This window comes from Carassius carassius, chromosome 36 (genome assembly GCF_963082965.1).
Source record: "Carassius carassius chromosome 36, fCarCar2.1, whole genome shotgun sequence".
Taxonomy (NCBI): domain Eukaryota; kingdom Metazoa; phylum Chordata; class Actinopteri; order Cypriniformes; family Cyprinidae; genus Carassius; species Carassius carassius.
This window is the reverse complement of record NC_081790.1, coordinates 18,649,914-18,909,085: the sequence shown is the minus strand read 5'-3', so window position 1 is coordinate 18,909,085 and position 259,172 is coordinate 18,649,914. Positions and strand designations below refer to the sequence as shown.

The window sequence follows — 259,172 nt, the reverse complement described above, 5'->3', positions numbered from 1 at the left end:
CTGTCTTTAATCAGCAAAAGCAATGTACTTTTATCTTTGAAATGAAAATATGCAAATTACTGTATGGTTTGATTTAGCCATTTCTTATTAAAATGTTAAACATTTTAATTGTTATAAGTTTATAGAATATAAGTAAAACATTGTTAAAGTACTGCAAGGTTGCTGATTTCACAACTTGAACGACACAGCTTTGAGTCAAAATGATTTTCATTTGAATCACAATGCAGTATAAGATTAAAGACAAAAATCACTTGGCTTAATTTTTACAATCTTGACCTTTTTTGTCTTAAACTATGTAGTGCATTTCATCCATTAAATGTATCATTTTGGGCAAAAAACTAAAACACAAAGATTAAGATTGTTTATATTCCAGTTTATTGGTGTAAAAAAAAGAACATTTAGTTTTGGCTTTGTTTAAAAACTATTTGGAATGACTGAGCAAACGATTAGGAATGGCACAGAATAATCATCATAACAAACTTTATTATGGCACAACAGATACAAAGTGGCCAAGTTATTAAACAACATATTTTAGACAGTCTCAACTTTATCTTTAAACAATGCAAATACACAAATGAAGTTGTTTGGAATGCAAACATGTTAAAATCTCAGAACAGGCACTCAGTCTGATAAAGACTGTATTGCTCTTAGATATCTTGTGTTCTTCGTGTTTTTGGCATGAGGTTAATTATAATATATAACATTAATTATATACATCATATTGTTTGTTAAATTAGGGGAACCCATGCTGCGATTTCTTCTGCTTGAAAGATGTGGAGTTGTCGTCAATACTAGGCAGCTTAATATCTCAAAAAACATCAAATGGCTTGAGTCTCCTGCTTCTCACACTTATCTCCTGTGACAAAAGCTCTAATACTCTCACAATGATCTTCTTTAATGTTTTGTATGTAATGGAAGAGATCTCAACAACATCCCACACTGCTTAAATCTTTCTCCTTAGTTAGAGACTCTGGATCTCTCACGTTTGTCTTCGTTAATTTCTCATTTTGGACTCCTTACTCTCAGAATTTTCTCATGTCTCAATTTTGGAATTTTAGGCTAAAACTGACACACTATTGATACTAAAACGATACGAGAAAGAGAAATATATGAGAATCACAACTGAGCTCTCCAGAGTCTCTGAGCAACCTCTGAGCAATATTCCTATACACTCTTAAAAATAAAGGTGCTTAAGCGATGCCATAGAAGAACCATTTTGGTTCCACAAAGAACCATTCAGTCAAAGGTTCTTTAAATAACCATCTCTTTTCTCTTACCCTTTTATCATTTGAATTATTCAGATCTTAAAGGTTATGGCATCATGAAGCCCCTTTATTTTTAAGAGTGTAATGTAATCTTGAATAAGATTTAGTAGTAAAGAGATATTCTATGTTAATTCACAGTTTTGACCCTTTCTCTGAAATATTTCTCATGTCTCAATTGTGTCTACTTTTATTTCGCCTAAGGAATTTTATGAGTAACACCTGAAACACAACTGATACAATGAAAGAGAAATGATAATCACAACAAATACTAACAAACTTAGAAAGAGCTAACTCTATACAATGAAGTATTCCTGTAGTGGAGTCTAGAAAGAGACTGCAGCAAGTCAGTAAAGGAGATTCTATTTCTTTCACCACATTCTCCTAAGGACTTTTAGGAGAAACATGTAAAATGCTTAGGAAGAGCAAACTTCCTTAATGTTTCCTTTGGGAGGTCCTGATCCTTCCGTAGCTCCTCCGTGGGACTCGAGACCAGTGTGTGGCACAGTTGTTGCTCATTAACATTTGCGTCACCGGCTTCACCTTGCTATATTTATTTTTATGTCTTGACTTGATTGCATGTAAATGGTTGCATATACGTGTTCCATAAATTAAAATTGAAAAAAGGCCACTCTTAAAAAAGTTTGAAACCCACTGATCTACACAATATTAGGCCAGTGGTTTTAATGTTTTGGCTTTCACAAGATTATAGGTTTAGAATTAGCAATCTTTCATTCATTAAAGATATTATGAAGAACATTGATAATCACTGTCTCCCATTTAATGAAAAGAGACAGTTATTTCTCTAGATTTCTTTAATATTCCACGGGAGACAGACATGTTTGGAACCACATGAGAATAAAAGGAAATGATCCACTCGCAAGCCTCTGCTCATCATGACAGTACCTGAATCAATGAGCAGCGTCTTGGGCAGATGACATCACTTCCAGGGAGGCATGTTGTACATGCCCCTGTCCCTTGACTCCACCCCAATGTCAAAACAGTGCCAAAAAGCGAGACACGCAAAAAAATTAAGAGCAAAGGGAACAGGTATCGCAGGCTCAAACTAGACTGACATGCAAAATAAAAGCAGCGCTGCAAATAAATTAGTAGATATGGCCATGGAAAATATGTATTGCAAAATCATTTCATTTATGTTTTCAACACTTCATTTTTTTCTCCCAATTCTTTATTTTCTTTTGCAATTCTTTATTTTTGTTTGCAAAAAGCAAAATTATTTTCCTCTACATTTTAATTTTCTTTTGCAATTCTTAATTTTTGTTTGCAAAAAGCAAAATTATTTTCCTCAACATTTTAATTTTCGTTTGCAAAACTTTATTTTCTTTTGCAAAACTATTTTTTCGCATTATTTTGACTCCATAGGTTTTAGCATTGATTTTTGTGTACATTGTAGTTTATTCTGGCCCACAACATAGATAACCATTATGAAAGATCTTAAAGGTATAGTTCAATGAAGAAAAAAAAAGGTCATCATTTTCTTACTCTCTTGTGGTTCCAAACATGTCTGTCTCCGGTGGAACATTAAAGAAATCTGGAGAAATAACTCTCTCTTTTCATTATATGGGAGACAGTGGTTATGTTCTTCATAATATCTTTAATGAATTAAAGATTGCAATTTCTAAACCTATAATCTTGTGAAAGCAAAAACATTAAAACCACTGGCCTAATATTGTGTAGATCAGTGGGTTTCAAACTTTTTTAAGAGTGGCCTTTTTTTCTATTTTAATTTATGGAACACATACAGGTATATGCAACCTTTTACATGCAATCAAGTCAAGACAAAAAATAAATATAGCATGGTGAAGCCAGTGACGCAAATGTTAATAAGCAACAACTGTGCCATTTTGCAAAACTATTTTTTTGCGTATATATACGGCATTATTTTGACTCCATAGTAAACGTTTCCTGCCATTACAGTTTTATTTGGCAAAACTTTGCAAGCGTGTGCAGCCGCTTCAAGACCAGCAGAGGTCAGTATAACAGTTTAAATTATAACCGTTTTTATTTAAAAACATCTCCTCTAGGTGTTTCCTCCTTCTTTGATGATCTTTCTCTATTCTTCATTTTCAGGTTATGTGCTGAATTTAATATAGCTTGGCAGAGGCAAGACAACCACTTTTTCTTTTGATCAAAGAATATATAAATGAGCTTAATTTATCAGCAAACAGCTGGTTCCCCTACACAGAGCTGTAAGAACATTGTGAACAAAAATTGATGGGATCTTGTATAGAAATGCATGTGTTTATGTGTTTATACAAATGTATTATATAGAGTTTTTCTGCTCTCTATATAGACTTTGAAACACTGTCAAACTTGATTTGATAGAGGGAGATGGAGGACAGAGAAAGAAAGAACAGGAAAAGGATCTACTTTAGTCTCACTGATATATGTACACATGGCTGTCGAAACAAAGACTGACAAAACATGATATATGATCACTATCCAATTGTTTTGTAGTAGAGTACTATTTAATGCAATGAATTAGCTCTGTTTTTTAAACACAGAAAAAAGAAAATGGATAATTGTGAATTAGCAACACTATTAATTTAATCATGTGGCTGTGGTTACCTTGTCCTTGAACAAACAGTTCAACAACAGGCCAGTGTCTGTCAAAATAACTGTTGTGCTGATTGAATAAGGTGTTAGAGTAATAAATCACTTCACTCACCACATGCCGCTCTATAAATACATGGAAGGCCACTCATTTGTCTGAAACAAACTTAGTCAGCACTTCAAGCACATAGTCAACGGTCTTGTACAGGTTACTGTCCAGAAGCAAAATGACAGACGGCCATCTCTGAAGCGTTGGGCATTTAGTGGACAGATTATCCCAATTATTTGCCAAAGTAAATCACCAGCTAGATTTAGCCTCATATACATGACACAATCAGTCTCAGGGAACTATGATGAAATCAAAATGAACAGAATGATATTCAGATGTGTTGCCAGGAAGATGACATATAGGTAATATCTGATATTTCTTTGGAAGGCATAGCTAAATGTAATTCAAGTTATTCAACTGTTGTTTGCCCTTTTTATACATTATACATTTAAAAAACATAATATAATATGGAATTAATGGTCAAATGATATTGGTTATTTAATTGCTGCATGCTCATTTAATCTATTTTATAAGATTGAGCTTGCCATTATCTTACAATGAAAGTTAATATTTCAAACAATAATTAAAATCAATACTGTCTATCTATCTATCTGTCTGTCTGTCTGTCTATCTGTCAGTCTGTCTGTCTGTCTATCTATCTATCTGTATGTCTGTCTGTCTGTCTGTCTGTCTGTCTGTCTATCTATCTATCTATCTATCTATCTATCTATCTATCTATCTATCTATCTATCTATCTATCTATCTATCTATCTATCTATCTATCTATCTATCTATCTATCTATCTATCTATCTATCTATCTATCTATCTATCTGTATGTCTGTCAGTCTGTCTGTCTGTCTATCTATCTATCTGTATGTCTGTCTGTCTGTCTGTCTGTCTATCTATCTATCTATCTATCTATCTATCTATCTATCTATCTATCTATCTATCTATCTATCTATCTATCTATCTATCTATCTATCTATCTATCTATCTATCTATCTGTCTGTCTATCTGTATGTCTGTCTGTCTGTCTGTCTATCTATCTGTCTGTCTGTCTGTCTGTCTGTCTGTCTATCTGTCTGTATGTCTGTCTGTCTGTCTGTCTATCTATCTGCATGTCTGTCTTTCTGTCTATCAAGCATTTTATCAGTAATTAAGCTCAAATAAATAATATAATAAGAATAAATAATAAAGTGGCTGAATTCTTATAATGTAAATGACATTTTAATGTAATTACTAAATTCATTTTAAGATTTTTTTCCTGCAGTTTTATTTTAATTTTCATGTATGCTTATGTCCAACGGAAATTACAAGAAGGTGGATGTACTGTATAAGTGGTAGTTACATAAGAATTGAACTAAGGAAACTGTTGACAGAATATGCTTCCATTAATATCATGACCCTGTCAGTGAAAATATGTGTGAGTATATCTTTCAAAGATGAATGTCATTTAATGTCGGGTTTAGTCAGGTGGCAACAAAGGGGGTAGCCTTCAGTCAACGTATTCTTTAGAAGATATTTTATTGGTTTCAGTATTGCATGAATAAGGTCCCCGGTGTTTTCATGTATGTTTCTGGTGCTATACACTGTCAACGTGTTAGCTAATAATTGAAGTTTACTGTTTGCAATCCTACCCATGTGTCTTTTTAAGCCTCTAGTATATTGAACAGCAGGTGCACAGTTAAATGAGCCCCATTATCTGATCAGTAGCTAGTGTGTGCAAATGCCATTTAGGTCTGGGGTCAGCTGCCGCACGACCAGCTATGCAACTATGGAAAGAAGGTGGCATCTCCTAGTGCTCTATATTCAGTGACAGGCTTTTTCAAAACCACATTCAGTGCTCTCCAGGTTTCCAGGAACATAAAATGAGGTTCTAGATCAAATCATAGGTTGCGTCATGACAAACAGCATCATTCGCTTTTATTATTCATGGAAAGTTCTGGGCATCCAAAAGGGTGGATGCTTTGACTGACATTTTCCCAGAAGACACACTGCTGATGGAAATGATTCAGGCTGTTAATACTAAATGTAATTTAAGGCATTATAATTATCTCCAATAATAAATACACTGAATCAGATGATTGGCAGGTTGAACTGACATGCTAGTGTGTTTCATAACTTGTTGGCTAAATGGAGGTGATGGAAATAAAAGTTGTAATTTGAAATGAAACAAAAATTGAAAGGCTTGAAATAAAACAAAAATAAAACAAAATAATGCCCTATCCTATTTGAGGCCCTGGACCACAAAACCAAGCCAAGTCACCTTTATTTATATAGCACTTTTTAAAATACAGATTTTGTCAAGAAACCAGTAGTTCAATTCCAGGCTGCAGCAAAGTCAGATTGTGCAGAGAACTCAACTGTTTCCTGTGGTCTTGTCCCGGTGGCCATCTAGGAGACAAGGTCTTGACCATGGATCTGTCTCTGAGGCTCATCTAGTTGTCCTGGTCTCCGCTGACATTCAGGGCTGTAGAGGTCCTCTCTAGGTGCTGATCCACCATCTGGTCTGGATATGTACTGGATCCGGGTGACTGAAGTGACCCTCTGATCTGGACACAGACTGGATCTGGTGGCTACGGTGACCTCGGAATAAGAGAGAAACAGACTAATATTAGCGTAGATGCCATTCTTCTAACGATGTAGCAAGTACATTGTGTGTTATTGGAAGTGTTCCCGGTTCCGGATTTCCTAATTAATGCAGAATAAAAATCTAATTTTGAGAAAGCAGCAGATGTAGAGGACAATTTTTTTAAATTGAGATTTATACATCATCTGAAAGCTGAATAAATAAGCTTTCCATTTCCATCCGAGATACAATTATTTGAAATCTGGAATCTGAGGGTCCATACAACTCTTTTCTATTGAGAAAAATTGCCTTTAAAGTTGTCCAAATTAATTCCTTAGCAATGCATAGTCCTAACCAAAAATTAGGTTTTGATTTATTTACGGTAGTGAATTTACAAAATATCTTAATGGAACATGATCTGTACATAACATCCTAATGATTTTTGTCATAAAAGAAAAATCATTAATGTTGAAGTATTGTTGGTTATTGCTAAACATATACTCATGTGACTTGAGGTTTTGTGGTCCAGAGTCACATTTAAGTATTCTAAGTGTTGGTTATTATATAATTAATATTACCATTTGATTTATTTAATAAATGGGGTTGTTTTGGGTAGTGCATTTAAATTTCATTTTATGTGTATCATGCAATGACAATACAGGAAATTGAATAAAATCATATCTTATCAGATACATAATATAATATCTATACAGCTGAACAGCACCTGTTTTGTTCCTGAATGATTCGCTGTTTTTGAACAAATCAGTTGAGTGAATGATTAAATAAGTTGTAAGTCAGTCACTTGTTTAGTTTTTGAAAGAATTGGTTGAATGAATGATTTAATTATCAGTGACTTCTCATTTTTTGAAGAAATCAGATGAGTGAAAGCTTTAGTCTCTCAAACTTACTGTACGCTAGGCAAAAACATGTGAAAAGAGTAATATGTTCGATGTTAGATATGTGGTACTTAAATTTGACCTGAATTTGAATTCAATATCCATACTTTTTTCAGCCAGAAGTTGTATATTACTGAATAATTGTTGTGGCATGCCTTTCATGTGGATGTTTGCTCTTTGTAGTGTGTGTTGGATCATTGCAGGTGACGTGTGGTAGTAAAATATAGAAGCATCTTGATTTATTGAGGTGTCAGTATCAGCACACTGCTATAACTATCGTTGCCATCCTGGGCAGCTGTATTAAATAAGAGGGGGCTTTCTGGGGATTTGTGGAGGTACAGAAGGTTTGAGTTCCATGAGCACACTGCCTAATCACGCACCTAATGGCCTTTTATTGCTCAGTAAGGGACACAGGCAAAGAAACAGGTAGTTGTAGGGTTTGGGGTTTTTGAAAGAAACAGAGAATTTTTTGACACTGAGATTTTCAATCGTAGTGGTTGTCAGATCCAGATCCAGCAATCAGCTGAAATTGTCAGATTCAGTCAGTCAGATTCTAATCTTACATTTAGCATTTTCTTAAAGCATTTTCGTGGTGTCTGCTTACATAACATAAGTCTAATTTCCATATAAATTAAAAGACACTTCTACTTCACATAAAATGCAGCTTGTTTTAACTTACTGTATGAGCTTGTGTGTGTGTGCCTTTGGGTGCAGATATTCCTGTCCCAGATATGTGGAGCTTGTGTCAACGTGTCATTCTTCAGTCGGTTGTGATTGTTGTGTCTGTTGAAGATGTGTCAGTAACAGCACTTCACTTACCACTGGGACAGGGGCCATCCCACAGTCATGGTCAAACAACGGCTCGTCTTTCAGTCTCTGTTCATTCAACTCTTTTCTATAAGTGTCCCACTCATTAAAACTGGAAGACTCGGGTGTTGCTTTGTTACTAAGAACCAGTTTTGGGAAGCTGCTTTGAAACTGTAGTTTACAGTTTAAGGTACAAGCTAATCATAATTCTAAACAGCCGAAACATTCAAATCACTGACAGGTAAAGTGAATAACATGTATTATATTGTAACAATGGTACCTAGAGGTGGGATATAGTTCATTAGAAGGCAAGTGAACAGTTGGTTCATGAATTTAATATGTTGGAAGCAGGAAAAATGGACTTTGTGACTGAAAAGGGACAAATAATGATTTCTTGATGACTGAGTCAGGGCATCTTCAAAAAGGCAAGTCTTGTTTGGTGTTACTGGTGTGCCGTGGTTAGTACCAAAAGTGGTGCAAGGAAGGACAACCAATCAAGGACGACCAAGGCTCGCTGATGTACGTTGGAAGTGAAGGCTAGCACGTCTGGTCCCATCACATAGATGGGCTACTGTAGCTCAAATTGTTAAAAAACCTAATGCTGGCAATAATAGAAAGGTGCCGGAACACAGAGTGCATCACAGTTTGCTGCATAGTCCTGACCGGTTAAAGGGCCCATGATGACCTCTGTCCACTCCCGAATGTCACAGTTACAACTGTATAAGCAAATTAATAATTACAACTTTGCAGTAATTTACAATTATTTTTGCTTTGTTATTTCTTGTTTGTGTTCAAGTAAAAAATAATGACCTATTTCTATTTTTTAATGAGTAAAATTAGATTTTTTATTAGATTAGACTTTGCAACGCTACAAAAAAAGTACAATGAATCAGACGTTACAGTGCTGAGAAGACAGTTTAGATGAAACCAACTCACTGAAATGAATCTGATTTTCAAACGCTATGATCCAGTTAAGGCAAATTAATCAGACATATACGCCATGTATAATATAATTTAGTTAAGTGCTTTTTGTTTACTTGCATGAAAATATTGATGTAGCTTTTGGTCACTACAGGGCCACTCATAAGAAAAAGCATGCCGGCTGTAGTAACTTCCAGTACTTTAAAAACTACTGTAATTCTACTATAAAATACATGTTAGTAGAGGCACTATAGTTATTTACTGCTTAACAGATTTTGTTCATTAAAAAATAAGACGCCATGCATCACTGCGGAAATTGGACTAGCCTCTTTTGCTCATTGGTCCTTATTCTGAATTAATTTTTTTTCTGGTTTACTTTTTGTCATGCCCTATTTGTGTTGTTCATTTACTAAGTTTAACCTCTCCACCTTTTTAGGACTGTAGGTCTACAGCATATGACAATTGTTTATGGTCCACTGCCCTGTGATCCCTCTAACTTCATCATTCTCCATTTATTCGTCAAGTTAAATGTCGACATACTCCAACTGTGTGCAGTGTCCTGGCAAAAGACAGAGCAAAAGGCTGTAAACCATAACTGTATGCATTAGTCTGATGAGAGACAGTAAGGGTGTTTAAATAAAACAAGTAGACAGATAGTAAACCATTGCTAAATTAGCTGTAGATAATTCAGACAAAAAAAATCAGTGTGTGCATTTGAATTTCAAAAGGGGGAGAAAACAACATATTAATAATAATAATAATAATAATAATAAGCTATTGTTTAAAAGGTGCTTTATAACACAATTAAGTTTCTATATATATATTTATTTATTTATTTATATTCGTACAGGTGTTACGGATCACTCGGAGACAGAGGAGTAACAGATGAAAGATGTAGTTTATTAAGTGGACACAAGCAGAGGAGCGGGAAGTGAGGAGTGGATGGGTGCTGGGATCCGTGCCGGGAAGGAGGGTACCACACACACGCACCGTGGGGTCTTTGGGAGGATCTTGGAGGTAATCCTTGGAGAGAAGACGGAAGAAGAGACTTCGGAGGTTATCCTTGGAGAGAAGGTAAAGAGGAGTTAGTCCTAATAATTATCGCAGGAATGATCTTGTCGCGAACGTGACCGGACTGAGTGCGTGTGTGTGGCTTTTGTGGTGCTGAGGTGGATGAAGGTGATGCGGATCAGGTGGTGATGATTAGTACTCAGGTGAGGGTGTGCGTCGTGATTGTGTGGAGGAGGAACCTGGCGTGTTTGTGACAGTACCCCCTTCCCCAGTGCCCGCTCCTGAGGGCCGGGGACCCCGACGTCGTGGTGGGCGTCCTCTACCCCTGGGAGCTGGTCGGTTGGGGTGTCTTGAGTGGAAGGTATCCAGCAAGGAGGGGTCCAAGATGTCGCTGCGTGGGACCCAGGAGCGTTCCTCTGGACCGTAGCCTTCCCAGTCCACTAGATACTCAAGCTGCCCACCACGCCGCCGAGAGTCCAGGATGTCCTTGACCGAGTAGGCAGCGCCGTCATCTAGGAGGAGAGGAGGGGGGGCTTCCGTCTCGCCAGGTTCTGTGGAGGGAAGAACAGAAGGACGGTGAAGTTTCAGGAGTGAGACATGGAATGTGGGGTGAATCCGGTACTCGGGAGGAAGTTGCAGTTTGTAGGTGACCGGATTGATCTGCTGGGTGATAGTGAACGGGCCAATGAATCTGGGACTAAGCTTGCGGCAGGGTAGACGCAGGCGGATGTCCCGGGTAGACAGCCAGACCTTCTGACCGGGTTGGTACTGGGGGGCCTCGGAACGGCGAAGGTCGGCTGCCGTCTTGCGTCTACGGAGCGCCCGTTGAAGTTGGTGATGGGCCGCGTCCCAGACCCTCTCGCTCTCCCGGAACCAATAGTCGACCGCGGGAACGTCAGAGGGCTCTCCAGACCAGGGAAACAGGGGTGGCTGGTAGCCGAGTACGCACTGGAAGGGTGTGAGTCCAGTGGTGGGTTAACGGAGGGAGTTCTGTGCGTACTCGGCCCACCCCAGGAATTGGTTCCAGGAGTTCTGGTGGCCGTGACAGAAGGTACGGAGGAAGCGTCCGATCTCCTGAACCTTCCTTTCCGTCTGCCCGTTGGACTGCGGATGGTAGCCGGAGGACAGGCTGATGGCCACACCTAGGAGGGAGTGAAATGCTTTCCATACCCGGGAGATGAATTGGGGGCCCCGATCCGACACTATGTCCTCTGGGATGCCGAAGTACCTGAAGACATGGTTAAACATCAGTTCTGCCGTTTCCATGGCAGTGGGGAGACCCTTCAGAGGAAGAAGACGACATGCTTCAGAAAATCTATCCACAACAATCAGAATACATGTGTTATTGTCAGAGGGAGGAAGGTCGGTCATGAAATCCACTCCCAGGTGTGACCACGGGCGGTTGGGGACGGGCAGAGGATGGAGTTTGCCAGATGGTAGATGGCGAGGACTCTTGGACATGGCGCAGCTGTTACATCCACTCACGTACCTTCTGACATCCGAGGCCATGTTGGGCCACCAGAAGCGTTCCCGTAGCAACGAGAGGGTTTCATTGACCCCCGGGTGACCAGTGCCAAGTGATGTATGGGTGGCGTGGATGAGAGGAGTGCGACGTGTCCTGGGGATGTACTGGTGCCCTGGTGGGCAACCCGGCGGAGCGTTGGCAGGAGTTTCGGCTGGAGGTAGGGTTTCAGCAGACCAAGTGATAGGGGCGACAATAACTTTGTCTGGGAGGATGGGTTCGGGGTTCTCAGACCTCTCTTCGGGTGAGTAACATCTGGACAGAGCATCGGCCTTGACAATCTTTGCCCCAGGGCGGTACATGATGAAGAACTGGAAGCGGGTGAAGAATAGCGCCCAGCGGGCTTGTCTGGGGTTGAGTCTCTTGGCTGCCCTAAGGTATTCCAGGTTTTTATGGTCAGTGAGAACTTGAAAGGAGTGTTTGGCTCCCTCCAGCCAATGTCTCCACTCCTCCAGGGCAAGCTTGATGGCAAGTAGCTCCCTGTTGCCAATGTCGTAGTTCACCTCCGCCGGGTTGAGCTTCCTGGAGAAGAAGGCACATGGATGGAGGCGGCCGGGCGTCCCCTGCTGCTGAGACAGGACCGCACCCACTCCGGTGGTAGAGGCGTCCACCTCCACGACGAATGGTAAATCTGGGTTAGGATGCACGAGGAGTGGGGTGGTCGTAAAGGCCAGCTTCAGGGCCTGGAAGGCTTCGGTGGCGGCTGGAGTCCAAGACAGGGACTTGGGCTTCTGACGAAGGAGGTTGGTTAGAGGACTGGTGATGGTACTAAAGTTCTGAATGAATCGTCTGTAGAAGTTTGCAAAGCCCAGGAATCGCTGTAGTTCCTTGATGGTGGTAGGAACGGGCCAATCCCGGACGGCGCTTACCTTCCCCTCGTCCATCCGGATGCCACTGCGGTCGATGGTATAGCCAAGGAACTGCACTGAGGGCTGATGGAATGAGCACTTCTCTGCTTTTAGGTAGAGCTGGAAGTCCTTCAGGCGTTGCAGGACCTCCGCAACGTGGCGTCGATGTTCGGCCTGGCTCCGGGAATATATCAGGATGTCATCGACCATCGACAGCCCATACGGCATCACGCAGTACTCGTAGTGGCCAGTAGGGGTGATGAAGGCGGTCTTCCACTCGTCCCCCTCGCGTATCTGGATGAGGTTATACGCGCTGCGGAGGTCCAACTTGGAGAATACAGTGGCACCACGGAGATGTTCTAGGGCCGCTGGGACGAGGGGAAGAGGATAGCTAAACTTCTGAGTAATTTTATTCAGGGCTCTGTAGTCGATACATGGCCGCAAACCTCCATCCTTCTTGGCCACGAAGAAGAAACTCGAAGCAGCAGGGGAGGTAGATGGGCAGATGTATCCTTGAGCCAGCGCCTCCCTGATGTAATCCTCCATGGCCTTCTCCTCGGGAACGGATAGGGGATAGATCCGTCCCCTAGGCACTGGTTCACCCGGCAGCAGATCTATGGCACAGTCCCATGGCCGGTGTGGAGGCAGCTTGGAGGCCCGCTTCGGGCAGAAAACATCACTGAAGGGGGCGTAGCACTGGGGTATGGAGATGGACTGGTTGACGACAGGGCTTTCAATAGAGGTGGTGTAGACTGGTAGTGATTCGGAGGGACGTTCCACGGGAATTGGACAGCCGGAGATACAGGATTGAAAGCAGGCTTCGCCCCACTTCAGGATTTCTCCGGTCTTCCAGGAGATTACCGGGTTATGCTGCTCCAACCACGGGCGCCCTAGGATGACGTCAGCGGTGGAATCCTCCAGAACCAGCAGATGAATGTTCTCATGGTGAAGGAGTCCAGTTTGAAGAGAGATTGGACCCACGCAGTGGCGTACATACTTCTTGCTTAACGGCCTGCCGGTGATGGTGTGGATTTGGTAAGCGGCCGCCGTGGACGAGGTTGGGAGACTGAGTTGACGGCAGAGGGCGCCAGAGATGAAGTTTCCGGCTGACCCAGAATCAAGGAGTGCGGAGTGGTTTCATAGAATATCGTGAAGGAAGGATGGCACTCACCTCGGGACGAGGAGGACGTACGGGGCACCCAGCTATGGTATGCCCCGGAGCTGCACAGTACAGACAAAGATTCTGGGCCAGCCGTCTTTGACGCTCCGCCATAGTGAGGCGGTAGGAGTCCACGACCATGGGGCTCGCTGGCTGGTTCTGGGGAGCTGACGTTCTCTGGCCGGCAGAGCGGAGAGGAGGAATGCGCCTGGCCCTGGTGCTCTTCTAAGCACGACTGCATACGAGTGGCGAAGCGGATGGACAGCTGGATGAATCGCTCGAGGCCGATGGTATCCTCGTATGCAGCGAGATGCAACCGCACTCTGGGCTCCAATCCTTGGCGATAGGTAGTGAGAAGGGCCTGTTCGTTCCATCCACTAGAGGCCGCCAGAGTCCTGAACTGCAAGGCATAATCATTGACAGACATATTCCCTTGTTTCAAGTTGTATAATCTCTCACCTATAGAGGAGTCCCAGGCAGGTTTGCCGAAAACTTCCCGGAAGTGTTCGATGAAGCTAGAATATGACTGGGTTACAGGATTATTCTGGGTCCAGAGAGAGTCTGCCCATTGTAAAGCCTTGCCTTGTAACTGCGAGATAATGAAAGCTACCTTGGCTCGATCCGTAGGGTACGAGAGCGGTTGCATCTCCAGGACCAGTGAACAATGAAACAAGAATCCGCTGCATTCCTCCACCGAACCAGAGTAGGGCGCTGGCCGTGCCATGGGACTGGCGTGCACAGCAGGTGAAGGAGGGATGATAGGATCCGCGGAAATGCTCGCTGGTGGTGGTGATGCAGGTGCTGACATAAGTGTACGGCGGAGTGCATCTACTAATTCCTGGAAGGGATCCTTGAGGCTCATGCTTGTGTCTCTCGGTGCTGGTCCGGTCATCTGTTACGGATCACTCGGAGACAGAGGAGTAACAGATGAAAGATGTAGTTTATTAAATGGACACATGCAGAGGAGCGGGAAGTGAGGAATGGATGGGTGCTGGGATCCGTGCCGGGAAGGAGGGTACCACACACACGCACCGTGGGGTCTTTGGGAGGATCTTGGAGGTAATCCTTGGAGAGAAGACGGAAGAAGAGACTTCGGAGGTTATCCTTGGAGAGAAGGTAAAGAAGAGTTAGTCCTAATAGTTAGCGCAGGAATGATCTTGTCGCGAACGTGACCGGACAATGACTGAGTGAGTGTGTGTGGCTTTTGTGGTGCTGAGGTGGATGAAGGTGATGCGGATCAGGTGGTGATGATTAGTACTCAGGTGAGGGTGTGCGTCGTGATTGTGTGGAGGAGGAACCTGGCGTGTTTGTGACAACAGGTGCTGGTCATATAATTAGAATATCATCAAAAAGTTTATTTATTTCACTAATTCCATTCAAAAAGTGAAACTTGTATAATATATATATATATTCATTGCCTGAATTACTGCAGCAATGCGGCGTGGCATGGAGTCGATCAGTCTACTGGAAGCTTTGGCACTGTGTGCAGGTGTCAAGTCCTGTTGGAAAATGAAATTTGCATCTCCATAAAGTTGGTCAGCAGCAGGAAGCATGAAGTTATCTAAAACTTCCTGGTACTCCAGCTGCAGTCCACTCTTTATGAATCTCCCCCACATTTTTGAATGGATTTTGTTTCACAATCCTCTCCAGGGTGTGGTTATCCCTATTGCTTGTACACTTTTTTTTTCTACCAAATCTTTTCCTTCCCTTCTCCTCTCTATTTATGTGCTTGGACACAGAGCTCTGTGAACAGCCAGCCTCTTTTGCAATGACCTTTTGTGTCTTGCCCTCCTTGTGCAAGGTGTCAGTGGTCGTCTTTTGGACAACTGTCAAGTCAGCAGTCTTCCCCATGATTGTGTAGCATACAGAACTATACTGAGAGAACATTTAAAGGCTTTGCAGGTGTTTTGAGTTAATTAGCTGATTAGAGTGTGGCACCAGATGTCTTCAATATTGAACCTTTTCACAATATTCTAATTTTCTGAGATACTGAATTTGGGATTTTCCTTAGTTGTTATTATCAAAATTAAAATAAATAAACATTTGAAATATATTACTCTGTGTGTAATGAATGAATATAATATACAAGTTTTTCTTTTTGAATGGAATTAGTGAAATAAATCAACTTTTTGATGATATTCTAATTATATGACCAGCACCTGTGTGTGTGTATGTATATATATATATATATATATATATATATATATATATATATATATATATATATACTCATCCTTTTATCAAGGTACATGGACTTGTGCAATAATTAATGTTTTCCTGGATTACAGTCCATTTATTCTGTTTCTGACATTCACATAGCTGCAAACGATGCTAAACTGAAGGTCTTTGAAGACTTTGCAACAACAGCAAGCCCAAGTCTACAAGTTCGATCTGTTAATTCCCAGCAATCTTTTGAACATAAGGGCGCCGAGAATTCTAAGACATCAACGAAACAGGATCATACATCACCAGGACCCTCGCCATCTTTTGAATTTGTTCAACTTGGAGCTATCCCGAAAACTCTGTTGCAAAGAATGTTGCAACCTCCAAAACTCAACCAAGTACCACATCGAAAGTCCAATGTTGAGGAGGCGACAGCAGTAACATCTGATAATTCTGCTACAACTTTTCAAAATCCAACTGTTAGTTGCACAGATGTGGGGCTTACAAATATGAATCTTTCGAATGTGGTGCGGAGGCAAAATGACATTGTTGAACTTCTGGTCTTGCAGCAAAAGCACACTTTACTCCAATCTAGAGAAATTCCAGTGTTCGATGGAGATCCACTAAATTTTCGCCCTTTCATGCAAGCCTTTGAACATGGCATAGAAGATAATACAGACAATAATAGGGATAGAACAATTTACTTCTGGCCAGTCAAAGGAACTTGTCCGAAGCTGCTTGCATATGGATACTAGAAGGGGTTATGGTGAAGCTAAGAAGCTCCTCAAATGTCATTTTGGTGATGAAGTGAAAATCACCAGTGCTTATATGGAAAAGGCCCTGGGCTGGAGTAATATCAGGACCGATGATGGAAAGGCCCTTAGTGCTTATGCACTTTATTTGAGAGGCTGTTGCAATGCTGCGGAAGAACTTCCTAACATGCTTGATCTTGATTTGCCTTCCAATCTTAAACAGATTATATCCAAACTCCCATATAAACTACGTGAAAGGTGGAGAAACATAGCATGTGACATTCTTGAAAGAACACACAGTAGAGCCAAATTCCAGGACGTGGTTGCCTTTATTGAAAAACAGGCAAATATTCTTCAAGACCCTCTCTTCGGCAATATTCTAGACCCTACTTCTGCTACAAAGGGCATTAGGGCCGAGACAAGTCCGTCCTTTCAAGTCCGGGAGTAAGAAAGGCTTTGCTACTTCCATATCACCACTGATATCCAGTATGAAAGAAATAAAGATCCATGAGGCTATAGGTGTTGCATTACTGGCTCCCTGCTTGTTCTGTTCTGGCAATCATGCATTGGAAGCATGTCGTCAGATAGCGTTAAAGCCTCATGGAGAGAAGATCGATTTTCTAAAGGGAAAAGGACTATGCTTTGCATGTCTTCTAAAGGGGCATATGAGCAAAGCCTGTAGAAAATGTCTGGATTGTAAGACTTGTCACAGAAGCCACCCAGCTTATTGAGCCATGGAGGGTCATTAATAGTCAAGAAGACGGACCCTATGCAGTCCTAACTCAATTGGGATGGCTTATTAATGGACCATTGGGCAGAAGCCCATCTATAAGCAGAAATGAACGACTAAAGGTGTCCTGTAATAGGATTTCAATTTCCAGCATGGAACAGCTCATCCTGAGTCAGCTGAATCATGATTTTCCTGAAAAGGTATGCAATGAGAAGTCTGAGTATTCCGCTGAGGACAGGAGGTTCCTCAAAATTGCAGCAGACTCTGTTGTTAAACAAGATGGTCACTATCAACTTCGACTTCCATTCCATCAAGAGGAGGTTCGCCTACCTAATAATAGAATGATAGCTGAACAGAGAGCTAATACTCTCATGAAGAGATTCCATAGAGACGACATGTTATTTACTGATTATAAGGAATTCATGGGTAACCTCTTGGAGAAAGGGTATGCCGAAAAGGTGACACTAGATCAGCTGTCAGGAAAATTCGGAAGAGTATGGTACATACCCCATCACGGCGTGTACCACAAGAGGAAAAAGAAAATTAGGGTTGTATTTGATTGCGGATCTTCATTTCAAGGCACATCCTTAAATAAAGAGCTTCTACAGGGACCTGATCTCTCTAACAGTCTCCTTGGAGTTATCCTTCGATTCCGTCAAGAACCCGTGGCAGTTATGGTGGATATTGAAGGAATGTTTCATCAGGTTAAAGTCACACCTGAGGACGTTGACTTTCTGCGGTTCTTATGGTGGCCTAACGGTGACATTAGCCAACCATTGGCAGAATATCGGATGTTAGTTCACCTCTTTGGTGCCGTCTCTTCACCTAGTTGTGCAAACTATGCACTCAAGAAAACGGCAGAGGACAACGAGGGCAGAGTTGCTCCATTAAAACCTGTAACTATCCCCAGGCTTGAGTTGGCAGCTGTTGTCCTTGCTACATGTGTTGACAGGATGCTAAAGAGAGAAATTGAAATTCTACTCACAAAATCTGTCTTCTGGACAGATAGCACATCTGTCTTAACATACATTTTTAATGACACAACACGATTCAAAACATACGTTGCAAATAGAGTTTGCAAAATACGTGATTTGTCTGAGAAAGCCCAGTGGCATTATGTGAATGGCTCACTGAACCCTGCAGATGTGGCATCAGGCGGCCTGTCAGTCGATTCCTTTCTTGGTTCAGAAAGATGGTGGAATGGTCCAGAATTCCTTTCATTATCTGAATCAAACTGGCCTTGCTTTCCGGAGGAGCAAATGACCATACCTTGTGACGACTCCGAGATAGTGAAAAAGGCTATGGTTTTTACTATAGTTTTAACAGGAGGCTCTGATACTGTTAACAAATTCATCGAGCACTTCTCTTCTTGGAATAGCCTCAAAAGGGCTACTGCATAGATCCTGAAGTTTAAAAGGATGTTCACTCAATTCTTCATCTACAAAGCATTGATCCTCATTTTTCAACCAGGTCCAATGACAGGAAAGCTGAGAGCAAAACTCAATTTGGAGATAAAGAGCTTTCAGTGGATGATCTTAAGCAAGCAGAGAAGGCGTTAGTAGGCTTTATCCAGCAACAGACATTTCAATCGGAAATGACGTCTCTGAGAAAAGGACATACTGTTAAGAAAACTAGCAGTATCTACAAACTCAATCCTTTTCTGATGGATGGTATCTTAAGAGTTGGAGGGATTCTGCATAAGATGTCAATGCCTGAAGATTTGAAACATAAAGTAATTTTGCCAAAGAACAGTTATCTGTCCACATTACTTTTAGACCACATTCATCAATCAGCAAGTCATTGTGGAAAAAATCAGATACTCTCAAAGCTTCGCCAGAAATACTGGATAGTTCATGCCAATTTCGCTGCCCGGAAGATAGTCAGGAACTGCCTGCCATGCAGACGTTGGAACGCACCAGTAATGGAGCAAAAAATGGCCAATCTACCTCTAAGTCGTCTAGCTTGTGACTCCCCTCCATTTACATGTGTAGGTACAGATTATTTTGGTCTAGTTGAGGTAAAAAGGGGCCGGAGCCTGGTAAAGAGATACGGTGTCTTATTTACATGCTTGGCGAGCAGGGCAATCCATCTAGAAAATGGCCTATTCATTGGATACAGATTCCTGCATTTTGGCCTTGAGAAGGTTCATATGTAGAAGAGGTCAAGTTTAAGAAATGATATCAGACAATGGAACTAATTACGTAGGAGCCGAACGAGAGCATAGAGATTGTCTCACTCAGCTGGATAACAGCAAGATCAAACGTGCAATGTTGAACGAGGGAATCAAATGGAGTTTTAATCCTCCCTCAGGGGCTCATCACGGAGGTGTATGGGAAAGGCTTGTCCGCATTATTAAGAAGTCTCTGTATTCCGTCCTAAAACAACAAGCCTTAGATGAAGAGGGACTACAGACAGTACTCTGTGAGGTAGAGGCTATAGTCAATGATCGCCCTATTACCACCATTTCTGATGATATCACCGATCCCGAGCCTCTTACACCTAATCATCTCCTACTCCAGAAAGGAAAACCGATTCTGCCACCTGGATCATTCATAAAAAATTACTTGTATTCAAGACGGAGATGGAGACAAGTCCAGTATATCAGTGATCTTTTTTGAAAGAGATGGACAAGAGAGTACCTGCCACTGATGCAAGAGAGGCAGAAATGGCATGAAGTGCGAAAAAATCTTAAGACGTGAGACATAGTTGTTATAGTGGACGATACATCACCTAGAAACTCTTGGCCTATGGGACGGATCACAAAGACCTTGCCTGACAAAAGAGGACATGTTCGTTGTGTCTTGGTTAAAACAAAGTCCAACATACTGGAAAGACCTATTAATAAGCTATGTCTTCTTCAAGAGTAACCCTAAGAGTAACTTTTGTTGCTTGCAGAGTTGACATGCTCTCTTGATGAAGGTAACGATCACCACTTTTGACAATTTTTTTGGGATATCTTTGAACCTTTTTCCTTGATTGATTTTTCCATTGGATTATTTTCGAATCTTTTTTCTTTGATTGATTTTTCCATTGGACTATTTCAGAAACTTCTGTGTGTGTGAACATATTTAAAAAAAATCTTGAAGTACATTGTAATATGTGTTTATATGGCTCCTCAATATATGTATAACTTATATAATTGCCTTTTCATCGTCAATTAAGGGGCCGGAATGTAGGAGCCATAAGGCTATTAATAATGTTACTTAATGTCACGGATGTATGTAGCTAGGGTCTGTACTTCCCCCTGTGGTAAAGGGAAAGAATTGCACCCCTTTTGGGGACTCCCTGAAGGTAGCCATCTTAAACAGGAAGTGATGTGGCAAGGAAGAGGGGAAGGGAGACAGTTTTTTGACCTACTGTACATTACACCACACTGTTTGTTTTTTAATTAAGAGTTTTGTTTCCAAGTTTTCACCTTTTTGTTACAATAAATTTCAAGTCTGGTTAAAACAGGTGTAGCGTCAAACATACTTTCCCTCACGGAAGTGGCTTAAGAAGGAAAGGAAGCCACTACATACATATATCAGTGGTGTGAGGTGGTGTTTTAAAATGAGAAGGCAGTTTTATAAATAAATATATATTTATATATAAATATTAAATAAAAAATAGAACAAATATTCTATTTTGTATTTTATTTATTTAATATTAATACTATTATTATTACCATTACTATTATTATATAAAAGAGGCTAAAATTTAATATTTATATATATTTTATATATATATATATATATATATATATATATATATATATATATATATATATATATATATATATATATATATATATATATATATATATATATATATATATATATTTATATATTTAAAAATATATTTACATATAGTATAAAAATATTTTCTTCTATTTACATTTAAGATATTTAAATATATGAAAATGTATTTATTATTAATATGTTTCAATCTATGTGACTTCTGTATGGGTCTGTGTGTGATTTGTCTATTGTCCTCATTTGTAAGTCGTTTTGGATGAAAGCGTCTGCTAAATGTAGTGTAATCTTAGAATGAATTTAAATTTCTACATGAAGGTTTATGAAACAATATGCTGAAAGTGGTGTTATTCATTTATGTGTTTTTGTATGTGTGTGTTAGATACTGGAAGTTATTTGTTAACATGTGATGACCTCTACAGCAGAGGGATTTGGACAGGTGGGATGTGTTTGTTCAGAAATAATGGTGCTAATCTAGTGCCTACAAATGGGACACATGAGCCTCTCATGTGCTGTCAGTAGCAATCGTCACATTCGTCCATCCCAAACCACTGATTGTCCAAATTGCTTGTCCTATGTAGGGTTGCGGGGATGCTGGAGCCAATTCCAGCATCTTAGTCTGTAGATAAGGAAGCACCCTGGACAGATGGCCAGTCCCTCACAGAGCACACACACACCCACACTTTCAAACTTTTCACTCACACCTACATGCAATTTTACAGTACACACACAAAATGGCATTGCAAAATAGAGATTTGAGATTTTTGTTGGGTATAAGTGCATTGACTTTGTGGAGCTCAATGTTTTCTTCTGCCCAAAAACATTGAATTCTACCGAATAAACATACCAATTACATCCGAATAGCTTCCTTTTTCAGAGTCATGCATAGCCAAAATGCTCCAAGTTCACCAACAGAGGTCCCTCTCTTCACAATATTGCTGTATGCCTTATTTCAGTGGTTGATTGCATACATTCACAGAAATAAATTTTTAACACTATACACTTGGATACTTGATTCAGCATCAAGATAAAACAGGTTATGTGGTGATCTGTGTATTCTTTTAAATAGTGCACAACAGTGAAATAGTAGGTAGTATGCAACTTTGCTTCAAATACAGCAATTATCTTTAAAGGGATAGTTCACCCCAAAATATATGAATTTACTCAACCTCATATTATTCCAAATATGTATGATTTTCTTTCTTCTATGGAACTTTTTGAACAAAAAAAGTGTGGACAAAAAGAGTCACACAGGTTTGGAACGATATTCAGGTCAGTAAAAGGGTCAGTTTTGGATGAATTACACATTTAAATGTGCTAAACCACTGTAACCACTTTTGTTTGACAGTAATGGTAGGAGACAAACATGCAAAGACAGTCCTCCTATCACTCTTCCTAAGATGAATGATTTTTCCCTTGGCATATCCTCTTTTGTTTGACAAGAAGACAAAAGTAATCTTCATAGGGCTGGTAGTATTTGCATAACGACAGTTAGTACGTTTTATGTGAACATTGTCTAAACACAAGACACTCATTAATCAACGTTGGTATTTACTGTAATGAATACCTATTAGTAGTTCTCTGTTCTCTACTAGGACTAAAACAAATTTACATTAGAATGTGTACATTCCCGAGCTCTATCTATGCATGTTGATCTTGAACATACATAAAGATCTTGCACACATGGAGACATATATTTATATTTGGTCTAATCAGAGGTTGCCATAGTGCTTAACAAATTAACAAAATAACAAATCATGCTTACTTTGCCAATTGACCATGAGCACCAGCTGGGCAGCAGTGTTTGGGAAAGGAGTTATAATACCATTTGAATGAAACAATCAGTGGGGAGATTGAAAGTGAGGATGCTAGAATGGATGTGTGGTCTGTCTCTCAAGGAAAAGTATTTCAGTCACAGTGGTTAGATCAGTCTAGCTTGTATATTGTCAACCCACACAAGTCAGTGATATATAACATAACATGACGTGCATGCTGAAGTTGCGTTTGGTCTCATATAGGGTTGCCACCTTCAGCAAGATAAAATAAAGGACACTCATTTACCCCAAGGACACAGTTTAAATAATCAGTACTACCAGATACTGGGGACCAGAAACTGTTTGGTTAGCATCCTCTTTTATATTAAAAATTTTTGGCTGAACTATCCCTTCACGTCGAACAGTCCACCGTGAACAACTCAAATGCTTCTTCGCCAACTGCGCATTCATCAGTAGCTATGGGGCAGACCCACTGATAACTTTCACATTCAGCCTAACATCTGGAGAGTCTTGTCCAAATTTTAGTTGTGAACTCCTATGTTTTAAACCGTGCATGTTTGTTTAACGCATGCTGCGCTCACATGAATGGGCTATAATTGCGCACGTTCTGGAGACTCATTCAAAACAAAGATGCCAAAATCACGTGCAAATGAGCTTCTCTAATACTTCTTATATACTTCTATAAATTATAATTGCTTTTAGTATTATAAACAGTGCAAAATATTATTTGTTAGGGTTAGTGTCAGAAGAAGCAGTGAAATGTAGCAACATCACTGACCTGTTAAGGGTTTCAAGTGCAGGTCAGTTTCATCTGTAAATACAGATGAATATAGTAAATATAAGGTCCTTCAAGGTATCTTGGAGAGGTGAGGTGTCCAAGTCGTAACATCTTGCTACTGGGGAGCCTCAGGGCTCAGTTATTGGACCTCTTCTCTGTCTTCATGCCATCACTAGGCTCTGTCATTCAGAAACATGGATTTTCATATCACTGCTATGCTGATGACACTCAACTCTATCTCTCATTCCATCTTGATGATCCGATGATAGATTCTCGCATCTCACCTTGTCTAACAGACATTTCTTACTGGATGAAGGATCATCACCTTCAACTCAATCTTGCCAATACAGAATTGCCTGTTGTTCCAGCAAACCCATCGTTTCATCACAATTTCACCATCCAGTTAGGCACATCAACCATAACTCCTTCAAAAAGAGCCTGAAACCTTGGAGTAATGACTGATGATCATCTGACTTTCTCAGACCACATTGCTAAAACTGTCCTGTGCTGCAGATTTGCTTTATACAACATCAAGAATATCAGGCCCTTTCTTTCGGAACATGCTTCATAACTCTTTTTCAAACTCTTGTTCTGTCCAGGCTGGAATATTGCAATGCTCTCTTGGCAGGTGTTCCAGCCAGTTCTATCAAACCTTTACAATTAATCCAAAACATGGCAGCAAGATTAATTTTTAATGAGCTGAAAAGAATGCAAGTCACACCTCTGTTTATCAAATGTTTCCTCCTGGTGGAATGACCTGCCCAACTAAATCAGAGGAGTTGAATCCTTAGACATCTTCAAGACTTAATTAAAAACTCTAGCAATCTCTATTCTTATTCTATTCTTTAAAAAATTTGCCCCTTTTTAAAAACAAGAGAAACAAGCAAACACCAAATGATATATTCTTATATTAGTAGAGTTTGTTCAGTGATTTGTAATGCTCATATCTGCCTTTGGAATCTATAAATATTCAACAGTAGGCTGAGCTAAAAACACATCACTTCCATCTTTATTTGACCCTCTAACTCTAGCAATCTCTATTCTTATTCTATTCTTTAAAAATTTTTTCTCCTTTTGGAAACAAGGGAAACAAGCAAACACCAAAATATATATTCTTATTTAAGTAGAGTTTGTTCAATAATTTGTAATGCTCATATCTGTCTTTGGAAGGTATAATTATGCAACAGTAGACTCTAGTACAGCCATGGAAGCATCACCGACTGGAATTTTATTTAAAACTCATGATTAATTGGCCATGTTTACAAAGGTTGTCAGTCCAGTATTTGATTAAACATAATTTTGGTTATTTTTTAATAACATTTTAGAAATGACAACCACATTTTTAAACTATGTAGCCCCAGAATTGACCAATTCGTTCCATCCATGTATTAAAACATGCACACTATTACGATTTTGTTCCCTTGATTTGATCATTTGTTCCCTTGATTTGCTAAATCGTTTCCTTCGATTTGCTAAATTGTGCACACAACTTACTAATTCATTCTCTTGATTTATAAATTGTGTGCATGATTTAGCAAATCGGGGAAACAAATTAGTAAATTGTGGGCACATTTTATAAATCGAGGGAATGAAATAGTAAATCATGCACACGGTTTAGCCTACTATTTCTTTCCTGCATGCCAAGTTGCTTCCATAATTTTTCAGGACAGGATTTTCAGCAAAGCCCTGTTGCATAAACTAAATTAGGATGACAAATTTGGTCCTTTTTCGAAATTGAGTCTCCAAGTGATCCCATGGTTTAAAGAATATTTACGCCTACTCTCTTTAGTACCTAATTACAATTCCTACAAAACGACCATTATTGTCTGGTTTAGTTAGCTTGAGAACTAGAATAGTGTAACAATAGTCCTACCTGATTAGCCTGATTGCTTACCTTAGTTATACACCACACTCTTAGACATCATGCATTCACTACAATCTTTAATGTTAAATTGAGTGGTAAATGGCCAAATATTATTATTATTATTGTTGTTTATCAAGTTAAATTACATTGTGTCATATTTGTTTTAATATTCACTATATGATAATCAATTATATAGATGTTTTAAATTAATATAGTTTAAAAAACTGTGTATCATGTGCATGCCAACAAATTGCGTATCATATGGACGTGAAAACTCTAGGTTCCCTCTCGAGCTTTCACGAGCCATCACAGAGATATTTCCTGTTATGGGAAATCCTTCCTTTCTAACCTTTCCTGAAGTCCTATTGGCTCATGCCAGTTAAATGACTGGCCAATTGATGCGAAGTATGCATCCGCGTGCAAATACAGAAGAGCTCGAGAGGCAGTATAAAATGCAGTGCATGCGACAATTACGTCAGAATCTTCACCTTCACTTTGCTGAATAACCTAGAATATGGCTTATAAACTATTATAGCTCACAGTTAAGCTTCACTCATCAGAGAGCGGTGTCCAGATTGTTGCTCCTCTGCAGCGTTCAGGTGAGTATGACGTTTTTCTTCAGATGCCAGATGAGTCCGTCTGCCCTCAATCAGTGGTGGACCTTAGGACTCTGGTGATGAACTCATGCCGAAAAAGTGTCCGCATTCCTCTCACCCATCAAACCTGCAGGACATCAGCCCGGCTTCTCATGTCCCCCTTGCATGGCAGAGAGGAGGGCCGACTGCCGAGACTGGAGCTAAGGAATCTCAGGTCACTGCAAATACTGCACGACCAGTGTGCATCCCCCCACCTCAGAGCGGTGTTCTGATGTTGTTCAAAGCACAATCACTGGCTCCTCACTCATTTACACGATACCAGCCCCTCATTAGAGGCTGCCATGTTTGGAAGACACTGCTCTCTTATTCACATGATACCAGCCAGAAACTATGGACTCTCTCTTTTCTAGCACTTTAAATAAAGTTGCTCCTTTACGCTTAAGGAAGGTTAAGGAAAATAGTTTGAGACCATGGTATAATGAGCATACTCGCACCCTAAAGAGAGCAGCCCGAAAAATGGAGCGCAGCTGGAGGAAAACAAAACTAGAGGTATTTCATATTGCTTGGCGGGAAAGTAACATATCCTACAGAAAAGCATTAAAAACTGCTAGATCCGATTACTTTTCTTCTCTTTTAGAAGAAAACAAACATAACCCCAGGTATTTATTCAATACAGTGGCTAAATTAATGAAAAATAAAGCCTCAACAAGTGTTGACATTTCCCAACACCACAGCAGTAATGACTTTATGAACTACTTTACTTCTAAAATCGATACTATTAGAGATAAAATTGCAACCATTCAGCCGTCAGCTACAGTATCACATCAGACAGTGCACTATAGACCCCCTGAGGAACAGTTCCACTCATTCTCTACCATAGGAGAGGAAGAATTGTATAAACTTGTTAAATCATCTAAACCAACAACATGTATGTTAGACCCTATACCATCTAAGCTCCTAAAAGAGGTGCTTCCAGAAGTCATAGATCCTCTTCTGACTATTATTAATTCCTCATTGTCATTAGGATATGTCCCCAAAACCTTCAAACTGGCTGTTATTAAGCCTCTCATCAAAAAACCACAACTTGACCCCAAAGAACTAGTTAATTATAGACCAATCTCGAATCTCCCTTTTCTGTCCAAGATACTAGAAAAGGTGGTATCCACACAATTATATTCCTTCTTAGAGAAAAATGGTATATGTGAGGATTTCCAGTCAGGATTTAGACCGTATCATAATACTGAGACTGCTCTCTTTAGAGTTACAAATGATCTGCTCTTATCATCTGATCGTGGGTGTATCTCTCTATTAGTTTTATTGGATCTTAGTGCTGCGTTTGACACAATTGACCACAACATTCTTTTGCATAGACTTGAACACTTTGTTGGCATCAGTGGAAGTGCATTAGCATGGTTTAAATCGTACTTATATGACCGCCATCAGTTCGTAGCAGTGAATGAAGATGTATCCTATCGATCACAAGTGCAGTATGGAGTACCTCAAGGCTCAGTACTAGGGCCGCTACTCTTCACGCTTTATATGTTACCCTTGGGAGATATCATCAGGAAACATGGTGTTAGCTTTCACTGTTATGCTGATGATACTCAGCTCTATATTTCTTCGCAGCCCGGTGAAACACACCAATTTGAAAAACTAATGGATTGCATAGTCGATATAAAAAACTGGATGACGAGTAATTTCTTACTGCTAAATTCTGAAAAAACAGAGGTGTTAATTATAGGACCTAAAAACTCTGCTTGTAATAACCTAGAACACTGTCTAAGACTTGATGGTTGCTCTGTCAATTCTTCGTCATCAGTTAGGAACCTAGGTGTGCTATTTGATTGCAATCTTTCCTTAGAAAGCCACGTTTCTAGCATTTGTAAAAACTGCATTTTTCCATCTCAAAAATATATCTAAATTACGCCTATGCTCTCAATGTCAAATGCAGAAATGTTAATCCATGCATTTATGACCTCAAGGTTAGATTATTGTAATGCTTTATTGGGTGGTTGTTCTGCACGCTTAGTAAACAAACTACAGCTAGTCCAAAATGCAGCAGCAAGAGTTCTTACTAGAACCAGGAAGTATGACCATATTAGCCCGGTCCTGTCAACACTGCACTGGCTCCCTATCAAGCATCGCATAGATTTTAAAATATTGCTTATTACTTATAAAGCCCTGAATGGTTTAGCACCTCAGTATTTGAATGAGCTCCTTTTACATTATAATCCTCTACGTCCGCTACGTTCTCAAAACTCAGGCAATTTGATAATACCTAGAATATCAAAATCAACTGCAGGCGGCAGATCCTTTTCCTATTTGGCGCCCAAACTCTGGAATAACCTACCTAACATTGTTCGGGTAGGCAGACACACTCTTGCAGTTTAAATCTAGATTAAAGACCCATCTCTTTAACCTGGCATACACATAACATACTAATATGCTTTTATTATCCAAATCCGTTAAAGGATTTTTAGGCTGCATTAATTAGGTAAACCGGAACCGGAAACACTTCCCATAACACCCTATGTACTTGCTACATCATTAGAAGAATGGAATCTACGCTAATATTTGTCTGTTTCTCTCTTGTTCCGAGGTCAACGTGGCCACCAGATCCAGTCTGTGTCCAGATCAGAGGGTCACTGCAGTCACCCGGATCCAGTACGTATCCAGACCAGATGCTGGATCAGCACCTAGAAAGGACTTCTATATCCCTGAAAGACAGTTGAGACCAGGACAACTAGAGCCCCAGATACAGATCCCCTGTAAAGACCTTGTCTCAGAGGAGCACCAGGACAAGACCACAGGAAACAGATGATTCTTCTGCACAATCTGACTTTGCTGCAGCCTGTAATTGAACTACTGGTTTCGTCTGGTCAGAGGAGAACTGGCCCCCCAACTGAGCCTGGTTTCTCCCAAGGTTTTTTCTCCATTCTGTCACCGATGGAGTTTCGGTTCCTTGCCGCTGTCGCCTCTGGCTTGCTTAGTTGGGGACACTTCATCTACAGCGATATCGTTGACTTGATTGCAAATAAATGCACAGACACTATTTAACTGAACAGAGATGACATAACTGAATCCAATGATGAACTGCCTTTAACTATCATTTTTGCATTATTGACACTGTTTTCCTAATGAATGTTGTTCAGTTGCTTTGACGCAATGTATTTTGTTTAAAGCGCTATATAAATAAAGGTGACATTGACGTTGACATTGACCAGCCCCTCATCAGTGACTGTCATGTTTGGAAGACACTGCTCTCTTATTCACATGATACCAGCCCCTCATCAGTGACTGTCATGTTTGGAAGACACTGCTCTCTTATTCACATGATACCAGCCCAAGTCATTGGTTGCCATGTGTAAAGGACACTCATTCAGGGCGATATAAGAGCCCCCGCTTCAGTGCGGCGACAAGCGCTTCAGTCACTTTGCCACTCACCAGCAGTAAAACGGTTCCCGCCTCAGAGCGGCAGTGAGTCACCTGATGCCCCTACGTGGAAAAGCGCTGATCTATTATGTCAGCTGTTCGTGCCCCTACGAAGTGGTGTTCAACTAGGCTGTATAGCTATTCACATTCTGTAGTGACATGCGCAGATTCCACTGCCCACACCGGTTAAAAAGCGCACTATGCAAAGCAATGAACCATGTTAAGTGACGTGACATTCAGCCAAGTATGGTGACCCATACTCAGAATTCGTGCTCTGCATTTAACCCATCCAAAGTGCACACACATACACACTGTGAACACACACACACACTGTGAACACACACCCGGAGCAGTGGGCAGCCATTTATGCTGCGGCGCCCAGGGAGCAGTTGGAGGTTCGATGCCTTGCTCAAGGGCACCTAAGTCATGATATTGCCGGCCCGAGATTCAAACCCACAACCCTAGGGTTAGGAGTCAAACTCTCTAACCACTATGCCAAGACTCCCCCAAGTTATGCCGAGGCACACTTTCCAGCAGCAGACCATGAGATCAAGGTCTTCTTTGGCGCACCTCATATATGCACCTCAGTATGAATCTATATGAATCATATGAATCTGCCAGTATAAAGTATAAATAGCATCTAATTATTATTAACACTTAGCCTGTAGCAAAGAACTCCTACTTTTACGTGATTTTCACTTATTATATTTGCTTAGCTTAGCCTACTAGAAATAGGATCTATTGCTAAGAAACTAAGCTATATTAATTCCACTTAGCCACTGTCATATTTTTCTTACCCTATTGGCAGATAATTTGTCAAATAAAAAAATTAATTTAAATTATTATTATTATTATTTTATATATTATTTTGCTGTGAGATACCGTGAAAATGAATAGTCTATTAGTTCAGTAACCTACCGTTCTGACAGTTTTCATCTGTGATATTATAACAGTGATAAGAATGAAACTTGCATTGAGTCTGAGGTATGCAGACATCTTTTTGGCGGGAGTTGTTGCCATGTTGAATCGTGATATTGGCGATCCAAAGATCATGGCTTTTCATAGTCATAGTGGTGCATTCGCTAAACTCAGTCAACCTACTGAGAGTTGACTGAACTTACATAATTCAGCTGTTCCCATCTCAGAAGTAAGTCAACTCAGAGTTCAAGTTTTAACTCAGAGTTGGTTGAACCTCTGTAGCGAATCAGACAAATTAAAGGGTCGATCAGGACCATGGTTGAAACATGAGCCGAATTCCTCAGAAAGGCAACAGGATGTTGTAAACCAATTCCTAGTGCCACAAGTCAGAAGCAAGATAACCAACCAACCAACTCTTTCACAGAACAGTTTTCAACATTAACACCATTAGAACAATTATTGACAATTTCAATTCGGAGAAGATATTGTCAAATTTGGGGCAAGTAATCAAGATTGATGGTCAAAGAAATGCACAGCCGACCATCACATGTAAACCTATGAGAGTATACAAGATCTTTGGATTGACTTCCCCCCCAACTAGAAGAACCAGACTGAAATTCCTAAGGGGACCCTTTAACCTCTGGTCTCCACAGAACATCCTTATGTCAAAGAAAAGCAGAGAAACTGTCTTTTACAGATTTAGAGGCACCAAAATGAACTCAAAAAGACTTCTAAAGGAATATCAGTCCATTGCGTTGGATTGACTTCCCCCCAACTAGAAGAACCTGACTGAAATTCCTAAGGGGACCTTTTAACCTCTGGTCTCCACAGAACATCTTTATGTAAGAGAATGGCACAGGAACTGTCTTTTATAGATGTAGATGCACTAAAATGAGCTCAAAAAGACTTATAAATTAATATCAGTCCATTGCTTAACTCCATATTAATTTATATGTAACCCACACATTTGACTACCATGTTTATAATCACTTATTGTGTATGTCTTTTAAATCTTTCAATCTGACCATCAGTTATTTGTCAAATGTATCATATTCTTGTTATAGGAACCATGTCCAAAATTATACCCTGCAAGAGCGGGAACATTCGTACCACGTGCTTGACAAGATAACATATGATTTATGATACCCTGAGCAAAGACAATATCTAATTGGTCAAGACAACATTTGAGGTGTGGCCAAAAGGTTTAAATACTCTGGACACCACCAAATTTAGCTTTTAGCTTTTGCTTCTTAGCTTTTGCTATCAGTCATGCCTGCTTTTAGCCTGCTTTTAGCTTTTGCTTTTAGTCATGATTTTAGTCATCACTTTTAGCGTTCTTTGAGTGCTGTTCCAGCGTGCTTCGGCCTGCACGCCTGCTGCTACTTAGCCACAATGAGAAGATACACCACCTAGTCTCGTCAAACTTTACTTCTGTTCTTTTACTTTAGTTTCTTTTATTTTCCGTTTGAGAGTTTTGTGTTCTGAGTTAAGTTTTGTAACGCTGTGTCTCTGAGTCTGACCTCGAGTGCTCGTTCAACTTCAACCAGCCCACACAACTCCGCGTCATCAGCCAACGCCCAACCACGGGCTTCCCAAGACATCACTTCAGTTATACTGAACTTCCAGCCAATCAGCAACCTCGGGAAACACCCTTTCAATGACAACAAAGGGAATCCTGTTACACAGGCAACGCAAGTACCACCAGACACACATCTGTACTGTTCTATCTAATATAATTTTAACCTCATTGAGGAACTCAAAGCGAGGGTTAATTAAGTGATTGATGGCTGTTCATGTCTATGCAATTTCACTTATTGCTGTAAACTTGGGATTTCACATTTTCATTCTCTTAAACTCATTCTTTCCTAACTTTCTATGTTCCCGCAACTTTTGTGAATGTAAGTGTGTGTGCTTATGTGTTATATTAGTTTATATGTCTTAGATTTATCTAATAAAGCCTTATTCATATTGAAAAGAGAAGTATCTTGGGTTTTCTGCTTACAAGTTAATGTCTTAAACTGCCGATCTTGTTACTGTGCTAATTAATAGTGTTTTCACTATAGTTTGGATATTAATATCCAGTGCAGATTTGATGTTAAATGGCTAGTTCAGTGAATTGCAGGGCATCTCAGTGATCAGCCGTGAAACAGTGATTCTGTTAAAATTCCCTTTAAAATCTTAAATGATTCCCTTTGAGCTAAATTGTCCTGTTACCCTTACACCTCCTTATTGAAACGGGCCCCAGGACATTTCGAGACTCTCACATGTAGGCTAAGTAAATGCGGTTGTTTATCCCAAACACAGACAGTATGAATTTAGCCATACACACTCAACTTAGTTTTTGTGTTATATGTGTTTATACTGTACATTGAGTAAAATCTGTGGCATCCAATGCTGTTTTGGACTCCCCTGACTTTAATGTATGAATAAAAACAGTTGAAAGGTTATTTAAAATAGCCTATCTTCTATTGTTTTCCACAGAAGAAGAAAAGTCATCAAGTTTGGAATGATATAAGAGTTTCTTGTCAGAAATGAGAACATCAGTGATATGAAGTCCTATGTTTTGTAGTAATATATTTGCCTCTAAATCAGTTTCCTCAGGATGGTGCCAATATTACAAAAGCTACCCTTTCTTCATATAGGCTAATCCGAAGATGCATTTTATGCCCTGCTTGCAATCCACATTTTGCACACCTGCAACTAAACAACGAAGGAGTGTTTTTTTTTTAAATCCTAAATGAGCAATCCACATTTTTGTCATTTCCATCACTTTCACACTGACAGACAGAAAAAGCCTCTAAAAAGACATATCAACTAACCCTGGCAGAGCATAGAAGCCCTAACCCCGCACACTTCACACTCTCAGGTAATCACACTAGAGACGTTTGGAGTGCTGCAGCTGATTGACTTGCTATCACTGATTTTCAAAGGCTAGCAATCACTTTTACAATGACTTCATATCAGAGATATGGTGTAATTTGTTACAATGGAAACTGACACGGAACAAAGAGCGACTAAGGAAGGTGAAGGTAAGAGACCAAGGGAGAGGGAGAGAAAGAGATTTTCTCTTGTTTGGAGCAAATTGCATAAAGGTGATGAGGTTCTGACCTCTGACCTGAGAAAGAGCCAGCTGAAGCAGCAAACAGAGTTAACCCTAAAACAATTCAGAGACAGGGATCAGAAAATTGTCTTTCGGCTTTAAGAATTTTATTATTCTTAAAATTTTAGAGTCCCCAGCACTGGCCTCACTGGCCTGGTCCATAATCTGAATCTTGATTTCAGTCAGCTGATTAATGATTGGTCCATTTTGTCTGTGTACAAATCAAATTCTTTATTTCAAATGTAGCTATCCATACATAATCGCCTTGCCATTATGTAAGAATGGGTGTCAACAATATATGGTACGATGAAAAATGTTGAATTTGCTTTGCTCCGTTTGCTATGAATAGTTTCAACCAAGCAGGAGTCACATCAGAATTAAAATGACTTTAGACGTACCGCTGAGAGAATGAGCGAGAGCTAGAGAACACAAGTAAATGACCAAATTGTGTGAAAGTGAGAATGCAGCTTCAGAGCTATCAGAATCTATAACACAGCAATTCGGACAAACCAAGTGCAGTTCTGACCAATCAAAACCAAATGAATACACATAAAGAAAAGGGCACATAGGGAACTGTACAAAAAAGAAAAGGGGGCGCCGTGACCATATTTCAGGTATGTCTAATATAAACAATCATATCAAAAAGTCTGAAATAAACCCCTTAAAACAGAATCCAGAAAGGAATCATGGTCTTTAAACTTTTTTTTTTACTTTATTGGTATTCCTACTCTTAAAATTACAATTTATTAGGAACCAAGCATTCATTTCTCTCATTAAGATCATCACAGCATGAATCAGAATGTTAGAATTTCCTCATGTGCAACTGATGAAAATAAAGTTTAGTTGCAAACTGATGAATTCTGCCATCTGCGACCTTCTTGAGTACAGCTGCACAGAACAGGACATTCATGAAGAAACCGCGTACAGAAAAAGCTGTAATCTGTAGTGCTCAAAGAACAAATAACAAGAAAGGGTCCATCCTCTAAGACTTAAGTAAAACTTATGCTATGAGTCAATTTATGTTAATCTTTACAAATCAAACAGTGTGGGAAACAAAGACATTTAACTGAAGTGCACGTTGACGTCTCCACACTGCGTGGTAGATCATTTCACCCCTTTCAAAACATAATAGCCTTCTATTTAGCGATATTCAGGCTCAATTTTCAACAATTAATTACACTGGATTGGCAGCGCAAAAATGTCAGTAGCCATGAAAAGGATTTGATTTCAATTATCTCGGCTCAAAGGGGGTATGATTTCCGAATACACTTAAGCAAAATTATAACAGGACTTTGCTCCCCAGAAAATTGGGTGTGTTTAAAGAGTAATTATGTGGTGAATGGACGGGTGTTGAATGGGAGTGAATGCTCCAGGCTCCCTCTGAAAGGCACTCAATTATCCCTGATTGCTCCCCTTCGCAGTGTAGCCAGTGGAGATACCTGGGGAGAAATTTACATGCAGCACTTTCTACTGAGGGAAACAGAAAGGGCTGCAGGGTTAACGATTTTCAAAAGACAACCGAAGGGTCAGTTCAGCAGATGTGGTAAAGCGGTAATCGAGGAAAAGTAGGCCTAACAGGTCATTAAGGGGTGGTGGAGAATGAGAAGAAATCAAAAGAAAAAGGAAACAAAAGAAACATCAAAAGTGGTTAAGGTTGCTTAGTTTAAAGATACCATCATCTACATGTTCCATGAGGCACTACTTCATGTGTGAATTCTGAACAATTAAATGAAAGCCTTCCGTCAGATGCTGTCCAATATTTCTGTTACTCTTTCTTTATAAATTATAATTTTACTTTCTTCCATTTATTTTTTGCTAAGAAATATACAGTCTCTCATGCCAAGCTAGAGAAAGAATTTGCTTGCAAGGTAGGTTCATTCTGTTTATTTGCTGTTGCAATTCTCTTTCTTTTTGACAGCATAATAGTGGGATTCTCTCATTTGTATATGTATGTAGTTAGAGAACGTGGAATCTGTTTTCGTTTAACATTTTAGAATCATGACTGTTGAAATCTACACTGATTCAACCCTTAAAAATGGATCCTTCTCAGACTGTGATGATGCATTTCACCAGCTATTAACATTGTTAATCTAACAAAGTATCTTATATTTTATTTTTTATATACAAAAAAATTATTAAATTACAGAAAACCAGTTAATGTTGATGCGTGAATGTTTCCAATACAATAATGCAATACAATTTCCCTTGTTTGAAAAGTCATAGAAAAGCTATGTTGGATTTTTCATTTGTTATTAGATCAGAAATTATATTTTTGTTGTAGTTTTGTTGACAAACTGCTTCTGAGAATCCCCTTAAATTACCATGTGACCTAAAGTCGGATTTTCCCCCAATGCCTGATAATATATTATGAATATTATATCATATGTGTCTCCAAACTCCTTTAGGTGCTCATGTAACTTTATGAGCAGCTTGTAAAAAAAAAAAAATTAAATAATAAAAGAAGAAGAACACCTGCACTTCTATAGTAATACTTGCTATAATCCTGATCCTCAACAAGTTGCATATAACCACAGGTCTCACAATAGCCCTTAATAATGTTCAGTTCCTTTCTGTAGCTATAGAAAGTCTCTTAATCCGTGGTTGGTAATCAGTGGTTTAAATTGACCATTCAGACATTTTAACATGTTAAGCTCTCAGTCATTAAGGGTACACTTTTGAATAGTGGTCTCTGAATAGCATTTCAGATCTTAGGAAGGACATTATTCATGGCTTCGATGTTAGGTCAAATATGTTATACATAGCCCCACACTGGTCCAATGACATGCTGTTCTCTCAGTGATCAGATAACAAATCACCGTAAACTCCAAACTAATTGGATGAAGGCTTAGTTTGAAGGAGTTAAACTAGTTTAGACTTAACAAGCCTCTTTTGACAAGGAAAAACGCAAAGCAGGAAGCTGAGGAAAGCGTAAGCCTCTTAATTTGTGTGAATACTGAAAACAAGTATTTGGCATTAATGCCCAGATTACATGGACACCTATGGAGGTGTTAAAGCTCTAAATTTTGCCATTCTTCACGGCAATTCCCCTGGTCTGAAAAAAATGACCATTTGTTCCTATAAAGAGCTGTAAAGTCGTTCCCGACTATGTCATCATCAAACAAACCATACTGATAACTTTGTTTATCATGTGTATCATGGTTTTCGAAGTTCCGTCAATAATTTTCGGAGCAAAATCTGTTCATTTTCAGTCACGCTCCCAAAACATTGATAAGCTACATCTGCCAACTAAAGACGCATATTTAGTGCACAAGTTGAAATATATCTTTCGTGGTAGAAGAAAGGTTGCTAGAAAATGCTATTTTATACAAAATCCTTGGTTTTCTTTTGGCTGTAATTAAGATGATGCAATAAAATAACAAATAAAATAAAAAAGCACTTTAAAAATCCGTATTAAAAGGTCAGAAATTACACAATAAGCCGTTATCAATTTTGTAACTTGTCCATCGTCCATTTGTTTAAGCATTAAATACAGAAGGAATTTTAAGACAACACAAAACGTTTATGTTTTTTCATTTCACATTATTTTATTTTCCCTGCCTAATTCATCAAGAGAAGCATACGGATATTTTGTTTATTTCCCTGAATGGTGTCTCCTAGGTTTAAAAACATATAATAAACTCATGGTAATGCATGGCAACATAACCTAAACTATTTTAGTACTATTCTGTGAACACAGAAAGTGCTGCCTTATAAAAAATCCTAATATTGCATGATGCAGAATAAATACATGTCGAGTAAAACATAACTTTTACTGTTACAGAACAAACCTTTAAAAGTGTTGGACGTGTAACATATTAAAAGCAGCTTGTCCTGGTAATTTGTTCATATATATATAGCTGTTTGAGTATTGTTTTATTCATTTCCTAATGAAAACAGGATGAAATTATCTAAAAAGATCATTCAACAAATGAAAAAAAAAACATTCAGCACTCATTAACAACCACTATTAAACAAACAAAAAACGCTTTAGAATGCTACAGTTCAACTTCCAGAGACTAAAACTACATTGTGTATTAATGTATCTATTAATAATCACCTAACTCTCCAGATATCAGTGCTTCCGCTTGACTTTGGTCTTTTGCCATCTCTCAACTGAGAGTGAGTCTTAGCACTCCTCTTTTCCAGTCATTCCAGCAGCAGTGATGTGAGTCAGCTGAGCAGAATGCTCCTTTGCTTTGAGACGCAGTGCTGCTATGCTGGAAGTGCGGAGGTCCACCGTTGGAGAAGAAGGTAAGGGTGATGAAGAGGAGAGAAGGTTGTTGGTGAGGTGGGAGCGTTGAACTGGACCCTCGATGGCAGGAAGGGGTATCCTTTGCAGTGCCACTGGACCTATGCTTGTAAAAAGTCTGATGAGAAATGTAACCAGATATTATAGCCATTATAAAATGTGAAAGGTAAAGATAAATAAACTTGTTTAAACGGTTTGTGTTGAACATGCAAATGAAGCTCACCTTCCAAAAGTGGGGTTAATGAAAGCGGGATGTCTAAACATGGCCGCCCCTAACAGAGCACTGAAGCCAAGAGGGGAGGCAGGGTTTGGGGGAGGCTGAGCCAGTCTTTGGAGTGGAGCAGGCCAAGATGAATCAATAGCTGGATGTGGGTTTGGGACAAAAGGATTCCCACTCAGGTAATGACACAAGGACTGTGCAGTAGGGGGGGTTCCAGGATAGTGTAGACTCAGAGTGTGTGACTGGACCCCCGCCTTTTCCCTTTTCCTCCATTTTGCACGTCGATTCTGGAACCAGACCTTGAGAGGAAACAATGCTTTTGTCAATTACAAGTAGTTAGGAGTTTTTTTTCTTCTCCTCCTTTTTTTTTCTTTAGTTTTTCTACATTTTGTTAAGCAATATCACTAGTGTCTCCTTAGTGAAGGCTTGTATTAGTCTTTCTTGAATAGAATAATGTTGGCATGACAAGAAATATACAAACTTTTTTGAGAGTATCCATAAAGGAGACAACTAAAAAATGTAAACTCTCACAGTATTTCCAAACCTGTATTATGTTCTGACTTCTATGGAACACAACAAAATGAACACAAAAATATACTAAATTTGTATTCCTGAAGCAGAAACGTCATTCTAAAGCACAGGTAACCAACCCTGCTCCTGGCAATCGACTGTTCTGTAAAGTTTAGCTCCAACCCTAATCAAACACACCTGCCTTTAATTTTTAAGTGAACTGTCCCTTTAAGACGGAAAGTTGTTTACCTATGAAGGTAGTTCATAAAAAAGGGGGTCAAAAATATACACTGTTTAGTGGAAATGTGAAGATTTATTATTAGGCAATAACGCAATAGTAACTTTCTAGGCCAACATTGTGTGTAATTTAAAATAAATAAATAAATACGCGATTCTCTAAAACATCTAAATAAACGAATATTTTATATATTCTCGCGTCATTTTCACTTTTATATGAATATGATGTGGCTAATATCTAACATATAATAGATTTTAATGTATTTTTCAATACAATTAATCGAAAATAAACCGCTGAATCAAGTCCAAGTAGCCTAAATTGTAGCAACGATGTAGCAAAGGATACAATGGCTGTACGTTTAATACGAATCCTATTTTAGATAGCCAGTCGCATTAATTGTTGCTATCTTAAAAACGCATTGCAAAAAAACAACAACAACAATTTCATATAGCTTAAATGTTTTAGACTTAACGGTGACCTTTAGAAAATTCGATTTTTTTTTTCAGTGTTTCTATTCTTGTCGAGATATTGTCCCGCAGTCGTGAGATAAATGGGAAAGTGACTTACTTGCACCCGTGCTTCTGTAAGATCAAGTCTCATTGCTAATTCCTCCCTTAAATTAGAGAGAGAGAGAAACAAAAACAAATTGTAGGTCGAATGTCTATCTCATTCAAAAATATATATATATTTTTTTTTACTCTTGACCATACATTTTACTCAAATGAAAAATATATACATTTATTGAATTGCATTCTAGTGAAAAACATGCTTTTCAAATTCTAGCTCCTGTGCTATTGAAACTGTTAATGTAGCCTACAGTGATTGCAACGAAAAGTAATAGCGACACACAAAAAATATTTATCTCCTTAAAATACTAAAAACATAAAAAACTGCTAAAATTGTACCTATACCTTTTTTCTATTTAAGCATATTTAATTTTCATATGGCTGCTTTTAATATATAGGCTAGCTACTGAAAATTATTAATGATGTTGTCTTAATGAAGATGTGACGAATGGTGCCTTCCAACCATCAATGAATCACTTTATATAGCTATAGGCTATATTTGCTTAATATTAAAGCATTATCTTCTACAAGTTGGTGCTGCCGTTACCTTGTGAAAACATCTGGATAATGAGTCTTTTGAAAAGCTCTTTCCAGCTCCTCAAGCTGATAGCCGGTAAATGTGGTCCGGTATCTCCTCTGTTTTCGTTTTAACATCCCATCTTCAGCGTCACTTCCCGCTGATAAAGTAGTTTCCTCACTGTTCTTTAAATATCCCTCTGGTTCTCGCAGTCCCTTCAGACCCGGAGACACGGTTGTCTCTCTACATAGTCTTTCATTGTCGGTTTCTTTCTCCTCTGGTCTTGGCGTGGGACAAGATGTGTCTCTACATGAATGTAAAGAAGCGTTTTCCTGATACAATATAGCACGACTGGTGTTTACAAGCGAGGCCTCTGTAATTTGTAATTTTGCACAAGCGGTGTGTAGCAGTTTTGGACCCCCTGCTTCAGTCTGGTCTGTGTGAATGGAGGAGTCCGTCAGCGGGGCGAAGGGGCGGCGGAGCTTCGGAGGCAGGTGCATGTCTGGTTGAAGGGGCCACAAACTGTTTGGTGTTGCTGTAAGCAAAAATTATTTATCAACAGGATAAATTAAGTTACGATAGTCTTCTAATTAAACTTAGAGGATTCTTCTAAAAGACCACATTTCAGAGTTTTGTATTTAATCACTAGGCTATTTAGACATTTATTACGCTATAGCCTACTTGTATAACTGCTAATTGTTGTTGTTATTAATTATAGATAGGCTAATAGCATGCAATATTTGTTACATGGACACAGTAATGAACTTTGTCTATTTCAAGACCATTAAAATAGGCTAAATTCTAATTTAAGTCAGTAGCTAGTAGCTTCAGCTATTAAAAACCATTGGTGAGTTTACAACAACAACAACAAAAAAATAATGCAATTCAGTGGACAACATAAGTAAAAACAATTACAACAGAATCAAAAAATTAAAGAAGAAACGACTAACCTTTAACTTTTGAGGGACTTTTCCTTCCTAGAATACTGTCGATGCAGTACGAGGACACCAGAGTATTTGATTTACATTTGCAGTTTGTTTGATCTGGATTTTCCCCCTCTGTTTCGCTGCTCATATCTCTGGCTTTCATGAAGGCTACAGAAACCAGTGATCCATATGGCGCGCGTCCCCGTGCTCTCGCTGACTGATCTTTGGAAAAGCTCGCGCACGCCGACCTTTGTACTGATGATTCAGCTTCCAAAACTCAGCCTCAACATCTGATTGGTTCTGCAGTGAAGGGCTCTGCCTCCGAATGTCCGATTCAGTTTAAAGATACTTATCAATTCTAACTTTATACATTTTGCCTAAACATTTCATATTATATTTTATATGATATTGATAATTGTTGTCATTATTATATCTAGGCTACTTTTGTAAGTGCATATTAATATATAGACCATATTAAAATATATAAAAGTTGCCTGTATTGACTAACCAGTTAAATAACTATTCATTTATCCTCGAACAAAATTACCAAAACATATCGTGTTTTTATTCCTCACACCTTACACCTGAACTAACTTGCGTGGACATTCAACACAAAAAGAAAGAAAGAAAGAAAATAATATTATTTCATAGACAAAATTCTTTATCAACATTATTACAGAACTGTCATATATTTATAATAATTGTACATTCCGTTTTTAAAACCAGTTTAGTTTGGAATTCACTGCTCCCTGAGCGCCATCTACTGTTTATATTGACCTATATTAACTATTTTAATCACATGCATGTGAGGTTAAACAATAATCACGAATAATATCCGTTGTCAAACATGTAAAAGTTTAATTAAAAGTAAGCTTAATTATGTGTACATTTTATTGTTTTTGTAAAACTTCTATATTTGTGTCAATTTTATATATTTTACGATTTAAAACGTAGGTCGATTTTAAATAAAACATAAATAAAAAAATAGCATGGAATCATTTAGTGTGTAAACGGAAACTGTTCTCATGGTCACGGTCTCACGGTCACCATGGAAACAATACACAACTTTGTAAAGCACAACAAAGCGACGTGAAAAATGGCAGTCAGATACGAAGTAGCAGAAAAATCCGATGACGGTCCATATTACTTAGAGAAAGTTTTAATTCCAGAAGACTCTGAGGATGACTATAAATACGACGAAGTGACCGTCGACGACGAACTCAGCATACCTGAAGGCGAAGAGGACTTGGAAACGGCTGTTAAAGCAGTGCAGGATCAAACTGATACCACCGAACGCACAGCACAGCCTCAGAGGGTCAGTTCGGCCAAACATTCATTTCCTAAAATATCTGAGGTGGTGGAAGACTTTGTCCGCAATTATCTGGTAAAGATGGGTATGAAAAGAACATTGGACTGCTTCCAAATCGAGTGGTTTGAAATGATACACAACGGCTTAATTAAAACAGACCACATGGAACTCGTCCCTGATGTCTATACACGCAACCAGCTTCTGGACAACGAGCTGAAAAACGTGCAGAAAGAGCGGGATAGTTATAAACAGGCTGCATTTGAAGCTGGAGAAACCATAGTAAAACTTCAAAGAGAGAGGGACTTTCATAGGATGCAGCACAAGCGTGTTGTTCAAGAGAAGAATAGACTTGTTGAGGACATTAAAAAGCTGAAGAAACACTATGCATCCTACGAACCTGCTCTTAGGCAACTAAACGAGAAGTATCAAACAGCCGTGAGGCAGAAGATGCTGGTTAGTCTAGAGAGAGACAGAGCTCTCAGCCAGGTTCAGAACATAGACAGCTCTCTTCATACCGCACATTATTCCCCAGGAACCCGGAAATCTGCTAACACGGCAGCGCAAAGAGAAAAAATCCAGAAGAGTCCAGAAAAAAGTGCACACCTAACATGTGACAACATTGCATCAAATGATGCTATAAAAGACCCCAACAAAAACACAAGGCATCCTAAAGACTCTGAATTCCCAGCAAGCACTCGAGTCAATCCCTACTTGCCACAAATCAAAGCTCTTTCCTCACTCAACACCAAATCAGCCAACTTCTCTCTCTTCAAGTCTTTTAAAGCGCACACGATGGCAGTGAGCTTCCTCGCTCTCCATCCTCGTAAAATGATAGTAGCCTCCTCAAGTGATGACCAGCTTTGGAGATTATGGGGAATACCAGAGGGAGAGATGATCATGACTGGCGAGGGTCACACTGATTGGCTGTCATCATGTAGTTTCCATCCCAGCGGGGGTTACCTGGGGACCACAAGTGGGGACTCCACAGTTAAAATTTGGGACTTTGCTCAAAGTCGATGTGTGCTTAGTTTGGAGGGACACATTCACACCACCTGGGCTTGTTCCTTCCATTCCTGTGGTGATTTTGTGGCCTCTTGTTCATTGGATAACACGGCTAAAGTGTGGGACTTGAATAGCGAGCGTTGCCGGTGCACTCTGCGTGGGCATGTTGACTCGGTGAACAGCATTTCTTTCTTGCCTTTCTCAAACATTCTACTTACCTGCTCCGCAGACAAGACCCTCTCTCTTTGGGATGCCCGTGCTGGACTGTGTGCCCAGACTTTCTATGGACACAAGCATTCATGCAACTATGCCACCTTCAATGCCACAGGTGACACAATTGCTTCGTGCGACTCTTTTGGGGTGCTCAAATTATGGGATGTGAGGAATGTCTCAGCAATGGTGACCATGGACACTGGGCCTCATCCCAGCAATCAAGTGGCCTTCAATCCAAATGGAAGAATTCTAGCGGTGGCGAGTAATGATGGCACTGTTAAAATTGTAGAAGTGGCATCTTTACATACGTCGAGTCTCATAGCTCATGAAGATGCTGTTCAGAGTGTCATTTTTGACTATAAAGGGGAATACCTTCTGTCTGCAGGCTCTGACGGTGCAATTCATGTCTGGTCATAACAATGTATATTTGCAATGCTTGAGAAATAGTTTTAAAATATAAATACATTCTGACATCCTTTGTTATTAATAAATATAACTATACATTTATTTGTCCGTTTAAAAAATGTTTTCAGTACACAAACCTCTAAATTCTGGAAGAATTATCATAAGATTTAAATAACTAAATTAAACAACTCTTAAAAAGCAATGCATGCAAAACTTTCCCCACCAAATATATATATATATACATGTATAATTATTATTTTTTATGTGTATTTGCACATTAAATTCACAATCATATGGGAACCTTTATTTACTCATATAATAATCATAAATGACAACAGTTTATTTTATGTTCTTATTACATAATTTCTTTATACCCATTTTTTTATAATCATTATCTCAGTCTGTAATGTAATGTTTTCCATGTGTTCTTATATTTTCTCAATGCTGAATTCAGAGAATTAAAAATGTCAAACCACTTTACAGTTGCTCTTCTTGGTAAACTAGTTTTATTTCCTCTCCAAAGGCAATTTTTACACCAGTTTGCCATTTAATAGTTAATTTTAGTCACTGTCTGCAGCTGAATCACATCCTGGCACTTTGTGATTCAAAAAGTAAATAGAGGGACATACATGTATCTCTCCTTTGAGATGTCACTTACCTGGTAAATTTACTATCCAAATTACCATTCAAAGTGATAAATATAAACTGTGGGATAAAAGTGAGAGGCTTAACTTATATAAGGACTGAAGCATAATAGGAATAGATAACTTTTCTAGATTATCAATGTTATAATTTTAATAAAATTGTACAACCCGAATTCCGGAAAAGTTGGGACGTTTTTAAAATTTTAATAAAATGAAAACTAAAAGACTTTCAAATCACATGAGCCAATATTTTATTCACAATAGAACATAGATAACATAGCAAATGTTTAAACTGAGAAAGTTTACAATTTTATGCACAAAATGAGCTCATTTCAATTTTGATTTCTGCTACAGGTCTCAAAATAGTTGGGACGGGGCATGTTTACCATGGTGTAGCATCTCCTTTTCTTTTCAAAACAGTTTGAAGACGTCTGGGCATTGAGGCTATGAGTTGCTGGAGTTTTGCTGTTGGAATTTGGTCCCATTCTTGCCTTATATAGATTTCCAGCTGCTAAAGAGTTCGTGGTCATCTTTGACGTATTTTTCGTTTAATGATGCGCCAAATGTTCTCTATAGGTGAAAGATCTGGACTGCAGGCAGGCCAGGTTAGCACCCGGACTCTTCTACGACGAAGCCATGCTGTTGTTATAGCTGCAGTATGTGGTTTTGCATTGTCCTTCTGAAATAAACAAGGCCTTCCCTGAAATAGACGTTGTTTGGAGGGAAGCATATGTTGCTCTAAAACCTTTATATACCTTTCAGCATTCACAGAGCCTTCCAAAACATGCAAGCTGCCCATACCGTATGCACCCCCATACCATCAGAGATGCTGGCTTTTGAACTGAACGCTGATAACATGCTGGAAGGTCTCCCTCCTCTTAAGCCCGGAGGACACGGCGTCCGTGATTTCCAACAAGAATGTCAAATTTGGACTCGTCTGACCATAAAACACTATTCCACTTTGAAATAGTCCATTTTAAATGAGCCTCGGCCCACAGGACACGACGGCGCTTCTGGACCATGTTCACATATGGCTTCCTTTTTGCATGATAGAGCTTTAGTTGGCATCTGCTGATGGCACGGCGGATTGTGTTTACCGACAGTGGTTTCTGAAAGTATTCCTGGGCCCATTTATTAATGTCATTGACACAATCATGCCGATGAGTGATGCAGTGTCGTCTGAGAGCCCGAAGACCACAGGCATCCAATAAAGGTCTCCGGCCTTGTCCCTTACGCACAGAGATTTCTCCAGTTTCTCTGAATCTTTTGATGATGTTATGCACTGTAGATGATGAGATTTGCAAAGCCTTTGCAATTTGACGTTGAGGAACATTGTTTTTAAAGTTTTCCACAATTTTTTTACGCAGTCTTTCACAGATTGGAGAGCCTCTGCCCATCTTTACTTCTGAGAGACTCTGCTTCGCTAAGACAAAGCTTTTATAGCTAATCATGTTACAGACCTGATATCAATTAACTTAATTAATCACTAGATGTTCTCCCAGCTGAATCTTTTCAAAACTGCTTGCTTTTTTAGCCATTTGTTGCCCCCGTGCCAACTTTTTTGAGACCTGTAGCAGGCATTAAATTTTAAATGAGCTAATTAAGTGGATAAAAGTGTAAAATTTCTCAGTTTAAACATTTGCTACGTTATCTATGTTCTATTGTGAATAAAATATTGGCTCATGTGATTTGAAATTCCTTTAGTTTTCATTTTATTAAAATTTAAAAAACGTCCCAACTTTTCTGGAATTCGGGTTGTAGATGGGTTGTATGGTTAAGAACATGGGGGGAGTGCATGTACAGTTCTCTCTCCACCTTCAATATCACGACTTAGGTGCCCTTGAGCAAGGCATCGAACCCCCAACTGCTCCCCGGGCGCCGCAGCATAAATGGCTGCCCACTGCTCCGGGTGTGTGTTCACAGTGTGTGTGTGTGTTCACTGCTCTGTGTGTGTGCACTTTGGATGGGTTAAACGCAGAGCACAAATTCTGAGTATGGGTCACCATACTTGGCTGAATGGCTGAATGTCACTTCACTTCACTCACTTCACATAATGCAGAATGTACTTCTCTCTCTCTGTGTGTGTTTTTTTATGTTAAAATAATTATACTTAGCATGTGGGTCTGACACACTCCAAATATCATTGGGAACACAGGAATGTGTGTAATCTTAATTAATACTATATAAACAGTTTCACTGAAATATCAAAGTCACGTTAAGGTATTCCATAGCCTTTGGAAAAATTATGTCACTGTGCTTGGCAGTTTATGTGTAACTATATCTTCTTTTCAGATGTAGTCTATATAGCCCACTTAACATTTAACCACAGACACACATTTACACAACCCCACACCCCCCCCACCCAAAAAAAAAAAAACAATAACAAGGAAATGGCAAGAACATTACACAAAGATAAAACCCTCATTGTAAATCATCTGATTTGAAACTATTCTCCTTGTCTTTGGGTGGCGCGTTTGTTCCAGCTGATGTGAAGCTAACGACGGAAGTGCGTATCTACAAAAACACAGACACGCCCCCTCATGTTATTGGCGCGTGTGGCGGACTGGAGAAGAATGATACATACTGTGACCATATTTATTCAAATCACTCCTTAAATATCGATTGCAACAATAGATTGAGCTTTACGGACATCTTGCATGCTCGAATCAATGATTTAGTATGACAAAAATTGCTGAATAATCATTCACGAGACGGGAATGTAATTTCACAGCAATGGAGCATCCTGTTGCTTATATGTGTCTAGATATATGACAACTGGCTATAATAGATTACGTTTAAAAATATATAACAACATTTCTCGGTGTATTTCAGTCAAGGGTCAGTTTTTTCTCCGTAAAAATGATGAAAAGCGTAGGAAAGCTTTTTGGGTTAAGGCGAAAATGCCCGCCCGCCAAGTGTCGCATTGACAAAAAGACTCGCGTGAATCCCATTGACCGTATACTGGATGACAGCGACGAGGGCTCGTACGCCAGCACCACGAGCGTCAGTTCAGAAAGTGAATACCATAACTCCGAGGAAGAGTCCGGTACCTCCGACAGCTCTTACCGAGCACGTGAGAGCGACGGAGATGATAGCAGCGAGACGGACGAGAAATGCGCCGTGTCTCGACGAAAGAGGAAGAGATCCGCCAGCGCGCCTCCGCCTGACGAAAGCGATTCCAGCGACTCTTCCAGCGACGCCGGCGGAGAGCCGCTCAGGAGAGTGTTACAGAGAAAACGCCTCAGGCTGCCGGAGGACTCCGAGGACGAGGCTCTGAGGGAGAAGAAGAGAGAGATGGAACTGACAGAAGCTGCTGCCAAGAGAAGAGAGAGAAAGAATAAACTCATGGAGCTGTCAAAGAGAAGAAAGGCAGGCACCCCGCGGCGCAGGCGCAGGACGTTGGTAAGCTGACAGGGACAGAACAAGAAAAAGTACATTGGAGCAAACAAAAAGCAAATTTCTGGGTCAAGCATCATAACCTCTTTAGTCTTTAGTAAAACACTTGTGTTTACATATATTTTAATCAAGTATTTGCATTTGCCATGATGCTGTTGCTATTTCCATGTTTCCATCTTACAGTGCAAACATTTGTTCATACTTAACATGTTACTTCAGGTGCATTTTTCATAATGTATGCCCAGTTTTGGAAAAAATGGTCATCCATCCATCCATTTTTCATCCCAGAATCTTGGGCCACAGAAGGGGGGCACCCTGAAGGGATGTCCAGTTCATCACAGGGCTGAAATTTGGTAATTTTGTGAATAATATATCTAATTGAAAATAAGTAAGTAATGATTTATTTATGAGGTTCATCATGTTTTTTATATTTATTGACGGTAAAGTATCTAATTTATTTGTCCCATCTTCTGTGACTGAGAGAAAAACATCTCAAACAAGTATTATGACAATCGGACATTATTAACTTTATACTTTTGACACAGAAATCTGATTGATTGATCGTGACCATTGGTTTAAAAGATGCAGTTGTCCTTTTATAAGGTCAGAGAAGTTGCATCTTGCATGCAATTTAAATGTCAATAATCAACTATGAAAGTAGTTACCCAATCCATTTGACTTTTCATATAACCTAATACAAATGAGTAGATTTTAAAACAAATGCAAACGTTTCAACCATTTACAATTTTCACTCTTGAGCAGTTTCAGCAATAAGGTTGACCAAAATTGCACTACAATAAGTAACAGAAACAACGGGTTCCCTGAAAAGAGCCTGGTTAATAACGGGATACCTTGTCTATTTGTTGTTTTCTACAGGGTTCAGAAGAAGAGGAAAGAGAGGAGGACAAGGAGGACAAAGTTGAAGAGCCAAGTAAAGCAGATGATTTTGCTGATGAATCTAGTGTAGAAGAGAAGTGCAGTCCTCTAAACAGCAGCGAGGAGGAAAAACTTGCTGATAGTAGTGACAGTCTGAAGGATTTTATTGTGGAGGAAGAGGAACAGAAAAAGGATGAAGATCAGGAGGAAGAGGGGGAGGCCAAAGAAAAGGCCTTTCTCTCTCAGCTTCCACGCGAGTGTAAGACCACGTGATTTTTATATTGATTTTCAGATTTGGAATCCTAATAGTAGCTGTAACATTTAAGTTAATTAGAAAATCTCATGTTTCCCTTCCCATTACAGTTATCACAGGATCTCAGCTCACCCACTTTCAGGTGGTGGTCAAAGCCTTGCTGATCAATGTACTGGACTCAAGCTTCCTCAAGTCACTTTACAGTATGTTCTTCAAGTTATTCCTTAACTTAAGCACTGGGGCTCTCCATCTATCAGCACACAGAAACGTAGTAAGGAGATCAGTGAAATAGTCCATGTGACATCAGGGGTTCAACCGTTGTTTATGTTCAGCATGCGCACACTTTCTACTGAACGTAAACCATGCAGATTTACATTCTGATTTACATAAAGATTTACATTACTCTCCAAAATGGCGGAAGATGGTAACTCGGGGAGAAGATTGTTTTCTTTGCGCACAAAAATTATTCTCGTAGCTTCGTAATATTACGGTTGAACCCCTGATGTCACATGGACTATTTTCCCGATCTCCTTACTAGGTTTCTTTGCGTTGATAGTGGTAATATCCTTGCTGTCTATAATTAGGGCTGCACGATTATGACAAAAATCATAATTGTCGATTATTCCCTTGAAATTGTAATTGCGATTATTAATTACGATTATCACAATTTACATTGAATTATGTTTATACCATTGTTTGATGCAACTGCATGCCGTATTTTTCTATGAAAAGAAACAAGCTGGAAACACTCTAACTGAAAAACTTTGTGCTTTTCTATAGTATTAAGCCTCAAATTTCAACTATAAATCGGATTGGTTTTTTCTTTAAATGATAAAAATGGCATTATGATGTTATAGTAAAATTAAAATAATGGGAAAAATCCTAAAGATAACATGTAGAAAGAAAAAACACATCTTAAGCATACAGAATAACATAAGTGGACTTTGAACGAATAATTGCCACTTTAAACAGTTACGTAATTGTGGCATCCTTGATTGTAATCGCGATTAGAAATTCAATTAACTGTGCAGCCCTACTGTCTATGGAGGGTCAGAGAGCTCTCAGATTCCATCAAAAATATCTTAATTTGTGTTCTGAAGATGAACGAAGGTCTTACGGGTTTGGAACGACATGAGGGTGAGTTATTAATGACAGAATTTTTCTTTTTGGGTGAACTGTCCCTTTAAGCAGAACATCCATGCAATAAATGAAATGTTTCTTAAGAACCAAAACAAAAAAGAACTTTACCAAATTAGGAATAAATTACATTTTAAAATGCATTACAATAAAACAGCTCTTAATGATATTTCACAATGTTAATATAACTTAATATAAATACATTTAAATGTACTGTATATTTGAGTAAATAAATGCAGCCTTCAGAAACATTAAAAAAGTCTTACAGACCCCATAGTTTTGAATGATTGAATGAATGAATATCTATATATATCTGACTTTGTGTTATTGACTCTAGATGGCGAACGAACAAAACGATACGCCCAGGAGATGAAATCATCATTGCTTCATTTTGATGAGCGACTGGTCCTTCCACGTCTGGAGAACCTGAAGCAGAGGAGCCGCTGGAAAGACCGTTACAAAGTACGCCCTTTGTGTTTTTCACGAAAAGATGGCTCGTTTCTGAGTAAAATTTATTTTTTACTATAAATCACTTGTATGTGAAGTTTAAAAAACATGGTGTGGTGTAGATTACTTTTATGTCTATTCATCATTTTTGTTTATTAAAAGGAAAGGGTAGAATGTTATCCCAAATTGCGGGTTATGGTGACAAGGGTCCAGATGAAGGGATGCGAAGCCTGTGAGCTTCACAGAACGGGCCGCTTCACTGTGCGGCTCTCTGGCCAGTTGTACCACAGCAACACCCTGCAGGAGGACCAGTTCATGCCCGATGATTCCCAGGTTGTTTTCCATACAAGTTACATATACAGTTTAACCATAAATAGTTTAAAGAATAATTTTGAGCACTTGATGGAATGTTTATTCGTTAACTATTGCAGAGTTTCTTTGTTGGCTCTGTCTGTGCCAGTCGTACTGAGGTCTACCATGCCCTGAAACACTTCAAATACCATCTGTTTGAGAAGTGTCGCACTGCTTTAGAAGCTCAGAAGGAAGAAGATACAGTAGAGGATGACGAACCAGTTAAGGACACAGTCAACAAAGTGTTTACTAAACTGCAGGATGCAGGATGGATCAGTGAGGTGTGAATATGTAACCTTCTTTTATGTGTCTTGAAAAGCTATTTACATACGTATGAGGAATGTCTTTTCTTGTGAATGAAACTGATTGCTGTTTTCTTTCCATCCGTTTAGCAATACGAGAAGTTTCAGGAACATCTCAATTCAGCTGATTTCTTCCAGGAAGAAAAGCTGGACTGAGAGTGTTAAACATTCCATAATGGCATCCGATCTACAGTTTTATTTCTGTAAATATTTTTTTTTAATGTCGTCATATAAAGCATGGCTAACTTTTGAGTTGTTGAAAAGTGTGTGCCCTGAAGATACAGCATTTTAATTTTGCAATTATACTACTGTGTAATTTGCTTCTGCATGATAGATATCAATTTAATACTGAGAATATACAAACAATAATACAACCTGAAATGTAACTTTCTTTTTTTTTTGTATTTTATCCTGAACATTGTGCTTTCAAATATCTGTATGTTGGTTTTATGCATTCATTTATAAATAATCTCATTTTAACGCTTCCATGTAAATGCATCCAAGTCATTTTACAGTGTTTCAGTGTTCTTGTAATAAACAAAACTCATAACCAGGTTGTTTTGCAACAACAATTTCTGAATTCAAGTTTTACATTTTATTAGAAACTGGGGTCAAACAATGCATATAACACAATCTACGGGCTTGAGGTGAAACCCCATCTTCACAGGATACCAAGCTTGTATTCGGTCATGATATGAGGATCGCCCATCATCTCACTTTGGATCGGATCTGGGAGAAAAAGGAAAGAGAAACATGAGACCTAGTATACTTCACAAAATAACATTCCAATAAAAAAAAATTTAAATAAAACAATCAGTCCCATATTTTAATAAAACAAAATCATGCGAGGAACTAAACAGGTCATTACTTTGAGGACTTTAAAGCTAATGTGCAACGAATGTTACCATTGAGGATGTCCTCAAAGCCAATGGTGTCATCGGAACCTCTCAGGGTATCCAGGGCCAGATTTGAGCTTGGAAGGAAGGGCAAACGCTGAATCTGAAAGAAAGAAAGTGAAAAGTTTAAATAAAATAGTCTTCTATAATGAGTATTAGGTAGGACTGTGCGATAAATCGAAATAAAATCGAGATTTGAGTGTGCGCGATTTCTAAATTGCTTTATAGTATGATTTTCCGCGGCCCTGACCTCCCGCGGTATGTTATCTGAACCAATCAGGATGCAGTGCACCTAAGTGGAGCGGGAGAACAGAGCAGACTGGGCATATGCCTAACTCCAGGTTCACACACTGTCTGTGATGCGTAGCCTTTTTTTTTTTTCCGAGCCCATGTTAACGGATCAGAATGTTCACACTGCACCCAGTAAAAAGACGAGAACAGAAAACGGCTTATGAGTCATCCAAAAATATTTTTAATGATATTCGGGTCGCGGTCGGTCGGGTCCTTTGAAATAAAAATGACAATTAGGCGGTAAAGAAGACTGCATGGGGAGCAACGTCGCTGTTTTTGGTAAAACATGATTTTGACGACAAGTTTTGTTTTATAGAAAACTCTTTAAAAGATTTTCGTTTTGTATAAATTGTATCTTAATTTTGATCAATGTTTTATCAATCAGTTGCCCATATTTAATAAATAAGAAGCAAATATATAGCCTAGCAGACAATGTAATAAGGCGCTGGCACATTCACTTGCATTGCATGTGAACTAAACTCAGCGTGTGCCTCAGATTTTAGAAATATAGGCTATATATTACAGAAAGCTTGAAATGTCTTCTTTTTAACGAAAATATTCAAACCAAAATAAATGGTCTCTCTGATTATGTAATCCATATGAAATGTGCATTTCTCTCTGGCGTTCATGGCGAGTCTGCATCGTCAACTTCATATTTGCAGCAACACAGAAAACACCAGTTTATTACTAAACAATAAAATGGCTCCTTGCATATTTTCGAACCAGCAGGCCATTCTGGGTTGAGCGAGACCCCACGGAATGAGCGAGCGGATCGGGATATTCAGAAATGGGCTCTCCGCTCACGAGCTCTGATCGGAACAAACCCGAGCCTCTATGTCTGCTGACCTTGCAGAAACATACAAATAGACATAGCCAGACTAGACTATTTTAGTACAAATTATGAGCTTACTGACGATTTTTTATAAATCTTGACAAAATTATATTAAGGTTTGTTTTTTATTTTTTTTTATTTCTTATTTATTTTTGCCTAGTTAGTTTTAATGACGCTACGATGAGCATTTACTGCTTTTTAAAAATGCAGGTCAGGAAGCAGGTTGGGTACAATATTTTATTTTTATTTTTCTGCGGTCCAAGTTGCGGCCGGGTTAGTTGAAAACATCGGTCGGGTGCGGTTATTAATACATTGGCCTGCGCATCACTGGTGCGAGTGGATAGATTTGCGCTCGCGCATTATTTTAATGTGCTTTCGCGTTACAATAATGTGCTCTCGTACACATAACTTACTGTATACGCACTGCAGACGGAGTACGTGTGACCCTTGGGCAATAAATATATTGGGCAAAACATATAACACCTGAGGCACCGCTACAGTGAGCTTTATGACCAGTGCATGGCAAAAAAAAAATCCCTGAACACGGTTTTATTTTATTATTTTTATTTTTTTCCATACGTCTAGACATTTTGTTTGACATCTTTACTAGTGATTATTTTGTTCTAGAGACATTTGATAAAGCTCTCATTGGTTTTCTTTTGGAAATATGTTTAAAATTTATGCATTTATGACTGTAAAGCATGTCTGTGTGTGTAAAATTGTGATTAAAATCGAAATCGCAAAATTGATCAAAAACTCGTGATAGGTTTTTTTTGTCCATATCGCACAGCCCTAGTATTAGGTCATTTATGACACTTGCTCACAATACCTGTCTAGCCGCTCTGTACTCCATCTGTAGTTTGAGGGGTGCGTGGAGACCCTGGATGTTCCTTAGAGTGTTGAAATTCATCTTGTCCTGGTTGAGCTGAAACTGATTTCACATAATACAAGCTGGTGTTACACTTTATTTTAAGGTGTCCTTGTTACATTGTAATTACACAAGTATGGAACCAAATGAATGAACAGGATCATTTTATAATCATTTTTGATGTTTGCATATTTTAATAGTATTATAACTAATACTTTTGTATTAGGGATGGGATGGTATGAAAATTTAATATCACGATTATAGTGACTAAAATTAGCACGATTATCAATATTACCACGGTTTTGTTGAAACGAGATGAAAGTGTTCAAAAATAGTTGATGCTCACACTGAAAACATTTCAGCAAGTTTTATATTTAATAATCAACAAACAACTAATAAAACAAGCAACTCTATGCACTTAATTTAAAAAAAGATTAAATTCTGTGGCATTTCCTTCCTTACAATGAAAAGTGTAGAACCATAGAAAAGCATAGAAAAGTCACTGACTTTCGCCATTCCTTCTCGAAAAAAAAAACAAAAAAACATTGTGCGCTGCGCTTGCGTCAGACTGTTGCTGGCTGGACATGATTTAATAGCGAGTTATTAAAACCGCGATAATCAAACACGGTTTTAATGATAATTCATTTTTAAACGATATTACTAACCTTCAGCACATTTTATCACGGTTATCGATAAAACCGGTTATCGTCCCATCCCTATTTTGTATGTAATTAAAAAATTACGAAATATTTTTTTGCACTTGTGTGACTATTTAAGATAGCATGTATCACTACATAATTAAGCATGAGCGTCATCATTTACTACCAATAATATTCTGTGTATCATGTACTTATCCATTGAAATGAAATGACTCGAGAAGCTAAATCTTAAACACAAATCTCATTGTCAGTTTCAAACCATATGGCATCCCTTTGTGGATTTCCTCAAAACTGAATAGTGCATGGCTATTTTTCTCTGCAACAGTTGAATTTAATCTATTAACAAAACAGAATTTTATGATTATGCTTAACTTATGTTAGACATACCCCACTTCTTGTTGCTGTTGTTTTCAGTTGATTTTGCTTTATGTTTTTTGTATTGTTTCGCTGGGGTTATTATGGTTGTATTGTATTGTTTGCTTCACTTTGTACTCTTTAAGGTTTGTATATTATGTAAAACAAAACAAAAATTATAAAAAAAACAAATCTTAGATTCTACTCACATTTTTCTCAGAAAGCTCCAATGGATGACTCGGTAGCAGCTCATTCTTTACACTTGAAAACCTATAATCGCAGCAAAATTATGGATTTAGAATATACATTGGGCAGAAACAATCATTTAACTTACAGGTTTATATGACCAGAACTTACCCTCTGCGGAGAGAGTCCTGAACCCCATAAGGACCAGCCTGTGGACACAGACCTGTCACAGGAACACTGTCCTTCAGCTGAGACCGCAGGCCACGAGTATTCTGCAGATAACACACAGTGTTTCAGAAACATAGACAAAAGGAAGCTGATGGAAAAAATGTACACGTCAGATGGGCCTGAAAGAGTGTGAATGAAAGTCACTCCGTTACATTAACGTTTTCAGTCTTTTTAGGGAAGACTTCAAACTGAAAGTAAGGCCATGACGCATCACAATTCATTTAGAAGCTGACAACTTAGTAACAAAACAAATTCTGAAAGGTATGAATTTCTGTCTCGGCAAATAATAAAACATTAAGATATCAAAGTACAAAATATGACTAAATATTCCGTCCTGGAATATAGATAAACACGAGCGGATGGGCTATGCTATGTTAGCTAGCTAATTACCGGCACAGCACAAATAAGTAACTTTACTTTATTAACGACAAATGCACGTTTCACACTTGTACGAAGAGCAGAAAATTATCACAAATGACCACCCTATAAATGGCGACAAAATAAAAGAAAGCACTAGAAAACAAACTGAAGCTCTACACTACCATCTTCAAGCAAGGTTCGTCTTCTTTACGATCAGCAAAAATGTACTTCCGGTCAATGTCGGAAATAGTGTTATCATGTCATCACGACGTAAGAAATGTTTTTGGTCGCTGTTTATTTTTAAGAATGCTCGTATTGTATTATTAATGACAACATATGCCTCTTATGGGTATATTTAGTTGAAAAATGCTAGCAAATATTGCCCAAATTATTTGCACTGATCCACGGGTGATTTTGACTAGGTATCTGCCGAAACCTGATTAGCGGAAGGGGGTATAGCTCAGTGGTAGAGCATTTGACTGCAGATCAAGAGGTCCCCGGTTCAAATCCGGGTGCCCCCTCATTTTTTTTATACCCTGGCATGATAATCATCGCGTGCATAATACATTTCGACATAAAATGATCTGAGAACTGTTTTCCTCGCGAGTCTTTCAGTAGTTATTATGCACTATGTGTGTCTGAATTAACCTTTTGAATTCTATTGGTGGCTCTTTCTTTTTAGTCAGTTGGCCAAAACTGAATCGAATCAGAAAGGACTTCGAATTGTTTCAAACCGCTCTCACACTAATCATCTGAAGATATTTGATGATAAGGAGGACCCGTAGAACACACAGCGATGGGTTGCTGGAATTCCTTTTTTGGCTCAGCAAACGGTTCTTCATTAGTCAAGTCTGCTTTATTGTCAATTTCCACATGTACAGTACATACATACAATCGAAATTGAGTTACTCCCAGACCCCGGTGCATACAGATAACATTAACATTAAAGCCTAAAAATCTAGATCAAATATAAAATGTAGATACCACAATACAATAAGGGAGTGTAAAAAAAAGACATAATAAAATTAAAAATAAAGTTAAATAAAGCAGCGCAAGGCAAATGGCAGATAGAGTGCAAATCAATGAAGTGAACAACAGTGCAGATAAAAGATTTTTACTGCAAAAAAATAAAATAAAAAAATAAGTCTGATTAAAGTGACAAAGGGCTCAAGAGCAGTTATTTTATTTAACTGACTGATGAGGTAGTGGAATGACGTCAGCTCCATGTTGAATGAGGTAGTGAGCAGACCAATGCTGCACAAAGTGACTGGTACATGCCATCATATATTAGTGGGGGGGCTGGGGATGTGGGGTCTGGGGGGGGGGGGGGGTAGTGCTCTGGCTTTAATAATTCAGCCATATTTACCAATGTTGAACATATGACTGGTAGTCTATGTGTGCACAAATATATTTTTTTGGTATGAAAATCAAGAGCCTAACTCGTTTTCGAAAAGCACGTAGGTATTCACCCACAAACTGTTTAAACAACTGATTTTTTTGAGGTAAGGAAAATTTGAAGAAATGCACTCACTACTGTGTAATGCGAACAAGCTGCTATTCGCACCTAAGGTTTGTGTGTGTGTGTGTGTGTGTGTGTGTGTGTGTCTGTGTATGTGTGTGTGTGGTCTAAAGTCTCAAGTCTCGTAGAAGTGCGAGTTGCATGAACATTAGACAGACAAATAAAATTTCTCTCAGTTAATGATGTCTCAGGATTCTCCAGGTAAGACTTTAATTTCATTCACCCACAAATTGGTTTTGCATTCATAAATTGTTATTAATTTGTCTCAAGACCCAGTGCATGTATATTTTACACCTTGATTATTCACATAAAACAGCAGTATACCGAAGATATAACATTGTGAGTTTTAAGGCAACATTAAATTTTTTATTTAATTCTTGTTCAATTGCACAGTTAATTATTCTGCCACTGAAGAAAATGCAATGGTTAAGAAGAGTTGCTCTGGCAAAGATTCTCTCATCAGTATTTCTATAGCACTGTGGCTTGGTGTCATCGCATCTGTGTTCTTTCTTTACTTGTACTGGAGGCACATTAATCTCAAAGCAAGGTATTATTCATTCGCTTCATTTGTTTTAGCTACATTAAAAAATAAAAATCCAGTCATATAAAGAAGTTTCAGCATTTACATATCAGCTTCATTTTGCAGTGTACATAATTCAGAGATGGAAGAAAACAATTCAGGCCCTGAAAAAACTACTGATCATACTTTCAAAAAAGGCAAGCAACAAATAACTAAATTCATGATGGTCACAAACAGTCAGTTTAAAAGTGCCATTTAATGCTGCATTTTTAACACAGCTTGTTTAATTTCTTTTTAGCTATACATTTTTTTTTGTGATACATTTTAAAAGGTTGTTTAATTTGTTACAGAGCTTGAACAGAGCCAAAGTGAGAACTACGAATCTCTTAAAAACAGAAATGAGGGTAAGCGCACAATCTGAGATAAATTATCTGATAGAACGACATACAAAGACTGTGCTGTTTATCTGGGACGCACTTTGTAGATCTGCTTTATGCACACTGTTATCAGATCTCCCTTAACATCAAAGATAAGACAAACCAAAGGCCTTTACACTTTCGCCAGCCTTCAGTTTGTTTCCTGAGGAAGTTACCATTCTAGCAATATGTGTCTGAAGTGATGCTGTTTTGTAGTAAATGTCTGATAATGAAAAAAAATGTTCTCCATTTTAAAGATATGTATGGGAGTCTGGACACAAACCAAAGAGTCCATCTCAAGAAATGAGGATTCTACGTACCAGTGCCAAAGACATTCAATCTGAAAGAATGCAATGGAGTAATACACATAATAACATATACAGTGCCCTCCATAAGTACTGGAACAGTAAGGACAAAATTGCTTTGCTGCTGTGGAGTCAAGACATTTGCAAATATGATTAAAAGATGAATATGCAACAAAACTACGGAATGTCACATTTTATTATTAGGTCTTTTGACACATAAATAAAAAGGACAACACTTTTAGAGTTCATTGAACTATTTGATGTGAGCATAAGTATTGGAACAGTTGAATTTAAGGCAGATTTAAAAGATTAAAAGCTAATATTTCGATCCCTTGCATGCAATCAGAGCAGTGAGTCTGCAACCCACAGAAATCAGACTTTCGGTCTTATGCATTGAAATGCTTTTCCCAAGCCTTTAATGCAGCCAACTCCAACTGTTTTGGTGAGTTTCTGTCTTTAGTCTCTTCTTCAGCTGGTGAAATTAATGTTAAATCAGATTTAAATCTGGAGACTGATTTGGGCAATCTAAGACTTTACATTTCTTTTCCCTGATAAAGTCCTTGACTGAACAGGCAGGGTGTTTTGGGTCATTGTCCTGATCCAATATGAAGAGCTTTCTAATGAGTCTGGTGATGAAGAAGTCCTGTTTTAAAGACTGTCATGCATGCCCCTGCCATGACACCAGCTCCACCAAGTTTTACAGATGAGGTTGTATTCTTAGGATCATTTGCAGTTACCTTTTTTTTCCACACTTTTGCTTTCCAATCATTTAGATAATGGTTAATCTTTGTCTCATCGGTCCATCAACTCAGATCCAAAACTCTACTGGCTCACATTTGTGAAGAATCTTGCCTTTCTATTTTTGGTGCTGTTTAGAGGTTTGCATCTTGCTGTGTAGCTTCTGTAATTCTGTGTCAAATTCTCCGGTGGACTGTAGATTGACAGAGCATCACCCCAGCTTTCTGGAGGTTGTTGGCGATTTTACAGACATGTATTTTAAGGGTCATTTTCACAGCTTTTATGATTTGTCTGTCATCAGCTACTGTTGTTTTTCTCAGCAGATCAGGTCATCGTTGGTTGCTAATGTCACTGGTAGTTTCCAAACTCTGGATTTCTCCTTACCCTTTGTTTTTCCTATAGTTCTAATTGACTTCCTCTTTTCTTTTAGCATCCAAATTGCTTGTCGGCTTCCTCATCTTCATCCTGGTTTGTGTCATCATCGAAGGCAAGACTTAGAATGCAGAAGCAATGGATATAACTGATAAAACACATGCCCTGCTTTTAATATCTGGAGAATTAATGCAACAGGACACAGCTGAACACTTAGAAAGACCTGTGAGGCAATACTTCAGTAACATCAGATAGGGAGATGAAACTCTAAAAGTGCTGAAATTCTTAGCTAGTAAAACATCTTTGTGTTGAATCACCCAATAGTAAAATGTGACATTCTGTAGTTTTGTCTCATATTCATCTTTTAATCATATTTACAGACTTCATGACTCCACAGCAAACTGTATTTGGTTGTTCTGGACACTTTCCCCTCAACAAAAGAAAGGAGGAGAGGTATCTAAATAAGACACTGACACACAAATGAATGACAACGGAGCCAGAGATTCAAGCAGTTTAATGCCCCAAAACACTCCACCAAATGGTGGATTCGGGCAGGCATGTCATTCTGATTAATAACAGCAATAATAACAAACACAAAGAATAATACAAAACCATTTACATGACATCCTAGTTTGTGCTGAAATACTGCAAATATATAGAGAAAGATTTCTTTACAGAGAGTATAAATAGGACAAAAATAAGAAACACAAGGTGCTACATGACAGTTATCTAAGACTATCAGTCAATCTCTCTTCTAAAGGCTTCTTGTCAATGATCTTTCATGCTGAAGAGTCATCCGCTTCTATACTTCCCCCTTTGTTTTAGCATTAAAGGAGACCTGAGTTCATTTTTGATATAATATGTTTTCTTCTTCTTCTTTTTTTTTGTAAGTAAGGGAAGGGAAGGAGCAGTTGCATATATTAGATATAGCATCACATAACTTCCTTCAATGGCATTCGTGTGGGTGCTTAAGTGCCTGTGGGTGTCTCAGATCAACATGCAGTCAAATGCTTTAAAAAGAGCTTATTACAATCAAATGAATGCAAATATATTGGCTCAAGAGTTTTTCCCATGGGTTCTTCATCAAGATTTACACTGGCTTCGGGAGTAAATCACATGTTTTGTATGTTTTTAAGCTATAGTCACATATGCAAAATTTCACAGGCAAAAAAGGACCATTGTCAATTCTCAAAGGTGTAGCAATAATATATAGCTCACACAAAAGTCACTTTCAAACCAAGTAGCTCTCTGTTAATAAATGCAGTGAATCCACATGACGAATTTGAACACTTTAATCCTTACACAAAATTCCAAGTTGTTAGGATTCCTATTCAGATGACTGGATTTTGCTTGTGAAAATTTGCTCAAATGTGACTGCACCTTTACTGTGTTAAAAGTATCCAAGTACATACTTGGCTAGTTTTCAAATCTCCAACACACTCTGCTTGTGTTCTCAAGTACCCAAGCGAAGGCTTGAATATCCAACCATGTGCAAAATCATGCAACGGTGGTACTAAACTGAGAACTCCACAAACCGGAAGGGTTATAACAAGCCATGTCTCTGTTTGGGGTCACTGATATCTCCTCATCTGCATCTGTGGGCTCACAATAGAAACAATGATAGTGACACAAGCAGGGTCTATCTAAAGTACAACTCTCGCACTGATAGCAATATGTTACTGAGGTCTGTTTGTTGTGTGGGAAAATTGCTCTGTTTGCTCAAGATGGAGTAACGACCTTGAATATTCTAAAGCTTCATTTGATTTTAAAGGTGTATTAGAACAGCAAACAGCATCCTTTTTCACAAACAGTTTACTGTTAATATATACGGACACTCCTAATAGGTTTGAAGCTAATTAACTTTCTGAACATAAATGTGACCTAAACAGGAGATCTCTACCATCTACTAGTCATACAAGAATAAGGTCACTGTACATCAATACTTGTAATTCAAATATTTCACACATTTCAGTTCAACTGCGATTATACATCTTATCGCACGGCATACTGTTAGTCGTAGAAATTTTAGATGTTCAAATGATTCATTTCTATTTCTTAGCCAATGAAAACAGTTGAAAGCAGAATCAAGCGTTGTGTCTCTGAGCAACACACAGTTGAGTCAATGATTCAACGACTTAAGCAGAAAGTATACTTTTCCACATTCTACTCCAGTTCATGGAGACGTGAGTCAGTCAGCATTACATAATTTTCGTCATTAACACCGATGTTCTGTTCACATACAGGTTTTTTTTTTCGCATGAAGTTATGTGACAACAATAGCACATGTGCAAGACATTTTATAGCTTGAAAAGTATAGGTAAAAGCCCAGGTATACATTTTCCATGTTCTGCTCCATCTGCACAGATGAGTGTGCAAGCCTTTCAAAGTATCACAAAGGATGTGTTTGGATTAGATGTGCTGGTATTCGGTAATGCATATATCACAGTAATGAATATGCACAATATTTTTATCATGGGCACTTCTAAATACCGTGAATAATTATAAATGATAAATTATTCAGAATTTGGGATGTATTTTAAGAATGCTTTTCCCATCAACTGGTCAAAATACACAACACCGCTGTATGCTGCTTGAAAGAGCATGTGTGAAAGAGCTTCAGACGTAAACAAGCACGCATGAGAAGCACATGGAGGAACACGTGAGAGACGCGCTGAATGAAAGCACATTCACTCTCTGACAGCAGATGGCGCTAAACTGTAGATAATGCAGCCAGTTACCCTGGAAATAAAACAGCTGCTACTTTCTAAAACATATTTAAATAATTAAAATAGCCATTCAGATTTGTGGATTTGCTATGGTGTTCATCACAGCACCAAATACTTAAATATTTAGGCTTAATAGGCCACTAATTTTCAAACTCTTTTTACATTTTTATCTGGACTACACAATGCTCAGTCTAGATATAGTTTGAAAGTGGTTTGATTCTTTATTGTTCGTTCACACTTTACATTAGGGCTTCATTAGGTAACATTAGTTAATTCATTATAACTGAACATTCATAAATCTGAGGTATTCCAATATTTAATAACACGTTGTCAAAATCGAAATTGCAAATTGTGTTATTTAATGAGCTAAAATGGACTAAGACTTGTATTTTTTAACAAAGATGAATAACTTCGGTAGCAAATGTAGCTATTGCTTATTGTGAATGTTAATGCATTAACTAAGGTTAACTAATGAGGTCTTATTGTAAAGTGATACCTATGGGTCTTTATAGTTCTTTTGCACTTTAATTTGTGAAAAACTTTTAACTGTATATATTTTTCTGTATGCTCTATTGTATTTAAATATTCAGTTATTTTTGTTATAAGATGAAAGTTATTAAACCTGTTTTACTGTATTATTACCAATATCGTGATAATACTGTATACCGTGATAAAAGCATTAGCAATTAATTGCAACATGAATATTTGATACCGGCATATCCCTAGTTTGGACATTTGTTTCAAGCACTCAAATAACTTTCACATGTGCATGCACAAGGCTGTACAGAGCCAAGCACCTGAATGTGGTGCACAAACACCAGCGGACAGTGCTGAAGATGAAACTTACATCATACAGAGTGTCCACGAGCCGGACTGTAACGTTGTCAGCAGAAGTTTACTTGATAAAGGTCCACTAGATTCATAAACACTCTTTACTTCTCACCACCTATTACCATAACAGTGTAGCCTTCAGAACTAGTCAATGAAAAATCCCATGCACCAATATACACTGACAGTCTGTCTGGAACAAATAGACAAGTGAAGTGATACAAAGTCCAAGAGAATTTGTACTCTAATTCACATTGCACTGCCAGACGTCGACTAATGCGAAAATCCCTGTCGGTCTGTGCGCAGAAAATGAGCCTTTTACCAATCACATTTGAGGACAGTAACTGTTTTATAACAGCATTTATGTTACAGAGGGTTTGGAGTTCTGTCAGTTTTTGGAATGTGAGAGCACAGCACCTTAATGTCATTTAAACGCTGTTCTGCACACCTACATTCCGATACATTAATCCTCAAAACACTCTTATTAAGGGCAAATAGGTGTTTGTGTGTGTGTGTGTGTGTGTGTGTGTGTGTGTGTGTGTGTGTGTGTGAAGTCATACTGGGGAAGTTAAGTTGGGTTTTTCTAAAAATGCCAAAGGCAAAGGATACTGATATTTCTTCAACTTTTTTAGGCTTAATGTTGAATTTATTCCTTCCATCTCTCCATCTCCTCATATCTCCCTCCTCAAAACCCCTCACCGAGTTGCTGTTGTTAGGGTGTGGATACTGCTGAATGTTTATTCCGGAATGTCTCAAAAAATGCCAGCATGCCCTTCTTCACGCCGGGAGAAGCCATTTTAGAAGGTGTGTGTCCTTGGTGCCAAGGCGGGAAGCTAGAGCTATCCATGGAGTTGGCTCGTTTGACTTTGGAGCCTGCCCGCCACATTTTGGACCTCACAGGAGGAGTTTGTGCAACCAAACACTTTTGGTATTGGACCTGGAGGGGGCGCCAGATATTTACAACAGAAATACTATACTTCGAACACATTCAAGAGTTTGAACAAAATTATATATCAGTGCTATGAAACTATGAATGCTGTGTGTGATATTTGTAGGGTGAAAGTCAATTCAATTAAAAGTATTTCCTCACCATGCATGCAGCCTGAACTGCCTCAGAGATGATCCCAGCATCGGGCTCACACCAAAACACATGGCACTCAAAGCGCTGGGTTCCTGCATCCACTATGACTGCAAAGGTGTGTGTGTCATGACCCACACCTAGGAAAGTCAAGTAACGTACTTGGCTTTCCCAAAATGGGTCATCTCCATCCTGAAATAAAGCAAACGGGAAAGAAAAAGTAAAACACAGAAAGACTATGTTTACTAAGCGTACACTAAGACTAAGCATACTACTCACACTACTTCTGTAGTATATAAATATGTGTACTATGCATAGTATGCTAATTTTTCTGTACACTACTCCGTAAATGCATTGTATACTTAAAAAAACAACAACAAAAAAACAGTATACAGTACAAATTGTGCAGTATGCAGTACACTAGTATTCCTAGTATATACTACTATACTAGTATATACACTAAAATACCTCAATGTCAGTTAGTAGATATTCTCACCTCTCCTTTCCACAAAGACATAACTGTATCAGACACATGGATGACTATCGGCTCCCACTCATCTCTGTCTCTGGAGTGCATGATGCTCTCAATAGCTCTGTTCAACACTTCCATTCCTGTCAGCATATACACAAAAACCTTTACAATATATAGCACAACCAGGGTCACATTTAAAAGCTATTTAAGCTAGGGTTTCCAGGTCTCTATACATTAGCCACCAAAATAACAATTAACCTGGTTTAAAATGTTAATCTTTAATAGCCAGCTAAAACCACTGGTCTGATAGAAAACGGTTAGATACTGGTCCAGACTGGATCCACAATCTGTTGTGCTCATGTTTGACTCTTCAAAAATAGTTTGTAAGAGTATTAAAGAGCAAAACTCAGCAAATACTCATTCATAGAGTGTAAAATGTGTTAATATTAAGCATCTGAATTGCCCAAAACCCACTCACCCATTGCTCTGGATACAGGCAGGTTTCCAATGTACTCCACCTCAAACTTCTGCACCCTTTGCCTCACTGATTCCAGGAAGTCAACTGGAAAGCATTAAACACATCAAGTCTCATGAAAGAATACAACAGTAGAGTCAACCATTCGGGTTTTCTCAAAAAGACTGCAGGGGTCATACCCTGACGGGGGAAGTCCTCTGGGGAGATACTCTCCATGGTGAGAGAACGGGCCATAGAGGGCTGCAGTGCTGCCTTCTCTGACATGATCTGTGGAAACAGACCAATCACAATCAACGCTGTAATCCACTGACTTTGAAATCTAGCCATTTTTAATTATGATATTATGTTAATTATGAGCTTTAATAGGATTGTGTGGTCTTACCTTGGAGCACATCTCATGCAGGGCAGATGCAATGGTCTTGGCTGGAGCGTTGCAGCGAAACACATGGCACTTGAGCATGCAGGTGTCTTTATCACTGGCCACAAAGGCAAAGTCCCTACAGAGGACCAGGAGACTGGAGTAAATACTCATCACAGTCACTTTCATGCTTATTCTAACAGCCTGGTAGAAACACTAAGCCTACACACACATACAAATAACACAAAAATTGTAAATATATACATTTCCTGAATGAATAAAATAACACATTATACTTGCTGAATAAAATAATTTATTAAAAAAAAACATTATAACAAACCTCAATCTTTTAAACAGTAGTGTATACAGTATATCATATACTGTATAACAGAATCAAATCTTATTTTGACACTTAAACTATAATGTGGCACCTTAACAATTCAGTTGCTTCTGACTTTGCTATAAGCACGCTGAAAGGCCACAGTAGTGAGCAGCCCTTCTAAGAATAGGGCTGTAAAATGCTAAAATAAAATAGGACACAAACTACTGCGAGCTGGAAATGACATTGGCAAGCTGGGTATTTACAAAGTGACACTGAACCATCTCTAATCTCTCAACCTATCTTGTTATTCACTAAATCTCTTCACATCAACCTTAGAATGTCTTTTAGCTTATTTTACTCGCCAGTATCAGATGTCAATGTTCTAGAAATACAGTTCGATCGGCATTTCTGGGCAGTATGATTTTCCAAAAGGCAACGCAGTGACATGGGCTTACCAATACTGCAGCTAATGCTGCATGCTGCCACCATCAAAGAGAATATTTCATTCATGAATATTACATTGGAGAAATATAGAGCAGTGGTGCTTCACACGGCCCGTGGCTCAAGCTCACACAGCATACCAACCCTCGTGAAATTCAGCACTCGTTTGCTTTCAATTTTTAAGAGAGAACATGCAAGTCAAACAAATGAATTGTCTGGGCAGTAAAGAGAGAGATGGAAACCTTCATTGTGTGAATACAGAGTTGTTGCACCAGCCCATGCAGATCTCAGTAAAGAAAGAGTCCAGGGTTCCACACTTACACTTAGCTGGAGCTATTTAGACTGAAAGGGTCTATTTTTGGATTTGGATCCGAGCACACTGTCACAATATAAATAAGGTTTAAATGTCTCTCATCTAGCAAAGACTATCTCTCATTGGCACATGCCAACATGCTCTACTGATGGTTTCATTACAAACTAGTGAATCCCCCCATGTCCAAACAAAATTTAAATAGATCCTTTTAATTAGATTGGTCAATGTGACGAGTGGGGCGGGGCCGAGGGACATGGGAGCGAGGCCGGGGGAGTGATTGGAGATGAACTACACCTGTTCGTCCCACCGGTCTCGAGGCCCATGGAGGAGATGGAAGGATATAAAACTGGAGCGACGACAGTGAAGGACGAGAGAGGACCAGGCCTGGGCTTTTAGTTGTGTTTTGGTTTTTATTTTATGCGCACCAGTCGTCCGTGAGGGGCTGGTGCGCTGTTTTGTGTTTATTTTGTTATTAAAATGGTTTTGATTGTCCGCCGGTTCCCGCCTCCTTCTTCCGGATGAATATCAAGGTTGATATCGTTACAGTCAATAATCTGCATTTATTGTTTGTTTGAACACTGGGGAAGGCATTTCTGTAGACATGCAGAGCAAATCAATACTTCAGTCAACGAAAAACAGTTGCGTTTATGATATTTTTTGCATTTAGTACTTCAGTAATGACAAAACAGTTGTATTTTATGATTTTGTTTTTGCATTTAGTACAAATTACACAACCTGAGATGAACCATGACGGTAAAAGAATGAAAGATAACATGGCTAAGGAGCACTACTGTACTTCATAGACCACAATGGAACCCAGACACCACGAGATATGTTTTCTAAAAGAAAAAAAGTGCAGTTATTACCTGTCTCTGTTTTCACGAGTGGCGGTTTAAAAAAGAAAAAGGAAAAAGGGTTAATAATAGTCAAAATAATGCAAAAACGCGTGAAACGTCTTCGCAAGCTCAAGACTGTTGTGAAAAAGAAGTGCATTTAGCATCCTTTTAAAAAGAATACTTGTTAAAGGGGTCATCGGAAGCCCATTTTCCACAAGTTGACTCTTTAGGGTCTTAATGAAAGGTCTATAACATACTTTTTCTTAAAATTTCTCAATAGTAGTGTAAAACAACACCCTTTTTTACTTTGTCAAAATCAGCTGTTTTCAGCAACCAGTTTTAGTGCATGTTCCTTTAAATTCTAATGAGCTTTGCTCACCCCGCCCCTCTTTTCTGTGAGGTGACAAGCCATTCTCATGAGACTGTTTACTTATCTGCAAACATATTATGGTATTTTATGCTTTAGTAGTCTTTTAGACTAAATAGTACTTTATGGGGAAAGGTGATTTGCAAAGATTCATAAAAGAACCTTGCTGTAAGTGAAGCTGGATCACGAATGATTAGCAAAAAAAAGAAAAAAAAAAGAAAAAAAACAATATGGTAAATCGGGGACTGCATTCTTTTCAAAAACAAAGGTAATCCACTACGTCTTCAGCAGCTCAGATGTCAGGAGTAAATGATGACTGCTATGTTCATTATTACATCCGACAACAAAACACCTCAATCATTTAGGAAACATTCTTGTCTGCAACTGCTCCGGCGGTGAAACAATGACAGACTGATGACACTCACTCAGGGCGGGTCATGCTAGTGTCAATTAATAATAGTGAGAGGGGCCTGTCTGCGAATGGCTTGATATGAGAAAGGGAAATGATTTAACAAGATAAACAAAACACTGGGTGGATCTTTATCATTATAGGGTGGTTGTGTACACACACTGCTAACACACATTTCAGTTCAAACAACTTGTAAAAGTGCATGTTGCATCCAATGACCGCTTTAAAGAAAGGATATACTTTAAAACAAATTACTTAAAGGAATAGTACACCCAAAAATGTCAATTCTGTCATCATTTACTCACCTGAACACAAAAGAAGATACAGGTTTCAATATGTACAGGTTTTGTCTCTGCCTGTCACTGAATGGGGAAATATAACTGAATTGAAGGGGTTTACTGGCCATTTGTCATTATCCAGGCTAAACATTTTCTGTTAAACTGTAGTGAACTGAGTCTCTGCGGAAAGCCAGATTTCATCTATGATACCATTGAAAATGGGAAAAACTGATGAATTTTAAACTGAGAAATAGAACAAGTACAAAGTACCTGCCATTGTTGCAGCCCACCCCCCATACACGGATGTTGATTATGGGCTGACAATGGATGAGGCTGCGGTCCACAGGGTCCATTAGACTGAGAGTGTCCTTCTTGAGGACCATCATCATATCCTGACCCTGAACACACACAAACATGTCTGAATTAAACCAGCGAACCTCTCAGCGCACATCTCATCTATTCTAAGTTATGTGTATGAGCCCAGTCTGTTCTAACCTCTCCCCAGGCGCCCACTGCATCCCGGCCCTCTGCTTTGCTGTGAGAGAGCTGCTGGATGCAGTTGTTCACCGCCAGACTACTTTTTCCAGGGGTCAGTTCCTCCTCAGGGATCTCAACCCAGCCAAGTGAGCGCACAGCGAAACACTGAAAGACAAACGCATAGTTTTTCCTAACAGCACTCAATATACAATATAAAGCAAAAATAAATTGACACTTGTTGATAAATCTCCCTAAGACTTTCCACTCTATGGTTAAACATAAGCTACAAGGTATATTGTGAGATTTAAATTCACATTGTGAGATACAGTTACAATTGTAAGAGATACAGTTGCAATTGTGAGAAATAAAGTCACATTGTGATATACTGTAAAGTCATAGTTATAAGAAATACATTCACAATTACAAGAAATAGTCACAATTGCAAGATCTAAAGACCCAGCTATAAAAAAAAGACACAATCCAAGTAGTAGTCATATTGAGATATTCAGTCCCAGCTGTGAAATATATACTCACACAATTACAATAAATAGTCAAAATTACAGGAAATAGTTATATTGTGATATTTAAAGCCACAACTGTAAACTATAAAGCTTCAATTATGACATGACGTTATACAATTTCAAGAAATAAAGTTGCAATTACAAGAAATAATTTCACAATTGCGAAATAAAGTCACAACTACAAGAAATACACAATTTCAAGAAATGAAGTCATACTGTAATACTTAAAGTCACAACAGGGAAATATAAAGCCTCAATTGTGAGCTATTTAGTCATGAATTACAAGAAATAAACTTACAATTACAAGAAATAGAATCATGTTGTGATATTTAAAGTCATAGCTATGACATATATTGTCAAAATCATGAGATATGATTTCACAACTACGAGAGAAATAAAGTTTTTGTTTGTTAATCTGAACTGAAAAGAGCTTTCTATACCAAACTCTTCTATAAGAAGGGCAGTGTCGCATACGTTTGGCATGTACTTCAAGTTGACAGTTTGGACAACATCCATTTATATTTTTCATATTGTCATACCTAAATATTTCTAAGTAAGTAAGTAGAAATTTATCAGATGCTTTTATCAAATGTGACTCTCAGTACACATATTACAGCAACTAGCTCCTGAAAGCATCCTGGGGTTAACAGTCTTTCTAAGAGGCACATTAATAATTGTTCATGGCTCACTCCTAGGAATCAAATTAGCAAGCTAACGTTTACCAGCCTGGTGACTGATGGAAATCTAAATGTTTTGTACAGAGCTTATATCTATGACCCAGCCTACTAGGATCATTTTACACAGACTCAATAAACCTGTGTCTTAAAATTGCATCTCTTGTGCATTTAGAGGTCGTAGCTCTCCACCCCCACCTTCTATATACACTCCACCAACATGCAGGCATGTATACACCCTACTGCATCACTAAACATGCCCTGATTGATGCTCCTTTTCCAACTCCTTTCACCCTCAGTGGTTACCTCAAGACGTGCTCTGCATTTATTTATATTTAGTGATATTTGTGGGGCACAGCGACTAATAGCAGAGAAAACAGTAATACATTTTACATGTTGAACAGTATTAGGGCAGCACACAGCAAGATTCTACCTTGGAGTCTGGATCCATGTTGGCACAGAAATACTCTTCCTGCCAGGAGGGCCTGAAGTAGAGCAAGAGAGCACATCATTATGATAATGACTCATAATTAAATACTGGGCTCATCTGAGCAAAAAAAAACATGAATACAAATTAAGTCCTGAGATGCTGAACACTTGGTTATTTTTCTGTTTGGTGTTCTATTGAAAGCACTTTCATTTATACTCTAGACAAGGCTATTCAGACCGCTAGGGTAGTTTGTCCTGTAAACAAGAAACAGCTCCTGTAATTATCACTCTCAGCTTCATGCAGAAATTCTTATGAACAAGTCACAACATTTTGCGTATACTTCCTACCTATAATAAACAGCGGTCTCGGAGGGGAAAATTATATAGTATAGAGCTATAAAGTGAAAAGCCCTAGACTGGGTATTTGTCTCCAAATAAAATAATTATGGATATTTACATTCAATTTTAGGTCCCTTTTTATATTAGGTGGCCTTTACTATGTTCTTACATCAAAAAAAGTACAATGTACTTATTATGTTCATAATGTATTGCAAAACACTTTTGCTGCTATTGAGATGGGATACGAGTAAGGTTAGGGTATGGGTAGGTTTAAGTGTGGGTTAAGGTCAAAGGGATGGGTCAACAGTGTAATTATAAAGGTAATTACAGAAATTAATTACAGATGTGATAACATGCAGGTATTTTAAAAATATAAGTACAATGTAAAAGCACGTATATGCACAATAAGTGAATTGTATCAAATTATTAATTTAAATGTAAGTACACTGTATAAGGCCACCTAATATAAAGTGGGATCGAATATTATTTTAAAAGTTAGAATCTGGATACAGTTGTTGATACACTGTAAAACCCGACAAGTTATGGTAACTCAAACCATTTGAGGAAACCAATAAATATGAATACTATGACTCATTTACATTGAGTGTAAGTAACTTTTTTTTTTTTTTGATGTTTGCTCAGTCAATTAGTAAACTATGGTCTGGTCATATGGCGTATGCCTGCAAATACGGAGCAAACTGCGTTATAGCTTTCACACGCATAACTTCTTTGGTGTCTTAAATATAGGCATCCTTTGAACCCAGTGGCATGACAAGACCGGCCCACCAGGAATTCTCCCATTGCTCTCGATAAGCCAATCTGGGTCTGTGTCAGGACGTTCAAAATCAGATCTCATGAAAGTGCGTAAAAATAGTACGCCAAATAAAAACAAAAACTTGTGGTATTGATATGCACAAATTTTACTTTGGCTTGTATATGCTACACAATGGATGCGTATCACATGTAGGCGAAAACTGTGTATCATATGCATGCCAACAAATTTTGTATAATATGCACATGAAAATTGCGTATTATATGCACGCCAAACAGGTGCGTATCATATGGATGCCAAAGTCGATTTTTGCATACTGTTGGTTTATTCTAAAAGCCTGGAAGACATACTTTCTTTGTCTCGTGAGAAATATGTTTAAAAATAATTATAATAATTTATTTAAGCTAAATATTACATTAAACTGAAAAACAAATTAAACTGAGTAAGTACTTTAACTGAATATTAAATGAAAAATAAATGATTCATTTTTGTTTTGCTCAAGTACACAAACAGTGCTCTTTAACACATACTGAGGACAGAAACTTAATGTGCCGGAATGTGTTATGCTGCCTGAAGGTGCTGACAAAATAAGTGAAGGTAATTGCATTCCCTGTAGCTGTCAATAATTCCCAAACAACTTAGCAGCAGCCAGTCTCAGCTCTCCGAACAAATTCAGAAGAAAGGTCAGTCAATGACAAACCTGACACTTAATAAGGGCACTCTCCAGCCTGTTAAATGAATGTGTGTACAGTATTTTGTCCTTCACTGGCAAAGACTGTTTAGCACCACAAAGTGAGGGAAAACACTTCTCAATGTTCTCAATTCCCCAGGTGAGTGCTTGCTTTTGTTCAAGCATTAGTGTGACTGGGACCTCATGGCCTGATATCAGAGCGTTTGGAGGTTAGCCAAAGGCAAAATGGCCTGTTTTACTCTCCATCTTACAGTTGTACAGGCCACACCTGACTGGCTGTCTAAAGCAGGACTGCTTTTGTCATTTCCACTAGCAGCCAGTGGAGACCACATCTGTTCACAGAACTCTAGGTGTGTAATACCACCTTCAGGTATAAGAATGTGTTTGTTCAAATAAATGTCTTCTGGCTTCATTAGTGGATTAAACAAAAGGGGAAACATAGAGAAAATGCTTTTTTTTCTCACCAGAAGGAGAATTTGGCTTAGCTTATGTGTGTGTATGTGTGTGTGTGTGTCTGGCTGCAAATCTGTGCCAGACTTTAATTTACATCAAGGATGCATATTGACACAGTCCATGGGTAATGTGTTACTACACCCAGCACATTAAAACAATTGCAACAAATTAGTAGGAGACACGTTTTTACCCAATTATCTTGTGTCTGTTGACACATTTGAACAAACTATTCTGTAGTATAAAAAGAACTTTTAAGACATGTCCTTTATGACTTTCATTAAATACGTAGAAACTGTTTAAATGGCATTCTGGAATACTTCATTCTGATTGGTCAAACATAAGATGATGTGGTTAAAAACTGACCACTGAACTGTATAACTAAGCAGAAGAAAACTGCATAGCTTAGAGGTTTCTTTTTCATACTTCCATTTTTCTACTTTGTCAACTTTACGTTTCTCCTCAATTTCCTTAGGAGACATAAAAATGTACATGAATGAGACTGTTAACATATAATGTGGTTAATTACTGGGGTCTTCTTCTCACAAGAAAAATTTGAGAAGCAGGAGATTCAAAGTAAAAATGTCTCTCCATTTAATATTATGGAAGCCCATTTCTACCACTTAAGAAAAAAAAGAGAAAAAAAAAGCAGCAGCCAGTCATTATCCTGGAACAACATTCCAATCTGTTGAACCTAGAATATTTTTAACTCTTGTCCTCAGCGCAGGTGTGATTCCCTCACCTTTCGCTCAGAGACGGCAGAGGGTTTTCAGTCAGTCTGCCTCTTGATTCCCGTCTGCCATCTGCTGCAGTCTGAGAAAATCAAGAGTATAGGGATGTGACAGCTGACAAAAACATACACAAAACCACATAAACACACATAGATCAGAGTATCTCACCTTGATCTGGCTGGCAGTTATGCCGTTAATGGTGTTTTGTTCCTCCTCTGCACTGTAGGAGGGGTGCTGCCACTGTGTTGTGCCCGTGGGCACGTGCCAGTAATAGGTGCCAGTGCTGTCACGTATGGTGCGCCATCCAGGAGGCAGATCTGAGTCCATCTCCAGACTCTGATCATTCCAGATGTCATCTGCACAGAGATCGGATTTCTGGATTAATCTGCATTTTAGCATTTCAAATGCATGCTAACTTGAGGGCAGCACACAAAGATTCTTGTAAACGTGCCATGTTACAATTCCCACCAAGTAACACAGAGCCAGCAGCCTTCACACACACACACACACTGAGATTCAGTGAGGCATACACACCCCGAGGTGAGGTCACCGGGCTCAGATCTACTCATGAGAGACAGACCAGGCCCTAATCTGCCCACATGACACACAGCCTAAAATGAGGTCAAAACTAAAAGCAGCTCTCTCTTATTAAAAATGGGCTGGACTAATGTTCCATTATCTTCACCCTGTCTCTTTCATACTGACATTTCATACAGTTGTGGTCAAAAATTACAGAATCTGCAAAATGTTAATTATTTTACCAAAATAAGAGGGATCATACAAAATATGTGTTATTTTTTATTTAGTACTGGCCTGATATTTTACATAAAATGAGTTTACATATAGTCCAGAAAATAAATGAATAGCTGATTTTATAAAAATGACCCTGTTCATTCTTAATACTTTGTGTTGATTTCTAGATGATTTTTTGTTTTGTGATGTTTATGAGAACCTAGTTTATTCTGAACAGTGAAAGTGCACACTATTCTTCAAAGAAATCATCCAGGTCCTGCAGATTTTTTGGTTTTCCTCCGTCTTTTGCATACTTAAAAATTTCCCAGCAGTGACTTGTAATTTTAAAATCCATCTTTTCATCAGTCGTGGTGACTAGAAATTCACAATTGTGCATGCTTTAGAAATTATCAGACAGAATTCTGTTGTCTGTATATTTTAGAAGTTCTACCCATATAGTTCATGACGAATCAGAGTTCATCCACACAGTTCATAGATGCTGATGGTGCACAGTGTCATACACACAAAGACAAACCATTCTCAGGGCAACATTAAAAATAATCTAGTAAAGCCACACAGGGACCTTTGGGATTTAAACTGTACATTATACAGTTCATTATTAGTAAATTGTATAATTTATCTTTCTTCCGAAAAAAAAAACTAATTTTTAAAGAAAAATTACACTTAATGTCGTTTTAAATATTTTTATTTTTTTCACTTCTTTATGGTAAGATAGCTTACAGCCAATTGGCCGGTTTTTCCTTGTGTACGTTTTCACAGCTTTTATGCATGTCAAAGTCCTCCTGTCAGGTCTCCTGATGATTTAGTGCTTTAGACACAGGCATAGGGCTGCTGGCAGAACAGAAAGCAGGAAAGAGCAGCTGTGTCTGCTGAATTATATTTGCCTGAAATTATCTCTTGCCCGAGAGAATCATTTAACACAATGCATCTGGATAGCCCTGTCCGTTCTCACAAACAACACAGTGCAGAAGGCTGGAGGGGACGTTTGGGGAGAAAACAACACTGTAAATGTGTGTTTTTCAGCACTAGAACTGGGTCAGTAGTGACACGAGATTGCTTGGGCACGAGTATAAGAGTTGCCTCTGACATTCACACAGTGAGAGTCAAACATGAGTGAAACACATGTGTATATATACGTAACTATTATTAAAAGCTTCCTCTGCATTACAATTTATAAATAAACTTGCCATTTTAAAGTTCGTTCTCTAACAAAGGGCCTCCATCGTTTACTGTAAATGGAATTCTGGCTACATTGTAAAATAATAAAAACAATTTTAAAAAATCACACATTTAAGTTAATGATTAATGACTAAGAAATGTAAACAATAATCCTACAATTTTGCCACATTTAGCCTAAAGGTTCAGTCATAACACTGTTTGTTGAATTCTGTGAATTTATTAAAAATATTTGGTGGTCGTGGTCGTGTGGGCTTAATTTGCATGAAGCAAAAGATCTACCCACTCAATTTCACACTGGGTTCAGTTGGTCATGTGAATCTGGATTGTTGGCCAACAGAAAACAGCTTGATTTGAAAATGATTTTTGTGATGAGTGGAGCGGGGCCGAGAGCCATGGGAACAGAGAGAGGCCGGTGGAGTAATTGAAGATGAGCGACACCTGCACCACTCACCGGTCTCAAGTCCCACGGGGGAGCGCCGGAAGGATAAAGGGAGGAGTAACGAGTCTCTCTCTCTCTCTCTCGCACACACGCGACGTGCAAAACTCTGCATTTGAACATTCAATAGCAAATACTTAAATTAATAACAGAACATAGCTGTATGAATGTATCTACTTTCAGAAGACCAAATAAAGTGCTTTTGCTTTTGCCTAGATACACACAGCATCTCCCTGACATGGTTGCTTCAACACTAACTGCTGTTACTGAAACCACACCTTTTTTCTTTGCGTGAACATTTGGGCGGCATTACACAAATTTTTCCACATAGTGATGTAGACATGTGGGGACGTGTTTGAATGAGCCATTTTAGGGGTGTGTGGCAGAGTCTTAACTTTAATAAATAATCTCTTTAGATTTGAGACTTTAGTCTTTGCAACTTTACAGATCTTCTTCATGGACCAAGAGCTTGTAACATTCCAAAGAGAAAGGAAAAATTTTATATCATATCATATGACCCCTTTAACTATTTAGGTCTGTGTGCAATCTAGCAATGGCTTTGCTTCAAAATATTTGTCTCAAAATAAGTTGTTTATATTTAAAAAGAATTACATTTTAGAACCTTTGAAGTCCAAATTAATATCGGACACACCAATGCCTACACTTAAACAAAGGAAATACAAGGAAATACTATTCTTCCTGAATAAAAGTATTACAATAAACTTTAACCTTAGTTAAAACATATTTTATAAAATATTTCTTTTATATAAAATTTGCTTTCATTTTTTTTTAATGATTTCACTTCTGCAATAATCTGCAGATTGTCTTCAACCTTTGGTCTATATTTAAAAGCGTTTATGAATTATAACAATTTAAGTTTGAATTGTGTACTTTCACGTCTATGTTCGGGGGGGGGGGGGGTGTTGGTGACAGTTAAGAGGTTAACTAAATTAGTTAACATGGACTAACAATAAAAAATTATTCTAAAGCATTAATTAACTTGAGAGCTTGTAGAGTCCTGTTAAAGCCACAATAATCTTACAACACAATGGTTTAACCTCTAAACCAACACCTCAAATCTGCTTCAGTCCAATTAAACTCGTCACAGTCTCGAGGCTTATTAATAATCTGCCTCAAAAGATGCATTTCTTTAGTAGACATGACTGCCAGAAAAGTTAAGAAATAAATAAATCCTATAATTATAAATATATACACTCTTTCATATTGATTGGGTGAGGTGTGTTCAGAGTCATCATAAAACTTATTAAATTATATACAAACATATTATAAATATATAAGTCTTATATATGGAAAATCACTGTAACACTGTAATAATTAATTTAACTGTCTTCGTGTCTCTACAAATTATTATTATTTTTTTTTTTTACTTTTATTCCACTTATGTGCATCATCATAAAGGAGTATGGGTGTGAGTGTCTTTGTGTGTGTTTGTGTGTCTCTGGTCCTCTCAAGAGATCATCAATCATGCCCATATCAAACTCCTTTCTTTTTCACAAGCCGCCCCTCGCCTCCGCTCCTGACAGGCCATAATAATCATGCTGTGTTGCCATGAAATTTTTAGTGTTTTGGGTTGGATGGCTAGCCATGCTGTCAGCAGGCTGAAATAAAACACAGGCAGAAAAAGGCTGAAGAAAGAAGAAAAGCTATTCTCAGTCTAATTTTGTTCCCCATTTAGGGTGCACCTGGAATTAGGTCTGCAGACTGTCTGTGTTTGGAGCTGACGGCAGTTTAAGTATTGGTGCAATGGATGCATGCTCAAACACAGATGCCTCATTGGTTATCTCTTGTTTCTCTGGCTCAGATGCCAATAGATAAATCTTGATGGATAATACAAGAATTGAAAGGTTGCTAATATACAAAACATCTAGTATTCTGTCACCAATCTCCTTCAAACAATGCCCTTGCTACCTAGTACTGCATAATTTGCACACATGATATTACACAATTCATCATATCATTTACTATAGATGGATGGATTTCAAATGCAAGTCTGTGGTTTTAAGAAAAAGTCTGGGTTATAAACTAAATAAGCGTACTGGGATGCAGCTACACTGAGATCCGACCTCACTTCCTGTAATTGTGGTATCACAGCTTTACGCACGTAGGTGGTGCCGCAGTTCCCATCATGCACCCACTAACAACTCCAAGGCTATGTCATGAGGATGAAGCAATAACAACAGACTGAATGCTGAAAACAGCAGGGAAGGTGGGGGGTTGAGAAGAGGATGTTTGTGAATTATTGATGATCTCCTGAGAAAACTTCTACTGCCTGATCAGTCCCTATAGAAATTGCTACATAGGGACTGCGTTTGTTTGTGTATGTGTCCAATTCATCACTGTAAGTCTTACAATGTTGAAAAAGTTTGATATATGCTTATTATTTGGCACTCTGTATCTCAGAGTTTAATGTTTGAGAATATTTGTACATTTCCTGCAAAGCTCTGCTTGGGTGGTTGCCAGGCCATTGCTATACATTCTGAATGGAATAAATCATATTACATTTTTGAAGTGCTCTTAATCATATTTAGCCTGTTGTTTTACAGTTATCAGGAAGTTCTGGATGATTCCAAGGGCATTGTTAAGTGGTTGCTTACAAAATTATTCTTATTTTGTAAGCAACCTATTAGTCTCACATCCTCTATACTATGAATGGAAAAAAAAGAAAAGAAATAGCAGCTCTCCTTAAGAAGCTGCATGAGTTGGCGTTAAACCTGTTTTAGCGATAACGAAGCTCACAACTCAAACACCACTAATTACTGAAATCTACTCGAACAGTAAAACGCGACACATTATTCAACACCCAATCACTCTTGAGAGTGACAACAAGCACATAAAAGAAGTAGTGTGGGAATTCTCTATTGACAATCCCTCACTGTTCTTGATGCACTTTGTCGCCTAAGAAACCCTTGCAAGCAGAGTCTAAAAAACATTTGACCTACATTTGCTTTAACCAGAGAGCTTTCACGTGGCCAATCAGAACTGACCACTCCTGATTCCCATGAGCCACTGAAACAACTGTAATAAAAGGCACCATTACTGCACTGATTGCAATCAATAGATTTTTTTCACCTTCCAGTTCAGCCGCTTTTAGAGTAAAGGAGAAGTATGAGGTAAATACACGTTACACAGAGAGTGAGAGAGAAAACAGAAATGCATTAGACTACTCTTAATCTTTGGTTAGGGGCACTCTTATCCCACTGATTGCTACGATTTCGCTGACCAAAGTTCGCTATAGTAAATATAATGGCACCTTTAGTCCTGCTTTTGTGGTTCTAGACATTTAGTGTGAATAAACACTGTGTAAAGCAGTTGTATTGCTACATAAAAATAGTTCTTTAATAACAGAAAAACCAATTATAAACTAGTGTAAAAAGATCAAGAGGCACCATTGGGAGAAAAAGGGGAATTTTGTAAAAAGCCAAGAAAAGGACAAAGCTCTAATATGTCAAGGTTTAAACTCTGTCAGGATAAAAGAGAGAAAAAGAGAAGCAGAAAGAGATAATTATAGCTACATCTGGAAAAAAAATAATCCCAATGACGTTATGTCAGTGGTCAGATAATCCCAGTTCAGTTATGTCCGTGTGAGGTCAGACTGGGAAGATTAAGACTCGAGGTGGATCTAAATGTCCATCTGGAACTTAATCCTTTGGCCTTCAATAAATCAAGAAGCAAGACACAGCATTTTATTTGAGGCGTCCTTTTGAAGACATCCTCAAGGCAGGCAGTATGTCACCAACTGAAAGTACAGCAGAATTGATTAAGCCAGAATTATTTGAAGGCAATCAATTCCTGTACATCAACAGAGGCTCCTGTCATCAGCGTAAACTCAGCACCATTCAGCATTGTGTCTAAATGCCTTAGTGTCCATGCCTTTGCTTTTGAAGAAGCAATTCCATCATTCACTGTCTCTCGTACACAAACAACAAACACATTCTCACACACACCCCCTCTCAGTGTGTTTAATAGAAGTTATTTTAAGAGCGATGACGTGGAGAGGACGCGTTGAGGACAGTTTCTGCCTTTCTACAGACACTGGGTACTTGACGCACAAGGTGTCCTCTTTATTATATCAAACATCAAGATTTTAGGTTTAAATGTACATGGACGTATAAGAAGAATGCTATTTTTTAAGGCCCTGTGATATATTATGCAAACAAATTTGGCACTAGTTCTTTTTAAAAGGTCCTATGGTGTAACATAACCTATGTTGTGGCATAGATTTATATATTTTTTCTTTAATATATATATATATATATATATATATATATATATATATATATATATATATATATATAATATATATATATATATATAATATATATATATATATATATATATATATATATATATATATATATATATATATATATATTTTTTTTTTTTTTTTTAATCTTCCAGGTAGTCTCTAAATAAATAATTAAATTGATATATCAATAATAATTTTAGAAAGAATTAGCAATAATAAAATCAAAATCAAGTTTTTAGCATGTCACACTTTATGAAGATTTTTCTGTGAACAGAAAATGAGAATTATACATCGAGATAATGTGATGGTTTAGTGGTCAACAACAGACAGGCTCTGGTCCCATTAAAAGGATTTTATGAAAGCAAAAATGAAGAAATCATCCCACTAATGCTCCATCATCTGGAAAGTTTCATTTGAATACTTCATCAACCAACTTTCAGCAAGATCTCAAGGCAGATCCTTTTAATTATAAGAGTTTTAGCACTAAATGTATCAGCTTTGATACTACATCTCAGGCAGTTGGATTTTTTTTTTTTTAATAAACACTGTTTTCTTCGCTGGAGTTCTTTGTGTAAATCCTGATTCTACCCCAAACTGTAAAAATATCTAGCTCTACCCCATTAACTCACAAAGGGTAGTAGTTTAGTGGTCTATCTGATGCTTAATGTTGTGTGGGCTAAACTATGCTGCTGTGTTTCCATAATCTAATCCTGCAACAGATGCATAATCCCAACAGAAGCGCACAGGTGACATTGTTGACGAATGCATGTATGCCTGGTCCTCTATGGGTTTTTCAATATTATCAACAGGCTTCTTCTTTTAGACTGTGTGGCTCTCAAGTGTGAAAATCAGTGTATTCATATCTCCTTCCAGCAAAATCAAGTCCATCTCACTAAAGTCGGGTAGGTCTAGTATGACACATCACCTGTAGGTAAAGTCCATGAGTGACCAGTGGAGCATGAGAATAACAGACAATGACTGATTTCGATCCTGTAGAAGATAGAAAACTCTTCCGCTCACTCTGACACCTCCAGCCCACGTTAACTAGAGAGTGACAAAGAACAAAGAGCAGAGGAAAGTGCAGATGCATCTGTGTACCTACCGTCATAGTTGACGATGATGATGGCGAGCATGTAATCCTTTCCCAGCATTGTGTCTTCCCAAAAGTCCCCAGCGGTTAACTCAGATACATTCCAGTCCAAAGCGTCCCAACACCACTGACAAACTCTGCAGCACACACTCACACACAGGGTGACCACTCACACACTCAGTTGCCAAAAAGCCAGGAATACACTCGCATGCCAAGAGGATTAAAAGCCACACTCTTTTTTTCCACTCTTCTATTTTGCCCTCAGGTAATTTCACTGCTGTCTAATCAACCTCATATCTTTGTCTTTCTGTCTAATGCTTGTGCGATCACGCTGTTCTGTTCTCTTCTCTATCTGTTCACTGTCTAGCAGAGAGTGATGCTGTTTTGAGATCGCTTCTATCTCTCTCTGTAACTGTGTGTGTGTGTGTGTGTGTGTGTGTGTGTGTCTCTCTCTCTCTGTGGATTCTGTAATTCAGTAATGCCTGCAGCTTTCCCCCCTCCTTCGTCCCTCCATCCCTCTCTCTCTCTCGCTCCCTCTCTTTGCCCCCTCCCCCCTCCCCAAGCCTATGGTGGTGCCTTAAGGATGGCTGAACATACAGCTGACGAAAGCAAACTGCTGGGGTAAACATAGCCATCTTCTCCCTGTACAACAACTCAGGTGTAAATGTTCTAAATAGATACATACAGCAATATATATATATATATATATATATATATATATATATATATATATATATATATATATATATATATATATATATAGCCTATATATACAGCAAAACGGGTAATAATATTTTTAATAAATCAAACAGGGCACGAACTGTGACGTGTGTTCCTGAGAAGAATTAGTGTCTCCAATCTGTTCCACACAGTTATGCAGAGACTCACCATCTGTAATGTGAAGAGTAAAAAGCAAATTCACATTTTTGACACTGTAGGTAATTTAAGCACATTTAAAAGCCCTTTATGTTATTGTTACAAAATAATATGGTTCAGAATATGCTATTATAGTTTATGTTACGCCATGATTTATATATTAGAAATGAATGTAACTAGCTTCATTAGACTTCATAAGAAGGTTTATGGAAAATATTTAAGTACGTTACGCCTTTAGATGTGTTGTAGGCTACTGCGATTAGCAAGCTAATGTTAAATACTGAGGCGGGTATTATGGTATTATATAAACATACTAATATGAACATGACTCATGCAGCCGCCCGGGAACTATTATTTAAGAATAGATAAAGAGCTGTGTACGTGTAAATGTTTTTGGTTTGCGTTGTGTTGGTCCACCTTAATTCCTCCGGTCATGAAGTCGAGCGAAGTCCGTCATCGTCCAGCCTCCGTTTGCATCAGCCTTTTGGTTGCCGTGGCAACAACTTCTCTGTCGCGAGCCTCTGTCTGCTTCTGCAGAACAAGCAGAGACACTCTATAATCAGTGTAACCGGCTGAAGTAACGATAAAATAATGACATCATTATATTTTATACATGCATGTTTAAACCATAGTTCATGCAGGTTATGAAATAGTTTACATCCATGATGAAATAATTTAATTTAATTTAATTTTAATGTTGAAATATGCTTCTTTACAATCTTTGTTGTAATACAGTAATGTCAAATTAAAAGTTTTAGTGCTTTAAAGTACATATTAAATTATTATCATTAATAAGTCTGATCTTTCATCATGTTTTAATTAATTAATTAATTAAATTGTGATGTTTTGACCAAAATACTAAAGCACATATAAAGTTGATTACAGCTGTAACTATAGTGTGTTGTTTGACGCTAAATTTAAAATTTATAATATTTTAAATTTTAAATTGCAATTTCATTACAATTTGTGTAATTCAAAATATATTTCAACACTATTTACAAGTTTTATTACACACACACACACACACACACACACACACACATACATATATATATATATATATATATATATAGTATGTGTGTATAATAAAAATACACAGAACACAGACATATATTATGCAAATTAAAACTTTTATTTTGGATGTTATTAATCGCGATTAATCATTTGGCAGCACTAAAAATAACACATTTTAATTTTAATTTTAAATAATTCAGTTTCCGCACCTGAGTAGGTGTGAACTTGCATAAACTGAGACACTTTTTTTTTGTCATTGAGATGACTGGGAAAACATTTCCTAATTACCCTGAATTACCTGCACCCTATAACCTAGTGATTCTCAAACTTGTCCTGCAGTATGCACAGCCCTACACATTTTGTACATCTCCCTCATCTTCCACATCTATCACAACTCATCAGCTCATTAGTGGAGACTGCAAGACCTGAAGCGGCTCAGATGTAGGGAGAAATACAAGATGTGCAATGCTGGGTTGGAGGTAATTCATGGAGAGGTTTGAAAACCACTGCTATTTGCGTAACAAGTACCTTTTTTAAGTATGCTAAAGTGCACGGATTTAATTTTCACAAGGGTTCCTATATAGTTAATAAGTGACTAGACATTAATGAGGGCCAAACATTTAAAAACAATTAACTGTGGAAGCAAATGATCCTTTTATGATGAAACATGGATACCTTGTATTTTGGACTCTAATTTCACCTTCAAATGAATTGCCGATCCTACAGATGCACATACTTTTGACACTCATAGATATAATATTGTATCATTTTCCAGAATAAATGACAAAGAAAATATTTTTGTCTCACTTGTTTGATTGGGTTCTCTGTCTTCTTTCAAGACTTGTGACAAAGTCTGATAATGTTTTGGGTCATATTTATGCAGAAATATAGAAAATTATTAAAAAGGTTCACAAACCTTCAAGCAGCACTGTAATATATTTTGAAAATATTTACATGTCTATATTTATATTCATATAATTTATATTATAAATAAATATATTTAATATACAAACATAATTTTTTTCTGAAATATATACATGCACGGGTGTGTATTTAAATATACCCTAATAAATCTACAAAGTACACATACATACATTATGTAAAGAAAACTTTTTTGGTTTGCGATTAATCGAGATTAAGGAATTGAAAGCACTAATTCCCATAGACAGTAAAATAAATTCCTGATTATTTAAAATCGTGAGATAGACACGTGTAATCAAACTTAGAGCGCGATCTAGAGCAGGCATGTTTTTTAGGTTGCTCAATCGAGCTCAGGATCTCTGATCATCCCACTCAAGCAAACATGGCGGACAAGGTTGGTGTGCCACGAACTTACCTAGAAGTTTCATACTGTTCTGTAATTTTAATACTGTTCTCGATTATTGTTTGGCTGTTTTGGATAGTATTTTCGGGCAGAGAGATCACGGAAAAAAGCTAAATCTAATGTTTCTTACGGTTTTAGATGGTCACATTGCTGCAAGTTCAACAGACAACAGTCAGTTAATGTTAAGTTACATGTATTTTCTCTGCCAAATATCTGTCTTTTATGTTAAAGACCTGTACTTCATCGTGTCCTTTAACAATACTTCGCTGAAACATGTTCGATAGATGGCGCCGAGTTAAAATGGCATTTCTGCTGGCACACCCGCGATGACTCACACTGCTGACAGTCCGTCAGCCAGCTAACATGAGGCGGTTTGTTTTTATGTTAGTTTCTCAATTTTTATATTTCTTAATCAGGATCCATTCAGGCAGCTGAAAGACCTATCTCTGCTCAAAGACCAGCTCGATAACATCCAGCGTCGGGTGGAGGATGAAGTCGGAGTTGGGGTCCCACAGGTAACGTACAGTAGGATCTTAGATTTTTGAACAATTGAAGTCGTACATCTAGCATGTTCATTAAAAGAGAGAGAGGAAAAAGAAAACACTGCTGTGAGAGTGCAACAAATGCTGAACTAGTTTCAGCAGCCTTGTTTCCATAAGTATTATTATTGAACTAAACATCTGTGAGGTGAATCACAACAGTACACACTTTGATTTGAAGCTAAAAAAGTATTTGAAAATCAGAAAATAAGACATACATGCAAAATTGTGTACTTAAAGGGATAGTTAACACAAAATATGAAATTTCTGCCATTAATTATTCACCCTCATGTCGTTTCAAACCCCTAAGACCTTCGTTCATCTTCGGAACACAAATGAATATATTTTTGATGGAATCTGAGAGCTCTCTGACCCTTCATAGACCACAACGATATTATCACAATCAACGCATGGAAATGTAGCAAGGACATCGGTAAAATGGTCCATGTGACATCAGGGGTTCAACCGTATTTTTACAAAGCTACGAGAATACTTTTTGTGTGCCAAGAAAACTAAAATAACAATTTATTCAGCAAATCCCCAAGTTACCGTCTTCCCCCATTTTGTAGAGTACCTCAGAATGTAATCTATATAATCCGCGTTGTTTACGTTCAGCAGACAGCTCATGCATGAATACATAAAAAGTTTTCCCGTAGCTTTGTAAAATTACAGTTGAACCCCTGATGTCATATCCTTGCTCTCTATGGAGGGTCAGAGAGCTCTCAGATTCCATTAAAAATATCTTAATTTTTGTTCTGAAGATGAACGAAGGTCTTACGGATTTGACTTTTCAGAACTTTAATGACTTAAATGAGCGGAAGAACTACAATAACAAAAGAAATAAAAACAATAGATATAACTAAAACTGTTGATTTTAAAGATGTTGATTATGAATATAGAACCAATATTTAATTTATTGCAAAATATGCTTATATATATATTTTGTAGTGCTTCATGGAAGCTGGGGGACATAAAAGAGTTATTTTGGTGCAAATTTCTTATTAGAATTTCTTTGTAGAATTATGGGTAATGTAGTCTATTACCATGCATTTCAATGTTTCAATGTTAAAAGCTGCATCCTTTTTTGTGTTCAATATTTACAAAATGTATATAATAAGCGAATACACCATGAATCAATTTTCCAAACTGTGTTTTTGGCTTATCCTGAATCACCACGGTACACCTATAATAAGTGTTTATATTTGGACTATTTTCGACTGGTTCGGGAAGGCACCGCTGCGGAGTAGCCCATTACCTGCGTGATTCATCATACACATAAACTGAGAGAAGTAGTTCCGGCTACAATGTTCTTCCGCAAGATGCATGCAGTTCTATTTATTGACCGCTAGAGCGGCAAAAGTTACAGACTGCAGCTTTAAAAAAAAATGAGTTGACATAATCTGGCCAGATGGTTTTAACACAAGCATATAAAATTGATTACCAACCTTGTGGGTCACAATAGGTTTATTTAAAGGGTTATGGGATCCCGTTAAAAAAACAGTTCTTCTATAGAGAAAGTGAATGGGATTTCACTGCTATAGAGCAGCTGTACTTTCTGATCTTTGCCTTCATTGAAAATTCAGTATTCAAAATTGTAAAAAGAGTCCATCTGATTATTTTGCCTTATGGAGTTCTGTGTTCAAGTTTCTCTCTCACACAGTTTTTTTCCCTCTTCCTCAATTTAGGGTGGAAGTGTGCTCAGTTCCCCCTTCCTGAAGGGCTTTTTGGCTGGGTATGTGGTGGCGAAGCTCCGCTCCTCTGCGGTCCTGGGAGTTCTTGTAGGAACCTGCACAGGCATCTATGCTGCTCAGAGCTATCAAGTGCCTAACGTTGAGCAGACTATAAAAAACTACTTCAGCTCATTTAAGAAGAGATAGAGGGAGCCAATAAAACAATTTCAGAAATGGTGCCTCATCCAGAAACATAAACGAACCTCAGCTGAGATCCACTCATCAGACCACATAGAATAACTGGATGTATTTAGATGATACTTTGGTTAGCAATTTTAGGCTTTGTTTCTATTTAAAGTGGGTTAGGTCGGTGCTGTTACAACAGCTTTTTTTGAAAGACACTATGCACCTAAATTCCTTAAAATGGTACAGATGTCCAAAGTGTTATTTATCAGTTCTTAATATGCTCAAAATGTCAATGTTCTGTCAGTTAAATGAATATTTTTTCCAATGCCTTTTTTTTAAATTGAGATTTGCACTAAACAGGTGAACAATCAGGCACAACACACTTTGTAAATAATGTCTGGCATTGATTCCTGTGCCTGTCAAGTGTCAGAGATCGCTGGACTTGAGTTGCTGAAGCCTTTTATGTAGTTGTCAGATAAATAAATGTTGCACTTTACCACACTCAACCACTTCTGCTTTTAATAAATATAATGGAAGTCAGCCTTTAGAAGTGAAATAGAAAACAGGAAGTAGTCCAATTTGAGGATGAAATCTGAGTATCATGCAGTTGTTGTTTTTTGCATGGAGTGGTGAGGTTTTAAAGTGTAATCCATATCATAATACATACTTTTTCTACATAAAAAGTTTTATCAAAAGAATAGTTTTGAAAAATAGAAATTCTTTCCTTTGCTTTATGTGAGTAAAGTTTTTCTTTGTCATGGCTTCTAATATCATTTCCATCATGTGTGATATATTTTTGTGCAAAGATTCTTTTACATTCATTGCATGTTTTTCATTGCATGGGGTTTTTGAAAATGTTGTATTTTAATGAATAAAACTTGGGTCTAGAAAATGTATGGTTAATAATTTTAATAGGAAAAATATAAGAGGAAAAATAAACAATTGTTGAAAGTACTGTGGATGAAAGTACTTTTTTTTAAAAAAAAGGTCTGTATGCTAACTAAGATAGTAGCCTACGCTACGATAGTGACCGATGACGAAATAGTACAAAGATGGAAATCAGGGCAGAGACAGATTCAGGTGTTCTGCAAGCATTTCGGCTTTAAAGTTACAGGAATCTGTATAAATCAGACACGGGGCACACAAGTAGTTAGTAATGAATTTTATTGTCCATCTTTGTTAGCTATCCTTTGTCCAATTTCAGCTATCCTTCTACATATTACTTCTCTTTCTTGATCCAATTTACAAAGGTTTGTTAAAAAAAGCAATTGCATCAAGTGAAAGTTTTTCATAAAAGGTAAACACTGCAGAATCTACTATAGTCTGTAATAATTACCAGTACAATTATTACAGAAAACATTTAATTTTATTTTCCATTATTGTGACAGCAAAATATCTTAATCGGCTGAAAAAAGCTCTTTACCCCAAACCAAGCCATTAAATGTGAAAGTAGAACTGTTAAAGATAGCAGAAAATGCTATTTATATTTGAACTTGCTCTTCGCTGCTCCTCTTCAGTGGCCATCTCTTCCCAACGGAGGCTCTGCAGAGAATGATTTATATTAGAGTTATGTATCATTTAACACCATTGGCTACATTTCAAATCTGAAACTGCTAAATGAAAACAAAACGCAAGTCAGGTGACTGCATTCATGAAGATGAATAAACCTTACTCTTAACTGGAAAATGGCAGTAAAATAAAATTATTATTTCATTGTTGATTAAGTTCCTTAAAGCAACTGTATGCATTTTTGTGTATTTTGCTAATTTGGAGACACCTAAAGGTACATGAGTGTAATTTGTAAGTCATATCTGCTGCATATTTTTATTTAATAACTTTTTTTTGCAGAATTTTCTACCTGCTCCCAGGGCAGATATTTGAGAAGTGTGGGAAAGAAACAGCAGCTGTTTGCTTTATTAGATATCAGTGTACCATAAGAATGCTTTTGAAACCGATATAAAAAAAAAAGTTACATAAAGTTGCTTTAAATTATGTGATACAATAAAAGGAAAGCTGGATTTATTTCTGAACATGTAGCATATTTGATCTTAATATAATTATTGTGAGTTTGTCATGTACGTTAGGGAATAAATCCGCTTCCATGTCCTTTTATAACACAGATATATTCAGTTCATACCAGAATTGAAGTCCTGACACTTAGTAGTGCCGTTGGTCAGGGAATCAGGCATCTCGATGCCGTTCTTGTCCACACACCAGCAAAACTCAGTCTTGTCCCAGCACTGCTCAGCCAGATAGTCTCCGTTCTCATCACACCTGGGGCGGAAAGATGGCAGAAGACTCTTGACCTCCCCAGAAGCCTCCTTCTGGCACTGGGTGAGCTCTGTGGGACAGAGCATACACATATGTGTGAGCAAAAAACATAAAACTGCTAAGAAATGATTTGATTCGAAACAGATCTTGATACCTGGTTTGGGATTTGAGGAAGAGGAATCCTGAAAAACAAGAGCATGATGACAAATGAATGAGATGAGAAAGCTGTAGATGGCAGGATTTATATTTTGTTTTATATCTAATTTGATATTTTCGTTTATGGCTTCCTGTTTTGATAGTCCTCATTTCGAAATAAAAACCATTTCGTTTTCCGACTCAATCCTGACATCAAGTGGCTGCCAGCCCACATTCAAGAAGAGGAGAGGAAATGAGATTTACCTTCTTCTCCTCGGGCTCTTCCTCGTATTTCAGAGCGAGGGAGCTCATGGGGAGATGCATTTGCAAGGGGGCACGCATTACTGCACAAAAAAGGGGAAGAAAGTCTGATTTATTATGCTTTCATTAGAGGACCCTTATGGGTTAAGGGTGATTTAAAAAGTAGTATGATGAGAAGGCCATAAAATAGATACTGGCTGACCAGACTTGCGGCTGATCTCCTGCAGGCGGTCGCTGCGTCTCTCCAGGGTGTTGAGCTGCTCCTTCTGGCCGTAGGCCATGTAGGCGGTGAAGGCCTGACCTGCGATTAGTATGCCGGCCAGCAGAGTCACTCCTGCCACCTTCAGGGCCTGATTGTTAGATCTGTTAGGAAACATAGACCAGTGCATTCAAATGATTGAAATGGTTGTGGCAAAAAAAAAAAACCAACAACAACAAAAACTAACAAATATTTTTTAAGTCATCTTTCAAAATTGTTACGTGTCCTAAAAGGGACAGAAAAGTCTTATATAGAATTTTGTTTTACATAAAAAATAGTTTAAAAAAAATAATAATATTATTATATAATATATATTTTAAATATTTTCTTTTTTAGTCAAATATTCTGAGCTCTTAAAAGCACTAGAAAATCGAATAGCGTGTCTGGTATTTTAATCTGTACTGAGTTATTAATCAGATATGTAAGATGACGTGTGATCATTTAAAATGTTAGAAAATGCGCAGTTTGCACAAACATTTCAGAACACATAACACATACAATGCATCATTTTCACTAAAATGTATTATAGTTTAGTTTGGTTTTTAAATGAAACACTGACAAGGATGACTAAATATATAGCGATATATTATAAAAGTCACATATTACAGTTTTTTTCTGCCTAATTATTGAAGAAATAACACAAAACAGCTCTTCACACTCAAACACTTTCCGTTTACCTCCATTTAACATATGCCAGTGGAGTAAATAAATAAGATTTATCTATAAAACTAATAAAAACTATGTTTGTTCACCTTCTCTGAGTTCCCATGTTGATTGAGGTCGTCTCACTTGGAGATCTGAGAAGTGGTCCGTCGCTTCCGTCGGTGGACATTTCTGCTCGATAGTCAGAAAAACCTCTCAAAATGTTGTTAGTTTGCTCCAGGGGTTTTTGTAACAGAGCACTAGTATGAAAATATGAGAACTGAGAGTCCAGCGGCGACACTCGGATGAAAGTGCCTGGAGTTTATTATTTCATTGGTTATGAAGGACTGCATCATCAGTTGTCAGACAAAAGTGAACTGGAATGAACTGTTTCCACGTAAAGCTAGTCATTAAAGTGTGCAAATTATTCAATGGTGTCGCTCGGTTTTGCCAGACTTGTTTTTTTAAAAATCTAAAATGCTTTTAAACAACACCTTTTGTAATATAAGATACTTATCCAATACAAACGCGTAACAAAGACAGTATTTACAAGCTCGAGCGGCCTGTTACCATGGTAAACTTTTTTGAAGGAATATTGAAATGTTTGAGGTTTATTTTTTATATATATATTTTTTTTATATTTAAGTTGAAATAGATGGCTTTTTTCCCTCAGTAAAAATAATAGACAGACTTTAACATGATTATTTCCCTAATCCTAAAATACATATTAAAGGAACAGTTCTCCCAAAAATGAAGACTCCGTCATCCGTTCTTCTCCGGTTTCACCAAACTTGTATTAATTTCGATGTTCACAAAAATAGATATTCTAAAAGAATATTGGTCACCAAACAGCTGATGGTAGCCACTGATGAGAATTACCATGGAACTCTGGCCGTTTGATTAAAAATGTTTTTGAAATATTATCGTGTTAAACAGAAGAAAGTCAAATGTAACATGAAGATGAGCAAACGACTGGATTTTTTTTTGGGCGAACTATCCCTATGAACTGCAATGCTTTCACTTTCAATTATCTTGCCCAACATAAAAAAATGCACCAAAAATGAAAACCGGCTCTTCAAATTCTAGTTTATAGACCTTAAATGAGACAAAAGTCACCCGATATAAGATCTTTTTACAATACTTCAAATATAGTTTAAGCCATTTTTATTTTAAAATCTACACAGCTAGTCAATAATTATTTAGAAGTGTGACGTCAGTGTCTGCGCAGGGTGAAATACTTGGAGGAAATTATTCTGGTAAAATCTGAATGAGGATGTTTTCTTGGTATTCCCCTAGCATTCTTTCATTTGGTTTTAAAATAAACAAACACATCAGATAATCAAACCGGTCATACAGTAATCAGCTTAAAGGCTGCCGAACAGCTGAGATTCGAAGCTTTTGGCACGGCTATCATGAGAAATCATTGCAATGAAGACAGGATGCAAAAGTATAATTTGACGTTTTATTCTGAAAAGATCCAATAGTTTACAGACGACGTCCACGGCGACCTCCCTTTCTGCGGGTGCTGTCCGATGGAATGGGGGTGACGTCCTCTGTAGGAGAAAATGAAAGTAAATGAGACTTCCTCAAAAACAAGATTACCCTGAACAGACGTTAGGCATCATTAGATGGCAGTGCTAGCGCTAACATACCGATACGGCCAATCTTCATGCCGGAACGAGCCAGAGCCCTGAGGGCGGACTGTGCCCCTGGTCCAGGTGTCTTGGTTCTTAAGAGAGGGGTGGGTGGAAGAGCAAGTAAATCATGATGCAAGCTCATAAGTTCTTCTCATAAACGTGATATTAGAGCTGTAGTCTGTAAATGTGTTGTGCATTCAGGGCCTCGCACCTGTTTCCACCAGTGGCCCTCAGCTTGATGTGCAGAGCGGTGATCCCCAGCTCCTTGCACCTCTGAGCCACGTCCTGAGCCGCCAACATAGCAGCATAAGGAGAAGACTCGTCTCTGTCGGCCTTCACCTTCATCCCACCAGTAACACGGCAGATCGTTTCTCTGGAGATCAGGAGCAAGGAAAACTCAAGTCAGAAGATAATCACCTTCCGAATGGTAAATGGCATACATCACCTGGAAAATGTTTTTTTTTTATGAAACTGAAAACGCATTTAAGAAAATCATGGGTACTATTTACAATTAAATTACTCTAAGATATAAAACTGCCAAAACATATTGCATGCTATGTAGCAGTTCTTCACAAACTAAAAATTTGGGTGTTGACAGGTTGTTTTTTTTTCTTTCCAAAATTAAATGTTAAAATGTGGCAACTACAAGTTATGCGTCTCATATGCAAACGTTGTTGACGTAAAACCCTGATATGATGCATCTAACAGTCACATTCAAATAGAAAACCACAGAGAAGGGATAGGAATGATTAGTCAATGTAGTTCAACAGTAGGTCCAGAAGTAAAAATCCCATTTATTTTTTCCATGGGGGGCGGGGGGGTCAAATGTTTAACAGTGGAACTCCTGGAGATCCATTCAATCAAAGAATCCCGACTAGCAAATCATGCAAAATCATTTCAGAACTCATCCACACCCTTGAAATACTATTAAGGACAATCTCCCTATGCTCCCAAAACTAAATTTGTGTGTGTGTAGGGCTGGGCGATATATCGAATATTAGCGATAGTATCGGAATAAATTTGATGACGATGTACAATTTGAATATATCGGGAATATCGAATATTTCAAATTCAAGCATACTTTCCCAAAAGAATGCGCCGAATGTCCAAAAAAGGAACCTGTAACTGCTGACTGCTCTACGCCCCTCTACTACGAGAGCTGTAATGATAGCGGTTGCCAGATAACAAGAGTTTAAATCTCCGAATTAGAGCTCCACTGTTACAAGGATACATTTTCTGCCCGGTGTTTGCTTATTTTAAGCAATCTGGCAACCATGCGCACATGCTCACTCCTCATTGCGGAAGAGCCGCCGACGAAAATCTGAAAACACTAACAAGCTGGAATTGAGCGATCTAATGAAAGCGTCGTTCAGCCGGTCTGTGTTCTGTCGTGAGATCTCAACTGTATTGTTTGCATTTGTGATCGCAAAATAAATGCACTTACTCGACCGCTGATGTTTGAATAGAGAAACATAGGCTATGGCCATTTGGAATTACTATTGGGGAATTTCACTGATATGTTTACCAGTTTCCATAATATAGACAGAGAGAATGCAAAAGTCTTTGGTATTCATTTATATATATTTATATAAGAAATAGCTATGTGCTTCAGCAACTAGCTCCCCATCTAAGAGGGTTTTTAGTGTCAGTAGGAACATAGTTTCATGCCACAGAGCTTCTCTTAAAACCGTAGACAGTTGACAGACTTGTGTTTTTAGCTTAAAAACGTGTTAAAAAAATTAAAATAAAATACTTATCCCAGTTGCATAGTTTAAATTGTTAATTGCATGCACTAAAAAGTTGACAGAATGCACTTTCTGTAACTGTTACTTAATTTGCACTGCTTCACTGCTTTTACATATAGGCCTACATGTATTAATTTAATAAAAAGCAGTAAGTGATCTCTTGGTCTAGATTTTTTAACTGCTTAAATTAGCTTTTTAATCTAAATAGTTTTTTTTTTTAATGGGCAAAAGAAAATCATGTTTTATTTTGTATTATTTAAATGCAAACATATCGAGATATATATCGAATATCCTAAACATTTTGACAATATCGAGATATCATTTTTTTTTATATATCGCCCAGCCCTATGTGTGTGTGTTTGTGTATGTATGTAATTGTATCATTTGCACTACTTAAAGGGACGCGAGGTGTTTACAGCTTACAAGTGTACATTCTTACACCTCTGTCTTTTCATTTGATTTTCAAATACTTTTATGATCCAAATCAATATTTTTGTTATGTTGTGAATCACCTCACAACTGGCTGGTTTTTGTTCATGGACTATAAGTCCTAAAAGATTACGTTTTAAAAATCTTTATGGGAAAACAGTCCAATGAAAGAGATGGCTACACTCTAACAACTTACATTTTAGTTTGGGCATCACACAAAGCTAATCGCAAAGCTTATGATAAAGTACAAACTCTTTTTTTTGGTGAAAATGAAAACCACAGGTTTGGAATAGACAAGTGAAGTGCACATTTAGAGCAATACAGAATTAAAGGGTCAGTTCACCCAAAAATGGAGATCACAGTTTAAGATATTTTAGATTTAGCCGAGAGCTCTCAGTCCCTCCATTGAAGCTGTGTGTACGGTCTAGCTACTGTCCATGTCCAGAAAGGTAAGAAAAACATCATTAAAGTAGTCCATGTGACATCAGAGGGTCAGTTAGAATTTGTTTAAGCATCAAAAATACATTTTCGTTCAAAAATAAAAAAAATGACGACTTTCAGCATTGTCTTCTCTTCCGGGTCTATTGTGAGCGAGTTCACGACGCTGCTGACATATGACACTGTTGACGTGTTTTCTGGTGCGCCCAATAACAAAGACAACACATCAGCATCGTCACTGTAGTGTTGTGAACGCACTCGCAACAGACACGGAAGAGAAGACAATGCTGAATAGTCATCTTTTTTTTTTTTTTTTACATTTTTGAACCAAAATGTATTTTTGATGCTTCAACAAATTCTAACTGACCCTCTGATGTCACATGGACTACTTTGATGTTTTTCTTACCTTTCTGGACATGGACAGTATACCGTACGTATATTTTCAATGGAGGATCAGAAAGCTCTTGGACTAAATCTAAAATATCTTAAACTGTGTTCTGAAGATGAACGGAGGTCTTAAGGGTTTGGAACGACATGAGGATGAGTTATTAATGACATTTTTTCGGTGAACTAACCCTTTAAGGCAAAATTTGAGTTGAAATCACTGTGGTATCTGACACTTCACTGTGCAGATTAAAAACCTAATTTCATTTGTTTTGCTGGTATTTGTGCTTTTCATGTGCATAGAGGTATTTCTCCATGCTCTTGCGGTACTTACTTGCCGGAGAGGTCAGTGACGTGGACGAAGGTGTCATTGAAGGATGCGAAGATGTGACAGACTCCAAACACATTCTCTCCTTCTGCAACCTGGGGTCCCAGGCTGATGACCTGCTCTTCCTTCTTTTCCTTACCCTTGCGAGGTGCCATTGCTGAAAAACAACAATTAACAGTTGGGTCAACATCACATGAAAATCATCAAGGGACTAATGATTATTAACTCCGTGTTCTGAGACTTTAACTTCTTGATAAAATGCTCTTTTTGACCATTTGACTGAAAATAGGACTCGCATCTTCTAGCAAACATGCTGGAGTGCAACCAAGCGTTTAAACCAAGATAGTTATAAGCTACAGACATAATTCAGTTAACGTAATTCAGTGTGAACTGCTGACAAACAACTTAATGAAATACCAGGTCATCTAGAAAAGTCCTAATTTTCCTCGACATTATTCTTTTGGATGCCAAATGGGGGCTTATAAAGCTACATTGTTATTAGCTCAAGTCGACTCATGAAACGTTGAAGATATTTTTAGCCAAGACTTGCACGAGAACTTGAGCACATTTCTCACAAACTGAATACAAGTAACTATAGCGGATCATGCAGCTGCGCTCACGAGAGCCCCGCTACAGCAACACTGGACATCCGACTAAAATACCGCACTTATCACCATTTCTGGGATTAATATCACGTTCTTTTGGTGCGTGAAGTGTTGTGGAACGTTACCGAGGTTCACTTTTATACGTAACAATCTGAATGAAGGTAGGATTTTAGTGGATTGAAACTATAAAGCCTTACCTACGTGTGTATCTGATCGAGGCCGAAACAGGAAAGGAAGGTGAAATCGCTTCCGGGTTGTGATTCAGCTTCCACGAACGGAAGTGATAGTGTGTGTTTGTGTGTACAATAAAAGTCCCCTGAGCCTGTATGCTATATTTCTTTCTTTCCTACTTTAAAAAAAACAAATACAATCTCTGTATTTAATATGTACGCTGTTTTTCTATCTATCTATCTATCTATCTATCTATCTATCTATCTATCTATCTATCTATCTATCTATCTATCTATCTATCTATCTATCTATCTATCTATCTATCCATCTTTTTTTTCTTAGTTGTGTCCGGTGAAATTTTGTAATGTATTTTCTACTGTGACAAATACTTAAAACAGTTTCTACACGCAACATCGCAGATAAAAAAACATGCTTTATTAAACCTGTGATTAATAATAATTATAAAACATGCAATAAGAACAAATATTTCAATCTTTAGTTAATGCTCTTGCATTTACTGTGGCATTCCTACTATACATTTATTTGTATTGTACGTTTGTGTGTAAAACGTAAGTTGTTTGTTAATATTTTTCGTGTGATTTTGTTAAAGGGTAATAGAAATACTGTATGCCAGCAGCAAGACAGATTTTGGTTTCCTTAAATAATGTTGCAAAGGGAACAAGTATATATCATACATTATGCTGTTTTTGAAACGCGATTCTCGGATCAAGATTGTACGCCAAGTAACAACAACTGAAAGATTTCAATATCCCCAGGCTACGTTATGTTCTAGGTCAACAACAAGAGACTTCTTCAAAATGACAAATGTCTTTTAGGACAGTGTATGCATCTAGATTGCATGTTCACCTAGTAAAACAACCCACACAGACCATATATACTGTGGCTATACTAAGAGTGTTCAGCCATCCAAATGTAAATGAACAGTCTGTGGTTAATGTAGCGGCTCATTGGCAGTGTCAGAATGATGGAGTGTACAGCTCTGGCCAATATGCACTCTGTTTTGCTGAGTGTGTGATGTGGATGCAAGCCATGCTCACAGATGCCCTGCCGCTGACAGATTGAGATGCAGCTGTAGTTTATGTTTGTTATAAAAAATCAAACCAGCCAGTGACACTCCAGTGTTTCATGGGACAAGGATCAGCCGTAAGGCTGCTAATCCGTATGTAAATATGCTTCTTTTAAGAATGCATTCATATAAAGGTGGCCAAAGCCACAGAATTTGTTTAAAATATATAATCATTGCTGTAATTGTTATTTGATCTGTACTCAAATCTGTCCCTTTTTATAGTGGTCCCCTTATTAACAAAAGCTATTCTTTAATGTTAAATACGTTTTTTTTTTTTTGGAACATCTTTGTGAAATAATAATAGTAACAATATTGAAATACAATATTTTTTAAACTCGAAAAACAATTATATGATAAGTTTATGTCGATGCCTGTTAATTTCATGCATCTCCATAAACATTAAAAGCAAACAACCTATCATATAAATTACAGGGTTAAATATTTATCACCTTAAATGTGTCTTGAGCATCTTATGAAAAGTGTCAAGATTCACAATATTTAAATTTAACTAGTATTACTATAAAAATATGTTTTTTACACTGCAATGTCTAAACCATCAGAGTAAAAAATTTTTTTTCAAATATTAAATGCCATGTGTATATATGTATACATAAGATACATACTTGTGTGTATTATGTACTCATTGAAATAATACATGTGTATTTAATAAAGACAAAAAAATAAATAAAAAGACAGTGGTTTCTTTATTTGCAAATTAATCACAAAAATATTGGCTACTAACAATAAAAAATATTAACAACGGTAGGTTTATTTGTACAGTTCAGATGATTATTACCTTACAGTTATTTTATTCCATCTATTCATACCCTTCATTATGATACAGAAAGCACAATATTGGCAGTGTGAAAGTCATGGGGACTCTCTGCATGTCTGTGTGAGTGTGGTTGATGTCTACAATAAAATTCATAACTAGTTCATTCATATTTTATAACCTCTCTCTGTTCCATTCACTCAAAATAAATGGGCTCTGTACACTCCGACACATATTATTTAAACATAATTTTGTGCTTCGTGCAAAACCTCCCATTTTACCAGGAAACATAATATTGCATTATTAGATGTCAGTTGTGGGCTTGGAAGCAGAAATACTAAATGATAATAACAATAAAAAAAAAAAAAAGGTTACACATGTGATTATGACGAATCCGAGAGCAGCATGTAAGGTGCAGGGTTCTGTACCGCACACAATTGTAAACTACTTACATTTTAACCAAAACCAAGTAAAACTCTGTAAAAGTTACTGGTAATACAAAATGCTCTGTGGACTGGTGCACATATCTGGGTGTGAAGTGATATCCTTGCACACGAGATATGCATTGTATGCTTTTCCACTCCTCAGTCAACAACACAAACATTGTGCTTCTCAAGCATTACACTTTGAGGTCAATGAAGAAAATTAAGGGTTGTACAAATAAAATCTGTATTATAGAAAATAAACGCTCTGAGAAAGTCAGTTCTCCATCTGTAATATTGTCAGACCCCTTCCCAAGTGTCCATTCTAAAGCCGGGAATATCAGGGGTGATTAATCATCAAACATAGTTCAATTTGTACTTTTTGGTGCCTTTTTTTCTCCCAGAACTAACAAGTGTTATGAAAACGCTTGACCAAAGGATGACTTTGAATTGACAGACTTGAATTGAAATGCCAAATGACTGTAAGCGCACAGCTGTTAGAGGAGACTGATACATGCTGCATGAAGTGAGTCTGCTGTAATTGTGCATGGAAGTACGGAAGAAAGTGCACAGAAACCTTTCAAAGATGGATGAAAAACAGAAGGGATAGAAATTAAATCCAATTATTTTTATGTTATACATAAAATGAGATTTGGGTTTGTTTCATGACTTCTCATTTCAGCAGCAAGAGAAATTAAATCCATTAGCGCAGTGGTTTAATTCAGCCCCAGCGACTGGGTTAAGGGGCTTTGTGGAAATTCTGTGGATCGCCCTGCCTGCCACTGAAAAGGCATTGTGTCTATTATATAGCATCCTTGCTTACATTCATGGGTGTAATTCATATGGTTTAGTAGCAGTCAACGGTTCCCACAGAACACAAGTCATATGAAATGGCCTTTTAAAATGGTCTCTTGGCAGAGACAATACATTCCTGGACACATTCTGAAGACAACCCTGAATGCAAAGTGATAAGATATTGTGATATGCTAAAAAAAAAAATCACATAAAAACTTAAAAAGGGTAAAACATTCAATAAAACAAGATAAAAAAGGTGATAAAAGGATTATTGGCGGACAGGTTTTACGGATCGCTATTAAAACTACAAAACCCTTACTTAACACTCCAGTGAAATCTGTGATATAATGTCCAGTTCTCGACATTCATCATTCAAATTAAGATCAAATAGATCAGCCCCTAAGGCCTGTCAAAACACATCAGTTTGGATACTTTAGTGAATTTAACCGTAATTGGCTTGATTAAGTTGCATTAAGGCAGTTACTACACATATAACGGGCCAAAAACATACCCAGCTTTTTTTACAGTTTCATATTTACAGTCACATTGATTATGGATGTAGCTTATCTGTGTTTTAGTACCACAATTTATCACACATTATTAAGCTGTCCTGTGGATTCGCAACTAATAGCCATAAATACATCGTAATGAAAATTCACCTTTAAATGTCACATTTTAAGCCCAGAGGGTGCATCTGTAACGAATGGGCTTAATATCCTATGAAATAAAAAAAAGTTTGAAACAGAAATATGAAACTACAAGGTGAACAGCCTTGTGTTGTGGAAAACAACACATGAAATGAATGTTAAAATAATATTTAACCAAGAAAACAAAGAAAGTCTGACTTTAAGGTACCAACCACTCTGGCACTTATTTATCTGTTGCAGACTTGTGTATGTCCTACAGCTCAAATAAATATGTGCCCTCCATTCCCATATATGTCCATTTGTTCTGACATTATGTCTTCCTGGTACTTCAACACACCAGACAAGTAGAATGTTTTTTGGAAGCCTCCCGTTGTGATCCCATGTTAGAGCCAAGGATTGTAGTGGGTGTACCCCAGGGCTATGTCCTGGGCACATCACTGTTCTCCAAAACGGAACAGAGCCACTAGCGCACCTAAGGGCATCTTTCTCTACCTCTTTGTCATGTCCTCTAGAAGCTCAGTTCTCCGAACTGAAGGTCCACAAAGCCGCTGGAGGAGACTTGACCAACAACTGTGGCCGGCGGCTTACAGGGGTGGACAAGAGGGCGAGTCCCCTCAAGAGCAGAAGGAGGGGTGTCCGAGTCTGACCAGTGTGTCCCCACCCCCCTCTTCAGGTTACCTGCTGTGAAGCAACTCCTCCCTAAGCCAGCTAGGCAGCGGCTGGCCCATTTTGTACAGCAGCTTGGAGAGCTCAATGTTGTGCTCATGGTAATACTCTCTCAGGAAGGTCCGGGACTGTGGAGGAAGAGGATGGAGTCAGTTTTTCTGCAAATATGAAATGCACAATATGTAAAGTCATGCTCAAGCTATATGGGGCATTATTAAGTTTTTATTTTTACATTTAGATTAGACTGGATTTTTAAAAACACTTTAACAAATTTAAATCCAATTTAATAAAACAGTTAAATCTTTAGCAAATTAAGAAAATATCATAATATTTTTTTCATTCTGTACATTATAATGTTGCGATATTCAAATTCATTAGTAGGATTTAATCCGTTAAGCAATTTATTTTCATTTTATTCAGTTTATCATTTTATTTTATTCAATATAAGCAATAACCTGAAAATCATTAGAGACATACATCCATACATCCATATACACACACACACACACACACACACACACACACACACACACACACACACACACACACACACACACACACACACACACACACACACACACACACACCATTACATCTTCATTCCTTTTAACATCATCAGCATCACTCATCTACTTTTAAAATGGTTAGAAAAAGCCATGCTAAAAAGCTAAATATTTTTGACTGGATATTAGAGCAAACACCTCCGGGCTAGAAAAGGTCATGAACCTTTAGCCACTGCTGTGACTGTGAGTGTTAAATGACAGTGTCCCCCTCTGTGTACAGCTCTTTCTCTGAGGAGTGCTGCCACTGCCACTGCGTCTGCAAAGCCACGACACATCAGCCTGTTCTTTCACCCCTCATTAACTCTGATGTGTCTGCCAAGAAGCCTCAAGGTAACATCAAGGTCCTCAGCATCCAACTGAGCCTCTCTTTATCATAGTCTGTTAAAAGATCTGACTGAAGTTGTGCCCTTGTAGAAAATACACCAGACTGAATGTCCCTGAATTAACAAGAATTTAGCAAAAAATAGGCTATTTATATATCTCTGGGATAAAAAAAACAAAAAAAACAAAAAAAACAAAAACAATTGCTGTATAAATGCATTAGTTCTAACGCCAGCACGGTGCACGAGTGAGTGTGATCATCCCTTTCTCTTTTATTACTAGCTTTAATGCAAAATAAACATGAATGATCATCTCACCCCTCACGTAATCGCTCAATTAGTTTTTAAACCGTGAAAAGACGTCATAAACATTTCACGTAGCATTTGTTTACATCCTCAGGCAAGTCATCAGTGTCTAGAGCTCGTATTTGCAAGAGAAATTAACTTCTAAAATCTACTGAAGAGCATTTTGTGAAATATCAAGACTATACTTTATTATATGTACTTTATCTGCTAGTGATGTCTTATTTATGTGTAAATAAATATACATTTTTATGATAGAAATAATTGTTTAATTCAGCAAGGGCACATTAATTTGACCAAAGACACAGTAAAGACATTTACACTCTTACATAATTCTATTTCAAATAAATGTGTTTATCAAATACATGTGGAACTGTTTTTCACACTGGTAATAAGAAATGTTTTATCATATTAGTATGATTTCTCATAGATCATGTGACACTGAAGACTGGAGTAATAGCTGCCATCACATGAAATTCTCACAAAATATATATATATTGTTTTGTATCTGTAAAAAAAAAAATGAGAGTAATGATGAGCATTAGAAACCGCATTAGAAAAAAATGAGACCAGAATTTTGAATGGTATTGTATTGCAAAAAATCTGATTCTAAGATGATTTTATGCAGTTTTTACTACTTAGATTATGAAAACTGAAGAGATTTGAGTCAAATATACCAAAAATGTCTGAACAAGCTTCCTTTTCCCCTTTCAACATCCGTTTTAATGCCAAACAACCCCCAAAAGACAGGAATGTTTTTAACTGAACCAGGAATATGAACCAGAATCATAATCTCACATCAACGTCCATGTCAGGATATCTCCTCCCTTTACTCTTGCCCAGGCATTTGGTCTTCCCTCCATCTAGCACCTGGCACCAGAAACCCTTCTTCGGATCGAACCTGCAGCAGGAAGGAAGGGACAAAATGAAGGACAGGCAGCAAAAACAGGGCAATGTTTCAACATCTGCCTAATTGTAAGGGAACATAACAAACAGATGGTGCACAGCAAGGCCTCCTGGGAGGCTATACAGGGCAAACCACCTTCATTGTCTAGTGGGAGATGTGGCTGACAGATGTTACTGCTTATGAGATTATGTGGTACAGCATGAGACAGAGAATGAGACAGATCGAGAGACAAGTGGAAGGGCTTGACTAAAGTGAAAGAGTTTTCACTAGGTGGAAGAGAAGGCAAAGAATTAACAAGCACTCTTGTGTACCTGTCAGACGAGGAGACTACTGTGAAACACTTCAAAGCAGCTCTAAACCATACACTCCAGGTGCTCAATAATGTATCGCATATTAATGAATTTTATTTGTCAATCAAAAAAGAGAAATGAGGAACTTTTGGGGACAAGCTTCTTACGCAAGAATCTTGTGGTAGTTGAGCGTGTTTGTCAGGCCTAGAAACTTCTGGATTTTGTCCATCACTGAAGCTGGTTCAGTCCTCAGCAATTGTCCATCCAGGACCAGGATCTGAAAAGAAACAAAGCGGTTAACTTAAATCATAGAAACATCCTCAACTGCACAGCGCATCTATGGACACGCATGAACTCCGCTCAATACCTGACTGGAGTGATAGTGTGTGAGCCAGCGCTGTAGGTGTGTGGCGTAAAGTCCGGGCACTAGACAACGGCTCTGCAGGACCCTCAGTTTGATGGGCGCATCCCACCCAGCAGTGATGACATCATGGAATGTGTATTTCTGAGCCACAGGATCATCGTGAGCCCTTTGGTGCTGGAAAACAGACAATTTATATTTACAATTTCGTGATAAAATACAGTGTTGTGAAAAAAGTAAGTAAACCCCATGAAGTGCATTTTATTTCAGGGTAGAGTACTCGGATAGAGTTTTCCTGTGATGGGGTAAGCAGAGGCAAGAAGAGTTTATGTTGAATTAAATGCTACATACAGATAATTGTGTAACTAACATACCAAAAAAAAAAAAAAAAAAAAAAGATTTAATGTATTTATTTTTATGTATCTTATGCATTTTTTAATTATATGTGGGACTCTGATATACACAAAAACCTGAAATACACCAGGACTCATATAAAAGATAAAATACAAAACTCTACAATATAAAACCATAAAAGTACATTTAAATTATTCATTAAAAGTTAGATCATATTCAATGACAAAAATGTAAGGTTTTCATAGCTTGAAATTGTGAGTCCACAGAATGCACAATAGGTGCTGTGTTTTTAAATTTAAACAAGCAGTGCTCATATTTAAATCACAAACTTTTGAAGCATAATAATCACATGATTAATAAGGTACATAATATATGTTCGTACCAAGACATTTAAGACATGGCCTCAAATTACGACATTTTAAGCCTTTTTAAGGACACAAAGAGGCCATGTATTTAGTTTTTCTGTATTAGAACGTACAGATTATACATTTTTACAGATGTTAATAGATAAAAGGCAGTATATTAAGATGAACACATAACCTGTCATTGGAAACATGCAAGCAGACCCACAAAAAATGTTCCAGAAAAAATAAACTGTTTTAGAAGTCAAAGTCAAGATCTCAATTTAACTGAAATGCTATGAGGGACATGAAGTGGGCCATACATGATACAAATCACTCCAAATTCACACAAGTACATAATACAATTCTGCATGAAGGAATGAGCATCATTTCTTTATAATTTGCATAAGCTGCTAAATGCATGGGTGTACATAATTTTTATACCATTTTCTTCCATCCATACAATCCAAATATAGTTACAGTATCGAAATGTCCACATTTAAAAAGGGCATCATTTTTTTTTTGTCAGACCCAGCACAACAATGCTGTTTACAATTCCTTCCGAATTACATATTTTTCTCATTTGCAGATCTAATCTTCTGTCCAGAGCAGGCATCATGGCCTTGACTGACCCTGGATGTGATTGGATGACACATGAGCAGATAGATACTGACCTGATACCAGGAATAGGCTCTGTCAGCCGGGTTGATAAGAATGGTGATGATTTTGGCTTTGGGCAAAAGAGCAGCTGCTCGCCGGGCCGCGACCTCAGAGTCGAAGTAGTTGGCACTTTTCTCAAAGTAGAAATCTGAGCTAGTGTTGGAGGGTAGAGGGAAATACTCCATGTACCTAGCATTTAAAAAAGCCAAACGATTAGCATTTCATTAAATTTGGTCCACACTTTTGAGAGAAAACAGATGGTGTATTAAAAAAAATACAAAATCAATAAAAATGCATGTTTAACTATTGTTGCGCCATTGTTTATCTCTGCTTTTTTTTTTTTTTTTTTTTGAGAACAAACTGCCAGATGAACCATCAACCTCCGCAATTTTTTCCGCAAACTGATTAAAGACAAAATGAAAGGCAGGAAGAGAGAAAAGCGGTTGATGATGTGCATCAGACACCTGCTTTCTATTAGTTACATTTCAGACTACTGGGTGATGGAAAGAAAGAGCTGGTGGTGAAGGCAGTGCTGTGTTTTGAAATGACCCATAATGCTTTCCTCTCATGGGAACATTAGCCTCCATGTCTCTTTATACTCCTAACTTCAAAGCATGCCAGATTTTCACAATCACAGTAGTTCACAAGAGCTATCGACTGTAAAGAACCCATGAAATCATGCGGTTTTCTTGCCCATGTTGAGGTACTCCCTATGGAAACAGGAAGTTGGGATGCATCAGAAATGGGTTTTTTAGGGGGAAAGGACATTCTCATTCTAGAGAGCAGTTTTAGATACATCCCATGAGTGAAAGATGACTCAGTATTTTAAATCAGTAATTTAGATGATAATTTTTAGGTCAAGGCCTGTTAACGCCAAGAATGATAACTGTAACGATATCTATATTGGCTTCCAAATCAATGCATAAAAACTTTCTGTTCATTAAATGAACGTGCCACAATTTTGATGTCTGCCACTTTAAATGCTGATGTTTTCATCAGCTGGAAGAAAATGTTCTGAAATGACTGCAGCAATATTGTTTCTCTGTCACATTATCAATATACTTGTGTTGTGGTTTTCATTACTCTCACAAAATTGAAAAATTGTCCTGGGTATGAATGGATTTTCAATCTGCTAAATGTTTTAGGTGTACACTAGCATACAGACGACCTCAAAACTAACATATATGGACTAAACGACAAAGCAATTTTTTTTATTTTATGGGGTCAACCAAATCATGCATGATTTCAAAGAGACTGCAACCTATGAAGTTCCTTTCACAATATCACCACATACCAGTCAATTCCTCTGTGGTAGTTTCGGCCGTTGAAGAACTGGATTTCTTCAAAGGTCTCCTTGCTGGGGTAGTTACTGGTCAAATCAGGATGCATGCCCAGAAACAGATAGAGAGCAGTAGTTCCTGAATAAACACAAGACAGCATATGTTTCCGATTTAATTTTTAACAAAAATCCCTTAAATATAATAACAATAATAATAAAACTATTTCATCAGTAGTCTCAGACTTCTTAACCCCATTGTGACTCCTAAAATTCTGCTATTGAGCTATAGAAGTTAATATATGTTTGTACAGTATGTAGTATAAAACCGGATTTAATTTGAGCCAACGAAAAAGTTTCAGTGAAAGTTTACTGAAACGATGATGCTAGCTAATATACAAGTCTGGGAAGTGAAGTAATAACAGTGCAAAAAAGAAAAAGAAAGAAATATATAAATGTTGGTCTCAGGCCCAGCCCCCTAATCTAACTTTTATTGAGATTAACACAGCCATTTTCCTCCCCACTCTTAGAGTGGGCTATTGCTCCCTGAAGACATCTTTAGAAGTTTAATTAGTCAACGCTGTAAAACTGAATTCAAATGTACTGAGGCGCAGCCAGGGTTGCAGTAGAAAGCCTGCATACATCTATGAGCCTGAGTCTGTAAGGAAATAAAACCCCACCAATGCTGTTGGATGATGAAAGAAAAAAAAAAAAAATGAAAAAAAAAAAATTAACACACACACCTGTCGCAAGTCAATCACAGCACTAATCCACCCCATAACTGAATAAAACATTTAGAAATAAAAATACACATAGCTGATTATTGTAGCTGATTATTAGATTAACTGAGATGAGCCAATGATTCCGTTCCTTGCTTTGTTTATGAATAAATCAGCAGTTTAAACATTTGAATGAATGACTCACTCATTAGAACAGCGACTTGCCACAACAAACAAGTGGTTTTAGTTTCATATTTGAAGTATATTTCATTTATTTATTTTCATATATATATATATATAGAAATTTCACTATTCAGTTAATTTTTTTCTTAAAAGCAACTAATGCTTATTTAAAACCCTGTTTTTCTCAGATCATTAATGCAATTTTAAATGCAGTGTAAATGCATTCATGCCACCTGAACAATATGTTGACTCAAAATATTTCCTTCTAAAGCTACTTTTTGTAATGTCTATTCAACATTCTTTCTTCCTCATCTAACACAATAATGATTTTCAATTATCTTTCGGGGTCATTTCTCAGCCTAAATTGATGTGTGATTCATTTGATTAGTTAACAGGGACATCAATTAAATTAATTAGATTTTTTTTGACCGCTTTATGTAGAATTTGCATGTATGTACGTATATATACATTTATTATGTAATCATGTGTTTTATTGCGTTAATCAGCTGTAATTTTTTGTTATTTTTTAACCTAATCAAAACAACCCAACTGTAGTTTGATTGAGATTAACTGGAATGGACAATGAAAAAACATGATTTTTGAGAATTGTTAAAGGGGTCATATGATGCTATTTAAATTTTTCTTTTCTCTTTGGAGTGTCACAAGCTCTTGGTGCATGACGAAGATCTGTAAAGTTGCAAAGACTAAAGTCTCAAATCCAAAGAGATATTATTTATTAAAGTTAAGACTCTGCCGCAACCCCCCTAAAATGGCTCATTCAAACACCCCCCCACTTCTAGGTCACTATGTGGAAATATTTGTGTAATGCCGCCCAAATGTTCACGCAAGGAAAGAAGGCGTGGCTTCAGTAACTGCAGTTAGTGTTGAAGCAGTCATGTCAGGGAGATGCTGTGTGTATCTAGGCGAAAGCAAAAGCACTTCAATTTGGCCTTCTGAAAGTAGATACATTTAGGAATCTTTAAGATTACTTACAGCAAAACAGCAACACATTTTATTGACGACCGTTTCGTGAATCTACAAGAGGAGGTGATTCTGACTTTGCTACGACAATCTGGCGCTTCTGAATCAGCTACCGTAGTTATGTTTTGATATTCGTTTAATTAACTTATTAACTGTCTTTACATTTATTTTAAAAGATGAAGCACGCGATTATGGAAAGGGAAGTTACATTTCCGACGAGTGCTTGCGGTGTTCGGCCAATCACAATGCACTGGGTCAGTTGGCCAATCAGAGCAGACTGCTCTTGTCTGAAGGAGGGACTTTTTAGAAAACAACACGTTTGAGAGAGGCGGGGCATAGAGGACCTACAATAATGTACAGTTTTTGGAAAATATTGTTTTTTTTACATTAAAGCATGTCAACATATTCTGTTACACCAAATACACAAAATAATCTTTAAAAGAAAGCATCATATGACCCAATCATATGCGTGTTTGTGTGTGTGTGTGTATATATATATGTATATATATATATATATATATAAATAAATAAACACACGCTGATAATCTGATAATCTTAAAATTGCCAAATATTGCATCACTACTGGTAACATTCTGGCAAGAGAATCGATAACCACTCAAAAATGGGGGATCGATAACTACAATTATAATAAAAAGTCAGAAAAAGAAGAATAGGAATTCCTCAAGTAAATTGTAATATTGTAATCTACAGTATTACATTGGCTGATATGTGCTGAAAGGCACACTTATAACTCCGGATCTAGATGGAAATGTGCTATAATTGGTTTTAAAAGAGAACATATCTAGCTAACACAGCTAGATGGCGCAAGTGCACACGTGTGTGGATGTGTGCTGAGCACAACACTCACCGGTCTTCTGAGGTCCAATGATAAGCAGCTTGGGGAAACGGTCACAGGTCTTCTCTTTAGACCAGATGTCTTTGTGTCTTTTGTCCTCACAGGGGTCCTGTGAGGGTAAGAAATGAGCCAAAGTTAAGTGCTACCCATATATCACTAAAATGAGCACATTCACAATAAAAAACACCGCAGTGAGTCAATCGTTGTGCCTCAATAACCAGCAGGAAATTATAAAGAAGCTGGAAAAATTGTTCTCATTCACCAAGCCAGCATGGATATGAGAAACGTACTGTTTTATAAATTACCCAGGGTGAGATGTTCATTTTTTATTTTTTACAGGGAAGTATGCATATTCAAATATAGGGTACAGCAAAATAGCAGGACGTCCAAAAGTTAAGATGTGCTCAGAAAATTTGGATGTAGACTGAGCGCTTGGACTTGGATTTTACATCAGCAGGAAAAGTGCATTTTCTGGCCAAATTAAAACAAACTATTCAAGCATGTCAAATATCTTACAACATCAGCAGAGTCCAATAACAAGCAGATTTGAGATTAATTCAGACTTAGCCTTTAAACTTGCCCTAATAACATCCCAGAGGTGGCTGTTTTATGGGATAAACCAGATAGAAATCAGAAGCATAAACCATAAACCAACCCCTGTCAAGAGCTTTGAAGCATCTCGGGAGAAAGATGTCCTGCAGCAGCCATTGCGAGCCCTTCATCCATCACAGCTGAAGATGCTGGCAACGGTTGTAATGAATTAATAGCTTTAACCCTTGCCTCTAAATTAAAATCTTGGACAAAAAATGAGATGGTGAAACGGTGCATCAAGGCTGCAAGCCACCAGCAATCCAACACCTGTCCTTCCTAATGAGATTAACAGCTATTAACAACCAAAAACTCTCACATGAGTAGATGCCAGTGCTAAAAGGAATAATTAACACATTTGGTTAGTGAGTTTATCACTGATGTACTCATGGGGTCATAGTTTACGTTAACCGTAAATATGAGCTCTGTTCCGAAACGCAACTTCTTATAAAATTCCTTATTTTTAAGACAGCATCACATGTATTCATTTTGGAAAAGGAAATTTGAGAATACATTGCAAGTTAACTAAGATTTTTATTTGTATTTTTAAAGAAATTAATACATTTATTTAGCAAGGACATTAAAAAGTAAAAGACATTTATGTTATCTTTCAAATTTCAAATAAATGCTGTAGTGGTTCCTAACTACGTTCCTGTAGCCCCTAATACCAAGTTCACACTACAGGATCTTAAGCCGGATTTGCAAGTCAACAAGCTCGCTGACAGGTCAGGCTGTGATCAGGGGCAAATCAGTGTGTGATCAGCGCTCGGCAGTCTTTATGTGTGAACTACTCAACGACGCATCAAAGAGGCTCCCTGACACCTCGTTGACGCCAAAGAATTATCTAGCATGCTAAATATCTGGACCAGTCAGCCGACTCGATGATAGTCCGACAGCCAATGAGAGAGCAAGACAAGGGTTGAGAAAATGGCAGCAGCAACATGGCTTTAAAGGGATAGTTCACCCAAAAATGAGGCTACATTTCTATTCATCAATAAATTCGTCAAAAAACTAATTGGACTTGTAGCCCAATCTGAATAAATTGGCCAAATCTGACTGAAATGTAATTCTGATTGTAAGAGTTGAGAATCTGTTCAAAAGGAGAAATATAAACATTTGAACAGATCGAACTGAAACTGGAGAGTTATGCACGTGCAATGACGTCGAAATGGTGTAATGATGTATGACACATGAAACAGCTGTTGCTGTTGGATCAGAAATGTCATAAATGACTGTCCTGTCAATCGAAGATTCTCCTTCTACTAATCGCCTGTGAAACAGTGCAGGACAAATGTTGTCTCACCAGTCCTTGCTTCAGACTCTCATCCACAAGTGCCTTGTTTTGGAAGTGGGGTTTTTACTGTTGGATAAATATATAAGCAGCACAGCACAAAGCTTTGGTCAGCATGCTAACATCACACTGTATTGCAGGGGTTCTCTTATGCACAACAAACATCTTCTGTAAAACAGGCTAACAGGTTAGCTCATTACATGAAGTCCATTGAAATCGCCATCAGTTCATACTGCGGTCATACATACAGGATGCGACCTGTTTTCTGGTTAACTCAGGTGCCGTTCAACATACAGTGTACCCCATTGGAACCAATCAAAAGGAGAGTCTCATGTTCAGTCCAAGAAAAGATTTTGCCTTATCTATCATACATTTGCTTTATTTACCAGCACTGTGGCAGGTGATCTCTCTTAGAAAATAGCTGCCCATGTAGGATTTAAACAGAAGAACAGCTCAATGGATTCTGGGTAAGAGCCATGGACATGCTGTATTAAGTTTAAAATAAAAACTAAACTCTTTCCAAGTTGTTTCTTTCCTCTGCATGTAACAGCAGCTTGCAGATTTCTTGGGAAAACAACTACAGAGGAAAGAAGATTATTCAGAGCAGCGCAAGCTGTGGAACGCTGGAGAGCCGACAGAAAAGATGGGACCTCAACCTTGACAGGAAACGAAAGAGAGATCAAAAGAGGGATTTAGAGCTTTCAGGCTCCCACTTTCGCTTTCTCTAAGGGTGAAGCAAAACAAGTGAGTTCGAAAGAGTGAGACAAGCAGAAATAAAGAAGCTGGATAAATTGAAATGGGGTGAGCGCGAGAAAAGATACAGAGAGAAAGACAGATCTTCTGCATTGCCTCCAACTTTCAAATGAATTATAGGAACCAATTTCAAAAATAGCATTCTGTGATTTCCTGGCAGGCTACACGGAAAACCATTTTCACTCTTTGTACATTAGAGTAAATGTGCAGACAGCCATACGAAACCTTTCGCCACATATTACAGCAACACCGCTCAACACTCTCAATGTTCGCTGATCCACTCCCACTAAATAGAGTTGTATTTGTTTCCCATAATGATCCCTGGACAGTACAGACCCCCAACAGAGCTTCTCTGTTACCTGCCAGATGGGGTCCCTCTCTTCAGGGAAGATTTGGAAATATCTCTGCGCCAGCTGCACAGGTGGCAGAGTCTGCAGTTTCAGGTTGGTCCACATCTGTATGAACTTCACCAGGTTCTTGAAGGTGTACAGGCCAAGACGATCATTCCCATAGTTGGACAGGTGGGTCATGAAGATGCTGATCTGGTTTAAAATAAAATGGTTTAAAAGCGTAAGAAGTCATTAAGCGCTCAGCCTATCAGATTAATGAATAGATGACTTTTAAAACAAGCAAAGATTTAAATTTGAAAGTGCACAGTGTATAAAGTGATTGTCTCTCAAAAGAAAGAGTTGACTCAGAATCATTGAAACAAATCGTTTTTAAGACGAATACCAAGCTGTTTCATGTTGCCGTCAATTAATGCGTTGGTCTGAATGAAAACGCAAATTAATTATTTGCCACACGGTACCACTTTTTGGAGCGGTAAAAATAGCAGTTTTTCTCAGTAACTGCTGTACACAAAGCAGCACTGTGCTCACAAACGCTGCTTTATCAGATACAGAGCGTCACACGCCATAATCTGAAAACTATGCTATTGTGGACAGCTGCCTCCTTGACATTTCTGACTTATAACAAAAACAAAGCAATGTCTAAAAGCTGCTTTGTCACAAGGTGTCCAGTAAACAAGCTTAAAAACCCAGAACTATGTTTTTATAAGCTGTCTGCAAAAACACTCAAGCAAGCAAAACACACTCAACGCATGCATGTATTTGTACTCGTTGAGAACGAGAGGGACAGTAGTAACGTACTGCCTAGTGCATTACACACAGGCTGCTAAATTCACTTTCGCCAGAAAGTCATGTATGACTAAGGTTGAAAATAAATAATGTTTATAGTAAATGTCCCTATAAATGGTGTTTTTTATGATTTAGTTTTAATCCAAATGCGCGTTCTAAGTGAGTGAACAAAGATCACACAACAGAAGTGCGCGAGCATGCTCTCTCTTTCTCTCTCGATCTCTCCCCCTCCCTACCGTTAAGTAACTTGTGCATTGTTTTAATTGTTTTTGACATATTCCGCCGAACTAAAAACTTTCCAGTGATGAATTTTATATTCACTCGACAAGCTTGCGCATCTCCACCGCTGCACGCTCAATCCACTCAGCATGCTGTATCAGCTCATGCACGTCAGCTGTACAGGCGTTATTAGTGAATGTTTAACATTATATTCATTGCATAAATATCCTACGTAGACAACCTTAATCTCTAATAACTCGTGTCTGTTGTTCTGTTGTCAGTGTTTCTTTGTCTGAATATGGCACTTATCACATGCTGTGTGGTATCGGTGTTTGGTAACGGGCATTTTAACGAATACAAGAGCTCAGTACTGGTATCGGTGCATCCCCAGTTTTAGCCTAAATCAAGTAGTTTTTGCTGTTATATTGCTATAACTTCGGAAAGGCATATTTTTAATTCTTGTACTTTTCTAAATAATGTTAATTGAAAGGATTTGTTGTGGAGTGAGGGGAACTAAAATAGCCTAGCTATGTTTACAGTTTATTATAATGCTTGTAATTATTTTTGTCGGCATTAGGCCCATTTCTGAATTAAATAATAAAATGTGACTTATACGTGACTTCCCCCCCCCCCCCCCCCACAATATTTTATACGCATAGCATATTTTAACCATGTAGCAAACCATTTTAAATAATTTGATAAATTACTGAAAATAAATAAATAAATGACTTTTTAAACTGTTTAACTGATTGTATTAATCGGTCAAAATTCTTAACGGTTAACCAGTTAAATTGAACATCCCTAATTGTGAGTGACATATTTTTCAATAAATATTTAATTAAATGCATCAATAAATACATTTTTAGATTAAATTTTACTTTTCAATTAATATGACACTCCCAATCCTTCATAGAAATATGTGACCCTGGACCACAAAACAAGTCTTAGGTCACTGGGGTATATTTGTAGCAATAGCCAACAATACATTGTATAGGTCAAAATTATTGATTTTTCTTTTATGCCAAAAATCATTAGGATATTAGGTAAATATCATGTTCCAATATAGATATTTTGTAAACTTCCTACTGTTAATATAATAAAACCTAATTTTTGATTAGTAATTTGCATTGCTAATAACTTCATTTGTACAACTTTAAAGGTGATTTTCTCAATATTTAGAATTTTTTTGCACCCTCAGATATTCAAATAGTTGTGTATCATGGCCAAATATTGTCCTATCCTAACAAACCATTCATCAATGGAAAGTAAACGTGCCGGTATTCGGTAATGCGATATCTCACAGTAATGAATATGCATGATATTGTTATCGTGGGCACTTCTAAATACTGAATAATTATAGATTACAAATATTATTCAGAATTTGAAATGCATTTTAAGAATACTTTTCCCATCACCTGGTCAAAATGTACAACACAGCTGTATGTTGCTTGAAAGATGCGTGTGCCACTCTGATGTAAACAAGCACACATGAGAAACACACAGGGGCACACGTGAGAGATGCGCTGAATGAAAGCACATTTACTCTGACAGCAGATGGCGCTAAACTGCAGAAAATGCAGCCCCCCACCCTGGAAACCCCATAAATATAGCATTTAAATAGATTTAAATGGCCATTCAAATTTGTGGATTTGCAATGCGGTTCATCAAAGCGCCAAATACTTACATATTTAGACTAAATAGACTATTTATTTATAAACTTTTTTTACATTTTAATCTGGACTACAACATGCTCTAGACATTTTTTGAATGTGTTTTGATTCTTTATTGTTTGTTCACACTTTATATTAGGGCTTCATTAGTTAACATTAGTTAATTCATTAGTTAATAAACTGCCAATGAAAAATTATTCTGAACATTCATCAGTCTTAGGCATTCCAATATTTATGAACAAATTGTTAAAATTGAAAGTTGCTATTGTGTTATTTAATGAGCTAACCTGAACTAAGACTTGTATTTTTAAACAAAGATTAATAACCTGTAGCAAAGGAGAAGTCGTGGCCTAGTGGTTAGAGAGTTTGACTCCTAACCCTAAGGTTGTGGGTTTGAGTCTTGGGCCAGCAATACCACGACTGAGGTGCCCTTGAGCAAGGTACTGAACCCCCAACTGGGTGTTACAGCATAAATGGCTGCCCACTGCTCTGGGTGTGTGTTCACAGTGTGTGTGTGTGTGTGTGTGTTCACTGCTCTGTGTGTGTGCACTTTGGATGGGTTAACTGCAGAGCAAGAATTCTGAGTATGGGTCACCATCCTTGGCTGTATGTCACGTCACTTTGAAATGTAGCCATTGCTCATTGTGAATGTTAATGCATTAACTAAGGTTAACTAATGAGGTCTTCTTGTAAACTGATACCTATTGGTCTTTATAGTTCTTTTGCACTTTTACAATCTTTGTAAAACTTTTAAATTTATTTATTTTTCTGTATTGCTTTATTATATTTAAATGTTCAGTTAATTTTGTTATTAAAGTTATTAAAACCTGTTATACTTTATTATGACCACTTTTTAAAAACTAAATTGCAATACCGTAATAATACTGTATACCGTGATAAAAGCATTAGCAATTCATCGCAACATGAAAATTGTATACTGGCATATCCCTAATGGAAAGCTAATTTATTCAGCTTCCAGGTGATTTAAAAATATCAATTTGAAAAATGTACCCTTCCAACTGGTTTTGTGTTGTCCAGGGCCACATATGGCAAGTTTGAACATTTGCAAATAAGATTTGAAAGCTACAGTGCACAGGAAGATTTACAGTGAATAACGTAAATAACTTATGTCACTACATACTGGGTTGAGAAGCACAGTTAGGAAAAGCTCTCCTCCATTTATGAGTTTGTCCAGCTCTTTAGAGCCTCCAGGATACTCATTGTAGAAGATGGTGTGAGTAAAGAGACCACAGGTCTGTCTGGGCAACACCTGAAAAACAAACACATTTCCTTTCATTATGTCATCACTTTATTTAAAATAATGTTAAATTGCCTTGGCAAAAAAAAAAAAAAAACCTTAAGAGCCATATATATATATAGATAGAGAGAGAGAGACACACACACACCTTGACTGCATATCAAATAAAATTACATATACAGTAAATGAAAAAAACAATAAATAAATAAAAAATCACAATCTAAACATGTTTAGAAATTTTACAGAAGCTATAAGCCACTTTCATATATAAGCCAAACTTTCTGTTACTGAGATTTAAACATGGTTAAGGAGCATTGTAGGCTTGCAAAAAATAAATTAAATAAAAAAAGCATCAAAGCAGAAATAAAATAGCTAAATAGCTTTGGTGTTCACAGCTCCACGTGCAAACAAAGAAACATGTATTTCAACACCCATAATATGTAATCTCATTTAAGAGTAATTTTTGACTGGAATGGCAAATGAATGACTTTCTGACCTTACTGAAAAATCCTACAATAACTGGAGAACGTCTACTAGAGTTGACATGTAACGAGTTGGAATGCTTCTGCTCTAAGAAAACAGCATCCCAAAATAACGTGGCCCAAACATCAGCATACATGATCTTATTTGACAGCCAGTGATGGTAGAATGAAGACGTTTACATTAAATGTGATTTTTCCTTCATTCTGAAAGGATTCTTTACATAATACATGTATATACTTCATGATGAGACTATTGTCTTTGCTTTTTCATAAGCATCTTTCCCTGATATGAACCACGGATAATAACTGTATGTCAGGATAAGCAAATGTTAAATGGCCCTTGTGTGCATTTAAAAAATAAAATAAAATACAACATAGCTGCTGTATACGATTCTCAAGGTGATTTTGTTTCTGCCCATTGTTGTCAGTTCACATGCATTCTTACATTCACACACACACATAAACCGCTCTGTCATGATTCACCAAGCTTTTGTCATACTCTCTCTGTTGTTCCCTGAAGCGATGCACAGTTGATAAAAAAAGAAAAGAAAATTGTACTTCCACAAACAGTTTGCCCTTAACCCCCCACTGGGATTCAAAGCTCAAACCATACACAAAATAGCCTGGGGTTTATCGTACTGAATCCAGCCGGAATAAGAATTCAACATACTATCATTTAACCATACAGCTGTACAGGCTACAGTCTGAATAAATTTTTTTTTTTTATAGAGGAGAACTAAAGCCTTAGTGCACTGGCAATGCATATGTTAGTAATGCATTGCAACATGTTTGTCCTAAGGATACAGGTTCAAGTCTTTTTTATTTCCAAATTCCATTCTACCAGTTTCTCCCACTTTTACTCTTTACTTTCCCCATTAAAGGTGTTCTTACACTGATGCCACTGTGTATGAAGCCCCTGCGGAAGCGTGCGGGTTTGAGGTGGGGATACTCCTCTGTACTGGTCACTTTGATGCCCCACACTCTCTTCCACGCCTCGTACAGCTGCAAATGGATGGGATACACTCCAGAGTGATGGGGAGCCACTGCATAACCCATGTTTGTGGGAATGCCATGCTCCTGAAAGGAAACAGCAAAAAAAAAAAAAAAAAAAAAAGTCACAAACAGTGCTTGTGGGCAATATAAGCTCAAACATGCATGGACATGCAAAAAAAAAAAAAAAAGTCGCTTTGGATAAAAGCATGTGCTTAAATGACCTAATGTAAATGTAAACAGCCTGATTTTTTCAAAAAGCGTTTTATCCAACCCCTACAGTCTCACCTCTGCAAACTTTCTGTTGAGCAGCATTTGTTCAGCCAGCACAGACTGGTTGTGGAAGAGATGTGGCTGCATGTGACTCCACATGTGGGGGAACCACCAGAACTCCTTACTGTAGGACAGAAGCAGATCATCTCCAAGATCCTCCTCATCTGTGCCTAAAATATAATTACATGGACACAAACTGTAAACATCTCGACTCTATTGCAAAAGCTGCCTACTAAAACAGCATCCTATCACAGAAACTCATAAGTGACTGAAGATCACTTGACTAATGCTCACACATACCAAAAGAGCTCGTTGTTAGCATTTTGTTAAGCTAACGATGTGATATTTGCTTACCAGCATGGAAGAACTTTCCAGAGAATCCCAAGTTGAAGGTGAAATTGGGCACGTGGGTTCGGAGTTCGTTCTGCGTCTCCAGTAGGGCCTGCGAAACAAGGAGTTTAGGAATGTAATAAAAGTTGTTTAAAAGTCAGTAAACACACAAAACGCATTCAAAAAGCACACAGACAACAGACGAGAACACAAAAGAGATACACAGCCAAAAGACGTTCGCCAACGCACGTCTGCACACAAGCAGTGCTTAGAGGGACAGCGTAAGCATGGCTGCTGTCTGTTCGTCTCCTGTGTTTGCTTCATTACCCCTCTCAGATTTAGCTCCGCATCTGCCTCTCATTTGATTTGTTTACTGTGCTTGTTTTTGACTGCCTGCCTCTCCAGTGTGACTCAATCAAAAGACTGATTCATATTTAACTGCACAGAGGTCCACAGACAGACAAGACTGCTTTGATTATGTTTGCTTTCTATTCCTTCCCTCGGCTGAACATCTGCATCACAGCGCTCAAGGAGATGAGAGATTCACAAGAAGGATGCAGAAAACTGCATTTGAAATATTCATCCTTGCGGCGAGTCTTTGGATGCCCTTTGAACAGCCAGTCGTACAAAAAATTATTAAATAAAAAAGGGAAATGGAAAGAAGAGGAGATATTTGGGAAAAGAACAGCAGAGGTTGGAGTATTGAAAAAAACAGGCAACTGATGATAGGAAAAGTGCGGTCAGGTCAGGAAAACATTTGGTAAATATGGATGTAACAAACCAGTTTCTCAATGTTCTGCTTCTGAGGTGAAACAGACATGCCTTTTTAATGGCCTCTTCTTTCCCCCAGTGTATATATAATATATTTTAAATTATTCCCTTTCTGTACACATTTCATTCTATGTCTCATTCACAAAAAAAAATTTGTTCTGCTGGTCCAGTCAGTAAGTCGGTCATCATTTTCACAGGTCCCAGCACTAAAAAATGCATAATTTTTTACAATTTAAAATAATTTTTTGTAAAATTAAGTAAAAATAATGTCAAGTTTAAATCCGAATAATGAATGGAAATTACACAGCTATAAACATACCTATTTGACAGCTAGAAATTCATACAAGTTTGTTACAAAATGATGAAATACAGTGCACTAGTGATTTTTCTTCATCTTCGGGGTGGTGCTAGTGCAGTGGATAAGACACATGTCTTTGGTGTGAGAGACCCGGGTTCGAATCCACTGTGAGACACCAATGTTTTCCTGAGCAAGACACTTAACCCCTAGTTGCTCCAGAGGTGTGTGACCTCTGACATATGTGGCAATTGTAAGTCGCTTTGGATAAAAGCGTTAGCTAAGTGAATAAATGTAAAACTGAATAAATGTAATTCTCATGGATGCCTCAAAGACTATCACAAATCATTCTCACTATTTCAGAAAACTTCATCCAAGTTGGCTAGCTAATGCAACACTGGCGTATTTAAATGAGCAGAATTCACAATGTTCAGTACATCATAGAAAGTTCTCAGAGCACAAAAACATGTATGTAATTAACTTATCATATGACACAGTTGCCAATGGGGCAGCATAAATTAGTCAACTGGCCAGAAATTCTCTTTTGCTTTCTTTCTATGTACAAATCTGGATGACAGAAATGATGAGCAGAAAAGGAGCAGGCAAAAGAGTAATACGATAAAAGAAAAGTGGAGAAGAGCATTAGTTCTAAGTGTATGTATACTGTGTGGTTATATAGCCCTTAATCCCAGTCTTCAGATAGCTCAGTTTGAGTTAGTGTTGTCAAAAGACCCAGTACTTCGGTACCAAGTTGGTACTAAAAAAATAAAATATCACGGTACCAGTTTTCTTTAAGTACCGGTGGTACCGAGTACCCGGTTCTTGACGCATACAGCACTATGATTTCCGCAAAGCAGAAAAAGCGGACGGAATCTCAAAATCCAGTCATGAAAATGAAACTTACATTTTAATATGGACAGTCAAGGAATTTGTCAAAGTTAGCATAAATTAATCAAATCAAATCTCAATATGGACCAGTAAATGTTAAGCCGCAAAAGTTGGTTGTAATATGAATCCTGCATGTTCTGCGCGTCTCTGTGTGAATGAATGAATGGCAGAAACGTGCGGGTTTGTTTACTACATAGACTGAAGCGTGTGACGCTTGCAGTAATTTCAGCATCACCTGTCTCAATGAGGACATAAATATATAAACAAGATCACCAGAACTGTTCTGAGTCACTTCACTAGCATTTTACCATTTCATTCGAGTAAAACCAGTGTTAATTTAAAGGTATTCACTATAACCCGTCAAAATGAAAGTTCATTTTTACATAAAGGCATTGTGCTAGAAATATTACTATTATTTAGTAGAATGTATGTGATACTGCTACTACTGTTGAAAAAACTAATAAAACTTTATTTTTTAAAGAAATAAATCACAATATTTCTTCCATGTTTTAATTTTAATAGCAAATCCCCTTTATTTACCAAAAAATAAAATGTGTTTAAATTTAATTAATTAAAGACAAATTAAATTTAGGTGAAACGAAGAAATATAAAAGAAATATATGATATACAAATATGTTTTTTAAACAAAACAGCACTCACCTTGACATCAGACACCTTCATCCTTGTGCCCTCCTTCCCAACAAAGATGTCATCGATATCCACCAGTATGTAGCGCTCAAGAGCCAATGAGAGACGTTTGCCTGTCAAGAAACTCACTGCGTCCACCAGTACCAGTTTGTGCAGCCAAAAGTTCAGGTTGTTGCCAAAGAGTACCCGCTGGATGCCATCATGGAGACCCAAATCCTGAACCACAGCCGCATGAAGGGGTCCAGGAGCTCCACTGGCCTCTGTACTCCGTCCCCGAGCTAACAGCACAGGCTCATAGGTGGTATGGTTAGACTGAAAGACTGTCCAGTCGTCCCCTGGTAAGGGGCCGTGCTCCACCTCCCGGGCTTTGGTGATGAGCAACAGTGGAGACTTGGGATTGACGCTACAGTCCCTTAAACCCAGATTGGAGTGGAGGAAGAGAGGAAAGCCCTTGAGCTGGGCGCTCTGCAAACTGTTCTCATTAGCCTTTCAAGAAGAGAGATAAAAATCCACATTAAGGGAGCAATATTCACATACAGGTTTTTAGCCACCCAAATGTTCACGCAAAGAAAGGCGGCGTAACTTTTATTCTCTATGTTGCCGCCGCTGCCATGTCGTGGAGTCGCTGTGTGTTTTGTTGTGAAAGCAAAACTACTTGTTTGGCCTTCCAAAAGAGGACACGACTAGAAATCAGAACAGGCCAATCCTAATATTCAGATGTGTACTGCGCATTTTATGGAGGATGAGGACTGTTTCCTGAACCAGTAGCACAATTTAGATATCATGAAATAAAATTTATCATATAGTGATCATATCATGTTAGATAATTAGTCAGAGCCCCTAAAAAGCTGTTAAATAATTGTAGCCCAGCTTGTTGGCTACTGCCTACATAGGCAACTGCTTTCTAAGGGAGACACTAAAAAAAATCCAAAAGTGACAGGTAGTTACTATAAATTAACACCTATAAATTAGTTAAGAAAGGTGGCTTACCTTCATTTACCAAAATGAAAGTAGTAGCCTTCACGTTAGGAACCTTATGATTCCTTAAAATCATCAGGGTAGTATTGGTAGGCAACTCACTATGTTTAATTTGAGGGCAAACAAGAGCTTGAACCCGCCGATGCATGTAAGCATAACTAAAAGAACTGCTGGTGTCCACTGTGATGTTTCTTTGTGCAACTATCAGGAGATAAATGCATTTGGCATTGATGCAAGTCGAGGCTTGATGTGAAGGTAATTATGCATGTTTCATTACTGGAGTGAACTGAAGGTAGTGCTTCTTCACTCAAGGGACAAAAGGTTTGGTGAACCATGTACCTTCAGGGCCTTTTATCAGACACGCTCAAGACTCTCAATCAATGAAATCCAGCAATGCAAGGATATTAACTGCCTGGACAAGAAAACAGCATTTCCAGCCAATCAGGGATTGAACTGCTCCTGTTAGTGTGTAAACAGAAGAGCCTGGGGTAAAACAGCTTTAAGGAGAATCGGAGCAGCCCGAGTCAATAAAAATTAACGAGCGCAAATTTTATGCAGTTCCTTTTAAGATGTGTTGATGTCCTCGCCATTCTGCTGCAGGCAAGCGAGACTCTAACAGTCTCATCAACTGGGTTAACCTCTACTAACAATTAGTGTGCTGTACTCAAGCTCGTGAGGGTAATAAAAGTGGGCCTGCCATAGGCAAACAATACATTAGAACTGGGAGAGGAGGTTTACAAGCTGGCAATGACAGGCAACGATGAGTAATAGTCAAATGTGTAGACTCTAGTGCCAATTATTTAATCCGACTGATTTTGAAGAGCAGCTCCCCCATAGAGCAAGAGCCAATCAACAAGGACATTCTTGTTCAGTAATGTGCTATAACTGCAATGTTTAGCAGAATGCCCCAACCTCTCTCTGCTGGCAATATTTCTGCATGCTAACATCTGAATCAGACCGTAAAATGTCAGTTATTATATCGTTTAGTACAAGGTGATTGACCCACTGGAATTAAGAGAGACATTAACACTCATTAGTGACACTATTTACTGTGAAAGGTCAAGCTGAACAACACAAGTTGCTCACCTTGAAAAAGCCGATGATGCCAACGCCATACTCCACACAGTATTTGTCCAGCAACTCTCTATTCCAGGCATCCAGGTTGACATACTTAAGAATGTTCTCATAGATGACAAGTGTAAATCGCCCCCGGTTCTTGTCTGTGAGTGTGGGCATATCGCCCTTCCCAGGTGCGATCTCGGTCTGGTATCGAAATCTCCCAGATTCCAAAATGGCAATGATGTCCTGGCCCAACTGGGAATACAAGCTTTCCACAAACACCAGAACCACAGGGTCGGTTCGAGACATGTCTGCTGGCTTGGCGGTTCTGGCTGGCAGCACCTTTGCTGACGGAGGGGAAGGAGTCGCCCGGGGATCTTCCCAATCAGCAGTACCTTCTTCTGGGACCACCACACCTCCAACTCCTGCAGGTTCGAGCTCTCGTTTAACGCCATACAAGAAATAGGCTGAGATGAGAACACTGACCATGCAGAAAATGAAGAGCAGCAGCAGGCTGGTCTGCAGCGTAAGCTGACGGAAGAGCCGTCTCACACGTCCACACATCAGCATCATCACCTTGCAACCACACCAATCAGGATACACACAGTCCTCTATTTACAAGTCTATTGTATGTTTTTTCCAAAGAGACAAAATGGATGGGTTGAAATTGGGCTTCTCTGTAAGGTATACGCTCATGTCACCATTGCAGTGGGAGGTGAGACTGGATTGGGCAGGGGACAGCATGGGCGAGGTGGGCTTCCACTCTCCAGCAAGGGATGTGCACTGCCCCCACATGCACCAGCGGCCCCCTGCCCAACACCTCTATGCCCCTTCTCTACCCTCTCTGAGTCCTTATCTCCTGATCCCGTGCAGAAAAGATTCTGGGTTTTAGAGTTGCAGGTGTCTTCTTGTTCTTTGACACTGGATGCTCCAGAAAGATCATGCCCAGAGCATTCTAGCCTCCTTGAGTTCACCTAAAAAGAAAAAGCATGAATTTAACAAAAGTACAAATGCAAATATTGCAAATAAAATCAATGCAAAAATATCTACTCCGCACCATTTTAGCAATTAATTCTGTTACTTGTGGACCGAACACTAAGGTGCAACTATGTATTCAAAAGGCAATGAATTTTGACTAGACCAGACAAAAAACTCTTGTATTACCCCTCTTTGAAATTTGGCTGCTAAAGCCAAACCCACATGATGCCGTGGGAGCCCTACAACCTGGGTTTCTTTTCACTGAATACCAAGAGTGTCTAGAGAGGCATTTACAAAGGCAATGCCAGGATTACAGGATAATGGAGCCGGCTTGTATTGATTAGTAAGGGCTTTAAAAAGTGATCCTAAATATCTTTCATGCACTTCAAAGGGCAAAAGTCATTTAATCTTTTCATCTTAAATTAAGGGTTTAGCGCAAAGTGTGGCACAGGTGAATGAGTCGAGTAGGATTCAGATTTGCGCTAACCAAGTAATGACCTCTGCAGCATGAGGATAGAACTAATGGCCACTCCAGGAAGTTGTACTGAAGACTAAAGGTGATGACAGTCACGAATTGAATGGCAAGTGTGAAAGGATCTTGCAAAAGAGGTCATGAAAGTGTAACTTCAGATTTTATCTAAACCCGCCAAATATTCCTTATGCAACTTTCAAAGACATCCTGAACTACAGAAAAACCCATTAATAGACAAAAGGACAATAGAAAGTTTGAAAAGTCTGTAAAAATACGTCAATTTAAAGCCATTCATATTAAGTAGACACCTAAACAAACAATACGACTGACATTTACAGACATCTACTATGCTCAAGGGAACTGTGGTTTCAGGTTTTGTTCACTTTCAAAGACATCTTCTCAAAAGATGCAGAGTTTATACATACATGCATGTCACCAGTGGCCTACATGTTGTTTAACTAGAGGGAGAAGCACACAATGGGCATCTGAGGAAAGGCTGAAGCAAAGCAACAAGACAAAACGTGTGTCTGAGAAGCAATACAGGTCAATTTTCAAAGGCATCACAGACTCACTTCATGTATGGGTTATGTGAAAAGGGAGACTAGAACAAAAAATCAAAGCCTCGCAGGGGTTCGGGGATAAAAATGCATGAATACCGCAAAAAAAGGGAAAGACACAAGAGCATGCCTTCAACATGAAGGGTAAAAAAGTTTTGACAGAAATAACAGAGCCTTAGAGAAGGCCATTTATCATTTCAAACGGTTGCTGTGAGTACATGTAAAACTCCTGCCATATTTACAATCCTGAAACACAGCTGTTGACTCTCCTGCCTGCTTGTGTGATCAAAAAAAACCCCCAAAAAACGGGAATTTTAGGGGCCTGTGCTGTTAATAAGTACATGAAGTGTTTCAGCTGTAGGGTGGGTAGCCATTGGGTTTTATAAAAAAAGGCAAATCTAGGCTGCATTCCACAAGGGACACTCAAGAATAATGTTTTTGCACCCAGTAGCTCCACATCTCCTTTCCTTTACACCAGGATTATGTTCAGGCCACAATACCTGTCACTGGCCTCTCATTGTGTCTGGCAGAGGAACGTGAACAGCCATCAGCATGTCGTCAGAGGTCGGATTACAGTCAAAGAGCTTTCCTATTCAGAGCCTGGTTCTTTAATATGCAGATGTCTTGACTAAAGACGGCTGAAGCAGCCCATTGTGTACTGCATACTCTGGACAGCATGACTCGGATGACATGAGGCGAAAGAGCCCACACCCAGAACAAAATTCAAAGGATATGAAATGGCTTTGTAGCAGGAGAGAATAGGGGAGTTTTATAAGGTGACAAAATAGAAACTAAATTAATAAATACCAGTACTCTTATAATACTATTAGATAATTAATTGCAAATGATATTACTAGAATATAAAAATTCTGTCATCATTTGCTCAGCTTCATGTCTTTCCAAAAGTGTATGCAATCTTTGAAGAACATCGGGGGCCAACAAACTATTCAATTTCATTGTAAGGACAAAAACAAACACTTTTTCATTTCTAAAAATGTTAATGTCATACAGGTTTAAAAGACATGAGGCTAAAGTGAATGATGACTGTACTGATTTTTGAGTGAACTTCCCGTTTAATAAGACTAACGGTCACGTTGTAGATGTTAAATGAACATGTGATGTGCAGTCACAGGTAGGTTGTCTATAAATGGAGACAACTGCTGTTAACATATTTTGCAACTATGGCAAAACAAAAATAAAGAAATAAACAAAATGCTGATAGGTTGAAACAAGAACTAGATATGAAAAAGGTGTTAAAACGAAAGTGTCAAGACATGGAAAAATAAGGACCTTGACATTTAGAAACCCGTCACCATCTCACCCACGCCAGCAAGTTTCTTCTGTCCCAGATCTTTCCTTCCTTTTTTTTTTTTTTTTTACAGTCTCAAAGCCCAACAGACGTGTGAAAAATGCACCCTGCCTGGGAGTCACAAAAGCCATTTTCTGATGGCGGGATAGCTTCTGTAACACTCCCTATCTCAAGGGTACAGCATACCTTCATTCCCAAAAGCTCACACTGTACTGTCAAGTGAGTGTTGCTGGAATCGTGAGCCCAGACAATGCTTGACAACTGCTATATTCCAAAACACAGATAGAAAACGTACGATAAAGCAAGTTTAGACACATTATAATGCCACCAATTGCTGCCGAAGTGTCACAATGCTTAAGATTTATGTGCTTTCAGTCATGAGTGCAATAAAACCAGGAGACTGGAAAACAAATCAGAATAACGATGTCTACATGATATCCGGAATTGATCGGCACCAAATAAAAAAAGTTATAGGTCTGGAGTGGAAAAAGCATGGGATATCAATATACACAGGTGAATTTGAGGGATCTGCTGACGGGAAAAAGATATGGAACCATCAAATGTTCATCTGCACAGTCTCCTCTTTCTTGTTTTATGTCAAAGCAAAGGGATAGGACAGATCTGCTGCTGAAAGAATGGGATGATAAAAAGGACGACAGGCTCGAACAGCTTTGAACACCAGGGCCACTCAGAGACACAGGAAACTTCCTGGAGCAAGTGGTGTGCATCCGTGTGCCAGGACAGCAGGACAATAGCTGGCCGATCGCCCTGGACAGCTCGACTCACAGGACTAGTTTCTACCGAGCTTTAACCGCAGGCAGAACTAAAAATCAAAAGAACCCCTCCCAAATCGGTACAGTGCAATTTTACATTCACAATGACAGACATTGTTTGTAGCACATGATGACGATGGTGGCTGATGTGGGGTCCGTTCCTGCTCATGAATGGAAGTAGTCAGACGGAGACTAATGCTGGCTCTGACCGCCTCTGTTCTGTTACAAACTCAGAAACCCAGTGAAATATCTGAGTATTTCATAAAAAGAATGAATAAAACATGTCGTACTTGTCATTACACTCAGCTGATGCCGAAAAGAATTATGTGCCATTCTGTTAAGTCATGATGTGTCTTTATAGAGCACAGAAAGAAAACGGAGGGGAAAAAAATACCCAAAGGAAAAGCTAAATAGTCTAATTTGTTAGAGAGACAAATCACCAGCTGCAGGTCACTGGGAATGAACTCAGCCTCAGTAGATGAGCAACATTCAAAATGTTGTTGACTTCAGGATGATTGCGTCTGTAAAAAGAGGGGAGTTGTTGAAAAATAAAGTGCTATTCAAAATATTTTTTTTCTTCTCTGCTACATTTACAGTAATGGAAACTTATTTTTGCCATGGAATAATTATATAAAATGTTAATTGTGACTTTTTATTCCACAAAATCTGACAACCCCCCCCCCGAACATTACGAGACGGTTTTCCAAGAATTATGAGTTTACATTTCACAATTGTAACATTTTATTCAGAACTCTAAATGTACATTTTGCAGTTGTTTATTTATTTTTTTTTTTGAAAGCTTAAGGAAAACAAATAATTATTTTTTATCTTGCAAATGAGTTTATGTTCAAAGAATTGCAAGAAAAAAGTCAGAATTGTGAGATAAATATGAAGACTTCATTTGCACATACAGTTAACTCAAGTTTTTAACAATTTTCTAAAATCATGTTTTTTCTTTGAGCATTCCAATAAATCTCAATTAAACTGCAAGTTTGATTAGGTTAAAAAAATACAGCTAACTAAAGCAAAAAAAAAACATGACAACACAATAAAAAACATGATTTAAAGTAAAAAGAAATATATATATTATATAATTATATATTTATCTGTTTTTCCTAATAAACTCTTCCTAATATTCAGTGGAAGAATTAAGTTTCCATAGATAGTTTTCCAAGTCTTCGCAGTTTATTTTTATAAACAAAATGTATAAACAAAGCTTTCTTCTGCTTTGTTTAGGTAGTGCCTTTCAAGTCTTTCAACATGCCTAATAAACAGAGTAGTCAACATTTGAAGTGGATCAAAACCTTTCATCATAGTTGTCCCAAAACCAAAACAATATCCGTTCTTGTCTAAGGACAACTTTAATTAACTTTTTTGATCCACTTCAAATGTTGACTACTGTACACAGTACACATATACAGTATTATGTAAACAAAAAGTTTTTATTTTGGATGTGATCAATTGTTGCCAAGCACAAAATATTTTTTATTATCTGTTATAGCAATAAAATAATGTTTTAATAAAAACGTTTAATAAAATATCAATATGTAATATAATTATGTATATCTATTTTGAAACTCAATGAAATAATTAAACAAATACAAAAAAAAATTATTTTTTGATTTACACATTAAGTACATTTTAAGCAAATGTTGAATATTTTAAATACATTAAGGTTTATTTTTACATTAAATTTATAAATGCATGTATTTGTTTCCCCTCAGAAATTATTATTTCCTAATTTTGCCACAAATAATAATGATAATAATAATAATAATAATAACAATAATAGGTATAATTTTCAATTGACACCAAATGAATGAATCACAAATTATCAAATATCTTTTTAAGTTTAATTTTGAGAATATTTGATAAACATGATTGCTCTTGTGCTCTGTGTTGTGATGTCATAACCTTTGCCATTTCTGAACAGTGCTTTTGTAGATGGAAGTATGTCTATGTATTACATCAAACTAAGATTTCAAAAGAACACGGAAATCAATTATATGGCCCATTTAAAACTACCATCAACAAAATTAATTTCTTCTGTGGGAATATTGCATGTTATATCAATATTTAAGCCTAGATTACAGTTTGAGACCTGAGGGGATTACGTGCACGTCTTTCATGTCAGATGGGTTCAAATCAAGCCAATAGACCATAAAGATGGAAAATGTCCTCTTCTGCTAGTGTGGCATCCCATATTCATTATTATTAGCTATTTATTGAATATAAATTTTAAAGCAAGAATGTGTTTTGAACGCATTGGCAGTGGGAATTGCCGGCTCTCCCTTTCAGACAGATTGAGATATTTCTCACTAAACATGGTCTTTGAACTATAGAGGCTTTTGTTTGCAGCAAATTGCCTCCTCACATCTTTAGTTTTGGGTTGGAGATTAGAGCACGACATCCTGCTGACCCTGAAAATAAGCTCTGCATGTATTTAAGGCAAAAGCAAGAATCCAAAACGGATTAAAAATTTACAACACATTTAGTTCCTTACTGTGCACACTTGGCCAGCACTAAAATTATTATAATATAAATTCATATATAAATGTAATGGTACAAATTAATTAAAATGTGTATGTCCCCTCTATTAATGCTTTGTTAGAGACCGAATGAAACTGGATAGAACTGAGGGAGAGAGACATGGACAGTCAGAGAAACAGAGCAAAAGATAAAGAGGCTGATGGGATGAGAGCAAACAATAGTCACATAAAAACAAGTTTCTCCGTTGAGCAGATTGCTTGGTTCAAAGGGTAAAGATGCCACTGGGACAAATGGTTGGTAAACTCCTCAGGGCTTCAAACACTGAACTGACAAACAGCATTAGATGCCCAAAGGGCCTAGACACAGCACAATCTGGAGAAGGTCGGGGAAGTGTAATCCTAAATCCCTAATCCTCTTTATCTGGGCTGGACCAAATGAGCCAATGAATATGAATGCGAGTGGGTGAGGTGCAACCTAAAAAAAAAAAATAAAAAAAATAAAAAAAATAAAAAAAAAAAAACCAAAAAGAAAAGGCTCCGCAGATCAGTTCACAGTTCAAATCAATTAGAGGCCATTACACAGAGGGCTCAAACATGGGAACGCAGAAGCCAGACAGCACAGCAATGCAGACATACCTCAAAGACGGGTATCTCCATAACCAGATTTCAATTTAGTGGCCAATCGCCATTAGAAAATCCTGTTTAATGGCTGATACTGATGAATAAACAAGTGTCAAGTCCGAGGAGCTCTAGAAATCTTACTTGAGATGTAAGGACTTCGCTGTCTGTGGTGACAGAAATGGAGGGGACACTCAAAGTCACTATTATGTATGAAAGCACAGTGGAAGCAGTAGAGAGCAACAAATCAATCTTCTCTGCTGGCGGCTCCCATCTCAAGGGCACTCAGTCTCCATCAGAAGACTGCATTTGCCCTTGCCAGGCCAGACGGTGTGTGTGCTGAGCTCTATCCTGTGTGCTCTCACACCCGCCATCCACACACACACACACACACACACACACACACACACACACACACACACACACACACACACACACACACGTATTTGATACAACTGTACTGGTAAACACTCCAGTCTGTCTGCACACAGTGTGCTGCCACCATCCTGCTGCCGTTGCCAAGCTTGAGGACAGGCTAACTTGCCAATAGATCCTTCCCCACCCCACGCACAACATGGGCCGCATTCGGCTGTATCTGTGCATCCACCGCACTGCTGATCTAATGTCCATCTTAATCAGTGTGCATAATCTCCGGATTCACTGGGACTGCACTGGGACTGCACTGACCCTGAGAGACCGGACAGCAAAGACATGCAATCATGTGCCCAACTGACCGTCTTTACCACAGGAGAAACTGGATTATGGGTAGGGAGGAGGCTTGTCTATTAAAAATGAGGGAGAACAGTGGAGCCCGCAGGCTGTTAGGGTAACAGTGTGGACTCTGAGATTAAACGAAACACAAGCTAGGGCTCTGCCTCTGACTGCATGCAGGATCAAAAAGCTAGTAAAAAAAGGTAATTCAATTCATGATTTTTCTATTAGATGTCATAGGAAATAAACATTATTTGTTTACTTATTAAAACATCTTTACAGTTTTACAATGTTATATACTTTATACAAAATAATGGTTTTGTATAATTTTTAGCAAATTGTCCAATAATAATGAATTATTTTAAACAGTTAATTTATACTTTCATATATTTCATTACAAAATAGAGTGTAAAAAAATTATACAATAAAAAATAAGTAATAAAAAAATCTATTTTAATATTTATTTGAATTTATTGTAAAATGCATTTATCTTTATGATTTTTTTTTTCTGTCACATTTGATCAATTCAAGGCATCCTTGCAGAATCAAAATGAATCTCATAACCTTCGTATGCACTTATACTATGCATTCTGTAATGTATTAAAACATATGTGAGTTAAAATATAAATTGTTAATATAAAAAACTGAATTAAATTTATTTTGAACACTTAATTTTTTAGTCCTTCTTATGACTTTAGCTTAAACCATTGCTGTGACTGAAAATGCCCCCCCAACAAAAGAAATTACCACTATTATTAACAACCCATAAGCAATCATTTTAGCAGGTGTCACCCAAATGAGCCTACAATCATGCAAAATTAGCTAATTACACAGAGTCTGGGCAATCCTCGTGGTAAACAAACAAAAAAGAGTGAGCAGAATATAAACAGCAACTAGGCAAATGGATGTTTTTCAAGACCAATCAGACTCTTAGTGCACATGGATGAATCACAATAGAAGAAGTGAGGCCTACAGGGGTCCTCTTATCCATGAGACGTGGATAAAAGCTAGCCGTGAGGTGCATCAGTGCAGCTCCACCCTTTTCTCATGTCCCTCCATCAGTCGCTGATATCCACACACCTCTCAGGCGGCGCTAAGACAAAAAAGCATTTCAGAAACATGTTTGACACAGGCCCAGAAAGAAATCAATGAGCTGTCAGCTCAATCTCTTCCTGAGTGCGCCTTAATGGCTCAGACGAGAGAAGACAGTGCAGGCTTGACCCCATCACTTATAAAGTCATCCAAGCTTCGATTTCACTTTAAATGACAATCTGCAGGGTTAAAAGTGTAGAATTGAGAGATATTTTGATTTAACAAACCGTCAAGCCCCATGTGGACATTAACCTCTGGTTAATAAAAATTTAAGAGAGGAAGAAACTAGTCACTTTGTATCTACAAGTGAAGCTACACACTCATAACGACAACCAAACATCTTGAATTTCCAAAATGAATGATTTTACTTGTTCAGAATGACATTCTAAGCTAAAAGAAACTGCTTATGCCAGAGCTCTTGCAACACAGCGTGCCGGGAACGGGTGCAGAAAAACTTCCGTCAGCTTCTTTAAGGATGTCTTCAGTGGTAAGCCATGCTACGAGGGATAATTGGTAGCGTTGTGCATCCACTAGCAAATAAAAACAAGGGCAGGCATTACATACCGAGCCCAGATGCTCGGAAGCACCTCCGTCCCTCTCCTCTTAATTAGGTTGCACAACACGAAGGGAACCAGGCTATTTTTAGCCCCTTTAACTACCGAGGGCTCTCAAAGACCAGGAGAGAGTAGAAACAAGAGAGAGAGGCAGAAATGTCACCTTTATTTCAGAGAACACTAGAGCCACAAAGGTCAGAAAAATAAAATTTGTGTTGCTTGTTATATCTCCGGTCAGAAAGTTTTTACTTGACCCTGAAATTGCGTCCAAAGATAACAGTGAATTCATCTTGTGGACGTTACGAATGAGATTACGCCGAAGGCCATTTGCACTGAATCAATTTTAAAGAGCGAATCAACTAAATCAAATATTGCATTTCGTACACAAGCCTTCTGATGCAAGGCATTCAATAGCAAAATATCTGTATTATAATTCACTCGCCCTCACTGCGGAGTAATATTTTTGTTTTCGGATGCCCTTATTAAATTAAAATATTAAATCGAAAACTGACTTGACACTTCACACAATTTTTAGGCATAATTAATGTCAATAGTTCAAATGGCGAGAGTTGCACCCCACAGTTTAATATACAGATATATAGGTTTTCTTGAATACCTCAGCCAAAGTAGTAAGACTATTCATAATCTATCTATCTATACAACCAACAACCAAATAAATAAATAGATTCCATGGTCTGAATACTCGATTCTGATTGGCTGGTAGGTATGCATTAAAACCATTTAATGCTCAGGTAGTTCCAATTCAGTTTAATCACTGTTCCATATTACTGCGCTGCTTTAATTGATGTACACAAACACACAGAGAGAGAGAGAGAGAGAAAGAGAGAGAGACATAGATTGCTGATTGCCCTGCACACACGCATAAACTTGTCAACTTTTCCCCGTGATTTTTATTAATAAAGTAGCCTAGATACTAGATTGTTACATTATATTACTCAACAATGAGGTGGTAAAATCACTGTTTTTGAAGTAATTAATTGTTTGTAGAGAGATGCGCAGATGCAGATAACGCACACACAACTATCATCTCTCTCTCTTGATCGATAAATACCGCAACATTTCATCTCTGTGTCTGATTTGAAGTGGACAGAATGCTAGGGCTAATGAACCATAACCAATGAAAATAACGGTAATTTTTACACTTCCAGTCAAATCTTGCTATGCACTAGTTTTGATTTGTTTATAAGTTGGCAAATGACCAACTTGGCAAATCGGGTTGGCCTCCACGTCGTGCATTTAAAATCCTTTAATGCACGGCAAGCCGTTGATTATGCCATATATATATATATATATATATATATAGTTAGTTATATATATATATACAGGTAGTTTATGCCTATTTCTTATTAGTTTAGGGCTATTTTTATGTTAAGAACAGAATAGAATCAGTTAAAAATATTAAACATATTTAAAAGGGGATAAGGGGTGCTTCACTTTGTATAACATTTCCAGTCATGTTATATGCAGTCCCACAGGCCTAGTATAGCTAGAAGAAAAAAAGAAAAAAAAAAACTTGAAAAACTCATCTTTGGCCATATCTTCAAAAAGATTCCATTCTCCGCTTCGACTGCTGTCCTGAGGCCAGTGCCATATCCTATTCTCTCCATCAAACTCGGTGGAGACACAATACCACAATGCTATAAAGAAGGATATAACAGGCTGTCTAATCTCCCACAGCTCATGCTCGATTGATCCAGGACAGCTGCGCAAACCGCTTACATGTCTTTTTTTAACCCGTTGTTTAAAGGAGAACTGTGTCAAAGCACCAGGTTTTATTAGCTGTGATTAGATGGGGTTTATTATGATAGAGCCTAATGGAATGCCATCAGCGCAGGCGTGGAGTTCTGCACTGGAGTCCAGTGTCTGAAACACAATGAGACGTCTATGTAAAGCTCCGCTTAAGAGACAAACAACAATGGAGTGTCCGTGTCAGTTTGTACATTGCTCTTGTTATCCAGGCTCCATTTGTGCTGAGGCAGGACAAAAGACGCTTCAGGTTTGAGTAAAGGGAGGAAATACTGTCTCTGATAAGGCCATAGTCCATTCTTTTTAGGGCTGTGACGGTTGCCGTGACGGTTGCCGTGACAACCGCGTCACCGCGGTGGTCGGTTGATACCGCGGTTGTCTACTGCCACCGGCGGTAGTGCACGTGACATCACAAACATAATACAAAGTTTTGTATATAAGTGTAATAACTGTAATAGTTGCAAATTCTAAGTCTATGGTAATTAACAAATTACCTCAAACACAGCGTTTCCTTTAGATTGGCAGATTTGAGCGCGGGAAAATACAGTCTATGCATTCAGCAAATTAATTTAGTGTTGGGCAATGGATCTTGTTGGGAAAGCAAATACCACATCGCCGATCTGGAGTCATCTGCATTCATGTCACCCATCGGCGTTTGCACAAGTTCTCGTGATCGCAAACGCTGGCTGGTAAGGTTTGGTGAGGCTTGCTCCAAACTAGCCAAATACAAACGAGACCGCGATGAATAAAAGATGGTAACAAGAAATATGGCAAAGATTCCTATTTCAAAGAGAGCGCGGACAGATGAGGAGTTACTGAGCTTGCTTGGTGGCGGAAAAGTTAACCGGACGCAACACAACCGCGTTGCGACAGGTTTAGTCTGTCTAGTATCTATACAGGACATTTGAACTGTGTCAGTAGCCTACATCACAGACCGGATGGGGATTTATCATGTCGTGTTGTGCTGCATTCAGTGTAGCATCACTGATTATAATGAGTATTTTGTTGCGCTGCATTGCTCGCGTCCGTTAGACAGGGTGTATTTAACTTTCTTATTTAGGCTACTTTCTTGTAGCCTAAATAAACATTATTTCTTTGATATTTATTTTAGTGTTTTGCAGGCGGCGTTCACTGACAGAAGTGCTCAAATAAACACGAACTGACGAGTTAAATAGGATGTGTTAGATGAGTGAGACAGTGCTGGGCTGATTTCTAGACGTGCATACATATACATATATCCTGTATATAATATATATAAAATATATTACATGCATGCACAGTTTAAGTCAGCTTTAATCACCTTTTTTGGTAATTCCATGAATTAACTGACCACGACACTGCTTGCATATAGTTTATTTCGCAGTTTGATATGAAAGGATATGCACAAAGGAAGCACGCACCGCCTTTGAGCACAGGACCGTCCGCGCTCGCTTAACTTGCACCTGATAATAAAGTGAAGTGGAGCGCGTGTCTGAAACGTTTCCTGTTCAGTCATTCTGCGAGTCTGCGACTGAATAAATTCACTTCTTGTCATGAGAAAAAGTGACAGAAGCAGCAGTTGTGAGTGGGTGGCCATCCCCGCCCCAACGTAAAATAATTTGAATACGTTAAACTGGAAAAAAAATTTCGCCTTGGTTAATGAGCAAATTTTGACACTAATATATATATATATATTTTTTTTTTTTTTTTTTTTTTTCCAAACACCGCGCCACCGGCGGTTGTTGGTCCAGGACTACCGCGGTGGTAAAAATCAGCCACAACCAGTAGTCCTAACTGGAAGGAATTTGGATGGAAAATTAAAATGAGATATTTTAGAACTCCATTCATAACATCAAAATGGAGTAACAATTCAGACGACTGTTGGAGGGGATGTGGCTTGGTGGGAGATCACACTCATATATTTTGGGACTGCCCAAAGATAACAGAATATTGGCAAAATGTACAAAAAGAAATAAAAAAATGTCTTTGTATTGATCTACCTCTTGAACCATCATACTTTGTGCTGGAGATACTGCCAGCTGACCTTGAAGAGAATAACCAAACATGTTTGCTGAGAATCCTTCTTTTAATAGCGAAAAAGGTAATCACAGCCTCCTGGCTGAAGCCACACCCTCCAACGGTTGCACAATGGAGGGAAAGAATCCAAGATGTTTATAACATGGAGCATACAACAGCATACTTACAACTGAAAGCAGATGTATTCCTAAATAAATGGTCCTCCATTGCCCAACATTTTCATTTGATATGACTATTATGCAGACTATATTTTTCTTACTTTTATTTTACTTATTTATCATTTATTTACCAATGGTCATTTGTATTGTAAAAAAAATCTGTACTATCTTCCAAATGTACATGTGGTATTGCACTTGCAGAGATAAGGATCTTTCCCCTCACATGTATTTTTGTTGGGATGGAAGACATCTATGGACTGCTATTCTATTTGTAGACTTGCCCTTGACACTTTACTGCACCATCAATATTGTACCATCAAAATGTTAATTCGTGACATACTGTATGACTGCACTTGATAATAGGAAATAAAAGAAAAGTTAAAAAAAATAAAAATAAAAATCAGCCACCGTCACAGCCAATTCTTTTTTTCTCATGTACAAGCTTCAGGTTACTGGTAGAAATAGAAGTTTTTGGCTGATATAATTACAAATAATGACAATGAAAATTATTGGTTTATTGTTTTAAACAGCATTCATAAAACTAATAATCTAGATCACGTAATAAAGCAAAGCATTTGAAAGTACAGGCTTAAAGATAATAAATATCTGTGTTAGCACTTGAAATTGTTTATCTGAAGCGTGGTTTCAGACTCGATCGGAATCGGACGTTACCTGGATATATATATATTCTCATTATTGCGGTGGAGTTAGACCCTTTTGACTCCACACAGAAACAGCAACGCGTGCGGCATCGCTGTGGTTTTCACAGGAAAACAGAAACTTATGCAAACACGAAGACATTAATATACGACCACGACAATAAACTGTTTTTTAAGTCATCTCCAGCAGGTGATAAATAAAGTATATGAACAATGCAGTGCTAATTTACATTTATTACAGTATAGAAACTCTTCTGCCTTATGTGATAAACAGTGTTTGTAGTATATAAACACATAATGAAAACACAAATTAAAATCATTATTATTTGTTATTGTCCAGCATTTACAGCTTTCTAAGCCAATTAAAAGCTAGAAAATAAGAGAAAAATTTAAGTTGCCTATACTACCAGTCAGAAGTTTTTGAACAGTAAGCTTGTTAATGTTTTTTTTTTTTTTTCTTTTAAAGAAGTCTCTTCTGTTCACCAAGCATGCATTTATTTGATCCAAAGTACAGCAAAACAGTAAAATGTTTGAAATATTTTCACTAGCCTATTTAAAATAGCTGTTTTAGATTTGAATATATTTCAAAATGTAATTTATTGAACATCCTGGATCAGTTTTTCCACTCTTCTTCATTCTTTTTTTTATGTATTATAGAAGTATTGGATCGGGACTCGGTATCTGCAGATACTGAAAATCAAATGACTCGGACTCGAGGGCAAAAAACCTGATCGGGACATCCCTAAACACATTAAATAGAACTGCAATCCAATAATTTATACAGTAGATAAAAAAAAAAACACTAAAACAAAACATGTGGTAACATTTCATCATTCATTCAATTGTATACTAACAAAAGTCCATGCATATCTTCAAGTAATTGTTGTCACATGTTCCAGTCAGAAACTATTGACAAGTCTCACAAGCAAGTGTTCACAAGTTATTCATTCAGAAAATGAACTATACTTCCCAAACTGTTTTTGTTGACTGATTAAGAAGAAATGACAGTGTTTCCTGCACTACTATTTCAGTACGAATGACTCAGAGTGTATTTTAGTACAGTATTCTGTCTGCAGTAGTGAAAGACTTCACACACAAAAACTATATAAAAAAAACACCACACTAAATCTAATAAGTGTTAACGACAACAACAAAAAGATTACAATAAATGTTTTAAAGATTTCCAACCATTCCACAACAAATCAGGTATGTGCATTAGGGATGTGCCGATAGACGATAATATAGTGTAATGCGCGCAAATGAGGATTAGAGCCTGTAGCTGGTGAATGAGTCTTCATCCACAAACAGACGTACATCGTCTGCAAATATAAGGTATTTCATTGCACTTTAACAAGTAATCTGAACAGCCTATATATGTGCAATATTTTAAACGAGCCCTCACTAACGGAGTTTAATGTCACAGTTGTGTTAGAATGCATCTCATTCTTGTTTCTGTGGCAGTGTGTCGGTCTCGTCATGAGTCGCGTGGTCCAGAGCGCTGTATGACTGATGCATCTGTTCAATGCAACTTTACTCCAAATATATTTTATATTTACCTGTTTTGAATACTTTATATTTAACATGTTCGTTTATGCCCAATATTAGTGTTAAACTGCTGGACTTTAAATCAAAGCTACTATCGTTTTTCACCGTTGACTGATTTTGCAGAACGTTAAGACTGATAACTTCTGTGCACAGATGCGGCAAATTTGTCACAGGACGCGCGGTATGACAGTTACATCCGACTATATATGAACTAGCTGTTTTAAATACAGTATTTTTATATTTAACGTTAGTTTATCAGTATGTTTGAAAGTATCTTTTTTCGATTACTGGTGATTCCATAGGCTCTCTCTCTCGCACATCTGCGCGGCTTAAGACACCAAATAGTTATGATATGACAAGAACAAAGAGTCTCTCCTGCCTCACCCATGCACGAAAATATTGTGTATTGTCGATCTCATGGGCTGGCAATATGACGATTTGAAAAATGACCATATCAGCCAACACTAATGTGCTTAGCGCACAAAATTAATAAGCCAAAGCCATAAGGACATATGCAAGCTAAGACATAATGCATCTTCCATGAAGGACGTAGCCGACTATCCCATCTCACCTTCCTAATACTTATCGGAAAAAGAGGCAGCGTAAGGGAACACCTTACTGAAACAACTTTGCCCCTATTAATGTGAGAATCCATCCCAGTGAGAATAAACATGACACCAGCTCAAAGACGAATGCGTAGCCTACATAAAACTGCAGGCTGAATCTACTCGGTAATAAGCAGAAATGAGAGCAAACGCTATTGTGTAGGGTCCTCACAACAGGAAGAAAAAAAAATTGTGCCTTAATCTTTTTGGCATATTCTATATGCCCTATAGCTTTAGGCAACGAGAAGATTTCCTTTTTCACTTTGAGACAGGGAAGGAGGGATTTGGGTTAAGAGAGGCGAGGCAAAAGGAGGGAGAGAGCGAGAGTGGATGTTGCTTTAGAAGTTATAGCAATGCATCATGCTGACATGAACGAGGAACAGAGGGAGAGTGAATTTACTCTATTGGATTTTAGAGGAAACAAATACGACTGGCCACCCTCAAGATTCATCACATTGACTACCAATTAGACGGGCTGAGCAGTAGCAGCCATCGATTTCTGACGGGTCAAACCTTACGTTACACCTTCATTGACGCTCACACGACTGCAGCTTGGCAAAAACCGAGAAACAACTGTATAATCACACTACTGAGATGAACTGCTGAAAAAAGGAGTATATGTGTTTGCAAGTGCGATTATGTGTGTGTGTTTTATTGGCCTTATTGTACTTTGCCTGAGCTGCAAGAAACAAAGTACAAATCACTGTAACATTGGCATTTTGGTGTGTGATCAGCAGTTTGTAAACAGAAACTAGGAATGTGAAAAACTACATTAATAATTGACTAATCGGCAGGTTACCCAAATGCTGAATGATCATAGATATATAAATTTAAAATGCTTTATGATATATAATATTGAATTGATAATTATTATAAAAGATATTAACTTAAAAATACATTAATATTTTATATGGGAGCCATATGTAAAAACACGAGGAAGACAAAACACATCCATTTATATCTATGCAAAATCAGATGTACATATTTACATTCATATAAATGTATTTAATATTGTATTAATATTAATAATTGTATATTTATTATTTTATATTATTTAGTTGTATATTAAATTATTAAATAATAAAATATTCTATATTTTAAATTAACTATATAATAAAAATATACAATAATAATATTACAAATATAGAACATTATTAATACAGTATTTGACAATTTATATATTTTCATTGGAGAACTATACAGAACAGTGAACATTCTGATGAGTGTCAGTTTTTCTGACCTGAACATTATAAAATATAATATAATATAATATAATATAATATAATATAATATAATATAATATATATATATATAGAGAGAGAGAGAGAGAGAGAGAAAGAGAGAGAAAGAGAGAGAGAGATCTTATAATAATGATGTTAATAAAAATATGCATGCATAGATGCACACACAATAAAAATCTAGATATACTAGTGGACTAGTCAGTTATTTGACAACTAGTCGACTATTTTGACCCATCTCTAAAGGAACCCCCCTTTTAAAATTCACAGTTTTTGCTGGAGTATGATGTACATATACAGTGTTCCGAAATGAATAGTTTTCACCGGTCTACATTCCCAAATTATCTGTAATCTGTTTGAATAGGGATAATCTACCAAAAGAGGAACAATCCAAGCCCTCCAAGGACCCACAACGGATTGTGTATTATTGGCAGGGTGTAATATGGTCTAATGTGGTTTCCACATCTCGAGGGCATGATCAAATAATCAAACATAAATAAAATTCCTCATCTACCTGCTTTTGTTTCTTCCATCAGCACTTTTCACCTCATAAACTTCGAGCAAAAGACTTTGTGTGCCCAAGACCAATCGACCAACACGTATAAATGTCTGATTAGCCTTGCTTTTAGATGAAAACTACACTTCTGAGCTCAAAGGACTCGTGACTATGGCTGCATGATGTGTTCTTTAAGCATCGATATCGCGATGTAATAATCCACAATAGTCACATCGCAGGATGTGCGATGTAGGCTGTCGTAGTTCTTCCGTTATTTATTAACCGTATGGGCCAGCTGCTCCCCGGCTGGAGGGAGGGAGAGAGAGAGAGAGAGAGAGAGAGAGAGAGCGCGAGCGCGCTCACCTTCACCGTCTTCAAACAACACGAGCGCTGTCTTTTTCTCTCTCCCTCCCGCATATTAATCAAAATCTAATAAAAAAAAATTAATAAATAAAATAAATATCCAGTGATGAAATGTTTTCTGTGTTGTCAAATCTTGTGCGATATCCTAAACTGCAGAGATAATTACACAACGTGTGCCGTACATGTCTGATTCACGAACTAATGATTCCTTTGAACCGATTCAATTTAATGAATGGTTTAAACAACTGACCTATCCAACACTGAACTCACGAGAAGTCTAAATTGGTATTAAAAAAAATCTGTAAGACTTTACAATAATGTTCTATTTATTAAACTATTTAACTACATTATTTAACATTTACTATTACTAAACTGCACTTCTACAACATTGTTCATTTCAACATTTAGGCTGCATAGCCTTCATTGTTGAAATCAAAAGTTGTACAGTATTTGTTAACATAGTTAATGCACTGTGAATTAACATTACCAAACAATGAACAGCTGTGTTTTTATAAACCAAGATAAACAAAGATTAATAAATATAGTAACAAAAGTATTGTTCGTGGTAAGTTCATGTTAGTATGTTAACAATTCAAACCATACCCTAAAGTTACAAACAAATAATTTACTCTAATTTAAATAATACTCTGATGTTTAAATCATTTAAAATGAGAATGTAAGTGTGCTCACCCCATTTTTGTTTGTAAGAAAAAATTAGATTAGATTTCATAGCGCAATATATATCGCAGAAAAATAAAATATCGCAATGTAATTTTTTCCCAATATCGTGCAGCCCTACTCGTGACCTAAATTAAATCTGCACTAAGGCTTGATCCAGCTACATTTAGACACTTCAAGGAGAATCTTGTCCTAACCCTGGAACTGAACAAGCGACGTCTGAACTTCATTCAGCCACAGGTCTCTCTTTTCACCACAGGTGCAGCCATCAGTTTGCATTGCAGCACCGCACATGACTCTACTGGCACCTGCCATACTCTGCATCTCGTTTCTGATGCCAAATCCTACTAAGGTGGTGAGGAGGTGAAAGTCACAGGTATAAGCCGGGCAACAGGGTATGCTTTGTGTGTGAGCAGTGTGGGATAGTGCTAATGATGAGAGCTAATATATGCATCTTTGCTTCACTACATCCACAGCAGTAACGGCTATATACAGCTGTTACATTTAACAGCACTGTGTATTTGGAAATAATGTTTTTGCTACGTTTTAAGATGGAGAATAACATATCAAAGTCAATGTGAAATTCTTTTTCTAACCCATTTCATTGTGAAACGGTATATTTAAGCCACTTTAACTCCCTTCTTTATATATAAATTGCAGGATTGAGTTTTAAACAACTACATTCTCACCTAAAATACTTTTAAAACTACATTTCATGAGAAAACAAGAAAATCCCGCACACTATCAACTTGCAAAACAATAAAAAATACTTTAATGGCAACGTTTCAATCGTATGATCTTCATCAGGCATCATACGATTGAAATCGTATTTATTTTGATTTATTTTTTTTGGATTTATTTTTTTTTGTTTTGCAAGTTGATAGTGTGCGGGATTTTCTTGTTTTCTCATATTTTGACTATATCAGTCTTTTTTCCTACACACCTACCTATGACCTACAGGTGTGCGATGCTAATTGATCAAAACTACATTTCATGACATAATAACAGTAATATTTAGAAAATTATCCGATAAATTGTGGTTGAAATACAATGCTGTGTGAGCTCAACCAATCAGCACGGTCAGTGCTCAAGTCCCGCCCCTGAAAGTTCTGGACCACTGAAAAGGTACTACCTTGTGAGCAGGGACTTTCTGAGGGCAATTTTTTTACCCAGAACTTTATTTAGATGCTTGTTCCTGTGGTGGAAACACTCCGAGTACCAGACCAAAGTCCCTAGTTCCTGGGTAACATTCCTGGAAACGGGGCTTTAGAAACAAATAATGATGCAAATTGTTTTTATGGACAGAGAACTGATGGAAAGTGCAAAGTGGGCATTACATACCTTTTTTTTCTTTTGACCCTACCTGTCAAAAGATTGGAATGATTAAGACTGCCAAGAGGGCATTTATTTGAACAAACATTCAGTTGAGAAAAAAGCCATTTAATTACGAGAAAAAAGTTGTTTCATTTTGAGAAAAAAAAAGTCAAAATGTTAAGAATAAACTCATTTAATTACGAGAAAAAAGTTGTGTTTCGAGAAAAAAAACTGTTAAACCTCACATTTGTAGCTTGTGATGCAATCAAATAGTGTTTGAAACCGTCTTTAGCCTAACTCACTTTTTTTCTTGACATCACATCGGAAAGGTGGAAATCAATTGCTTTATTTATAACATTTTGCAATTTAATCTCAACATTCTCGTATTAGTATGACTTTAATCTGGAGATGTTTTTTGTTTATTTGTATTTTTTTATATTGCTTGGCCCTAAACCTCTTCCATATAAAATACATTTAAATGTAATTCTGGGGAAGTCGTGGCCTAATGGTTAGAGAGTCGGACTCCCAATCGAAAGGTTGTGAGTTCGAGTCCCGGGCCGGCAGGAATTGTGGGTGGGGGGAGTGCATGTACAGTTCTCTCTCCACCTTCAATACCACGACTTAGGTGCCCTTGAGCAAGGCATCGAACCCCCAACTGCTCCCCGGGCGCCGCAGCATAAATGGCTGCCCACTGCTCCGGGTGTGTGCTCACAGTGTGTGTGTGTGTTCACTGCTCTGTGTGTGTGCATTTCGGATGGGTTAAATGCAGAGCACAAATTCTGAGTATGGGTCACCATACTTGGCTGAATGTCACGTCACTTATTTTATCGGTATTAATAAGTCTGAATAATTGATTATTATAATGGTTTCTGAAGGTTAATTACCACGTACAGTACAGTCATGGCCAAAAGTTTTGAGAATTACATAAATATTGGGAATTGGAAAAGTTGCTGCTTAAGTTTTTATAATAGCAATTTGCATATACTCCAGAATGTTATGAAGAGTGATCAGATGAATTGCATAGTCCTTCTTTTCCATGAAAATTAACTTAATCCCAAAAAAACCTTTCCACTAAATTTCATTGCTGTCATTAAAGGACCTGCTGAGATCATTTCAGTAATCGTCTTGTTAACTCAGGTGAGAATGTTGACGAGCACAAGGCTGGAGATCATTATGTCAGGCTGATTGGGTTAGAATGGCAGACTTGACATGTTAAAAGGGAGGGTGATGCTTGAAATCATTGTTCTTCCATTGTTAACCATGGTGACCTGCAAAGAAACGCGTGCAGCCATCATTGCGTTGCATAAAAATGGCTTCACAGGCAAGGATATTGTGGCTACTAAGATTGCACCTAAATCAACAATTTATAGGATCATCAAGAACTTCAAGGAAAGAGGTTCAATTCTTGTAAAGAAGGCTTCAGGGCATTCAAGAAAGTCCAGCAAGCGCCAGGATCGTCTCCTAAAGAGGATTCAGCTGCGGGATCGGAGTGCCACCAGTGCAGAGCTTGCTCAGGAATGGCAGCAGGCAGGTGTGAGCGCATCTGCACGCACAGTGAGGCGAAGACTTGATGGCCTGGTGTCAAGAAGGGCAGCAAAGAAGCCACTTCTCTCCAAAAAAAAACATCAGGGACAGATTGATCTTCTGCAGAAAGTATAGTGAATGGACTGCTGAGGACTGGGGCAAAGTCATATTTTCCGATGAAGCCCCTTTCCGATTGTTTGGGGCATCTGGAAAAAGGCTTGTCCGGAGAAGAAAAGGTGAGCGCTACCATCAGTCCTGTGTCATGCCAACAGTAAAGCATCCTGACACCATTCATGTGTGGGGTTGCTTCTCATCCAAGGGAGTGGGCTCACTCACAATTCTGCCCCAAAACACAGCCATGAATAAAGAATGGTACCAAAACACCCTCCAACAGCAACTTCTACCAACAATACAACAACAGTTTGGTGAAGAACAATTTTCCAGCACGATGGAGCACCATGCCATAAGGCAAAAGTGATAACTAAGTGGATCGGGGACCAGAATGTTGAAATTTTGGGTCCATGGCCTGGAAACTCCCCAGATCTTAATCCCATTGAGAACTTGTGGTCAATCCTCAAGAGGCGGGTGGACAAACAAAAACCCACTAATTCTGACAAACTCCAAGAAGTGATTATGAAAGAATGGGTTGCTATCAGTCAGGATTTGGCCCAGAAGTTGATTGAGAGCATGCCCAGTCGAATTGCAGAGGTCCTGAAAAAGAAGGGCCAACACTGCAAATACTGACTCCTTGCATAAATGTCATGTAATTGTCGATAAAAGCCTTTGAAACGTATGAAGTGCTTGTAATTATATTTCAGTACATCACAGAAACAACTGAAACAAAGATCTAAAAGCAGTTTAGCAGCAAACTTTTTGAAAACTAATATTTATGTAATTCTCAAAACTTTTGTCTGTACCACGACTGTAGACTGGAGTAATGGCAAATGAGAATGCGAAAAAAATCTTTTAAAATAGAGGACAATTATTTGAAATGTTTAGTTTTTTGTAATATATCTTGCTGAGTATATGAGACTTAGTATATGACCTGTAATATAACACAATATGATGTACAAATTTTTATACCTGTAAGCAGATCTGTATTATTTTTTAAATACACGGTAGCTACCTTTTTATGGTCAGCCCCTAAGATATCTGGTTTGACTGCCAGAGCATTAATTCTTCCTGGAATAACTAAATTCGGAACAAAGACGCACGTCAATCCAGATCCACCCACCTAAAACACCCTAAAACCATCCTGCTTTATTCTCTTGCTCGTCTTCCCAACTGCCAGAGTGCCGTGCCATTTGAAGGTGAGGTGTAGCATTTGCACTGCCTTGATCATCAGTGTGTGTGTCCAAGGTCTCAGTGGGGAATTCTGGCTGGCATCTCTTCTGGAATTGGCAGCGCTATTTGTCAGACATAGGGAACTACTCTTGCAGAGATGAGCATCTTAAAATGTCAACATCATTGGAAAGGCACACAAATAGACCTAACATTATTTTCTTAAAAAGTTATTTGCTTTTTGCTGAAAAATCAGCAAACGCCACGTCGGAATTGCCACAGCCTTTTAGCACGGCAGGACTTCAAGTCCAACTACAACTGGTGGTGTTGGCGCAGTGGATAAGACACATGCTTTTGGTGCAAGACCCTTAACCCCTAGTTGCTCCAGAGGCGTGCGACCTCTGACATATATAGCAATTGTAAATTGCTTTGGATAAAAGTTTCAGCTAAATGAATAAATGTAAATGTAGACATTTTCAACTAGCTTTAGTCAGAGCGAGTCATCAGGGAGACTTGGCTCAAGGTTCACTGCAGGATTTCGCCAAAAATTTCACTCATGTTGACAGTCAAGCATGTGGCGTGCCAATTGATAATAAGCTCTACAGTTTGAGCGAAAGGTCAGTCAACAACTTTCATCAAATTTTGGACATCACTGAGATCAGACACTATCATTTCTTCACTAGAGTAGATGCTGCTACTTCAATGCAGAATAAAGTGCTGAATAATGTTATTTATAAAATCACATTAGAGCAACGCATCCCTGGGGGACCGGTCTGACATTTGAGGCTAAAATCCACTAAGTGGTTCCATCGTTAGGGAGCTAAGTCTAGTCCAGCTTTCAGGCTACTGTGGAGGACACGTTCTCTCGGAAAGGAGGACTCTATACACACGGGAACCGTCTCTGTCACTTTCATCGGCACAGCATGCTTAAATGGAGTCATCACCCCATGAGAAGTCAGATTGGGAATGGTCTAAATGTACCAGACCAAGTCACTTGTGATGGGGAGGAAGAGATGATGGACACTTATTGGATGCGGATCCAGCTGAGGGCCATTTCTACTCCCGTACGGAACAGGGAGGTGTGGAAGGAAGATGGACAATAACCCTTCTCCTTTCTGGAACAAACGATGGAGAACATGACCGCATTCTGATGCGAGAGTAATTGGTTGGGTCAATGACATATAAGGATGTCCACTGTAAAGAAAAGGGATATTTGTCCACTGTAAAGAAAAGGGATATTTGTCCACTGTAAAGAAAAGGGATATATATATTTTTTTTGGGGGGGGGGTATAGTTTAACAAATGTGTCAAGTTCTTAGAAATGTACTCTTTGTATTCATGCTGGTTTCATATAACGTTCGCACACTTTAAGTGTTTTTAAAGGTGTGACCAGGTAAAAAGCAATAATCTGTACACATTAAAGATTGAAAGATCTTGAAAGATACATATGCGTTATGAGTTATAAAAAAAAAATTAAAAATAGATTTATAAAAAAAGTGAATTGTTATGACTTTCCATGAATAAACTCATAAACAGCATCTTTCAAGTTTAAAAAATATATCAGTTTTTGGAGAATCAGGCCACATTACATTTCACAACTTTTATGAAAATGAATACTCTACTTAAAAATAGTTAAAGCATATGTTTTGTATTATTTTTAAAACCTGAAATTAAGCCTTTTTTTTGCTTCATTATGATATCTAGACAGGTGTACACTATGACTTTAATTTATGTAAAAAATATCAAAATTATGATTAATTCACAACTTAAAAAATAAATAAAATAAAGCTAATAAAACTTCACCAGAGGTCCCTTTATGAATCGCATTTTAATGTATTTTCCAATAAATCAACAGGTAGGACAAAAACAAGAAAATAAGAGCTTCACGTCACTGACCCAATTGTTACCATTTTTTAAAAACAAGAGGTTCATCTTTAGACAAACACCAAGAACTTTAAGCTGAGGTTTTCAGGATGAAGCACAACGAAGCAAGAAAAGTGAACCCAATTTCAAAAGGTTAGTTCGATATCCTAAAGATTATCTCATGACAATAATTCTCAAAGAAATTACGTTTAGAGTGAATCGACGGAGAAAATATAGAGGATTAATTGGAAAAAACAGGGATTCTTTTCGTTTTGCGTCAGCACCGAGCTCTCTGGGTTGAAGGATGGCTCCCGGGGGCAGGGCCTGTAGGCCTCATTCCCCCCACAGCATGCAGAGAATTCCTAATAGTACCGCACATTATGAGAGCGGAACAGACTACTCAGCGAATCAGATAATTGAGTTGAACAGCAGCTGGGGAGGAAAAGAGCAAGAGAGCAGCGGTAGCATCTCTGCTGAACGTTACAGAGGGGAATACATTTCCACCCAGCATCCCAGTCGACGGCTCTTTTCGCAGTCTCCACCCTACTTTGAGAAAATTTGAGCACTTGAAGCATGCTAGCACATGTGGCCTGCTAGTGATTGCCCTGGATCGTGAAGAGAGCGCACTGAGATTGTTGAGACGGCTTATAGTTCTGGGACCGCGAAAGGAACATAAGGGGCTGCCAGGAAAACCAGGGGAAGTTTAATTGTGAATGAGTGTGTATGTCTGAAAATGTTAGTAGCATTACGACTGCACCGAGCAACAAAGTGCAAGCATGTGGAGCCCATGAGAGACTGATCGATACCAGGTGCTTGTTCCATTTAAGCCACCCAAAAAAGGACATGAGCTAAAGTTAAAGCACCTCTGTGTCTGCTAAAGTGGGTCGAAGTACCACTCCTGTTGCTGTGCTGCATTCGTGCCGACTCCGCAGGTCAAAGAAGGCTGTGTGGAGCTGGCAAGCAACCTGATTCTTGTCTCCCAAGGTTCTGGGAAATGTAAGAAGGGTGTTGGTCTTCAGGCAGATTCGATCAATTAGCAGTTAGAGGGCAATGGTGCAAGACACACAGAGGGGCGTACAAGCAACAGGATTGAGCGAGGAGGGGCGTGTGTACACATATACACCCACAAAAACACCAGCTGGCTGTCGGCTGTCAACTGAAGTAGGATGCAGAGAATGATGACCACTACGGGAAAGGGTCAAAGAGACATACACAGATCTAAACACTAAGTAAAAAAATCTTATAATATAATAATAATAATAACTATGATCCCACCTTGGTGAAATATTAAGCCCCATGGCTCTTCATCAAAAAAAAAAAAAAACCTCAACATCAACATCAATTAGTATTTCTAATTTTAAATTATTATTGATCATTACTTTAATATCATCCGTTGTAGGAATAATTTATTAGGTGTTACTACTACTACTAATAACAACTACAACAACAATCATCTTATAATAATAGTAAAATTATAAAAAAAATATGTATGTTAATAACAAACATTTATTAAATACACTTATTTTTACTGTTTGTCATTTATCTTACGTTATTTGATTTGTGATACCTACATTATTATTATTATTAATAATTATAATAATAATAAAATATAATAATAATAATAATGTAAGTACTTCTTAAAATCTTAGTCATAATTTTGGGATTTTTTGTTAAAAATGAAAATTTGTAAAAAAAAAAAAAAATTTGATTACAGTATAACAACAACAACAATAATAATAATAATAATAAAATAAGTAAAAAAAGTAACATTAAAAATATGTACTGTTAATAACAAACATTAATTAAATACATGTTTTTCATTAATCATACTGTTATTTGATTTTGTGATACCTACTTTATTATTATTATTATTATTATTATTATTATTAATAATAATAATAAAATATAATAATAATAATAATAATAATAATAATAAGTACTTAAAATCTAAAAGTCAATTGGATTTTTTTTTAATTGAAAACTTTTAAAAAGGTATTGATTTATTACAGTATAATAATAATAATAGTAAAATTATAAAAATATATACATTGTTGTTGTTATTAAAAATGTATTTAACAAACTTATTTTTAATGTTTGTAATTTATCTTATGGTTATTTTATTTTGTTATACCTTTGTTATATTAGCAGTATGTAATAATTATAATTTTAATTATATTGATATGCGCCAGCATCAGTTAATTCAGACATTCCCTTGAGGATTTATGAATATAAGTTAGCAAATCTGTAGCCATCCACTAGGGGCAATCTGACTCCCACTGCTAGTTGACAGGTAGAGCAGAGTGTCATGCTTATTGACAGTGTAAGATGATTAACATTTGGCCGTGTTGGAAACCTCACCATATCTCAGAAACATGCTAAGCCATCACATTGAATCAGGTAAACTGGTTATATATTTCATAGTTTCATAAGTTAAATTAGACAAACTTGGTGGGGCGCATGTCCTAAAAGGTTGAAAACCCCTGCTTTAGAACACGTAAACAGGCAGTGGTTTAATATATATTTCTGTAGTCTTTTCAGTAATTAAGCTTGTGTACAATTAATGCAATACACAGATAAAGGACAACAAAAGCATGGTGGGTTATATGGCTCTTCCGTATGGCTCAGAGTAAACGTTAATGCCAGATGCCGAGTGAGGACCCATGTGTGGACGCTGCTTTGTCAGAAAAATCTCTTTCAAGTGTGGAATTGGGATGATTTGGCAGGACAGGATGACTCTGGAGTGTGTCGGGTACAGTCATCAGAGCGGTCCGCTGTTTGAAATCTCACCTTCATTTCCTTTGACAAAGCAGCACAGGCCATATACTGAGCCCAGGCAAGGTTACATCCACAGAGAATCATTCTGAAAATGGGATCAGACACAAACCTCACCTTGACCACTGCTGAGACAATCACTAAACAGAATGAGAAATCGGGAGAGAGACGGTGCAAAAACAGGATGGCCAAGAGAGTAAACCAGTAATGTTTAAGCACCACAGTGAATTTGCTCAAACGGCTGTTTCATTAGTATTCATAGACATGATCCAGGCGCCCTCCGCAACAGTTGTAGGTTTGCATTTACATTTAAAAACACTCGCACAAAAGGTGAGGACGGCACAAGTCTAGTGCTCTTGGCACTGCCATTGTCTAGAGCAAACGATCTTGGGCGCATAATTAATAGTATATACAAGAGTGCAAAAGATAGAGTGTTAAAGGAGTGTTAAAAGAACTCATCGTGGTTGTTTAGACGCTTATCTACAAAAATTGTTGTTGAAACCACAACTGACACAGTGTGGCTTCTATCTATTAGTGCAGGTTCTTTGCACTATGCCCACTGTTTGCACAGACACTGTGGGTATATGCTATATATAAACACTACTGTTCATTAGTCTGGCCTTTAAAAAAAAAAAAATGTATCATGTTTTTGACAGATTTCACAAAGGCTGCATTAGTTTGATCAAAGTACAGTAAAACAGTAATATTAAATATTAATAATATTAAATAATATTAATATTAAACAGCAATATATTGGCGTGTTGAACAATTGGCCATAGTCACGTTGGCTTTGAAGTGGCGCTGCACAAACCGATCGGTGTATGACATCAAAGTACTGCGAGAGCGATTCAAAAGCACAAAGAGTCATCTGCTCTCTGAGCTTTTGCTGTTCTTTGATGTCACACACCGATCGGTCTGATGGTGATGACCCGCTTCAAGTCGAAAAAGCCTAATGATTCAATGAACCTTTCATAAAGAACCAGTTACTTCACTCCTGAATGAATCAGCCATTTGAACGAGTCGAATGAATAAATGACTCGATGACTTAATCATTAAGACATTTACCACCACCTACTGGCAGTTTTAGTTTATTATTTAGATTATCATTTCATTTAGGGGTGTGCACGGATAGTCGAACTTTCGAATATTCGTTCTGCTCGAATTATTCGATAAATAAAAATTATATTCGAATTCCGCAAAATAAAAAAAAGGTTCTCAATTAAACCGAATTTGGTCACTTTCTGTGATTCTCCACGGCATATTTGAAGATGTATGCAAGCAAAAAATAATTAATGAATGAATAAGGGGCCGTTCACATATCGCGCCTAAAAACGCATGGAAAACGCTAGGCGCGCCACTTTCTTCTTTCTGCGCTCAGGCAGAAGCGCTCCTGAGGCGTCTGTCATTGCTAAGCAACAATGACGCGCTCTCTCCATGAAGATGCAGAAATTTCAGCAAAGGATAAATGGATTTGCAGCACAAAAAATGGCTTTCAGTAGCTCTGCTACTAAATTTATTTCAAAATGGCAATCCATATACAGATATAATCAGCTGTTCCTTCATCTTGGCTGAGCTTTCAACGTTGTTAAGGGAAAGGATGAAGCTGATTGGTTAGTTCTTGTCACATGACCCGCGGTTTGCTTGCGGCTCTCTGAAAAGTTGAGATGTTTTTAACTTGATGCGGTGCGGACGCGCTTGGAAAAAACGGGCGCGTCGCACCGCGTGCACATCGCGACCGCGTCGCTTCCATTATGTGCGCGCATACCGCGCGCCTACATTGGAAATAACGAACTTGAGACGCAATATGTGAACGGCCCCTAAGAACTGCGGTCTTCCTACTTCAAATATGCCGTGGGGAATCACAGAAAGTGACCGAATTCAAGAACATTGTTGCGGCATCTCTCAAGCAACGAAACACCGCTAACTTGGAGAATGCAGTGAAAACTCCTCTTCTCGCGTCTGCCCTAGACCCTCGGCACAAACATCTCAGGTTACTCGATGAAAACATGAGAGAAGTGAGTCCCGCCAACGTCTGTGTCCGTCAGAGTGCGTTTTCTCCGCGGCTGGCCTTATTGTTAACAGACTAAGGAGCCGACTTTCCTCCGATCATATTTACATGCCTGTATTTCTTAACAAGAACATGTAAAACAATAGAAAAAAAAGCAAAAAAGATTTGCTGACAGTTTAAAAGTTTCAAAGTTAAGTGTAGGCTACGTTCTACAATAGCCTAATTGCTGCAGGCTGCTTTACGTTTTCTCTTTAACTTTTATTTTATTTTTTTTTTATTTTTTTTTGCTTTTAATCTGTACTTTTGTTTGTTTGCACGCATTGTTAAAGGTTTTCAGCTACAAAACACGATGTGTGATGTTAAAGCTTATTGTGTGTAAGCTTGTTTAAAATGACGAAAACAAATATTGCTGAAAAATAACGTCTGTCTCATTAAACTTAATTTAAATAAACAAATATTCGAATATCCGTTTTTTGTGAGCTCAAATATTCTGTGATATTTGTGGAAAACGCCCATCCCTAATTTCATTAAAGAAATAATTTAATATTTTTCATAGTAATAATAATACAATTAAGACAATAAATTATTATAAGTTATAGTTCACCCAACCAAAAATGACAATTCTGTCATAATTTACTCACACATTCCAAAAGAGTTGGTTACATGTAATCAATTTTATTAAACAAAATATTTCTTGCTGAACCTAACTTTTTAACTGTTTGATGTTTTACACAACAATGACTTATAATTATCTTTTGTGAGTAATTTCTACAAGTTTTATGTGAGATTAATTCAATCAATTAATCACATTATGTAATTAATTTGATTTAAACAAACATTAAATCGCCAATTTCCAAAGGTCCAATTCTGAACAATTTTTTATACTCTGTATTACAGCACGTCTTATGGTACAACCTCTTTAAAATAAATCACTTGTTGTAGTCCTCATTTGTAAGTTGCTTTGTATAAAAACGTCTGCTAAATTAAAAAATGCAAATGCAAAAGCAAATGCAAATAATATGTTACAATATTGCATTTTTTAAACTTACCAAACAGGTATGTAATAGTGCACACAAAGCAGACACAAATTAATTCAGTGTTTCACCTCAAACAAGTCGAGCTCCAGCTAAGGATCAAGTGTTTAGTTACAGGTCAGAAAAGACCTGAATTGATTCAAGAATAAATCTTCATTAAGTAAAATTAGATTCAGAAAAAGGAGACCTTGCCAAGCCATTTCACACAGAGTCAAAGTCAAGCCACTACTTGGTATCTGGCACAGACCAAGGCTGCAGTTCCCAAAAGTGTTGTAAACCTAAACAGATCATAGAAACCATTGGTGCCAGCGGTTTCTACCATATACTTAGGCTTATGATGCTTTTGGAAAACATGGTTTAGATTCTGATGAGTTGGTCTAAACAGCAAAACTTTTTTCACATACTGAACCTGAAATCTGCTCACCTGGCCCACATCTCACAGTTATTATTCATTTTGTCTCTTATGTTAGGTAAGATACATAAGAAATGAGAAATCCAACATGCAAATTATGGAGGAAATACACTAGTCTAATCATTGTTATGTGAGTGTTAACAGCTTTTTATATTATAATTTTTTTGTATCATATACTGACTAGTGGTCAACCGATATTTTTTTTATTTTTTTTGACAGCCGATGTGATACCTTGGAAAGCAGGGTGGCCGATAGCCGATATAAAGTCGATAAAATTAGACAGACTTCGATTCGTACTAGACAAAACTGTTAACAATGACAGTAAACAAAAGGAAGGTGCTGCCGCTCTCAGCGCCGTCAAAATAAAAGTCTGACACACCACCAAAATAAAACATTGAACCTCAAACACATTGGCCAAGCAGAAAAACATATCGGCCCTATATATTGGCCTTGGCGATATATATCGGTTGACCACTAATGCTGTGACATATGCAGTTTAATTTCATTATGAAGTGTATGGGAAGCAAAATGCTTTAAAAGGCAAAGCTGTGCTACTCAACTAAAGCACAGTCGTTTACCGTATTTTCCGCACTATAAGGCGCACCGGATTATAAGGCGCACCTACAATGAACTGTTTTCATATATAGGGCGCACCGGATTATAAGGGGTGTGCGTTATGCATCCACTAGATGGAGCTGTGTTAAAGGGAATGTCAATATTTTGACAGAGCGCCTTGATGTCACGTACGGTGTTACAGATAACACAGGAGAGGGAACCAATTGCAGGTAAGTCCTTTATTTGAAGGGTAATCCAAAGGGGTAAACAGTCGAGGCAGGGTCAAAACCAGAATATCCAAACATAACATAAACCAAACAAGAAGACAAGGCAAGGGCAAGAACTGACGGACATGAATGAACATTCAACAAGGAACATTAAACAAGGACTCCGTAACACAGACTCAGACAGACCGGGTATAAATACACAGAAGGATAATGAGGGAACAGGAGACAGGTGGGGAACAATCAATTACTCAACAGGAGGAAGGTGACCAAATAAGGGACAGGAAGTGATAAGGAGACAGACACCGTGAGAAAGGAGGACACCTAGTGGAAACCCAGGGAACACAACCCAGACACTGTGACAGGACCCCCCCTCTAAGACACAACAAGACACGACACAGACCAGGAGGGAGGCGGACAGGTGGAGGCTCAGGAGGAGGGACGGAGGGCCAGACTCACTGAGGGGAACAGACAGAAACATAACAGAAACCAAGAAACACAAAACAGAAATCCATGAAGGACATCATGTGGCGCCGCCCAGGGCGGAGCAGAAGACCACCACAGCCGTGTGGTCAAGGCGGAAGCCCCCCAGGGCGGAGCAGAAGACCACCACAACCGTGTGGTCAGGACGGAAGACCCCCAGGGCGGAGCAGAAGACCACCACAATCGTGTGGTCAGGACGGAAGCCCCCCAGGGCGGAGCAGAAGACCACCACGTCCTTGTGGATGAAGCCAGAGTCCTCCAGGGCGGAGCGGAAGACCCCCACAACCGTGTGGTCAGGGCGGAAGGCCCCCAGGGCGGAGCAGAAGACCACCACAGCCATGTGGTCATGACCAGAGCCCCCCAAGGCGGAGCAGACCTCTGTGCGGCTGGATCAACGGGACGACAAAACTCTGGTAATCCCCTGGTGTCCTTACTGGACTCCAGAAGATTGGTTCTGGCCTGACACTGCTCATGAAAATCAATGGTGACTTGCCTTTGTTCATGAAGATCAGAGGTGACTTGCCTTTGTTCATGAAGATCAGAGGTGACTTGCCTTTGTTCATGAAGATCAGAGGTGACTTGCCTTTGTTCATGAAGATCAGAGGTGACTTGACTCAGTCCTTGAAGATCAGAGGTGACTTGACTCAGTCCTTGAAGATCACCGGTGACTTGACTCAGTCCTTGAGGACCACCGGGGACTTGACTCAGTCCTTGAGGACCACCGGTGACTTGACTCAGTCCTTGAAGATCACCGGTGACTTGACTCAGTCCTTGAAGATCACCGGGGACTTGACTCAGTCCTTGAAGATCACCGGGGACTTGACTCAGTCCTTGAAGATCACCGGTGACTTGACTTGACTCTGGAGGATCCGTGGTGACTAGCCCTGACTCTGGAGGATCCGTGGTGACTAGCCCTGACTCTGGAGGATCCGCGGTGACTAGCCCTGACTCTGGAGGATCAGCGGTGACTAGCCCTGAACTAGCCCTGACTCTGGAAGGTCATCGGTGACTAGCCCTGAATTAGCCCTGACTCTGGAAGGTCATCGGTGACTAGCCCTGACTCTGGAAGGTCATCGGTGACTAGCCCTGACTCTGGAAGGTCATCGGTGACTAGCCCTGACTCTGGAAGGTCATCGGTGACTAGCCCTGACTCTGGAAGGTCATCGGTGACTAGCCCTGACTCTGGAAGGTCATCGGTGACTAGCCCTGACTCTGGAGGGTCCACAAGCACCTGACTAGCCTCTGGAAAGTCAACCGGAACCTTACTGGACTCCGGAAGATTGGGGCTGGCCTGACACTGCTCATGAAGATCAATGGTGACTTGCCTTTGTTCATGAAGATCAGAGGTGACTTGCCTTTGTTCATGAAGATCAGAGGTGACTTGCCTTTGTTCATGAAGATCAGAGGTGACTTGACTCAGTCCTTGAGGATCACCGGTGACTTGACTCAGTCCTTGAGGACCACCGGGGACTTGACTCAGTCCTTGAAGATCACCGGGGACTTGACTCAGTCCTTGAAGATCACCGGGGACTTGACTCTGGAGAGTTCGCTGGCACCTGACTCGACTCTCGAGGGTTCGCTGGCACCTGACTCGACTCTGGAGGGTTCGCTGGCACCTGACTCGACTCTGGAGGGTCCGCTGGCACCTGACTCGACTCTGGAGGGTCCGCTGGCACCTGACTCGACTCTGGAGGGTCCGCTGGCACCTGACTCGACTCTGGAGGGTCCGCTGGCACCTGACTCGACTCTGGAGGGTCCACTGGCACCTGACTCGACTCTGGAGGGTCCACTGGCACCTGACTCGACTCTGGAGGGTCCACTGGCACCTGACTCGACTCTGGAGGGTCCACTGGCACCTGACTCGACTCTGGAGGGTCCACTCGACTCTCGAGAGTTCGACTGACTCGACTCTGGAGGGTCCACTGGCACCTGACTCGACTCTGGAGGGTCCACTGGCACCTGACTCGACTCTGGAGGGTCCACTGGCACCTGACTCGACTCCGGAGGGTCAGCTGAGACTCTCATCCTGTGCAGCAGCGCTGGGCAAGTAGCCATCTTGGGCCATGACTCTGGACACGCGGCCATCTTGTACTGCGGTGCTGGGCTGGCGGCCATCTGGGGTTGTGGCGCTGAACCGGTGGCCAATGTGGGCATTGGCGCTGGGCTGGCGGCCATCTCGTACTGTGGCACTGGACCGGTGGCCAATTTGGGCTTTGGCGCTGGGTTAGCGGCCATCCTGTGCTGTGGCGCTGGACTGACGGCCATCTTGTGCTGTGGCGCTGGGCTGACGACCATCTTGGGCTGTGGCGCTTGGCTGGTAGCCATCCTGGGCAGTGGTGCTGGACTGGCGGCCATCTTGGGTTGTGGCGCTTGGCTGGTTGCCATCCTGGGCAGTGGTGCTGGGCTGACGACCACCCCGCCGGAAGAGACAGGAGTGGCTGGGGCATCCCACAGAAGCCGATGCTGCAAATAGTACACAAACTCGCAGAACTCCAAAGTTTCTAAATGCGCCATCTCCTCCTGAGAAACTGGATCATCCAGCCCGCTGTTAAAATAATCTTTAAGGGCTGCATCATTGTATCCCATGCCCTCGGCCAGGGACCAGAACACCTGTGCCAGGGCACCCACCTCATTGCCCTCTTGGCGGAGGGCGATCAACTTCAGATACTTCGCCCTCCGCTCCGCCATCCTGGCTGGGGAACGGGAAAAAGACATACCGCTGGTTCCTTGCATGACGGAGTCCTTCTGTCACGTACGGTGTTACAGATAACACAGGAGAGGAAACCAATTGCAGGTAAGTCCTTTATTTGAAGGGTAATCCAAAGGGGTAAACAGTCCAGGCAGGGTCAAAACCAGAATATCCAAACATAACATAAACCAAACAAGAGGACAAGGCAAGGGCAAGAACTGACGGACATGACTGAACATTCAACAAGGAACATTAAACAAGGACTCCGTAACACAGACTCAGACAGACCGGGTATAAATACACAGAAGGATAATGAGGGAACAGGAGACAGGTGGGGAACAATCAATTACTCAACAGGAGGAAGGTGACCAAATAAGGGAACAGGAAGTGATAAGGAGACAGACACCGTGAGAAAGGAGGACACCTAGTGGAAACCCAGGGAACACAACCCAGACACTGTGACACTTGATCCATATATAAGGCGCTCCTGATTATAAGGCGCACTGACGTTTTTTTGAGAAAATTAAAGGCTTTTAAGTTCGCCTTATAGTGCGGAAAATACGGTATATTTTTCAGGGCTTCTGTAGGTTTTATGATGGTAAATGTAAGACTTTATGACAAATAAAAGAGCAAAATACTGAAGTAGTACACTTTCCTGTTTGGGATAAATGTGCAGAGACTATGTTCCCACTTTAACATTAGCTGAACCAACGGCATTTCCTCAAGGGGCAGAACTATATTGTTGATCGACTAATGAAAGGGGAGTATGTGTTCAGGGAACCTCTTTGAAAACTGTTCACACCTCACATTTAAAAAAAAAAAAAAAAAAGGAAACGGAATTGTGGGGAACAAGGTGTTGAAAGCACCAAAATAATTGACTAAAATTCTGATCTGAAATCTGATGTTCCATCTTCAAATAAAAAGGATACAGCATACAGCTCAAACATAATCGCAAGTACTCCACTTGCTCTATCTAGCAAAATCACATTTTCTTAATGAGAGGAAATAACACGTCTGTGCTTCAGTAAACTAAGACAAGCTCATGTTAGCCCATCACGACGCATCTAGAGCGATGCCTTTTTCACCTATAAATAATTCACTTCTGCCAATTGCTCTCAATTATTTATGAAAGTTTACTCAAATTCATCTTCAACCTTCACTTCCATATGGTGAAAAACAAAAGAGGAGTTGATGTAAAGATCAATGATGCCCATAAACATCACCATCAGGCACCAAGCACACAGCTGTATGAGACTGTATGTGCAGGTATGTTACAACAGCATAACATCTGAAAATGTTTAGCAGTGACTATTTGAGGCATTTTAACCTAAATGATCAAATACAGTTTACAGCAAAGCAACACACTGGCAGAATTTCAATTTGTTAAGGAATCCAAGTGTTCATTTTTCATGCATTCCCACAGGCAGGAATGTGAACCGTGTGACGGATACAGTCGGGCTCTTCTCCAAATCTTTGGCTGATCAGAAACACTGGTAACTGCCATCAGTGAGACTTGTGTACTTTTTTGCCTCTCTCTGAATATAAAAGGGAAACGCTTCATACATGATGCTTCAAACCCTGTCGCAACGCAATAATTAAATACAGGCCTCTATAGACATCCCATTATATACCTACTAACAAACCATAGCCAGAATATGTGGCAATTTGCCATTGTTATTAAAAGAATAATGGAGCATGACCAGGTCTGATGTAATTCCAGTCAAGTCAAAGAACGGACTGGTGCACCATCATTTTAAACAAAATCTGGCCAAAACCCAGTTCGTTAGGAGTAGTGTTGTCAAAAGACCCAGTACTTCGGTAACAAGTCGGTACTAAAAAAATGAAAATGTCATGGTACCAGGTTTCTTTAAGTACCGGTGGTACAGAGTACCCGGTCAACCCGGTTCTTGACGCATACAGCGCTATGATTTCCGTGAAGCAGAAAAAGCGGACGGAATCTCAAAATCCAGTCATGAAAATGAAACTTACATTTTAATATGGACAGTCAAGGAATTTGTCAAAGTTAGCATAAATTAATCAAATCAAATCTCAATATGGACCAGTATCTGTAAATGTTAAGCCGCAAAAGTTGGTTGTAATATGAATCCTGCATGTTCTGCGCGGCTCTGTGTGAATGAATGAATGGTAGAGACGTGCGGGTTTGTTTACTACATAGACTGAAGTGCATGACGCTTGCAGTAATTTTAGCATCTCAATGAGGACATTGTGCTAGAAATATTACTATTTAGTAGAATGTATGTGATACTGCTACTACTGTTGAAAAAAATTATAAACTGTATTTTTTTAAGAAATAAATCACACAATATTTCTTCCATGTTTTAATTTTAATAGCAAATCCCCTTCATTTAACAAAAAATTAAATGTGTTTAAATTTCAATAATTAAAAGACAAATTAAATTTGGGTGAAACTTGTTTACTGTTTTTCATCGTTATAGTACTTGTAGAAAAACTTTCAACACAATTGTAAATAAGTATAAAGAATGGCATTGGTTTTATTTTTAGTGATAAAAAGTTTATATATTTATTTATTTATATATATATATATATATATATATATATATATATTTTTTTTTTTTTTTTTAATTATCATATTTTTGCGTTTTGCTTTGAATAGGAATAGGAAGTCGATACTAAAATTAAAAAGTCTTTCAAAATTTAGAAGACCTGAATTAAAATGTTGTTTTGAACTCCACTGACGTTCAAAAATATCTGTCCTCACAATATCTGGTTAGAAACAAAAAATTATGAGTGAATAATTACAGATTTGTGTCACTTTTGGGCGAGTTAAATTAAATACTGCCCCTATAAGTTGCAAATTGACTATTCATGACACTATTAATGCTACGAAGTCAGAAGTCTTTAAAATGTGTTTACTCTGTGTTTTGTCCTTTGACAGGCAAGCAGCTGGTGCAAGAAAATTACAAGAAACAGCAAGGCCACACAACAACGTTCCAACTGGTAAAGCAATAAACCCTGACCGGCTCCCATTCTACCTCTGGTTGACGGTGTGGACCTCCCAGAATCTCATCAAAAGTGGCTCGGGATCTGCAGGTGAGTCTTCCGAGACGCTGTAGGCATTCCTGCGAAACGAATCAGAGCACATCGATTAACAAAGCAATAACAGGAGCAAGCAGGGGAAAGTATAAGGGACACGCTGGTGGGTTTCTGACAGATTACCACCCAAGTTTTCTGCAGAAAAACAGGCCTTGCTTAGATTCATTCAATTAAAGAAGCTGGACAGATTTAAAGTATTAAATAGGGACATTTCTGTATATACACCTGTTTTGAAATTCATACAGATTGCTATGTTTCCGGTACAGCCGGGGAAAACACCATTTAAAAAAAAAATTATTAAACTGTAGTTTACTGACTAAACATTGGCTCTGTCAATACTGCTTTAACACACTACCTGCACTGCAGTTTATGGGGCAAAATATTTAAAGCACTTCCACTTTTGGATGCAAAATGGTTTAGAAAAAATTATACTTTAGTCAATTACTGCACTCTTATTATATTGTGCTCCAACTATTAAAATGTTCATAGAGACTCATTGGTGCCAGGACGAGCCTTTGTGCCAAATGGGAATACTCGCTGACTTCCTAACATTTACTGACAAGCTTACAAGCCTAAGTTGTAATTTATACGCTGAAGAAAACTGGTCTTAATGGTATTAAACAACACAGGCAGAAGGGCCAGTCACTTTAAACTTCACAGTTTATGGGTTCATTTGAAGCACGTCTCATGTTCAGGACAACTTGGATTGAAAGCTTTTCCCCAAGCAGCCCACTTGGTTTTCTTCTTTATTTTTCAGATACATTTGCAACATCAAATTATCTTTCATATTATAAAATCATATCATTCTGCTCTGTAGACTAGTGCTGCATGATAACCTATGTGCGATATTTGTTTCATTAATATTGCGATTTCGATTTGAATCACGATTTCGACACTATATTTACTTAAACAATAAAATGCATTTCTGAATGTAAAAAGTGTATGAATTTTAAACTTTTAAGGAAACCAATTATTAAAACGTTGTAACATAACTTAAGACAAAAAGTAAAAATGTCAAATCATGTCTCTAGAACAGTCAAAATCTGGTGTCTTATTTCATTACGCCTTTTTTGAGCTTCTTTAGTATGGTGTGCAGACGTTAACGTGGCTTTATATCCTAAAACAAAAACCACTCACAACCTATATTAATCACAGATAACAATTGTATATGATTTTAGATGATTATCATAATAATCTACTTCTAAGATAACAGTACCATAATCCAAATGGAAAGACAATAATGCTTTTCTCCCCCATAGAAAGCTGCTATTAATCAAAAACTTGACATAAAAATGATATGAGATTAAATTCGGTACACACATTATTAATAAAACATAGGCTATTAAAAGATTAAAGTTTCACATTAAGCGGTTTCCTTCGATTGATATCCGAAATCTTGCTTTCTGTATGTTCACATTGCAATTTTATTAAGATTTGGATTCATCCACAGATGTTCCACATGTAAAGTAGTTAAAACTAGGGTTGTGCGATATGTTGATAATAGATTGCGAATGGCTGTTAAACAGTCTTTTTTGTTGTTTTATTACCATGCAGGCCTGCAGCACTGCTCAATAACTTAAAACGAACAAAAAACAGAATCATGATCAGATTTTGGATCACGATCCTGCCTAAAGAAAAATATAATACAATATTTTTGCCATATCATTAAAACACTGCATTTATTCAGTTTGTATGCATTTAGTCGTTCAGTCTCTTGCCAAACCTAGAGACAGGTACCAAAAATTTCTAACGTTCATGTTTCAAATCTGTATGACTTCCGATTTTCTGTGGAACATAGGATATTTGTTTCAGTGTGTGTGTGTGTGTGTGTGTGTGTGTGTATGTGAGTGTTTCTGTCCATGCAATGGAAGTTTTATATACAAATTATCTTTTTCAGAAGAAAATTAGTCATAACCGGTTTGAAGCGGCAAGAGGGTGAGTAAATGATGACAACTACCCCTTTAAATAACCATGCCACTCCATAAGAAGATTAACTAACTAACAGCATGGGTGAGTCACTGCTGTTCACTGCCTGGCTGAAGCTAGAGAGTGCATTAAGACATCATTTAGAGTATCTAAATCCAGTTACTGCCCCCAAAAAGCAAGTCAGTGTGCTGCTTCAAGATATATTATATGAATAATTCAAGCAGAATTTGTCCTGTTTTGATGCTCCATGGCTCAGGCAACCACAGGTCAATTTATCCGGTTCCTACCGGAGGAGTCAGGGAACTCGCGGCCTGCAAAAACTCTTTAAATTGAGCTTTCATGCATGAGCTACAGTAGGCATTGTAGCCCCTGACAGGAGAAAACGAGAACAAGGAACTCTCACAAATGGAGGTAACTTCACATCAATGTTAGTGCTGAGACGTGCGCTTTATCTCGAAAAAGATACATTATCTTAGCAAGGCAACATTACAGCAGCGGGAGGGGAAAAGTGCTGAATCCGAGCAGTTGGCTTGGAGTCACCAAGGGATTGGCAATGACACTGTGGCAGCTCTGGATTCCTGCCAACCAGTTCCTCTAAAAAAATATATATAATATATATAATATAGGCTCGCATGGAGAGGTCTTGAGTGGCGGATTACAATCAGAAGTGCAGAAAATCAGCACCGTGTGCCGTCACTGGTCCTGAGGGGTGACAGGCGAGGGCACAGACAGAAAGAATCCGGCTGGCAAGAGCCACTTTAAAAGTGAATCAAAACAGTGTAGGTGAGAACAAGGAAGGGAGCCAAAAACAACAACTTCACACTTCACTGGTGCCTGTCTGAACAGCTGAGGCCGTTCTTCACTGGCTCAAACAACTGCTGCAAGCTTGCTCTCTGGACAAATGCAAATCCGTGGGTTATTAAGGGAGCTCACGAGTTCCCGAGCCCTCACAGACAGAACAAGAAACTTTTTGGTTATTTTTTTTTTCTCAGCAGACAAGATTATAATGGTATAACTACTTTTACAGAATTAACTTAATTACTGAATTTCACTGGAAAGATACATTTTTTATTTAAAGAACTGTATTTCTTTAGTCAATTATTAAAGTATTACATGTTACATTGTATTTGGGATTTTAAGAACAAGTGGAAAATGTGCTGAATGTTTCTTTTCACCCAAGTGAAATTAGCAAGCAGTTAGGCTGAATTTACATTCATTTTAAACGCAGAGCCAGGCGCTAGTCGACGCAGATTGCACGTGTGCGTCAAGCCTCATCCATACTGCCAGATCCGCTCGTGGAGATTTGCGGTGTAGGGCCAACGCGAGAATATAACCAAGCGTTACAAAACAGGCTGCGTGAGTGCGGCAAGTGTGAACGGCTCGTCCGTGACATGGCATTCACGCCGCGTGGGGCAGAGAGGAGCGAGTATGAGAAGCATTCAGAGACATAGGCTGTTTTGTAGCGAACATTCAATAAGGGATGCCTTTGATATGCATTGTGACGCAGCTCTTGCAAATGATCTTTTTTGTTCGTTGTCTGTCTTTTCGAAGCTTAAGTTACATAACGTTTTTCTTTAGTTTTAATTTACCTAACTATTGATCTGACCCTGTAGATGCCATAATCCCACTCTGTCTCTATCCTGCTTTGTTTATTTTTTTATGTTGGGCATTTACGCAGTTGATTAGAACAGAGCTGATTGGGGAGAACGGAGGTGCCCTCAATCTATTGGTAAGACTGTCACTCAAGGCTGACAGTCATGCATATGCTCTGGAACAGACTAATATCACGTCCTCATCGCAGGCTTTTGCGATTAGCAAAAAAAAAAAAATTAGATTGATTAATCGCACAGCCCTAATTTTATTTTTATTTTTTAAGAAAATGATTAAGATGTAGTAAAAAATGTAGCTGTAGTGTACATGCACAAATATTCAAATTGTGAGTACAATTAAAAAATATATATATTATATACACACACACACACACACACACACACAGGTGCTGGTCATATAGTTAGAATATCATCAAAAAGTTGATTTATTTCACTAATATATTCATTCATTACACACAAACTGATATATTTCAAATGTTTATTTGATTTTTTATGATTATAACTGACAACATATAGTAAGAATATCATCAAAAAGTTGATTTATTTCACTAATATATTCATTCATTACACACAGACTGATATATTTCAAATGTTTATTTGATTTTTTATGATTATAACTGACAACTAAAGAAAATCCCAAATTCAGTACCTCAGAAAATTAGAATATTACTTAAGATCAATACAAAGAAAGGATTTTTAGAAATCTTGGCCAACTGAAAAGTATGAACATGAAAAGTATGAGCATGTACAACACTCAATACTTAGTTGGGACTCCTTTTGCCTGAATTACTGCAGCAATGCGGCGTGGCATGGAGTCGATCAGTGTGTGGCACTGCTCAGGTGTTATGAGAGCCCAGGTTGCTCTGATAGTGGCCTTTTCTGCATTCTTGGGTCTGGCATATCCTGTTGGCATATCCTGTTGGCATATCCTGGAAGTCGTGGCCTAATGGTTAGAGAGTCGGACTCCCAATCGAAAGGTTGTGAGTTTGAGTCCCGGGCCGGCAGGAATTGTGGGTGGGGGGAGTGCATGTACAGTTCTCTCTCCACCTTCAACACCACGACTTAGGTGCCCTTGAGCAAGGCATCGAACCCCCAACTGCTCCCCGGGCGCCGCAGCATAAATGGCTGCCCACTGCTCCGGGTGTGTGCTCACAGTGTGTGTGTGTGTTCACTGCTCTGTGTGTGTGCACTTTGGATGGGTTAAATGCAGAGCACAAATTCTGAGTATGGGTCACCATACTTGGCTGAATGTCACTTCACTTCACTTCACTTTGTTGGAAAATGAAATCTTCATCTCCATAAAGTTGGTCAGCAGCAGGAAGCATGAAGTGCTCTAAAACTTGACTTTGGACCTCAGAAAACACAGTGCACCAACACCAGGAGATGACATGGCACCCCAAACCATCACTGACTGTGGAAACTTTACACTGGTGTTTTGAGTTAATAAGCTGATTAGAGTGTAGCACCAGGTGTCTTCAATATTGAACCTTTTCACAATATTCTAATTTTCTGAGATACTGAATTTGGGATTTTCTTTAGTTGTCAGTTATAATCATCAAAATTAAAAGAAATAAACATTTGAAATCTACGTCTGTGGTAATGAATGAATATAATATACAAGTTTCACTTTTTGGAATTAGTGAAATCAACTTTTCGATGATATTTTAATTATATGACCAGCACCTGTATATATTTTCCATACACTTAATACATGATACTGTGCACATCTTAATCATAATTTTTTTTTTAAAGTTATAAATATTCATAAATATTATTATATAAGTCATAAATATTATTACTTTATGGTTTAACCACACAACATTTCCAGAATCATTCAGAGACATTTTTGCTGAAAATGTTATAAAAAGACCGACATGAATGCAGAGAACCTTTCTATAAACTTTGCACATTCATTTTTATACTTGGAAAATGTTTCTTTATCTTGAACACTCTTATTTGTCACTGACCCATCAGTATCAAATTGCTTTGCAAATTGAATCTCCCTATATTCCAAATATTATTTGTTGTCATAAGATAGTTTAGACAGAACAGAGTAGAAGACATGGAGAGGAGGACAAAACCCTCCTAAAATGGCAACACATTTAAAGTAAATTTATCAAATGCATGCCTTCAGCCCGTCATCTCTTTTCTTGTGCCTCTTCCCAAAACAGAAGTTGCTTTACTCTTCATCACAGTTCATATCCCTGAAGCCAGGATATCACTACAGAACCACATACCACAATATAGCTATTTCCGCTGCTCCCCTGCACGCACAAATTCCAAGACGTAACAGAAAAAGCATTCACTAAACAGCTGCTCAAAACTTTTATGGTGGTTTTGTTATCTAGAGATCTTTCTTTACAATGACAACAGTGAAGTATTACCTTCAGAAAAAGGCATTTATGCTTTTTTCCATCAGACAGAAAATCATTTAAAAACTGACAAAATGTCACAAACATTGTCCCTGGGCTACGACTTCAATATTCCATCAACAGCACAGCGAGATTTCCATTACGTTTCATTATTCTGTGACAAGAGGACCTCTGACAGCAACTCCAGGCATTGAGTTTCTATACCATTCAATACTTTGCATTTAAAAGGTTTGTGTCTTTAAAAAAAGGGTTTGAGGTATGCAGCCATACCGAATTACACATGCAGAGATTTTAGCCAATCATAAAATACACTCTGTTTTACCTCTCATGGTCAAAACGAGATAGGAAAACTGACAAAGCTAAACTGGTGCAAGAAACGATGACATAAAAGGATAAAGTAGAATAAAAAACTAAATCCAGAAAAAAAAGAAAAAAAAAAAAAGATAGAAAAAGAAAAAAACAAGTTGTAACAAAAAAAAAAAAACCCAAAACAAAAACAAATACTGAAAAAAAAACAAAGAAAAACAAAGTAAAAACAAAAAAAAGATGAAAGAACAAGACTATTTAAGTATTTTTGAAATTCTCTTTACAATGTGTAATATGTTATGCTCAGTTTTATTTCGCAAACTTCTGTTTTAGTACACAAGCATATAGACACCTCAAAGTGAACAGACATGGATTAAAGCCACCAAACTTCAAATTCATGAGGTATCTCTCACTCGGCAGCGTGTGGTAATAACTGTTTTACCTTTAAAGCTACCCACAGGAATGTGAACAGATGGAATTAATACGTTTAGTAAACATTATGTCTTGGGTCACTGCACAGAGCTGGTCCAATCTTTCTCGGTTCAAGATACCCATCTTGGATATCAGTGGAGAAGTAATGGTTTTCACCCCCTAAATCCGGGATGGAATGCAGCTCACAGCTGTCTGACTGGATCAGTAGCTGAAGACGCTGACGGAGCAGGAGCTGGAGCCCTGACAGCTCTGGATCTATGCGTCGCTGGCTTGGCCTTCTCCATGGCGGACCCTGGCATGACTCCAGGTCCTTTCCCAAACCCAGGTGGGGGCTTATGAGCGCACTGAGATGCAGCACCCTTCCTGAGCATTATGCTGGAGCAAAGAAACCCCCCATACAAAAGGTTTGCATTATGATGTAAATTATGGCCCATCTATTCTCATTTCATTCAAGACTATAACAAGTCATTCTTGCAACTTCGCCAGACCTGGTCTATGTCAGCCAGCCAGATAATGTTAACAGAGTTCACAACAATAATGTTCAGTACATCACAGAAAACCAAAAGTTGGCAAGGCATAAAAACACATGTGCATGATCAGTGAATGCAAGATGTAGCAACAATGCAACAGTGGCCCAGTGAGTCAAAAGACAGTCTGTCAGCAAACCCGTAACTCTCTCACACTGGCTCCGAGCCCATGGGACATCTGTAGGCTACTCTTCACCAAAAATAAAAGTTGTCATGATCCTGCATTGCATTAATGCAAACATACAGTAACCAGTATGGGGGACTAGAAACGCCACTTAAAATAAAAGGAAAAAAAAAAATATTCACAAATGATTATTAACAAAATTATAAACATAAGAACAAGGATGGGCAAATTGTCATAAAAAAAAACATTTAAAAAGTTTTCTTATTTATATTTAAAATGTAACAAAAAAAAAAAAATTAAATAATAAAATGGTAAATAGATTTTGGCAAAAGGGTAAAGAAAAGCAAGATAATATATGTATTAAATATGTTTAATATTAAATATGCTAAATAAAAAAAAAAGTTTACATTTTACTAAAAATACAATTTTAAAATGGATGCATTTTAAAAGCAGTTTTCTTATTTACATTTAAATGTTTAAAATTAAAAAAATACTGAATGTATTAATGTTAGCAGAAAAATGATAAATGTTTACATTTTACTAAAATATTTCATCAGTGCATTAATAATTAAATAAGCAGTTCTAATCATTTGGGCATCATAAACAATATTTCATAATTATTAAAATCTATACTGCATCAATTTGTGTAATGTAGCCCAAATCTTCTGAAAGCTTTTTTTTTTTTTCACGCGACCGCTCAAATGTAGCAACTTTTTTTTTATACCTATATATAACAATAATTAAATCTTTGTAATGTTTCTCACACAAAGCTAGAGACTTGGATTAAGTCATATAAACTACTTTTAAAGGGCTTGACATTCCCTAATTTTCCCTTTCATGTACCTTCAATGAAATCAAGCGGATTTTTTATTTCAATCTGTTTAACATATCTGGGAAGTTCTTCTAATTAGATTATTGTACAAAACCAGAGCCACGCTTAAAATTGCATCAATGAGATTGAATTACAACATGCAGATGAATTTGAATTAATGAGTGATCAAAGGCAGAGAAACCAGCCAAGAAACAGACTGCTTTTATTTTTCCACCTTTGATAGGAACAGATGAGAGAACATGAAATAAGAGAAAAGAGGGGAATGTGATTGCAAAAAGATGTGAATTTTAATTTGGATGATCTATTCCTTTAATACCTAATGTTCTAAAGCAGAAGTGGTAGATCAAGACCATCTAAACAAGCTGTAACCTTGAAGAGTTCACCATAACCGACAAGCAGGACTCTCTTTCGGGAGCCACACATAAGAATCAAGAATATGCTCACTGTTTACTTTCACCCAATAACGGCTTCGCAGTAGGAGGGTTTTGTAGGTAGGTGCACATCTCTGGAGAGGAATTCAACTGAAGAACCACCTCCAGACTGCCATGAATAAAACCTCCCCTGACTAAAAGGGGTACGTGAGTGGTTACTTCTTCAATCTTCCGTAGATCGCCCCTCAATTTGGACTTTTTTTCCTTTGTCTTTTGGCATAAAGTAATTTAGCTTAAGCTCTCAAGAATCGCCCATCATTGCTGGCATTCACAAACAGCAAGCACCTGTCTTGTGGGTGGTGAAAAATAAAGCTAGAACAGTAAAAGCTTGGCTGTTGTGATCCTCCATGCATCCCAAGTAGGGCTGTAGCTATCGAATATTTTAGTAATCGAGTATTCTACCAAAAATTCCATCGATTAATCGAGTAATCGGATAAAATGTGTTTTTGCTTAATTAAAGTGCAATATTAATTATGCAAGAGAAAATAAGACTCCGTACGTTCAAAATGGACGTTAATACGCACACATACGCACAAACACACACCGAGACTGTTTGGTGATACAAGAGTTTATTGTAATTATTGATCAGAGAGTGAATGAAATACCTGTAAACTATGTGTATTGTTCCCATGTAGCGTTTGTCCCGTGATTTTTAGAGTCCTGGTAAGAAACAATGGCAGGAATTATTGGTTGCGCTTAGGGTGGGAATCTACCGTGTATTACTTGAGCGTGGGGGTTTCAGGGGCAACGTGGCCGAGTTGTTGCTGTTATTTCCTGTTTAATGTGAACGAATTAATAACATCAAAGTAGATTTTTTAAGTAGAACATCATGCCAATATGTTTCTTTCAGACTGTATATTTAAGGGAACATGTGTAAAGTGTTTTCTGTGAGTTTGTCCCTCCACATGTGGTAATGGTGCTGGCCACCAGTATAAATGTGAATGTCTTTGTAATGGAAGATAGTCTGTGTTTGTTGCAGTGGAGAGTGTGGCCTGAGGGTTGCAGGTATTTTACTCACTCTCTGATCAATAATTACAATAAACTTTTGTATCACCAAACGGTGTGTTTTGTGCGTATTAAAGTCCATGTTGAACGTGCGGTCCCTCCGTGACCATCACAGGCCTCTTAAAATGAACAACCAAGTTTCCTTTTTTAGAATTTTTATTTTTTATTTTTTAAATGCATAGAATGCAATGCATACATCAAAAATAAACATTTAATTATTATCAATTGTTTCTCTGTCTATACTTGTACTGTGAAAAATGACAAGAAAGTTGACAGATGAATTAAGTGCATTTAATTGCCATTCAGTTGGGGTTTTAAATAAAGCATTTTCTGAGATGCACATTAAACATTAAACACATAAAACATTAATTTAATTTATCTTTTAGTTATTGAAAATTAACTTAACTTTATGGTAAACAAAGGGGATTTACTATTAAAAATAAAACATGGAAGAAATGTTGTGTGATTAAACCTTTAAAAAGTTTTTTTTTTTTAGTGGTAGGCTATGTACATTCTGTTGAACAATAGTCTTTAACCGGACTTTTATTTTGACGGATTGAGGTACCTTTACAGCTCTGTGTATGTGATGTGACGCTAGTTTTACTCAAATCAAACAGTCAAATGCTCATGAAGTGACTGTCAGAGCAGTTCTGGAGATGTTGTTCATGTGTTCACGTCTTATTTAGTGAGACAGCAGACGCTGAAATCACCGCGAGCGTCACGCACGCTTCAGTGTGTGTTAATAAAGGAAGAAGCGCTTCTGCTCCATTCATTAACAGAGACACGCAGAACATGCAGGATTCATATTTAAATAGACTGTTTCGGCTTAATATTTACAGATATTAGTCCATATCGTGATTTGATGTAAGTGCAATGACCTATTTTTGATTAATTCATTCAAAATTTGGCAAATTCCGTGCCATTCCGCGTTTAACTGGATTTCGCAAATCCCTCCGCATTTTCTGCATCGCGGAAATCACAGGGCCCTAGTTGTGGTATGCCAGCTCTATCTTGCAATGGACACACGCCACTACGTTTTCTTTACGTTTTGCCCACGCCCTTAAAATCAAAACACTGCTGACTCCTTGCAGTATGTTATTTCGGAAGCAGCGCTTTTGTCTCCTTCCGCTTTGTAAGTGACGTCAACGCGTTGTGTCACATTAAAAAAAATCATTGCGAAAGAACCTGACGAGAGATTTACAATAAATTAAAAGAGGCTTCGAGGCAGAGGAATTTGCCTTGCACATTTGTTGTAATCGAGTTACTCGAGGAATCGTTTCAGCCCTAATCCTAAGTGGTGTGATGATAATGGTCCGATGGATTTTAATCAATTGCTCAACAGACAGTAATGTATAGCTGCCCAGCGATGGCATGAACTTCAAACCACAGATTCTCAAAGCATATTTGAAGAGCATGAACTTTTTAGAGGCATGCATAAATGCATACATACATAAATATGCAGCACACATGCCTTACTTAACTTTGAAAGAGTATAGTCTTGGGATGCATGAAATATTTATATCATATCCATCATCAGCTGATATGATAGATTTTTTTATTTATCAGTAGGGATATGCGATCTGACGATTTTTGATCGTGGACAATAAAAATGTCTCCACGATCTGCTTTTGAAAATATCGTAGTATCGTGCTACAGCGCACATTCTATCAGCTGCAGTTATACGCGCTACATTTAAAAAATATTATATTATATAAAAGTTATATTATTTAATAGTACTTGATTATTATAAAGCTTGACTGACTGACTGATGTTAATAGTGTACTTTCAGATTATATAAGTCTGGCAAGCATTAAACAGCATATAAATCATCATTTCCTAACGTTAACCGAAGGATAAACAGATTTTTTAAAAATACTGCCCGGGAACAGCTATCGCTGTGGACCATAGGCACCGATCACATTATTATTGCAAAACGTATATTCAGTTCATGAGTAGCCTAACCTCTCTGCTTGGATCGCAGGTGGATTTCCCTCATATTGAGTGAGAGAGAGCGCTGTCCAGATTTATGTCAACAAAACTGGATGCTCTCCCTCTCTCTCAGATATTACAAGTGCGAGTTATGTAGTGGGCACCGACCGGTAGAAACATAAATCTGCAACTATTGCATGGACGATGAAACAAAACCCCGTCAGAGTCATAATGCAGCACAGAAGTATTCTTGCAGTGCCGTGCATCTACATTTGAAATAACAAACATGAGCGCGCAAAAGACGCAATGAGAATAGCTTTCTTCCCCCTGCATGTCATGTGTGGGGCTCCGTTTTTATGATGAGAGGAGAGGAAAGGTTGAGAAAGCTTTCCAGGTAAATTTTGAAATGTACCAGGTTTATAATAGGATATATAAAGATGTTAAGCAGTTAAATCCATTTGTTTACACACAAAGAAAAGTGTACACTTAATAACTATAAAAGCATTTCCTTAGCATGTTAAATTTGATTTACAGAACTTTTGTGCTGTTTTCTAACAGTTTGGACTTTCTAACAGTTTTGAACCTTTTCACAGGCATTTTGTTGTCATAGTTAGACAGATATCATAATGTATCATTATAGTACTGGGGGAACTTAAAAAAAAACTGGTATGGAAAGAGTTCAATTGGATATTTAAATAAATGTTGAATATACGATTGACTACATGAGAAGTGTGCTTCCAAAATTCACATACACTTCATCACTGAGAAGCCACGCAAATACATTTTTAGAGACGTCCCCATGAGAAACAATTACCATCCGAACAGAGTTACTAAACGAGAACTCCATGCTGCATTGAACAGCCTCCTTGACAAACTATCCTCCATTTCTATTAGCTAATGGCAGTGGCTCATGAAGGAATTATGGGAACTGGTCTGCAGATGACCGTGAGCTGGTCATCTCAACTCGAACTTCAAAAGAAGCCTGTATTATCCACGCTGATGATCTGGTTTATCAGGTGATCACCTCTGACCTATGGTAATTTAGCAAACAGACACAAAAAGCCTTTTTTTTCTTTTATATTATACTGATGATACAGAAAAAACAACAAGTTTAATCTCATCCAATCTTCATATCAAACCCTGTAGTACTCATTTATATAAAACCAATCTTTCAACGGGGAGCAAAATGACTGACCCATCTGCTTTCCCAGCACCATCTGTGCCCAGGACAGTGTGCACTTGACAGAGTAAAAGATATCATGAGAAATGCTGCTTGTCATCTTCATGAGCTAACAGAGACGTCTACAAAGAGACACGCAGGCTTGTTTCCTTCCTCTCGGCCTACATTTATCCTAACAAATACAGACAGCAGAGGAAAGGAAAAATTACCCACGCAAGTTTGATGCTACATATCGGATCTGCCTCGGGGTTCCAGGCGGTAGAAAAGTGGAACAACAAAGGCGAGCACGTAAAAAATTCAGATGGGGAAATGAAAGCAGCCCGTGTGTCAGCAATTCAGAAACACAAGTTGGTAAGGAGAAGACTGCGGTAAAAACACACATGGCTATTCAGAATATTTTCATTTTTAAGGCGCAGCCAGTAAAGGTGTTCTATAGGAAGCAAAATCGCATAAATGGAAATGTGTTTGGAGCTTGGGACTTCGCCGAGCACTAATCAATCTTGAATATGCATAAACATGAAGTCTCAAGAGATGCCCCTAGTAATAATTATATAGAGCTAATGAAGAGATCAGAGGAAGAGACACAATAATGATACAACATTAAAGATCTCTTGAAGCAATAGGAGGTCAAGAGCTTTGCTGACGAACGCAACAGCAACTCAACACATTCCATGACAGTTTAGTATTTAATTTAAGACCTGCAGGTCTGCATTGATTTTACAGAGAAAAAAAATTTGTGAATATTAGGGGTGCACGAAATATATCGGCTGATGATTAATGTGCATCTAGTCAGTAAAGCCGGTTTTCTAATCAGTGGTAAATTCCACTTCCACTAAACTGAATTTATTCCTGTGATGGCACAGCTATATTTTCAGCAGCCATCAGTCCTGCTCCAGTCTTCAGTGTCACATGATATTTCAGAAATCATTCTAATATGCTGATTTGATGCTCAAGAAACACTATTATTTTCTTATTATTGGTGTAGTAAACAATACAATTTTGTGGAAACCATGATTTGTTTCATCATCAAAGGATACTTTGATTCTTTTGAAAGTTGAAACAGCATTTATTTGAAACAGAATTGTAACATTTAAAAAAAATGACAAATTTTTCACTAAATTGTGAACAGTTTAATGCATCTTAGCTAAATAAAAATAGTATTGTTAACACAAATATTAATAATATTATAACCATATTAATATTCATTCTTATAATAATTTTTTACTTGCCTCCATTTTGAACGACAGTGTATCAGAGCGTGTGTTTTCATTTAAAATAATGGTTTTAATCATTGCTGATAAGAAGAAATATTAGAGCATATTAGAATGCTAATTACAGCATATTACAGTGATTTCTGAAGGATCTAGTGAAACTAAAAACTAGAGTAATGGCTGCTAAAATATAAATTACATTTGAAAATACATTAAAACTCAATTATTTTCAATTGTAATCACATTCGACAAAATTACTGGTTTTATTATTTTTTTTAACCAATTAAATGCAGCCTTGGTACCCTTGGAGACTTCTTCCCAAAACAATCAAAACAAAACAAATCTCAATTATTTCAAACGTAGAGCTGTAGTGTAGCTCTATTCTAAAGACTTTTAGGATCATGTGGATCCCTTTGTTAACTCAAAGGACTTCTTTCCTGAAGTAAGGGAGAGCTGATGGAGCTCAGGGGCTTCTGGACTTGAACCTCTGCCATCCACTTGTCTCTGCTCTGTTTCAATGTCGTTCTCCGTGACAAAGCAGCCTTTTCTCGGCTCTTCACCAAAACAATGTGGATGGGGGAAAAACAAGGCAGTCATTTTGCCACTGCTCTTAAATTCCTGTCCTCGGCAAAAGTAATCAAAAATGCCTCCGTGCCAGAAGGGTGTAACGGTCTTCTGAAATTCAGCTGATACGAGTGAGCAAATGCTAAGGAAAACAACGCTGATGCAATGCCTGAAAGCAGCGGGCTGCTCGGGGAACTTCTCACGGGTTGTGAGTGATGCATGTGTTCCATTTCTTACGAATAAAATATTTCTGCAGCAGCGAGGAGCTCAGGCCCTCTCACATTTGATTGAGATTACGAATGTGCACTTTTGTCGCTGACCTTTCCAGACATGCTCAAGATCATTTAATTCTTCAGTCTCAGAAATGTGTAAACAATGATGCAACATAATGGAGCAAATATTGCCATTGCTAGATGAGTTATAACTGGATTCTTACTAGGCCAAATAACTGAATAAACAAATAAATCAATCCACCCCAGGTTTCTATGATGTTTTGATCCCTAGAATACGGTTTTGTTCCCTCCTTCTATCGATCTATCTATATATATATGACAATTATGAAGTTACATTAAAAAAAAGAATTCTGTTGAACATTAAATTAAATACAATATTCTAGCTAAAAGGGGCTCTTTTGTAGTATAGGTGAACATAAACATAACATTAGGTTGTTAAACACTATCAAAAACAAAATTTTGAACAAATCTCTATCCAATCCTTATAGTCTCTTGGTCCACATTGATTTGATCCAATATACATTTATCCACTTAACATTAACATCAAGCTAAGACATTTTATAAAAATTAATAGTAAGACTTTACTCAAATAATCTCACCTAAAACCAGTGTCAAGTGTTTAAAATTACTTACGATTGTGATCTAATGTGGATTTTGGTCATATAATGTTGTTGAAATAAGTTATTTGTAGTTTTTAATACTAGGCTAATTGTTACACCAGCTTGTCATTTCTTGTGTAAACATTATTTATTGTTATGAAAACACCCAAAATCTCATGAAAATAATGTACAAACTGTATCGTAATCGTGCGTTAAATATAAGGCCTATGAAATCGGTTTAATTTTTTTCCCAAATACTGTTTTTTTTTTATTCTAATTTTTCTATAATCCTTTTTAATGGTAAAATTACATTTTATTAATCAAAAAGCACATCTAATTAATTAAAATCATAAAACTTCAACAATTTCAAATCGGTGTACTAAAACTTTAACAAAAATGACATGTTTAGGGATCTATGAAATCTTATTTTCTTTCAACATATGTTTTAATGTAACCAAATTCTGTGTTGTATTATGTCTGATTATTTAAATGCATAAAAACAACTTAATTTCTTTCTTAGAACAGCCTTACGAAGGCATAAAACGAAGGCATAAAAAAATAATTTCATTTATCTTTAAAGGAGCATTGCGCAGGTTCTGAAATTTCTAACCGTTACTGACACCAGTGGCCGTTAAAGGAACTGCAGCCAGTCTCATGCTCATTCTCAGTGCGCACGCTCTTTTTTTCTTTTTCTTTTTACATACGAGGAGTGTCTGTGGGTGTCTGAATTGTGCTGGAGGCTGGTCACTTCTTTCCATCTGCAGAGTGCATTTGAAAACACTATTGCCGCTGCTTACTATAATGGCTGGCGTGCCGTACGGTTGTAAGCCCAAGTAGACGATTTTGTGAATTTTCGTGCCAATTCGGGCCCGACTCCTCCACACACAATTGAGCCTACAGGCTGATAGAGGCAACCGTGGTGGACAGTCGAGGTGTCATTCTTTTTTTTACATCATGGTTGGCTCATACAAGTACAAATGAAAACTCTATCTTAAAGATTTTTTTTAAGTAAAAACCTCCACATAGCTCCTTTAAATTATTGAAAATTAAATGTTATTTTTCTTTGCAAACAAAGTGGATTTACTAATGATATTAAAACTTGGAAGAAATGTTGTGATCGTTATTAATGTGATTATTGCATCCTTGATTAAAGTATTAGTGACCCCACACATTTTATCTAAGGTATGATCTCAAAGCACATGATGAAGAAGTTATATATTCAAAACACAATCTTGCTGACATCAGCTATAAACACCGCATTTTTACTTCGCTCAATTTTGAACCAGTAGGAATTTTGAAGCAGCCGATGTTCTTCTAATATCAATGGATTCATCAAGGAACTGAATCACTTGTTATTACGATAATGTAAAAATTCTGTCTGGATACACATACAACAGTGAAAAACTCCTGTCCCCCACCACACCTTAGGCCTGATGAAAACAATTCTACACTGATGCCTAAATACAGTTAAACAAACGTAAAGAATGGAGAAAAGGCATCAGCTGCCTGAAGGGTAAGCAAAACTACATCATAGCTCTCTCAAAGCATGACCTAATGACATTTCATCAGTCTTCCATTTGCAAAGACTGATGCATTCAATTTTTAATACCTTTTCACATACACAAAAACATGTTCAGACAGGAGAGAGACAAAAACTAGCCTTCCAAGACAGTAAGTGAAGAGTGGAAGCCCAGCCTTGTGTCCTGATATTTGAGTCTGTTTACCTGTCAGTTTTGACAAGAGTGCCAAACTCCAACTAAAAACTCTGCCGAAAACACTCCATGATGCTAGGAAGGTGCATGTGATCTCCAGGACACGGCTAAAGTGCTTTACTGCTTTAAACAAAGGAAAGCATTTAGACGAGCCATGTGATAATTATAACTGTCAAAGGTTTGAATAAATGTTTTAATTCCATGACAATAGGGAAGTCCACACTACAATTATAATGACAACAACATAAAAGGAAGAATGAATCACTTTCAGAATTTTTTCCAGCTGATAAACATTAAAAACACTGGCAGCTAATCAGAATCTACCTGACTTTAAAGAGCTTGAGCATTTAAAGCAGCAGATGGCATAATTGCAACAAGCACCCAGAATAAACAGTATGTTATTGTGTAATGTTGTGGATGCTTAAATAGTTATCGTTCTTTGTGAGAATTAAAGCCCTGCATTTCAGCCCGAGCCCGACGGGCCCCGATTTATTTATGCCCTTAGAGCCGGGCTTCGGGCCAATTTTCACGTTATAGCTCACATGCGGGCCGGGCCTCGGGCCTTTTTTGGGTTATCCTTCTATTTATATTTTTAGACATTAATAAAAAAAAAATGAGAAGTTGACGTCTACGATAGAAAAACAAACATAGACATTTCATAACTTTCATAATATGATAATTCAACCCGTTATAATTATACTGACATGACAGTCTCACGCACGCACGAACGCTTTTCCGTCAGCGCGAACCACGATTATACTTCTCTTATATCCACTTATTGTAGTAGTAGCTATTATAGGCCTCTAAATTAATGTATTAATCATAGCCTAGTTGGCCAACTAATAATTATAAAATGATGATTCATGCAGCGGCGAGCATTTCTGTGTGTGCACCTGTTGTTGCGGACACGCAGGAAAGAGGAGAGCACTGGCCGAGTTTGAAAACATTGTGGAGCAGGACGAGGATGACGACGATGAAGTACAGCAATACATGCGCCTCAATCACAACATGCAAGGTGATGGACGAGATATGCTGCTATGGTGGAAACAGCACGAGACCCTGCTACCGCAACTGTCAAGACTGGCTCGCTCTGTGTTTAGTGTCCCGCCAGCAGCAGCAGCGAACGTGTCTTCAGCGCAGCGGGAAGAGTGATGGAAGAGAGGAGTGGGTTAAAACCTTCCACTCTGGATGCTATTCTTTTTCTCCACGATGCTCTGTAAGAGACTGTTCTAACTTTTCATTTGACTGGACTTTATTTTCGTTTAACTGTTGGAAACTAATGGAAAAAAGAATGGACATGTTCTGTGGTGCATTTTTGAGGTAGATAACCTGCAAGTTTGTTTTTAATTAATTTAATTTGTTTAGATTGTAGGCCATTTCTCATTTCGTTTGCAAGCGCTGTTGCGAGCCTGCCTCAGTATTTCAAATTTTATTTTATTTTACTCACTGTGGTTTAATAAATAAACATATAGCCTATTAAACTAACTGTCTGTGTGATATGCTTGAAGTGTTTTATATCTATGGATTTTATTGTAGCCAAGTATTAGCGTTAATTTGAGAGGCTTAATTGATTAAATATGTTTTAGGCTACTAGCTGTCGGCTCGGCTGATTAACGTAAATCTTCATTTAAAAAAAAATGCTCCAAACATTTTTCTAAGTTAACTTGATAAAGAAATGAAAAGAAACATAACACAAAACTGACCCCTTTTTTAATTGTTGCAAATAGGGCAGGCTTCTGCTGTGTAATAAAATAAATAAATAAATAAAAACACGGACTCGGGCTGATAATTCTGATGAGCTGTCGGACACGGGTCGGGCTAGGGCCTGAGCGTCTCGGGCCAGGGCCGGGCTCGGGCCTAGATTTGAGGCCCGTGCAGGGCTCTAGTGAGAATGGGCCTTAAGGCCACTGTACTGCTTTTCAATGTGTAGAAAAAACTTCCTTTTTTTGCGTAAACATGCTAGATGGACGCATTTAGATTTAAAATAATGTTGCATTAAATGTACAAATTTACATGTTATCAGTTCTTGCTTTCCCTGGGAATCAAACCCATGACCTTGGCGTTGCTAGCACCAAACCAGTCACTTAAATTAAGCAAATTATTTAATAACACTGTCAAAATGTATAGCAAATCTCAAAATGAATATCTATTTTAATACAGTAAACTTGTAGAGTTACATTACTTATTTTCATAAGTAGCAATCAAAGTCAGTTTGTTAGGTTTATTGTTAATTTAGAAAAATAAGTGATTTGTTTAGTAAATTTAGAAAAATAAGTGATTTGTTTAGTTAATTTAGAAAAATAAGTGATTTGAATACATATATACACAACACACACACACACACACACACATAAAATATATATAAAAATTTAATACAAAAAATAAAAGAAATAGTATTTATTGAAATACATTTTAATATCAGTGCATCATTACGTAATTTTATGCAAATATTTTAAAATATTTAAACATGCAAATATGCAAACGCCAAAGATAAAAATATAAAATTTACAAAATCCATAAAAAATAAAAAAATAAATCATAGTCATAATAAAGTAGATCTCAGTTGTTGCTCTGTGATTTGCTGAATGCTTAGAAACAGAAGTTTTCATTCATGTCTATAGCACAAATGGTGCAGGATGAGTTCTGTGCTAACATTAAATATTTAGAGTTTGAAAACCATAATCCCCATGTATGAGCAATAGCACCGTAGCAAACAGCACTAATGAGTCATTGTTATACCTGGCTCTGGTGAATGAGGTTCATTCTTTTATCAGGTCGGAGGTTAAACACAGAGATTTGAGATTGTTTAGCCGGCATCAGTGGTGATTACAGATGCTGTGGCAAAAGCACTGGCGTCAGAAGAGCCCACCTGCAGAGGCAACGCTGCACAGTTCACGCCTGCCGGATTACAGGATCACGCACAGATTAAAGCTCCAACGCGTTTTCACAAACAGACTACGCTGAGAAACCATGAGCAGGCAGGTGTGCTGGAAACGTTGCAGCTTTTTCAGCTCGGTGCATTTGATACTATATTGTTCTCTGGTGTTTGCTGTTTACAGGCTTGGAAAAAAAACGCTCTGGCATCCAGGCATTACCACCGCTGCCAGAGGAGCAAAGCCTTCCTGGAGCCCCGCCAAAGACAAGTGTGACCAGATCAGAGAACGCAAGAGGATGCCAACACAGCTACATGCTCACACTCCTCACAATACAGGTGTCAACTCATCGGCAAGAAACACAAAATCCCATTAACTTGCAGGTTTGTTTTGATTTGTTTCCGCTGATTGAAACAAGGTTGGGATGCGGCTGTCTGTAAAGAGCCTTAAAATTTCAGACGACAATCGTGGCCATTTTACCAGACCCCAGACTACAACCAGCAGCTTATAAAAATTCAGAGCAAGAGCAGTCAGTTGTTTTTCCTTCCAAATGCTGTCCATCTGTCAGAAAATGCGCAGGCCTTCTTAAGACAAATTTAACCCAGAATGGGCTGGTTACTGAGAAACTTTCCTGATCTCTCCAAATGAACTCAATCTGCAAGCTTGTTGGAGTGGGGAAGGAAAAAACTTGACCAGATGGCACAATTTAAGAGGATCTTATATGGAAAAGTTAATACGTCTCAGACATGAAAGTGGGTTTAAGCAATTTCATCAAGAAATGTTAAATAGCAACAAATATTTTGCACAGTATTAAAGGGATAGTTCAGCCAAAAATTAACCTGTCATCTACTCTTCCTCGTGTCATTCCAAAACTGTATGACTTCCTTTCTTTCAAAAGATATTTCAAATGTTTCAATAGTCCCCCCCCCCCCCCCCCATCGCTGAAGGTCGATGAGCTGAAAACAACAATAAAAGCCATTGACTTTCTTTGTACCAGGAGAAAATAAAATAACCAAAACATGTTTAAAGATTTATTCTTTTGTTTTCCACAGAAGAAAGAATTTGTATGTTTATGGTTCTCTGTTGTCAGTTAATGGTGACATGACATGCAAATTAAATAGATAGAATAGTGTTAGTAAGTAGGGTTGGGTATCATTTGGGTTTTTTATGATCCAGGTATCAAATCGATACTTTAAAAACATGTTTTTCAATACAATACTTTTGTGACGAGTGGGGCGGGGCCGAGGGACGTGGGAGCGAGGCCGGTGGAGTGATTGGAGATGAGCTACACCTGTTCGACCCATCAGTCTCGAGGCCCACGGAGGAGATGGAAGGATACAAAACTGGAGCGACGACAGTGAAGGACGAGAGAGGACCAGGCCTGGGCTTTTAGTTGTGTTTTGGTTTTTATTTGAGCGTACCAGTCGTCCGTGAGGGGCTGGTGCGCTGTTTTGTGTTTATTTTGTATTATTAAAATGTTATTTGATTGTCTGCCGGTTCCCGCCTCCTTCTTGCCGATGATTAGGAAGTTTTAATGCATTACAGTGGTGCCGAAACCCAGGAGAAGGAGGGACGCGCTGCTGAAGATCCCTCGCCGCTGTGGTGAATCCGCGGTGCCATCGAGCAGGCGAGGAGTGTACCGCCATGGACGCTCGAGGCGGTGGACTGGAGCGAGTTGCCCGGGACGGGCGAGCTCGCTGCCGGCCGCCCGCGATGTGGAGGGACGGCTGCCGTCCGTGAGGGAGCGGAGGAGTCGGCGCCGTTCGCCAGGGGGCCGGAGCCTGCTGCCTCCGTGAAGGTATCCGGAGGAGCAGGGAACGGGGGACTCCTGCCGGATGCCCAAAACCGGAGGAGCCGTCGCCGTCCACCGGGCGGCGGAGGAGTGTCGTGCCGTCCGCCGAGGGCTGTCCAGTGCCACCGCCAGGCACCGCGGAGGAGATCACTCAGCTGTTGGAGGGCCTAGCAGCAGTGCGTCTGCGAACCGGATTTTATTTTTATTTTTTCCTCTCTCCCCTCTCTCGTCTCTGTTGCTCCTCCTTCCATCTCCGTTTCTCTCGCCTCGTCTGTCCTACCCCCAGGTTCCCGCAGGTCCCCGTGAGCGGTCCCCCCCGGAGGGAGGGGGGGGGGGGGTAGAGCGCAGTCTCAGGAGTACCCCCCGGCCTGCGAGGGGCGATGGGGGTATGTGACGAGTGGGGCGGGGCCGAGGGACGTGGGAGCGAGGCTGGTGGAGTGATTAGAGATGAGCTACACCTGTTCGACCCATCGGTCTCGAGGCCCACGGAGGAGATGGAAGGATATAAAACTGGAGCGACGACAGTGAAGGACGAGAGAGGACCAGGCCTGGGCTTTTAGTTGTGTTTTGGTTTTTATTTGAGCGTACCAGTCGTCCGTGAGGGGCTGGTGCGCTGTTTTGTGTTTATTTTGTATTATTAAAATGTTATTTGATTGTCCGCCGGTTCCCGCCTCCTTCTTGCCGATGATTAGGAAGTTTCAATGCATTACAACTTTTTTTTCAATACTTTTATTTTTAAAATAATCAATGTGACATCTGTGGTTAAACCTTGCATCATGGTAACGCACGTCGAAGACGGGGGAGAAGAAATTTTTGAATAATGTTATTATTATTATTATTTTTTTGTGCACAAAAATTATTCTTGTATTCTTATATAAAATTATTATGGAACCACTGATGTCACATGGACTATTTCATCAACAACCTTTCTACCTTTCTGGGCCCTGAACGTGGTAGTTGCATTTTGTTCAGAAAGCTCTCAGATTTCATCAAATATATCTTAATTGGTGTTCCAAAGACGAACAAAGGTCTTAAGGGTTTGAAACGACACAAGGGTGAGTAACTTACAACAGAATTTTCAAATTTTGTGTGAACTGTCCCTTTAAACTAAAACCAATAGAAGATAAAAAGGGTGACATTCCTTATTTGTTAGATTAGATCTTGACCCAAGTTTGTTTATTTCCATCTAAGGGTGCTGTGTGGACCGCATGTGGATCTGACCTCCAGTCACCATCATAGCAACATGGGCACCCACTAATGAAGCGGAGTGTCTCAGGCATGCCAAAAGATAAGCGGCCAGCTGCTGATGTACCCCTGCTCGGATGACGAGAAACCGATACTGGGGTGAAGCGAACACAAACACTGGCGTGTTGACGGAGAGGTGAAGCGACAGCTTGCTCGGTGTTCCGTTCCAGCAGGAAGAGTGCAGGGGGAGATCGCGCCAGGCAAAATTTTTGCCAACGCCCCGTCGAAGAAGACAAATTGTTATGCAGTGGCCCGATCTGGCACGTTCCACCTGGAGATTAATTACTCTTCCCTGCACGTCCAACAGAATCTGCGGAGGGGGCATAGGACAGGTGGGGAGCACTCTGCAGGACCGTCCCCTTAACTCCTTGAACAGGATGACAAGATACATGAAATCCAACCATGTACCTGGATGTATAAACAAGCCTGTGGGAAACTATAGCACTACAGCTGGTGAAATGCTTAGTAGTAGCTAAGTGAGGGAGGAAAGCGTGATTTAAGGGTGTCTGCGAGAATTCATTTCAGGGCGGGCGATAATTTGTATTTGTGGGAGTACAGATAATGAAGTTTTTCAAAACCCAAGCCAGGATTTGAACACATTCGAGTGCTCTTCTGGGGCCTCCACAAATCACTCAGGCTCTGATTGGTGTTTTTCGCATCTCATTTTCTAAGTTCCACCACCCCAATGTCACTAGAGTTGAATGAGGCAACATTAGCACATAATGCACGGGAACTGACAGCTATTGTGTATTACTTTCTCTCTGATTGGATCAGGCTTTACCAATGAAAAGCCATCCTTTTTGTGATGTACTACAGATTAGACTGGAAAGATTAGTCTGACCCCACAATTAAACTCACGTTTAATGGATCCTGAAAGACTGTAGGATCTTTTAATGATAAGAGGGCTTATGAAAAGAAAATGAAGGATAATTCCAGGACTCAGAGGAAACATAAATGCCTTTACCTCGCCTCCCTTCAACATTAAAAGATTAGCAGTGGAAAAACAGCTGGTTGAGTTTCTGCTAAGTGTCCATTATTTTGATAATACCGCCGTTGCAGAGCAATAGAGTTAATTGCTTGTATAACATGCATCTGAAACGTATCAGCATTAGATTTAGAGAGAATCCCAGACGTTTCAATGCCAGTGCCATTAGGCGTGATTGCATTACAGAACCACCGGCGAGCTTCTCGGCTGTTGGCGCTGTCGAGATGTTGCACAATAACGGTGATGCTGCAGTGTAGCAAATGGAATTATGGTGCAGACGTCCCGCAGTGCACACGAGAGTAGAAAATTAATATTTCATGAAAGGAATTCTTTGTGGTTCTAAAACGGTGTTTAAATGCAACCAAATAATATGTTAGTTACTGGCTCAATTGGACTGAGATTTATCTGAATGTAATTTCATTTGGACTGGTAGGGGTTGTATTGACCTGAAATAATCTGCTCAACAGGAAAAGAAGTTAGGCATATAATTGCTTGATTCTGAGTCAGATTAAAAAAAATCTTGTGCAGTGCATACATTTTCTATCTTATGGATGCCCATATACGTTTATTTACATCTTACAAACTAGTAAGATCATTAAAAAAATATTTGTTAAAAAAGACATTAAAGCTAAATACATTAGCTTTCTCTTTAGATGTCATCAAGAGAAAAACAATTATACTCATATTAGCTCTGGTCTAGAAAAATTAAAACTGACAACACATAAAAAAATAAAGCATTTCACAGAGCCCTGTTATTGTAAAAATGTAATAAATTATTCAAGTTATGAATTATATTCATTACACATGCTAATTATTAAAATGTAATTAAACCATTAAACATTACGCACGAAAACAATAGAATGGGAAATGGAAAACACAGAATTTTGGAAATTAATAAAGCATTTCATAGGGCACAAAAAAAAAAGTTATAAATTGAATTAGTTTCATGATAATCAGGGAACAAAATAAAATTGAAGTTTTTTTTTTTTAGATTTCATAGGGCCCTGTAAAGTCAGAAATGTATTTAAGGCATAAACAAACACCTAAAATATTTGATATTTTACAGTCCATGCAAGTTCACAATATTCCTGATAAAGTTAAATGAACAGAAAATCCCTAAAAAGCCTGATAACAAGCAGGCCTGTCACAGCAAATGAAACGAAACAGGCAGTTCAAGGGCAGTGGCTGAACATTTAGATTACCGCAGTCATTAAAACTTTTGCTTTTGCACTCAGCAGAAACTCAACCAACTTTCAGTCAATGACCCAAAGCGCACTTACACTTCACATGAACAGAAACCAGCACCATCTTGAGTTACTTGTCAACAAATATAAAAAGAAGAGAAGTGATAAAGGATGTACTCTGGAGCCTGTTCAATACATTATCGGTCACCGGCTCAAACTTCAAGCTTCGCTGGCTGAGCCTTGGCAAGGAGTCGCTCTTTACACAAAGCTGCTTTAATTACTGAAGAGCAGTTAGGCTAATTCATGTGTGCACTTCATGTCAACTAATCAACCATGAGACATTTGAGCATTAATCAAACATGGGGGGAAAGCACAGGCTCTTATGTTATGCAACAAATGAGATGTTTTTTTATATTCCTGGCCTCCATCATTCAGGAAATGTGCGAGAGCATACAAACAACTTGACCTTTAAATTTTCTGAAGAAAAGGGGAGCAGGAAAAGTTGTCTCCATGTTGCTTACTGGTCTTTTAAGTATGGAATTTGTCTCCCATTTTAACATTCGTCAGGTAGAAATCAAAAGTCTGAGAAGAGAATCCCAAACATTTTACTTGACTAGATGTGTAGTCACATTGTAAATAAAAACATGATCCGCATTTTTGATAGTCCTAAAAATAAAGTAAATTCCATAACTCCGCATATTGTGGCTAACTCCCAAAAGTCATCGGACTTCTTTAATCAAGAAAGATATTAAGCTTCATTTGCAGGTCTTTTTGATGCCTTATTGTATTTTATCTGTATTACATCAACTTCCTGGAACAACAAACACTTGACCTTATCCAGAGGTCCATATCCAGTGGTGGAAGACATGAAGTAAATTAACATGGAAATTATGATACGTTACTAGGGGTGCACCGAAATTTCGGCCGCCGAAAATTTTCGGCCGAAATGGCATTATCGGTTTCGGGCCGAAATAAAAAAAACAGCCGAAAACGTAAACCGAAAATGAATGTCACCCGCCCCTCCCATCCGTGAGCAAGCGCTTAGGTTTCACTCACGGTCGAGCTGTTATCACGCGTCTGCCTATCAAAGATTAAGCACGTCAAAGGGCTGTCACAATCAAAAAAAGCTTGTCACAAAAGCTGCACAATCGATCGGACCAACGAACACAAGTTTCGAAAAAGAAAATAGGGAATCGATTTTAACGGCCTTCTCTCGGAGCGCGTCCAGCTCGTCACTATACGCTCGCAGCGAACGCGCGTCACACAGCAACTGCAGGTTCTGACACACACACACACACAGCCTATTAGTGCATAATATCAATGTAGCCTTCAGTAATGTTTTTCATTGATGTTATGGCAGTCCACATTGCTGACTTGTGCGCGTCTCAAGCGCCCTCTTTACGTTCGCCCTAATGCCTGTTTAGTTGTCGGTGGATTTGCCTATATTTGGCGTTGAAAAACGGATCAATGCCAAATATAGGCAATTTACTAACGATTCAATGAACACTTTGCCTATGTCTCAAAAATCGAACAGGATTTTTTTTTCACAAAAGTGGCAGCCCTATACGAGAGGACACCAAAGTTGCAATATGTAGCATTTGTTCTGCAAAAATCTCCAAAATTGTGGATTTTTTTTGCACAATTTTTAAAAAACTATTTTATTTGATGGAACATAAAACGTGAAGAATAATTATTATTTATATTTATTGTTAAAAATATTTAATGTTTTGTTATGTAACTGTTAATAAAAGTTTGATTATTATATTGTGATTTTTCAATTCAGATCCATTAAATCCAAGCAATATATATATACGTTTTTAAAAGAAGCCATTTTCGGCTTCAGTTTCGGTTTTCGGCCAAGTGCATCCTAAATTTTCGGTTTTGGTGCAGAATTTTCATTTCGGTGCATCACTATACGTTACCAATTTTCTCAAGAATAGCTGATCATCTGTACATGGCTATAATGTAAAGCACTTCCCATTTCAACTCATGGTACACGATGACACTTATTAATCAAGTGTTCTGACAAAATTAATGGTCTAGATACAGTCATTATATTTTTTTCATTTATTACCCTGACCTGAAATCTCATCTCAAGCACTAGTTGAATTTTAGGAATAGCAAATTATAGGATTCAGAGACTTTGTTCTCAAACTACACCTACGAGAAAAGAACAGCCAAAATGACTCACATTAGCATGAACGCTTAAAAAGAGTTCTCCAGGAAAACTGAGAAAGCATACAATGACCACAGAGTGTCAAACTCCAAAAAAAAAAGGTTTCAATATGTGCAATGTAACTTTAATCATGCCATATAAATTTGGTCTAATGAAACCACCAATAATTATTCGCACTGGACAATCTGAGAAAATTGGAGGACTATAACTAATTTTATTTTTGTTTAACAATAGGTAGGCCAACCAAAATGGCACTGACAACATAAAAAACTTGCATATATTAAACAATAGCAATTTATATGTGATATATATTGTGCATCCCTAATCATGAGACTTCAGAAGGCATATGGAAAAACTTAACCATCTTTTTCTTAAAGCTTGAAACCACTGCTTCCATAGCATGGAAAAGCTAGGAAACAGCTGGGATTTTAGAAAGTCATAAAGGTTAGGAACAACATATGGGGAAATAGACCAAATTAAATGTTGGGTCAAACTATGATTTTTAAATCATACTTTTTGAAATCCAGTGATCACTGGGATATTTTGATCAAATCAAATGCTCCCATGCAATTCGGGATATTACTATAATTCATAATTATATCAAAACCAAACGCGTGATATCATTATGCAAAATCCCCAAACACTAGTAATTTGAAAGCTTTATTGTAATGTCAGTAAACAGCGACTATAGGGATTCAAAAAACAATTTCCATTATCAGTTACGTAAATCCACTTTTCCTAATGTTTTATCTATCAAAAACACTGCTATTCAGAGAAAGAGAGAAGAAAACTAAGCTACTGATGTGCTGCAGGAGTAAAATCGAGCTCTAAGCGCACTCCACTTCCCAGTGCTCTGCTTAATTTGCCTGATTGCTCGTGGCAGACCACCCCCCTGGCTCTATCCAGTCATGAGAGGTGAGCCCATGGCACTGCACAGCGAGAGCTCAAGAGCATTAGATGCGCTACAGACTGCAGTATAACCTGGGTCCAATCCGCTAGTAAAACGGGGTATTAACTTGAGGGGAAAAGATCAGAATATCCGCACTTGGAATGCTGTAGGCGTTATTGCTGTTTGCACAAATATACCAACCTCATATGAAAATCATCTGCTGCTAGCCTCATTCTGCATAAACATTTAGCGTTGGTTTACAAAATCATCGCTGTTTTAATAAAAAACACAGGTTCAAGTTCAAAAAAATAATAATAATAATTCATAAAAAAAGGTTTAAACTTGTCTCTCAATTTCTTTAAATGAAAAAGCAAAAATCTGAATTAGAGAGAGGCATTTACAATAAAGGGATGGGTCAAAACTTTTGAATATTTGATTAGTTTAATTATAGAATATTAAATAGGTTGCGCAATTATTGTTTTTAAAAATGTCTCTATATTTTCCGTGCTTATGCGGTGGTGACGCATTCATGTAAGCAGAGAGTGGCGCTTCCAATAACACACTTAAAGGCTGTCAAAGACAACAGAAGGGCACATCGTCTCGCGCACACTACTGACTTGCGTAGCAATAAAAAAAAAAGACTTGCGTAGCATATAACGGTTACAGTAACTTGGAACAATGTCAAATAAGAGTTCTGTGCGGACCACAAACACCCCGACTGGGTTAGAGGTGTGACTGAGTTTGTATTCAGAAAGACATGGAAAACAAATAACGTGTTCTACTGAGCCCCTAAAGGGACATGGTTAGCCGCTTGCTAGCGGTAGCCTGTTACATTACAGTACATAAGATTTTAGCACATGAACAGAGTAAGGAAAGATGACTGATAGGATGATGGTGAATGATTTGCAGATCCTAAGCACCGTGACAAACATCTTGTAAAATGTGTGGTAAGCACTGTTGGGAACGTTACTTTAAAAAAGTAATTAATTATAGTTACTCACTACTTGTTCCAAAAAGTAACTGAGTTAGTAACTGAATTACTCTATAATAAAAGTAACTCGTTACCAGGGAAAGTAACTATTTGCGTTACTGTAAAAAAAAAAAAAAAAAAGTTGCTATATGTCAAATAATTTTTTTATTTTTTTTTGACTTGTTTTCACAAGTCAGTTGAAATAAGTAGAACAGACAGGTGTTCATACATAACTTTCGAGATTTATTGCACGTCAACAGACAGCAAGAGTTTTATCCTGCACTCTTTGTAAGAAAAGTGTTTTTGACCACTAGCTTTGTAGATGCGTGTGTCACAGATTACATGCACGTTCTTGCCTTTGACTACAATGAATTTAAAGTAGTGCTTATATCTCCACCTTGAAAATGCCAACTTTCATCGGATTGCTCCTGACTCGCCATTTCTCCTGCTGCTGCGAATCTCTGTGTAGCTGTTGCGTGTGTGTGACTGTGATGAGTGTGTTTGGCGCCGTTGGCGCGTGTGTGTGTAAAAACACTGGCTCTGATTGGCTACCATGAAACACATGACTCTGCCTTAGCCAATCATAATCGCTTATCTCATTATTAACCCACCTGCTCACTCGCTGTGTGAGCCAGGGGTGCGTTCGGATTGCATATTAAATCAATGCATAGTAACGCACCGCATTTAACGTTCAGTAACTTTAACGGCGTTGTAACGATGGGAAAAGTAATTAGTTAGATTACCCCGTTACTGAAAAAATAACGTCGTTACCTAACGCCGTTATTCCAAACACTGGTGGTAAGTACTGCTAATGTTGGGTACACACCAAAAGATAATCAGGCTGATTTTGGACCGATGTCCCCCCTTCTGACAATCCTAGCTATGCCCCGATTATCTTGATGGTTCTACAGATTATCTTATCAGATGTTCCCTTGATGTGAGGTGTGTAAAGAGTGTCCGAACCTGATCGTAAGAAGCTCACTCTGAAACTTGTACAGACCATGCCCCTGCCATCTCCACGACTTCACCCAAACCCTTTTCTTTTTTTTTTCTCGTGAATTTTCTGTGAAAATCATTCCAAACACTATCATTGCAATTTCTTCCTGCATATCATCTGCAATGCTTATTATGAAGTCTCGCGAGATTTTCTGGTTGAAAAGTCGAGACTCTGGTTGAAAATCTCTTTGTGTGTGGTGTGCAGTCTGTCACATCATGGCACACCACACACTATAGGAGCAAAACGTTTAAATCTAAGATTTTTTATCCTCATGTTTGTGATCGATCACAACTTGAAAATCTTATAAAATGTAAAAAATCTTTTGGTGTGTACCCAGCATAACCGAGAGCTGCTCTGTACGTGTGATCACAAGTCAAATTAAAAACCAAGCACGTGTTCATAAGTAATTTCAATGCCCCACAAATAAAAAACGGCTCCCTGATGCCCACAGTTTATATACAGTATAAATACCCAACGATATAATTGCGACAGAAAATATTGAAGTATATTTTTCCCTTTAGGGGTTTCATTTTTTTTTTTTTTTATGGAAATGTCCTAGCCTTATGAGCAGTTGATTTGTGTTAATCGACAGACTCTTATCTTGATAAGTGCCGTCATTCGGTTATGTTTATTATATCAATATGTTTCAGAACATTACAATCATTATATGGTATTTATAATGTTAAGCTAGCCTATCTTCTGAATTAACGTGACACTCCGGTGATTTCAGCTTCTGTCCTCTCAATAAATAAAGACGTGAACACATGAACAACATCTCCAGAACTGCACTGAGAGTCACTTCATGAGCATCTGACTGTTTGATTTGAGTAAAACTAGCTTCATATCACATCATAGACTGTAGTATCACATACACAGAACTGTAAAGGTAAACCCGTCAAAATAAAAGTATTTGCCAGAAATCTATTACTAGCCTAATGTTCAGCAGAATGTAGAAAGCCTACTACTACTACAATTAAAATGAAACGAACATAATTTAAGGAATAATCACACAACATTTCTTCCATGTATTACTTTTAATAGTAAATCCCCTTTGTTTACCAAAAAATTAAGTTTGCTTAATTTTCAATAATTAAAAGATAAATTAAATGAATGCTTTATGCCTTCATTTGATAACCAGAAAAATGTGAATACACAGAATTTCAGAGGGGAAAAAACATTTCACATAAGGCTATTTTAAGAAAAATATTTAACAAATCAAGTTGTTTTTATGCATTTAAATAATTACACTTGCTTAAACACAGAATTAGATAACAATAAAACATATGGTGAAGGAAAAAAAAAATTCATAGGGCCCTAAACGTAGTAATTGTCTTATTTGGCAAGTCGTGGCCTGGTGGTTAGAGAATCGGACTCCCAATCAAAGGGTTGTGGGTTCGAGTCTCGGGACGGCAGGAATTGTGGGTGGGGGGAGTGCATGTACAGTTCTCTCACCACCCTCAATACCACGACTTAGGTGCCCTTGAGCAAGGCACCGAACCCCCAACTGCTCCCCGGGCGCCGCAGCATAAATGGCTGCCCACTGCTCCGGGTGTGTGTTCACAGTGTGTGTGTGTGTGTGCACTTCGGATGGGTTAAATGCAGAGCACAAATTCTGAGTATGGGTCACCATACTTGGCCGAATGTCACTTCACTTTTACAGTAGTTTTTGGGGGGTTATTTTTCCTGTAAAGATAGAGATATATATCGTATATTGAGAAATAGCAAAATATATAGAGATATATTTTTTGCTCCATATCGCCCAGCCCTAGTCCTCAGTCATCTCTCCTTACTCTGTTTATGTAGTGAAATAAACAGAAGGTGAAATTTTATGTAGCTACTGTTATTTAACAGGCAATCGTTAGCAAAAAAGGCAAGCTCGAACAAACATACACAACAATGGCGGAGTACATGGTACTATTGTTGCTGCTCAAGAGTTTGCTAACGCTTCTTCAGCAAAGTTTGAATTTACTTCAGCAATAGAAACAACCAACAGCGGAGACACATCATATAGGGCTGTGACGGTTGCCGTGACAACCGCATCATCGCGGTGGTCGGTTGCTACCGTGGTTGTCTACTGCCACCGGCTTAATACAAAGTTTTGTATATAAGTGTAATAACTAATAGTTGCAAATTCTAAATCTATGGTAATTAACAAATTACCTCAAACACAGAGTTTCCTTTAGATTGGAAAATACAGTTTATTAAAAAGTGAAGTGACATTCAGCCAAGTATGGTGACCCATACTCAGAATTTGTGCTCTGCATTTAACCCATCCGAAGTGCACACACACAGAGCAGTGAACACACACACACACACACACACTGTGAGCACACACCCGGAGCAGTGTGCAGCCATTTATGCTGCGGCGCCCGGGGAGCAGTTGGGGGTTCGATGCCTTGCTCAAGGGCACCTAAGTCGTGGTATTGAAGGTGGAGAGAGAACTGTACATGCACTCCCCCCACCCACAATTCCTGCCGGCCCGGGACTCGAACTCACAACCTTTCGATTGGGAGTCCGACTCTCTAACCATTAGGCCACGACTTCCCTTTAAGCATTCAGCAAATTAATTTAGTGTTGGGCGATGGATCTTGTTGGGAAAGCAAATACCACATCGCCGATCTGGAGTCATCTGCATTCATGTCACCCATCAGTGTTTGAACAAGTTCTCGTGATCGCAAACGCTGGCTGGTCAGGTACGGTGAGGCTTTCTCCAAACTGGACATATACAAACGAGACAGCGATACATGAAAGATGAACGATTCCTATTTCAAAGAGAGCGCGTGCAGATGAGGAGTTAATGAGCTCGCTTGGTGGCGGAAAAGTAAACCGGACGCAACACAACCGCGTTGCGACAGGTTTAGTGTCTATACAGGACATTTGAACTCTGTGTCAGTACCTCACAGACCGGACGGGGGATTTATCATGTTGTGTTGTGCTGCATCCAGTATAGCATCACTGATTATGATGAGTATTTTCTCGCGCTTCGTCGCTCGCGTCCGTTAGACAGGGTGTATTTAACTTTCTTATTTAGGCTACTTTCTTGTTTAACTGCATTATTTCTTTGATATTTATTTTAGTGTTTTGCAGGCGGCATTTACTGACAGAAGTGCTCAAATATACACGAACTGACAAGTTAAATATGATGTGTTAGATGAGTGAGACAGTGCTGGGCTGATTTCATAGACATGTGCATACATATAAATATATCCTGTATATAATATATATAAAAAATATTACATGCAATGAGAGTTTAAGTCAGCTTTAATCACCTTTTTTTTGTAATTCCATGAATTAACTGACCACGACACTGCTTGCACATAGTTTATTTCGCAGTTTGATGAAAGGATATGTACAAAGGAAGCGCGCACCGGCGACTTTGAGCACAGGACCGTCGGCGCTTGCTTAACTTGCACCTGATAATAAAGTTAGTGGAGCGCGTGTCTGAAACGTCTCCTGTTCAGTCATTCTGCGACTGAATAAATTCACTTCTTGTCATGAGAAAAAGTGACAGAAGCAGCAGTTGTGAGTGGGTGGCCATCCCCGCCCCAACGTAAAATAATTTGAATACGTTAAACTGGAAAAAAATTTTCGCCTTGGTTAATGAGCAAATTTTGACACTAATATATATATATATATATTTTTTTTTTTTTTTTTTTTCTCCAAACACCGCGCCACCGGCGGTTGTTGGTCCATGACTACCGCGGTGGTAAAAATCAGCCACTGTCACAGCCCTAGTATCATATACAACATAATCGTCACTTCCCTACAGGTACAGTTTACTAACAAGGTAACAGCGCCAACTACTGGCCCGACATACGTACTCAGCATTTTTGGCAGTTTTCGCAGATATGGGTAAACGCAAATGGTTTTGCAAACGTTGTGTATATGTGAAACTTTTTAAAAATGCACGTTTTTGAATTAGGGCTGCACGATTAATTGCATGCGATTGTCATGCGTGTCTCGTCAGTAATTAATCGTGCAGCCCTATTTTGACTACATTGTTGTTGTGTAAATGTAGACTAAGTTCACCACTCTCAGCTCTTCGCTGTTAGCCAGAGGCTGTCTTAAATCTTCTTTTATTGACTCGAGGTCATACTCTGGTTCTCTCTGCATTGCCGGCAAGGTCTTTTTTTCTCTCTTTAATGAAAAACTCAATTTGATATTTATCTTGCTTCACACAGAGCCACACAAATTGTGAGCCACCTATTTCCATGCCCCCAGTTTCCATCTGACTCCGTCATTCACATTCAAACCAGAGATAAATACCTGCATAGGCAGAGACATTCAACGTCTCTGGCTATTCAGCGGGGAGGATCAGAATGCCCATCATTTCTCATTATTAAATCTTCTAACCTTTCCATTCAGATGCAGCTTTTTAACTAGCAAAACAAGAGCATCTAACCCTAATCCCACAGACAAACCACTCTGCTGCCCTAACATGTTTTGCTGTGCACTTAAAGATATTCCATCCGAAACCACTGCACTGATTTCCCACGAAGCTGTTTTTCAGCGCCTACAGCCAATATTTCCCAAATACCCTGCTCAGACAGAAAGTCAGTGTACACCAGCTAAATAAGCCTGTGCAAGAATATTTGACCAGTGTTGTTTATCTGGTGGGCTTGCAACTTGCTTTGACCAGAGCGGCTAAATTTCTCGACACATGAAGGTTAATCTAAATCTCAATGAGAGACCTTAAGACTCCAATTACTTCATCAGCACTATAAAGTATTTATGAGCTCCCTAATACATAAAAGGCTTAAATAAAGCCACAAATCTAATTATAAACTATCAACCACATTCTTTTTTTTTTACAACCAAACACTGATTTGTTTGTGGAGGTCACACCACAATGTCTACTAATCAGGATGTGTGACAATATTAAGTGAATTCTGTTATAGTGTTGTTTATTCTGCTTAAGCACTGATTTGGGTTGCACATACAGTGAATAATGACATTTTAGTTTTACTAATTTGCTTTATAAAAACATAACCTTTAGATTTGAGTCAATACCAGACTGCTGTCCTTTACAGTTGCAAACTGTGCATTTAAAAGATTTGACGAAAGAAAAACAGTAATATTCACAACGTGTACCCACACAATGATTTCAACAACAAATGCCATTGGAAATACATTCGCAATGTTAACAATACCACTAAATAGAGAAAGAAACAGATACTGACCTGTAATCGTTCAAACAACCACACAACTTCCCAAATAATCCAATTCAAAAATGGATTTAATACGGTCCAAACTTCTTTCTCTTCTCTGGCTTGTTAGCTTGCTAACAGCTAGTCGACCCGTTTAGATTCAGTACGGCGGCTAATGTCGACTTGTGTTGAGGTGGACGGATAAAACTATCATATAAACCCCCATTTCCAGCGCTGTTTTATGTTTACAAACGCTTTTAGAAAATATTGGGGCAATGTAACGTTAGATGTTCATACAACACAAACTAGGTCCAGAGCAGTAGCTGACTGGCTAAGCTATGCTAAACTGTGGAGAAGGTAAATGAGGTTCATGATGATCCACAGAGACTTTGAGCTGTTTCAAAAACCTAGTGAGCTGTCACCTAGACAGCTTTTTGGGAATCGCTCGATCACGCCCAAAAATGCTGTCTACATAGACAGCTGGCTATGTTTTGAAACAGTCTTTGGAGCTGCTGTTCTTCTGTTAAGACGGAGACACAGAACACAATCTGCTACTCATTCCAACTAAACACTATAGCCATTAACGTTATCTCTGCGAGGTTACAATAATTCGGCTACCTCCAGCGCGTGTGCCAACCTAGACAAAACCTAGACCTACTGACGTTTCTTTCCCCACACAAAATTCGTTTAGTTTACACATTAGCAAGTTAGCTGATCCAGAATTCAAATATCCACTCACCAAGTTAATATCAATGAGACGGTCTTCAATCCAGAAATAGGAATGCACGTGAGCATCGGAGGTATTGAGCCAGATTATGCAAGCCTTCTGCTCAAGGGAGAATCGAGAGTCCCGGTCCGAGTACAGAGTAAGCGGCGCGTCTCTGCTGGGCTGAACCAGACCCAACGGAACTCGAGCCTGACTGTCCCTCTCTCGCACACACTGGACTGGACTCCTCTTCTCCACTGGCTAGTGCTCACTCCGAGGCTGCAGCGCACGCCTTCGCCGCTAGTGGACAGCAACGTATCAGCATCAGACATAAACTCTTTGATGGATATTAGCACTGATCAGCGTCCTCCGCATTGATGGATAATTAATGGACATAGTTCAGTTTGTGTGTATTTTATGCAGTGTTGGGAAGGTTACTTTGGAAATGTAATAGGTTACAGATTACAAGTTACCCTGTTTAAAATGTAATAGTAGTGTAACTTTTTCAATTACTTTATTAAAGTAATGTAACTAATTACTTTTGAGTACTTTTTGATTACTTTCTAAATTTGTGAAAATTAAAGAATAATAAATAAAAGCATATACATCAACTTAAATACAGTTATCTAATAAGCATGTGACGTATTTTTTGTAATAAACTCCTGAAATATTGGTATTTTTTTGAAACTGCTGTCTCTGTATATGATGATAGTTTTCTCAAAATAAGTAAAATGCTCATTAAGTGACACAAAGCAGTTCTAGAAATTATGTTTATGTGCTCGTGTACTCCTATACTGAGGCGGCAGAGGTTGAAAACACTGCGAGCTTCAGTAGGCCTATGTGTAGTAAATGAAACCATGTCTTTGCCATTAATTTACAGGAGGGGCGGACTGGGAAAAAAATACAGACTGGGAAATCCAAACTCACACAAACAAATTCATGGACAAAACTATTTTTTTTTATGGACCTGACATAAAACAGGTTTAAATCTTTAATTTGGGGACATGCAAAATAATTAAAAGTTCTCTCCTGAACTGCACCTTCTCTTCAGTCTCTTTATTTTGCCCTGTTATCCATCTCTTTCATGACTTTAATACTCAAGATTGAACAAAACTATACTTTACAATACAATACTCTACAATACTACAATATCTTTATAGAAAAATCCTAATACTGTACACGAGTCATGTTTTTCCCTTACAAAAAATTAACCATGCTTTTATTAGCCTATATAAAAGTAAAATAACCTTGTTTTTTTTGCAAATGGATTTGTATTTATTTTTAAATAAATACATTTGTAAAATAATTGTACATTTTTGGTTATCACAGTTAAACAATAGTAGGCTAACCATTTTCTCTGGATTTATAGTTAAATATTAAAATGTTAATTTTCGTAAGGGTTGTGTTGTTGTTCAGTTGCTTTGACGCAATGTATTTTGTTTAAAGCGCTATATAAATAAAGGTGACATTGACATTGTTGTTGTCTGTCGTAGCTCCCCCTAAACCTATAAAAAAAATCTGTTTTTTTTTCAGCTAAATTACTACTGTAACATTACAACAGATAATAATGATGTCCTTTATATAGTATTTTGAGTGATGACTGATGAGCAACGTGCTGCTGCTTGATTAAATAAATAAAAAAACAAAGACAAAAAAGCATCTTTACAGATGAAACTGACCTGAAACCCTGAACAGTAGTTCTGCTTCTCTCTCTCTCTCTCTCTCTCTCTCTCTCTCCGAGTCTGATCCAAACCGTTTGGCGGAGGCGCGGAGAGCTCTCTCTCTCTCTCTCTCCCTCTCTCTCTCTCTCTCTCTCTCTCTCCATCTCTCTCTCTTTCTCTCCATCTCTCTCTCTCTCTCACTCTCTCGCATTGATTACTCTGAGTCTGATCCAAAACGTTTAGCGGAGGCGCGGAGAGCGCGCGAGTCATGACTAACACTTCATGATTTATTAGAGATTTAATTATCAAATGGCGGATTCGCAAATGATCGCTTTAGTACATTCGGCAGGCAATTATACAATAATGATAATAAATAGTGGGGCAAAATCGACTGCCATGACACCGGGAATTGTCCCGTTTCTCCCGGTGTCCAGTCCGCGCCTGATTTCCACAGAAACGCAGAATGTGCAAGTCATATATTGCATTTTTGGGGCTTTATATTCACAGACACCAGTCGATGTCATGTTTTGATTCAAGTGTACTGACCTACTTTTGATTTAGTCATCCAAAATGTGGCATATTCCGTCCGCGTTAGGCATTTCGTTTTTATGAATGACTGTATTTCCGCATCCCGGAAATTATTAGGGCGGTATGTCTCAGAATAGTCAGTGCAATTTGGGAAAGAAATCAGTTAAATCTGTATGTGGATGTGTGTAAATATTCAAATGTAATCCCCTTTGTAATCGTAAAAAATTTCATAAGTAACTGTAATTTAATTACTCATTTTTTCTTAGTAACTGTAACTAATTACAGTTACAATAATTTTGTAATTAAATTACGTAACGCCGTTACATGTAACTAGTTACTCCCCAACACTGATTTTATGTGATACGTATTTTGTGCAAACCATACCAAAAACCGTGCAAAAATGCAGCTGATAGATAGATAGATAGATAGATAGATAGATAGATAGATAGATAGATAGATAGATAGGTAGGTAGGTAGGTAGGTAGATAGATAGATAGATAGATAGATAGATAGATAGATAGATAGATAGATAGATAGATAGATAGATTTTTATTTTTGAACTCAATCAAACCAATTAAAATAAATTCACTGAATAAAACTACTACATAAATAAGCATTAGCCTTATTAATAAAAAGATTTTAAAAAATAAAGGGGAATAAAAATCTTTTGTTGAATCCAGTCGAATGCCTTTTAGCACCATTTTAAACTTAGTTTAAATTCAGTATTTGCTTGCATTTAACTGTGTGTAATTATGTGAGTATTATTAAAACAAGATTGTAGGCCTAAGTTTTATACATAAAACATATGTTAAATTTAAACTGCATTCCTGCAAAAATTCCAGTCAGCATAATCAAAGTTTTGTCATGTTGAGCTTTTAAAGTAGGCAATTATTTACAAAAGTACTCATAACTTTATGTTATAACTTTATGTTTATCAGTTAATGGACTTACAAGACTGCAGGATTGATAAAATGTTTTCTTGTAGGCCTATTTTATATTATGCACTTTATGTAACATTTATTCATGATAAATTTCATTTGAATGCTGACTAGTGCACATAATACAGTCCGGTAGCCAAGGTCTATGCTTAATATAATAATTTAATAATGAAATATTTTCTATAAAAATAATAGAATAATTTCTTATTTCAAAATGAAATATTAATGAATACATCTATGATAATGATTCAATTATCATTTTTGTTGGCAGATTTTGATTTATGATTTAATTTCTTTTATTTAAAAAACATGAAGAAGAGCCTACAATATACAGTAATATTACAGATCACATTTTCTTATATTAGCATCTGAGGATGTTAAATTTAAAGGGATTAAATTCAATATAAAACATTCCTCATTATTTATCTGTCTTTGCATACAAGGCTGTTGAGTTGTTTCATACCTTATAAACAGTGAAGACATTGATGTCTTCTTCCCTTTTTGGGTAAGGGAGAGATTGTTTCAGGTAAAGGTTTCAGAATATTACATTAAAATTGAATTAAATTAAATTCTTAAATCATTAATACCGACTTTTCTTTTTTTTTTATCTCGCTTAAGGCGAAATGTGTATTGACCTCCATAACTGTAGGTGGCGCTGTGATTCTTCCCCAGGCCTATAGACGCAAAGCATTATGGTTAAGGGCTCTGTTCGCGGCTAGCCTGTAGCAATGGCGACGTCTTTAGGATCTAACACTTACAACAGACAAAACTGGGAAGATTCGGTGAGTATAGAACAATTTTTGTTTAAGAATATATAAGAAGTATTACCAATCACGACTGGCGCATTTTTGTTCTCTGTTTGAGCTCGCCAAATCAACGTATTTCCTAACTGGAACATTCTGTGGTGGCTCAGCTCATGGCTAATGAAGACCATTTCAGCATTTAAATGCATCTCATCAATAGTTAAAAATGTGGTTCTATAAATCCTCTGTCCATTGTCTGTGTTGAGTTGATTTTTTTACTGGGCAGGCAAATAAACATCCCATTGAAATAAAAATGTTGAGAAATGAATTATATAATTAATTAGTATATAACTAATCATGTAACGTACATTTTAATGTGAACGAGTGTCCTGTTAACAAAACAGTATTCATAACATTAGTAACCTTTGATATGAGAAATATATGTATATTAATATCATCAAATGTATAGAAAACATTTATTTATGTATGAATGCATTCATGCACAGCACTGACCTTTTTCTTATTTGAACAGGATTTTCCCATACTCTGCCAAACATGTTTGGGAGAAAACCCATACATCCGGATGGTAAGTTGAGATAGAATAGTTTTACTTATTATTTTCATTATTTATTTGATCAGAATTCAAACGAAGTTGTATGTATTTTATTTTTTGTATTTAAACACATTTTGACTCTGTACCTTGATTTTGTTTTAACAGACCAAAGAGAAATTTGGCAAGGAGTGCAAGGTACTGCTGGCTTCATCCTCTCAAAAAAGCTAAATGTTGTCTTGATAGGGTTCCACAGGCATTTCCAATTTTTTTATGCCATAGTTTTATATTAATTCCAAAGGTTAGTACCTCTTATACAACTGGAAAATCATTCCAATAATCTTTTAAAGTTATCAAAATTTTTATCCAGTTCTTGAAGTCTTGAAAATACAGTGTGGGAAGTCTCTCTTGAAAAATTACGCCTCATATTATTTGCCCCACATTTTGGTAGCGCAGCATTTTATTCTCTATATATTTCCTATCTTCTAGATCTGTGCACGTCCCTTCACGGTGTTCCGCTGGTGTCCTGGGGTCCGGATGCGCTTCAAGAAGACAGAAGTTTGTCAGACCTGCAGTAAAATGAAAAATGTCTGTCAAACCTGCCTTTTGGATCTGGAATATGGTAATGTTATAATTTGTGGCCATAGTCCGTTAGTAAAATTGAACAAACCCTTTAAAGGCCCATTCAAGCAGCACTGACACGTTACATTTTCAAATTCATGTTAAAGTCCCAGCATATGCAGAGATTGAGTTTGCTGCATTTAATGTTAACCAAGCTTCTCTGGGATGCTGAAAACAACAGATGTTGAGCTGCTTTTTTGTTGTTGTTGCACAGGTTTGCCCATTCAGGTTCGTGACACTGGGCTGTCCGTTAAAGATGAAGTACCGAGATCTGACGTAAATAAGGAGTATTACACTCAGAATATGGAGAGAGAGGTAATGCAAATACTAAATGGCTTGAAGTAATATGTAAAAATATCTGTGGGTCAACTAATGAGGTTTGCCCTGTAGATTGCTAACTCTGATGGCACACGACCCGTGGGGCTGCTTGGGAAGGCACCGAGCAGCAGCGATATGCTGCTGAAACTGGCTCGTACCACACCGTATTACAAGAGGAACAGACCACACATCTGTTCCTTCTGGGTAAAGGGGGAGTGCAAGAGAGGGGAAGAGTGTCCATACAGGTGAGCAGAACCTCAAGAATCTGTCATGGGTGTAAAATGATGACCCGTGATTCTCAATTTCACACGGTGTTGTCAGAAAACATGTTTCAGTTTTCAGTTGCTTGCTTAATAAGCCTCATGCATTTTATGAAGTGACTGCTTTTAATGAAATATGTTTAAGGTGTGAATTATGTATGAGAGATTATGAATATTGGTCACATTTTTGACATGAAATGCATTGCTATAATATCACAGGCATGAGAAGCCCACCGATCCAGATGACCCGTTGGCTGATCAGAACATTAAGGACCGTTACTATGGCATTAATGATCCTGTGGCTAACAAACTCCTGACGCGGGCCTCCTCCATGCCCAGACTGGACTTACCGGAGGACAAATCCATCACCACACTCTACATCGGAGGGCTGGGAGAAGACGTTACGGATTCTGAGCTCAGGTAAACGCTCTTCAGAGATCATAAAGCTAAAACTATTCAAATATGTGTTGAAATATTGTCTTGGCAACCAACTGCAATAAGTAGAATTACTAACTTAGAATAAATAATGACTAAAACTGAAAAATAATTGAAGCTAAAATAATATATTATTAAAACGAACAAACATTTTGTGTCATTTCTTGGTTGAAAATACTGTCTACTTCTTCCCCAAAGGAACCACTTCTACCAGTTTGGGGAGATTCGTACCATCACCATTGTTCAAAGGCAGCAGTGTGCTTTCATCCAGTTTGCTACACGGCAGGCTGCAGAGACGGCTGCAGAGAAGTCTTTTAATAAACTCATCATTAATGGACGTCGCCTTAATGTTAAATGGGGCAGGTGGGTCTCTAATCCTGCAAGGAAAAAGAACTGAAATTCAAACAGTACTGTTTGTGTGGAGGCAGTTTTGAATGTTTTTGTTGTGTGTCGTTCAGGTCACAGGCAGCTCGAGGAAAAGAGAAGGATGGGGTGACGGAAAGTGGAATTAGGCTAGATCCAGTGCCCGGCCTCCCTGGTGGTGTGTGACCAGTCTCTTACTCATGAGCATGTTTTATATAGAAATAGAATAAGAGTGTGAATTGTATTTTATTGCTTTTAATAACACAGACAGTACTTTTTCTATATACTGCTTCTACAACGGAAGACAATTGTTCCAAAATAAATTAAATGGGGAGCCACCGAATATTATATAAGGTAGAGCAGTATGTGATTTTTCCTTTCCCAAACCTTTTCAACAGCTCTGCCCCCACCCCCTGTGTCTGATGAAGATGCCTCCAACAACTACTTCAACCTGCCTCCCACCAGCTCCCATGCTGTCATGAACCTGGGACTTCCTCCTCCACCTGGGGTTGCCATGCCCCCACCGCCTGGTGAGTTTCCCCCCACTCACTTCCTCCTTTCCCTTTTTTGTAACCTATGATAATATGCTTCACTGTCCTGTTAATCTTATTTGTTCTATCCAGGCTTCGGTCCTCCTATGTTCCACACCATGGATCCCATGGCCCCGCCGATGCCCCCTCCAATGGCCATGAGGCCCCCCGGACAGGTCCACTACCCATCCCAGGATCCTCAGCGGATGGGTGCCCATGCAAGTCGCCATGGAGGCCCTTAGATAGTTTAAACAGCTACCTCACTGTTGGGGTATGAACAAGGAAAACATTGGAAAAATACCAGCATCTTAGAATTTAAAGCATGGCAACAACCTTTCTTTTTAAGATTTTGATTTATAATAACCCTTAATGGTTTCTGTTATCTTCTTGTCAGTTTTTATGTTTTGTATGTAATGATATGAAACTGATATCATGCCTTCTTTAGGGCCGATTGACAAAGAATTGGTTGCAGTGACCAACAATTACCAAGGGGGGGAGCTATTGACTATTTCATGCACCTGAGGTCTTTATTTGTTTGACATTTTATTGTCCTGCACCTCTAGAATATTCCAGGATTCATATTACAGTTTGTGCTAGTGTCCATCTCTTCCCATTTTTTTCTGCAAAGCGTGTTGTCCTGAAATGTTTTTAAGACTTTTGTTTTTAATGTACGCCTGTCTAGTTTGTGGTTACATTAAAGAAGCATCACATTTTGAAATCTTGTGAGAACGATTGTGTAAATGTGCTTATAAACATTGTGTGTAAACTTTTTAAATTGGTATTTGATGGTTCATAATGGCTCGGCTCACAATTCACAGTAGCAATTTAGGCATCCCTCAGAAATCCAGTGTTCAGATGTAAGTTTGGCAAAATAGTTGTGTATGCCAGCTTCACAGATCGGGAGACTCTGCAGGGTACTGGATGCTCCAGCCCTGTGGAGTACGATTGAAATTGGGCCGATGGCACATCCTGTCCCAGGTCAGGTGTGGCTCCGTGTGAGCCTGCAGCATCTCAAAGCCAGGCAGCGGCAGAGTCCTCACAGTGCCTGCTGTGCCACCAAACGGCATAGGAGCTCTGTGAAAAATGACAATCATCAATGTTGTTCATGTCCCTTTATTGCTAAAAATATCTTGACTTTCTCTATCAGCTGAGTGAAACAAGTCTTGTCTTTTTTACTTGACATACTGATACATGAGCCTGGACCAGCGTAAGGTTTCAAGACACAAATTCTGTTTTAAGGCATGACCTTAAAACCAACAATTTTTGGCAGGCAGCCTTACCACGCCAGACATGCTAAGAAGTTTTTTCAGCAGTGGCTGATGTACTTCCTTAATTCAGTCACCATTTTGAGGGGCGTTTGCTACTAACGTTATCTACTTCTATATAGAGAAGTAGAATTGGGACCTTAACAAAACTTGTTAAACTTAGATAATCATTTTTAACAGCATGATACCTCCGGTGGGTGGGGGGGATACTACTTTATCAATGTTTCCATAAAATCAGGGACCAGTCAGGAAATCTTGACAAGCAAATTGTGGCAAAAGAACACATTAGAAATCACTTGTTTATAAGAATTTGAACAATACATATGAATTAAAGGCAGCTGAAAAAGTTGGTTTAGGCACGTTTGTGCTGGATTGCCATATGCAACCCAATTTACTTATGAATTATTTCTGAGGATTTTCAGCAAGATTTTGAATAGGAAACTAATTTGGAAAAGTTCAATTAATAGCTTGTTTGGCCATAAGTAGAACATCAGGAGAAGTACTGTACATTTGTTACATACATTGATGAATAATTCACATTGGTTGTAACAATTCAATGTTGGTTTTTAGGTTTTAATTTAACATAATTTAACTTTATGCTGTGTTTACTATTGAGGGTGGAAGTATCATTATGTTGTGATTAATTTGTACCTGTTGAAGCATTTGTAGTTGGCTGGGGTGAGTTTGTAAGGTGGCTCAGGCAGGTGGGTACTGATAGCCAACAGCGTCTCATTTTCAATGGGTTTTTCCTCCCAGGGTGACTGGTAAGATTTGGGGATCACAGTGACATTGAACTTTTCTGGAGGAACCTCTTTCAGAGGCCCCCCATAACCTGTTTAAGAGAATTGAGTGACCTTCAGAATTGTCCTTTTTACTTTGAGAACAACAGAAACCTTAGTGTACTCGTACAGAATTGTGTTGTATTTACCAGGTGCAAGCACGCTTGGGCTTCCTTTCTTCGAAACCGTGTGCTTTAGTGTGGTGACTAGGCTGTTCTTTCCAGGATGTTTGATGTAGATTTCAGAGGTTAAGCAATCATTTCCTTTCTCTCCTTGCATCGCATTCTGGCCTTGAAGTGTTTCCCCTAAGTGCTAGACAGTGTTAAAAGATAATCCATTATTACTGAACCAACAAGTAAAAAAAAAAAAAAAAAAGGTTCCCCAAGGAACCTTCCAGCGAACAGTTCTTCAATGAACTTTTTTGTTTTGTTACGTTTTAAGTGGTGTGAAGAACATTTTCAGGGTTATCCAATCCTGGTCCTGGAGGGTCTTTAGGGTTTAGCTCACACCAGCTGCCTTGGGATCTTAAAGGCCTTGATTAGCTGGTTCAGATTTGTTTAATTAGGTCAAGAAACTCTGCAGGAAGGTGGTCCTTCAGGTGTACGATTGGACACCCCTGAGTGACTATTTGTCTCACTAAACATCTTTAGTTTTGCTTCTGAAGGGCCTCAAATACAGAGTTTTGGCATGAAACTCTAGATGGCGCTGTCCGATAGGTCTAACACAATGTGACCTAATGACATCATTATCATATGGCACAGCTGATTGGTTCTCTTCTGTATCGGTAGCCAATGAGCTCGCTGCTCAGCATTCAAATATATGACTTGTGCTTGCTGTAGCAGTTGCAGCTGGCTTCAGAAACCCTCTGCCTTCCCCAGCTCCACCTGTATAGATCTGCTATGAGGTGATTCATGTACGGTATATGGGGGTTATTTCATGTATGTTATATTTGCAGCAGTAATTTCTTACATGCTCACAGCAGCATGTTGTGGTTGTATTGGCAGTAGCAAGTCTCAAGACCAAATACATTAAGGGGGTCATATGATGTAATTTCAGTTTTCCCTTCTCTTTGGAGGGTTACAAGCTTTTCGTGAATAGATAAGATCCTTAAAGTTGCAAAGACTAAAGTCTCAAACCCAAAGAGATATTCTTTATGAAAGTTGAGACTCGTCCACACCGCCCTAAAAACGCCTCATGTCTATGTCACGGTGTCGAAAGATTTACATAATGCCGCCCAAATGTTCACACAAAGAAAGAAGGCGCAACTTTGATTCTCGCTGTAGCATTGTTGCCTTTTGCCACGTCATGTCGTGGAGTATTTGTAAAAAGGGACAATACACATTACTTACTATATAAATGTGCCAGATTTAGCCATTCAGGCTAAATTTCATCAGCAGTCCCTGTAGCCTACAATGCCGATGTTCTGACAAATAATGCTGACTTACGGCCTGTAAGTAAGTTTTTGTATTTAAAGGATTTGCCACTGATGATTCAAACGCAATTTTTGAGCAGTGTAGAGTAGCGTTTGCTTGTTGCTTATCCGATCACAAATGCAGACATGGTTTTATGTTGTGCGGCACAATGCAAAGCAACACGTAAAACTCATTATAATCAGTAATTATGTCCCCACTGGATGCTAGAAATGGCTCAATTGTAATGGGTTATATTGGTTTTGTCTCGTCGCACCGGGACACTGCATCACAGTATGGCAAAGGGCGTAACATTTCTGTTACACACTTGAGGTATTCCGCCGATCACAATGGACTGGATAGCTGGCCAATCAGTGTAAACCTCGCTTTTCAGAACGATGAGCTTTGTAAAAATTGACATGTTTCAGACAGGCAGCGCATAGAGGAGAAACAATAATGTACAGAATGTGGAAAATAACAAAGTGTTTTTTTTTTTTACCTTAAACCGCATAAACATTTCATTACACCAAATATACAAAAGAATGTACTTTTTTAGCAGCATCATATGACCCCTTTAACACTGACATGTACATTACCATGCCAATCCCTCTGAGAGTTGTCATGGCAGAACTGTAATTAAATACACCTAACTAACTAATCAAACTCTTCAGGATGACTAGAAATTTCAAGGCTGCTAGAGTTGGATCTAAATTTGCCAGGAAGTTGGCCCTCCAAGAGGAGGATTGGACACTCCTGATTTCACATTCAAACAGTATTCACAACCCATTTTACTTATGTATAGTAAAGATCTTGCATCTCTGAGTAAATAGGGTGGGACTTGATCTTATCCATCATGGATTGATTGGATCATGAAAAGTGGGTGTTCCAGAATAGAGCTGGACCTGAATGTGAGTTTGCAGTCGATTGTGAAACTCATGAGGTAGGTTTTTAACATGGAGGCAGAAGGGCAAATTTAACCTCAAGATGATTTCAGCAAATCGCAAAGGTAAAACTTTTTATTCAAACATATTATTTGTTATTATTGCCACAATATTAAAGTTAACCCACATAGAAATTATATTGCCTACTGACATTAGCCTAAAATAATTAAATAGCTTTTTGGCTACTAACTTTGGGACCATATTCATAAATTTGTAATTATATGGGTCAATAAATTGGGTCAATTCTGACTTCATGTTGACTTTAACTCAGTTTAAGATGTCTTACATTCAGGTGTCTCTGTGCTATATTCTCCGAGGTGAACCTCTCCACTCTTTTGAGTCTCTCGTGGAACATTATAGATCCTCTGTTGGACAGCAGATTGAGCTCCTCCATCATCAGATCCCGAGGAACACTGATCTTCTTCCCCAGGTTCAGACATACTGATTTACATGTACAAATATTGATATCAATCACAGAACAACTATCCCTTATGACATTACATTGCAATGTTATTAACTAGTAATTACATGCCATTCTTCTGGAAGTTTATATATATAAAAAGCACATTTTTTAATAGACATTTACGGGTTTTCATTAATACTGTATGATCATTCATAATTAATGTCATCAAAAGCATGTCTAACATTCTCTGTCATCATCTTTGGCTCTAAAATCGTGAGCACAATATGTGCAACGGTGATTAAATCATTACATTTGACACAGGCATCTGGGTGTAACCTCAGCCTGCTGTTTGTTCAGTAATGTTTAAGAGGGTTCAGATCTTTCCCAATCAGGCGCGGATGAGTCATGATCTCCTGGAGTAAAGCATTTAGTCTCCTGCTGTCATATTACATTACAAATACCCTTACTGTTTTGGAAACCGAGTCAAAGCAATTGAGACATGCCAGAGGAGATAGTGAAAATTTCCCTTTTCAGGCTGTTTTGCTTTTGTCCCCCACACGTCACAGAGCTGTTGCTCTCAAGCTGATTTCATTGAATTATTCTTACCCACTGAGATGGTGTGCTGTTTGAAGAAACTGAGCTTTCTTTTCTACTTACCTCCATCTGTGTCCGAACACAGTTCCTGTTGCTCTTTCTTGGGTACATCAGTGTATGGCACAGGCATAGTGATATAAATAGTATCCAGCCTTCAATAAAACCAGTCCAGTAAGATTAATAATATATTTTCATTTTTTCCCCCAACTAAATGAATCTGATTTGACCCTTTCTTTGTGGTAGATATATATGCACTCCTTTGATCTCAAATCAGGCCTGAAAACACTTTTTTAAACCGAGTTGCATAGGTCACAGAATAAACAAATCCTTTGATTACAGCAAAACTTACCAATTTAAAATTCTGTGTTTGCTTTTATGCCAGTCTTGATGATGTATCTCGTCCAGAGGTAGAAATGCTTATGTGAGCCCACATCAGACACACTGTGGACCCTCTTTTTGCCCTGGTTAGATCACTGTCTTATTATAGCAAGTGTGATGTGTTCCTAATGGACTTGGATTAGCACAGTGGAGCTTCAGCATCCACACTAATGAAAATTTGATCCACTGGCCATACTGTGCAGATTTGGTGACCGGGGAGGAAGGCAGGACTCGTAGCCAAGTATGTCTGCCTCTGAGGTTCAATACCGTTTGCTGCAGACATGCCAGGGGTCTGAGAAGGGCTACATTTTTTTTCAGTGTTTGGCTAAATAGATTGTTGCAGGGATAACCTATTTTTGTAGACCAAAGTGATCATCACTTCTGGTTTAATTGTTCCTGTGGCTCAAGTGGTAGAGCATTGCATTAGCAGCGCACTAGCAGAGGGTTCGATTCCCACAGAACACATGTTAGGTAAAAAGTGTTAGCCTGAATGCACTGAAAGTCGTTTTGGATAAAAGCGTCTGCTAAATGCATTAATTTAATTGTCCCGAAAGTTTTTTTTATTCATTTTTTTTTTATGTTTCCTGGTTAAATGCCTGAAATAAACTCTTGTGGATGAGATATTTTCACCATTTACATCATAAAATACATCAGTAATACACCCCTTGTGATTGTTTTAAAGCTTTTACTTGTCTTGAAAAAGCGTTTGCTAACAAATACAGAGGTTGTTGGTAACATTAAATGACTTACTGTAAAAAAGGTAAAGTCATCTACTCAGTAGTATGCTTTCACAGCCTCTTTGTGTTTATAATAATGGTCTTGCTAAATTTTCTAACTTAGATTTTTATGGAAAATACTAAAAAAAGACTGAAAGAGTTATAAGAAGAATAATGCTGGTGACGTTAAAGTTGTGGGAACTTGGTTTAGTTAATGTAGCCTAAGTTTACCTTGATACTTTTGTGCGATTGTATTTAGCTTCAAAATTCTTGAAAGTTGTGTTAATCTTTGGAGATTGTCATGACGATAATCAAACCTCTGTTGGTCATAGAGCTTCTTTAGTGCAATATTCCAAAAGCCAATGGAAAAATCCTTTTTGGTTTTTGTGAAGGGAACCAGGGTGATGCTAACTGACAGGTTGGCCTACAAAAATACATAATATGTGAATTATTTAGAACAATAGCATTCGCGCTTGTTATACTGTAGTCCTTGAAAATATTTTTTTTAGATCTTTCAAAAATGTTGGAAAACTTGGGAAAAAACTAGCATGTCTAGTCTAGGATTTTGTTTGAATTAGAATCAAAGACAATCTTAAACAACTAAAGAAAAATTTAATGTAACAATTTCATTTCACATAATCATAAACATGAAATCCACACAGTATAGTCATAGAAACTATCAAATCCAGTCATACTGAGACAAACAAACAAACAAAAAACCTTGCTTTGATGCATCATCTTACACAAAATTCCGGAGTTTTGCTCTGTTATAGAATTCTCTGGTGGGACAGCTATCGAAACAGCTGAAGAAGACTATAATTATTTTTGATAGATACACGAATACCTTATTCTTATTTTAGACTGCAAATCTTGCTTGTGTGCATTATTTATGCCCTGGTATGTCATATTTCTCAAAAACATGACAGCAAAATCATGATTTACAGATCTTAAAGAAAGCTTGTCTAGTCAGAAAGCAACAAAAACTCTCTGTAAGAGCATAAAAGATAAGAGAGGGGAAATGATTTGCTTTGTTTGATTTCCTGCCAGTCTCTGTTGGCAGACAATTTACAAATAAGAAGATAGATCATTAATATATTTACCAAGAAAAAAAAAAGTTTTCCAAAGTATTTTTTTTTTTTATATACGTGGTTTACATTAACAGAACAATCAGCGCAATTGTACAAAATAACACTAGCAGGTGAGCAGAATCATTTTTTCTTATTTACAATATTGTTGCTGATCCAGTTCATGCCATCCTGAAAGAAAACAGAAATGTGTTCAACTATTCCTATAAGGGTAAAATGAAAATAAATTCACTATGTATTTACAAACCTGTACACCCTCCCCAGATACAGCAGAACAGGCCTGGATCTGCCACTCTCTGTCCCGGTACGTGTGCAGGTTGAGTCCCTCGGCGATCTCACTGGCCGGAGAGGCTGTGGCCAGGTCCTGTTTATTGGCAAAGATGAGCAATGGCACACCCTTCAAGTTCTCGTCATCGATGAGCTCCGAGAGCTCCTGTGGAAGAAGGTCAACACAGAGGAGTCAGAAAGACCGTAATCAGCACTACATAGAGGTGCCAATATTTGGCCGATACTATGCTTGAATAGTGTGTATACCAAGGATTGAACCCAACACTTTCCCCTTAAAAAAATTCAATGGGTGGCAGCAACTGTTTAATTTCCCAAATTCTCAGAAATATCTAGTTTTGTGTTCAGGAGAAGAAAGAAATTTTTAAAGCTTTGGAACAACTTGAGAGTGAGTAAATGAGTCATAATTGGATGCATCCATTAGGAATTCTTACAACTTTATTTAATATACATTAATACATTTATCTTAATATTAATACATTTATCATAATATTAAAACATTTTATCTTCAGAATCTCATTTTGTTGACCTGATAGAAATGTGTTTCCCTGTCATTTGTCATTTCCATCTTGAAAAGGTTTTTAAACTCTGTTTTTCTCTGAAAAGCTTGCCGTGTGTTCATTAGAATGCCAAATTATGGTAATGTCAAAATGACAAAAAATGTCTTGATTTTCTCAATAGCAAGAGCAAAGTAAAATTCCTGATTGTAACACTTGTTGTATACTATATATAGTTTAACTTTTTACTTTGTGCGATTGTACTTAGGCTTTAAAAATCATGAGAGTTGTGTTCATTTGTGAAGATTGTCATGATGATAATCAAACCTCTGTTGGTCATAGAGCTTATTTTATGCAACAACTCAAAAGCCAATGAAAAAATCCTGTCTGGTTTTTGTGAAGGGAACCAGGGTGATGCTAACTGACAGGTACATAATACATAATATGTGAATTATTTGGAGCAACAGCATTCGCTCTTATGTTATATTCCCTAAAAATGTATTATATACTTTTATAGAGGGGAAGTTCAAAATTTTGTTAGGGAATAGGCAAATAACTGGCATTTCAACACTCTTCAAATGAATGAACTACTTAATGATATGCAATAAAAAATTTAAAATATTTTTTTGGAAACATTTTTCTTTAAAATCATCTAATTTAGAAATTAGATACATAGAATGAGATCCCCTTTGTTCTGTGCTGACAGCGGTTTCAAATGAGGCTATATTAACTCGACAACAGTGTAGTCAAAAACCGAAAAGTTACACAGCAATGTTTTTAAAACTATTCGCGTTTACACATATCCACGAAAACGACCCAAACACGCTGTATTAAGTATGCCAAGCCAGTAGTTGGCACTGTTGATAGTTGATAGTAAACAGTACCTGTATGGAAGTGACAGTTATATGATAGTATATGACGTGTTGATTGTAATATTAAGTAAATCCACACTTTGCTGAAGAAGCATAGGAAACTCTTGAGCAGCAACAACAGTACCATATACTCCACCGTTGTTTTGCATGTTTGTTCGCGCTTGACTTTAAAATAAAAAAGTTTCCCATTTTCTGGCTGAAAACTTTGTCGTGTAAATGGCCCCTGAGTCTTGAAACTTAAAAATTCAGCCTGTGCACATTACAAGTAAAAGAAATTAGGATGCAAATTGCTTGACGTATAAATATATCAGATAAAATGCTTTTCAAGACAAAAAAAAAATCTTACCAATCCTGTTTCCTCAAATCTCTTTTTGTCTGCACTGTCAATCACATAAATCTAAAAATGGGAGAGAGAAAAGGGACTATCAAAGAGAAAAAAGCTTTTTGACTGATACACAAAACAGAACTGTAATGCGATTGTAAATACTCTCACAACACTGTCAATGTCACTGAGAAAGTTAACTTCAGAATTTTCTGCCTGAACACTGTTGTAATACCAATAAATCTGTGTTCTCCAGGTACTTCTTCCAGAATGGTCGGATTTTCCTCTGTCCTCCAATGTCCCACACATTCAGCTTCATGGCATCACAGGACACACTTTTAATGTTGAAACCCTGAAAGGACAAAATTAGCACACGATACAGCTGTGTCTACGCTATAATGTGTCTTTATATAATGACATTTGATGGAATTGTACTATTAATTAACTTGTGCAAATCTTGAAAAAGCTTTAACATTTTTTTTTGGAGAGTATGTGTCTTAAATCTTGCAGTTGCAACTTTATATAACTTTGAAATTACATTGTGAGAAATAAATCTTGTAACTTTACTTTCCCAAAGTGACTTTAAATCTCACAATTTTGACTTTAAATATCCTGCATGTGACTTTAAATCTCATGATAGTGCCTATACATCACAGTTGTGAATTTAAATCTCACAATTATGACTTTATTTCTACAATGTGACTTAAATCTGTTAAATCTCACAGGTTTAATTCTTATAAGTGTAACTACTGTTTATATCACAATTGTAAAAAAAAAAAAAAAAAAAAAAACTCACAACTGTGATGACACCTTGACCTTATATCACACTATATTCCAACTTTTCACAATTGTAACTATATATCACATTTGTGAATATAAATTTCACAATTGTGATTTGGGATGTCGTTAAATCTCACGCGGGATTTAACTTGATTGTGACTTGATTTCTCATAATAGTGATTTTAAAAGGATAGTTCACCCAAAAATTCCAAATCCTTTCAAACCCATATGACTTTCTTCGGAAAAAAAACTTAAGATCCCTCAGATTTTATCAAAAATATCTACATTTGTGTTCCGAAGATGAAAGGACGTCGTATGGGGTTGGAATGACATGAGGGTGAGTAATTAATGGTATAATTTTAATTTCTGGGTAAAATATCAATTTAAATCTTGTTTAAGTTTTGATTTTATATTTTGACTTTCTGTCTCATAATGTGATTTGAAACTCACAACTGTGACGATATATCACAACAGCAATTCATCTCACAATTGTGACTTGATATTTCACAATGTCCCAAAACTTTGACTATACATCACATGTAATTTTAATTCTCACAACTCTGACTTTGTCTCACAGTTGTGACTTGATATATTATAACAGTACTTTAAACCTCACAATTATGACTTTATATATTTCTCATTGACTTAAACCTCTCAACCCTGACCCTGACTTGTGACTTTATATTACCCAACTGTGACTTAAATCACATAATGCTTGTTTATATCTCATAATTGAAACTACATATCTCATAGTGTGACTTCTTATATTAAGCATTTCTTATTTTAAACTTTATTTCAGACTTACTTACCTTCTTAGTTTTTTTTTTTTTTTTACTATGAAGCAGAAACAGGCTTCCATAATGTAAAGCCTTCACATTCCTAATCACACACAAAACACCAGATAGAGGCACAATGTATTTAAACTCTCTTAGTCTAAATTTATCCTGGCCCTGGGCAGCCTCCAACTACTGAGACTTTATGGTTAAGTAATCTTTAACCGTGGGATTAAAGACACTGTTGTGGTGCTATTCTTAGAGAGGATCTTCTGTTCCCACAGGCCTCAGCTCTTTACAGCTTTAACTGGCTGCAGCATATAATGTCTGTTAACAAAACTCATGCTAAATAGCAAATAGTCATATTACATCTAGGTACCAGGATATTTTAAGTGATCAAGTAATGGTTTAGCAACATCTTAACTAGTGGCAAACTGTGCACAGCAGAGTCCAAAAGAACCCTTGCTAAATGTTGTGCTAACAGCCATTAGTTGCAGTAGTTCTATAAATGGATGATATATACTGTTAATCAATGACGCACAAATTCAGACTTTTATAAATTGATATTAGAGACTTTTTGTCATATGTGCTATCTCTAGTTAGCTGACTTTATGCTAATAACTAGCACGAATACGCACAGTGATGGTGTATTAGTGCTCTATCCCTGACCCTTCAACAGTAAACAGAGCGGTAAACCAGACTGACCACATTTGATCCTATTAACTTTCTTGGAAGATTGAGATGTTTTCATGTCTGTTTATACCATTTACTTGGGTAGTAGTTTTTGTTTTCAGTTTCTGCCTTTAAGTGGTTACCTAGCAGTGATTGTAGTCTATGCTTTTTTTTTTGTCTCATGGGTTGTAGGTGAAACAACATTAAGTGGATCACTTTCGTCATGCTACGATGACACATACGATGAAATCAAACATTTTTTTAGGGGGTCAGAGGGCGCTTTTTTCTAAATGCTTTTGTCGATGACAAAATTGAAACAGCTGACATTTATCCATCAGTCGTATAAAGTTTAAAACTCTACATCATTTCTAAATGGAAGTGGTGTTCACCTCAGACTAAAAGGTTACTGTCTAAGAAGCTGTGTATTCTGACCAACTGTAAATTGCATATAAAATAAAATAAAAAGTATATTATAATCTTATTAAGGGGTCTGAGGATCATTAGATTGATTTGTTTCTTCTTATATTAATAGTATTTTATTGTATTTTTGTAACAGAAATTACAATTGGGTATAACTTAAGAATGGAAGTCCATGTTCACCCCAAACTTAAACAAAGATAATTAAGACTTAATTTATCATAATTATCACATATTCACTATTTCACTTTGTATGTCAAAATGCATTTTATATTTTGCAACTGCAAATATGCTATAAAATATGATTATATTATATTATATTATATTATATACTTCATCTTTAGTATACTAAATGTTTTTCTGTCTCTCTTAGGCAGACCCCCAAATGCAGCTAAAAATGCACATTAGTTTTGTGCCAAAGAATGACTTTACTATCATTTACAATTCTGTATGGTAAGTGTAACTGTCAAACGCTTTGAAAATATTTCTACTGAATTTGTTATACAGTAAAAAGCGCAAGAAATGTATTAACATTCCACACCAGCTAATAACTTCACACCTTTCAACAGCTTCAGCAAATTAGGCTGAATTACTCATGAGACATGTTTTTACCATTCATAACGCATCATTAAAAAGTAAATGTACATTCTGGAATGGCAGAGGGCTGTGCTGCTTTTAAAACCACATGTCTCCTGGTTGTCAATGTAACACTTTTTTTGAACAAGCATATTAAGAAAGTGCAAGCAGCAAACTGTAAAAATCTAGTGCTTTGAAAGTCCCCGTGGCTGCTCTTCTCACCTGAGTTGGAGTGATGGTGTTCACATCTTCTGAGGCGAGTTGTTTTAACAAAGTGGTTTTTCCGGCGTTATCGAGACCGAGAAGAACTATCCGCAGCTCTTGCTCAGTAGTGCCTTTTAGCTTCTCAATGACTGAAAACAAACCCTTGAAAACAAACATTTGTGCCTTAAAGATCTAATTAAAGTTTTACATTTTAAGTTTTAAACTGCTACATCCATCTCATATTCATCACAATGATGTGTATAACATTAATAATTAATGTTTGAAATAGGCCCTTCAAGCAGATCAAAACATGTACCTTTTGGACTTCTCCCATAGTGCCGTGAATTTTGTGGTAGGAAGAGGATGTGGAGACAGATGGAAAGGCGCAGCTACATTCTATGCAGGATATATCCAGGTAAGTGTTTGGTTTTCTTATCTGTCCACTGTTTCCTGGATCCTCTTCCCTTGAAATACTTGCTCTTCACTTAACAGGGTGCAGTAGCTTTCCTTCTCTTTGCGTCTGGCCTTCCTCATATGTGACACAGAGGAGGATGTGGAGGTGGGTGAGGGGTTGGATTAGTAGGCCACAATTAGCAATCTCTCCACCCGCCTCCCCTCCACTCGTCTCCTCCAGCACATCTCCAGCATTAAAGACTTACCTGGATTATCCTTAACAACCACCTGCTTCAGAACAGGCCACTGAGACTCCCAATGCTCTCTTCAAGTCTTCACGATGTTGTCTTTTTGACCCTTTCTTTGAACATTTACAAGCTCGGATGGCCCTCATATCTCACTTGCCGTTTCCTGGACCAAAAAGTTACAAGGACAAACAAACTAAGCAAATAATATGAGATAAGATCTCATGTCATTTTCAATACTTCTTGTTGTTTATTAAGAGACAGTGAATGCATATTAACAATAACTCTCCCAATCAGCAGAGGGCAGTAATGTTAATATTTGAAATTAGGGTTCTTCAGGGTTTAATGTGAGGTAAGGGAACAGTGTAGGGTGGGGATCAAAGGATTAGGGTTGGCTAATACAGTGCTGCAGGGTTAACATACAAATCTTTCGTCGGCTAAAACAATGGAATTTTTGAATGTTTTTTTGGTTAAATTCCTGAAATAAGGTCTATGGTTTACACAAGCTCAAGATGCATACGCTCTTGCAACAGTTAGAGTTGCTAGCAGAAAATGTATATCACATAGTAGGATATATATATATATATATATATATATATATATATATATATATATATATATATATATATATATATATATATATATATATACTTATTAGTTAAAATGTTTTAGATTTTAATACTATGATTTTTATATAATAGTATAACAATAGGATTTAAGAATATATGAAATATTAAAAATAATATTAATACTAAAATATTAATTAAAATATAATACTTATATATATATATATATAAAAAGAACCTGGGTAGTTGCTAGTAAAAGAAAAATGTATTGCATTTTCATGTGATGGCACAATAATGTCAGATGACATTTATAGCTCAGGTGATTGGCTAAACGTAAAACATAAAAGTTATTTTGTGTAATTTTTGAAGTTTCTGGTTAGCTGTCAAATAATAATCCTCCATTGAAGTAAACCAATAAACCACTCTAGTTATTCCACTATAGTTACAGTGTCGAGACCACTTTTCATTCCTATATATTTAGTTCTCGTACAGGGCTTGAAATAGAGTCTTTATTTCCAAGATTCAAGTTCATATTGAATCTTTAAAGCCACTTTCTCTTCCTACATAAGACCTCAGTAGATAAGGCTTCAGATCTGTTTCGGTAGCAGTGTAATAGAGGCCATCATCAAGACTTCATCTTTCCCTCGCAAGAACACTTCCCCAGGGATTAGAAACGGTCCTTCCCTCCCTTTGTATTACTCCAAAGAGATACAATATTCCTTTCTCCCTGTTAATGAAAGCAACGGGGAGCATCTCTATCCACAGAGCAGTCAGAAACCAGACTCTTCCCTGGTGCATCCCAAGGGTCCTTATCACTGCTCTGCAGATGTACTGCTCTCTATTGCTGGCTGTTTGCTCTTGTAGGGATTCTATAATATTTTGAGGGATTAGGAACCAATTACTGAATGACCAACTAACTCCTCCAAAGATGTGAACCTATAGCATGGATCAGCTTCTGTTGTTGCTGCCTTTATTGCCCATCATCTTTTGCATGAGCGAAACTTTGAAAGTTATTACTCATTTTTTGATGATAGGTAGTGTCTCTGACATTTCCAATAGTCTAGCATGTTAATTATGTCAACATCATTAAGTGAAGTGAAAAAAGTGACATGACATTCAGCCAAGTATGGTGACCCATACTCAGAATTTGTGCTCTGCATTTAACCCATCCGAAGTGCACACACACAGAGCAGTGAACACACACACACACACACACTGTGAACACACACCCGGAGCAGTGGGCAGCCATTTATGCTGCGGCGCCCGGGGAGCAGTTGGGGGTTCGATGCTCAAGGGCACCTAAGTCGTGGTGTTGAAGGTGGAGAGAGAACTGTACATGCACTCCCCCCACCTACAATTCCTGCCAGCCCGAGACTCGAACTCACAACCTTTCGATTGCGAGTCCAACTCTAACATTTAGGCCACGACTTCCCCTTAGCAAAAAGTACATTAATTTCAGTCTCCATGATTACATTAGCCTACAAGTCACATATATGTGTCGACTTGACTGAAATTAATTGATCCCTTAGGAGAATCTCATTAATATAATTTCTCTCAAACAGCATAGAGATTAGAGTAAAAAAATATAGATGTTTCCTCTCCTGCTTTTTCTGACCAAAAGGTTGTTTCAGAAGCAATCTTGACATTGTCACACACTGTGTACTATTTTAAGCACTTTATGGTTGGAACGAGGTGCTATGAAGCATGTGCAAAAGTGAAAGCAAAAACATGTATTTTTTAAAGAAATCCAATTTATCAAAAGTGACATTTATGACGTTTTTTTTTTTTAATGTCTATTCATCAAAGAAAAGTGTCATGGTTCCTATGAAAATATTAAGCAGCACAAATTTGTTTAACTTTAACAATAAGAAGAAATGTTTATTGAGCAGCAGAATTTCAGCATATTAAATGATTTCTGAAGGATCATGTGATAGTGGAGACTGGAGTGATGATGATAAAAATTAAATCAAATGTATTTAAAATTACAAATTACAAAAATAAAAAAATATATATTAAAATTGACAACAGTAAAAAAAATAAAAAAAAAAACATTTAAAAATTCATAGTAGTTTATAATTATTTAAAATATATACAGTGCATTTTTAAATGCCTAATAATATATATATATATTTTTTGCAGGTCTTTCAACCTGAAAACATATAGCAAGCTTCATATTTTATTACACAAGGGGATCATTATATTTGGGGATCTGCAGCCTCAAAAAGTTTGCAAAAACTTGTAACAAGATAACAAACAGCATTTTTTAAGCTTTAATAGACTCAGACTGTATGTCAATAGTTTTCCTCATTTGTGCCTTTATTTTGTTGTTTCCCCATAGTTATTGTTCATATGAACAGAACTGCTGTTTCCACTAAGTTATCCCAAGCTCATAATGTGACTGAATCTAATTTAAGCACGCTTCTGTTCCATGACACATCAATGTCATTCTAAAACAATACACATATAACAATACTCATTATTCAGAGTTGTGGCAACCTGAATATGTATCTGAATATGAAATTCATGACAAACTCTTTCTTTCGTTTTTGCTAAGGGTCATTAATTACTGCATTTGCTTTCTCCTCAAACACACAGGAACACAAATGCCTTTGTTGCTGGCTGAGCTCATCTCTCCAGCTGTGAAAGCGATGGAGAGTGGGATGGTGAACGGGCTTATGGCTGCACGGACTGCTGCACTGATGAACTGGAAGGAACAGGTGTCAGCCATCACAGAACAGAAGGAGCTTTGGTGACGCAATACAGAACTGGTTTTGGATGGTTTTCTGGTCTGGACTTGCTTTGGGCAGTTTGGACGATTGGCTGGACACAATGGTGAAGAAAAACACAGTCTCCATTTGACAATAAACCTTTGAACGCATATAAGACTGATCATGATCTAATTACTGTTAGTAACGTTATACAAGAAGAAGGTTTCTATTTAGGAGCTACTGTACAGAAAAAGGCCCATCAGGGACCATAAAAACATAACAATAGCACTAGCATAACAATAGCACAAATCCACAAGCTGATCCACAAGATTTCAGCTGATAAATGAAAGTCTTGTGAAACATAAAGGCTGAGTTTGTAAGACACAAATCCATCATTAAAGCATTTTAAATTTAAACTATCGCCTCTGGCCAAAATCCATAATAATGCTTCTTTCAGCGGAAAAGTCCCTCCAATGTTGTCCTCTCCCATCATTTGTTTAGAACTGTTGTAAGCAATGCAAATTTCTCTTCTGATTTAGATAAGTTGACAAGTTTCACTAGGGTGGATGAGTTAATATTGTATTGGTGGTTTTGTCTATTAAAAGCAAGCATCTGGAGTTGTGTGGATTGCTTGTGAATTATTGTAATGTTTTATCAGCTGTTTGGACTGTCATTCATTCTCACTGCAGAGGATTCATTGGTGAGTAAGTGATGTAAGGCAAAATTTCTCCAAATCTATTCTGATAAAGAACATCTACATCTTGGATGTATTGCATTAAATTGAAAGAGGTTAAAGATGATGACAAAATGTCAACAAAGCACCTTTGGAAAGTGTGTTTCAGATAGATTGACCAAATGTAGACATGCAAGCATTTGAGACAAACACTTTTTTTATGATAACTGTGCATTTGTTTTGTGTCTGCCGTATTGACGGATGGTCAGTCATGCCAAGGTTTCTCTCGATGATTGTTGCCTGAATGTGCGTCAGTGTGTTTTCCTTCTCAGTGACTTTTATACCCAGCAGCGTTGTGTTTTATGGTGTTTGCACAGTGACACGTTGTTTCTGTGAGCCCAGAAGTTCTAGCGCAGATTTTGTATTACCTCACTGGTCTCCAGCACACAGCCAGCTTCATCATGGAGATCTCTCTGTCTCAACACCAACAGAAACCATCCGTCCAGTCCAAGGAAAAGGTACCAGATTTCCCTTTCCCTATGCTTACCTGTGTTATACAACTGGTAAGGTGGAAACATCTGGGCCATGATGCGATATTATTGAGATTCTTTATGTTTAGGGTATGGTTAAGTTATTCGAAACTGTAACTTCTCAGTTAATTGGATTTCTTCTTTTCGTAACTATAACGGCAAGTTCCGAGTTTGGATGTGGGCAAAATTGAAATAACTAAATGGGTGTTGACCTAATGTAACTTTATGACCGACTTGGTCTCAATGGTGGTAAATCTACTTTTTCATGAAGGCATTCATGAAAGAAATTAACTAAAATGATTTATTGTTTGTGTGAGGTTATGGATGGAGCAATATTATGCGAAATACTCCTGTAATATAATATAATATAGAAATACTGTCAAAAATATTGTGTGTTTTACTTGAATTCAACCCAATATGCTGATATTTTTGTGTGAATTTCAAATCAGAGGACCTTGAGTTTCAATGAAATCACTAGAGGGTTCTCAATTCTTCCTCGACGCAACTCTTTTCGAAGGACTCTTGGGAGACACAACACCCTGTCAGAAAGTCACCCATGCACCCTTAACAAGGTAAAACCTTTGAGTAATTTCAGAAGAGCCCTCATTTCCTCATCTCTCTATTGTTGCCAAGCACATGGAGTTCCTGCCATGCTAGCCATTAGCAGAAATTCCAGTAATGACTTTCAAATGTTGGGGTGAATCATCTCAAAATGACAGACTTGATTGTGTTCGATAGCAACTTGATTGACATTCACCAACAGAAGTGCAGCGGTTTTTGGTCATGATTGCTTGAACGATAATTTTTTTTTGCATCTAATCTAAATGTGCTCTTACAGAATCTGACAAGAATTCTGCAAAAACATATCAATAGCAAAACAACATATGTTAAAGGAAACGAATACACAATCATTTCTTTTCAATGACCGTTCTTCTACAAAAATGACTTCATTCATTGTGTAACGATGGAAGAACTGCAGCCATGATTTCACTGTAAAAACGTTCAAAAAAGAGCTCTGTCTGAAACATGCCCACACTTCCTCTTGCGGCATGTTACCATGGTAAGACTTCCTGTTCAAACAGGAAGTTATATTGTGCTCAGAGAACTTCTCATATGCACATCAGAAACAACTCACTCATGCACTCATTAATAATCTAAAGTACATGAGAATCATAGGATATGTCTCTGAAAGGGAACAACAATGGGATATCCAACGGATTTAAGGTATGTTCAGAGGGAGTGAAATGTAATGGTGTGTGTGCGCAAAGAGAGAACTGCCACAAAATATGAATATGATCATGAAAATGTGCTTGGTAACAATGAGCTGACTATTTAAAAAAATTTTTTTTAAATTGGCCTTGAACAAGCTAATGTAGAGTTGCAACTTCTTTCTTTCATTCAGGGCGAAAACATCTTTAAAAAGTATTTTTTGGCACTTATGCTTGATTCTTTCCTGCAGATCATTGAAGATATAAGCTCTGCTGCATTACCCGTTGCGAATGAGAAGATCAGAGAACAATAATATCAGTTAAAATGCAATTTAGGGGGGAAATGAGCAGCCATTTTGTCTCAGACTCCAAATTTGTGTCACATTTTGTTGCGAGCGGAGTGCTCTTTCCCTCAGTCTGCAGGCGTTTCCAAAGAAATGTGCTTCAACTGAGTCTCAAATGCCACAGATGACTGTACGCCGTGATCCAGCCTATATATTTTTGTTTAGTGTACTTACAATTCTGATCAATATAATTTCATTCTCCCACAGACCCTGGCTGTTTCAGATGGAGGTGAGTTATGCATTAATAATAGTTTTTAAAGGGGAAATGGAGGATGAACTATATGTTTCTCTCCATTATGTATCTTGAAAGGCATCAGGGGAAAGCTGTGTTTTCAAACTTTATCCACGAGGCTGTTGAACAGGCATCTAGGTTCAACATGCATCTAGGTTTAGCACTTTGACCTGTTTGCACCTTGTTTTTGGGGCAGGTGTAACCACATCAGTTTCCTCTCTCTGTTCAAGTGTCATAATGAGACCGGGAGTGAAAAAACAGGTAGGCAGGCAGACAGACAGACAGAGGTATAGAAAGTCATGTGACTGTCTGGAAGTGAGGACAATCATCGATAGCACCAGTAATCATCAAGCGCCTGATGCTAGTCATCAGTGTGACTCTAAATCACACTTGGGAAATTCCTCTACTGCCTTTCAGTGCCACAAAAACAAGTGACGAGTGAAGTGCCGGAATAACGGAAGAGAGCTGTAGAAAGCATTTTTTTTTTTTTCGGAAGCATTTACACCAACGAGACAGTTTAGCAGTGCACATACATAAATGGTAAAGAAAAAGAAGTGTCAGATTGATGAGCTGATAATTTAGCATGTCTCACATATTCCCACAGACTGAGGAAGAGAAAAGAAGGCTAAATTAGCTCATGCACACATTCTGACTGACATGCTTGTACAGAGTTTTTTTTCTTCACTGTATTATATGCAGTGCTTTTGATTTGACATTACATTAAAATAGAAAACTTCAGTTATTAGGGCCTAAAATAAGATAGATTGTGCAGAAACCGGCAAAAAACATTTCAGCATTGATAATACCTTACTCTCATAGCCTTTTTGTAAAACCAAAACTCTCCTAAATGTGAATATATCAAAACCATATGTGAACTCGGACCACAAAAACAGCCATAAGCTGCATGGATATATTTGTAGCAATAGCCAAAAATACATTGTATGGGACAAAATTATAAATTTTTCTTTCATGCCATTCATTTCATTAGAATATTAAGTAAAGATCATGTTCCGTGAAGATATTTTGTAAATTTCCTCCCATTGATATATGAAAACGTAATTTTTTTATTAGTAATATGCATTGCTAAGAACTTCTTTTGGACAACTTTAAAGGCGATTTTCTTAATATTTAGATTTTTTTTGCACCCTCAGATTCCAGATTTTCAAATAGTTGTATCTCAGCCAAATATTGTCCTATCCTCGCAAACCATACACCAGCTTTCAGATTATGTATAAATTTCAGTTTAAAAAAATTTACCCTTAAGACTGGTTTTGTTGTCCAGGGTCACACATTTGGTGTAATATAATTTTCTCAGATAAAGTGGGGCAGATCTATTTTTTTTTTGTGATTTCAAGTTTATAACATGCTTATAAAAAATTACATTTATTTTATTTTATTTTTTTAATTGGAAGTTGGAATCTGGATGAATTGTGTTGTTTTTGTCCCTGTTAGAAAACTGCATTAAGCTGGGTTGTTCCTCGTCCCCTATAGTCAGCTTGATCAAGGTCTACTAGGTCAATCACCAGTTGGTAGTCAATCTGATAAATCATTTATTCATCTAATGGACATAAATGACAAAAATGGTTACCCTAGAAACAATGTAAAAATAACTACCAGAATAAGAAACACACCATTATTTCATAACAGAAAAAAGGTACAAAAGATGTCACTGGGGTGGTACCCCTTTAAAATGTACTAACACGTACCATTTTGGTACACTAATATATGTACACTTGAGGTACTAATACTGTATGTACATTTAAAGTATTAAAGGGGTTCCTTGAGGTTTACTTATAACGTTAATAAATACAATAAATACAATAAATAAATGAATGCACACAAACAAACAAAAAACAAAACAAATAAATATATGGGAAAAATTATTTCTTTCAACTCTCTTCCTGACCCTCTCTCAAAAATGACCTGTTTTTAAGGGCGTGTCTTTAGGGCTTCTTAATAATCGGCCATTGTTATGATTTGCTGACGTCATTGTATAGGAAACAGTATGAATGCTCCCTCGCTATTGCATGTAAGTCTGTTGATAGTCTCAGCTTCAGACATCACGCCCACGGACCATTGGCTAAACGTCTGATGCATATGGGACACAAAAGTGGAAACACTTCAGGATTGTCGAAGTTGTCATCGGATTGGTTGCATTCTACAGGATTTCCATGAGACGTGTGTGTCACGTTCTTTCACGTTCCACCTGGAAACAAAGACACCTTGGTGCCAAACCCCCTCATGAAAAAAGAAAGCCGCTGTGTTTACAACTGTGATGACGAGCGCTTATCAGGATCAACACTGGATTTTTTTCACAGATTTTTGTGAAATATTTAAAGTTTGTGGCATAGAATCTTAAAAATACATCCGAGAGTTTTACTGACCGGTCTGTTATTGTGGCTACATTTCCATGCATCGAGACGTGATGATGAACAAAACAAACTGTGATTGGTTGTTTGTCATGTCGGTCAAACAGCCTCATAGGCCGGCCTTGGCCAATGAAAGCTGCTATGAATTCCAGACCTTCAGTCAGGCTACACGAGACTAGCGTGTTGACAACATAATCAAAATAAAATGGTAATTTCCAGACAAAGCATCATGAAATCATTTACTAAATTAACTATCCACTTGTTCCCTATGTTGGGATCCTTCTGATATCTGAAAAACAGACGCGAATGAGCTGTTTAAACCAAACGGCATCAAAACCATGGTCTTTCATGCCAATTGTCTTATTGACAGACTCAAGCGTGTGGACTGTGTAAGAAAGTGAATGTGCATATGTATACTGTATCTAGTGTAGTCAAATATAGTGGCAGTGATTGTATTTTTTATTTGCATTTGACATGACGCGACACTGGCATTCAAGCGTCAGCATCTGATCGCCGGAGGGCAGGGCTTATGGTGAGAAGAGAACTATTCGTTGATGTCTTGTTTTGGAGGTAGTGTTTATGCAAACATCTGCACCCAGGTGATGTCACCTTGCCTCTCGGAACCAAAATGAGCTGTTTTTGGAGCTTGATTCAATAAAGGGTTTGATTATAATGAGGAGGACGTTTTAAGCTATGTAATTTGCTGGAAGTTTTAATGGTACAAAGACCTCTTACATGCCAACAGATCAAGGCAAATTTGATTTCTCATGTCATGACCCCTTTAATATGCACCTTTTAAGAGTAAATGAGGTACAAAGGTGTACCTTTTGCCCTAGTGACAGCTTTTGTACCTTTTTTTGAAAGACCATGGATAAAGACCCTTGTGAAAAAGTCTAATTTAGCACACTTTTAAGCAGAGTTAATTTTATGAAGAAAAAAAATTATTAAGTATGAATGTTGATTGCAATAGACAAATTATATTTATAATAGTTTATAGAGTTTTTTGGCCCGCTTAAGTAGGCCTACATCTTTATATGTAATTTCACAATTTATTCTATTGTCTTTATGATGTGGTTCAAGTGTACTGCCTAACATTTATGATAAACTAAAATCTACGTTATAGGGATAGTACAATTTTATTTTGACACAATTACAAAGCACACTTAAAGGTATACCTAAAAAAAAACCTCCACATAGCTCTCCACATAGCTCCTTTAAGTGTGTTAAAGAAACAATCATAAAAGTGTAAGTTCTTGGTAGCTTTTTATTCTGTTAATATTTCATACATTTTCTGCAAATTCATTTATTTTTATAATAAATGCTCTTTAGCATTCTCTTTGTCTCATGGTTGATAGAACTGAATGTACTGGAAACAGATAATCGGTCAGCATCACAGTACTCCAGCAGTAACAGCAGTCTGCCCACCGTGCCCAGTGAAGGGAGCAGAGGGGTGGGTCAGGTGGCCAGCTGGGCCGTCAGCTTTGAGAGGCTCCTGGAGGACCCAACAGGCGTACGCTACTTCACAGTGAGTAAAGCACCACTATTCGTATAGCTACAGCAGTGAGTGTGAATATTTATCGACATATCAACAGGGTTTAAGGGAAAATATTGATTTGCTTACTGTGAAGGTTTATTTCACAAATGGCTCTTCTAATAGCACTTGACCCAGAGAGCAACATCTGAAATCAGGATCTGGGCTGAAACTGGTTGCTGTCTGGAGAGTTAACTGGACAGGATGGATGCTGGAATGAACTATGTATAATGTTTAAGATTGTCAATTTTATGCATTAATTTAATCCTTTTTAATAAAAAAAAAATTCAAATAAAAAAGCAAATGGAGCAATTCAATGTTGACGTCCCACTTTAAACTGCTGCTACAGGCAACTTAGCATGTCTTGCATTTAATTTAATTCATATTTTTCATTGAATGACAGTCCTAAAAAACTGGCCGATGTTTTTTCCTTTTTTTAAATATATATATAAAAATGTAAAACGCTGCTTGCTGGTTTTCCAACATCTATTACAAATAGAAAGCTAACTATCTTACTCAGCTGACAAAAGCAGAAGTGGTGTCCTAGAAATAAGCCTTTGCTTCTAGTTTCTAAGTGTACACGTCATACAGTTCTGTACTTACTCACTTCTTAATAAACAGAATGCTGCTGAGAGCTGCTGCCATGTTGCTCGGCACTCTCATTTGTTTACCAACCACGCAGAGCAAGTAATTCAACCCCAATTCATTGTGAAATGTGTAAAATCTGAAAAAAGGAGGTGAGGAGGAAAACAGCCCATGGTATGAGTCATTGTAATTATAGGGAAATGAGGAGGTGTGGAGAATGTTTCAAAGAGGGGGCTGGAAGAGAGTTTGTTGGGGAAAGGAAATGTTCAGGCGTCTAGGTGAGAGAGCACTGAGATGGATAAACCTCTGTGAATTCTTCATTTGGTGGCCAACAGAGATGCCAGCTAGAACCAGAAATTAAATTGTTGCCTTGTTTTTAATAACAATTCAGGTGATGGTAATTATCAGGTGTAGTATGTTCCCACCAACACATGCAGTTCATCTAGATTTGAGGCATATTCTTAGCGTGTCCCAAAATTACAAGTTTGTTTGTGCACCATAGGGATTTCTGAAATCTGAGGTCAGTGCTGAGAACATCTTGTTCTGGCTGGCATGTGAAAAGTTTCGCAAAATACCTGTCCATCAAACTGAGCAGGTAAATATCAGTATTTTATATCTCTCCATTTTATCCACTTATTACGGTTTCTTTTTATTAATTCATACAAATAACATAAATGTTATGTATGTTTTCTTACCCTAGCTTAAGAAAGAGGCATCCTCAATTTATAACACTTTCCTGTCCAGCAATGCAACATCACCCATCAACATAGATGACAGGGTACGAGTTGAGGAGAAAGATGTTCAAAATCCTCATCCTGACATCTTTCAAAAAGCACAACAACAGGTATGTGATGTCATACAATAATGCAGGGTCCTCAACCACTGTTTCCATATGTTAAGGCTAAAAAAAAAAAATATATATATATTTTTTTTGTTTTATGTTGTTTTATAAATCTTTCAACGCTCAGAATAGATTTTAACAGCATTTTAACTGTAAGAATGGATTGTAGGTAGGATTGCTCTTGGTGAATCTGCTACACTGCTGCTGTCATGAGGGAAGGCTTACTACTTACAATTACAGAAATTATGATACATGCTGCAAGGTACAATAGAGAGAACCCTGTAGAAGATTTAAACAGGTGGTGCTAGGGAGGAAGAGGGCTAAAGAAAATTCTCATTATGCACAATACTATTCTGAACCATTTTGAGAATAAAAACAAAAAAAAAACAAAACAAAAAAAAACATAAGCTTAAAAGGACCAATCAGCTACTCAAAATTGTTTCATGACTTGAACTAGGCATATTACAATTTTCATCAATGCTCTATTATTATTGTTAAGAATTAGAAAGGAAAAAAGCAGATTCTTTGCAGCACAGGTCTATTTAATGTAAAAAAATAGGTTATAATTACAATTCTTTTTCACTAATTTCATATTTAATATTGGTAAAAATATTGGTTTTACATTGCATTCATGGTATACTTCTGGTGTATTCCATTTAAATAATAATAATAATAATAATAATAATATATATATAGTTTAGTTGTATCACCTGTTTCCGAAACTCACTTTACATTTCAGGGATATACCTCAAGCAAAACATGTCATCATTTAAGAAACATTTTTTTTTAAATAACTAAACTATGCATATTATGGGAGATTTGGTCAATGCACTAATACTGCTGTTGAAAAATAGAAAGGAAAAAAATGCATCTTTGCAGAATAGGTCTATTTAATTTTAACTAGTTATAATTACCCTTTTTATATATATTGAATATTGGTATAAAAATTAGCAATAATGTTTTTACATTGAATTCAAGGAATACATTTTTTATTGGTTGTAGTTCCAAATCCCTAAAAATGACTTCATGACTAAATATTTAAGAGCCCCTGCTTATGACAGTGCAAGACGTAATAAGAAAAACTAGAGCATTCCCATTATAATCAACAAAGTCGTCTTCACTGCAAGCAGGCACCATCATAAGTATCTTTTTCAATCAATTTAAAAAACATTTTCAACAACAAGACAACAAAACAGCAGAGATTTTTGCATTGCTCAAACAGGTGAAACAGGATCAAAAACCATATATCTGTGAAAAACCTAAATGACTGTGCTCCTCTGTGAGGCTTAATAAAGAAGATATGTGTCATACTGAAAATATTTTTCCATTATATAATAAAAAGTGACAGACATTTTTGTTGTGTCATATGGGGTGAGTCAAACCACTTTCATTTAAGAACAGACAGCAATCATGACTCAATTATCCAGAGCTACTAAAAGCAATCAAATCAAGAGCCTACCCTCCTTTGACTCCCTCTTAAACAGAAGTGTCCTTACCTATCCTATCCTCTCTTTTCCCTCTCCCCGCTTCCAGATCTTCAAACTGATGAAGTTTGACAGCTATACTCGTTTTGTGCGCTCACAGCTCTATCAGAGCTGCATGCTAGCTGATGTGGAGGGCAGGCCTCTGCCGGGGCTGGACTTTCGTGGCAGACCCATCACAGCAACAAAACCCACCAGCAGCACTTCACCCAAAGAGCAAGTCAAATTCGATAGAACTAAGGAGGTATGAATTTCTCAAAGTATGCAAATTAGAAAGGTTTTATCCTAATAAGAGATTCATATGAGTTTGTTGTATTCCAGAGGTTAAAGGTGAAGCCTGGAACAGTAGATGGTGATGAGGTGGTAGAGAGGAGGAAAGTCAATCTTCAAGGCATGATAGGAAAGGACAAGCGCAAAGAAAAAAGACGGTCCTGGGGAGGTGAATTTATGATGTCAATATTGGACAAACTGAACTAAGAAGAGGCCTTTAGACCATCTAATACATTCTGTGTTCTCTGCTATTTCCAGAATCACCTATCAGCTTCAAGACTGGACTTGTGAAGAGTTCAGAGGTAACTTGCCACAAAGTCTACTAAGACAAGAATTATATCATGCCATATCAGTACCAGCTCATATCAATACTGTTGTTGCAGGTTGACAAATTAGTGGCACGCTCTGCAGACGGAAGGGTAGATAAGTACTGCTGTGTCTTCCTGCCTGATGGTACAGCTTCTCTGACCCCAGCCCGACCTGGCGTCACAATCCGGAACATGCTCACTGGATTGTGTGAAAAAAGAGGCCTTCCTCTTTCAGACATCATTATTTATCTACATGGCAAAGACAAAGTAAGAAGTGTGAAAAATGTACATGTGCATTACCAGTCAGAATATGGACACATTTTACTGAATTTTGTTTCTCATGAGCCTAAAAACCTTTTTATAGACAAATAAAAAATATGCCCATGTATGAATTTCTTTTCAAATATAGTATTTTGATTTTATTTTATGTGTTTATTTTTTATTGTTATTTCCCATTGGGTGTTGTGTATAGCAACCACTGTCACTGGACCAGGACAGCTCTGTGCTGAAGGACCAGCAGGTGTTTTTGGAACTGAGGGTCACATTTGCGTGAGTGCTAGAGAAAGAAAAAAACAACAACATTTTTTTAATAAAAATATAATTCTGTGCATAACAATGTAAAAGAAGATACTTTGAAGAATGCTGATAACTGAAAATGTTCATTTCCTGTTGACTTCCATACTTTTTGTCCACACAAAGTCAATGTGAACAGAAACTGTTTAGTTACGAATATTCTTCAAAATGCATTTTGTGATTCACAGAGCACAGAAGAAAGAAGTAATACAGGTTTGAAACCACATGAGGGTAGATAAATGATTTTTGGGTGGAGCCAAACAATCTGTATGTGCACATGTGTTTGTGTTATGTTTCTTGTACAGAGTGAAGGTAGCCTTCGCAGGAAAGACGTTGGCCGTTGTAGTGAAGTCTAATAAGACCCTGCTGGATGCCCTAGCGGCAATGCTTCAGAAATACCGCCTCAGGTCACAGGATGCCATTGTCAGCATGGTGAGGGGAGGCCTAGAGTGACCGGAACAGCCATTTCATTCTTTGTTGAAAGTTAATAGTTTGTCCTTTTCTGATGGACCACAAACATTTAGGCAAACATTGACAGATTTTCCTGTTTCTTTTGTTAAAAAAAAAACGCAGCTGCAAAAGTAGGACAGAGCCAGTACTGAACAAATCATTTAATGATTTTATGTCCATCAGAGCCCCCACACACAACCCAGAAAACCTCAAAAAGATTTATAATGCAGAAGAAACCTCTAGATGCTCTATGCTATTCATTATTGTAATGTATTTTAGCTTCATTTCAAAACAATTATTTTCTCAATATGAGAATAAAGAGAATATAATAAGATAATAGAGTCTGCACAACTGAAGGCTTTCACTCTAACATCATGTTTTTCATATAACATCATGTTGTTTCTATGAATTATCATAAATAAATTCTAATAAATAAATACTATTATAGATGACATTGAGCCATTATGTCAGTCATGTGCTAACATGCTTTATCATTTCTGTTCTCTATTTTCAGAGTGAAACTGGAGAGATAATAAGTATGAACACAGCAGTCACCTCTCTGGCCAATAAGACACTAATTCTAGATAAAGGTATGTAAAAAATTATATTTTAAATTCTACATCTGTCAGGTTTCACACAAGGAAGACAGACAGACAGACAGACAGACAGAACGATAGATAGATAGATAGATAGATAGATAGATAGATAGATAGATAGATAGATAGATAGATAGATAGATAGATAGATAGATAGATAGATAGATAGATAGATAGATAGATAGATAGATAGAGAATGAACCTTGGAATTTTCCTTTAAGCTTGAATTAACAGACAATGATCCATGTGATCCGTGTTCGACTCTCTGCGCTAGATTTACAGTACCGTGCTCTGTGGAGAACATGTCATCTTCCATTTGTGTTGTCGTTGTGGGCCCTGTACAGCACTAAACCTGTCCCACACTCGACCCAATTACATTACATGTGATATATATAGAGATGGAATTGATCAACATTTCAACAATGGGAAATTATGATTACTTTTTCTTCCCTGGAATCAGTCTTGTAAAACAGCCCATTCTAAGATGAAAATTGAATTCTCTCTAGCAGGTGTTGATCAGGCCAGCAGCCCCAAAGGGAACTCAACTCCTTCATTACAAGTGAGTCTACTGCTTTAAGATAGCAGAATTCTATATCTTTATATTCTTAAGTCCTTCTTTGCGGTCTAACATCTTGTGCATCTGTCACCAGGATCGGAGAGGTGCTGTGGATGCAAGCATGTTCCCTCCAGGGATTTCCAGATCAGCTGCCCATCAGAAGAACCCTGGATTGAGAAGAACCTATGACATGGAGGGTAAATTATGATTATCTAATTTACACTGTAAAAAATGTACTGTAGAATTTACAGGATTTTACTGGCAAAAAAGTTGCCAATAAAATCCTGTAAAATGATGTTAATTGCTGTAAAATGGATTACAGGAAATTACTGCAAAGCAAATTACAGTTAATTGCTGCACACTAAAAGTAGTAATAAAAAAAGAGCAGTGTTCATCATTTATGCTGCGGTGCCCGGGGAGCAGTTGGTGGTTCAGTGCCTTGCTCAAGGGCACCTCAGTCGTGTGATTTTGCCGGCCCAAGTTTCGAACCCACAACCCTAGGGTTAGGCCATGACTTTATATTATTCAAATAGTCTAAATAAATACAAGACCATAACATGGGTCAAATAACTTTTTTTTATTATTGAAAGTTTGTGTCCAAAGCACAGTGTATGTGAAATACAGTAGTTTGTAGTATTTTTTGTAGTAACATTGAATTTAACTTGTAGTTTATTTTACAGCAATATTTTGTAATTTCACTAAAGTACAGTATTTACCTGGCAAAAACGTTGCCAATAAAGTCCTGTAAATATATTTTACAGCAATATTTTGTAATTTCACTAAAGTACAGTATTTACCTGGCAAAAAAGTTGCCAATAATGTCCTGTAAATATGTTTTACAGCAATATTTTGTAATTTCACTAAAGAACAGTATTTACCTGGCAAAAAAGTTGCCAATAAAATCCTGTAAATACCCCTAAATACAATATGATGTTGTAATAATTTAACAATGAAACTGCTTTAAAGAATAATTTCAACAGTAAACTATAAAATATGTATATAAATGCCTTATCATGAGCTCTATCTTAATACATTTACAAATGAATAAAAATGAATAAAGTCAATGATGTTGCAAATAATTATTTATTAAAACTGGCAGAAAGACATTGCAAGGCTTTTACTGGTAAAATAAAAATGTCAGTCTTTCAACAGTTAAAATCTTATCATAAAAATAACATAGCATCACAAATAACTACAAATATATGTTTAAAAAATAAGCCATACTCAGAGTAGAACATTAACTTTCTATAAAAATGAAGGTCAATCAACAGAATTTGTATAATTTTTGTGAAAAAAAAAATGTTTTAAAGAAAATTATTAAAATAAAATGCTGGAATTAACATTAAATCACAAGTTCTGTTGTTTGAGCTTATGTTCTATTAAATTAAGAATATTCCTGCAAAAGACAATTTAATAAATACATACTGAAAGTCCACCAACTTTCTGAGATGAGCACACACATGAGGGTTGTCCCTCTTCTGAGACTTTTCCACTTGTTTTGCCTCTATGTGTCCGTCTTGTATCCAGTGAGTGTTGTGATTCCAAGAAAACATCTGCACATAAAAACAAGCAAAAGCATCAGGATAAAGTTACGTATCAAATGAAACTAGCTCAATAAAATAAATGTCAAAATGCCAATTATACAATACAATCAGCATTTACCAGTACTTAAAAGGTTACTCCACCCCAAAATGAAAATCTTGCCTTTAATCACTTACCTCCATGTCGTTCCAAACCCGTAAAACCTTTGTTCGTCTTCGGAACACAATTTAAGATATTCTGGATGAAAACCGGGAGAAAATCACAACCGAGAAAATCACAATTTGTGTATCACCATTATAGTGGTCAATGTTTGCTTTAGTTGCTATCTTGACCCTTCACTTATTAACTTTAGATTTTGTGTGGCTGTGGTAACTGAGTTGTAACATACAGACAGACCAGAGCCAAGACAATCTTATGGACTTGATTGTGGTTTGGACTAATTGTCATGGAGTTACCTGAATGGCTGAGTTCGGGTTTCTTTACTGTGTACATAAATTAGGTGGATAAAAAAGTGATCCAGCATTTCTGGCATAGTATGACATGTTATTAAAAGTTAGTTCTACATAAAGAAAGAGTTATTTAGTTTAGACACACAGACATCAAGAATCAGCGTGAGCATCACAACAACGGTGACCATCAAAAAAGCATGTTGTAGCCAATAAAAACTCATCCATGGCTCCCATCATGCATTGCGGCATGAATAAATTATGAGCTTTTTTAGTATCTAGTTTTGTGATGTTCAGAGTAGATCTGTTTATCTGAATATGCTGTTTGTCACCGTTGTTGAGATTCATATGCTGATTTTTGTTATCTGTGTGTGCCTAAAATTAAAACTCTTCAATAATAAAAAGAAAAAAAATCTAAATCACAGTATCACAAGAGACGCTTACAAAATGTATAGAAAATACAGACTCTTTTGTTGTGGAATCAAAGCTGTTACAATCAATAATGAGCGATAATAAGAGAAGACCCTGTAAATGAGTTCAGTGATTAAGGTAAAGCAACAATTACATTAAAACATAATTATCATCACCCGATGATTTTTGCTCTTGGCTTGACACACAAATCTGAAAATTAAGAAGTTACAAGCCAAGATCCCAACTAAAGCAAACACTGACCACTATAATGGTGATACACAAATTGTGATTTTCTCGTTTGGTGATTCTGCTTGTTAACATCAGGTGTCTTCAATAATGGTCAATCATAACTCAATAAACTTCTTAATTATCTCATTAACTTCAACTCTGCTTCAGTGTTACTTTTAACACTGCTTCAGTGTTTATATGTGTCCACACTCAGAGTGTTAAATTAACACTGGAGATTTTGCTGTGTAACTATGCTATGATAGCAATTCCCAGTTTACTGCACAGAAGTTACCAAGGCCACTTGTCTAAATGTCAGGATAGGAGGCTATTGTGACATGATATCACTTATACATTATAAGTATATACTCAAATAAATATAAAAATTATATATTTCTCAAGTATAATTAAGTGAATTTACCAGGAATTATGAATAAAGCCTCTAATCTTCAATCGTTCTCACGCTGCTCCAGTCGGCTGGATTTCAGATTTGAATGATGCGCGCGCAATCCCATAATGCCACACTACAGGAAGTTAGTGTAAAAAGCAGGAACTACAGTGACAACACCTGCTTCTTGTAAATGAATTACAGTTGATGTGGAAATATACTGTTAACAACTGTAAAACCTTATTTGACCCATAATGCATTGCGAATTACAGCTGCATCTTGTAAAATGTTTATACAGTAAAATTCTGTAAAAATTTGCTGTAGAAACTACAGCAATTTTTTACAGTGTAGTTTCTCTTCGTCTTCACACAATCTGCTCAGTTAAAGCTATTGGGACTTTCAGGTTTGGTGGAGTTGTTAAACCGAGCTCAGTGCTGCAGTGCTGATGATCAACGAGGCCTGCTGAAGAAAGAACATCTAATGCTGCCTCAGTTTCTCCAGTTGCCCATGGAAGAAGTGGAGGAAGCTGAGACAAACAGATCACTGGAGGAGTCTTGCTCCTGTATGGGGTCTTTTGAAGTGGATTCTCCCGGAGTACAATCAGAAACATTAGGGAAGGAACAATCAGAAAATGAGTGCTCAAACCAAGCTCGAGAAACCGTGGTGTGAGCTAAACGGACCGGTTACATCTTTTGCTTCAATGATCTGTCACACTGGAGCATGAAGAATAGAGAATAATGTTTCAGAAATGTGAACATGGTGGTCTTTAATGATGGACAATTTTTCTTTATAAAACCAATGATATGAAATATTGTTTACAGTAGATGTAATTCTGCACGTTATTGTCCAGCTGCTTGTATTTATTTTAAAATGATTCACATAACAAAATTACATTCTGTGTTCATGAAGACATTGCATACTTGGCTTGAAGGTTAAACATTAGCTAATGCATTAGTTATCGGGAATGAAGTTTTTAAGCATTTATAAGGCTGGATTAATTTTAATTTATAAATGTATGAATTTGCCTTTAAAGGGTTAGTTGACACAAAAATGAAAATAGCCCATAAATTACTCACCCTCAAGTCATCCTAGGTGTATATGGCTTTCCTCTTTCAGACGAATCCAGTCTGAATTATCTTAAAAATGGTCTTTGATCTTTCAAGCTGTGTATTGACACTCAGCGGGAGTCTCAGGCAACTTTCGGGTCTGAACAAAGGCCTCCTGTAGCGAATCGATGCATTTTTCTAAGAAAATATAAATATTCAAAAAGCAGTAATCACTTACTAATGTAGCTTGCGCCAACAGTTGCACACAGAAGCAGCTCCGGGCGGATGACGTATGACGTATGAGTCTCATGAAAACCAATGTTTCTTAACAGGAAGAAAAGTTTCCTTACTTTAGTAAAGGAAAACCAGTCCCCTCTTGGCTTATATCAAAATCCTCTGATATTTTCTTTACAAATCCTAATTTTGTACTTCTAATTTGTGACCGTCGTTTTGTTTTGATCTCTAGCCTGCGCTTATGCATTCGTCACTTCTGAGCGGCACATGTGCAAAGCCGACCTCATATGTCATCTGTGTACTACACCGAGCACAAGCTAGATTAAAGTGATTATTACGTTTAAAATATGCTTATTTTTCTTACATCAAACTTTGTTCACCCCCCGGAGCTGTGTGAGACACTTTGTATTAAGGATGGGCACTTTTTTATTTAACTTCTTTTGGACTGATGCACTGTAACACCCGCTGAGTGCCATTAAACTGCTTGCAAAGATCAAAGACAATTTTTTATATAACTCTGACTGGATTCGTCTGAAAGAAGAAAATCATACACACCTAGGATGAGTAATTTAAGGGCTTATTTTCATTTCTGGGTCAACTAACCCTTTAATATTTAAAAACATATTAGTGTATGTAAAAATTTACATTAATATTTGGGGCCTTTATTGACTTTATTAACAGTTTCCTTAATGTAACATTTCTGGGTGAAACAGGATATTTTTTAAAAACAAAGGAGGCTTGATTTTTTTCTGATGTGATTTTTTTGCTTGATTGGATCATGAAAAGTAGGCCACCAAACCAGAACTAGATGAGTGAAGTTCGCAGACGAACTTTGAAGTTGGTTTGAGAAAGTCTGGCCTGAAGTTTGAAAAAGTTTTAAAATCTGTAAATAGTTGTAAAAGCTTTAAGTTCTGAAAGTTTTTTTTTAATGTATAGGTATATAGATAGATAATTTGGCAAACATTGTTACCATGATTAGCAAGTTTCTAACATGACTAGAAAGTTACTAGCATTATTATGTTATGATTAGCATGTTACTAGTGTGTAGTTAACATAATTAGCAAGTTTCCAACATTTTGCTAGCATGTTTCTAGCATGATTAACATGTTGTTAGCATGAGTAGCGATATACTAACGTTAACATTTTCTAGCATGATTAAAATGTTACTTGCATATTGTTAGCATGATTAGCAAGTTACTAGTATGTTTCTAGCGTTATTAGCAAATTACTAGCATGTTGTTAACATGTTTCTATCATGATTACAATGTTACTAGCATGATGTTAGTGTTATTAGCAAGTTACTAGAATGTTTCTAACATGATGTGCAAGTTACTAGCATGTTTCTAGCATGATTAGCAAGTTACTAGCATGTTTCTAGCATGATGAGCATGTTTCTAGCATGTTGTTAGCAGGATTAGTAAATTACACACTTTTGTCTAAAGTCATATGGTGCAGCATCAGATGGTTCTGAGTTCTGGTTCTAAATTAACAGTTCTGCTTTGCATTTCTATACAAAACCTTATGCATTTTTGTGCCTTCGAGATGCACATTGCAGCCCCTCTGATTTTTTCTGTGACATGCTTGCCATGCTTGCTATTCTTGCTGTGCTTACTGAAATTTCCATGCTTGCTATATTTTTATTTGCTGTGCTTTCAGTGCCTGGCCCTATATTCTGCTATTATCACCATAACTTTCAAAATATTTAATTAAACAGATAATACAGTTTTAAGCATTGGTATGCAGAATATAATCTCATTTCCTAAACCATTTAACCACATTAACAAGATATTTCAAGATATAACAACTAAATCCTCAGACTCTGTAAATGCTACGGTGGGCGTTCTTTATTTAGTCTTGGGGTGTCCAAATCGGTTCCTTATGGTCCACTGTCCTGCAGAGTTTGGTTTTTTGAAAAGTTTTATTCCTAGTATAGAATTCCTAAATGGAATAGTTAACATTAGCCTCTGCATCACAAGTGACATAATCCAAATAGGAAAAACATTTCAGAAGTTGTTTCTTGTTAAACCTAAATCAAATACTATAATTTTTCATTTCATTATGATTTTAATGGCTTAAAAGATTGATAGCTAACATCTTAGCTTCTGTGATGAGCTCTCAAGGTTTGTTGGGTTTTGGTGTGTGCCTTTTGAAGACATGCAACTGCCCCGGGGTGAATAGAGATAGAATGACAGAAATGGAAGGAGGTAAAATAGAGGCACGGAGGAAGAAGAAGCTAATGCATGGAGTGTACTCAGCTATTAAACTTGATGCTGATGGTACCCTAGGCTTTAATAACACACACACAAACCAAACACACAGTCACACATTTTCCTCTAGTGCACCTTGTCCTCAGGAAAGTCTTCATCAGGGACATTATTTTTATGGCCTCTGAATGGACATTGTGTAGCAATGTAATCAGATGACCAGCCCCCAAGCTAAGGCACATATAGAAAGAAATAGAAAAGGAGAGAGAGAGAGAACAAGAGAAGAGAAGGGATGGAAAGGGAGCGAGAGAGAAGACTGAAGGGAGGGAGGCGAATCTGTGAGGTGAGGATTCTGCCTTACATCACTGAGCATGTCTTTGTGAGGATACGATTGCTACTGTTCTAACTCGTTTTTTAAAGGTCTGTTTTGTGTTGTTTTAAGCAGAACAGTGCTGCACAACTGCGTGTCTGTCCTCAGTGAGTGTACACTGAAATAACAACAGGTTTTTTCAAGGTAAGACCACTTTAACAAACTCCAATATATAATGTTTCTTTTATTTTAGTTTTTATGCTAATTGCAGTTTATGCACCAGATTAAAAAAAAAAGTATTTAAAAAAAAAAATAGTGTGTTGTGTTGTGTTGATGTCATCTTAACCCTGTCTGCGTGTGTGTGTGTCAGAAGCAGAACAGTTCAATCAAAAACAAAGAGTCTGCTACACACATACACACACACATCCACTCACCTACACACACACACACACACACACACACACACACACACACACACACACACACACACACACACACACTTGTTTTTCTTTCACTTTGGGGACTTTCCATCGGCTTTTGTTGTTTTGAATACTGAGCTAATGATATGTCATATCCCCTAACCCTACAAATAACCTTTTTCAGTTTCATTAAGATGTATTTTGCTTGTTATTTAGCTGTTTTCCATCTTGTGGACCATTAGTCACGACTTAGTAGGTGACTTCAAGTTTTAACATCCTTTTAGCAACAATTGGCCCCTACATTGTAGTTAGACCCAGACACACCACAGCTGCACCCCACTTTCAACAGAGTTCATTGTGAGATGCTATACGATGTCAGTCTAACCTTGGTCTAACAACTGTCAGTCTAACCTTGCCTTATATGTAGTTAAGTGGTCAAAATGTATTTATTAGAAGTTATGCACAGAAGTGTTTTGGTGCTGTTGTTATATCAGACAGTTCTGCTCCTACACCAGAGAGAGTCTTTTGGTTTTACTAGAAGGTCCAGTAATGGCATTTTAATGAAAGATTATGAGGTCAAAAAAAAAAAAAAAAAAAATATATATATATATATATATATATATATATATATATAGTGTATGTGTATAGTAGCCTATAGTATAGTGCTGTCCCACAGTTCTACGATTGATTTTAAATATCAAATGGAAACTCTAAACCTAAAATTTCCTGTGATGTATTAGATTGCAACGGTTATCCATCTTACTCTTCCAATTTTAATAGATGTTTTCTGTTCAGAACAATTCAGGGTTTGTGCACACCATGTTCAAAACTGATCTGAGATGAATCATTAGATTTAGTTGGCTTGGTTTATGGAACATATCTGCCAGTTAATTGTTCATGACAGACATGTAAAGTACACTTTTAGTCTATTTTAAACAACATGAATGATTCAGTGTAATTAAAAGATGAGGTCGGGCAAATTAAAGTTAGTCAAGATAATCATTTTCTATTACTAATCTGAATAAACTCAAACCGCATTGTTGCAACCGTTCTCCAGAACACTCTGCACAGGCACAGAGTTTACCGTGCCCTGTTTTGAACAATGAAAAATCAAATTTTGAGACAGGGGTCCCTGTAATCTAAACCCACCCTGGAGGGACACCGCCCATCACATTCATTCCTTCATCTGTCAGGTTCTTGGTACCGGCTTGTTGCCATGGTAATACCGTCTGGTGGTGCATTCGGAAGAGCTGTAGAGTCCTAATTGGCCTCAGTCCTGGGTGAGATTTTGAATAGCTGCTTCCATGCCATGCTCTTGTTTAGAATAACTATTGAATACTGATTAAAGATTCTGTTTCTAAGATATATACACAAAATACTGAGCCGAGATGCAGGAGGTAAATGGAGGCAATTTCCTTTTATTTGTATTTTTTCTTGCTTAATATTTGCATCTCATTAAAAAAATTCTCGCCCTCTCTATTTATCAATCTATCTATATCTCTGTTTCATAGTCTCTCTCCTGCCAGCAAATACACATGCATGCAACAGGGCTGATGGTTTGATGAGTCACCATCTGTTGTCTTCTAGGTGCTGACTTTTGCACCAATCGCATATTTGAGGTCAGACTCGCCTCAGCTAGTGGTCTTCTTCTAGTTGATGTGAAATTTAATGTGTCCTGCAGGCAGGGTTGGCGGGTTTTCACAACAAAATCTGTCCAATTGCTACTCAAAACTAGCAGAATCACTTATCGAGGGGTGTCCACAGGTAAAAAACTTGATCTATTTTTTGGAGGGGTACCCCAGGTAAAATTCACATTCCAATTGCTAAATATCACGTTTATAGGGCGCTTCAACCTGCGGACATGAAAACCATGGCAACCCGTGGCAACAGTGTTAAATTAGCCCAGTTCCACAGGAAAACTGCAGACTTGGCAACATTGCCTGCAGGGTGATAATTTCTCTATAGTTCCTCTAAAACTATTTTTTTCGAACAAAAACAACAATTATAATAATAACTGACAGTAAAGAAATTGATATTGTTTTAATATTATTGTTATAAATTATAAATATTATAAATATTCTATATACAGATATAATATGAATTAATAATTTACCGAATAAATAAGTAACTATTAAGTAATTAATGAGTAATTATTGACACTTACACGCTGACCTCATATAAAATGAATGAGAACTTTCAATATTTATACTTATTATATTCTTGTACTGTTTTTTTTACTATATTTTATTACACTGCATGAACATTGAATTTAATTAAACTAGTCACCGCAGACTGATAGGTCCTTTAAATGTAATTTGCTACTGTTACTATCAAGTCATTTACTAAATGGTTGAAGCTGATTCGCTGCTGATTCTGCAGCCAATTGCACAACATTCTCTGAAACCCTCCACCTCCCCCAGCTCCACCTGTCTTGAACTGCTATGGGATTTATGTATGCCTATTTATGTAGCAGCAGTATATCTTACATGCTCACACATCTCTGACTCTGTTACAATTTGCAAGTCCATACTTTTAGCAGTTTGTAGCAGATCTAGTCCACCAAAACCAAAAACATTAACATGCTAAACTATTCTATAAACTGTCATTATTGAATTATTAAATTATCTTGAAAAAAATAAGAATGACAAATGTCTGTATTATATGTCTTTATTTCATACTGTACTGCATACTGTACTTCAAGAGGAATTAAACTATGGAATTGTGCTGTTGTATAAACTGCTTGCCTTGGATTCATCATATTATTTTAATGAATTTATATATCATTCAAAGCTCTGTCTATTCATAGGTCAGTATATGAGCTACCATGTGTTTGCAGTTGAAGAGGTTTGAAAGGTGTTGATGAGTCATATCAGTGAAAGGAAAGACTAAGCAGACAGAAAATAGATGCAGTCAGCCTAGGTTTAGTTTGCCAAAGACTGGGATTAATAAATGCATTTTTGCAATCAATGTTCTGAGCTGTCAATAACAAAGGAGTTTCAAATCATCTCATATAAACAGAACGAGCCCAGAGATTATTTATTTGAAGCTGAGATGGCATTCATAAATGCATTTAGCAAACATCAATATTTCTACACAAGCAGTTGAAGATATGATGTGTGCAGAAAGAAAAATACCGAAGTTAGTCACAAGCTTTTTTACAAGCTTGATACAGAAGCTTGTTTTTTTTTGTTAAGAGATCATCCAATGAGCATTCACTTCACTGTTTTGCTCCAAATTTTGGATCGTATAGCACAAATCATAACGTAAATGGAGCAATGGTTTATTAAACACTTTACTAGAATAATAAAATGAGTGATGTTTAACATTTAGTGAATAGCCTTCAATAAAACCAAGCAGCATCTGGGTCACATAGATGAATAAATAAAAATAAATACATAAATAAATAAAAAATGGAAGTATGCACCATTCAAACATCTAAAACAACTTGACAACACTTTTAGAAAATGTAAAATGTTGTTGTTTTTTTGGATATTCAGATTCAGGTTTCTTTTGACGTGGTTTCAAGGCTGCGTTTTTACCTCACAAGTCTCTCATTCTCAGCTACGCCTACAGTACCTTGTCATGGGATTCCCGCCAGAAGCAATTTGGAATTGGTTTGTTCGATGACAAATATTCCACAGAGACTTGGTACAAAAAGTTGTGAAAATGAGCCAGGCTTCTAAAGAAGACCCATAATCTCTGTGGACCAATTACAGTTATCATCCTATCAAACAAAAGAGTGACATTCAGCGACGAAGACCGTCTTTGTGAAGTATTATCATGGCTAATATTATTGTTCTCTATATCTCTTTTTATATTTTCAGATAACCAGTAGCGTTGATTACATTATCTAGAGACACAGCTGATTTCCCTCCTCAAGTCGAGACATGGAGAGAACAGAGAACAAAGTGAGTGGAGACTGAACCAAATGCAGAGAGCATCACAGAATACAGAGGAAGCTGTCCTAATAGAAAATACAGATGTTCCAGTTGTGCAAGCAAAAGACTTTCTGGCCTTAACTCTTTATATTTTCATTCCCCAAGGTGTCCACCATCTCCCCGCAAAAACAGACAGTAAAAAATAGATCCAAGTCCACAGAGGAGGTACAGCAAGCCAAAAAGGTAATGGCTCTACAGAGTGCTAATGTCACACACATTTCAATTTAAGTGAACCTCATCTTTAATGTGTCTTTTGTGCATATAGATGACAGTGTTCATTGGTGCATCAAATGAGATGATGATTAAATGGGCGGGGTCTGTGTGTCGATTTTTGGCTTCTAATTTTAATTTGCTTTAGTAAAGTACTTTACTTACCTCACTGTTTTACACACAGTACTGCCCACAATAAAAAAAACTGTGTAATGTACAAGCAGTGTGTCACTCTACTAAAGATTTCAGCAGCTGTCCAGCACCATCTAGTGATGTGGTCAAATAATCTCTGAATGTGTGTGTGTGTCTGTGTGTGTGGGTGTGTGTGCGTGCGTAACACATTTTTGTCCCTATTTACTCAGGGAAAAATATCTCTTAATTTCAATGAATGCATAGTGACTTAGTAATTTATATATATAAAAAGTTATATTTATATAAAAATTTTTTTATTTATTTACTTATCTTTTTTTTTGCAATAGACAAAATATCTCTGCCTTCACTTGAGTGCATAGTGACATCCTCTTTTGTAAAATCATTCATAAATAATGTTTCCCCTCTTCCATCCATCCATTCATCCAGTAAAATAAAAATAAGAATAAATAAATAAATAAACTAATGTTATATTAATAAAAACAGGAATTTTATTATTATTATTATTATTATTAATAATAATAATAATAAATATTACTACTACTACTACTACTACTTCTATTTATTTATCTTTTTTTGTAATAGAAAAAGATATCTGCCTTTTTTGAGTCATTCATAAATAATGTTTTCCCCTTCTTCCATCCAATAAATAAATAAATAAATAAATAAATAAATAAACAAACCTATAAATCTATTAATTTATTTTTAAATTAAAAACATGACTGTTATTTTTAATAATAATAATGATAATAATAATATATATTTCACATTTTCCTTTTGTGTTGGTCTGTTGTCTTTATAATTAGTTTTATGTAAAATAATTAAAGTCTGTCTTGGAGCAAATTTGTACCTTTAACTTGTCCTGGGGTCAATTGACAAGAGTTGATGAATACTTTATTAATGCAAATCATATCTTTAGTAGTAATCTCTATGTGTATTAATATTCCCCCTCTAGGGATATATAGTGGCTGAGAGACCTCAAAGAGCTGCAAATAGAAAAAAAAATCTGCAGATTAAGAAAACAACTTTATCAATTTGACAACACATGCTGCAAATGCTCACAACACATCCAAATTAAGAAACACACTGCAAATCATTTTTTTATTTATTTTTTTTATTTTTTGGTTATGTTGTGCGCATTTGCAGCGCTTTTTGTTGTCAAATTGATGAAGATGTTTTCTTGATTTGCTGGTGCTTTTTCTATTTGCATGTGTTTTCTGAAGTTGAAGTGCACTGAGCTCTCTCGGCCACCGTTTAGATAAGGTGTAAATATGTACTGCAGCTTTGAGAGTAATTTCTCAACTGCAAGCAAAAAGTCATATTTTTGGAGAGTGCATGACCTCACTTAGATAGCTGAGTAAACGTGCATGTGTTCAGAAATCCTCATTCTGCTTTCTAAAGTCTTTCGTTTGTGCCCTCCTGCCACAGGCCTTTCATACACCACAAAAATCTCTTCCGGCTAAATCAGAAACCGAACAACTAGAGGTAAACATGAAATGACGGATCATGGGCCGCTTTGACTTTGAAAAAGAATTAGATCAAAGATTAGACCAAAGACCAGTCAGTGCTGCTTGTGCTGTCAGAGCTGCTTTATTATGTGCTTCATGTTTGATGTCCTCGATTACTTTGTGTCTAATGTATTGTATATTTTATAGGAAACCTCAGAACTGAGTGCCTCATCAGAGGAGTTCAAATGATTGCTGGATTCAAACTTTGGGGCTTTGAGATTTAGACAGATCAACTGGAATTATGGGTAATGACAAGAGGATGATTCAGTGTCTCCATTTATAAAATAGTGACTCAGTTCTACTTAGTTTAGTTATAATAGAAGAAAACAATAATCATGTGTAGCTTCTTGAATTTGTAAGAGTCTGATCATGTTTGTGAAATAAATGCATAACTGGATATCAGTGAATTTGTATGTGATTCATATTAACAGGTTCATTCAGTACATATACAGATGTAGTGACTTGTAACTCATCAATGAAACTTGAAAAACTAAATTGAATTAAACAAATCACAGTTGCACATTGTTTTACAGTACATAAAATGCACATACTTATCTAAGAGAGCATTGGGTAATATAAGGTAACTACATGGTTAAAGGGTTATTACCTAGTAATTGTATTATTAAAAAGTGCATAGTATGTAGAACAAGGCTGTAAAATAAAGTGCTATACCAAAATCACTAATATTTAAAAGGAAAATTGATTGTACATTTTAAGTGCATTGAAAAATATAATTTTCTTAATCTCATTTTTTTCCTTTTATTCAAATAAAAGTATTTAAAATATTTAAGTAACTAAATATCATAGCAATAAAGGTCCTTAAAATAACAGCAGTTTTTTTCACTTTAAATTTGTGTAATATAATATAGCTTAGATTCAGATAGTATAATAATATTTTTTTTAATAATATAATATTGTTATAAAATATTCAGTAATGTTTATATCTTAAATTAAGCATAAACCTCATTAATTTGTAACAATTATTAATAACGAGATAAATATATAAACTTAATTTATAAGTTAAAGATATATTCAGTCCAAAAACAGGTCTTAAGTAGTTTTTACATTGATTTTGTTACTTTAAATGTTTGTATTAATACAGTGTAATACAGCTTCAGATAATATCCTGAATTGTTTTTATATCTTGAAATAAGCACAAACCCCACTAAATTTTTTTTCTTAAGTATGTTCATACGTTACTGGAAAAAAAGACAAGAACACTGATTAAGAACATGATTTTTTGCAGTGTGAGAGTGAAACAAAACATAAATAATGATGCTGGGGATTTAATGAGTAAATTAAACCCTCTGGATTTCTATTCTAAGCATCAGATATATTATCAGCTTTATATTTCCAAATGTATCCACTGCAGTCAAAACACTACTAGCTCCTATCTATTGCTCACAACCATGCCAGTGTCCCCTGACTGATAACAGACAGATGCTGGGTGTTCACATCATGAGCTTTCACCCACTCTAAATTATTTCTGCTTTTTTTAACACAGAAAATGACTGTGGCCCAGATCATTAGTGGTGTTGCTCCGTTGTCACATCCCCACAGTTAGCTCACCGCAGGAGTACGGATCGAGGCTGAAGGCTGGCATCCCTATGGATCCAGCCCTGGAGCAGAGTGCAGAGTACAGGGTTAGAGAATTAGAGTTTCAGGAAACAATGTGCTCACAGTGACACTTTATGAGAAAATTAATCAATTCTGTCAAGCTTTCATTTCATTTTTTGTGGGTGTCCATGTTTGTCAGCTGGCCAAGACGTAAATTACAGGATTGTTTGGGGAGAAAGATATTTTTATTGAACTCACCAATGTTGCTATTTGATTATTGTGAATGTCTAATTTGTTTCTGCAAAAGCAAATAATGGACAAAATTTAACCAACATGCATTGATTTTTATGTACAAAAAAGTAAACAATTAAAGGGATAGCTCATCCAAAAATTAAAATTCGGAAATTCATAATTTAAATTTTTGGGTGAACTACCGCTTTTAGCCAAATAATCTCTTATTTTTCACATTGTCAGTTTAGTAAAATATTTTTAAACAAAGCAAGCAGTTTATATATAGTCTATATCAGTGCTTTAAGTGGCCCAAAAGAGATGCCGGTTGTCAGGTTAGTACGCGGAGGCAGAGGTAAGTGGATTCAACACAGTCTTTATTTAAAGGGAAAAGTGCGAGGGAAGGAAGTGCAAACTCAGTGCGGGGTTTTCTGGAGTTCGTGTCCGTGAAAGCCAGGTAAGTATGCTTCTGTGAAAGCCAGGTAAGTATGCTCATTTATCGAGACGTCAAAGCCACACAATACAAAATTCCGATCCTTGTCTCTTCTCTTGCAGTGGGAGTTCAATAGTCGAAGGATCACTTAGGCACTCAGGAGATATCAAGGCACATAGGGGAGTTCAGATCATGGAATATGTCTGGGGTGTTCTGGAGACAGGAGAACAAATACACACAGGTTACTTTCTCAAATGTGATTATACTTTACGGCTGGAGTCTTCGTGAAGACGAAGTGAGTCGGAGACAAGTTCATGAGGTCGATCCCTGTTGGAGGCTTGACAATGCATTGGGGTTTCCGGAGGTGTTTTATAGTGCAGGGGTAATGGAGATCAGGTGCTGGTGATTAGTATTCGGGAGAGAGTGAGCGCTGGTGATTGGTCGGAACCGGGTCTGTCTGATCCCTGACACTACCCCCCCTCCAGGGTCCGCGCCAGCGGGCCTTAATCTCCGGTGTCGTGGGGGTCTGCCTCGAGGTCGTGGAGCGAGTTTCTCGGGATGCTGGGCATGAAACTCAGTAAGTAGACTTGGATCAAGGATGTCTTGGCGAGGCACCCAACACCTCTCTTCTGGTCCGTAATCTTCCCAGTCTATTAGATATTCTAACCGCCCTCCACGACACCGGGAATATAGGACTTAGTTTTTTACAGGGCTGTCGTAGTCTAATGTCTCGGGTGGAGAGCCATACTAGTTGGCCGGGCTGATATACAGGGTTCTCTTTCCGGTGGGTGTCTGCAAAACGTTGTTGGCGATTGACCGCTTGTTGCAGGTGACGATGGGCTTGGTTCCACACTCTCTCGCTGCTGCGGAACCAGTCATTAACGGCTAGCACGTTGGAGGGTTCTCCCAACCAAGGGAATAGAGGAGGTTGGTAACCAACGGTACATTGAGATGGGGTGAGATTGGTTGATGTTTGTCTAAGGGAGTTTTGAGCATATTCGGCCCAGACTATATACCTGCTCCATTGGTTCTGGTTTCTGTGGCAGAAGGTTCTTAGAAAACGGATGATGTCCTGGATTTTCCTCTCTGTTTGTCTGTTCGCTTGTGGATGGTATCCGGATGTTAGGCTGACGGTGACATTGAGCATGGCAAGGAAAGACTTCCAGACCCTTGAGATAAATTGAGGTCCCCTATCAGAAACAATGTCCTCAGGAATACCAAGTAAGTTACGGAATACATGGTTGAATAATAATTCGGCAGTTTCAAAAGGTACATGTGTTACCTTCAGAAGCTGGGAGGTCTGTAACAAAATCCACTCCGATATGGGACGAAGGGCGTTGAGGAATGGGTTTCCTCAGTAGGTAGTTGTTGAGGTACCTTGGTTATCGCGCAGAGTGCGCACCCGTTGATGAATTCCAGGATATCCTCCTGCATCCATGGCCACCAGTATTTCCTCTGAAGAGTTGAGAGAGTTTTAGTTAATCCTGGGTGACCGGTTTCCGACAGAGGAATGAGCGTCCGAAATGAGAGGAACTCGATAGTCCTCAGACACATAGATTTTACCTACGGGACACGTTGGTGGAGCTGGCTGGTTCTGGGCTTGTTCACGGAGTACTTCGTCAAGATCCCATTGAATTGGGTTTACAAAGAGTTTGGTGGGCAGGATGGGTTCCACTTCCTCTTGGGCTTCCTCTAAACCATGTAGTCGGGATATGGTGTCGGCTCTTGTGTTTCTCGATCCCGGACGATAGGATATGAGGAAATGGATATGAGGAAGTGTGAAAAATAGTGCCCACCTGGCCTGACGAGGGTTAAGTCTTTTGGCTTCCTTGAGATACTGTAAGTTCTTATGATCCGTAAGTACAAGGAAAGGCAGCCGGGCTCCCTCTAACCAGTGCCTCCAGTTTCACCGCCAGTAATTCCCGGTTGCCGATATCGTAGTTTCTTTCTGCAGCGGATAACTTTCTAGAAAAGAATGCACAGGGCATTGGTTTCCGAGCTTGCTCAGAGTACTGGGATAAGATGGCTCCTACCCCCGTGGTGGAGGCATCCACTTCGACGATGAACTTTTTCTCTGGGTCTGGGTGTTGTAGCAAGGGAGCTCTTGTGAAGGTAGTTTTCAATGCTTGGAAGGCCTGTTCTGCTTTCCGGGGTCCACTGGAGTGTCTTGGGTTTACCTTTAAGGAGAGATGTTAATGGAGAGGTGATGATGCTGTAGCGGTCTATGAATCGTCTGTAGAAGTTTGCGAAGCCTAAGAATCTCTGGAGTTCTTTGACAGACTTGGGTGTAGGCCAGGAAGTGATGGCTTTGGTTTTATGGTCATCCATCTTAACCCCTCTTGAGCTGATCTGGTAACCGAGGAATTCTACGGAGGTCTGGTGAAAGAGACATTTTTCCGCCTTCACAAACAGGGAGAATTTTTTAAGCTGCTGGAGTACCTGGATTACGTGCTGCTGGTGTTCCTCTTCATTCCGGGAGTAGATGACTATGTCGTCGATGTATACGAATTGGTTTAGGAACTCCCGGAGGACCTCATCCATAAAACTCTGGAAAACAGAAGGGGCGTTTACGAGACTATAGGGCATCACTAGATATTCGTAGCGACCGGCTGGTGTAATGAAAGCAGTCTTCCATTCATCTCCCTCTCGGATCCTGATCAGATTATACACACTTCTTAGGTCTAACTTGGTGAAGATGTGAGCGTCGCGAAGTTGTTCTAGGGAGGATGGAATTAACGGTAGGGGATAACTAAATTTCACTGTGATCTTATTTATTGCCTGGTAATCAATGCAGGGTCATAAACCACCATCCTTCTTAGGGACAAAGAAAAAGTTTGCTGCCGCTGGTGAGGTAGATGGTCTAATATATCCCTGTTTCAAGGTTTCTTCAACATACTCACGTATTGCAGCTTGTTCTGGAAGGGACAGAGAGTATATCCTACCCTTAGGAATGGACTCTCCAGGAACGAGGTCTATAGCGCAATCCCAGGGTCGATGTGGGGGTAACTTGGCTGCTGCAACTGGATTAAACACATCGGAAAAGGATGAATAGCATGGAGGAACACGATTGATAGGTTCCACTTCCTCTTGGGCTTCCTCTAAACCATGTAGTCGGGATATGGTGTCGGCTCTTGTGTTTCTCGATCCCGGACGATAGGATATGAGGAAATGGAAATGTGTGAAAAATAGTGCCCACCTAGCCTGACGAGGGTTAAGTCTTTTGGCTTCCTTGAGTTACTGTAAGTTCTTATGATCCGTAAGTACAAGGAAAGGCAGCCGGGCTCCCTCTAACCAGTGCCTCCAGTTTCACTGCCAGTAATTCCCGGTTGCCGATATCGTAGTTTCTTTCTGCAGTGGATAACTTTCTAGAAAAGAATGCACAGGGCATTGGTTTCAGAGCTTGCTCAGAGTACTGGGATAAGATGGCTCCTACCCCCGTGGTGGAGGCATCCACTTCGACGATGAACTTTTTCTCTGGGTCTGGGTGTTGTAGCAAGGGAGCTCTTGTGAAGGCAGTTTTCAATGCTTGGAAGGCCTGTTCTGCTTCCGGGGTCCACTGGAGTGTCTTGGGTTTACCTTTAAGGAGAGATGTTAATGGAGAGGTGATGATGCTGTAGCGGTCTATGAATCGTCTGTAGAAGTTTGTGAAGCCTAAGAATCTCTGGAGTTCTTTGACAGACTTGGGTGTAGGCCAGGAAGTGATGGTTTTGGTTTTATGGTCATCCATCTTAACACCTCTTGAGCTGATCTGGTAACCGAGGAATTCTACGGAGGTCTGGTGAAAGAGACATTTTTCCAAGCTGCTGGAGTACCTGGATTACGTGCTGCTGGTGTTCCTCTTCATTCCGGGAGTAGATGAGTATGTCGTCGATGTATACGAATTGGTTTAGGAACTCCCGGAGGACCTCGTCCATAAAACTCTGGAAAACAGAAGGGGCGTTTACAAGACCATAGGGCATTACTAGATATTCGTAGCGACCGGCTGGTGTAATGAAAGTAGTCTTCCATTCATCTCCCTCTCGGATCCTGATCAGATTATACGCACTTCTTAGGTCTAACTTGGTGAAGATGTAAGCGTCGCGAAGTTGTTCTAGGGAGGATGGAATTAACAGTAGGGGATAACTAAATTTCACTGTGATCTTATTTATTGCCTGGTAATCAATGCAGGTTCGTAAACCACCATCCTTCTTAGGGACAAAGAAAAAGTTTGCTGCCGCTGGTGAGGTAGATGGTCTAATATATCCCTGTTTCAAGGTTTCTTCAACATACTCACGCATTGCAGCTTGTTCTGGAAGGGACAGAGAGTATATCCTACCCTTAGGAATGGACTATAGCCATTGGTCTATAGCGCAATCCCAGGGTCGATGTGGGGGTAACTTGGCTGCTGCAACTGGATTAAACACATCGGAAAAGGATGAATAGCATGGAGGAACATGAATGGACAGATTTTCTCTTGGACTCTCAATAGACGTAGAAATTAATGATCATAGAATCTGGCTTTTCATTGGTGTGAGATAAGCAGTGTGTTTCATGACAGTTACAGCCCCAACTAGTAATCTGTCCTGTAGCCCAGTTTAGTAAGGGTTGGTGTTGGATCAGCCACGGACGCCCTAGGATGATGTCTGTCTGGCTTTTCTCAAAAACAAAGGGAGTGAAAGACTCGTGGTGATTATTCTGTACACTGAGTGTGATGGGTGCAATTTGGGAGGTCACATACCCTTTGTTTATCATCTCGCCTGTCACTGCGTAGATGGAGTATTGTTTCTGGGTTCTGGTTGTTCAGAGGTCATGGGTTTTCGCGAACTTTCCCGAGATGAAGTTACCTGCGGATCCGGAGTCCACGATGGCCGTGGCTGAAATGACAACATCTCTAATTCTTAAGGTGACACTGATGGTTAATGGGGAGGACACAGAGGGTTTGGGAACGACTAAACTCACCAGTAAACGTGGGGGACAAGATGGGCACGTGCGTATTAAATGATTTTCCTTCCCACAATAGAGACAGAGTTTGTTTTCTTGATTTCAGTAGGAGTCAGTCTCTTGATTTCAACTTGCATTCTCTCCGGCGGTGTTTCCGGGGGGTTTCTCAGACGTGAACTGCTGTGAAAGAGGAACTGGAGCAGGTGTGTAGTGATAGCATGATTGGGATCTAAGATACACTCGTTGGGCTTGTTGCATGTATTTTTCTAACCCCATACTGTTGTAGTATATGGCAAGCTGTAACCGCAGCGTAGGATTTAACCCTTCTTGGTACACCGTCAGTAGGGCCTTATCGTTCCATCCACTCGCCGCGGCCAGGGTTCTGAATTCGAGTGAATATTCTGACACAGATTTTTTTCCTTGACGTAAATGTAGTAATCATTCACTTACTGAGGAATCACCCACTGGACGGGCAAAAACCTCTTTAAAATGATTAATACAACTCTGTAATGATGAAGTGACTGCGGTTTCTTGGAACCAGAGTGCTTCTGCCCATCTCAGCACAGCCCCGGATAACTGCTGAATCACAAAAGATATTTTTGAATGATCCATGGGATATTGATGTGCATGTTGTTCTAGCGCGATAGAGCATTGTAATAAGAACCCGTTGCAGTCCTCCTCCCTGCCTGAGAAGGGCGCTGGTCGAGTGATCGTGTTTGCGATGTACACCAGTGTGGAAGCGGGGTTGACGGAAGTGCCGTCCTCGGGTGGTGTTGAATCTATCGGTGTTGGTCAAGCCTTCTGTCAGGTTAGTACGCGGAGGCAGAGATAAGTGGATTCAACACAGTCTTTATTTAAGGGGAATAGTGTGAGGGAAGGAAGTGCAAACTCGGTGCGGGGTTTTCTGGAGTTCGTGTCCATGAAAGCCAGGTAAGTATGCTTCTGTGAAAACCAGCTGAGTATAGTTATATATCGAGACGTCAAAGCCACACAATACGAGATTCCGAACCTTGTCTCTTCTCTTGCAGTGGGAGTTCAATAGTCGAAGGATCACTTAGGCACTCAGGAGATATCAAGGCACATAGGGGAGTTCAGATCATGGAATATGTCTGGGGTGTTCTGGAGACAGGAGAACAAATACACACAGGTTACTTTCTCAAATGTGATTATACTTTACGGCTGGAGTCTTCGTGAAGACGAAGTGAGTCGGAGACAAGTTCACGAGGTCGATCCCTGTTGGAGGCTTGACAATGCATTGGGGTTTCCGGAGGTGTTTTATAGTGCAGGGGTAATGGAGATCAGGTGCTGGTGATTAGTATTCGGGAGAGAGTGAGCGCTGGTGATTGGTCGGAACCGGGTCTGCCCGATCCCTGACACCGGTACTCCATTATAGGGGGGTAAGGGGGGTGTCTGCGGTCTTGGGTGACGGGATGGGGGGCTTATGATATTAGATTTCGTAGCTTATAATAAAAGATAATGAATTTCAAACCTTAACTAAACACATTTTTATTCAAAGATCAACCATCTGTCATTACTCTTTAGTCTGCCACAAGAAACAACAACATTAAAATCATGAACTCAAATGTCATTGTAAAAAGAAAAAACAAAACAAAAAAAAACAATGACTGTTGTAACAGTGCGTAAATCAGACCTTTCTGTAATGCTAACGCTAATGAACTTAAACTTTTATTTTGTACACAGTGCGGCGAACTGTCAATCACTCCTGTACGCGTGCATCACTGTCCTCCTCGCAGCTGCAGCAACTTGCGCTCTCTTTTGTGAATTTAAAAACCCCATTAAAGTTTGATTTAAATCACTGATATGATTATATTATTTAATTATAATTTAAATGTAATCAAGATTATATTTTCACATAATGTTCTTTAGGATGATTTAATGTAGAAAACAGTAAATCAGAAAATAAATCAATTTAGCTGGGTTTCCAAAGACATTCACATTGCATTTTTTTCTGCAAAGGCCTATATGAAGCATGCCCATGCAAACAGGTGCGTACACATACTTGTGTGTACATTATTACGTGAATTACATGTATTTTGATTGTTTTTGTTGCCAAATTGATAAGGAACACAATACACAATTGAACTAAACAATTACACCTTCCTATCTGTTTGACTGACAGTTTTGAGCACTGAGATAGCATTGACTTGTAATAAAATGTGTTCAACATAAAAATTTAATTTTAAAAGTAGCTTAGATGTAGCAAGCTACTGTTGATGTAGCTAAGCTTGCTACATTTCCCAGGGGGTAGCTTCAGTGTAGTGAAGCTTCATTTACTGTAGAGTAACTGGTAGCTTAGCTCACTACATTTTCCAAGTAGCTTGCCCAACACTGCATTCAAGGGTGTATGGGTAATGTAGTCCCTGCTCTCGGTGGGACGATTTAGGAAGCTTGCATTGTGAAGGGCGCACTGAAAAGCGGCAGCGCAGGCAAAAGATTAAAACCTCTATTAAAACAGATGTCCAAATGATCGTACCGGTACGCTAAAAGCACCTTCCTTACCACCTTACACTTCAAATCATTGCTTCCAGCTAATATTAATATATATATATATATTATTGTATTCTATGTATTCTATCTGTATTCTTTTCATTTATTATACCATTAACAAAAGCAAAAAACACCTCTAACACTAGACTGCTCTATTCGTTTTCTAATCTATCTGTTTTCTTTTTATTTATTATATTATCTAAAAGCCCTTGCTATGTGTACTGCGTTAAGCTAACTGAGACTTGTTATAGCACTTGTATATCATTGCTCTTTTGTTGATTTTGATTGCTTCCATTGTCCTCATTTGTAAGTCACTTTGGATAAAAGCATCTGTTAAATGACTAAATGTAATGTAAAATATGAGTCCATTATACATAATATTTTCTCCACTTACAAAGGAAAATATCCACAGATCATGCACTGTTTATTAGTGAAAACAGTCAAAAACAGATGTTTTTTTTTTTTGAGGATCCATTGGCAAGCAAATGATGTAATGCTTTATTACTCCAAACTTGTTCAGATGAAACACATTCATCTACATCTATCAAAAAACATTTTTCAGGTTTCCATTTTTTGGTAAAAACTTTACCTCTACACTCTACCTTCAAAAACGTAAACATCAGTAATTTATGCAGTCATGCATTTTGCTATCTGCAGTCAGGCAATGTAATTGAAAAGCAGAGAAAGTCTGTAAGTATACAAACCATTCATCAATGTCTTGAAAAAAATCTGACCACTTGGTGTCCCTCTGTCCATTCTCTGGCCCCTCAGAGCGACATGAACAACTATTGAGCTATGCACATTGATGTCTGTCACAGCTAAAGCGTTGTGAATAAAAGGCAGGTATAAATGATGGAGGTTAAATGCATACACAGACAGCCAGATGAGCGGTGCATCATTACATGACGAGGTACAAATTGATCATGTGTTGTGTTTAATTGCTTCACAATCAAGACTGTGAATATCAATAAATTCAAAGAGGATGGTGAAAGAAAAAAAAGGAAGAATGAAGCAACTCAGAACCATTTCAGTCTACTGAGATTTTAATGTTCAGGAACAGAATTAACTTTATAGTTATTAATGTTAAGTTTTTAAATTCATAATGTTCTAGATGAGACACACATAACAGCTTTTTCATAAAGAGACATTGAATGAACCAGTGGCAAAATGTCTCAGAATTGTAATAAAGCAAAAACCCAACATTGAAAACTAATTTTCTTACAATTACGTTTAACCGCAGCAAGCATCAATGATGGTATTAATTATGCGAACTGAATCAAATGTGTTTCTCCTTTCGGAGTCCTGGATAAGTGGAAATGGATCTCGCAGAGGGGGTGAAATTCACAAATCACATTGTAATGACTCTTGAGCCAACTGCATGATTAACGAACTTAACCAGATCTGTCGAATCAAAAGAAAACAATTAATGGAAATAATCTGGATTTGAATTTGGGTTGTAAACAGTGTGTGTACTGGTATTCACTACATTATGTGGACCAAATTTTCAAGACCAAGTACAGTAATACTAGTAAATTTTGGTCTTGTGGGGACATTTTTGGGTTCCCATGAAAAAATGTTTTGAAAATATGAAATAGAAGGATGTACAAACCCGATTCCAAAAAAGTTGAGACACTGTAGAAATTGTAAGTAAAAAAGGAATGGAATAATTTACAAATCTTATAAGCTTATATTTTATTCACAATAGAATATAGATAACATATCAAATGTTGAAAGTGAGACATTTTGAAATGTTATGTCAAATATTATCTCATTTTGGAATTCATGAAAGCTACACATTCCGAAAAAGTTGGGACAGGTAGCAATAAGAGGCCGGAAAAGTTAAATGTACATATAAGGAACAACTGGAGGACCAATTTTCAACTTATTAGGTCAATTGGCAACATGATTGGGTATAAAAAGATCCTCTCAGAGTGGGGGTGTCTCTCAGAAGTCAAGATGGACAGAGGATCACCAATTCCCCCAATGCTGCAGCAATATCAATAGTGGAGCAATATCAGAAAGGAGATTCTCAGAGAAAAATTGCAAAGATTTTAAAGTTACCATACTAGATGCCATGATCTTCGGGCCCTTCGAGACAGCACTGCATCATACAGGAATGCTACTGTAATGGAAATCACAACATGGGCTCAGGAATACTTACAGAAAATATTGTCGGTGAACACAATCCACCGTGCCATTCGCCGTTGCCGGCTAAAACTCTATAGGTCAAAAAAGAAGTCATATCTAAACATGATCCAAAAGCACAGGCATTTTCTCTGGGCCAAGGCTAATTTAAAATGGACTGTGGCAAAGTGGAAAACTGTTCTGTGGTCAGACGAATCAAAATTTGAAGTTCTTTTTGGAAAACTGGGATGCCATGTCATCCGGACTAAAGAGGACAAGGACAACCAAGCTGTTATCAGCACTCAGTTCAGAAGCCTGCATCTCTAATGTTATGGGGTTGCATGAGTGTGTCCATCAATGCTGAAAGGTATATCCAAGTTCTAGAACAACATATGTTCCCATCCAAATGTCGTCTCTTTCAGGGAAGACCTTGCATTTTACAACATGACAATGCCAGACCACAAACTGCATCAATTGCAACATCATGGCTGCGTAGAAGAAGGATCCGGGTACTGAAATGGCCAGCCTGCAGTCCAGATCTTTCACCCATAGAAAACATTTGGCGCATCATAAAGAGGAAGATGCGACAAAGAAGACCTAAGACAGTTGAGCAACTTGAAACCTGTATTAGACAAGAATAGGACAACATTCCTATTCCTAAACTTGAGCAACTTGTCTCCTCAGTCCCCAGACGTTTGCAGACTGTTATAAAAAGAAGAGGGGATGCCACACAGTGGTAAACACGGCCTTGTCCCAACTTTTTTTTGAGATGTGTTGATGCCATGAAATTTAAAATCAACTTATTTTTCCCTTAAAATTATAAATTTTCTCAGTTTAAATATTTGATATGTCATCCATGTTGTATTCTGAATAAAATAGTGAAATTTGAAACTTCCACATCATTGCATTCTGTTTTTATTCACCATTTGTACAGTGTCCCAACTTTTTTGGAATCGGGTTTGTATTTTTTGTTTATTTAAAAAAAAGAATTCCGATATTCTAAAAGAATAAAATATTTTTTTTCCTGCAGTGATCCACGGCAAGATGCTCCAAGACATCATCTGAGCCACAAATCTATTTTTTTTTTTTTTGTCTTAGAACAGAGATCTTAGAACACTATATAAAATATTAGGTCAGTGTGTTCTTTTCTTCAATCATTTGATATATAATCTGAATACTTTTAATACTACAAATATGTTTTGCTATGGAAAATCTAAAATTTTTGTTTCTGAAAAATTCTTCAATTTTTGTCCAGAACCATATAATGAGGACAATGGGAAAACACCATCTTCATCAATATTTGCAAGATAACCCTTCTTCTTCTATTTCTGTACAAGTTTGTCTGTTTGCTGGACATTCCCAGCTCAGCCTTTATATTGTAAATCTTACTCTCATTTCCAAATGAAAT

The 259,172-nt window shown here is 37.9% G+C and overlaps 12 protein-coding genes, 2 long non-coding RNA genes and 1 other non-coding gene across 21 annotated transcripts; 7 read left to right on the top strand and 8 right to left on the bottom strand.

The window, feature by feature from the left end:
* Window positions 1-36,939: 36,939 nt before the first annotated feature.
* Window positions 36,940-41,086, bottom strand: arxb (aristaless related homeobox b). The gene is made up of 5 exons (XM_059526646.1): window positions 40,709-41,086; window positions 39,789-40,293; window positions 39,243-39,288; window positions 37,931-38,226; window positions 36,940-37,825 (listed from the first exon to the last, which is right to left on the bottom strand). The coding sequence occupies exons 1-5, from the start codon at window positions 40,845-40,847 to the stop codon at window positions 37,585-37,587; spliced, it is 1,227 nt and encodes a 408-aa protein (XP_059382629.1). The 5' UTR covers window positions 40,848-41,086; the 3' UTR covers window positions 36,940-37,584.
* A 571-nt stretch (window positions 41,087-41,657) lies between these two features.
* On the top strand, window positions 41,658-43,715 carry LOC132117382 (sperm-associated antigen 16 protein). The gene has a single exon (XM_059526644.1). It carries the CDS (start codon window positions 41,781-41,783, stop codon window positions 43,623-43,625), a length of 1,845 nt encoding a protein of 614 aa, XP_059382627.1. The 5' UTR covers window positions 41,658-41,780; the 3' UTR covers window positions 43,626-43,715.
* Window positions 43,716-46,785: 3,070 nt separating this feature from the next.
* On the top strand, window positions 46,786-51,574 carry ccdc82 (coiled-coil domain containing 82). The gene is made up of 7 exons (XM_059526642.1): window positions 46,786-47,659; window positions 48,530-48,788; window positions 48,893-48,985; window positions 50,257-50,381; window positions 50,529-50,699; window positions 50,798-50,998; window positions 51,110-51,574. Exons 1-7 carry the CDS (start codon window positions 47,117-47,119, stop codon window positions 51,173-51,175), a joined length of 1,458 nt encoding a protein of 485 aa, XP_059382625.1. The 5' UTR covers window positions 46,786-47,116; the 3' UTR covers window positions 51,176-51,574.
* Window positions 51,575-51,591: 17 nt separating this feature from the next.
* On the bottom strand, window positions 51,592-55,995 carry pomp (proteasome maturation protein). The gene is made up of 6 exons (XM_059526643.1): window positions 55,876-55,995; window positions 55,277-55,377; window positions 55,129-55,189; window positions 53,868-53,969; window positions 51,925-52,018; window positions 51,592-51,748 (listed from the first exon to the last, which is right to left on the bottom strand). The coding sequence occupies exons 1-6, from the start codon at window positions 55,876-55,878 to the stop codon at window positions 51,681-51,683; spliced, it is 429 nt and encodes a 142-aa protein (XP_059382626.1). The 5' UTR covers window positions 55,879-55,995; the 3' UTR covers window positions 51,592-51,680.
* Window positions 55,996-56,142: 147 nt separating this feature from the next.
* On the top strand, window positions 56,143-56,214 carry trnac-gca (transfer RNA cysteine (anticodon GCA)). The gene has a single exon. It is a non-coding gene; the product is annotated as a tRNA-Cys (tRNA).
* A 3,846-nt stretch (window positions 56,215-60,060) lies between these two features.
* Window positions 60,061-62,182, bottom strand: LOC132117379 (uncharacterized). The gene is made up of 2 exons (XR_009425747.1): window positions 60,842-62,182; window positions 60,061-60,809 (listed from the first exon to the last, which is right to left on the bottom strand). It is a non-coding gene; the product is annotated as an uncharacterized LOC132117379 (long non-coding RNA).
* An 820-nt stretch (window positions 62,183-63,002) lies between these two features.
* On the bottom strand, window positions 63,003-81,767 carry apbb3 (amyloid beta (A4) precursor protein-binding, family B, member 3). Its single transcript, XM_059526641.1, has 12 exons — window positions 81,288-81,767; window positions 73,719-73,906; window positions 73,562-73,632; window positions 70,572-70,623; window positions 68,962-69,108; window positions 68,737-68,864; window positions 65,525-65,639; window positions 65,322-65,409; window positions 65,146-65,229; window positions 64,692-64,807; window positions 64,208-64,387; window positions 63,003-64,054 (listed from the first exon to the last, which is right to left on the bottom strand). Exons 1-12 carry the CDS (start codon window positions 81,334-81,336, stop codon window positions 63,830-63,832), a joined length of 1,443 nt encoding a protein of 480 aa, XP_059382624.1. The 5' UTR covers window positions 81,337-81,767; the 3' UTR covers window positions 63,003-63,829.
* A 2,609-nt stretch (window positions 81,768-84,376) lies between these two features.
* Window positions 84,377-88,229, top strand: LOC132117377 (SLC35A4 upstream open reading frame protein-like). 2 transcript variants are annotated; one of them, XM_059526639.1, is made up of 3 exons: window positions 84,377-84,480; window positions 84,906-85,004; window positions 86,714-88,229. In XM_059526639.1, the coding sequence occupies exons 1-3, from the start codon at window positions 84,469-84,471 to the stop codon at window positions 86,903-86,905; spliced, it is 303 nt and encodes a 100-aa protein (XP_059382622.1). In that variant the 5' UTR covers window positions 84,377-84,468; the 3' UTR covers window positions 86,906-88,229. The 2 variants fall into 2 exon arrangements, with proteins under 2 accessions (XP_059382622.1, XP_059382623.1); XM_059526640.1 differs by lacking the exon at window positions 84,377-84,480 and adding an exon at window positions 84,607-84,630.
* A 3,671-nt stretch (window positions 88,230-91,900) lies between these two features.
* On the bottom strand, window positions 91,901-96,341 carry LOC132116756 (small ribosomal subunit protein uS11). 2 transcript variants are annotated; one of them, XM_059525629.1, is made up of 5 exons: window positions 96,216-96,341; window positions 95,420-95,570; window positions 92,301-92,462; window positions 92,105-92,181; window positions 91,901-92,005 (listed from the first exon to the last, which is right to left on the bottom strand). In XM_059525629.1, exons 2-5 carry the CDS (start codon window positions 95,566-95,568, stop codon window positions 91,938-91,940), a joined length of 456 nt encoding a protein of 151 aa, XP_059381612.1. In that variant the 5' UTR covers window positions 95,569-95,570; window positions 96,216-96,341; the 3' UTR covers window positions 91,901-91,937. The 2 variants fall into 2 exon arrangements, with proteins under 2 accessions (XP_059381612.1, XP_059381611.1); XM_059525628.1 differs by having other exon boundaries at window positions 96,220-96,304.
* A 3,278-nt stretch (window positions 96,342-99,619) lies between these two features.
* Window positions 99,620-196,886, bottom strand: LOC132117376 (bifunctional heparan sulfate N-deacetylase/N-sulfotransferase 1-like). Of its 2 annotated transcripts, none has more exons than XM_059526636.1 (16): window positions 196,623-196,886; window positions 160,572-160,658; window positions 122,349-123,295; window positions 120,297-120,770; window positions 117,707-117,794; window positions 117,368-117,522; window positions 116,981-117,166; window positions 115,491-115,619; window positions 111,684-111,866; window positions 108,705-108,801; window positions 105,972-106,095; window positions 104,692-104,866; window positions 103,329-103,499; window positions 103,129-103,238; window positions 102,563-102,665; window positions 99,620-100,706 (listed from the first exon to the last, which is right to left on the bottom strand). In XM_059526636.1, exons 3-16 carry the CDS (start codon window positions 122,892-122,894, stop codon window positions 100,587-100,589), a joined length of 2,661 nt encoding a protein of 886 aa, XP_059382619.1. In that variant the 5' UTR covers window positions 122,895-123,295; window positions 160,572-160,658; window positions 196,623-196,886; the 3' UTR covers window positions 99,620-100,586. The 2 variants fall into 2 exon arrangements, with proteins under 2 accessions (XP_059382619.1, XP_059382620.1); XM_059526637.1 differs by lacking the exon at window positions 196,623-196,886 and adding an exon at window positions 195,917-196,234.
* A 3,485-nt stretch (window positions 196,887-200,371) lies between these two features.
* On the top strand, window positions 200,372-204,254 carry LOC132117372 (pre-mRNA-splicing factor RBM22). Its single transcript, XM_059526632.1, has 11 exons — window positions 200,372-200,498; window positions 200,992-201,045; window positions 201,178-201,207; window positions 201,499-201,631; window positions 201,845-201,945; window positions 202,021-202,193; window positions 202,428-202,628; window positions 202,842-203,006; window positions 203,102-203,184; window positions 203,405-203,536; window positions 203,630-204,254. Exons 1-11 carry the CDS (start codon window positions 200,445-200,447, stop codon window positions 203,776-203,778), a joined length of 1,275 nt encoding a protein of 424 aa, XP_059382615.1. The 5' UTR covers window positions 200,372-200,444; the 3' UTR covers window positions 203,779-204,254.
* Window positions 204,038-209,419, bottom strand: LOC132117373 (myozenin-2-like). Its single transcript, XM_059526633.1, has 6 exons — window positions 209,277-209,419; window positions 208,991-209,079; window positions 208,217-208,371; window positions 205,730-205,892; window positions 205,453-205,633; window positions 204,038-204,610 (listed from the first exon to the last, which is right to left on the bottom strand). The coding sequence occupies exons 2-6, from the start codon at window positions 209,055-209,057 to the stop codon at window positions 204,427-204,429; spliced, it is 750 nt and encodes a 249-aa protein (XP_059382616.1). The 5' UTR covers window positions 209,058-209,079; window positions 209,277-209,419; the 3' UTR covers window positions 204,038-204,426.
* Window positions 209,420-210,613: 1,194 nt separating this feature from the next.
* On the bottom strand, window positions 210,614-217,055 carry LOC132117374 (ADP-ribosylation factor-like protein 3). Its single transcript, XM_059526634.1, has 6 exons — window positions 216,821-217,055; window positions 216,523-216,666; window positions 213,318-213,434; window positions 213,107-213,157; window positions 211,354-211,539; window positions 210,614-211,277 (listed from the first exon to the last, which is right to left on the bottom strand). Exons 1-6 carry the CDS (start codon window positions 216,836-216,838, stop codon window positions 211,230-211,232), a joined length of 564 nt encoding a protein of 187 aa, XP_059382617.1. The 5' UTR covers window positions 216,839-217,055; the 3' UTR covers window positions 210,614-211,229.
* A 5,641-nt stretch (window positions 217,056-222,696) lies between these two features.
* LOC132117371 (regulator of G-protein signaling 14-like) lies at window positions 222,697-236,863 on the top strand. 4 transcript variants are annotated; one of them, XM_059526629.1, is made up of 15 exons: window positions 222,697-222,843; window positions 223,379-223,400; window positions 227,149-227,297; window positions 228,391-228,483; window positions 228,589-228,732; window positions 230,263-230,454; window positions 230,532-230,649; window positions 230,739-230,782; window positions 230,864-231,055; window positions 231,261-231,337; window positions 231,667-231,793; window positions 232,326-232,401; window positions 232,914-232,966; window positions 233,058-233,160; window positions 236,379-236,863. In XM_059526629.1, exons 1-15 carry the CDS (start codon window positions 222,799-222,801, stop codon window positions 236,642-236,644), a joined length of 1,701 nt encoding a protein of 566 aa, XP_059382612.1. In that variant the 5' UTR covers window positions 222,697-222,798; the 3' UTR covers window positions 236,645-236,863. The 4 variants fall into 4 exon arrangements, with proteins under 4 accessions (XP_059382612.1, XP_059382614.1, XP_059382611.1 ...); XM_059526631.1 differs by having other exon boundaries at window positions 227,128-227,297; window positions 230,314-230,454; XM_059526628.1 differs by having other exon boundaries at window positions 227,128-227,297; window positions 232,917-232,966.
* Window positions 236,864-238,732: 1,869 nt separating this feature from the next.
* Window positions 238,733-246,391, top strand: LOC132116755 (uncharacterized). Its single transcript, XR_009425683.1, has 5 exons — window positions 238,733-239,973; window positions 244,013-244,096; window positions 244,232-244,309; window positions 245,915-245,971; window positions 246,142-246,391. It is a non-coding gene; the product is annotated as an uncharacterized LOC132116755 (long non-coding RNA).
* The last annotated feature ends 12,781 nt before the right edge of the window (window positions 246,392-259,172 follow it).

What these genes read in the sequence shown, in the direction of transcription:
- arxb (XM_059526646.1), bottom strand. Translation starts at nt 40,847, where the DNA reads ATGAAAGCCAGAGATATGAGCAGCGAAACAGAGGGGGAAAATCCAGAT. An exon ending in AAGTCCCTCAAAAGTTAAAG is followed by an intron (nt 40,294 to 40,708) that starts GTTAGTCGTTTC and finishes TTTTGCTTACAG; the next exon opens with CAACACCAAACAGTTTGTGG. An exon ending in TTACAGAAGCACGGGTGCAA is followed by an intron (nt 38,227 to 39,242) that starts GTAAGTCACTTT and finishes TTTCCTCTCAAG; the next exon opens with GTCTGGTTCCAGAATCGACG.
- LOC132117382 (XM_059526644.1), top strand. Translation starts at nt 41,781, where the DNA reads ATGGCAGTCAGATACGAAGTAGCAGAAAAATCCGATGACGGTCCATAT.
- ccdc82 (XM_059526642.1), top strand. Translation starts at nt 47,117, where the DNA reads ATGATGAAAAGCGTAGGAAAGCTTTTTGGGTTAAGGCGAAAATGCCCG. An exon ending in CTTCCTCAAGTCACTTTACA is followed by an intron (nt 48,986 to 50,256) that starts GTATGTTCTTCA and finishes TATTGACTCTAG; the next exon opens with ATGGCGAACGAACAAAACGA. An exon ending in GCTGGAAAGACCGTTACAAA is followed by an intron (nt 50,382 to 50,528) that starts GTACGCCCTTTG and finishes GTTTATTAAAAG; the next exon opens with GAAAGGGTAGAATGTTATCC.
- pomp (XM_059526643.1), bottom strand. An exon ending in TGGAGCTTTCTGAGAAAAAT is followed by an intron (nt 53,970 to 55,128) that starts GTGAGTAGAATC and finishes ATGTGAAATCAG; the next exon opens with TTTCAGCTCAACCAGGACAA. An exon ending in AGTACAGAGCGGCTAGACAG is followed by an intron (nt 52,019 to 53,867) that starts GTATTGTGAGCA and finishes TCTTTCTTTCAG; the next exon opens with ATTCAGCGTTTGCCCTTCCT.
- apbb3 (XM_059526641.1), bottom strand. Translation starts at nt 81,336, where the DNA reads ATGCTGGGAAAGGATTACATGCTCGCCATCATCATCGTCAACTATGAC. An exon ending in ACATGGATCCAGACTCCAAG is followed by an intron (nt 69,109 to 70,571) that starts GTAGAATCTTGC and finishes TTTGTCTTTCAG; the next exon opens with TGTTTCGCTGTGCGCTCACT. An exon ending in GCCTGTATCCAGAGCAATGG is followed by an intron (nt 64,808 to 65,145) that starts GTGAGTGGGTTT and finishes ATATGCTGACAG; the next exon opens with GAATGGAAGTGTTGAACAGA.
- LOC132117377 (XM_059526639.1), top strand. An exon ending in TCGGAGTTGGGGTCCCACAG is followed by an intron (nt 85,005 to 86,713) that starts GTAACGTACAGT and finishes TCCTCAATTTAG; the next exon opens with GGTGGAAGTGTGCTCAGTTC.
- LOC132116756 (XM_059525629.1), bottom strand. Translation starts at nt 95,568, where the DNA reads ATGGCACCTCGCAAGGGTAAGGAAAAGAAGGAAGAGCAGGTCATCAGC. An exon ending in AGGGCCACTGGTGGAAACAG is followed by an intron (nt 92,182 to 92,300) that starts GTGCGAGGCCCT and finishes CCCTCTCTTAAG; the next exon opens with AACCAAGACACCTGGACCAG. An exon ending in CATGAAGATTGGCCGTATCG is followed by an intron (nt 92,006 to 92,104) that starts GTATGTTAGCGC and finishes TTTCTCCTACAG; the next exon opens with AGGACGTCACCCCCATTCCA.
- LOC132117376 (XM_059526636.1), bottom strand. Translation starts at nt 122,894, where the DNA reads ATGATGCTGATGTGTGGACGTGTGAGACGGCTCTTCCGTCAGCTTACG. An exon ending in TAACTGTGCTTCTCAACCCA is followed by an intron (nt 111,867 to 115,490) that starts GTATGTAGTGAC and finishes ATTTTAAACCAG; the next exon opens with ATCAGCATCTTCATGACCCA. An exon ending in TACCACAGAGGAATTGACTG is followed by an intron (nt 104,867 to 105,971) that starts GTATGTGGTGAT and finishes TTTAAATGCTAG; the next exon opens with GTACATGGAGTATTTCCCTC.
- LOC132117372 (XM_059526632.1), top strand. Translation starts at nt 200,445, where the DNA reads ATGGCGACGTCTTTAGGATCTAACACTTACAACAGACAAAACTGGGAA. An exon ending in GGGGAAGAGTGTCCATACAG is followed by an intron (nt 202,194 to 202,427) that starts GTGAGCAGAACC and finishes ATAATATCACAG; the next exon opens with GCATGAGAAGCCCACCGATC. An exon ending in AGTGCCCGGCCTCCCTGGTG is followed by an intron (nt 203,185 to 203,404) that starts GTGTGTGACCAG and finishes CCTTTTCAACAG; the next exon opens with CTCTGCCCCCACCCCCTGTG.
- LOC132117373 (XM_059526633.1), bottom strand. Translation starts at nt 209,057, where the DNA reads ATGCCTGTGCCATACACTGATGTACCCAAGAAAGAGCAACAGGAACTG. An exon ending in TAGCACAGAGACACCTGAAT is followed by an intron (nt 205,893 to 208,216) that starts GTAAGACATCTT and finishes AACACTGTCTAG; the next exon opens with CACTTAGGGGAAACACTTCA. An exon ending in CCCAAGCGTGCTTGCACCTG is followed by an intron (nt 205,634 to 205,729) that starts GTAAATACAACA and finishes TCTCTTAAACAG; the next exon opens with GTTATGGGGGGCCTCTGAAA.
- LOC132117374 (XM_059526634.1), bottom strand. An exon ending in GATTTGAGGAAACAGGATTG is followed by an intron (nt 211,540 to 213,106) that starts GTAAGATTTTTT and finishes CTTCTTCCACAG; the next exon opens with GAGCTCTCGGAGCTCATCGA. An exon ending in TATCTGGGGAGGGTGTACAG is followed by an intron (nt 211,278 to 211,353) that starts GTTTGTAAATAC and finishes GTTTTCTTTCAG; the next exon opens with GATGGCATGAACTGGATCAG.
- LOC132117371 (XM_059526627.1), top strand. Translation starts at nt 222,799, where the DNA reads ATGTCTCTGAAAGGGAACAACAATGGGATATCCAACGGATTTAAG. An exon ending in GGATATCCAACGGATTTAAG is followed by an intron (nt 222,844 to 223,378) that starts GTATGTTCAGAG and finishes ATTCTCCCACAG; the next exon opens with ACCCTGGCTGTTTCAGATGG. An exon ending in ACTCAACTCCTTCATTACAA is followed by an intron (nt 232,967 to 233,057) that starts GTGAGTCTACTG and finishes ATCTGTCACCAG; the next exon opens with GATCGGAGAGGTGCTGTGGA.